This window comes from Ursus americanus, chromosome 33 (genome assembly GCF_024610735.1).
Source record: "Ursus americanus isolate L20-20 chromosome 33, mUrsAme1.1.p, whole genome shotgun sequence".
Lineage (NCBI taxonomy): Eukaryota > Metazoa > Chordata > Mammalia > Carnivora > Ursidae > Ursus > Ursus americanus.
In genome coordinates, this window is record NC_142159.1 from 3,372,241 (window position 1) to 3,606,132 (window position 233,892).

The 233,892-nt window shown below is 49.9% G+C and overlaps 8 protein-coding genes across 28 annotated transcripts; 6 read left to right on the forward strand and 2 right to left on the reverse strand.

Annotated features, from left to right (window-relative positions):
- The first annotated feature begins 18,058 nt into the window (after positions 1 to 18,058).
- Positions 18,059 to 35,580, forward strand: CSF3R (colony stimulating factor 3 receptor). 6 transcript variants are annotated; one of them, XM_045782497.2, is made up of 19 exons: positions 21,153 to 21,288; positions 22,440 to 22,498; positions 23,673 to 23,806; positions 24,370 to 24,453; positions 25,246 to 25,315; positions 26,279 to 26,572; positions 27,484 to 27,607; positions 27,761 to 27,948; positions 28,781 to 28,950; positions 29,065 to 29,218; positions 29,305 to 29,384; positions 29,800 to 30,007; positions 30,948 to 31,136; positions 31,537 to 31,638; positions 32,261 to 32,407; positions 32,523 to 32,663; positions 32,900 to 32,993; positions 33,226 to 33,307; positions 33,704 to 35,580. In XM_045782497.2, the coding sequence occupies exons 5-19, from the start codon at positions 25,285 to 25,287 to the stop codon at positions 34,181 to 34,183; spliced, it is 2,484 nt and encodes an 827-aa protein (XP_045638453.2). In that variant the 5' UTR covers positions 21,153 to 21,288; positions 22,440 to 22,498; positions 23,673 to 23,806; positions 24,370 to 24,453; positions 25,246 to 25,284; the 3' UTR covers positions 34,184 to 35,580. The 6 variants fall into 6 exon arrangements, with proteins under 6 accessions (XP_045638449.2, XP_045638450.2, XP_045638453.2 ...); XM_045782493.2 differs by lacking the exons at positions 21,153 to 21,288; positions 25,246 to 25,315 and adding an exon at positions 18,059 to 18,179; XM_045782492.2 differs by lacking the exon at positions 25,246 to 25,315.
- Positions 35,581 to 36,254: 674 nt separating this feature from the next.
- On the forward strand, positions 36,255 to 42,283 carry MRPS15 (mitochondrial ribosomal protein S15). Its single transcript, XM_045782509.2, has 8 exons — positions 36,255 to 36,499; positions 36,787 to 36,831; positions 37,945 to 38,020; positions 38,817 to 38,865; positions 39,361 to 39,445; positions 40,395 to 40,453; positions 41,694 to 41,885; positions 42,134 to 42,283. Exons 1-8 carry the CDS (start codon positions 36,367 to 36,369, stop codon positions 42,266 to 42,268), a joined length of 774 nt encoding a protein of 257 aa, XP_045638465.1. The 5' UTR covers positions 36,255 to 36,366; the 3' UTR covers positions 42,269 to 42,283.
- A 3,563-nt stretch (positions 42,284 to 45,846) lies between these two features.
- OSCP1 (organic solute carrier partner 1) lies at positions 45,847 to 76,377 on the forward strand. The gene is made up of 10 exons (XM_045782405.2): positions 45,847 to 46,056; positions 54,063 to 54,217; positions 58,506 to 58,673; positions 59,201 to 59,281; positions 66,548 to 66,651; positions 67,104 to 67,232; positions 67,775 to 67,844; positions 69,233 to 69,372; positions 70,321 to 70,384; positions 70,604 to 76,377. Exons 1-10 carry the CDS (start codon positions 45,945 to 45,947, stop codon positions 70,718 to 70,720), a joined length of 1,140 nt encoding a protein of 379 aa, XP_045638361.1. The 5' UTR covers positions 45,847 to 45,944; the 3' UTR covers positions 70,721 to 76,377.
- A 2,929-nt stretch (positions 76,378 to 79,306) lies between these two features.
- LSM10 (LSM10, U7 small nuclear RNA associated) lies at positions 79,307 to 82,048 on the forward strand. 2 transcript variants are annotated; one of them, XM_045782549.2, is made up of 2 exons: positions 79,307 to 79,497; positions 81,278 to 82,048. In XM_045782549.2, exons 1-2 carry the CDS (start codon positions 79,365 to 79,367, stop codon positions 81,670 to 81,672), a joined length of 528 nt encoding a protein of 175 aa, XP_045638505.1. In that variant the 5' UTR covers positions 79,307 to 79,364; the 3' UTR covers positions 81,673 to 82,048. The 2 variants fall into 2 exon arrangements, with proteins under 2 accessions (XP_045638505.1, XP_087714640.1); XM_087858514.1 differs by having other exon boundaries at positions 79,354 to 79,627.
- Positions 82,049 to 88,515: 6,467 nt separating this feature from the next.
- Positions 88,516 to 127,689, forward strand: STK40 (serine/threonine kinase 40). Of its 5 annotated transcripts, none has more exons than XM_045782112.2 (11): positions 88,516 to 88,874; positions 108,634 to 108,753; positions 110,333 to 110,418; positions 110,793 to 110,936; positions 113,015 to 113,242; positions 114,115 to 114,167; positions 119,659 to 119,774; positions 123,309 to 123,453; positions 123,567 to 123,686; positions 124,112 to 124,196; positions 125,361 to 127,689. In XM_045782112.2, the coding sequence occupies exons 2-11, from the start codon at positions 108,642 to 108,644 to the stop codon at positions 125,577 to 125,579; spliced, it is 1,308 nt and encodes a 435-aa protein (XP_045638068.1). In that variant the 5' UTR covers positions 88,516 to 88,874; positions 108,634 to 108,641; the 3' UTR covers positions 125,580 to 127,689. The 5 variants fall into 5 exon arrangements, with proteins under 5 accessions (XP_045638068.1, XP_045638066.1, XP_087714677.1 ...); XM_045782110.2 differs by lacking the exon at positions 88,516 to 88,874 and adding an exon at positions 89,108 to 89,306; XM_087858551.1 differs by lacking the exon at positions 88,516 to 88,874 and adding an exon at positions 103,352 to 103,374 and having other exon boundaries at positions 110,904 to 110,936.
- A 6,074-nt stretch (positions 127,690 to 133,763) lies between these two features.
- On the forward strand, positions 133,764 to 135,416 carry EVA1B (eva-1 homolog B). 2 transcript variants are annotated; one of them, XM_045782613.2, is made up of 3 exons: positions 133,764 to 133,969; positions 134,405 to 134,477; positions 134,719 to 135,416. In XM_045782613.2, exons 2-3 carry the CDS (start codon positions 134,411 to 134,413, stop codon positions 135,144 to 135,146), a joined length of 495 nt encoding a protein of 164 aa, XP_045638569.2. In that variant the 5' UTR covers positions 133,764 to 133,969; positions 134,405 to 134,410; the 3' UTR covers positions 135,147 to 135,416. The 2 variants fall into 2 exon arrangements, with proteins under 2 accessions (XP_045638569.2, XP_045638568.2); XM_045782612.2 differs by having other exon boundaries at positions 133,765 to 133,969; positions 134,374 to 134,477.
- Positions 135,417 to 136,226: 810 nt separating this feature from the next.
- Positions 136,227 to 149,632, reverse strand: MNMIP1 (manchette microtubule inner protein 1). Of its 8 annotated transcripts, none has more exons than XM_045782607.2 (16): positions 148,631 to 149,632; positions 148,386 to 148,462; positions 148,147 to 148,210; positions 147,770 to 147,888; positions 147,462 to 147,552; positions 147,232 to 147,287; positions 147,096 to 147,141; positions 146,838 to 146,938; positions 146,634 to 146,720; positions 146,428 to 146,470; positions 138,061 to 138,154; positions 137,913 to 137,965; positions 137,695 to 137,789; positions 136,639 to 137,543; positions 136,490 to 136,553; positions 136,227 to 136,412 (listed from the first exon to the last, which is right to left on the reverse strand). In XM_045782607.2, the coding sequence occupies exons 1-16, from the start codon at positions 148,632 to 148,634 to the stop codon at positions 136,341 to 136,343; spliced, it is 1,971 nt and encodes a 656-aa protein (XP_045638563.2). In that variant the 5' UTR covers positions 148,635 to 149,632; the 3' UTR covers positions 136,227 to 136,340. The 8 variants fall into 8 exon arrangements, with proteins under 8 accessions (XP_045638563.2, XP_045638561.2, XP_045638567.2 ...); XM_045782605.2 differs by having other exon boundaries at positions 138,061 to 138,226; XM_045782611.2 differs by having other exon boundaries at positions 148,305 to 148,462.
- Positions 149,633 to 149,762: 130 nt separating this feature from the next.
- Positions 149,763 to 211,577, reverse strand: THRAP3 (thyroid hormone receptor associated protein 3). 3 transcript variants are annotated; one of them, XM_087858318.1, is made up of 12 exons: positions 211,453 to 211,577; positions 195,684 to 195,791; positions 168,883 to 169,050; positions 163,939 to 164,844; positions 161,683 to 162,396; positions 160,603 to 160,775; positions 159,733 to 159,844; positions 158,626 to 158,710; positions 156,482 to 156,669; positions 153,651 to 153,846; positions 153,058 to 153,201; positions 149,763 to 151,346 (listed from the first exon to the last, which is right to left on the reverse strand). In XM_087858318.1, exons 3-12 carry the CDS (start codon positions 169,017 to 169,019, stop codon positions 151,125 to 151,127), a joined length of 2,877 nt encoding a protein of 958 aa, XP_087714444.1. In that variant the 5' UTR covers positions 169,020 to 169,050; positions 195,684 to 195,791; positions 211,453 to 211,577; the 3' UTR covers positions 149,763 to 151,124. The 3 variants fall into 3 exon arrangements, with proteins under 3 accessions (XP_087714444.1, XP_087714445.1, XP_045638560.1); XM_087858319.1 differs by lacking the exon at positions 211,453 to 211,577 and adding an exon at positions 210,484 to 211,052; XM_045782604.2 differs by lacking the exon at positions 211,453 to 211,577 and adding an exon at positions 197,190 to 197,555.
- Between the last annotated feature and the right edge of the window lie 22,315 nt (positions 211,578 to 233,892).

The following is a 233,892-nucleotide window of genomic DNA, read 5'->3' on the forward strand; positions in this document are numbered from 1 at the left end:
GGCACAGCGGTTAAGCGTCTGCCTTCGGCTCAGGGCGTGATCCCGGCGTTGTGGGATCGAGCCCCACATCAGGCTCCTCCGCTAGGAGCCTGCTTCTTCCTCTCCCACTCCCCCTGCTTGTGTTCCCTCTCTCGCTGGCTGTCTCTATCTCTGTCAAATAAATAAATAAAATCTTAAAAAAAAAAAAAAAAAAAGAAAAACCTTCTTCGTCCCCAGGACATAGGTGCCCCACGGAGGGCCCCCTGCAGCTGTGAAGAGGGAGGCAGCCTCCAGCAAGCTCACAGGCAGCGGACACCAAGGGGGCAGGGACCGGGAGCCCGAGCCAGAGCACATGGCGGATACCGCGAGGCACCTCAAGCTGGTCGGATCCTTCATGAACACCGCGCAAAAGCCCCTGGACGCTCCCAGAAATAACTGGATGAGCCCGGCAGGCTTCTGGAAATCCTGGTGAACAGATGGGGATAGAAACCAGCCAAGGACGGGTCGTGACTGTTAATGTGACTCCACAGGTACCTCTCCCAGGCTGGCGAGGCCTTGGGGGAACCGAACAAAGCACATGTGCCCAGCCACCACCAACACCGAGACTCTCTTACAATCGCATCCTTCTTCCCTGCTTCTTGTCTCTACAACCACCCAGGCTCCAGTGTTCAGTGCGAGACCTTCAAAACAATCAGAGGGTGGGGACGCCTGGGTGGTTCAGTCGGTTAAGCGTCTGCCTTCAGATCAGGTCATGATCCCAGGGTCCTGGGATCGAGCCCCGAGTTGGGCTCCCTGCAGTGGGGAGGGTCTGCTTCTCCCTCTGCTTCTCCCTCTCCTGCTCCCCCTGCTTGTGCTCTCTCTCTCTCTCTGTCTCTCAAATAAATAAATAAAATCTTAAAAAAAAATCAGTTGGAGGTTTATTCTGTGGCAGACCCCACGTTAAGTAATTTGCAGGAACTATGCTCGTTAATCTTCATGGTGACCTTTTAAAGTAGTGACAATGATGATCCCTGTTTACAACGGAGTACACTCAGAAAGGTTATCAAATGTGCACGAGAGCTCCAGGGGAGTGACGGGCAGAGCTGGGATGTGCACAGGGGCAGTCGTGCCCCAGGACCACACAGCTCTTGCCAGCACCCCACCAATTCACCCCCTGCTTCACCCACCCCCCATCTCTTTGTGTCATTGCAGTGACTACCTGCTATGAGTACTGTCATAGTTTTGAAACCCCTGTGTGCTGTATTTCTTTCCCAAAAGGGAACGAGACGGCTTACAACAGGAAAGACTAATAAGTTCAACAGATTCGTATTGCTCAAGAATAAAAATAGCCATCGAAGGGTTGCCATAGTTGTTGTAATTGGTCCTGAAATCTGGCTTTGAGCTTCCAGGTAGCCAGGGCAAGAAATGAAACGCTAAGTTCTGATACCGATTATCAGAAAGGAGGAAGCAGATCAGTTCCTCCACAGGTACACATATTTCCAGGAACTAATTCTGAAAGAGACTTCTCATACAGGGCCTCGCGCCGGGGACATGGTGTGACATAATAAGAAAGCCATCTTCACGATGTGACAGCAAGAGCAGACAGAGAATCTCAGTATAAGCATAGAGGGCATCACGCAGTCTTGGAAACGACAGATTCAGGGGCCGCAGCCTGTGGACTGCCTGTAGGCTAAACCTCAGAAAAGCTAGAATTTTCCGCCACATGTCTGACTCTTGTTGCGTTTTGTCTTTTGAGAACAGAAAGCTCTAATTGGTTTTGACAGATCTCAAAGTACTGTGGGGTGGGGGTGGGGCGGAGCCACAGGCTACGGAAACCAGAGATGCCCCAAGAAGGGTAGTCCTGTTCTGAAAGTTGAGGTTTCATGCACACGGGCACTTATCAGACATTAACTGTATCCCTTTTGTGGTAGGTCTTGTACCACATGGAGTGGGAACCAAGGAAATGAATAACACAGGGTTCCCAACCTCAAGGAATTCAATCATTAATGGAAAAAAAGACCTAGATTTTTTTTAATACCTACTGTGTGCCAAGCCCTGAGCACATAGCACCTCATTTAATATTTCTAACAAACCTATTTAATAAGTATTATCACTGCTAGCCACAACACAGGACGGCACAGAAACTGAAAGAGGACGGACCCACAATGGCACATGCCCAACAAGGAAGCCAGATACTCACCAGTCCGTGTGTCCAACAGACCTCATCTAGCTAAAGGAACTTTCTTATTCTGAGCCCCGGTAGGGAACCTCACATCCATAACATCAAATGATGTCCCCATATGTAAAAGTGCTTCTCAAATAATTTCAGGCAAGAGTAATTTCAGGATGGGAAAAAAGGGTCTGTGTTCAATCCAACAGATGTTATGGAGGGACTTCTCCATGCCAGGACTGTGCCAAGCAGTGTAAATACCCAGACAGTGGGCACCTAGGTGGCACAGCGGTTAAGCGTCTGCCTTTGGCTCAGGGCGTGATCCCGGCGTTGTGGGAACGAGCCCCACATCAGGCTTCTCCACTATGAGCCTGCTTCTTCCTCTCCCACTTCCCCTGCTTGTGCTCCCTCTCTCGCTGGCTGTCTCTATCTCTGTCAAATAAATAAATAAAATCTTAAAAAAAAAAAATACCCAGACAGTGAGAAACCATCCCTGACGTCAAGCGGCACCCCCAGTTTAGTGGAGAAGCAAATGCATAAATGGTAACTTTCAACATGAGTTGGTGACTGCTGAGAGAGAGGTAAGCCCGGGGGACTCTGGGAAGACAGAGGAGTCTATCCAGGGGATAGAGGAGTCCTCCAACTTGTTCTCTCTCTCTCTCTCTCTCTCTCTCTCTCTCTCTCTCTCTCAAACAAATAAATAAATCTTTAAGAAAACTGAGGCACGTGGGGGGCACCTGGCGGACTCAGTCGATTAAGCATCTGCCTTCAGCTCAGGTCATGGTCCCAGGGTCCTGGGTTGGAGCCCCGCATCAGGTTCCCTGCTCAGCAGGAAGTCTGCTTCTCCCTCTGCCCCTCCCCCTGCTCCTGCCCCTGCTCTTGCTCTCTCTCTCTGTCAAATGAATGAATTAAAAATCTTAATAAAAAAAAAGAAAGGGGGCGCCTGGGTGGCACAGCGGTTAAGCGTCTGCCTTCGGCTCAGGGCGTGATCCCGGCGTTGTTGGATCGAGCCCCACATCAGGCTCCTCCTCTATGAGCCTGCTTCTTCCTCTCCCACTCCCCCTGCTTGTGTTCCCTCTCTCACTGGCTGTCTCTATCTCTGTCGAATAAATAAATAAAATCTTTTAAAAAAATAAAAATAAAAAAATTTAAAAAAAAAGAAGGAGAAGAAGAGCCCTCCAACCTGGAGGAGGATAAGGGAAGGCTTCCTGGAGGAGGTGGCACAAGTAATAAGTCTTATAGGACGTATAAGATTTATCCAGGCCAAAAAAAAAAGAAGGAAAGAAATGGTGGCAGGTGATACAGTTGGAAAGGGAATCTCAGGCAGTAGAAAAAGCTTGGGCTCAGCAAGGAAATAAACAAATGACATGGAAATGGACTCAGGGAGAGGGTGGGAGCCACAGAGAAGTTAGGAATTACTAGAGCATAGAGTTTGAGGCCAGAAGCCATGGGGATGAAACTGGAAAGACTACCAAGGGCCAGGCCTGAGGAGCCTGAACTTCACGCTGTGGGCAGTGGGGACCCCTGAAAGGTTTTAACCAGGGAAGTGACTTGATCACACGCATGCTTTGGTAATTCTCTCTAGCATCAGCACGAGAATGGTTAATAGCCTGGAGACAGGAAGAACATACAAGTCACAGGAGAGAGAGTAGGGGGCTGCACAAAACAGAGGAGTCGTCTCCCAGCAACAGTGTGGCTACTGGGCCCTCAAGCTACAATCCTTGAAAGAAAGTGCCTTTTAAGGCATTGCTAGGCACGCAGGGATAAGGGATTGCTCTGAGCACACCGGCAGCATCAGCAGAGAGCTAGGAAAACTTGAGAGCTGAGATCTAGATGGGAAGAGAGCCGTAGGGAAACAAGGGAGTGAGAACAAGTTCTACCGTCAGGAGACCAAGACTGGGCTAGAAGCAAGGTGTGGGCCAACGCCTTAACACTAACCCAGGACACACAATGCAACAGAGGCTCACGTGACCCCAGGCAGGGGTCACTCTTGACCCCTGACAAAGGCAAACACATCCTCGCTGGAGGACAGCATCTCCAATTCAGGCACTCCGGATTCCCAAGGAATATACATATAGACCCACAATTTTTTGAAAACTCAAATACACCAAGAGGCGAGAGTGAGTGGATATAACAAACAATAGCCTGAGATCGCCAAGGATGTAAGAAATTGTTAGCTGTTATAATTATAGTATATTAAATAACTGGTTGAAATTTCCAAAGACATAAAAGATGAAATCATAAGAGTTACCAAGCAACAAGAGACAATTTAAAAAGTGGCTCGCCAGCTCTAGAAAAGAACACACCAGAACTTTTAGAAATAAAAACGGTAACTTGCAACAGAAAGTCAACAGATGGGACCCACAGTTGATCGGACACGATGGAGGAGACAAGGGGTGAGCTGAAAGAGAGATCCGAGGAAATCACACAGAGCACAGGGCAGACACAAGCAGATGGAAAATGTGAAAGGCAAGGGAAGGGCCAAGGTGGCCCGAACGAAGGTCCCACAAAGAGGCAAGAGAGAAGGGGGGGGAGTAACTGAAGAAATAATGGCCGAGAACTTTCCAGAATTGCCAGAAGGCACACCTGCACAGATAAGGAGAGTAAAACATACATCTAACAAGACAGATGAGAAGAAATCCACGTCTAGCCACACGTGGCGAAGCGGCATAGCAAAGCGCACCCTAAGACAAAGATCTTCAAAGCCGCTACGTGGAAAAGCCACACCTGCTACAAAGAAAGGATAATTAGACGACAGCACACCTCTCAAAGGCAACCGTGGAAACCAGAAGACAGGGAACAGCTTCAAAGCACTGAGAGAAAATAACCATCAACCTACAATTGTGAGCTTAGCCAAACTATCTTTCAGGCGGAGGCTGAAATGGAGATTTTTTTTTTCAGATAAATAAAAAGAGCCATCGGCAAGTCTCTACTACCAAGGAGCCTCTGAAGGATGTGCTGTAAGAAAAAGGAAAATGATCCCAGAAGAAAGATGGGGTGTGCGAGAAAGAATGGTGAGCAAAGACTTTGATAAACGCGTAGCCAAGTCTACACAAACATTGTATAAAATAGTAACAACACAGCGGAACAGAAAGAACTAAAATGCTGCCTGCAAATAGCATGCACATCTGTAGGCGATCAAAGTTCAAGTGTGCAAAGCTCATTGTATTCTTCAGAAAGGGGTTTTAAGATACTAATAAGTCTCAGACTTCATCAGGTACGTGGGATATTTCAAATATATTTGAAATTTCAAATTTCATATATTTCACTCGAAATACAGAAGTAAGAGTATATACATTTCAAATCAATAAAGGGAGTAGAAAAGGATAGAATAAGAAAATAAGCAAACAAAAACTCCCAGGTGGGGAGAAAGAATAGGGAAAAAAACAGAATAAGTAAGGATTAAAAAGTAAGTCAAAAGACAACAATAATCACAATAAACTTAAACGTACTAAACGGGCCATCGAAAAGACATAGTGTTAGACTGGATTTTTTTTAAATCCAGCTCCTTGCTGTTTACAGTTTACAAAAGCTGTTTACAAAATGCATTATTAGGGGGAGAAAAGGTGGGACACAAAAATTTAAAAATTCACTTTTCCTGGAAGACAGCAATTCTAAATCTGTGTGTACCTAATAAAATAGCCTCAAAAATTAGGCAGCAGAGGGGCGCCTGTGTGGCTCGGTCGGTTAAGCGGCTGCCTTCGGCTCAGGTCATGATCCCAGGGTCCTGAGATCAAGTTCCGCATCGGGCTCCCTGCTCAGTGGGAAGCCTGCTGCTCCCCCTGCTTGTGTGCTCTCTCTCTTTCTCTCTCTCTCTCTGGCAAATAAATAAATAAAATCTTTTTTAAAAATAGGAGGCAGAAATTGATGGAAGTGCACGGGAAGATAGAAAAACCCACTTCATGGGGGTAAATTTGAATACTCACTTCTCCATTACTGGTAGTCCAAGCAGACAGAAAATTGGTCAGAAGGACTTAAACGACATAATAAGCTAGATTTAATGGAAGTTTCTAGAATGCTGCATCCAACAATTAGAGATTATACTTCCCAAGCACTTATTTTTTTTAAATTATTTTAATTGATCACGTACTAGGTTATAAAGCAGGTGTCAATTCCAAAGAAATGTCACACAGATCCTGTTCTCTGACTGCAGTGCATTTAAAGCAGAAGTCAGTAAGAAACAGATCAATTTAAAATCCCCATACAGGGGCACCTGGGTGGCACAGCGGTTAAGCGTCTGCCTTCGGCTCAGGGCGTGATCCTGGCGTTATGGGATCGAGCCCCACATCAGGCTCCTCCGCTATGAGCCTGCTTCTTCCTCTCCCACTCCCCCTGCTTGTGTTCCCTCTCTCGCTGGCTGTCTCTATCTCTGTCGAATAAATAAATAAAATCTTTAAAAAAAAAATCCCCATACATTCAGACATTTCAAAGTTTTCTTCTAAGTAATTCATAAATCAAAGAAGAAATCCAGATGAAAATCTAAAAACGCTTAGAACAGAATGATGAAATGAGATAGTGCCTGTCGAAACCGTGGGGGTAGAGCCAAAGTAGTATTTCTAGTAAAATAGAGAGCCTTGAAAGTTTCTATTAGAAAAGATGAAAAGCCAAAAAAATTAATGAACTAAGCACCCGATTTAAGATTATAAAAAGAGGCACCTGGGTGGCTCAGTCGGTTGAGCATCTGCCTTCGGCTCAGGTCATGATCCTGGGGTCCTGAGATGGAGCCACCCCGACCCCCCACCCCTGCCCGTGGAGCACCCCCACTCCCACTCCCTGCTCAGTAGGGAACCTGCTTCTCCCTCTCCTTTCGTCCCTCCCCCTGCTCACGCTCTCGAGTGCTCTGTCTCTCTCTCATAAATAAATCTTTAAAGGAAAAAAAGAATTTATAAAAAGAACCATAGAATAAACCCAAAGAGATTTTTAAAAAGTAATAAAGCTAAGAAGAGAAACTAAATTAATGCAAAGCAAAGCAAATTAATGCAAAGCAAAAGCAAAAACAATCAACAAAGTCAAAAATTGGCCTTGTGAAAAGAATAATAAATAGACAAACCTCTGGCAAGGTTGATCCAAAATTCTGTATTAAAAAATAATTTTGAAAGGAACATAAGTATATATCCAGAAGAGATTCGGAAGACAGAAAGTGAACACCATGAACGACTCTGTGTCAAGGAGAAGATCATTGCAACCTATACAAACTTACAGAAACTAGAAAAAGAGCACTTCCAAGCCCATTTCATGAGGCCAGTATAACCTTGATTCCAAAACCTAACAGAGAGAATACAAGAAAGGAAAATTATAGGCTAATTTCACTCAAGAGCATAGACGCAAAAAATCTTAAACAAGGTAATAACAACCTGAACCCAGCCGTGCATAAAAATGATAATATATTATGGCTAGGTTGGGTTTATCCTAGAATTGCAAGGTTGTTTTAATATTTTAAACCTACAAGTGTTATTCATCACGTTAACAAATTAATTGAGAAAAACCACATTATCTTTTCATTAGATGCAGAAGAAGCATTTGATAGGATGTAACAGCTTACTCATGATTTTTGTAGCTCTTAACAAACTAGAACTAGAGGAGAAAATTCTTTCTTTTTCCTGGAGGAGAAAATTCTTAAATAATAGGGTTACGTACCCAAAACCTTTAGAAAACTTTATTCTTAATGGGTAACATTAGCACCTTCTTTAAAATAATAAAAAAGACAAAGATGCTACTACCATGTCTTCTCTTGAAAGCCAAACCTTTCCTCCTAGCCGGTGCAGTGAGACCAAAAAATGAAATAAAAAATGTAGAGATCAGAGGGAAAGAAACGTACATCATTCACAGTTTACATATTTATTTCCATAGAAAACCCCAAAATCTACAAAGAAAGTGTTAGGATAAGAGATGTAACAAAGTTGCTAGATTTTTTTCTTTTTTTTTTTTTTTAAGATTTATTTATTTATTTATTTATTTATTTATTTATTTATTTGACAGAGAGAGACAGCCAGCAAGAGAGGAAACACAAGCAGGGGGAGTGGGAGAGGAAGAAGCAGGCCCCTAGCGGAGGAGCCTGACGTGGGGCTCGATCCCAGAACACCAGGATCACTCCCTGAGCCGAAGGCAGACGCTTAACGACTGAGCCACCCAGGCGCCCCTAGATTTTTTTCTTTTTTTTTAAATACGCTTTATGCCCAACGTGGGGCTTGAACTCAGGACCCAAGATCAAGAGTTGCAGGCTTGACCAACTGAGCCAGCCAGTCGTCCCCAAAGTTGCTAGCTTTTTAAAACAATATGTAAGAGGGAAGGAGAAAAGTATCTTTTCCTGAATGGGAAAAAAAAATCAGTTGCATTTAGAAGATGTAATTTTAAAATATGTATCATTTACAATGGCAACAAGACCAGAAGGTAACCCAGAGTAAATCTAATAAAAGATGTATAAAACCTGAATGGAAAGAATCCTAAAACTTAAAGACATTTCCAAAAAAAAAAAGAAGAAAAAGAAAAAAAGTCCTTCATGGATAGGGAAACAGTATTTAAAGATGTCAAATCCTTCTAAATTCGTCTATAGAATCAATGCAGCTCCAAGGAAATTTTCAACAAAATTGTTGTGGATCCAGACAAGCTAACTCTAACCACCTCAGAAGAGCAAACGGCCAAGCATAGACGCTGCTGGCAAAGAAAAATAAGGCGAGGGCACTTGCTCTACCAAGTATTAAGACTTTGAAAGGTCACGTAATAAAGATAATATGGCATTGACATAGGGACGGTCAAATAGACCAGCAGAACAGAATGGAGAGCCTCAAGCCACAAATATTTGGAAATCTGATCTATGACATAGAGAGCAGTACCACTGCAGATCACTGGGAAAAGCAAGAGCTATGATACATGAGTAATTGGATATCCACACAGAAAAAAATGAAATTGGATCCTTTCCCCAAACCATAAATGATACCAGTCCCAGGTGGATTAAAGCTTTAAATACGAAAGCCAAAACGTGTAGACTCATAGGAGAAAATATAGGAGGGTATCTTTATGACTCGGAACGGGAAAGGCTTTCCCCAACAAAATAAAAAGCACCCACCACGGGAGAAAATATTCATAAATTCAATTACCTTAAAATTAAGAACTTTTACTCATCAAGACATCACAAAGAAAATGAAAAGACAAGCCACCAGCTGGGGAGAAGTTATTTGCAATACGCTCAACTGACAGCCCCGTTGAACACATGAGCAAAAGACAGCAACAGGCATTTCCCAGAAGTAGGACATGAAAGCCAATCAACATATGAAAAGATCAACTTCATTAATAATCAGTAAAATACAGACGAAGACAACACGAGCTACAATTTTACACCATGTTGGCAAAAAATGAAGAAGTCTGACATTGCTGAGGGCTGTTAAGGATCCGGATCAATAGGAACTCTTACACTTAGCTGGTAGGAATGCAAATGAGCACGTTGGAAGCGTGTTGGAAGACAAGATGGTGCTCTTTGCAAGTTGGAACATTTGCATATCCTCCTTGCCGGGTAATTTCTCCAAAGAAACTCAGGAACTCTGCGTCAGGGAAGCTGTGCAAGAATGTCCCTAGGAGCAAAAAAAAAAAGGAGGGGGAGAGAACTACCTCAACCTCTATTAACAAGAAATGCATAAAACTCATTTTCGGTATGGCTACACAATGAGCTCTACAGAGATGAAGTGAAAAAGCTCCAATCAGGGGCGCCTGGGTGGCTCAGTCGTTAATCGTCTGCCTTTGGCTCAGGGCATGATCCTGGAATCCCGGGATCGAGCCCCACATCAGGCTCCTCCGCTGGGAGCCTGCTTCTTCCTCTCCTACTCCCCCTGCTTGTGTTCCCTCTCTCACTGGCTGTCTCTCTCTCTGTCAAATAAATAAATAAAATCTTAAAAAAAAAAAAGAAAGAAAGAAAAAGAAAAGAAAAGGCTCCAATCACCCTGAGCAACGCGGCAGAAATCCAATGCTGACAGAAAAACTCAGGTGGCCAAAGACTGCATTTCCTATGACGCCATTTTTATAAAGTTCAAAAACAGGAAAACCAAACAATATGTTGCTGATGGAAACCAAAATAGGTGATACCTGTATTTTAATATACATTTCTGAATAGAAAGAGAATAATAAATCCAAGATTCAAGACTGTTGTTAGCTCTGGGGGTGCCGAAGAGAGGGAGAGGTGGAACGGGAAGGAGTTCACAAGTGGATTAAAAGGCGTGGGCCAGGGGGGCGCCTGGGTGGCACAGCGGTTAAGCGTCTGCCTTCGGCTCAGGGCGTGATCCCGGCGTTATGGGATCGAGCCCCACATCAGGCTCCTCCGCTATGAGCCTGCTTCTTCTTCTCCCACTGCCCCTGCCTGTGCTCCCTCTCTCACTGGCTGTCTCTCTCTGTCGAATAAATAAATAAAATCTTAAAAAAAAAAAAAGGCATGTAATCAGTCGCCCTGGCCAGATCTCAAGCGCTAAATAGAGGAACAGGGCTAGTGGCTACACTCCCAGACAGCATGAATTTATAGGCCATTCCCCCCCTGCAGAAAGTTCTATTGGACGGCTCTGTCATAGACCCTTTTTGTAAAGGGCCACGCGGTAAACGGCCCTCGTGGCTACAGCTGGCTTTGGGAGCATGAGGTCTCTGTCACAAGTCCTTCGCTCTTTCATTGCGGCCCCAAAGCAGCTACAGACATCGGGTAAATGCACAGCCGTGACTGTGTTCCAATAAACCCTCATTTAGGAACACAGGCCTGGGGTGCCTGGGTGGCACAGCGGTTAAAGCGTCTGCCTTCGGCTCAGGGCGTGATCCCGGCGTTCCAGGATCGAGCCCCGCGTCAGGCTCCTCCTCTATGAGCCTGCTTCTTCCTCTCCCACTCCCCCTGCTCTCGCTGGCTGTCTCTATCTCTGTCAAATAAATAAATAAAATCTTAAAAAAAAAAAAAAAAAGGAACACAGGCCTGGGCAGGAACCGGCCTACAAGCTCATAGCTTGTGGACCCTTGTTCTAGACTGGAAGTTGGGTGATTGATGGGCAGATGGTCATTTTATTACGAGGCTTCATCATTTTCAAGCATGCTTACATACCAAATAGTAGAGAATAATTTTTTAATAAACTTTAAAAACATATCTAGGGACGATTGGGGAAATCTGAATAAGATCTATAGATTAGATAATATTACTAATTTTTTTATTTTTATCATTGTACTGGGGTCAGGTGAGAGAGTGTGCTTGTTTTTAGGAAGTACACAATGATAGCACTGAAGGGGATGGAGGATCACGTGCGCAGCTTCCTCGCAAATGGTTCAGAAATAAGTTGTGTTCGTATGTGTACACACACACACACACACACACACACACACTGTATCAGTTTGCTAGGACTGCCGTAACAAAATACCACAGTACAAGTGGCCTAAATAACAGAAATGTATTTTCTCACAGTTCTGGAAGCTACAAGTCTAAGATCAAGATGTCAGCAGGGTGGGTTTCTTCTGAGGCCTCTCCCCTCAGCTTGCAGCCACCTTCTCACTGTGTCCTTGCGGTGAGGGCTTTTCAGTGTATGTGTGTACCCGTAGTGTCTCTTCCTCTTTATAAGAACACCAGTCCTATTGAATTAGGGCCCTATATTAATGGCCTCATATTAACTTAATCACCTCCTTCAAGACCTTATTTCCAAATACAGTCACATTCTGCTGGGGGTTGGGACTTCAACATATGAATCGAGGGGGTGGGGCACACACCTCAGTCCATGATAGATAGAAGATAGATTGATGATTGATAGATAGATAGATAGATAGATAGATAGATAGATAGATAAAAAAGGAAGGAAGGAAGGAAGGAAGGAAGGAAGGAAGGAAGGAAGGAAGGAAGGAAGGAAGGAAGGAAGGAAAAGAAAGGAAGAAAGAAAGAAAGAGAGAGAGAGAAAGAAAGAAAGAAAGAAAGAAAGAAAGAAAGAAAGAAAGAAAGAAAGAAAGAAAGAAAGAAAGAGGAAGGAAGGAAGGAAGGAAGGAAGGAAGGAAGGAAGGAAGGAAGGAAAGAGAGGGAGGGAGAGAGGAAGGGAGGGAGGGAGGAAGGAAGGGAAAGAAAGAGGAACAAAGGAAGCATGCATATTTGGTAAAATGTTAAGGATCTGGGTAAAAGACAAAAGTCTTCTGTACTATTCTTGGAACTTTTCTACAAAGCAGAAATGATCTCAAAATTAAGAGCTTAAAAGTACATACATAGTTATAAACACTTACAATAAGGCCAAAAAATACATTTACAATTTTACAGTGATGCATATATGTTATTCCTCAACAAAAATCCACTAAGTCAAAAGGAATAGGAGGCTGACCTTGGCAAAGCCAGCAACCCAGCTGAGGAAGGAGGACTGAGAAGAGTCCGGTCACCAGAAGGTTGTGGGTGATCTGGAGAACGACGTTCTTCTGGATTGACGGGGTGGAAGCCAGATTAGTTTGGGCAGCAAGGAAACGGAAAGAGCACATGTTGACAAATCTTTATCGTATTTTGGCTTGAATGGGAGGAGAAAGATATAGTACCGAAAAGGAGCTTATGTTAAAGGAAAGGAAGAAACTGGATCATGGTGAAATGTGCTGGCAGAGCCACAGAGCAGGAAAAGCCCACAAGCCCATGGTATACCCACAGTGGAGTCAAGCTGACTGGTTCAGAACCGGATCCTGACTCTGCCACTTGCCCGCCCTCTCAGTTTTCCCATCTGTGGTATGGGTTGATGTGAGAACAAATCCTACCCAGTGACCAGCCATAAAGATTAAACAAATGAATAAATACAAAGCACCTAAAGGAGGTTATGGTAGTTAATATTAGCACAAAAGCAGGGGAGAAGCGATGGAAAAGAGGGCAGGGAAATGGAGGAACTTGGGAGAGCAGTGCAGGGTGAAGTTGGACCATGAGAGGGGCCCCTCATTCTTGGGAAATACCATAATACACATGGTGGAAAACCAAGAGTCATCTCTCTTCCCAGCCAATCAAGGGTTGGCGGGGGAAACTCTTGAGAAGGGGACTCAAGTGTCTCAAAAGCACTGAAGGGACAGTTTGAGGGTGAAAGACAAGAACAGAGTTTGAGGGGCGGCTTGAAGACCCAGGGAAAACTGGAGCCAGGACCAGGCCCCTGTCTGATCTTCCAGGAGGGTCTTCACAGGACCCATGGCAGGCCTGGATGGGGTGGGGAGGGGGATGACAGCCGGGTCCGTGAGGCCCTTCTGGCCAGGGAGGTGGGAGCACAGAGCTGCCAAGTACTGAGCATACAGGTGAGAATCACCAGGGAGTTCAGGCTGGGCTCCTGAAGCAGGAGGAAGGAAAAAGACAAGGTCAAGGCTGATAACAAGAAAACAGGGGAACCGGGGCCTGGAGGTCTCCCTGAGCTCAGAGAGCAGGAGCTGTGAGAGTGGCCGGGAGGACAGCTAGACAAAGAGAGGGGGATGGTCAAAGAGGGAGGTGTGGGGTGTAAGGTCTTAGAAGTTGAGTGGTACCAGAGGATGGTGAAGTCCACAGTGCGGCCACTGTATTCGTGGCTAAAGTGACGAAGGCCTTGCAGGTGATTGGTCAAGGAACTGAACAGCCAGTATGTGGGTACATCACCCATGTGGCTGAGAAGACCCCCCAGATGGTGGCAGGATGGTCGTGGAGAAGGACGACGATGAGGCAGCACCCAAGTCAAGAGAATAAGGCCAAGTGATGGGAGAAAAGTAGAAGAGTAACAGGGCAGAAGAGGGTGTCACAGCTCCACGGGCGAGGGCTTCACATGAGGACCAGGAGCCATGTCTAGATCCAACACTGGGATCAAGTGGCAATTCGACCATGCTTCTGGCTCCTTTCATACCTGGAACTCGATAGAAGGAGCTGCCTGCATTCATAACGGCTGCAGGGAGGAATCCTTAGGGATGGGAGGCACTCAGAGGCTCTGTGAAGAGCCTGAGGGGATGGCAAGTTTGTCAAAGACCACACGAGCTCGCCTTTTATTCATACACTATCCTCAGGCTCACGTGCAGGGCCTGGTTGATAGTAAGTGCTCAAAAATATTTGCTGAATAGATGGATGGGTGGATGAGTGAGTGCATGGTTGGCAAATGAACAAGCGAACGGGAGTGTGAGGGATAGGTGGGTGGATAGACGAGTGGATGGACGGATGGAGTGGTGGATAGGTGAGTGTGAGGGATAGGTGGGTGGAGACAAGTGGGTGGATGGATGGATGGGTGGATGGATGCATGCATGGATGGATGGATGGATGGATGGATGGATGGATGGATGAGTAAGGGGATGAATAGAAAAAAAAGAGTGAGAAGGTAGGGCATAGGGGTGAGTGAATCAACAAATGCATGAATTAAATAAACTGGGTATTCCGGGAAACATGAGAGGTGAGCCTGGGTGACAGAGGTGATCCATCAGGCCCTTCCCTTAGCAGTCCAAACCACTCATAAGAACAGTTACAAGCACAAGGAGGTTGCAAAAGCCGCCATCCTTCTGCTCCCTGGTGCCCCCCCCCCCCAGCCCAAAGGCTTATCTGTGGCCAGAAGCCCCCACCTGTGGCCCTTGCATCTAGACTGGTGGGGCAGAGGACATGGCACAGGGAGCACTGGATAGTGCTGGGGACCCCTCTTCCCTCTCAGGATCCAGATCGAGCACCCCAGGAAGCAAAGAAGAATGCAGACCCCAGTTCTCATCACAGGAGTTACGGACCTGCCTTTACCTCTCTCTTGCCTTAAACAGGTCATCAGGTTTCTCCTGGACACTCTTCTTGGAAGGATTTTTAGGAAAAATGCCCCTGTCTTGTCCCTTCCATGGGCCCACCCCAGTGCTGTGGGGAGGCGACCAGCTGCCTGATCTAGCTCCCCCACCCAAGGAAGCCCCTGATGAGGGCAGTTGCTGGGCTGGCCTGGGGACTCTCCCCTTTATCCGGCTGCCCCCCACCCTGCCTGCCAGCCACAGGGTTGCAGAAGGAATAGGTTTCCTCCAAGCCAAGATAAGTATCTGAGCTTTAACTCCCCTCAGCCTCTGATCTTCCCACACCCTGCCCCCAGGACTGTACCCCCTCCCCGGCCACACCATGGAGAGCAGAGATAAGGCCCTCCTGGCCAGCAGACCACAAGGGGGGGGGGTCTTCCCTTTTGCCCACCCAAAGCTCGATTTCTGCTTCCTTCCCTAGAGGCAGGCCCCAAGAGAGCATCTGGACAGCCATCCCGGCCCCTTCGCAGCCTGAGCCCTGCACTTTACCCTCTAGCACCCAGCCTTGATTACATCCTAACAGATTCATTTCTCATTTGGGGGCACCAAACCGACGGGAAAATTCTGCCCATTTGAGCACCGGGAAAGCAGGATAGTGGAGTGCTGGCTGCCACCGGGTGGAAGAGCCTCCTCCAGATTCTTGGCAGGAAAACTGATGGCTGCTGGGACCCCTCAGGCCTGAAGACCTGGGTCCACAGTCCGAATTGCTCAGCATCCTTACACGGACACCTCCTCTATGCCAAGTCCCATGCTGGGCACTGGAGTCACAGATCAAGTCCCTGCCTTCACAGAACACCTGGGAGCCCAGGTGAGCAGAAGCGAACCCAGCCTGCGAAATCCAGGAAGGCTTCACAGAGGAGGTGACATTTCCCCTGGGTTTTAAACGATGAAAGGGATTTCTTCAGGCATAGAAATAAAGGGAAGGGCCTTCCAAGCAGAGGCAACAGTGTGGAGAGGTCTTAGAGCTGTGAAAAAACAGCATGTGACCGGACAGGGGTAATAACTGGAGCAGCAGGGCTACCGGGTCCAGGAAGGGGAAGAGGAGGCTTAGAAAGAGAGCATGAAGAGGGGAGCCTGGGTGGCTCAGTCGGTTAAGCGTCCGACTCTGGATTTCGGCTCAGGTCATGATCTCAGGGTGGTAAGATCGAGCCCCGCGTTGGGCTCTGCACTCAGCGCAGAGTCTGTTTGAGATTCTCTCCCTCTCCCTCTGCCCCTCCCCCCCACTCCCGCTCGCTCTCTAAAATAAATAAATAAAATCTTAAGGAAAAAAGGTGGGGGGCAGGGAGCGTGAAGAGATGAGGCTCCAGCATCAGGGAGGGTGAGGGGCTGGTTTTGAAGGGCCTCGAAGGCCAGGAGGAAGACTCGGAACTTTAGCCCCATGGGCAACAAGGCACCAATGGAAGGTTCCGCTGGGGCAGGGGCCAGCGGGGACAGTGTTTAGAAGAAGCTCTCCAGCCGAGTATAGCAAGGGCGGCATCGCAGGAACGAAGACGGGGAGAGCAGGCGGAGGCTGCCGGCATCACCCCGAAGAGCGAGGCTGGTGGCCTGACTCCCGCAGTGGCAGGGAGGTGGCAGAGAAGGGGCAGACCCACACAAAGGGCTGACGGGCTGGACGTGCGGCGGAAGGGACAGCAAGGAGTCCAGGCTGAGCCCAGGTTTCCAGATGCCGTTCACCGGGACGGAAAAGCAGGTTGTGAGGGGGAAACGTGCAGGAGCTCAGTGCGGGGCCGTGTTTAGCCTGGGCTATCTCTGGAGTATCAAGGGGCAGATGGGGATCTGAGAGGCAGACCTGTGAGGGGTTGCCCAGGGTCATACAGTCAATGCTCTGGGTCCAAAATGCAAGCCTGCCCTACCCCCTTCCCCGGCCGGTGCTGTCTCTTCCTACGATGCCCTCCATACACCCTCTTCCTGTTCCTTTGGTCTTGCTGTTCCCCTGCCCAGAGTACCCCTTCCTCCTCTGTATAATCCCACCCACCCTCCAGTTCCAGTTGGAGTTCCCAGCTCCATTTAGGGGCTAGAGTACAGATCCACAGTCAGAGGTGAGCGGGGTTCAAAAGAGGGATGGGGAGCATGACAGAAAGCTCAGAGACCAGACTTAGAGCCCAGCTCTGCTGTGAGCTGGCTGTGTGACATGGGGCAGGTCACTTTCTCTCTCTGGGCCTCAGTTTCCTAACCTGTCTGAGGTGAACAAGGAAAGGTCCTTGTCCCCAGGGAGCTCAAGGTCTAGAAAGGGCCACAAGGTAAAACAGGACCATTGATTTAGAGGCATATCGCATCCCTGGAGCGTGCAAGCCAGGAAAAAGTTTATGGAGAAAGACTCAGTGGTATTTTCTCTGAGCCATGAAGAATGGGTACAATTTCAGCAAGTGGAGAGAGGCAGGAGAGGGCCCTCGGGCAGAGAGACCGGCCCCAGCAAAGGCCGGGAGGCACAGAGTTCAGGGTGTGTTCAAGGAAGAATGAGTGTCCAGATTCTGGTTTCTTTCTGAGTCAACAGCTCAGGCACTTTTTGTAAGCAGGCAGTCCAAGGCAGGCAGCCTCCAGTAAACACCTATTTGCACAATCGAGGTCACACACAGGGACGTGTTTGCACAATGACCTGTTTGCACAATCTCAGCCGACGGCTATATTCCAGCCAAACCAGCCCGCGGCCGATGAGCACAGCCCCCACTTCCGGACACTCACCCTGGCCGGCCCACCCACTCCTGCCCCCTGGGGGCAAGCAGCTCCCTGACCCACTCAGGGAGCCCCACGCACCACGGGCAATGACAGAAACTGAAACGATCCAACCTGCAGGAGGCCCACCAAGAGCAGGGTTTCTCCCCTGGGCTCCCTGACTGGGCTTTCCAGCCCACCGAGGTCACTCTGTCTGATGGAGGAGGGGGCCAGGGACAGGAGTGCTGGAAGAGGAAGTATCCACAAAGCAGACACTGGGTGTGATGGAGGGGAGATGACCACATCTGTCTCGTGCTGTTCAGCTCACCAGAGTAAACATTTATTGAGCACTTACTGTGTACTTGGCTCTGATCCACGTGTCTCACGTGCATTATTTCACCAATTTCTCTCAAAAATCCTGTAAAGCAAATACTACTATCCCCATTTTAAAGATGATGAAACCGAGGCTCAGAGAGGTTAAACAACTTGCCCGGCACCACACAGCTAGTAGGTGGCAAACCCAAGCAGTCTGACACTTCAGCCCCACTCTTAACCTCTCAGCACTAATATAACGTCGCCAATGTCTCTCCCTTAAGGAAAGTTCTTCCTTCAATCTAACTTTCATTTCAGCTGCTACAGTTTTGTTTCCTGGTGCAGGTCTTCGGCGGAGAATGGAGCACAGGTGAGTTCAGTAAAATCTTGCTCTGAAATACTGAACTATGCACTGGGGGGAAGGGAAAGGAGTTTCACTGAACACCTACCATGCTGGGGTTTATAACTCCCATAGTTCATTTAATCCTCACAAAACCCCTGGGAGGAGTTATTTTCCCTGTGGCGGATAAGGCAACGGATGGAGGCTTGGACAGGGAGATTCTGCAGCCTGGGAGATCCAGAGGCTGGAGGCAGAGACGAGACTATGGTTCCTGCCCTCAAGGAGTTCACAGTCTAATGGAGGAGGCAGACAGCCAACAGCCCACTGCCGTAATATGGGATCGCCAAGGAAGGAAGGCACCCGACCCAGCCCAGAGAGATGCTCAGCACAGGGTGGAGGTCTGAGCTGGGTCAGAGGCAGGACTCAGCCAGCTGGAGGTGACAGGGGGTCAGCGAAAGCAAACACAGAGAGGTGTGCAGAGCCTGGGGCAGGGAGGGAGATGAGAGCCAGTGCTGCATGACTACAGCCCGAAGAAGTGTGTCTGGGGAAGCGGAGGCAGGTAAGGCAGGGGAGGGAGGTGGTGCCGGCTGGTGGGGTATCTTGATTGTTCTGTGAAGGAATTAGGATGTATCCTAGGGCCTCTGAAGAAAGGGGACCAGTATGGTCAGCTGTGTGTAGGAAAGCTCACTCTGCCAGGTGCTGACAGAGGGTGGAGGGAGAGAGCCCAGAGCAGGGAGCCCGCGGGGAGTCCCGGTGAGGGCTAGGGAGACCTGACAAAGGCAGGGAGAGAAGATGAATTTCAGAGTTGTGGACAAGACAGAGAGCTCTGTAAAGGCAGGAATGAAAATTGCTTTGGTCACCATTGTACCCCTGCACACGTTTTCTGAATGATGAACCAAAGGCCCATTCTCCTTCATGATGGACTGATTGGATATGGGAGTGTGGAGAAGGGGGTGTGAGGAAGGACTCCTGGGTGCCTGCGTTGGGTGACTTGGGGGAGTGGGGACGGTGATACACTTTACCAAGATGAGGCACATGAGGACTGGGGACAGGTTTGGCAAAGTGGGGGGAAGATTCATTCATTCAATCATTCATTCGGTATGCACCGAGGGCTCACTAGGTGGCAGGAAGTGTTGTAGACAATGGAGATAAAGTTTTGCACAAAACAGACTAAAACCCTTGCCCTCGTGGAGCTTCTATTCTAGTGGGAGGTGGGGGGTGGGGAAAGCCAATGACAGATGGTGAAAAGGGACATGGGAAAAAAGAGAGGGCGTAGGGGGGTGCAATTTTTTTAAAGGGTGGTCAGAGAAAGCCTCAATGAGAAGTTGATATGTGAGCAAAGATCTGAAGAAGGAGAGGGAGTGACCCATGTCATTATTGGGGGGGAAAGAATCCAGCCACAAGAAACAGGAAGTGCAAAGTCTCTGAGGCAGGAGGGACCTTAACAAATGTAAGAAACAACAAGAAAAACAGAGTAGCTGCAGCAGAGCCGCGAGGGGGAGAATAATAGGACAGGGGGCCCCCATGTTGAGTGGGGCCTTGTAGGTCATCGAAAGAGCCTTGACTTTGACTCTGAGTGAGATGGGACCCACTGGGGGGCTTTGGGACGGAGGATGACATGAACTGACTATTTTGGGGGTCAGTATCACACTGGCTGCTGAAGGTACAATAGACAGATGGGTGGGGGACAAGAATGAATGGAAGTAGGAGACCAGGAAGGAGACGACGGCAACGATGGAAGTAGGAGATAAGGGTGGTTTAATCCCGACTGGTATTGGTTTAGGTGCTGTTTATATTCTCCAGCTTTTTATCATGAAAATATTGAAACATAGAGCCAAGGTGAACTATGTAGGAAACACCTGTCTACCCAAGATTCTGGTTATATTTTGAAAGAACAGTCGACGGGGTTTGCTGAGCACGCGGGGCCTACAGGACATCATGGGGAGGTTGCCACAGAAGGTAGGTATTCCCATCTGGACCCTCCACGGCAGCCCAGGTCTGCCCCTCACACCAGACTCAGAAGACTTGTTTTCCTAAAAAGGATCATATGTTATGGACACTCTGCTAGCCGTTTGGTACCTAACCTTACTGGGTCATAAATCCGACACACTCTGAACAGTCTGAACCCTCTTCAGAAAAATGCACAGAAAATTATTTATAAGCAGTTCCAAGGGGCGCCTGGGGGGCTCAGTCAGTGAAGCGTCTACCTTCGGCTCAGGTCGTGATCCCACGCTTCTGGGATCAAGCCCCGCCTCGGCTCCCTGCTCAGTGGGGATCCTGCTTCTCCCTCTCCCTCTGCTGCTCCCCCTACTTGCTCTCGCTCTCTGTCAAATAAATAAATTTTTTTAAAATCTATATAAGCAGTTCCAAGGGAATCATAGATACAGACAATGAAAGACACAAAATTTGGTCTACTGCACTCAATCAAAACATATTCACAACAGAATCGTTGTGAATAAACCAATTTCAAGGTAGCATACGAAGACCCTGAGCCTCCCCATGCCATCCCCCTGTCTCGTTTCCAGAGTCCCCATTTCCCCATTGCCAGTTAATGGTGGAAAATACACAGTGAAGAGGGGCACAGTGAGTCAGGTACAAAACTTCCCATAACATGGAGGCTACCCCCTCGAGTACTGTGAGGATTGGGGTCCCAAGGCTAGAGCCAAAAAGAGGCTTAGGGCCTAGCGAGCCTGCGAGTCAGGGTCTGTCTCCCACTGATGCTCCCCCAAGGGGTGGGGGCATGGGAATGGCACCCAGGCGGCTTGAAGCCTGGGCCTGGCCAGCCCCAAAGCTTTGAGGTCAGGAAATCCGGAGGCAGGGGAGAGGGACACCGTTGCCACATTCCCCGGCCCCTTTGAGACCCCTGAGGCAGGAAGGCTGTCTAGCCTCACCGGCTTCCCTCCCAGGCTCCTTCCTGGGAGGAAGGGGCTGCCCTGTGCTTCAGCGACTGACTGACAGGGCAGGGGAGGGAAGGAGGCTGGGCAGGTGTTGCAATCGGCGGCCCCTGGGTCTGTCAGAGACCGAGCCATTAACGACAGGGCTGGGGAGAGAAGCTGGACTGAGGCTGTTTTCAGGAACTTGCCCTCAAGAGGAGAGCAGAGACCAGGGAGGCAGGCGGGTGCCCGCTGCAGGCTCCAGCGTGAGTAGGGGGTCCACGGGGAGGGCTGTACCTTGGGCTTGACGGGACCCTCGAGTCCCGGGTCCGCTCCCCCCAGCTCTGCCAAGGGCCCATGGGCAGGCCTGGGACCAGGGCTCCTGCCTTCAGCGTTGGTCCCTGGGAACCAGGAGCCCTGGACAAGGAGTCTCTTTTACCAGGGCTGCCCCCACTTTGGGGGGGGTGCATTGGGGAAGTCACAAACCGCTGAATATCTCTTTGGGGACACCGAGCTGGGCTCGGGGAAGGGCACAATCACCATCTCTCTCCACGTCCCCATCTCAGACCCTATGTCTCAGCCTGTCCCTGTCTCCCCTGTTTCTGTCTTGCCTCCCCAACCCCTCCCTGGCCTATCTGGGCTCTGGGTCTCTGTCTGTCCGTCTGTCTCCGAGTCTTTCTGTGCCTTTCCCTATCTTTCACATTTCCCTCTCTCGAATCTTAAACTCTCCTGGGGACCTCTTGCTTCTCGGCCTTGAGCACCTGGGCCTCTGGGTCAACGTCCTCGTCCCCTGGGCTCTTTCTCTCTGCACCTGTCCCACCCAGGCTTCACCACCTGTGTGCCCATTTCACATTCTTACCCCTTCGGCAGCTCTGCCTCCCTCTTCCTCGCCACCACATCTGGGAGGGCCTCTCCCTCTGTTCAGTCCCAGCCCCCTCCTCCCACAGGAAGAATCTCCCTGAAGGAGAGGAGACATGACAGGGCAGAGACAGTGTGAGCTGGGGCAGGGAGAGGAGGGCAGAAGGCCGAGTGCAGGGAAAGGAGAGGAGAGCAGGAAGAGGCGGGAGATGGCAGTGCCTCCAGGAGGCAGCGGGTTCCGCTGGGACTGACTGGGGAGAAATGAAGCAAAGAGGAGACTGGGGGGGCCAAGGAGCTACAAGTAAGAGACCCAGAAACGGGGCTTTGAAACCATGTAGTGTGACACAGATGAAAACAAGGTGGCTGTCCTAGGATGCTGTGACCACACAGCCTGCGAGGGGGAGAGGAGGCCACATGCTGGATTCCATGACACGGTGTCCCACTTTACAGAGCGTGAAAACAACTTATGGTCACTGAGTGTGCTTGTATCCCAGCCCATCTCGGTGCCTCCTCGCTACCATCCTGAGAAGTGTGTGCTAATGTTCTCCCTCTTTCACAGATGGGGAAACCAAGGTTCAGAGAGGTGAAGTAACTAACTTGTCCACGGTCACAAAGCTGGTAAGTCGCGGAGCCGGGGTTCAGAGCAGGTGGTCAGCTTCAGAGCTGGGCTCCCACCCTCTCCACATACTGGCCCCCAGAGAGTGAGCCATGCTCCAACAGGTCCCCGGTCACACTCAATGGGGGTGGGGGGCACCCCGGGCTGCCGTGGGGGACCAGGGACTGCTGCCAAACATGCCAAGGGGAGGATGCCAGGGCCTCTCAGAGTGGGGTTTGGTTGCCCATTCTGGACAGGAGCCAGAGGAGAGGGATGAAGTAGTACCTTGCTGGACATAAGCTAGGCCTTATGCTGACCCTTGCTGGGGTGGCAGGGCTGGGGTATGATCAAAAGCACATGGAAATGGAAAACGGTGTCCCAAAGTCTGGGCCTAGGAGGCTAAATCTTCCCCATCGAGTGTGCTTGGGAGATAATCAAACTGCTATGCTGGAGTAAGAAAGTTGCCAACTACTGATTGGTAGACAGGGATACTCTGAACAGTTGTGCGGGTTTCTCACTGCACAAAGCTGCTCAGCTGAGGAGCAAATGGAGGCTGAAATCCAGCCTATTCTTCAGTTGCCTGGTCTTAGTGTGGGGCTGCATCTGTCCAGAGGAAGGGGCACGTTTTTCCTGATTTGCAAAAAAAAGTGACGTATGGGCTAGCAGTCCCCTGGCATCCTGATACGGAAATGAATATGAATAGCCCAGGGGCTGGGGTGAGGCCTCTGTGAGAAGGAACAGCCTGGGGTATCTTGGGCAGCTCTTATTCACACCTCTGTCTGGGAGGGAGAGAAAAGGGAGAGAAGCTTTCCTGCCTCTAAGCACAGGGGATCCCTTGGGACACCACGTGCACGTACGTGTTCCTGGTCATACATGTAGGCTCGTCGGGGATTTCCACTGACCAGCTGCCAAGAGTGCCAATTGGTGCTGGAGAATCAGGTGCCTGGTCCCAAGACCCCAGTGGGGGCAGAAGGGAGGGTAAGGCTAGAAGCCCACCCCAGTGGCAGAACACGCTTTGCATAGTTTCTGGGACACCTGGCGCCGGAACACCTCCACAGTTCTGAGCCCAGAACTGGGGTTGTGTTGGACCCCCTGTGCCCTCCCGTTCCCGCCATCGCCATGGAGCCCAGCTTCCCACAGGCGTAACCTGACAGCCCCTTGCCTCAGCTATTCTGTGCCATTACCCCTTTCTGCCAGGGAGCGTCTCTGACCCTTCTGGCACGGCTCCTCAGGAGAACCTGCCTCGTACTCACACGTGTGCAACCCGGATGTCCCAGGAAGTTAATACCCCAAAGAACACCCCTTGACCGATGGGGGACAGAAGTCAGTAGGTAAATGTTCCCATCCTCCCTCGTGTTCAAGGGATAAATTGTCCCTTGAGTGGATAGTCCTGAGGCATGTTCCACACAGCTCCTTGGAAGGTTCCAGCAGGATGGAGCCCCAGTTGCCCCTAGAGGATGACCCCAGTTCCATGATGTACCCTTGTGTCAGCTTTCCTTCCTTGCCTGTTTCATTCTCCCAACCCCTCACTCTGGTCCTGGGATCTTTCCAAAATAAACTACCTGCATACCATGCAAGCCCAGCTAAGATAAAAGGGAAGGGGGAAGAATGCTGTTCCTTGATGCTCCTGTCCCTGCTCTCTCCCGAAAGGCAAATATAGTAACGACCGTGGCCGTCACTTACAGAGTCATTGCCTATGTGCCTTCCATCATTTCGTGTCTTCTTCCCAAAGTCCAGTGCAGTATAGGCTGTTATTACCTCCATTCTGTGGACAAAGAAACTGAGGCTCAGAGAGGTCAAGTCACCTGGCCAAAGCCACACCGTGGCAGAGCAAGGGTTAAGCTCAGCTCTGACTCCAAAGCCCATGACCTTCACCATCCCCCTCTGCCTCCAGGTGAACACCAAACTGGCACTATGGCAGGGCTGGGAACCTGGAGCCTGACCGTCGCCGCCCTGATTATCCTGCTGCTCCCCAGAAGTGAGTATGGCCGGGGACAGGGGTGCTGTGGGGAGAGGGGAGTCACAGGGAGAGAGATACAGGGGTAGAGGAGGGAATCATTTGCCTGCACTGCCACACTGCTCCAGGGGTTCCCAGAGAATCAAGGCTGAGCACAGATGTGGCCAGGCTGCCACCCACAGACCTCTGGGGGCAAACCACCACCCATGCGGAATGGCCAGAGGGCCTGGGCTGGTCAGCCTGCAAAAGGCCAATGGACCCAGGTCTTGTCTGCAAATCTCTGCCAGGCTTGTCAGGAGGAGGCTCTGGGTCCTCTACAGCCTTCATGGGCGACAAAGGAATCGGGGTGGGAGCCATAGGAGGCAGGATTCCTCCTGGAATAAGGAAGCCCAGGCAGAGCTCTCCAACCATGGAAACTATCTTGAGAGGTGGAGAGCTTTCCATCTCTGGGGGTATGCAAGCTGAGGCCAGGATTGACAGGGATATGCTGCATAGCAAGGGTCAGCAAACATTGCTTGATAGCCATAGTTCGGCTTTGCAGGCCACATACAGTTTCTGTTGCATGTTCTTATCTGTTTTCTGTTTTGTTTTCACCCTTTAAAGATATAAACCCCATTCTTAGCTGGCAGGCCGTACAAAAACGGGCCATCCCAGCCCTGCTGCAGAGGATGCAATGTTAGGTGGAGTTCTGAAGTAAAGAGTTTGGCGAGGTTCCTCCCAGTCCGAAATTCTGAGTCGGTGAAGTGATAGGAGCCCCATGTTGAAAGTCATGAACTTGCTCTGTGATCCTGGGCAAATTCCTTCTCCTCTTAGGGCCTCAGCATCTTCAACAGCAAACAGGCGTCAGAACACATGACAGAGGAAAGACGGCACGGTGGGCAAAGTACAGTGCTTCCTTATTTGTTTATACAATAAATACTCACTAAGGGCCTATTCTATGCTAAGCTCTGGGCATACAGTAATGAGACCAACAGCCAAGGCCTCTGGCCTCACGGAACCTTTGGTCTAACTGGGGAGACAGACGAGCAACTTATCACGTGACTATAATTATGAAGGAGAATAAGAGCTTTAGGAAAATTCAGGGCACTTGGCCTGATCTGGTTGATCAGCGCCTGGTCTGATTCCCCCAAGATGCTAGATGTTAATCAGGTGAGCAAGATGAAGGTGGGGATTACTTTTCATCCCCATTCTACAGATGAGAAAAATCGAGGCACAAATAGCCTCTGTAACCTGCCAGGGTCCTATAATTAAGAAGCAATAGAACCGGGCTCTAAACCCAGGCGGTCTAGTTCCAACACCCGTGCTCTTATCCACCACACCACTAAAGTGCTGGGCGGCTGTGGTCCAGACGGGGTAACACAATCAGATTTGAATTCTGAGAGCTGTGGCTGTGGGGTTCTTATCACTCCAACCATTGCTTTCACCACCTCTGGGGAGGGAGCCGCAGAGGGGCCTCGTCCCTGCCTGGCAGTGTGCTGGTGGTGGCCCGCAAGACCTAAGTGTGCACATTTCCTCCCAAGTTCACGTTCAGTGATGTCACGCTGGCAGCTTGAAAATCCGTCTTGGCGGGAATATTTACACCAGAGAAAGCAGCCTATACTACCCATCGGGATCTGGTTTTCTCGTAGAGCCAGTTGAGAAACATTGATCAACACATCACCAGCTCTCTCTCACCCCTGAGAGCCCCTCACCGTCCCCATAGGCATTCACCCCATCCCAGCCCCCATATCTTAGGGGGTGAGGCAAGGGGGTAAGGGCCTTGAGTCTAGGAATACAAAGGCCTAGGTTTATAGCTCAGCTCTGCCGGGCATAGGAGTGACTCAGGGCCCATCCTCTTCTACCCCAGGCCTGGAGGAGTGCGGGCGCATCAGCCTCCCAACCCCCATTGTCCACCTGGGGGATCCCATCACAGCTTCCTGCACCATCAGCCCGAACTGCAGCCACCTGGACCCCGAGTCCCAGATTCTGTGGAAACTGGGAACGGAGCTTCAACCCGGAAAGAGGCAGCATCTGGCGGATGGAAGGCAGGAATTCACCATCACTGTGGCCCATCTCAACAGCCCTCGGGTCCTTCTCTCCTGCTGCCTGCGCTGGGGCACCAGCCTGCAGATCCTGGACCAGGCTGAGGTGCAGGCCGGCTGTAAGTGCCCGCGGCCATCCACCCACTCTGCCTCCACGCCCTCCTGCCGTCACTCTTAAGAGCTCGTAGTATTTCCTGAGCTCTTGCTGAATAAGCACGCTACGGGCATGGCATCAGATAATCTTCCCTACCAGTACAGAGTGCTGTGCAGCCCCATTTTGCAGATGAGGAAACTGAGGCTCAGGGAGAGTAAGTGACTTGGTGAAGGTCACAAACTAAGGATGTAGCTGAATTTTCTATCAGGCAGCATGGTGGAGTAACCATGACTCCCTCTGGCTGGCAAGGAAGCCCAAATACTCAGCCATGGGACGGTGTGCCCAGGGAGGACACTCGACCAGCTGGGCCTGCTCCTAGTTTCTCAGCCTTCTACTCAAACTGAGAAGCGAGGACTTTCTGCCAAGCCAATGCATAAGAAAAACACTAAGACCAGTTTCTTTCGTTAAGAGTCACTCAGAGTACGCCTAACACTGACATAGCACTTACCACGTGCCAGGCATGGCTCAGAGCGCTGCGGACATAGTAAGGCATTCAGCCCCCACAACCCCAGGGGGTAAGCATATTCCCATCACCCCTGTTTCACAGATGAAGAAACTGAGGCACAGGGCAGTTAAGTGACTTCCAGATGTGCTAAAAATGGCAGAACCAGGATGAAAAGCCAGGTGGACACTGTCCCTGTCCAAGAGGGCAGAGCTGAGGGGGTGGGACGCTCTGTGGCACTTGCCCCTGTCCAGGCCTGCATTTGACTTTCCCCAGGGCTGCCCCTCCAGGGTCACCTGATAGGGAGACAAGCAAATAGACAAGGTGACCCCAGAGGGAACTATCCAGAGCAAGGAAAGAAAGCTGACTATTTCCAATTGGAGCTTTCTGCATGGTCCTACCCAAAGCCCTCACTCTTCCCACCCTGTGTGCAGACCCTCCCGCCGCACCCCACAACCTGTCCTGTCTCATGAACCTCACAACCAACAGCCTCATCTGTCAGTGGGAGCCAGGACCCAACAACCACCTGTCCACCAACTTCACCCTCAAGAGCTTCAAGTAAGGGTCTCTACACTAGCCCCTGGTTCTTTTGGATCCTAGGGTGGGACATGGGCGGGACTGTGGGTTGGGGGAGCCAGAGGCAAACATGAGAGGGAGAAGGGAGCCTCGCTTTCTTCTTCTGCTAGACACCCAAGCCTGGCCTCTTGGCAGGAGTCGCGGCAACTGTCAGACCCAAGAGGACTCTATCCCCGACTGCGTGCCTAACGATGGGCAGAACCACTGCTCCATCCCACGGAGACACCTGCAGCTGTACCAGAACATGGGCATCTGGGTGCAGGCCGAGAATGCGCTAGGGACCAGCAAGTCCCCACAGCTGTGCCTCGTTCCCATGGATGTCGGTGGGTGATGCCGGGTACGGGGGAGGGGAGAGGCCCCCACAACGGACCAAGCCAGAGAGGCACAGAGAGGAAATGACAGACCCAGACAGACAAGGAGACACTGGAAGACCAAGAGACTGAGGCAGACAAGAGGGACAGAGACAAAATGGAACACAGGTGGGGACAGAGCCATGGAGACACAGACACACAGACACGGAAGAAACAGAGGCAAGGAGACACCTTCAATAATTCTCTCAGCAAGTTTCTTAAAGCGCCCACTAATTACCAGGCATTGTTCTAGGTGCGGGAGAGACAGCACTGAACGAAATAGCAAAACTCCTGCCCTTGGAACATTACATTCTAGGGGGCAAACTAAATAAAACAGAATGTCAGGTGATGAGAAGTGTGACGAGGAAGTTAAAACAGGGAAGAGTGTAGGGAAAGCTGGGGTTAGGGGACAGTTGCCCTTTCAGTAAGGCGGTCAGGGGCGGCCTCACTGAGAAGGGGACAAATTGGAGAAAATCCTTGAAGGAAATGAGGGAGCAGGCCACTGGATATGAGGGGAAAGGGCTCCAGGCAGAGAGAACAAGTGCAAAGGCCCTGGGGCAAGAGGATGAAACAGACCTAGAGGGAGACAGACACACGTACAGAGACAGACCTGCAGAAACGTGATGACATGGAGATGAAGAGACACAGAGAGACAGAGAACAAAAAGAGAGACAGACTGACAGAAACCCCAGGGATGGAGACCTAGGGCTGAAAGTGCAACAACAGGCAAAGAGAAAAGCAGGAGCAAGGCAGACCCCTACGGGATGGGGCAGGGGACGTTTCTGACAACACCCTCTCCCTGCAGTGAAGCTGGAGCCCCCCACCCTGTGGGCCCTGGACCCCAGTCCTGAGGTGGCCCCACCCCAGCCAGGCTGCCTGCTATTGCGCTGGGAGCCATGGAGGCCAAGCCTGTACATAGAACAGAAATGTGAGCTACGCCACCAGCCACAGCCTGGAGAAGCCAGCTGGGCCCTGGTGAGGCGGAGGGCGACCTCAAGAGCCTGGGGGTTGGGGGGACTGAGGGGAGGCTGGCTGAGCTGGCCCTGAAGGGCACAGGATCCAGGCTCAGAGCCTCGGCCACCCCACCAGGTGGGCCCCCTGCTGTCGCAGACCCTCCAGTATGAGCTCTGCGGGCTCCTCCCATCCACAGCCTACGCCCTGCAGCTGCGTTGCACCCGCTGGCCCCTGCCTGGCCACTGGAGCGACTGGAGCCCTAGCCTGACGCTGACCACTGCGCAACAGGGTAAGTGGGTGGTGAGGGCCTGGGAGTAGCTATCAGGGCAACGTCCAGCCTCCAGGGCCCTCTCTGACCCTCTTCTTGCTCCATAGCCCCCATCGTCAGACTGGACACATGGTGGCGGCAGAGACAGCTGGACCCCAGGACGGCGGATGTGCAGCTGTTCTGGAAGGTGACCCATTCTGACATCCCTCCATCCCTGAGACTCCTTCCACCCGGACAGATCCCTGCGGGCTGGGGCTCAGGAGTCCAGCCGGTCCGGGAGGCTTGGATTTGTATGTCATTTGCAGGCACTTTGCATGTGCCTGGGAAGCTGGGCAGTGCCCTTCTGGCGAGACTAGAATGCAGGACTCACTTATGACAAAGGGCCGGTTCAGGGATGAGTTAAGTGCCAACCTGCTTCTTCCTTTCCGCCCTCCTAGGTCCTGGCACGGGGTAAACAGGGCAAGAAGGAAGGGAGGGAAGAAGGCTGGTTCCCAGCCTGTGGGACTCAGTTCCTATGACCCAACCACCCCATCTAGAAGCCCCACCCCACTCAAGATGAGCTGTGCAGCCCCCTTATCCTCTTCTTCCCGTGCCCACTGCAGCCAACGCCCTTGGACAAATACAGCGGACAGATCCAAGGCTACCTGGTCAGAGCTCCAGACCAGGCTGAGACAGTCCCCCCCCTCTGCAACACCACGGAGCTAAGCTGCACCTTCCATTTGCCCTTGGAAGCCCAGGAGGTGGTCCTTGTGGCCTATAACACAGCCGGGACCTCTCATCCCACCCCAGTGGTCTTCCTGGAGAGCAGAGGTAAAGGGGGCTGGTGGCCAGTAGAACGCGGTGGTTAAGCACGTTAATTCGGAAGCTAGGTTGCCTGGGTTCACATCTAGTCCTGTCACTTGCTAACAGCGTGACCGGGGCAAGTGACCTAACCTCCCTGGCCTCTGTTTACTCACCTAGCAAAGGGGGATGATACAGTGTCTACTTCAAAGCATTGTTATGAAGGTTACATGCGTCCAGACCTGTGTCTGGCACCAAGTTACTGCTCAGTATGTGTTAGCTACTATTATTATCACGAGCCAGAACCAAGTTAAGCTGGTGGTGGTAACACACACACACACACACACACACACACACACACACATACAAAGTGCAGACGGTCATAGGCACACACTCCCATGTGCACACACAGAGACCATCTGCCCAGGAAGATGGGGAGAAAGCCCTACGTTTTTCCAGCTGAAACACGGTCCCTGAGTTAACTGCTCGTTCCCAGGGGATCAGCCACCACCACCACCCCCAGGTTCCCCTGAATATGGTGAGACTAGTGATAACAAGAGCAAATATTCCAACTTACTAGCCATGTGACCTTAGACAAGTTACTTAGCCTGTCTCAGTTTTCTCCTTGATAAAATGGGGCCAGGGTGGCGGCTCCCTCACGGGACTCTTAGTGGACTCAGGAAATGAACACGCTCCAAGGACCACAGCGATAACCCCACGAACGACACAGCATTAGCATCGATCACCATCAGGCACTCCTCTGCACGGGGCACTGTGCTAGGCTCGTCCTAGGCATCATCTCATGGGATCTGCACCAGACCCCTTGCAGATGAGCAAACTGAGGTCCTGAACGTGACTGACTCAAGGTCACCCAGCTTGTAAGTAACAAAGCCAGGACTAGAACCCAGGCTTCTGGCTCTGGTACCTGCATTCTTCTCGCTTTTTCTGTCACCTCCTACTCTGTCTCCAGGTCCGCCCCTGGCCAGACTCCACACCGTGGCTCGAGATCCCTACAGCCTCTGGGTGGGCTGGGAGCCCCCCAGCCCTCGGCCTCAGGGCTATGTGATTGAGTGGGGTCTGGGTCCCCCCAGCCCCAGCGGCAGCAATAAGAGCTGGAAGATGGAGCATAATGGAAGCATGTCTGGGACGCTGCTGCAGGGTGAGGTGCAGGGTGAGGCGGACCCAGCAGGCGGGGCAGGCGGGCTGGCCGGGCCTGGGAAGCAGGGAGGCAGTGTTAGTCGGACAGTACGCAAGAGGCAGCCTGAAGCACCTGAGAGAAGCATCTTCCTTGACTCTTTACTGTTCTCTCCTATCCCCAGGATCAGAACGTTTTCTCCCAGTGTAACCAGATGCTCACTTTTCACAGCCCTGACCCCGCCCCCTTTCTAGCTTTCCCAATTTCTGCCCTTACCCCCATCGAATGATCCGAAGAAGAGATGGAAGAGGCTAGCTCTGCAATGGGAGGCTGGGTTATCCCCAACTGGAGGTCTGGGGTTAGCTCCTGATCACCTGCAGAGGTCAGCCCCTCACCAGGGGCCTGCCTCATCTTCTCTCTACAGAGAACATCAGGCCCTTTCAGCTCTATGAGATCACTGTGACCCCCCTCTACCAGGACACCGTGGGACCCTCCCAGCACATCTATGCCTACTCCCAAGAGATGGGTGCGTCAGCCACCAGGCCCCTCCCAGAATCTTCTCCTCTCCGTGCCTGCCTGGGCCCCAACAATCAGGATGATGAGGGAACATTTCCTTCCTCCCCCACCCCTGGCTCAGAAGAGGCTCTCTCCCAACCCCAAGATTACCCCTGGCTTACACTGAACCCCTGCAACCGGACAGAAGTCAGGTGGTGGGGTGATAAAAATTAGGGATTGGGTTTGGCAGAATTTGAGAAGCAAATCTGGCAAAAATTGATCAATTTTGCCCTGACAGAAATCAAGTGTCATGTGTGGCAGAAATTAGACAGAAGGCCTGGCATAAAGTCAGAGAGCGAGCGGCAGAAATCAGATAATGAACCCAACAAAATGAAGCCTGGCAGAAATCAGGCAAGGCTTTGGAGTCAAAGAGAAACAAGTTCAAATCCTAGCTTAGCACACTTATTAGCTGATGGAATTCAGTCGAAGGTCCTGGCAACATGAGGTTTAAGGCACGAGTCCCCTTGGACTCTTTTTTCTTACTCTGAACCACAGCGTGTCTCAGTTCTGGGGTCCAGGAAGCCACAAGATGTCCCGCTGGTTCCTCCACTCTGCCCCGCTCGCCGTCAACCCCTGCACCTCTCTCCCGACAGCCCCCTCCCACGCCCCAGAGCTGCACCTAAAGCACATTGGCAAGACCTGGGCCCAGCTGGAGTGGGCGCCCCAGGCCCCCGAGCTGGGGAAGAGCCCCCTCACCCACTACACCGTCTTCTGGACCAATGCTCAGGACCAGTCCTTCTGTGAGTCTATCCTTAGCACCACACAGCCCCAGAAGGCCTGGGAGGGGGGAGCTCAGCAGCCTTGGAGGGAGCCCCGGCATCTGGACCCAGGCTGACCATTCTCTTCTACTCCCAGCCACTGTCCTGAATGCCTCCTCCCATGGCTTGGTCCTCCACGGCCTGGAGCCTGCCAGCTTGTACCATGTTCACCTCATGGCTACCAGCAGGGTCGGGGCCGCCAACAGTACAAGCCTCACCCTGATGACCTTGGCCCTAGGTAAGGGGAGATGGGGGCCGGCCAGACAAGGCTATTGGGAGGGTTCCTCACCCATCGGATCTTTCATTTTGAGGGCTTACCTGGATCCACTGGTCTGAGGGAGGAGACCCAGCCCCGCGCGTGAAGCTCAGCCTGAGGGAGGAGGCCCAATCCTGCCCTCAGAGCCCAATCTGGAGGAAGAGACCCAGCCTTACTCGCGTGCACTCTAACGTCTTCTGGCTTTCCCCTCACCCCAGAGGAGTCTGAGCTGCATGTCCTCCTGGGCCTGTTTGCCTTCCTGCTCTTGTTCACCTGCCTCTGTGGGGCTGCCCGGTTCTGCTGCAGACCCAGGTGAGTCCTTTCAAGAGACCTGAGCTACCCCTGCCCACAGGGAATTGCAGCCTGGAGTGGGCCAGGCCAAGGTCCTCCTCGCCTTCGCAGGCCTCAGGGCCCATGTCTGCATCAGGCCCTCCACCAGCTCCTCTCCACCCAAGGGGCCTTCAGCTGCTGGGACTGGGTGGGAGAAGGAATGGAAAGATGGGAGGGCATGCCTGACCCAGCCTTCACTTGCCTTCTTCTGCAGCAGGAAGAATCCCCTGTGGCCAAGTGTCCCAGACCCAGCCCATAGCAGCCTGGGCTCCTGGGTGCCTACCATCATGGTGGAGGTGAGACCCCACAGGGAGAGGGAAATGGGGCCAGGGGGTGCTGGTCCAGGCTCCAAGTGAAAGGCTACTCCTCCCATCACTTCCTGGCAAGGTCCCCTCCCTCTGGAGGAAAGCAGATCTGAGTTTGAATCCCAGCTCTACCCATTTCAAAGCCTCAGCCATCTCACTGTGAAATGGGACGTACCTCACTCAAAATTGTTGGGGACATTCACCAAAGTAAGTCTGAAGCACATAGCACGTGTCAGGAAAATGTGAGGTGCTTTCCAGGTGTCATCATTTGGGTCCCAGCAGAGAGCAGCAGGAATAGCCCCACAGCTGTCCCAACACAGGAAGGGACAGTGGTTGGGATGAACATCTGAGATGAATCATGCCCTCACCCTACATCCTTATGTCCAGGAGACCTTCCAGCTGCCTAGCCTTCGGGACCCCGGCATGCCACCCATCACCAAGATCACAGTGCTGGAGGAAGAAGAGAAGAAGCCAGTGCCCTGGGAGTCCAATGACAGCTCAGGGTCCTGTGGCCTCCCCACCCTGGTCCAGGCCTATGTGCTCCAGGGGGACCCAAGAGCACCTTCCACCCAGCCCCAGCCCCCGTCTATCACCAGTGACCAGGTCCTTTATGGGAAGGTGCTGGGCAGCCCCACAAGCCCAGGTCCGGGGCACTATCTCCGCTGTGACTCTACTCAGCCCCTCTTAGGGGGCCTTTCTCCCAGCCCCAAGTTTTATGAGAACCTCTGGTTCCAGACCAGCCCCCTGGGCACCCCAGAGCCCCTGGTCCCAAACCAGGAGGATGATTGTGTCTTCGGGCCACTGCTTGACTTCCCCCTCCTGCAAGGGCTCCAGGTCCACGGGGTAGAGGGACTGGGGGGCGTCTAGCACTTCCTGGGCACCCCCACCCCGGCCTGCCTCTTGAAAGGACTGGCCCACAGAGGAGAGGAGAGCGTGAGTAAGCCCATCATGAAAAATCACCTAGCCCCAGAAGGGCAGAAAGGGTACCGGGATCTCCCTATCTCCAGCCCCCAGCACCCTTCCTCTATCTCCCCAGTCTCCACAGGCTGGGCCTCTCACTTTTGTGGCCAGAGAATGTTTCGTCCAACCCTGCCCACTAGCCTCTTGTGCTTATTTCCTGTAATTTCAGTCTCTTAAACCGGTCCATGGTTTGGTTTGGTTTGATTTTGAGAAACTCGAGTGTGCCTGTGCCTCTGTTCTTTTTCTTTTCAGGGTGCTCGCAGTGATGGGGGTTCTTATCAGAAGTGTTCATTTGGGTACTCCTGCCTTCGCTCATTCATTCCACCGCCATCACCTAGCACGTAGGCCCTGTGCTGGCAGCAGGGATTCAAAAATGATTTGGCTCAGTCCACACTCAAAGGACTCAGAGACTTGAAGACTGGCCATTAGGGCACCGTGGTCAGGGTTGAGGGGTGTCACAAAGTGCTGTGGGACATGGGGAACAGACTCAGAAAAGCCCAACCCTGCTGGAGAAATATAATTAAAAACAAAATCTACTAGGGCGCCTGGCTGCCTCAATGAGTGGAGCGTGCAACTCTTGATCTCAGGGTTGTGAGATCGAGCCCCATGTTGGGTGCAGAGATTGCTTAAAAATAAAATATTAAAAAAACACAAAATCTCCTGCCAACCTAGAACACCTCTCCATGAGGGTAGAAGAGGACGAAATCAGTTTTATTACTGAATGAACATTAAGCCAGAATGTGATTCACGTCACCAGCAATCTCCTAAAGAGCTTGAAAAGACAGAAAATCTTACCCTTGTATGTAGCCAAGTGGATACATTCTCTCAGGATAAATAATACCTAGGCCTCAAGCAAGAGGACTTCACGACACTATCTGTCACACAGAGGTCATCCTAAATTCACCTGGTAAATGGGGTAAACACCTGTGTTTGCTAATTGCCTTTATCCCAAAGAAATCGAATTTTCTCATAGCTTTATGAGAAGAGGCAGGTTCGCAGCTTAGAGCCCGGCAGAAACTGGGAGACAGGGCCACTGTCTTCCTTAATGATTACATTTCAAGAGATGACTCCTACATCCTGGAGAAGGACATTCCTGTGCTGTAAAACTGGCAAGAGGCTTACTTGGTTTTTGAAAAGATCTGCATGGGTCGCAAAAGGACAGAGGAAGAATTCACAATTACAACTTTTCAAAAGTCAATGCTTTAAGAAAAGTGAGGGGGAGGAGAGCTTTTCCCCTTTTTGCACTAAGGGAGAATTAAAATGTTATTTTTATTTCATTAAAAATTTATTTTTCCTCCTTTTAATTTGTAGTTGTCTTTACACCCCTCCTTTCACAATAATATCACAGCAAGTTATTTATTGAACGTCTTCTATACAGCAGGTCCTCTGCACACAAGTGCCTCCGTTAATCCCCCAACAACCTAGAAAGTGGATACTATTATTATCATTCCCGTTTGATGAATGAGCACACCGTGGCCTAGCAAGGTGGGGTGGTTTGCCCACAGGATCACAGTACACGGCTGAGCTTCAGTTCCAGCCCAGGGCTATCCCATCCCCAAAATCAGCGACCTTCATCACGAGGCTTACAAGGCTGCCTGAGAGGACGCTGAATGAAGCCCAGCAGCTCTTCCGGGGCCTCATCCTGGAATGTGGTGGGAGAGGAAGAAGAAAGACTAGGTTGGGGGAGAAGGCTAAGGCAGGCCCTACGAAAGCTTCCAAAATAACCGGGGCTCGAGGCCAGGAACACAGAGTGGGATTAAGGACAGGATGCATGCCCAAGAAAAAAAAAAAAAAAAAAAAAAAAAACAGCATCTTAGAATTTATACAGCACCGCACACCACTAACCAGGCCCGCAACCACCCACCCTCGTGCCCTGCCCAGCTGCTAACCAGACCTCTCTCCTCGACCCAATCCCGCCGCACCCCGATTCTTGCCTTTCTAATCCATTCTCTCGGTCCTCATCTGCTCTGGTCTCGCAACTGCGCTCCATTGGTCGAGCCTGAGCCAGCATGGCGGCGCCCATGTAACCCAGTCCTTGCCGCGAAAGGGACGGCGGCCGTGGCGCCGGCCCCGCGGGGTCACAAGTCACCATGCTGAGGACCGCGTGGAACGCGCTGAGGTCGCTTCGGACCCAGGCAGTGGCCCAGGCCCCAGTCCTTGGGCTTCCGGGGGGAGCGTGTGCCAGGCCTCCCTCCCGCCAGTGGGGCCTTCCCTCTCCTCAAGGTGAGGCGTTGAAAAGCGGGGCAACGCATGGAGGGAAGTGGGGTTGGGCGGAGATGGAGGATACGGGGGACAAGGATAGGGGAACAGAGCGGTGGTAGGATGAGGGAGAAAGGCCGGTGGGTGTGGAAGAAGTAAGACGAGGTGGGAGAGGCGTGGGGCAGCGGGGTGCGGAAGAAATGGGGCGGCGGTTAGGCGGAGGTACACAGAAGACCATGCGGGGGCCACAGAAAGGAATCGAGGCTGGGCTAGTTAAGAAGATGGACCTCAGCCGTCTCTCTTCTGCGTAGGTGTCATCCTCCCGGCCGTTCGCGCATATGCCGCCCAGAAACCAGGTAGGAGCTCTCGGGTGGGACTTCCGCGGAGAGGGAGTGCCTGGAGGGGCGCCGGATGGCCAGAGGGACGGAGGTGGCTAGTTAGAACCACTTAATGGTGTGGGTAAACTCGTGGGCCAGAGGTCCTGAGCAGAAGACCCCCACGTCTGCCTTGCCACCAGGCTGTAGCCTGAAACCTGTCTGGGGTGGAGAGAAGCGGGGGGGCGGGGGGGCGGGGCGGGAGCAGGAGCAGGAGCCTGCGGACTGGGTTTGAGTGAGAATGAGCTAGCTTGAGGGAAGGGGTGCTGGCACTACCCAGGCCTACCTAGAGTATAGGTAGACGCTTTGTGTCTGTCCTTCTGAGGTGGAGAGCTTGGTTTCCCATTCCAAGGCAGTCTGCATAGTGGGAAGATCTCTCTTCCTAGTTAAATGATACTGGACGAGTTACTCCCTCTCTCTGAGTCTCATTCTAAAAGGACTGTAAAAGTATCTATTTGAAAGGATTGTTGTTAGGATTCAGTGATAACACGTGGAGAAAGCATTCTCCGCACTGGGTGCAAAACGTAGTATATATTAGCATTTATTGCTGTGATTTGCATAGCGGCAGAGCAGGATCAGACTGGAGAGGACCAGTTAATCTCCCTCGTGCCTCTCCCTCACTTTCAAGGGAATATGACACACACCAAAGTTGAGGGTTTCCTATATGTGGTCTTTGTTTGGTGCTTACTGTGTCCTAAAGCTCGTGGTCCCTCCTCAGCCCCCTCATTTCATTCATGCTGTCAGCCAGCAAGTGTTTCTTGAGTGTCTGTTTTACATGAGGCCATGGACCAGACCGGGGTATTCAAAGAGAGGCAAACTCCAGCCATCCATAAAAGGACCCATCCTGGTGGGGGATCTAAAGAGGTGTGAGAGGTAAAGGCACAATATGGGACCTTAGGAAAGGTCGTCTACTCCCAGCGTGAAATGTCAAGACAGTTGCCTGCAGGGTTTGCAAAGGAGAACCTGAGCCCAGAGCTCCCTGGTACCTTTCTAGAGGTCCTGGGTATCTGTGACAGAGTTGGTGAGAAGAGCCAGGACGGAGAGGATGGGCAGTGAGAGTTGACTCTGGGTGTTTTCTGTCTCTGCACTTGACAGTCCAACCCAGCCAAGAAGATGACCCGCCCCCTTCCACGCTGCTCAAAGACTATCAGAACGTTCCTGGAATGGAGAGGTAAGCAGAAAGATATCTCTTTGATGAGGCACGGAGCCCTAAGAGAATTGGGAAGGAGAGAGGGAAGACAGTGGCTTCGAGGCCTGGCCCGCTGTATCTGAAGCTTGATGATAGAATCAGGCAGAGAACTACTGAAGCCCAGGGTTGAGGAGGGGCAGCAGGGGCAGACTGGAGTTCATGGAGCTCAACTGCTTGCCTTTTTTCCTTCTGTGGTTCCGATAGAAGGAGGCAACATGCCTCACAGGTCTTTGTGAGATCTCCCGTCTGTTGATCCTCACAAAAGCCCTGTGAGGGAAGAAATAGTGTCCCCATTTTATAGATTACTAATGTCTGCCCAATGTCATACAGCTCCTAGGGGGCAGGGCTGAAAGACACCAAAGCCAGGATCCTTCTGCTCAGCCCCTGCCTGGTACAGCGAGAGCTGGGCAGTCCTTCCGCTGTACTGTGTGACAGGCGAAAAAAACAATGATTACAGAATTGAAATGTCTCAAGACAGACTGAACCATATTCTAGCTGAAATGAAAATCGTCCCTTTGCCCACCCTGTGAGGAGCCTGGAACAGTCAAGCTGACAGCCCCAATTTTGTGCAGTTATCACATCATTCCATATTCTCAGCACAGCAAATCGGATTCGTGCTGACTTTTAATCCCTGACAAATGGCTCCCCACTTCCACAGAGACACTCTTTGTTACAAAAGAAATTTTCGATCATTCTTGCTTTTCAAACTAAAATGGAAACAGCATCGATTCCCCTCCCCCCCACACACCTGTCTGTCATTGCTATGCTTTTCCCACAGGTTTGATGATGTCGTGAGAAGAGTCTTGTCTTTAGAAATGGCCAACCAGGTGAGTTGGCCTCAAACCTCAGCCTCTCCCAGTCCTCTCCTCTGGGACTTGCTCCTACTGTGGTAACACCTCCATCCCATGCTTCTCAAGTCACAGTATTTATTCCGCTGTCCTTCTGTGTCCACTTGTCCATCCCCCAGACCAAGGATCTCCAGGGCAGGGATAATCTTGTTCTCTCACTGTATCCCTAGCACACAGCACCCAACAAACAGTAGGTACTCAGTAATGATCTAATGCCTGAATGAATGAGCACAGTTTGGGGACCCTCATCTAACAAGCTATGTCACCTGTCATTGGCCTTGGGCTCACCTAGATGTGAATAGCCATGTGCTGACCAAAGGCCATGCCCTGGTGAAGTGAAGAGTGAACAGAGTGAAGCCAGGCGCTGAGCTTTATGGCCTGGTTTCTATGACTGCAGCCAGGGCCTTTGAGGTATGAAGGCTAATTCTTGGGGGATGGCAGACCTCACAGATTCTCTGTCTCTATCTTCAACAGAAGGAGAAGCTAAAAATCAAGCAAGAGCTGCTGATGAACAAGATTTTGGCAAACCCTGAGGACACCAACTCCCTGGAGGCTCGAAGTTGGTCAGAGGGCCCTTGGGGAGTGGGAATGCAGGGGAGTCTGCTAGGTGGTACTCGATCCAGGGCCCTTGTCTACAAGGGCACCAGGTATCAGATGTGGCTTGATGAAGCGAGAGACAAGAAGGACCCAGGGCAATGAAAACTGGACTCTGTGATGCTGGAGTCAGCGCCCAGGTCCCTCCTCCTACCTCTGTTGTGAGCTCAGGCAAGTCTCCTCAGGCACCAAAGCTCGTCTCTGTGTCTCTCTCTACTCTGCAGCTAAGGAGGTGAAAGGGCCAGGTGGTCAGGGCCAAGGTTCCACCTCACTCTACAATCAATGCTGCCAACACTCATTGTGTGTACCAGAGGGGCCTGCTGTAGTGAGAACGTCCCCTTGGCGCCACCTTCCGCTTCTGCCTTTGCCCCCATCTTTGCAGCACAGGCAGGAATCAAACAAGAGGCTACCTAAGGAAGGATATTGCAGGGCTTTAGGAGAGGAGTGGGAGCTGATAATTCTGAAAACTCATTAGTGAAAACAGAATTAAGGGTGGTAGCTGAAAGGGGAGAGGCAAGGAGTAGCCCCTTGACAGTTCTGGAATCTAATCTTGCCGCGTTGGCTAGGACTGCCAGCTCAGGGTCGAATCATTAAGAATGATAACATGTATCATAGACTAATTCCTGAATTTAATAGGAATGCTCTGAAGCTTTACCATTAAGAATGCTATTTGCTACGGTCTGGGGATAATACCTTTATAAGAGTAAGGAACGTTCCTTCCTTAGGCTTTGCTTTCCAAAGGAAAGATAATCCAGAGTGTTTTGAGATCATGAAATTCAGAGTGCTTTGGGAATTGTAGGGAGCTGAACCAGAGCACTGCTGATTTTTATTCCTTGAGGTCTTAAAACACAACCCAGGCCCGGGCGCTTCCTTCCTCTGTGCCAGCTCTCATCCTCTGTGGTTTGTGGTTTCAGTTGTTGCCTTGACTGTCAAGATCCACAGTTACGAAAAACACATGCAGAAACATCGAAAGGTAAACCTTGGCCGTGGCTCACGGCTAAGCACCAGCCCCCAGGGGAGAGGAGTCTGAGAGGTCAAGGGCTCTGGGTCCAGGGAAGCAGCTGGAGAAGGCGAGTGGCTGCAACACCAGGGCGCCCACCTCTCAGCTGCAGTGGGGAAAATGTTTCCCTCCTACCTCCAGTGGAAAATGGGAGCCTTACAGGGCTGCACTGAGTGTCACCCATGGTCAGGAACACAACCTTCAGGACGAGGTTGCAGTGTCTGGCACATAGTGGGTGCTCAGTAACTATTTCTTGAATATTCTGGGACTCCGTTCAAATTCTCAGCTCCGCCATTTCCACTAACCAGACGTGTGACTTTGGGGAAGTTACTTTCCGTGCCTAGGCCTCAGTTCTCCTGTCTGTAAAGTAGGGATCACAGCAGTGCCTGCTGAGAGGATTGCGAGGAGCGCGTGAAATAACAAAGTACCAGCATGGTCATGGGAAGTACTAGGCCTGGTGCTGAGTACTTCACATACATCAGCTCATTTAACCCTTACAACTATCCGTCTGTTCCATTTGACAGAGGAGTGATCCAGGCATGGGGTGATTGGGTTATTCCTCAAGGCACAGCACAGGGCAGTGATGCGCTAGGACTTGAAACCAGGGGGTCCTGCTCCAGGGCCATACTCTTAACCATGATGCCATATCCCAGCACAGCACTGGGCACAGAGTTGCTGTAATTAGGTAACTGCAGGTATTTTTAACAAACGTACCATTGTAAATACAGACTGGTAAATACACCTGGAGCCGGCTGCACCTGCTCTTTGGAGATGAGATTTTTGCTCATCCGGAGTGTGGAACAGCAGCCCCACTGCAGAGGTCCCTTACAAAGGAGCCCAAGGCCTTCCCTTCTCTCCACGCCAGCTGACAGCTGGCCAAGCTGTGGGGAGGCTGAGCAGGGGGTGATAGGGGAAAGAGCCTGAGATTTAGAGTGAGACCCGTAGACGCAGATTCAAGACCTGACCTCACGCAAGGTCCCCACCCTGCATAGTTCTAGGACCTTCTATGAATCAGGTGACATCTTTGAGCCTTTTTTCCCCCATCTATAAAATGGGAATATCAATGACAATACCTACCACAGAACGACACTAATATTTCATCAGATTGTCAGGAGGTTTCAGTGAGATGATAAGATGACCGTCCTTTGTTACCGTAAAGTGGCACACCGCTTATTTATATAATACTAAGAGCAGTACACCCCCTCTCTCACAGGACAAAGCCCACAAGCGCTATCTGCTGATGAGCATCGACCAGAGGAAGAAGATGCTCAAAAACCTCCGGAAGACCAACTACAGTGTCTTCGAGAAGACGTGCAAGGAGCTGGGGATTGAGTACACCTTTACCCCGCTGTACACCTGGAAAGGCCACCAACGCTGGGCAGCCAAGAAGGCCCTGTGCATTCGGGTACGAGTCAGAATTGCTGCTTTGGTTGGCCCCGCTCTGGGACTGTGGTGGGAGAGCAGCAGGGAGGGTTGTCTGTTCCTGCCTGAGGCACGGAACTGGCCCCCAGACCCTGAGGAGGCGCACTGGCCATCACCCCCACGGAGAAAGGCTGGCATGCCCATCCAGGGAGGCCTGTTCCCGCCCCACCTGCTCCAGACCGGAGGTTTTACATAGGATTACAGTCTCTTCCTGCTCCCTTTCATCCCCAGGTCTACCAGGAGGTACAGAAACTCAAGAAGCAAAAAAGGGCCTTAAAAGCTAAAGCAGCAGCCCAGAAACAAGGCCAGAAGAACCTGGAGAGCCCTTCCAAAGCCGGACCAGAGGCAATCAAAGAAAACCAATAAATTTTATTAGAGTTATGTCTTTCTGCCTTAAAGGATAATAGGAGAGAAGGTGGGGCTCTGTGTGGCCTGAGGAGGAGGAATTCGTTCTTTCATTCAGCTCTGAGATCCCAGTCTTGTCGGAGGCAGAGCCTCTGCCCTCAGACACTAGAGGACACATTCTCACAACACACCTCTCACACACTCACATAAACAGCACCCTGTGGTCCAGGTGACGTACCTGCAGAGGTGAAGAGGTGAGACTGAGCGCCCAGCTGCACAGAGGAAGTGTGGCCGGCTGGCTGCCTGGCTGCCAGGTGAGAAGGCCAGCTGTAAGAGCTGCCTTTGGGACTGGGCCCTGAAGGATGAGTGGAAGTTCACTGGGCGGAAATGGGGTGGGAAAGCATCCCGGGCAGAAGGCATTGCAAGTGCAAAGGCAAAGAAGTCAACAGATGCATGCCGTGTTCAAGGAGCAGTGGGAACAGGAAATAAAGCTTGACGGGTAAGCTGAAGCTGGGCTGGGAGAGGCTTGATGTGCTGGCCACCCCCTAGGGAGCGGGGAGACAGTTACGGTTTAAAACTGAAGGAGTGATGACAGCACCAGGTCTGTGTTTTAGATAGTTAAGCAGCCGCAGTGTAGAGGGTAGATGGGAGGTGGAGACACGAGAGCAGTTTATTGTTTTGGGGTCAGGGGTACTGGTGCTCAGATTGAGAATCGATAAAAGCTACAAGTCCTACCCTCAAGAAACTGCGCATATGCAAAACATTCCTGATAAATTCTGGGGAGTTATGGATACCCCTTTTCCTGCAAAACTCACCCAATCACACCATGTGAAATGTCAAGGTCTTGCTGAGTATGCTTAACGTGTTTGAAGAACCCAAGGAAGACAGTGTGTCTAAAACTGAGTGAACAAAGAGAAGAGTGGGGAAAGATGAGGTCAGAGGGGAAAGCAGACACCAGATAATACATAGTTTTCTAGGGGGTATTAGTCTGCTCAGGCTGCCATTAAAAACTAAACTGGCTTAAATCACAGAAACTTAACCTTCTGGAAGTTCTGGAGGCTAGGAAGTCCAAGATCCAGGTGCTGGTCAATTTGGTTTCTGGTGAAGAATCTTCCTGGTTTGCAAATGGCTGCTTTGACTATGTCCTCACATGCAAGGGGAGAAAAAAAGATCTCTTCCTCTTCTGGTAAGGGCACTAATCTCATCATAAGGACCCTACCTTCATGACCTCATCTAATTCATTACCTCCTAAAGGCCCCACCTCCAAATACCATCACACTGGGGCTTAGAGCTTCAGTATAAGAATTTGGGGAGGTATACAGACATTCAGTCCACAACAGTGGGGAAAAGACTTTGGGCTTCATTCTGAGAAGGAAAGCCAAAACGGGTAAAGTTTATTAAAGTGACGTCCAAAGAACAGTTGGAAACAGATCCGGGACAACAGCGAGGCCTGAGGTAGAGACAGGCTTAGGGGTTAGGTTTAGACGGTGACTGAAGCCATGGGTGTGAGTAAAATTGCTCAGGGAGGGAGTGTAAACAAAGGGCCATGTCAGGATGGGAAGGATGATCTCAGGAGCAGCTGAGGGTCCCGGGTGAGGGGAAGGGGGTAGAGTGAGGATAGAACAGAGCCTGGAGTCCTGCAAAATCAGAAGTGAGATGAGAGGCTAAGAACTGCTGACTGGCTGTTCAGATGTCACCTCCAGGAACAGTAGGGAAGGCCCTTTATGGGGCAGAACTTTGAGTGGACATAGCTACATGCAGATCCCGCACTGGGGAGCCAAGTGCCATCATTTAGGCGGACCAGTGGAGGTGAGAAAAGCGACACCATGGAGCAGGCCCTACAGGAAAGGCATCATTGTAAGTGCTACCTTAGGCATAATATCTCATCTCCTTAAAGCCACCTTCATCACCCATCCACCTCATATTGGCATGGTTATCCTCATTTTACCATGTAAGAACTGAAGCTCAGAGGTTAGGTAACTTATCGAAGTTCACACAGCTGGTTAGAGATAGGCCTAGAATCAAGGCCGCATCTATTCTTACTCCAAGCCTGTGTTCTGCTCATTATACTACACTGCCTAGGGGCAAAAAATGACCTGAGATGCTATGGGAGGATTCTAGAGCATACTAAAATGCCTAGCATTTTAGAGAGAGCTGAATCCTAGCTGCAGTGGGTAGGGAGTGAAGATGTTAAGGAAATTCAGGTTGTGAATGTAGACTACTTAAAAACTTGGCTGGGAAGGAAAGGGGACCAGAGAAGGTGTAGGAACAACTTGAGCTTGGCAAAGGTCAGGGCAAAACTTCGGTGGTAGGTGTGATTAGGAGGAAGAGGTGATGTCCCATTGAGGGGGCAAAGCTGATGAGGTGGATGAGTTCAGCTGGATTAGGAGCAAGAAGGAGCGCAGAAGGCATCTCTAAAGGTAGTCGGAGGGGCGCCTGGGTGGCTCAGTCCGTTAAGCCGTTCGGCTCTCAACCTCAGCTCAGGTCTTGATTTCAGGGGTGTGAGTTCAGGCTCCATGTTGGCCTCCACACTGGACATGGAGCCTACATTAAAAATAATAATAAACTAAATAGAATGGTAGTTGGAGTCTGAGTGGAGAGTCTTGAATGCCATGTTGAGGCATTTAAACTGTGATCTGGCAAACAGCTGGGAGCCACGAAAGGGATGCCTCATATTGACCATGGCAACTGCTGAAATTTAGCCTAGCAATCAGTGCCAGTGTTGGAGAGAAAAGGGCAGTTGACACGGAAGAATGCGGGCAGAAAAAGAAAGGAAGAGATAAATGTGAGAACGATTTTGGACGAAAACGCAGAAGTAGTGACTGATAACTGATAATAGGACCCAGGGAAACAGTTGGAAGCCAAGGCCCAGATTTCAAGCCTGAGTGGCTGGAGGAAAGGATGTTTTAGAAGTACTGAAATTTCCGGAAATGGTTGCTCATCAAAGTAAAAGTGTACAGCAGATAATAGGAAGGTGATGCCGGAGCTCAAGATGGGGATGAAGTACAGGGTCGACGCCCTTAAAACAGAGAAGTAGGTGGGGGGCCTGCTCAACAACACGAAAGAGAGCTTCGGAGAAGCCCCAGCACGCGTCCTCTGGGAACAGGACAGACAAGAACAGGCCTGGTTTGCTTCACTCCAAGTAGCTTTTAGGAAGGAAACGCAAACTCAAGGACTTTCGGCCCGTCGCCATTCAAAAGCAAAGTCCGTTATCATTTTGAGTGCTTTCGTGGCATTTTGCTTATCTCATGGATTCCCCTCTGCACCCATGAGAGGTGGGTCACGACTCCACGTTCCGAGTGGAGCAAGGCCAGCCTCAAGCACCTGCCCAGAGTCACACAGCTAGGAAAGGGCGGAGCCTCCCGGAAGTTCTGCTCGGGCTTAACTCGCTCCCAGGCGGGGTGGGGATGGAGGGGGTCGCGCGAATGAGCTGGGCCAGGCCCTCTCCCTGCCGCCCGCTCGCGAGGGAAAACCGCCGCGAGAACCGCGGACCCACACAACCTACCGCGGGGGCCGCTGCCGCCGGCCCAATCAGTGTCCGCTCCGGGCGCCTCCCAACAAACGGCCCGCTGATTGGTTTCTTCGGCCATCCGCCGCGCTGCCCTGGCAACCAGGCGACCGGACGCGGCGGCCGAGCATCCAGGCCTCCGGCTCCCAGTCCCGTGGCCCTTCGCCTGCCCCGCCGGCATCCGACACCATGTCGGTGCGGACACTACCGCTGCTCTTCTTGAACTTGGGCGGGGAGATGCTTTACATTCTGGACCAGCGGCTGCGGGCCCAGAACATCCCGGGAGACAAGGCCCGCAAAGGTGAGAGGCACCCGGCCCCACAGCCAGCCCCACGCCCGGCAGCCTGTTCCCCTCACTGCCGCCGCGGCGCGCACAGCCGGACCGCCACAGCCAGGCCCCCCTGCAGACTGACCAACACCCCTGCACCGCGCGCTCCTATAGCCAGGGACCTTTGGCACAACGCCACAGCGCCATCCGCTCAGGGCCTCTCAGGAGTCAAATTCCCCCAAAAGATGTTTTTACAGCAGAAGGATTTAATACCCGCGCTGTTATTAGGGGACCTGACACACACACACCCATATCCTCATCCCCTCAAATTGGAGAGATGATTTCCCTATTTCTCTTGACAACCAGCCCCTCCCAAATGTAGGAGACCGAGCTGCCCACCACCTGGCCAAACACTCTTTGCTAGTCCAAGCATCCTCTCCCCCCACCCCCACCCCAACAGGTGCTGAGTCTCCCGTCCTCTGTGTGGTATCCTCCTTCATGAGCTGGAGGCCAGTCTTGCTCATTTCAGAAGCTAATTCTGGGTTCTGAAATAACGGATGAGTCTATGGCCATACCACCCTGAACGTACCCGATCGCGTCTGAAATAACAGATGAATAAGAAAACATAAGAAAGTTATGTTATTCCCTTCACAGTTATTGGAAGAGAAGGCAGTTCTGGAAATAATTATATGAGAGTTTCTAAAATGCAAAATCTGGCACCCATATACACCACATCTAATCTCCAGAGAAATGACCACCCAGAACACTCTGCTACCATTTTCTTCTTCTTTTCCTCCCTTCTCAACCAACAACTGCTTTCACCAGGTTTCCTGGGATTAAGTACAGAAGAAAATATATATTTCAAGGTAGAGAAAGATAAGTTGGTACAAAGGAAACTGACATGACCCCAGATTAAAAATTTATTCTCTCCAGAGATCCGTGTGCTCAACTGATGTTAAACGTACATATTCAGATGTTAAGCATACATATTCAGATATTCACTACTGTGTCTGTGAGACTGAGTCCAAGTCCACACACAAAGACATAAAAAGAACTCCCTATCTCATACCCCCTCCCTTCATTCTGCACACTGCTGCCCGTGAGCTTTCTAAAATGCAAATCTGTCCATACCCCCTGCTACTTAAAACCCTTTGTCAACTTTCACTGATGTTTGGATGGAGACAAAATCTTTGGCAGGACATTTCAGGGCCCCTGCTGACCTGATCTCTCTCCACCTCTGCAGTCCCACCTTCCACCACTGCCTACCTCCTACTTTGTATCTTAATACCAAGCTGCTTGTAGGTCTACATTTAAAGCATGTGAATACATTTCCCTGCTAATAATCCCCATTCTCCCCCAAAGCTCCCATTTCTATGCTAATGGTTCCTCTTCCATACTGCATTATTCAGCTTGAGAATCAGCTCCTTCAGGAAGCCTCCCCACCTGGGGAAAGGGTCTGAGAATACTCCCATAGCACCCCATGCGTGCCTCTGCCTATCTTATCGCTAGCCAGGTTAAACTGCAATGGTCTGTGGGTGTCTCCCCCACAGACCTGGGGGGGCACGTAATTATCTTCATCTTTGTACTCCAGCACCTAGCAGAGTGCCTAGACCAGAATGAACTGGTGTTCAGTCAATGTTTGTTGAACCGATGATCTAAATTGGCTGTTTTTATATGATGTCGCCATTTCTTCCTCAAGAAGGTTCTGTTTTCCTTGGCACATATGTTCTGTGATTGTATTCAGGCTAATGGCACAGTGAGCTGACAGGTAGCCCTTGCACTGGCGCTCTGCGTCTTGGAAAATGGTATAAATTAGCAATTAAGAGCAATTAAGACTCTCTGCAGCCATACAGTTGGGTTCCAATTCCAGCTTTGCCATCAAACTAGCTGTATGACCTTGGAGTGTAACTTCTATAAGCCTGTTTCTTTTTTCCATGAAATGGGCATCCCACATACTAACAGCAAAGTTGTCAGAATTGAATGAGATCATGTATTCAACATCAGGTATTGGCTTTCAAGAGGGGGTCTGGGCAAGACCCTGTGAATACAAAGGGTCTGGTTTCCTTTGTCTTCAGGAGCTTTGGTTCTTCTGGGTTTGCTAAATACAGCTTTAGGGAGTTTCAACCATTTTCAGTAATTCACATTCACACACTCATTCCTTCCTTCCACAGTTTAGGTGAGTGTCAGACATCATGTGAAATGCTGGATGGAGCCTGATCCAGCCCTTTCCTGCATTCACGGGAGGTAGGGCTTTGGATCAGCGTCATCCAGTAACTGCTTCTAAAACTGGGGGTCATATCTTCCTAACAACAACATTTATTAAGCACTTACTGTCTACCAAGGACTTCTCTGAAGACCTTAATCCCCACAACTATACTACCATGTAGGTAATACTGTCCCCATTTTACAGATGGGGAAACTAAAGTTAATTTGCCTGGGGTTACATAGCCAGTAAGAGGAGGAGTTAGGGATTTGAACCTAGGTCATCAGGCTCCAGAGCTCATACTCTTAGCCAATATGTTCTTAACTGCTACACTATACTTCCATATGTGGGGGGATTCTATCAGAATCTTTGGGGGTTGGGGGAATGGGAGGTCAGGAAGAGAGGGAGAGCTCTGAAAAAACTGTCCAGTGGACCCACTGATTTTATGAGAGAAATGACACAAAGTAACTGGCTCAGGGGGGCTCATAGAAGACAGCGAGAAAACAGGGTGCAGGGTGCAGGATTCAGAAAGCTGAGAAACACCCATCTGTCCCACCACTGAGCGCTGGTGTAGCTGCAGGAGCCACTGTGACAGCTGCTGGTGCACAGAGGCCTAGACAACACCAGACACAGTAAACGAGGCCCCGTTGATGCTGTGAATGGAAATCATATTTCTTCTAGGTGTTTTCATTCTCTTGCACAACTAATTGGTCTCCTGGAGGCCCTGCCGCTCCCCGGGGCCAATGCAGATACTGCAGTTTTTCACCACAGTGGAGCCTCTAGTTTAGGATTCAACAGAAAGGAAGTGTTCTCGCCATGGGGCAACTTTTGAGTGTTGCATATGAATGTCGTCGTCCCCCCCCCCCCGTTTTAAGCAATAGCAAGAATAGTAAAAGCTGCCTTTGCCTCACTCCAGTCCTCTTAAAAATACTCATAAATAAGGCCCTATTACATTTTGTTTACATTCCTCATTTTACAGAAGGGGAAACTGAGACACACAGCCAGTAAGTGGTTTTTCCAGGACGAGCAGATCACAGTGAAGTACTGAGCAACCAAATGGTGGTGAGGTTCTGTTTTTATTTTTCTAGTTCCAATTTAGCAGGCAGCTCTGGATAGCCTTGGGCCTTCGTCCCACTCAAAATATAACTAAAGTGAAATTGGCAAAAGCAAGTCATCTGGAAAAATAACAGAAAGAGGGGGCATCCTTTACCTTCCCCTGGATCCTCCGGAGGACCGGGACGGGGCGCGCGCAGCACTCCAGCGACCTCTGCCGGAGCTGAGCATGATTGCCTGCAGGAGTGCGCGAACACTGGGCATGCTTCGGCCAGCTCCACTTTGTCAACAGCAGGGAGCCGCTGTCCTTTAGTGTATGTGAGCCCCTTGTGGCACCACCACCCCGGTCCTCCTGAGTCAGATGCTTAACTGACTGTGCCACCCAGGCGCCCTTGTAAAGCCTTCTTTTGAATGATGTGTATTCTCATAGCATTACAGAAAGTGACCTCTCGGGCCTTCCAGGATAAACCCCAGGGGAGCTAGTTCTGGGTTTCCTCTCCCACGAGGACCCTCTCTGGAAGGTATAGTCTCTCCAGGGCTTTTTTGGAACTTGTTATTTACCCATCATCCTTTTCAAAGTTTCAAATGGAAGGCAGAGTATTGGCATTAGACATTAATGCAAACATGCAAAAATAAAGTTTCATAGACCAGATCATTGGAATTGGTATTTTTAAAGCCTCCTTGAAAAGAATGTTCTTGCTTCATGAACTGGTGTTTTCTTTTTATATGCTTCATGTAGATGAATGGACAGAGGTGGACAGAAAACGAGGTATGCTATCTCTGGGCTGCATGCGTTCAGTCTGCATCCACAGGCTCACTCGGTCCTTCATCACTGGGCTTACTGGGGGACCCCTCTAACCATGTCTAAGGAAGAACACAGTCATGAGTTTCTCTTTAGCCAAGAGACTGGTTGTACGTTGGAATCTCTTATTAAATAAATATAGCACGTAAGACGAAAAGCAAGCACACTTTGGCCAAAGGACCATGTGGCACCTGCGGTATTTGTCTCTTCATCTTGTCCAAGTTCTGCAGGGATTGCTGGGGCAGTAACTACACTTCTAGGTCAGCTGTCCTATTTGGTAGTCCTTTAAAACAATTCTGTGACAGTATCGCGCAGCCAAAGAATTGTGCTTTGACACCAGTGCACCCCCCTGAGCCATTCTCCCCAGCACACAGAGCGCTCTACTGAGCAATGGAGGAAAATGGAAGCAGGTGGCTGCAGGGCTGCCAGACCTGTGGGCCAAAGCACGCCTGCGCTATGGGCTTGTTGTGCCAAATCTTCAGTTTCCCCTTCGCCCACGACTAGCAGCCAACCTGAAAAATGTGCCGATTCCTCAGAATAAATCCTTAGCCTTTCTCACCCTTAAATGTCGCAAGGACCTTCCATCACTTGACATTTGGGTGCAGTCGATGCATGTCCTCACCCATCGTCCTAAGTATTTTCAGTGCTCTCAGCATACCAGCTATGCTGAGGAGACGATGCATGTCACGTTTAAGAGCACGAGCATTAAGATCAAACACCCCATCCTAATTTCACTTCCACCACCAGCTGTGTGACCTTGGACTTTAACATCTCTAAGACTCAATGTTCCTCCTTGATAGAATAAGGAGAATAATTCAGAGTTGTCTTGGGGTTTAAATGAGAGAATGCATGGAAAGTTCTAGCCCAGTGCCTGAAACATAGTAAGGATTCAAAAGTGGTAACCATCCAGAAGCTGTAGCTTCTCCCTTTTACCCTGGGTTCCAAACTGCGTGTTCCCAATAAACAAATGTATAGCAGAGGTAGTTGGTAAAAACTCAGTTGCTTTCATTGAGAGAATTATTCATCGGGCCCGGCTCAAAGAAAAACCCAAATGAAGTGCTTGGTAGAATTCTATTGTCTTTTACCACTTTCTGTGAGCAGTTTTTGGCCCATCTCTTGATGCAGAGCAGAATTTCAGGCAAGAGGCATGGATTATGAAGACTGTTAGCATACATAATTGAATTATTGGAATTTATTTTAACTTAGGCATTACAAAATAATGAGCTGAAACTGACTTCCTAATCAGAACCCAGGACGAGCAACCTGATCTGTTAAGAACTCAGTTACTAAACTCCTGATGCACCTGTGAAAAATTACTTCCTTGCCTGCCCTTAGTCTCTACCCCACCCCCCAAAACCTGGCTTCTAGTGCATTCCTGCCTCATGAAATTATGCAAAGCTCATGTGAGTGCCAAAAACTAACACCAAGACTGACCGACAGGTCTGCTTAAACCCATTTCTCAGGTTTAACTTAAATACGACGTGGGCTGCTTCCCTAGGACAGGGATAGCTTCCAGTTCCACTTTGTGCCCTGGTGTTTATCTCATGTCTGGTACAGATTTAGGCCCACCTCAACCAAGTGCTAGGTAAAGCACAGTGTGAGATGTAAACTTGTCAATTTGTGCCCCCATATTCTTTCCAAAGACTTAAATTCAAGAGGCGGAGCTCCGGGTACCAGGGACCAATCATCAAACTGCCATTTCCTCTTGGGGTCATTTGTGTTCAGTGCTCGGCCCACAGGGGCAGGACGTGCTGTACTCTTAACAACAGGTGAACTTTCTGGTAGTTAGGGTGCAAGGACCCTATTCACTTCCCAGGGGGAAAGGCTTCATTTTGCTTTTCACTTTGCCAGAGTGACTAACCATGCCCCTGCAATTTTCTTTCTTTTAGAACTGATGTATTTGGGTCTAAGCTATTTTCATTGATACTGCTAGGGACTCAAAGACCCTAGAGAAACGGCTCAGCACCCAGGCAAATGGCAGCTTCTGTAAGCATTGACATAATCGGGGCTGATACTATCCTTCAACTGGAATCCTTCCTCTTGGGCACTCCTCTTTGCCCTGCATAAATCCGTGGGAAATTCTTCAAATTCTTTCTCTCAAGGCCTCGTGTGTGGCTTTTCATTTGTACCTATTTCCTTGCAAATTCTGCATTTGATACAGGCTATGGTAAGAAAAAGGTAGAAAACCCAGTTTCTTGCAGGTCCTTGCTTGCTTAGGTCAAGGACAAAAGACCGTTCATGAAGCAAACCCAGAGAAGTTCCTATGTCTGCAAGCTGTCCACACTGCGGAAATGTTAGCGTGCATTAAGGGCAAGCTGCAATGGGTTCAAATTGTCAGATGTGAGAGGTACCCTGTGCTGGTAATGGATCTGGTTCTTCCTCACAGAGGATGGAGCCTCCAGTAAAGTCCAAGGTCGAGTGTGAGTTCAACACATCTGTAGGGAGTTAGTCATTTAGTTCTTTTGTGTCAAAATGTGGGGAATCCCCTCCCCCATCTCTGTAGCCCTTCCATATAAGATTTAAATGCAACCAGCCCTCAGCTCCCCCTTGTCCCCAAAAATGCTCTTTGAGATGCCTTTTTCAAAAGATTTTATTTATTTATTTATTTATTTATTTATTTATTTATTTATTTATTTATAAGTAGGCTCCACACCCCGCGTGGAGCCCAGCACAGAGCTTGAACTCACAACCCTGAGATCAAGACCTGAGCTGAGATCAAGAGTCAAACATTTAACCGACTAAGCCACCCAGGCACCCTGAGATTTTATTTTTTTTTAAGTAATCTCTACACCCAAAGTGGGGCTCAAACTCACAACCCCACGATCCAGAGTCGTGTGCTCTACGAACTGAGCCAGCCAGGCACCCTGATGCTGGCTTGGCCCCCGGGTACTTCTATCAATTATTTAAAGTTGGACAGAGTGCCTGAAACCATGACCTGAATGAGCTACCTTGCCATCTGTCTCTAAAATACACGGTCACAACCAATCACCCGGTGCAAGAGAAAGGGGCATTTGTATCTTTCAGTGATAATCACTCGTGTTTAATAATTGATTTTGTATAATTATTGTAAGTCGTCAGTTTTCTGTCAGGTTTTAATGAATGTATATTCTCAGCATCCATATACTGTCACCCTTAGGCCGGGATATATCTGGCTCAATTCAGAATAATCTGTGTCCATACATACCTGTTCCTATTTCTTGTACCAGAGGGTTTTCCTAGCCTTCAACTAATATTATTTGAGTAGCACAAAATATCAACATGAACGAGTGAATGAAGAACTAGAATTATAGACACTTGAGTTGGCACATGCCTTAGGATTTTTATTCTCACCAGATGGAAATTTTCCATTTGAACAAAATATAAGACAAAATATAATATCAATATTATAGATCAAATGTAGAAATTAAGGCATTTTAAAATGGTGCTAATCTGAAGTACATGTCTTGTGGAAACATTAGAAATGTTTTCATCTCTAACCAGTGGGTAGACTTGTCTATTTTCATAGGATGTTTTTTTCTTTAAAAAGAGTCAATTACCATTATTGGTCCCATTTTTATGAAATTTAATTTTAAGTAAAAACGTTATAGATGAGCTAAACAAACCAAAAAAAAAAAATGCTGTTTCTCATTTTAAGGAAGAGCTATAATCTAAAACGTTCATAGGAATCTTTTAAAGAAACATCTCCCCTATCATCAAGTGAGATAACGTACATATCAAAATGGTTTATAACCACTGAAGCACAACATATCTGTACATTGTCACATTTATGCTTGCTCCGAGACAGTCCCATAAAGCACTCGGGACCCCGCTCTCTATTAGGACACCTGCGTGGTTTCTCCTGAGGGAGCAGATCTCACAGCACATCAGCACCCCCACTCTGCATAGACCCAGCTCCTGCATCCCGTTCATGTACAGAGAGCATCTCCTGCATAAAGCTTCCTCTGGCACCTTACTCAGCTGTATTCTCTCTTGTCTCTACAGTTCTGAATGACATCATCTCAACCATGTTCAATCGAAAGTTTATGGAGGAATTGTTCAAACCCCAAGAGCTCTACTCCAAGAAGGCCCTGAGGACTGTCTACGACCGCCTGGCTCATGCCTCCATTATGAGGCTGAACCAGGCCAGCATGGATAAGGTGAGCAGACAGCTGCCTCCATCCCGTCGGTTGCATTTCTTGTACCTTTGGGGCATGAGCACAGACTGGGTCAAATGGGATGATATACGCAGGGGTGCCTTGCCAAAAAAAGGCACTTGTAAGTATCAGTTGTTGGTATTGAGTTCCGGAGTTAGAAAGAACCTGAAGTCATCCATCCCAACCCCTCTGATGTTAGTGTCATTCCACCTGCCCAAAGAGAGAGCTGGCATTCATGGCCGTATTTAGGAACACACACGTCAATCCAATGCAAGTGTCTAACCCTAAAAACTTTAATTCTGCTTCATTCTTAACAAATCTCAGCTCTGTGATGAGGAAACTGGGCATTTTTTTTTAAAGATTTTATTTATTTATTCGACAGAGATAGAGACAGCCAGCGACAGAGGGAACACAAGCAGGGGGAGTGGGAGAGGAAGAAGCAGGCTCCTAGCGGAGGAGCCTGATGTGGGGCTCGATCCCAGAACGCCGGGATCACGCCCTGAGCCGAAGGCAGACGCTTAACCGCTGTGCCACCCAGGCGCCCCGAAACTGGGCATTTTTAAAGCAAATTCAAAACTGCTCAGTCTTTACTTAGAACGTGAACATATTGGGGCACCTGGGCAGCTCAGTCGGTTGGGCATCAGCCTTCATCTCGGGTCATGATCCTGGGGTCCTGGGATCAAGCCCTATGTCGGGTGGGGCTCCCTGCTCAGCAGGGAGTCTGCTTCTCCTTCTCCCTCTGCCCCTCCCCCGGCTCATGCTCTCTCACACTCTCTCTCTTAAATGAATGGATAAAATCTTAAAAAAAAAAAAAAAAAAAAAAAGAACGTATCTATTTCTTTGGGAAACAAATTATCTGAGTTTTAAAATAATAATTCTAAATAAATAACGGCAGAGAATAGACAAATCTCCTATTCAAAAAACTCTCCAGTTCAGAATACAGATACCCCCTCCCTGTGTGGGGGCTATACTCAGTGACTTCCTTCCAAAGGGGTGGTATGGAGAGGGAAGAGAACAGGTGATTTATAGTGGAGAAATGACAAACACTACAAGGTCAATGACAACGGTGATGAGTCATGTTGGTTGTATGCACCCTGGTACAGTGTGATGAGGATAGCACTCTATCTCCGCGGTCTTCCTTCCAAAAACCCACACCCCATTCCGATTGTGAGAAAAACATCAGACAGATGGGGCGCCTGGGTGGCTTAGTCGGTTAAGTGTCTGCCTTTGGCTTAGGTCATGATCCCAGGGTCCTGGGATCGAGCCCCGCATCGGGCTCCCTGCTCATGAAGAGCCAGCTTCTCCCTCTTCCTCTGCTGCTCCCCATGCTTGTGCTCTCTCGCTATCTCTCTCGCTGTCTGTGTTTAATAAATAAATAAAATCTTTTTTAAAAAAATCAGACAGATAACATTTGGAGGTCATGTTACAAGTACCTGAGCAGTACTCAAAACTCTCAAGGCCACCAAAAACAAGGACAGTTAGAGAAATCATCACAGCCAAGAGAGAGAGGCCTAAGGAGACCTGATGACTAAATGTAATGGGTCCTGAAACAGAAACAGGACATTAGGGGAAAACTAATGACATCTAAATAAAATACGGGCCTCAGTTACTTTTAATAATAGCAATAATAATAACAATTTTTAAATAATTCATTTTTTAGTTCCTTCATTATGTGAATTTTTTTGAATCCTGAGGACTGACGGTAAGTGCCAACTATACAAAATCCGTGCTCACTTCCTGCAGGTACCTGGCAATCTCAGGGAGCCATCTCCCTTTAACTGTGCCCTTACCTCCTCTCACTTACTTCTGGAAAGCTACTTTATCTCCTTGAGCCTCCATTTTCTCATCTATAAAATGGGGATAATAATAGCTCTTTCATCAGTTTCAGGATTCAGTCAGAAAACATAACACACAGAGGCCTGGCACATAATTGATGTTCGATCAATGGTGATCACCTCTACTCTGGTTGCTCTTCTCCTTCTGCTTTTAAGAAGGCTTAAGTTTCCATGGAGAAAGGACACAGAATTTGGAATCAAAAAACCTGGATTCAAGTCTTAGCTCTACCAGTTACTAGCTATAGACTCAATTTACTGAATAGCTCTGAACTTTCATTTCTTTATCTTCTGCCTGGTTTCATCCTTTATTCCTCTCATGGTGTCCTAGCCACAACAGGAGCTCAACATGTGATAATGATGGCAGAGAGTCCCAAGTCGATATCTTTAGTATTATACATTCCCCACACACACCTCCCAGGGTATTCCTGGGTACTTCCCTCTCTAAATGAAATGTGTACCTGCATGTTGGAGAAATGGAATCATCTAGATAGTTCTAGCAAATGCCTTAGGATCTGAACGTCCTGAGTTCAAAGCTCACCCTGCCACTAATTACCAGCTATGTGAAATTAAGCCAGTCTCTTTATTTTTAAGCTGGGACTAGCATCTTCATCATAGAGTCCGTGTGAAGATTAAATGGGACCACACAAGGGGATGTGTGTGAGTGTGCTTAGCACTACCCTCCATGGGTGTAGATTACGGTCTCCATCCTGCATCGGTCTCACCCACAGCTTCTTTTTTTTTTTTTTTAAGATTTTATTTATTCGACAGAGATAGAGACGGCCAGCGAGAGAGGGAACACAAGCAGGGGGAGTGGGAGAGGAAAAAGCAGGCTCACAGCGGAAGAGCCTGATGTGGGGCTCGATCCCGTAACGCCGGGATCACGCCCTGAGCCGAAGGCAGACGCCCAACCGCTATGCCATCCAGGCGCCCCTCACCCACAGCTTCTCTCCCAGACTGGTTCCTTCCCCCCCACCCCCCCCACCCCCCATCCCCCAGACTGCCCTGCCACTGGCAGTGTCAGCCTTCTCCAAGGCACCAGGTGGGAAACACTGTGGCCGTTTCGGACAGCCCTCATCTTCGGCCCCAAACCTACTCAGGCAGTCGTCATATGTGACAGTTATTCCTTCGAAGAATCACAGGCGCTTCTTTTCCTGGCTTTTTCCGTGCCCACCATCTTTAGTCCAGGCCTTACATCTGGATTATTCCAGCAAAGTTTCTTTCAGTCTTGTCGTCCCTAGATGTTATTGTGCACCTATCTCCCCACCTCCAGCCTCCCTTCCATCGCATCTCATCATGGCCAGACTCACTAATCTGGCTTAACGATCACTTCCATCACGGCAGCTCAGAGAACTTCAGGAGCTCCCCTAGGCCCCACCATGTCTAGTCTGAATTATTTTGCCTGTCTTTCTAAAACCTTCTAATATTCTAGCCTTGCCATATTTATCCAACTCTACTTCCCACCGACCCCGACACGAACTGCCCTCTCTTATCAGGCTGTTCGCCTCGTTCTCCCAGGAAAAGAGCACACTCGTTGCTGCCTCCGGACCCCCCTGCGCACCGTTCCCCTCACCTAGAACGCCTTTCCCCTCCCTCAGTCCGTGTGAACCTGTGACTGCAGCCTTCTGCTTCCACAAAACCTATCTTGACCACTTTGGTCCGCAGCAGTGTCTCGCCTCCAATCATTCGCAGACGGTCAGACCACACATGGGCCTTGCCGATAGCTCATTAAGTATTGTTCATCATTTAAAATTGCTCTGACACGGTTGTAGGACTTCACACTCGCCTCCTGCACACACACTGTCTCCTTGACTCCTCTCAGCAGTTTAGCAATGACAGGAAATTAGGGAGTATTGTTTTAAGGTCTTATTTATTTATGTATTTATTTGAGAGAGAGAGAGAGAGCTCGAACTGGGGGAGGGAGAAGGGGAGAGAAGAATCTCCAGCAGACTCCACACTGAGCCTAGAGCCCGACACGGAGCTCGATTCCATGACTGTGAGATCATGACCTGAGGGGAAATCAAGAGTTGGCCACTCAACCAACTGAGCCACCCAGGCGCCCCAGAGAATATTTTTTACACATGAGAGAATTCAGGCTCAGAGAGGCAAAGGGACGTGGCCAGGGCCATCCACATGTCAGCCGCAGCTGCAGAGGGCTGGTTTTTGAACTTTCTCTCTCCGAGGCCAGCACCCAGTCCGGGACCCCATGGCTGCCGATACTGTTCCAAATGTGTTCCCTCAGCAGCACACATAAGCTGACCAGAAACCCTGGTTTTCCCGGGAGTGCCCTGGTTTCTACCTGTTGTCCTGGCTTCATTATTCACATCATGCCCTTTTACACTCTTGGTTGGAGTGGTAACTGACATGGTCACCTGAGCTGTATGACATGGTTTTCAGTAAATTCTTGGCTGGCCGCTTGTGTGGAGGTGCTGACGTCTGCCTCTATCTATTTCGTTCAGCTCTATGACCTGATGACTATGGCTTTCAAATACCAAGTACTGCTGTGTCCCCGCCCCAAGGATGTGTTGCTGGTCACTTTCAATCATTTAGACGCCATCAAGGGTTTCATCCAAGACTCCCCAGCCATCCAGCATCAGGTGGAGGAGACTTTCCGGCAGCTGACTGAAGTAAGCGGGTCACCGGGCCGTCACCTCTCAGCCCCGTTCTTGTCCTCATTCCCCCGTGAAACACAGCCAGATTCTACGACAGACAGAACAGGATGAGGGATGGCAAAGCCTGCCGCTCTCCCGGTAAATTCTAAACTCCTACGAGGGTCCGTTTCGGTCATGTAATAGGCATTACCACCTTAGGCCCTGTCACTGTCGCCTTCCACGTCGGGAAAGCAACGACCCAGAGCATGGCTGTTGCCCCCCGACTTCTCTGAAAGGGAGCTGGCGGTGGACATTCTGCTAAATGTTGGGGAAGGGCCCCTGCAGGGCTGTGGGGAACAGGACGGGTGAAGTGTCCCCCTGCTCGGATGTGGCATGATGGGGTCAGCCGCGCTGGCTGTCCTGCTGCCCCTCTCACCCCTGCAGCTGAGTCTCCTGCCTGCTCCTCTGGCTCCCGCCCCCGAGCGCCCAGCTAGCCCTGCCTGTCTGCCCTTCTCATCTCGCTTCTGGAAGTGAAGCACTTCTCTCTGCTTTGCCTCTGGCAGGTATATGGAGGACTCCCTGCGGGGGAGTTCCAGCTGATTCGCCAGACCCTCCTCATCTTCTTCCAGGACCTGCACATCCGGGTGAGTGAACGGGCGGCCTCGGGAGCACCCTGCCACTGCCGTCCGAGGGACACAGGGTGCCAGGTGGTCAGGCAGAAGAGGGCTGAGGTTGCCCAGTTAGTGATTCCTCTGTGGTTGGCTCCATGATGATAAATTTTCTGATAACAAATCTCAGCAGTTTTGAAATGGACCAAGGAAGACAATGATACTGCCATTCCTTCCCAGTTACTTTATGTGCTCCTTTAAAATATGATTATTCTCTTCTCCGGAGGAAACATGTTCTCAAGGCTACCAGCCTGATCTCCGTGATAAAGCCTTTTCTCAAACCATTAATATCCTTGACCTATCCAGTGTCTGATGCTGTCAGGAGGCTGCCCTCCCACCCCACGAAACCCACCTTTCCTGGACTCTCACAGCCCGTCCCGGCCTTCCCTTACCCCTCCCAGCTCTGTGCCCCTCACTCCTTCCTCCCCCTTTCCTTCACCTTCACCTAGGACTTCGGAGTCTCACCTACACCCTCCCCTTGCCCAGCCCTGCCACCTAGACCCCCATCTCCACCTGCTTGCTGAGCTCTCCATGACGAGGCGCCCAGTGCCTCCAGTGTAAGGTCTGCAGCGAAACTCATCTCCAGAATTCCAGTCCTGCCCCCCTTCCAACTTCCCGATTTCTTTTGAGGTCCCCCCACTTCTTCAGTCAGCTCAGAAGCAGTGTCACCTTTGATTCCCCTTCTCTCATCTTCATCTCAAGTTCTACCGAGGCTGCCTTTTCAGGGTCCATGTCCTCTTTTCCCTTCCAGCTGCCCCTAGGCCGGCTCAGGCCCCCCTCTGCTTGTTGGCTGTTGCTCCCAGCTGACGCTGCCTCCTGACCCTTTCGGGCCTACTCAGGACAACTCTACATCCAACTTTTAAGAACACATTGCTGAGCCTCTGAATGTGGGGCCTGTCTCTCATTCCTCTGCACAACAACACGCTGCTAAGGAAAGGGTGGGTGATAGGGCAAAACGGGCAAAAAAAGGGGAGGCTCGGGAGTCGAACATCCTGGCGTCTGAATCCCAGCTCCCAATACAGCTCCATGACCTCTCTTGAGCCTTACCTTCTTCATGTGAAAACTAGACATGATGATGCCTAATTCCGAGCGTATAGCTGATGCAGCATGTGTAATACGTGTATGTGTCCAGTATAGAGAGCTTCCTTCCAGAAACTGGTCACAGGGATTACCTCCTGGTTGTAGAGAACCGCACGCAGGATGGGAATAGGACAGAGGCTTATGCTCCATTGTATACCCTTTAAACCTTTTGAATCTTGGACTTGTGTAGGTATCACACATTCACACAATACAATTCAAAAAACAGAAGCAATAAGAAGCACTTAGGGCCTGATCGTTATTTCCCTTCTGTGGACCAGGGAAGACAAACAGATCTCAACTCGGAGGTCAATTTTATGTTTAACCCTCATGAATAATTTTATTTGCTATGGATCGAGTAATAATAACACCAATATAAATTAAGATCTCTAATAGTCATCGATTAAAATAAAAAATATGAAAGTACAAATAAGATTAAGTTTTGTATTGCTTTAAAATATGGAAAACCCTGCATCAGATTCTTGTCAAAATGGTGCCTATTTGGACACTGTTTTATGGACTGTAGTCATACGAGCAGCCATATTGCTTTCTCCGTTCTGACAAGATAAAATTCATTATAATGAAAAAAGACACTCCGAATAATAAGTTTATAACAAAATCATTAAAATATATTAAACTACAAAATATATTAAGCTTTAATTGCTAAATAGGCAAGCAATGAAACATCAGAATGTTCATAAAGAAAAATAGAAATCACATATCCTGACAACATTCAGCCATGGCTCTGTGACACTTGGCTGGTCTTCCGAGTCTGGTCTTGAATGGTATTTCTGTTCAGCCACAATTTGTGATTGCCTCTGCGGATTTTCTCTGTTTTCAAAACAGCCTTGATAGTCTTTAGATTTGTCAGTAAAACCAGCTAACTAGGGGCGCCTGGGTGGCTCAGGCGGTTAAGCGGCTGCCTTCAGCTCAGGTCATGATCCCAGGGGTCCTGGGATTGAGCCCCACATCGGGCTCCCTGCTCAGTGGGAAGTCTGCTTCTCCCTCTGCCTCTGCCCCTCCTCCCTGCTTGTTCTCTTTCTCTCTCTCTCTCTCAAATAAATAAAATCTTAAAAAAAAAAAAACTAACTGAATCAAGACAACACAGGTCTGATCTAACACTCCCTTGCTCACTGTTTAACCAAAGCAAATACAAAACGCCTCATCCTGATAGGCACAGCTTTCTGTGGTCTCAAAAAACAACCTGAAGTGGTCTGAATGTGCTCAAGGGCCTGACCTGCCCTGGGGCCTGGCCAGAGACTGCCCGAAGACCACTTCCACGTGGAACCCAGAGCAGTTCTTTACAACCATCCCAACCCCCAACCCTCTCCGCCCTCTAGTTCTTCCAGGGTTGCCTCCACAAGGGCAGCCACCTCAGGTCGCCCACCCTCTCCTGTGCTCTCATTCCCATTCATGCTTCCTTCCCTCGTGGACTTTCCTCGCGGGCTTCCCGTTGTTTCAGTCATCAGAAAACATCATTCCATCTTCTCCTCTTCGTAGAATGTTCCCTAATACCTCCCCTCCATGATCCACTCCACTTGGAAATATTTCATGCCTGTAAAACTTGTCAGGCTAACACATGTTTATAGAGTGCACTGTTTCCAGTGTTAGAGATACATAGGTGAACACGACCGAGGCCCTGCCTTAACGAGGCTCTACGCTAGTAGAGACAGGGAGGATAAGTAAGTCATGTTCTTGTTCTGGTAACTTTAGAAAGAGGCAAGATAAGGTAAAGTTATAAAGGTCAACAGGGATGAGATATCGCGTGAGACCGGCGCTGTCCAATAGCACTTTCTGTGATGATGGAGAGGTTCTCTGTCTGTGCTGTCCAATACGATAGTCACTGGCCACCTGGGGCTATTGAGCACTTGAAATATGGCTAGTGTCTGAGAAACTGAATTTTTAAGTTAGCTTCATTTTATTTGTTTTGAAGATTTTATTTATTTGTCAGCGGGAGAGCGTGCAGTAGCAGGGGGAGGGGCAGAGGGAGAAGCAGACTCCCCGCTGAGCAGGGAGCCCAATGCAGGACTTGATCCCGGGACCCTGAGATCATGACCTGGGCCGAAGGGAGATGCTTAACCGACTGAGCCACCCAGGTGCCTCTAGTGCAGCTTAATTTTAATAGCCACACTTGACTAGTGGCTACTGTAGGGGACAGCACATCCTTAGATGACAGAGTTAGAGTTAAGTCAAGGGCAGGCTTTCTGAGGACAGACATTTTAGTTGAGAATGTAACTAACAAAGATCTCAGGGAAGCGCATCTACATGGAAGGGACAGCAAGTTCAAAGGCCCTGAGACAGAAAAAGCACGATGTGTTCCTTGGACTGAGAGGAAGCCAGTGTGAGTGAAGCCCGTCTAGGCAGGAGTGCTACAGTTCACAGGTGTAGTGTGCAGCGTGGGCTCTAACTAATCAGACCAGACGCCAGTCATAACCAAACTAGTACCGACCAGCGCACTTAGCTTTATACCCTAGTGAGGAGTTTGTTCTAAGAGTAAAGAAAACATTTCAGGCATCCTAAGGTGAATGGTAACATGATCTGTTTTGTGTTCTGGAAGGTGGACTGCATGGGACAAGGCGGAGGTAAGACAGCAGTGAGGACACTATTGTAGAAATCTAGGTAGAAAGTGAAAGTTCTTGGCATAGGTGCTGCCAGTGGGGCTAGTGAGAAGTCGTCACATCTGGGGTATCCCTTCAGGGCAAGAGGAGTAAGACTTACTGAGAAATTGAACGTGGGGGGTAAGGAAAAGAAGAATGAAGAATGACTACTATGTTTTTGGCCTGGGCAGCTGCTGGTGTCTGGTGCCACTGAGAGGGGGAAGGACTGAGGGAAGTATATTTGGGTAGAAAAATTAATTAACTCTAAGTCTGATTTGCCTATTAGACATGCCAGTAGCAATGTCAAACAAGCAACTGCATATGCAAATCGAGAGCCCAGAGGAGAGATTATCAGCGTACACCATAGAGATGGCATTTGAGGGCTTCTGGCTCTTGGTGGAGGCTGGTCATTCGCCCTCATCCACTGGTAGGGTGTGAGAAGCAGGGTCGGCATTCTCCCACCTGCCCCCTCGCTTTCAGATCATCATTCTCCTGCCCTCACCAACATGCCCCTCCTCTAGTGAGGCCAGACCAGCAACCACAGCACCGGGCAAAGCCCTGCACTCATCACTCACTGCTGAAACTGCCCGCCAGGCCACCCCCCCCCCCATGTTCCCGGGGCCTGCACATCCCTGGCTCCCTTGCCTCCTGGCCCCCAGAGCCCTGCCACCACCCTGGGGAACGCAAATGCTCAGAGACACGCCTCATCCAGCACTCTGGCCCCACAGCTCTGTGACCTTCATTTCCTCTTTCAGAAAGCCATCAGGAACTCATTAGAGAAGGGGAAAAGGCAGCAAGGGCCTTACAGATGTTTGGTTTTAAAACAGAAGAGTGGTCCGTGCTACCTAAGAGAATCAGAAAAGTCAGGGCGCCTGGCTGGCTCAGTCGGTGGAGCGTGCGACTCTTGATCTCTGGGTTGTGAGTTCAAGCCCCACGTTCGGTGTAGAGACTACTTAAATAAATTTTAAAAAAAGAAAAAACGAAAAGTCTTCATAGAGGATCTGATATCTTTTTTTAAAAACGGATTTTCACAGGCCCATGGGAAATCAGGAGAGGGGTTAACTGGACACGCAAGGGGGAGGACACCATCTCAATAAAGGCATGAGGCACGTAACCACCTGGTGTGTCTGGTGGTGCAGGGGTGCAGAAGGCGGCAAGCGTCTGGGCGTGTCTGGAACGTAGGATTCAAGGAGGAACATGGCTACAGAGAAGAACAAGGCCCAACTGGGCATTATCTGGCAGGCAGTAGAGAGCCACTGAAGCAGGCGAGGGACATGGTCAGACAGAAGTTGAGGAGTCTCTTCAGCAGCCAATTGGAGGAGGGATCACAACTGCATGAGAGGGGAGGCAGGGAGGCCAGCTCGGAGGCACCTGCGGTGGCCAAGTCAGAGACGACAAAGGTCTGCACTAGGGACCGGAGTGGAGAGAAGGGACCAGGCACCAGGCGTGATCACTGGAGAGGCAGGGCTTGACGACTGAATAGACATGGGATGGTGGGGTCAGGGGAGCTCAGATTGCTGGCTTGGTGCCCTGGGGGCGTCATCTGCTACGATCGGGAACACCAGAGGAGGATCAGGTTTGGGAAGGCAAATGGTGCGCCCTGTTCTGAACAGGGTGAATTTGAGGTGCACCCTACGGAACCTGTAGGTGGACACGTGTAATAGGCAGTGGGCTAGATGCATCAAGCGCCCAGGGAAGAAGGCTAAGTGGCAGCTCGGAATCTGGGAGCCATCAGCGCGGAGGTGAACACTGGGAATAGATGGCGGGGGGGGGGAAGGGTGGAGTAAGAGGAGAAGGACAGGGGAGAGTCACACGTACAGCTGAGGGCCAGCAGAGGGGCTGGGCAAGCAGACAGACCCCACAGTCCCATCCAGCCAAGGGCAGGTTGTTGGGTCAAACACAGCTACACACTGGACTGAAGCGTGTACATTCCAGACCTGCTGTGACATAGTCAACCTTGTTAGAATTGGGCTTCCAGAGTGTCTAGCACATATATATTCCCACTTCTGCAAATTTTCTTTCTCCATGCTCGTATTCACATCCCTTGGTCACAGAATCTCAAGGTTAAAAATTCCTTAACAGTCGTCCAGCCAAACCTTCCAATCAAACCAGTTTATACATCCCCCCCAAAACATGCCTTGTGCCCTCCCACCTCTGCTTCTAAAATGTCTTCACACCCACCTTCCTCTAGGCCCAGCTCCAAGAACCCACAGTTACCCCTACCCCCATGCCTGTGGTCATTCTCTTCAGTGGGTTACTTAATGTATATGCTACCCAGCATCTCCCGCTTTCTACTGTCCCTGTTTCCCATTTTATGCTTGGGTCCTGTGCCAGTTAGACTGTAATACTGAGAGTAGAAGCTACCATGTATTGAGTACTCACTATGTGTCAGACTCTGTGATAACTGCCTTTTCATTATCTGATTAAGCAGATAACACTAGCCCATTGAATAGATGCTATTATTACCCCTAGTTTACCAAAGAGAAAACCAATGCACAGAAAGGTTGTGTAACTTACCCAAAGCCCAGAGCCAAGGAGTGGCCCAGCTGGGGCATGAGCCACGCCAGTGTGACAGCAGCGGGCCAAACTGCCAGCTCGTGAGTTCTTAGCGCTTCGCACTGTCACTCATTTGCCCGCAACAGATGCTTACTTTTGAGGATATTACAAATATAATCTTGTAGCATTTTAGAGTTTGAAGGGATCTTCAAATTTATCTCATTTTACAGATGAGGAAGCCAAGATCCAATAAAACTGATTAACTGCTACAGCCTTTATGGGATTTAATCTGACCCTGACCTTGACACAAAGGATGCAAACCAAGGGAGCCCCCGCTGGCTCAGTCCGTAGAGCATGCGACTCTTGATCTCCGGGTTTTGAGCTTGAGGCCCACGTTGGGTATAGATATAGAGAGTACTTAAAAAAAAAAAAAAAGAAAGTACTATACAAACTAGGGAGTAGAAATAGCATAATGTGGTGTTTTCAGTCCCATAGAAAACCTTCAGACTCTAATGCCAACAGAAGCCACGTGCTCTGGCCCCTTCCCACCAGTCCAGCACATGGCCAAAAGATTGGGCTCCAGAGCCAGAAACACAAGGGTTGAATCCTCAGTTCTGCCCCTTCCGAGCTGGCTGGCCTTGAGAAAGCGTCTCAACCTCGGGGCTGCCGATTCCTCATCTGTAAAATGGAGGTTCTGATAGCTCCAGCCTCACAGATGTCTGGAAAGTTCCGCAGGGAACCAAGGAATGGGTGCGGAGTTAGTTTTGAATCCTGGCCCTGTCTCTTACTATTCTCTTCAGGCGAGTCACCTCAGTCTGGGAGCCTCAGCTTCCTCATCTCTAAAATGGGGGTAATACAGTTCAGCTGGAAGACTTGCCATGCCCTTCCAAAGAAGGTCTGTTTGTAACAACACCGTAACTCTCCAGGGCCAGTCATGCTGAGTCTTTCTCTCTCGTGGTTATAAATTCACTAGGTAACATCCCCAAGCCATTATACATTTCCCATCCTGCGAGTGCTTATGTCTAGGAAAATATACCAAGAAAAATGACAGTGAGTATATTTTTTTTTCCAGGTATCCATATTTCTAAAGGACAAAGTCCAGAATTCTAATGGTCGCTTTGTGTTGCCAGTGTCCGGGCCTGTTCCCTGGGGAACTGAAGTTCCCGGACTCATCAGGTGAATTCTCAACTGTAATGGTCAGACCAGCGTTTGGGGTGCCAGGAAACCAACATGTGGGCCACCACAGAGAACGCGGCCCTGCTGGGTCCCCCGCTTCCTTCAGTAGAGCATGGCAGTGAGAAGGTCAGGTTCTCACCCCAGCTGTGCCACTGAGCAGACACCTGAGGCCAACCACCCAGTTCTTCAGGATTCACTTCCTCATCTATTAAATGGTTGCTGTGAGGGTGAATAAGATAATAATGCTCTAAAGTGCTTGCACAGCACCTGGCACGTAACATGTACTTGGTAAATAGCATTATTATTGCATTATTATTATTATTGCTGCAACCAGCATCTTTATCTTGAAAGAGTGCATGAATTCCTTTTTGTCCCATAGTACAAAGAATAAAGAAGCCTCCAGGACTCCCCAAGCTTGGAGAACCTTCCATCATGTCATATTTGTATTGTAGAATGTTCAACGACAAAGGCAAAGAAGTGAAGAAGGTAGAGTTCAAGCATGGTGGGCACTATGTCACTGCACCAAAAGAAGGTTCTTTTGAACTTTATGGAGACCGAGTCCTGAAACTGGGAACCAATATGTAAGCAAATTCTCCCTCCCTGAATGAATGAATTCAAGTCCGAGGGAGGTCACTTCACTTAAAAAACCAGCTTGACTTCCGCTATGAAAATCCCTGCTGACAAGTGAAATCATTTCCCCTCAGATACAGTGCATGCAGAGCCCTGACATTTTCAGAGGGCCCCCAACATTTCCCAACATAAGGCAACTCACCAGGCTGAAAAGATAAGTCATTGTAAATAGCCACGGAAGAGAACCAGCCCAAACCCGTGTCGCGGTGGAGGTCAGAAAGGCAAGGCCTGCACATTGTGCTCACACTTTTTGCAGTAATATACGTTCCTTTGCCAGAAAAGCCATTTCCACGCAGCTTTGCGGGTATTTTTCTCTGGTAAAGTGTGAAATCTGAGTGGTTGACACCCACTTAGTTATATTCTGTACTCCCAGCACATTTTTGGATGCTTTTTAATGTCTCAAAACAAAAGTTACGTGCTATATTTATGAGTTAGAAGGAAGTCGGTGTGAAAGGGCCAGACAATGTTTTCACGGTTTTCCATTGGTAACCAGGTACAGTATGAACCGGCCCGTGGAAACCCACATGTCTGGAGCTTCCAAAAGCTTAGCTTCCCGGACACAGGTGAGCCGCTGCCTTCCTTCTTCACCTTCAGAGCTATTTCTCGACACAGAAATCTAGATGGGGAGGGGGGTGGAAACTCTAGACTTCAAAGCTAGCAATCATTTCCCTCGGTGTTTGCAATCTTCTCAGTTCGGCCTTACAAGTACAAAGGTTTTTAATTGTAGTTTCTCATGAAGACTTCCAGTGATCTGACTAATTAGGTAATTTTAGGCTTGGCTCAACCACCATAATTAAGCAGGAACCACACACCAGGACACGTGAAATAGCATTGTTCCAGTGCCACTGGGTCTGTGGTTGCTGAGTCCAGTACTCCTGTGTCTTCTGATCATTACAGCAACCCTTTTCAGCGCGACCCTGTATAATGCCATGGTAGCTAAGTTCAAAATGGGGTTTTAGATTCTCCGAATTCCATCTTTACAAATTCTCACAGAAGTAGCTACTAGCTTGCTCTAGGACAGATCAGGAAATATTCAGTTATTTGGCAAACAGTTACTGAACTACTTCTATGGGCTGGGAACCCAGGGACACAAAGCTGGCTTAGAAGGAGAAATGGGCATGCAGATCAAGGTGTCAGTATAAGCAAAGGCACCAAGGGACAAAAGAGCAGAGTGGTATTTCGGGGAAGCAGGGAGGCCGTGTCTCTCCCACATGGCTAGATCTTAATGCAACTGAGGCAGGTGGCCAGAGATTCTCCTATACCAGGACAGTGGGGCCTGATTGCAAAGGGGCTTAAGTAATTTGGACTTCGCCATTTAGGCAAGAGGCAGAGGGGTCTATCTCCAGCGAGGAAGAAGTGAGAGAACTCTAGGTAACTGGCAGCAGAGTGACAAAAAAAAAAAAAAAAAGACAGCAGAAGAGGCAGAGCAGGGGGCAGCTGGGTTAGAGGAGCCGGGCTTGGAAGGAGGGGTGAGGGTTGAGTGGGGCCAGACAGCAAGAGGAGGAAATGGATCCCAGGTGTGTTCACCACGGTCACCACCTGAGGGCAGTGTGGTAGCTCCTATGGAAGGAGTGCCGTTGGCCCTGGGCCCTTTGCTGAGGCTACTTGTAAAAGCCCAGGGAAGTAGATCGATGGAAGAGGAAGCAGTGTTCTTCTCCTTCAAGGAGGAAGGTCGTCTGAGGAGAATGGGGATGCCTAGGGCACTCCACTCATCTTGAAAGTGTGAGAATCTGGTTTGCTGCCTTGCTAAGAGTCCTTCTGCTTCTGATGTGGATTATTTCTGTTTGGGTTAAGCCTATTTTCTATGCTTTATTTGGACACAGTTCTTCCCAGGATAATTTAAACAGTTATTGTTCTGCCTGGTCCTATAATACCGCCGCGGGTCTCTGGGGTCTCAGCAGGAAATGTGATCACCTTCATGTGGCCAAAAGTCATGCAATTGTTTCTGCAGGAAAGCATTGCTCCAAACCCTCTTGCTAAAGAAGAGCTGAATTTCTTGGCCAGGCTAATGGGAGGAATGGAGATTAAGAAACCCAGTGGCCCTGAGCCAGGATTCCGGTTGAATCTCTTCACCACCGATGAAGAGGAGGAGTACGTTTTAAAACCTGTTTCTTACAAGGCATATCTAAAATTCCTAAGTGTGATAATAACCAAAAAATGGCCATTATAAACCAATGACACTTATAAATACAGACGTAAAGGTCACAGAGGAAAAACCAGCAAATTAAATAACCTAGTTAAAGAAGAATCCACCAGTATTAAATAGTCTGACCCTTCTGGATGCATTCAAGAAATAGTTCTAATGTTTTACTTAGCAAAACATAGCTGAACAAGAAGTATTGGAAGTCAAGATAATCATAGTAAGAAAAATCTGTTAAGAAACCAGAGGGGAGTCAGGGCCTGATGGCTTTGGGATAAGGCAGTCTCCCGCAAAACCAAAAGGGAGAGTAATCCACCCAGGGTTCTACAGAGCTTTACAGTTTATAGAGCACTTTCACACCATTATCTCACGTGATCCTCCTCGCAACCAGATATTTGGGGTGGGGGTCACCTTCTATTTCCGTATCCATTGAACTAACTTCTGTGTGACAAATACTGTGGTAAGTGCTGGGAACACAAAGTTGGGAGCATAAGACCCGGAGCCCGTCCTCAGGAGCTCGCAGGGTAGGAAGAGAACATACCGGACACGAGTTATTTCAGGGCCGTGTCATAAATGCTGTAGTGGAGGACACAGTGATTGACTTTGCTTCAGCAGACGGAGGGAGCTGGCATCCGGGCTTGGTCTTGCAGTTTGCCAAGCAGAGGAAGGGGAAAAAGCATTCTTGGCCCAGTTCAGTACATGCAAAGGCACAGAGACAGACAAGGGCTTGACTTTCTGGAGCATAGGGTGCTCTGCCTGGGGAAAGGGCGGAAAGCTGAAGGGAAGTGGCAGAAGCTGAGGCAGAAAAAAACAGGCTGCCAAATTATCAGATGCCAGTGTGCCACGCTGGCAGGGATACAGCCCTAACCTTTGGTCCGTTTCTCTACCACCTCCTGCAGACAGGCAGCGCTAACCAGGCCAGAAGAGTTATCCTATGAGGTTATCAACATACAAGCTACGCAGGTGGGTGCAGGCGATGACACGGGCCAAGCGTCAGTCCCTCCTCATCTCCTGCTGACCTGAACGTCCCAGGCCCTCCCTTCTCTCTCATCAGCATGTATCCAGAGTCCCTATTCTGACACACATCACAGTGGCGGGACAAAAATTCAACACCATCTGCTCGGAGAAGCCGCCATGCTGACACAGCCCCTTCTCGGCCTTGCTCTCTCACTTCTCCAACAGGACCAGCAAAGGAACGAGGAGCTGGCTCGCATCATGGGGGAGTTTGAGGTCACGGACCAGCCGAGGCAGAGCGCCAGCAAGGGGGACGATCTGCTCGCCATGATGGATGAGTTATAGCTGTGCCAGCCCGGCACACCCCCCCGGCCCCCCATGAGACAGGCTGCCTGATAAGGACCCCAGGGATGCCACAGGGAGCACAATGATGCTGCTGGTTTTCTCCCGAGTGAGCAGTTACCTCCCGTTCCCGTTTATGTTGTAACGAGCTACAAGTCTCCCTCAAGGAGCACCGGGTCTAGAAGGCACACGCACACCCATGTTTTCAGCAAAATAGATTCTGGCTTTTAAATTGGACCTTTTCCATTTTCTTCTGGTTTTATGGCAACCATCCAAAAGCACCCTGGGCTGTAGGTTCAAGCGTCAGAGTCGCTGAGCCAGCGCGCCTGTTGCTGCATTCAATTTAGCTTTCCTCTGGACACCTGCTGCCCACAGATGCCTGTCTGCGAATCATCGTGGAACTTCAGAGCTTCCTGGGAGGTACTCGGCCTTGTGAGTGAGTTTGAAATAGGTGGGAAAGGCGGTTGGGGCCCAGTTTAGACAGTCCTTCTCTGCCCGGCACCCTGGAAACTGTAACCTCAGAGGCTGAGAAAGCCAGGCCATGACAGGGAACACGCAGCTGGGCCCCACTCGGAGCAGGTGGGTGTCCGTTGTTCTCTGCACATCTCGATATCCGTATGTGGGGTGGGCTTATCCCATATGGAAATGCATACCAAGGAAACGGTTTGCTTGATATGTACGCCTCACCCCCAGAGTCTTCCTCAGTCACTTAGCGTTCTTGCCTTCTAAAGATCCCCCAGCATGAGACGGGCCTTGACATCTATCTCCACTTCCCCCTCAGTGGCCGGGCAGAGCCTTAAGTGAGTGCGATACGTGGAAGCCACTTTCCCTTCCACGGGCCAGATGAGTTACTTCCCCTGGCAGGAGGCCAAGTCTAATAAGATCCATGTAAAATATCTCAGGCCAGGGCTGCCCTAATTGCTTCGGGAAGGAGCATTAGCCCTCCTCCACATGCCCATCCTGGACGGAGTAACTGGCAGACTCAGAGCCAGCCAGCATCTAGAGGTCAAGTCCATTGAGTCCCACGGAGGGAATATCCAGAATGGCAGAAGGCAAGAGAGAAACGGAGCTAAGCTGGTCATTGCCTGAGATGGAGCCCACCACGGGGACCACTCAGGCCCCTCACGCGTGGCAAGAGTGGAGGCAGATGTGGTTCTGGAATGTGAGGGCCAGGGAAGCTGTCCTTAGCCTGCCTAAGGCATAGTGTTTGGACACAGAAAGATAAATCACCAAATGAACTTATGTTGCTTCCTACTGATGAGAGTTACACTTCTCACCTGCAGAACCCCGCAGAAGGTCTCTTAGAAAGGAGAAGCATATCGTGCCGTAAGCTGCTTGTTACAGCTTACAAAGTACCCTCTGCTTTAGTCTCTTAGGCAGTCTGGCCACCAGCGGGGTGGCCTAAAAGGGTGACAGATGAAGGGAAAGGCTCTATCCTGTTCTGAGTTGGGCTCCCGCCGCGCTGCTACAAACCCAGACTTCATTGCCTGCTCCGAGCCTGTCCCAGGGCCTTGGAGGTGGGCCACCAGCTGCCAAGAAGCAGCCTCCTCCCTTCACCTATTCCAGAGCCATGCGGATGGTTTCAAACGTGTCTGTTCCCTCAGTAAATAAACAAGATACAGATCTCCAGTAGGGCAGCCTTGTGATGAGGCAACCTTTGACTTTCATGTCTCTAGACTTGCACAGATACTGAGAAAAACAAGTTTACCTGCGTGGTGGTTGAGGGCATGCAGAGAAAGGAGGAAGGAGGAGGCAAAGAAAATGGAAGACAGGGATTGCTCTGGCAAGAATGTGGACTGGGTACTGACTGGGTACTAACAACGCATCAGCGTTCATTTAAAACCAGGGCCCCAGGTACGAGGGTGTCCTACCACAGTAACCAGTGCACTTCAGGGGAAGGTGGCCCGTCGTCAGAGTCAGGACACTGGGCTCTGGCCCCAGCCCTGCCCTGAATTCACCATGGCCTCTTGGGCAGTCACTTTCACTCAGCCTCAGTTCCCTTATCTGGAAGAAAGAGAAAGAACTCGTTCACTGGCTTAAAGCCAGCTCACCCAGATAGTGTTGAGTGTACAGATTGCTAGGTCCTGCCCCAGGTGGGAGCCGAGAACTGGGATTTATACCCACGCTGCCCCCCACTCCATGCTTCAGGGGTAGATCTGCTCTCTTTCAGCTCTCCTGTGACTAACCTCTTCTCAGCTGAGTTTCAGACTGTTCCATTCCTGTTCATATAGTGTTGGCATGCCCTACAGATTATGGAAGGCAAAGTTCTAGAAAAGTCTTCTGAACTAAAGTTCTTTAATGGCTCCCAGAAGAAAGGTGTAAAAAGTAAGAGTGAAGGGGAAAAAGAAAAGGGGGAAAGGTGTATTTAGCACTCAGTCCTAAGAGGAAAGCCACCCCATCTAGTCCACATATGTATCTAGCAATTTTTTTAAGATTTTATTCATTTGACAGAGAGAGAGAGCACAAGCAGGGGGAGCAGGAGAGGGAGAAATAGGCTCCCCGCTGAGCAGGGAGCCCAATACAGGGCTCGAACCCAGGACTCCAGGATCATGACCCAAACCAAAGGCAGACGCCCAATGGACTGAGCCACCCAGGTGCCCCAGTATCTAGCAGTTCTTAAAGGTGAACTCACTTTTTCCACCCCCAGCATGGTAACCAGATCCCTGAGATCCCCAGGTCTAAACAGGAAATCAATCTCTCATCCACTTGCACCTGGTTTATTACTGGTTTATACCCAGGATAGAAGCCAACTTAAGCCACAGGAAACCACAGAAAGAGAAATGCAAACTTTAGAAAATATATCTATTTACCATCATACCTAATCATAAAGACCCAAATTAAAATCTGAAAACTAATACAACCTTTACTTAACCTTCATTCCCTTATGCCCTGGGTAACTCCTCTTCGGCTGCCGAATTCCTGGACAGCTGGCAGTAGAGGGAGTTAAAGGAAGTGTTTACCAGGGGTTGGATGAAGGAAGCCCCATCGCAGCTGGATCTTCCCTCAGAGCTTTGTGACTTAGTGTGAAGTAAATTCTCAGATCATAACTCACCCTTTTCAAATGAGAATGTCAAAATGCGTTCCAAGGGCCAATGGAAATTACTCTGAATTATTTGATTAACACTTCCCCCCACTACACACACACACACACCATTCTTTTTGTTTCTGGCCAGTGGTGCCTCTCCTGACAAAAAGAACATTACCTTCTCTGTCAGTTCCCCAAACGACATGAAACCCCAGTTGTCATGGTGAAGCCACTCCACTAAGCTGGGGGCAGGCCCAGGACCCTTAAATCTGAGATGCACGCATTTGCCCAGAGAGATCACTCTGCCCTCTTTTGTCTTTATAGAACTCTCTAACTTCCTTTTGAAATGTTGGGGCCATAATTTTTTTTGGGTTTTCAAGGGGAAGTCATGGTGTCGGCCAAGGACCTTTGACGCGGTTTTCTGGATGCCCTATCCTAAAGACCTCTCAGCTTTAGTTAGACTTTTTCACGTGCTTTCCTTCGTCTCTCCTCCCCACTTCAGCATATCTTTTGTCTGTACCCTTCCTTCCCTCAGTCACACCCAGCCTTCTTTCTGCACCTCAGACATGTATCTGAATGGCTGCTGAGGATGAACTCCCAGCCAAACTGCTCCCACCCACACCTTGGGGCCTCTGCTTCTCCAGGCGGTCCTTGTTCCCCTGTTCACTCACCCGCACTCCAGGCTTCCTGGCCACCTCCCCCCCCCCCACGCCTCCTCTAGCTCCTGTCACTACACAGATCCTTCTCCCTTCTCTTCCAGCCCCGACTCTGAGATTCTGCCCCATGCAATGGCCTGCTCTCCTCCCCTTTACCCTGAGCCTTTGGAAGGCTCTTCTTGGCCCTGCTAAACTCCATTTTCTTCCAAAAATTCTCTCCGCCTTCGGCCACAGTAGCTCACATCCTACTTTCTGACCACACTTCCCCTCTCTCCCTCATTGGCTCCTAATTGAGGCTTGCCCTGCATGGTACAGATGTTGCTGTAGCCATTTTTAAAAGTCTGTCAAAATGGCCAGGTCAGGACACCTGGGTGGCTCAGTCCATTAAGCATCTGCCTTCAGCTCAGGTCATGATTCAAGGGTCCTGGAATTGAGCCATGGGGTGAGCTCCACACTCAGCAGGGAGTCTGCTGTTCCCTCTCCCTCCTCCCCTCCCCATGCTCCTGCTCTCTGTCTCTGTCTCTCAAATAAATAAAATCTTAAAAAAAAAAAAAAAAAAAACGCTTGGTCAATTGCCAGATGGCCCCTATTTTACCCCTGGCTTCTCTCCCCATTCCTCACTCTCCTCTCATCTCCCCCCTTACCCTGCCCCCCAGACCACAGGCTCTCCTGTGCCCGGCAGCACCCAAAAGTGTTGACATCACTTTCTTTCCAAGAGGCTGTTATTTTCAACTATTACTATTGACTCGCAAATCTCTGTGACCCCCTCCTCGCCTGGACTGCAGGCTCACTTTCCTTGAGATCTTCCACATCACCTCAGAACTCAGTGCCCAACACTGATGTCATTTTTACTTATATGGTACATTTTCCTTACTTTCAAAAGGCTAAAGAAACTTCTAAAATTAAACATAATACAGGGGCGCCTGGGTAGCTCAGTCGGTTGAGCATCTGACTCTTGGTTTTCGCTCAGGTCATGATCTCAGGGTTGTGAGATTGAGCCCTGAGTGGGGCTCCGTGCTCAGCAGGGAGTCTGCTTCTCCTCTCCCTCTCCCTTTGTCCCTCCCCAGCTCCAGGGTGCACCTGCACTCTCTCTCAAATAAATCTTTAAATGTAATACACAACAGGACAGTTTTCCATAGAAAGGAACTAGAAGCAATGGGGAGAAGTTACCAAAAACATCCTAACAGTGGAGTCAGACACCTGGGAGCAAGTGACTGTTGAGGGGTTTGGGCACTGGGTGCTGAGTTGGAGCAGGTGACCTGGGAATTGCCCCCTCGGGATTCTGTGATCCTCTGACAATTAGAAACTAAACTATTACAGCTCATCTAAAGGGAACAGAGACATTCAAGGCTCCTGAAATGAACGCAATCCAAGTGGGCCCAGTACTAGGCTAGGTGTTTAGCTGCAAAAAATTGAAACCAATTCTGGCTACTTAACTAGAGAAGGAATCTGCTTAAGGGACTTCAGGCAACTCACAGTTGTCAGGAAGACTGGAGAAGCGTGAGAGAACGGCCAGGAGCCAAGGAAGGGCAGACAACACAGGAGAGGACTCCAGCACCAGCAGCAGCCCCAGCAACGAGGCCTGGATGGTGCAGACACCAGGATGGAGCCTGAACAGTCCCTGCTGGCTTAGGTCACAAGCCCACGCCATAGCTGACAAGGATCAGAGACAATATCTGGCCCTTACATCATCTGTCGTGGGCAGCAGAACCCCACTTTCCACCGAAATGCATAGAATGTCCGATTTCCCCAAATGTGGGGGAAGGAGTTTAATTGGCTGAGTAGCCAAAAAATGAGATATCCCCCACAGAGTCATTCCACCATCTCTTGAGGTACCCAGAGTTAAAATTTATATCATCAAGGGACTCCTGACTGGCTCAGTCAGAAGAGCATGCAATCTTGATCTGGGGGTTTTGAGTTTGAGCCCAAGCTGGGTATAGAGATTACTAAAAAAATAAATAAACTTAAATAAAATTTTTTTAGGTGTGCCTGGGTGGCTCAATCAGTTAAGCGTCCAACTCTTGATTTCAGCTCAGGTCATGTGCTGAAGTGGGGAGGAGAGATGAAGGAAAGCACATGAAAAGGTCTAGATTGTGTGCTTAGCGGGGAGTCTGCTTGAGATTCTCTCTCTCCCTCTGCCCCTCCCCCAGAGCATGCCCACTCTCTCTCTCTCAAATAAATAAATAAATCTTTTATCCATTTATTTGAGAGAGAGAGAAAGCATGAGTGGCAGGGAGGGGCAGAGGGAGAAGAAGCAGACTCCCCATGGAAGAGGAAGCCCGATGCAGGGCTCGGCTCGATCCCAGGACCCCAGAATCATGACCTGAGCCAAAAGCAGACACTTAACCAACTGAGGCATGCAGGCGCCCCCAAAAATAAATCTTTAAAAAAAAAATGTTAGTCATTGATTCCTCTTCCCACCCACACTCCCAGATCTAATCAGCCTTCAGGGAGGCTGATTAGCTTGTTCAGTCTTTAACATTCAGCCCTTCTTTCCATTCCCTCTGCTACCATCTTCATTCAGATCCCTGTCACCTCACCACATTCATAAAGCCAGTGTTCCTCATATAACCGGTTTGTAGTGTGAAGCATTCTGGACTCCTAAGGCCTTCTCTTTGTCTCAGCACCCAGGAGACTAGTCGGGGAGGAAGTAAGATTAACATAAATAAGTATGGTGAATCGGCCTACGACAAGCAAACATACAGCAAGCAATATGTTACAGGGGTTAGAGGAAAGACATCACTCCCAAATGGGGTAATCAGTGAAGACTTCAGAAAGGTACAGCAATTGAGCCAGGCTTTGAGGGAGGGATTGGATTTAACATCCAAAGATAAACAAGAGAGGAGCCAAGGCAGATGCAGACGGATAACAAAGGCAGAGGCAGGAGTGGAGGGCTTGTCTGAGTTGCTGAGTGGCTAGGCCTAACTAGAGAGGAGAGCACTGGATCTCAAATTTTAGCATGGTTGTGCAGATTTCCGAGCTCCGCTTCTGATTCCGTGAAACAAAGCCTTCCATGAAGGCAACTTGTTCCCATACCACACTTTAAGAAACACTGGTGGGAGGGTTTGAGTTGAGAACCTGAAAGAGATCCAGCTGGAGTGTGAGTTGGAATCAGGTTCATGTCAGCATTGGAACATTTATTCTGCTAGTGAATCAAAAGTTTTCCTAGCAGGTAAATGATAAGATCATAACTATATTTTGAATCTGTTGGCAAATGATCATGAGACACAAAGACCGGTAAGATGGTTTTTACAATGAATCAAATGAGAGAAAGAAGGTCTCAACTGGGTTGGTGGCAGTAAGAATGAAAAGACAAGTGAGGGTGGGAGACCCTTCTTCCAAGAATTTGCAGGGCTCAGTGACTGGCAGGTGCAGGGAATCAAGAAATGATCAAAGTTATCATGTTTATTCAAGGTACCCAATTTGAGTAGCTGAAAAATGGTGGTAGCAACCACAGAAATAGAAAAATTCAGAGCAACAACTGATCTGGGATGGACTTGATAATCTGTCTTGTAGACATGCTGACTTTCAAGTACCACTAAGACATATGGGAGTAAGCAACAGACAGTTGGAAAATGGAGTTCCATAGAGCAGTCTGGGCTGGTGAGCTAGACAAGAGAGACTCAGTACATAGTAGCAGGCAGCATGGACAGGCGTGACCAATTAGAGAGCAAGGCTGGGAACACAGCCTCAGAGAAAGCACACACATTAGGGAGCAGGAGAATAAAATGGGGTTTAAAAAAAGAGAGAGATGGAGAAGAAATAATCAGAAATCTGTGAAACCAAATGATACAGTGCCCCGGGGCGGGGGGGGGCGGGGAACGAGGAGAATGGTCATGAAGTTGGAAAAAGGACTACACCTGGAGAACCACAGGTGTAGAGGCCTCCTTGAGAAGTTCAACCATGGAAGGTAGGAGAACAAGAGTAGCTTACATGGAGGACAAAGGCAGATTCTATTTTTAGGATGAGAAGAGACTGTGATCTTTGGGAAAGGGGGAAGGCTCCTGGGGGAGCTGGAAATCAATGAATGAGAGAGTGAAGGAATGAAACAAACCTACCTCCTATGGAGCCAGGTGCTTTCACATATGAATGAAGGTCAATTCTTAGACAGACATTACCTTGCTTTTTTCTAACAGGGAAATTGAGGCTTTTACCATGGCTTTTACCATAGAATGACCTTTGAAAAATGTAAATCAGACCATGTCACACACACTCCCTTTGATAGCCCATCATTGCACTTCTAGTAAAACATGGGGAAACCTGGGCACAAAGAGTATGATTCACTTGTGCAAAGTCAGTTAGCAGGGAACAGATTTGAAGCTAGGTCCTGCCTCCAGAGCCTGCACTCCTAACCAGGAAATCCAAACCCCTTACCTTGGCTTACAAAGCCATAAGTGCTCGGGCTCTTGACTTCCTCTCCCACCTCTTGGCATACCACTGTCCTGTGTTACTGGCTTCTCCGTTTTTTCAAATTGGCGAGCACATTTCTACCAGGTCCTTTGCACAAACACTTCCCTCTAACTGCAGTGCTGCTTTCCTAGTTTTCACAAGTTGGCTTTATGTCATTGATCTCAGATCAGATGTCACCTTCTCAGGACATCCCTGATCATCCAATAAAAAGCCACCCAGTCACTATCACATCACCCTATTTTTATTCTCTGAAGGACTTTTACCATTTTCTTGTTTTCTTATGGACGCCCGCCCCCAAGTAGATTTATGGGTCACCAGATCAGGGAGCTCGTCTCCTTGGTCACTGCTGTGTGTCCAGAGCCTGGGAGGGTGTCCTGACGCACGGCGAAGGCTCAATGAATATTTGTTGAAAGAATGAGTGGCTCCAGTGAAGGAGACACCCCAAGACGCAGGCCCAGAGTCGCCCGAGCGCGAGCACGCCGCCCGCGAGGCATTCTGGGGGTTGTAGTTCCGGGCGCGTCCGCGGTGGCGCGGGCCTACGGCGGCCGCGCTCTCTATGCTCCGGGAGGACCGAGCGGCCCAGCTGTTGCCATGGCTCCTACGTCCCGCGGCTGGAGGGAGGCGGCCCCGCCAAGAGCCCGCTAGTTTGGGCCGCGAGGCGGACCGGGAAGCGGAAGAAATCCGGTGCGGTGGGTCCGGGATCCTGGGGCGGAGCGCGGGGGCGCCCGGAACCCCGGAGAGCAGCGGGGAGCGGGGGAAGCGCTTCCTTCCCTATTTGCTGACTAGAGCCCATCTCCCCACGCCCACCCTCACTACTCCGTGAGTAAAGGGTCGTCGCCATCCCCATTTTCCCCCTGGGCTAACAGGTTGAAGCAGCTAAGCGGCTTGTTCGAGGGCGCTCTCCTGGGAAGTGGCAGAGCCCGTCCTAGAGCCCGGGACTGCCCCTTTGCAGTCCCCGGGCAGCCCTTAGCCTCATCGGGGCGCATTCTGGTGAAGCCTGGGTGGGGTCCTTACACTCCTCCGGCCCGACTCCCCCATCCGTGGTGTGGTCTGGCTTGCCGCACTTAATGCCACCCTGCACAGCCCCGGTCGGGGTTGAATGAGGTCTTAGGGAGGGAAGTTCCACCACTTTCCACTGAGGGTCTGGAAAGAGGGGCTAGATAAGACAGAGTTACGTTAATACAACGTCAGGACGTGATGAAAGCAAAGTACATTCCGTCTGGGGAGATTCTGTTAGCCTCTGGTTTAATAGATGTGGAAACAGGTTCAGAGACATTGAGTAATTGTCCTAGGTTTACAGAGTTTGTGGGTGGAGTGAGGATTCCAACCTATTTTTCTTTGCCTTCAAAACCTATGTGCTTAATATGCTGCCATGTTGGGGTTTTTTGTTTTTGTTTTTGTTTTTTGCAATTTGCCAAAATTTCTACTTCCATGGTGGCTGCATGGTGTAGACCAGTCATTCCGGGAGCGTGGGCCCCAGACCAGCAATATCAGTGTTGACTGAGAACATGTTAGAAGTTACCATTATTGGGCTGCACCTCAGACCTACTAAGTCTGAAACTGAGAGGTGAGCCCAGCATTCTGCAATTTAACAAGTCCTCCAGTGATTCCAATACACACCAACATTTGAGAACTGGTAATTGATGTAGGGGCAAGATAAAGTGCAGATTCTTTCAGTTGGTCTGGGGAGAGACCACAGATTCTACTTTTTTTTTTTAAGATTTTATCTATTTATTTGAGAGAGAGAGCGCACGTGCAAGCAGGGGAGGGGCAGAGGGAGAGGGAGAAGCAGGCTGTCCAAGGAGCAAGGAGCCCGACGTGGGACTTGATCCTAGGACCCTGGGATCATGATCTGAGCCGAAGGCAGATGCTTAACCAACCGAGCCACAAGGCGCCCGAGATTCTGCATTCCCAGCAAGTCCCTGGGTGATGCTGAAAGTACTCATCCACAGACCATACTTTGAGTAGCCAGGGTGTAAACTACACTTTAGAGCAGCACTTCTCAAACTTGGATGCACATCAGAATTACTCGTGGAGCTTTAAAAAATAGGATACCCAGGCCCCACCCTTGACCAAATGAATCAGAACGTCTGAGGGGTAGCAGCAGGTAAAAACTCACTGGGTGATTCTAAGGTGCAGTGAGGGTTCAGAAGTAGCACTGTGGGGTTGGGAGTAGACAGTGATAGATTTGGATCAACTATGTGACCTTGGGCAAGTCACTTCACATCTCTTGGTCATATTTTCCTTATTTGCAAAATGAGTAGAAGTAATTCTTGGCTTGCTGGGTAGCGTAAGGATTCCGTGAGGCGTGTGCACGAAGCACCTGGCACGGAAGGGGGTTCCGCAGACACAGAGACTGGGGAGGTCGGCAGACTTGGAGAGGTCTGTGCTAGAGCCTGGTGGAGGTGAGTGGGCAGCTGCAGCCCCCAGCCTGCTACAGCCCCCGTCTGTGTGCTCCTCCTCCCACAGCCAGCAGCCTTCCGTGTGCAAGAATGGCAGTGAGCCACTCGGTGAAGGAGCGGACCATCTCTGAGAACAGCCTCATCATCCTGCTGCAGGGCCTCCAGGGCCAGGTGACCACCGTGGACCTGCGGGATGAGAGCGTGGCCCGCGGCCGCATCGACAATGTCGATGCGTTCATGAACATCCGCCTGGCCAACGTCACCTACACAGACCGCTGGGGGCATCGGGTCACGCTGGATGACCTCTTCGTGACGGGCCGTAACGTCCGTTACGTCCACATCCCAGATGACGTGAACATCACGGCGACCATAGAGCGGCAGCTGCAGGTCATCCACCGGGTGCGCAACTTCGGCAGCAAGGGCCAAGGCCGGCGGGAGTTTCCCTCCAAAAAGTATAAGTGAGCCTTGTCCTCGGCCAGCCCCTGCCCCACTCAGGTTCCTCCAGAGTTCTACTGAGCCAGCCGCCTGCTACCCTCCCTGCCCGGAGCCGGGAAGGAACGCGGGGCCGGCCCAGAAACTGGTGTCTCCGACAGACGCCCCCTGTCCCAGCTGCCTTTCACAGGGTCCCGTCTCCTAGACTCACTCGGGGATCCTACTTAGCTGTCTCTGGCCTCGATCTTCAACAGCAGAATCTGATGCACTGATTTAGGGAGTCTGCCACATAGCTTTCAGCCCTCTCCCAGTGAGGGTTCTCGAGTGTACTCAGCCTGAGCCAGCCCCGAGTGTTCCGGGTTCTCACAGTCCTGTTTGCTTTCTCATAAAAGTTCGCTACAAACAAGTCCATGCCTCATGCTTTCCCTGATGTGTGCTGGGCTGTCTGTGCGTCCTACGTAGCGGGGCAGTGGTGCTCAAAGCTGGCAGCACATTGTCCCACCGTCAGCTCTTCAGATGTAATCGGTCTGGGGTGTAGCCTGGACATTGGGATTCTTTGTAAGTTTCTCAGGTGAGGGGTGCCCGGATGGCTCAGTCGGTTCAGGGTCTGCTTTCGGCTCAGGTCATGATCCTGGAGTCTGGGGATCGAGTCCCATGTCAGGTGCCCTGCTCAGCAGGGAGTCTGCTTCTGCCTCTCCCTCTGCTATGCCCCCTGCTCTTTCTCTCTCTCTCTCTCTCACTCTCAAATAAAATCTTTTTTTTTTAAGATTTTATATATTTATTTGACAGAGAGACAGCCAGTGAGAGAGGGAACACAAGCAGGGGGAGTGGGAGAGGAAGAAGCAGGCTCCCAGCGGAGGAGCCTGATGTGGGGCTCGATCCCGGAACGCCGGGATCACGCCCTGAGCTGAAGGCAGACGTTTAACGACTGCACCACCCAGGCGCCCCAATAAAATCTTTTTTTAAAAAAACTTTCTCAGGCCACACTAATAAGCAGCCAAGTTTGAGAAATGTAGGTGAATGCTTCAGTCTGGCCAGATGAAAAGTGGCTTTTCTTTTCTTTCTTTCTTTTTTTTTTTTTTAAGATTTTATTTATTTATTTGACAGAGAGAGACAGCCAGCGAGAGAGGGAACACAAGCAGGGGGAGTGGGAGAGGAAGAAGCAGGCTCATAGCGGAGGAGCCTGATGTGGGGCTCGATCCCAGAATGCCGGGATCACGCCCTGAGCCGAAGGCAAACGCTTAACGACTGCGGCACCCAGGCACCCCGGAAAGTGGCTTTTCTGTTCAGATTCCCTGTTGAAGAGGCTGTTCATCTCATTGCTCTTTCCTGAGGTAGAGAGGTTGAGGTAATCGTGGGCCCTCCCCTTGAGTGTGGGAACTCATCCAACAGCAAGAAATCAGGCTCCGATTCTGAGAAGTGTTGGGGTCCTCAGGAAGAAGGGGTTCTCGGGTAGAGCCCAAGTCTTAGCCATAGCTGCCTTGCAGCCATACCAGCCCTGCCACGGGCACACAACCATCTCAATAAAAGCAGCTGTGTCCTCATCAAACATCCACAGAGCAGCGGCCGTGTGCTGGGCCTTCTGCTGAGCACGCACTGTCAAATTAGATCCAGTCCCTTCCAGAGGGGGGCTTACAGCCTAGCGGAGGAGATGGTCAAGAACCACGAGCTGAAATCCAGCCTGAGAACGGCTGCGTGACAGTCTTGAGTGAGGCAGGGCCTTTGACCGTAAGATGCTCTCACTTCTGCAGGGGGACTTGAGAGGAGTGCCCACTTGCGTCCTAGCAGCCCGGGGCATCACATTCACCTTCTCTCCCAGGCTTTGTCAAAGTGTTGTCCTTGGGCCGCCTCATCAGAACCAACTGGGATGTGTCTGGAAAAGCCACTTTGCTGGCTCCCCCTCCCCAGATGGGAACCAGAATCCAGAACCCAGGAATCTGCATCATTAACACCCACACAGCCACCCACCATGATTTTTTTGAAAACTGTTTCATTGCCTAGAGGTCCCAGAAGTCCCTGAGACTTGACCTGTGCCTTCAGGAGAAAACAGTGGCTTCTAGCAGGGAGAAGACAACTCTGAGTTTCCAGGCCCCTCTGACAGCCCCAGCTAAGGGAGTGACACCACAAGGTGACTGCTGCTCCGAGAAACCGGAGGGCAGGCACAGAAGGGAGGCCCTTGCTGTGCAGATGTCGGTGAGCTTGCAGTAAGCCGGGAAGGCCACCCCGTCTGGAGTGACAAACTGGCGGGGAGTCCCACAGCGGCCTCTTTTGTAGACATTTCCTGCACGTCTGCGAATGTTTCCAAACGTGAAGAGGGCTTATGCTGGGAGTTTGGCCTGGAGATGAAGGAGAGGTCCAGCTCTTTTAAATGATGTACCAGCAGCTTCTGCAGCCTCAGCAGAGCAAGGGAGAGCCCCCAGGCTGGGGAGCGAAGCTGTGAGACTAGTGCAGACTGCTGAGACCGAAGCACTATGTCCTTCCATAAGCATCGTGCACCAGGCCCCTGCAGGCGCACTGTCATCCCTACATGAGGTGCTGGAAGGATAGAGCAGAAGGAGAGGAGACGGGCCTGCGGAGACACACTCATGCTGAAACCCCTGGGGTAGAGCACAGCTAGATCTTCAAGCCCCAGGGATATGGGGCTTTTGGCATCTGGTCCGGGATTGCTGGGAAAGGCTGTCAAGGGCCCAAGAAGGGAGGGGGGAGCTTAGTGCCCACCAGCCTGTGGCGAGCCAGATTTCCCCCAATTGTTGCCCACGATTCATTCCACTAAGCTATCTCTGGTCATGATGCCAGCTACTGAAGGAACATCAGGATGGACAAGGGTCCTTCCCTCAGGAAGCTGACATTGTAGAGGGGGAGACTGACAATTTAAAAAGTAAAAATTCTTAACCGATGTCATGAAGGAAATAAACAGGGTAACTGAGAGAGAATGCAAAGGTGGTTTTATCTTGGAAAGTGTGGTCTGAAGAAGTGAAATATAAACCGAGAAGTCTGCCATTTAAAGAGCCTGGGTGGCTCAGTCGGTTAAGTGTCTGCATTCGGCTCAGGTCATGATCCCAGGGTCCTGGGATCAAGCCCTGCATCGGTCTCCTTGCTTCTCCCTCTCCCTCTGCCAGCTGTTCCCCTTGCTTGTGGTCTTGCTCTCTGTCAAATAAATAAATAAATAAGATCTTAAAAAAAAAAAAAAAAGCCAAGGGAAGGCAGAAGAAACTGCCAGTGCAAAGGTCCTGGGGTGGGAACCCTGGGGGCGGGGGGCAGTAACAGGACCACTGTGACCATCAGAGGGGAGAGAGTCGGGTGAGGCTTAAGAAGGGGACAGGACTGGGGCAAATGATACCCGGCCTCGTGCATGAGGAGTGTAGCTGGTTCCAGTTTCCAGGGCGTGAGAAATATAACTTGAATTTTTCCTTACTCAGCTGCAGCCAGAGTGGCAGAAACTCAATGCCACTGATTCAGAGTTCTCCCTTTCCTGGGAACTGGTTGAATTCTAGAATTTCCCTTCAAGGTGGCCAGCGTGGGAAAGATGGTCTGGTCTGGTGCTCACCCAATCACATCAGCATCGCTGAGCTGTCCTCGTTTTCTTCTGGCCTTTTGCGGTCAGTCCACTCAGGCTGCCACCAGGTTGCTCCTTCCTGACCCACAGACCCCCTCAGGAGTAACCCATACCTCTCTCGGCATTCAGATTTTTATTCTACTTTTCCCGGGCCTTATTAGGCCCAGGAAATTCTTAGGCTCTTGGCTTAGTTCGGCCCTATTTGCCCAAATGCAGCACACAGCTGTTTCTTTGGAGGGTTTTGTTCCTTCCTGGCACTCCCCCAGGAAAAGAGCATAGCTCTTGGTGCTCCCCAGGCCCTGAGACCCAGCTGACACCCTCCAGCTCCCAGGCTGAGGAGAACCTTGTCTAGTCTCAGGGTCCACCCCCCTCCCCCCCAAGTCTCAGTCTCCCAGATGCCCCTTGCTACACAGTTTTCTAAATTTGTACGTGCACAGAAATTCTTTCCATTCCTCCCTGAAGGCTAGGCTTTTGGAATTCAGAAGCTAAAAATGAGCTCTGCATGCTGTTGTATCGTTTGTTTCCCGAAGTCACGAAGGAAGAGTAACCTAACTATCTGCATAAGGGAAGGGAGGGACACCAAGGAAAAGATGAAAAACATATTTCCAAATGGTATCGCCCCATCGGATTTGGTGTTTTGCTGCTCATTGCCGTGGCCTTTGTTCAAGCATGTGCACACACCAACATGGGGGGGCCCAGTTGATGACTGAGCCCCTGGAAATTCTGATTGCTCAGGTGGCCTGGTGGGTCCCCATCTTGCCCTGCCCTCCTGGAGAGAAGAGTGCAGGGGGTCTCTGTCATTCGGAGGAGGGGACTGCCAGGCTGGGCCATCCAGCTCCCTGAGCTCCAGTCTGGTATCCCCAGTTGAACAGCCCCTTCCCGAGGGCAACAGGGGTCCCTTGAGCTCCTGTCGATATTCCACAAAGGACCCAGAGAAACAGCACATAGTATGTGAGGGGTGACCAAGCTGGTGTGCTCACTGCTTTGGGCTGGAATTACACGAACAGAGCGGTGGTCACGCTGACTGGCTCCCCCTGATCACAAGCCCTAACGTCTGTAAGAGGCTTACGATCAATAAAAGGGAAGAAATGACTTGATGTAGGTTGTATGGGAGACAAAATCTTAACCAAATAAGAGGTTCGTGTGGAGGGAAAATACTAAGAGAAGCTTTGACGTCAAGAAGATTGGGAACCACTGATCCAATCCAACGCCATCATTTTACAGTTAAGGAAACGGAGGCCCAGCTTCTTCAGCGTGAAGGGGAAGGGCTCTCCCCAAGTCCCATGGTGAAGTTAATGGCTGAATGCCAAGACAGTCATCATAAATAGCTACCACTTGCTGACTCTGACCGTGGTCAAGGGCCTGTGCCAGGGGCGGCAGGAGGGCAGAGCCATGGTCTGTTTGGTCCCCCTGGGCCCCCACCGTCTAACTCAGGGCTCTGCACGTAGCAGGCACACCGTAAATCTTCACGGAATGGAAGAATCATCTCCTTTCATCACAACAACAAGCCTCATGTTCCAAGTGGGTCGACAGGCCCAGAGAGGTTCCATGCTCAAGATCTCAGGATCGAGGAGCCAGGGAACAACACAGTGGGGATTTGAACTCAAGTCTGTATGACTCCAACTCCATGATCTTAACTACCACACCGTTCTGCTTCCCAGCACTCCTGACAGCACACCAACGGCAAAGAGAAGCAGTGCCTCTGCTCACCTCCATGGTGCTCACCGAGCATGGGGCTGGCCCTCGAAACTTTGCGTGCCCGGGCCTTGGGGCTTGGCCACAAGGAGAAGCCTGAAGCCAGCAGGAAGTAGGGTGTGCTGGGTCACAACAGCCTGAAGAAGTTCCTCAGGGTTGAAGGTTTCTTCCTCTCCTTCTGTGACAGGCAGACCTGCCTATGCCTCGTCAGGCAAGCATCTCTGCTGTTGTGACAGGCGTCGCTTTGTTATGGCAGTACCATCTGCCAGCGTGCCCAGAGTTGGAGAGCCAGCAGGAGCGTGTGTCACCGTGTGTGTGTGTGTGTGTGTGTGTGTGTGTGCACGCGCGCACGCGCGGTATGACAGTCTCCTCATGTTGGTGTCCTGACAACAGTTTTGCATTTCCTCTGGCTGGCACCTTTCGTTTCTATTCATTACCTCTTCTCCCCTCTTTTTTCTTCCTCCTCCTCTTCTTTGTTAAAATGCTATATTGTGAAGCAACTGAAAGTCTCTGGGGGTTGGGGATGGTGGTGTCAGCTCCAAGTGATTCATCTAGCTGATAATTAGAGCTCTGGAAAACCCAAAACTCATTCCTGGCAGAGTCAGGGCTTCCGGAATCCCTAGGCTTTTCCCTTTGTCAGAGACAGAAGCTGCAGGGCCGTGGCCTGGCTCCTTTGTGCCTGACTTTCAGGCCCCAACTTTACCGAAGTGAGCGTGAGCGCTCTCACTGGCCAGGTCCTGCGAGAAGCTGTTTCCATCCTCACCGAATCCTCTCCGTGAGCCCATGAAATGCGATCCCTATTCTGACAGAACGGTAAGGTCAGGGAACTCACACGGAGTCACTCAGCTTGTGAGAGACGCAGCAAGGACTCAAATCTAACCTTTCTGGAATCTGCCAGACTTGGTTCAAATCACAACCCTGCCATTATTAGCTGTGTGTCTTGGGAGAGGTTACTTCCCCTCTCAGAGCTCTAGCTGCTGCTTCTGTAAACAGACTCCCAACACTGTTGTCTCTCAAGTGCTTAACACAGCATGTGACACAACAGCAGGAGCTGTTTTGATTCCTGTTGTCACTTAGCCCTGTCAGCTCAGTGAGCTCACACCAGGCATTGAGAGAGACAAAGAGATGGACACAGGAGGAGGCGGCCAGACTCACTCACACCGACTCTCAGGTCCTGGCACTGCCTGTATGAAGATAACAAACGCACATACACGGAAGCGCCTGGCCACACGCCCCTCGGAAAACCCAGCAGTGCACACAGGCTCGGAGACGTGTGCCCACACGTGGATACAGAGTGACGCAGGAGACAGCTGGAAAGACACCCGGGAGTTAGACAGTCACATGCGGCCAGCACACTGGCTCACACCTCTGAGACAAAGGAGTGGGGCCACGGTCATTGGTGCGGCTGCCACTGAGCCCTTCTAGCTGCTTCTGGATGCCAGAGGAGGGAAGCCAGGTTCTCAGAGGGCCCCAGTGAGTCACCCGCCTGATGCAATCCCTTTAAAGGGCTCATCTGCTGGTGCAAGAAGCTGATTCATGGAGGGCGTGGTTGCTGGAAGAGGAGGAGGAGAAAGGGACCGAAACTGCAGCAGGAGGGACTGAGAGGTTAGATGGCTGGAATCGTTAGTAGGACCTCTTCACTGTAAACCTCCCTGGTCTAGGCTCCAGGGATCTTCAGGTTGAAGCAGGGTTTCTACAAAGGCGAGGGGCCCAGAGTGAAATAAATTGTGAGGGCTGAGACAGGAATTCCTGTCACTTTATTGAGCCCAACTGCAGCGCTTTCTGCACAGAGCTCCAGAAACCGAGAAATGGGGATCAAGGAAGAGCCATTTTTCTGACAAATACAAGGCAACTGGCCGATCTTCCAACTGCGGGAGACTTCTCCCAAGCCGGCAGGGCGAGCGTAGGGCACGCGAGGTCCTGCGGAGTCGGGGCGGGGGCGGTGTGAGCGTCCCAGCCTCACCGCAGACGTAGATAAGCGGTAAGTACCGCCCCTTTAGGGTCTCAGCCTCCAATCGTTTCACAGGTTTCGGCCCAGACCCCACCCTGAGCCAATCCTCAATCGGATTCCGGCCTCCTGCCTGAAGGCTTCCGCCCATCCTCAAGATGGCGCCCCAATCCCGAGGCCGCGGGGCTGCAGACACAGGGGAGGGGCGGGGTCCGGGGAGAGGGGTGGGGCTGCGGCTCTGGCCCGAGAGGAGGGGGCGGTGCGTCACTTCCGTTGTCAGGTGGCGGCGCCGCAGCCATGGAGGGAGGCGGCGGTGGCGGCGGCGGCTCCGGTGGCTGCGCTGGGAGGCGGCGGTGAGCGGCTCCCACGCCCCCGGCCCGGCCCCGGCCCCCCGGGACGGAGCGCCGAGCAGTCCCGGCTCCGGGCTACGGACTATGGGCGAGCAGCGCTGAGCACCGGGGGAAGGTGAGGGCGAGGGTCTCGGAGCGGGGAGCCAGGCGGGGGGTGCGGGTTGGCGGGGCGGGCCTCAGCGGCCGTGGCGGTGGGACCGGGTTGACAAACCCGGGGCCGTCCGGGTGCGACAGAAATGGCAACAGCGAACGCCCCCTCCTTTGCTGGGGTCTGCCCTTCCCGGGCGGTGGGGGCGGGGGCTGCTGTGCGCGGGGTGCTAGGCGGCCGCGGGGATCCTCCGTCCGGCCGCGGTTCCGGGAGGTGGGCATTGCCAGCCTTGCCCGGAGTCAATCGGCCAGTGAGTGAGGGCACCGGCGTTTGAACTCAGCCAGGTTTTCCCCCAGGAGTCACCCTCTGCCTCTCCATGCTTCCTTCCCGATCCCGAGAGGGACTTGAAAGTTAGAACGAGTCCCCAGGGCGGGCCAGCCTGGGCTTCCTCCAGGAGTTCTCACCCGTCGCAGCTGGGGAAATTTGGGCATCGCGGGAGATGTTCAGGTGCGGGTCAGAGCTACCTGGTTGCCAGTGCTACGTTTGGCCGGTCTTTTCCTAGGAGATAGCACGCTCCTGTGGTCAGTTTCACCTGCCGTGGCCGGTCAGGCCTGCCCATTCCCACGCCACTCGGCCACACCTTCCGGGCAGTGGGTAAGGGCTTTGAGATTTCCGACGCTGCGTTCTCTGCCAACCCCCACTCCCTAGGTTTGATGCCCGTTTGTTGGCGGAAGGAAGGATGACAGCTGCCTTTGGTGGCAGGATAGACTTTGCTCTGTTTTAAGTCACGGGAGAAACCGGTTGGCTTTGCTTAGTTTTGAGAGCAGTGGAGAAGAAGGTAGTCACTCTGGGCTGGGCACATTTCCCTCTTGGCTTAGTTTTGCATGAGATAAGGCAGAGCAGAATATGTAACTGTATGGCCAAAGAATCCTTGTTTGTAAACAGTGCTTGTGAGTTGCTCCGGGACTCCCTGACGACCCTGCTGTGCCAGTGATTTGTGGAGGCCTTCATTTATTCATTCATTCCCCACATGACAACAACAGTGTCGTTTCCTGGAGAGGCAAGGAACCTCTGGTATAGTGGTGAAGAGTGGGCTGTGGAGCCAGACTCCCTGAGTTCAAATTCTGGCTCTGCAGCTTTCTAGCTGTGTGACAGTAGCCGAGTGGTATAACCTCTCTGTGCCTCAGTGTCCTCATCTGTAAAACAGGGGTGATAACATAGAGTTGTGAAGATTAAGAGTTAATACATGTAGGGGCACGTGGCTGGCTTAGTCGGTGGAGCTTGCGACTTTTTTTTTTTTTAAGATTGTATTTATTTATTAGAGAGAGAGAGAGCACCTGCTTGCGCGCACAGGTGGTGGGAGGGACAGAGGGAGAGGAAGAAGCAGGCTCCCCGCTGAGCCAGGAGCCCCATGCAGGGGCTTGATCCCAGAACGCTGAGATCATGACCTCAGCCGAAGGTAGATGCTTAATCAGCTAAGCCACCCAGGCGCCCTGAGCTTGTGACTCTTGATCTCAGGGTTGTGAGTTCGAGCCCCACACTGGGTGTAGAGATCCCTTAAAAATAAAATCTTAAAAAAAAATGTTAACACGTGTAAAACACACAGAACCATGTCTGTCACATGATAACATGTAGCTATTATTCTTATTTCAAGAAGGTGGTGGTCTGGTTAAGGGAGAATGACCTGTAAACAAGTAGTTGAAATAAGGTGTAAAAAAGCTAGTAGCAGCAGACACAGAGGGCTGTAGGAGCCCAGACTGGGTTGGGGGAGCCGGTCCTGGGAAGGCTTGGCCGAAGTGATGACAGTGGAGCTGTGTCTAGAAGGATGGGGAGGCTTAGCCAGTGAGAATGAGAGGGTAAGGTATTCTACTTAGAGATAAGTACATGCATAGTTTGTTTTTTAAATTGAAAGTTTTTTTTTTTTTTTTTTTTTTTTTTTAAAGATTTTATTTATTTATTTGACAGAGATAGAGACAGCCAGCGAGAGAGGGAACACAAGCAGGGGGAGTGGGAGAGGAAGAAGCAGGCTCATAGCGGAGGAGCCCGATGTGGGGCTCGATCCCATAACGCCGGGATCACGCCCTGAGCCGAAGGCAGACGCTTAACCGCTCTGCCACCCAGGCGCCCCTAAATTGAAAGTTTTAATTAATTTATTCATTTAAGTAATCTCTACACCCAATATGGGGCTGGAACTCAGGACCCCAAGATCAAGAGTCACACGCTCCACTGACTGAGCCAGCCAGGCACCCCTGAGTACATGCATAGTTTATTCCAGAAAGCTCGGATTGTTCCATATGGTGGTATGAAAGTCAACATGGTGCAAGGTAAGGCAGTATAGGTTGACAAGGAAATGCCACGTTAACAAGTTAGGACCTTATGCCAAGGGCAGTGAAAAGGGTTGTGGAGTGACATGATTGGATCTGTGTTTTAGAATGATCTGTCTGGAGTCAGTCCTAGCAAAGGAGGGCAGAGGAGGGGAGAGCCTAAAGGACTGGATGCCTCTCAAGAGGCCACTACAGGCCTCTGAGCGGGGAGAGTTGGTGCCAGAGTGGGGAATCTCTGCTGAGAAAGTGCTGTAGGCAAAGGGTGGCAGGTGTCAAGCTTCCTGCCGTGCTCTGAGCTTCTCCGCCCAGCACAGAATTGCTTGGTGCATGAGCCCCTCTCTTCCTGGGGTCGCAAGTCACTTGAGCAGCTGGGGAGGTAAGGCTTCCCTCTCAGAAGGCCTGTTGTAGGGGTGCTGCTCTGACTCCCCTGTGTCTTCCATTCGACCTGGGAAGGCAGCAGCTTGTTGTCATGAAGCCGGTTTGGCTCTGCAGTAAGACAGGTCTGAGTTCCAAGCCCAGCCCTGCTGGTCACTAGAGGTAACTTATTCTCTTCATGACCAGCTTTGTCATCTGTAAAGTGGGGACAGCAAGGCCCCTCCCTAGGGGGGCAGTTGTGAGGATTAAGTAAGCTGTTGCGGATGGAACATTTAGCGCACACCGAGTGAGAAATACTTGGTAAGTGTTATTACAGACTGTGGGAGAGAACTTCCAAGAAAGAGTTGAAGCAATTAGTCTCCACTGGAACCGCGTCCCATGGAGCTGTCAGAAGTGTCCTGAGGGAACACAAGATCACAGAGTTGTATTGTGTTCTTTCTGAAAAGGCAATCTGGGGAGAGCTTACCCAGTCTGTATGGGTGCCCTGTGGATGATTCAGCTCAGCTCTTTGAAAGAACCTTTAAAAAAAAAAAAAATAGGAGTGCTGAGGGAAAAAAAAAAATCATATTTTAAAGTATTCACGAGAGAAAAGGTAATTTAGCGTTTCTTCTGTGTGTGTCCCTCTTAGTGACCCTGGTCTGGTCTCTGAATTAGTACCCTCAAGAAGCATCGCATACACGGATGTGTGTAGTGGCTCAAAATCCAGAGCCCCAGTCGCACATCCACGAGCCCCTGTGCGGCAGGAGGAGGACAGAGAGCAGCGCCTGGCCGGGAGGAACCTGCGGGCGGCAGGGGCAAAGCGGGCCCCTGAGCAGTCAATACTTGCAGTTTGGCAAGTCTCTCACAGCAGGCTGGGTAGCGCGTAGTGGAGGAGGAGGAGATTGGGGAGAACTTGGGAGAGCCCTTAGAGCTTATCTGGCTCCCAAAGAGGAGGGAGAGTTTTCCGAGGGTTCACGAGGCACCCCGGCCGGCGAGCAGCGTGGCACAGGCCGGGATGCGTGCTGTTGTGGGTGCGACTTTAGAAACCACAGAGGCTCTGGCACAGGGCGTGAAGGGACCTAGCTGTGGCATGTGTTGGAGAGGTAGGCGCCAGCCTAAGATGATTGAACTTCTTATTCTCTTGCGATGGGATGCTTTGGTTTAAGTGGAGGAAGCACCGTTAGACCTGGAACTTCCCAAGAGCCCTCTAGCTGCAGGGAGAGAGTGGCCTGGGGAGAGAGACTGAGGCTGGAGTCCCGTGGGAGGCTGCTGCAATCATCAGAGCGAGTGCTCGTGCGGGCCTGGATCAGAGCAGAGGCAGTTGGGATGGAGAGGAAGGCCGGAGATCAGAGCTGTTTGGGGAGAAACCAGTCAGACTCTGGGACTGTTTGGAAGTGATGGATGAGGGAGGAGCAGTGGTGGCAGGTGACCGGAAGGTTCCTGGTTTGGGTGACAGAGTGAATGACAGTGCAGAGATAGGGTGGCTTGGAAGACAATGGCTGGTGAAATCCACCAGCTCCATTCACAAAGACCCAAGCGCATCGCACGGGAGAGGACCAGTTACAAAGTCTGTGGCACCCTGTCCAGCATCGGGCCAGGCTTCCCTCTGGTGGTGCCTGTGTCAGCACCTGGGAGAAGGCATCTTCCCTCCCTTTACCTTTCCGCTGCCCAGATTTGCCCAGGGAGGTGACCTTGTACAGTGTTTCAGAAACTCAACTGACTGAGTGTGCAAAACTCCTTTAATTTCTCCAACCTTCGGATGGCGCTACAGAGCAGCTCTTCTCCACGCTACTTCAGCTCATGGGGTCCTGGACAGCAGGGGAGAGGTATCTTTCCCAGTCCCCCCTGGAGATCTTATCTGGAAAGAGAACTTGAGATCGGATTTACTCCCTAGGCTGGGTTAGCAGACTCCGTCCCTCTTCTCAAGAAGGAGAGGTGTCTGCCAGAGGCCACCTAGGGCTCAGAGCCACCAGAGAGGTGAGAAGGAGCTGGCCCAATGCCATCGTCCCTCTGAGCTCTACAGGAGTGAGCTAGACCAGAATCTGATTGTGCTATGGAGAGGGTGTGCTGGGGGACAGGGTTTCAAACAAGCCCTTTGGGACTGGGGAGATTTTTACAGGATTTGTCCTTGGGTTTGTGGGGGTTAGGAAGGTGGAAGAGAAAGTGGCCTGAAACAAGAGCATTTCTTCCTCCTCCATCTGCTCAGATGAGTCTGGAGCCTTGCGGTGGCGGGGGGGGGGGGGGCGGGGGGGGTGGCAGGTCCCACAGTAGCACTGCGTATCCTCTCAGGCTCTGTAATCAAGATCTGGGAGGGGAAGGGATGGAAGCGCTTGCTTTGATTTACTTACTGCCTTAGCGATGGTTCCATCCTGGCACGTGGATGTTTGGGTCATTTTTCATTACGCGTCTGTGTAATTTATTCAGCAAGCCCTGTGCTGATGAACTTAGGTGATTCTCTGTCTTTTGCTCTCCAAACAGAGCTGTAGTGACCGTCGGCATGCATACAATTTTTGCCCACCTTAGGAATCTGCAGGAATCCGCAGGTTTCTAGAAGAGAGGTTGCTGCTTCAAAGAGGACCATTTATTATTATTATTTTCTAAAGAATTTCTAAGCTCCCTTTTAATACACTGGAGCGGCCTGACGTTGCTGCAGCAAGCAAAGATATTCTTTTGGGTTGAGGGGCCCCTTCCTGAGGGGGCCCTGAGGACTCCTCCCCTTAAAGAGGCTGCAGCCCCGTGGTGGTCATTCTCTTCGGATTAATGGCAGTCTGCCTGGGGAGTGAGTTCAGGCTCCCCAGAGCTTACACAGTACAGTCACATACAGGCCTGACAATTTCAAAGAAACTCTAGTTGTTGGAAGGCCCCAGAGAAAACTGAGAAGGGCTCTTGTTATTCAGAACGAAGCTGTCCCCTCTAAATATGTTTACAGACTGCTACCTACTTGGCAAAAGAGGCAGAAGATGTTTAGTGTTTAAAGAGTCTGTGACCCAAGCATCCAGGAGGAAGAAAAAGGGGCCTGGACGTTGTAGCGGGAATTGACAAGAGCAGGGCTGCTGTGCCTGTCATTTGTCTTTCAGTTTGGGGCAGAGCTAGTTTGAGGTTTGATAAGGCGACAGCAGGTACTTCTAGAGAGAAGCTCGGTTCCTCGGGAGACCTTAGGACTGGCTAGCCCGAAATTCTGTGGATCTTTTGGAACCCCATTTCTGGCATCTTGCCAGCTCTAGAGAGCAAGAGTCCTGCTCCTTTTTGCAGTTGGCATGGAGCTCCTGGGGGTACTGCTTTTGGTGGGAGTTCCCAGGGTACATTCTCTTCTGGCTGCTCTCCCAACGTGGTCCCTCCTGAAGGAACAGAAAGGAGACCAGCCAGAAAAGGCAGATTACCACCACCTTCCAGGTCTTTTGCCAAGTGCTCCACAGTGCATATTGAATACTTCTCAGAATCTAAGGAAGGAGGGGCTGTCTCTGTTTTATAGAGGAGAATCCCCAGGCCCAGAGGGGCTAAGTAACCTGTTGACTGTTTCACAGCCAGTAGGAGCAGAGCCAGACTTCCGGCCTACACTTGTGTGACCTTAGGGCTCATGCCATGCCATTCATCCTGGGTCGGCTCTGGCCCCAGGGAGTCCAGCCCACATGGAATCTTGGACTTGTGGAGTTGTAGAGCTGGAAGGGTCTTTGGCAAAGCTGAAGCAGTCCCTTCTTTGCCAGAAGAATGGAAATGCCACTTCCTGGAGGCAGGTCCCTCCCCCTCCTGCCCTGTGGGTAGTGGGTAAGAAGACTTCCAGCCATATCACCTATAAGTTAAGGGCCTAGGCTCAGATCAGACTTGGCTTCAAAACCTGGTTCTGCCACTCGCTAGCTGAGTGACCTCGAACTGCCTAGCTTCAGCCTCATTTCCTCTGTAAAATGGACACAATGCTGCTTGCTCCTAAGATAGTGATGGGGATTAGACACGAAGTGCTGCTGTCTGTAGCAGGTTCAGCCTAGTGCCTGGCCTGCAGTCAGGACCCAGGGGCCAGCTCTGGTGAGGTCCAGGCAAGCTGTTCGCTAGCAGGTCTGGAGTGTTCCAAAAGAGGTGTCCTGAGCCAGCTCCCAGGTCTCCAGTTTGAACGTTTTGGTGGTCTTCCCAGCCTGTCTGGATGCCAGCTGGCGAGCAGGAAGTTGCTTATGGGCATGTGTGCAAGCTGCCTGAGCGAGCCTAAGTGTACCAGGAGCGGTGGTTCTGTCCCTTCTGCCCGACTGTCCTGATGCAGCCTAGCAGCAGCCCACAGGCTGGTATGCTTGGGACACTTCCACACGCGGCCTGTGCCGTACTCCCTCAAGTGTGCCTTCTCTGAGGCCCGGCCTCCCTTGAGCCCATTACTCCTCTTTTTTTTTTTTTTTTTTTTTTAAGATTTTATTTATTTATTTGACAGAGATAGAGACAGCCAGCGAGAGAGGGAACACAAGCAGGAGGAGTGGGAGAGGAAGAACCAGGCTCAAAGCGGAGGAGCCTGATGTGGGGCTCGATCCCATAATGCCGGGATCACGCCCTGAGCCGAAGGCAGACGCTTAACCCAGGTGCCCCCCATTACTCCTCTTAACAATTCTAACGGGTTAAAGAAAAGTTTAGATTTTAAAAAAATTATTATTATAGTAGTGTATGGTAAAAGAGTTAAGCAATATGAAAGAATATAAAATAAAACTCTCCCTCCCCTCCCTGGGCCCCTCATCCTGCCTGGAAGTATCCACGTTGAGTTTCTTCTAGAAATTTCCTGTGCATATTCAAGGGTGTGTATAATCTTTTTTTCTTTACCCAAATGGGATCATATTATACAAATAGTATAATATGTTGTTTGTTGTTTTTTAATGTCATAGACCGTAGGCATCCTTATCAGCAGGTGTGGGCCTAGTGTTATAGGCCGCACAGTATCCCATAGAACGGAACGTGATGTAGCGAACCAGTCCTTTCTTGGTGGACATTTAGAGTGTTTCTGTCTGGATATCTGTGCGCATGCATGTTGTGATTTTGTGGTTTTATCTTTTGTGGTCTTCTGCGGCTTCGTACGGTTCTGCAGGGGACCTTGTTTGTGAACTCGTGTGGGTATGTGTGTAGGATAAATCCCTAGAACTGAGGGGCTGGGCCCGAGGTGTGCCTTTTTTTTTCCTTTGTTGGCTGTGGTTTCAACACATACTTTCTGTGCACCTGCCAAGCCTGAGCCAGGGATTCTGAAGTGGCCGAGGCCCAGGCCTTGCTCCTAGGAGCTCACCCTCTCAAGAGACAGATGGGCAAGCAGACGTGATGAGCATGTTCCCACCATTGCATGCACTGAGAGTCTGTCGGTGGCGGCTCATGGACCTCAGCATTGGCCCTGGCTGGCCTCTCGTTGGCTCAGAACAGGTGAGATTCTCGTGCAGGCCTACCCTCTGAATGGCTCGCCAGGCAACAGTCTGATGGCCCCCCTGCCATCAGCCTCTGGAGTCCTGCCCCTCTGGGTAGCCACAGCCAGCAGTATTTTCGAATTGTATTGTTCGTTGTGAAAGTTGTAAAATTTAATTGACTTTAATTTTTGATAGAGGCAGTTAAGGCAAGGCAGTTTGCTGACCCCGGGCCAAATTGCCTGTCTTACAGGATGATGGTATAGTGATTTTGGCTGTTAGAAACAGTATAAAGAAAGGGGCGCCTGGGTGGCTCAGTCGGTTGAGCATCCAACTCTTGATTTCAGCTCAGGGCATGATCTCAGGGTCATGAGATCAAGCCCCGAGTTGGGCTCTGCGATGGGCATGGAGTCTGCTTAAGATTCTCTCTCTCCCTCTGCTCCTTTCCCCCACCAAAAAAGCAACAACAACAACAGTATAAAGAGAGAGCATCACATGTAACTGGGCCTGGCGCAGGCTTTCCCGTCTGTCGCTCTGGAAATCTGGGGTGGAAGGAAGGAAACTTAACATTTGTCTAGCGCCTCCCCCACGCCGGCTCCCAGCAGTCCTCAGGGAACCCTGTGCAGGGGCGGTGCCTTCCCTCTCCTCTAGGTGAGCCGAGGGCGGCCCGAGAAACATGCTCGGGTTGCCCCGTGGACCCGAAGTTGGCTCTCAGACAGAGCCGGCCTTCCTTCAGCCACTTGCTCTTTTCTCCTGGCGTGATTTGGGCCATTGTGGGCGGCAAGAACCCGAACTCCACGTGGGACTCCGTGGCAGGCCTGGTTTCCTGGCTGAGTCAGCGCACAAGGCTGTCATCGATGGTTTGTGCTGACGAAGGGTCCCCTTAGTAGCAGAGCAGGCTGGCATGAAAGGGGAGGGCTGTCAGTGACCTGGTCCGGCCTCGCTGCACAAGGCAGAAGGCCCCCCGCAGAGCCAGGAGGCCACCAGGAAGTCCCCGGAGCCAGTGTGCTTGGCTGCTTCCCCAGGCTCCCTCTCTGGATGGGAGATACCAGAGCAGCACGGCCCCAGTCTGTCCCTTCCTCCTCTGACACCCACACACAGTGACGGATTATTTGTTGTCACATCAGCTGCTTCCGGAGGCCCTTGGGAGGGGCGAGCTGGTGGCAGGGCTGGCGTGGCTGCCCTTGATTCTGCTCTGGGAGCTCTCAGAGTGGCTGCCGGTGAAGCCCTCTGCCCCATCTGCAGGGACTGGTCTCTCTTCCATTTGTCTTTTCCCCGGAGGGGCCCACAGGTCCACATCCGCGTGTACAGCCCTGGAGCCCTTTCTCCCAGAATCGTTCAGGAACACATCCTTCTGGCCAGAGGCCTCTCGCCTCCAGTCTCGCCGCCCCAGCCGTCATAGAGGCCGCAGAGGGGTCTGGTGGGGACTTCCTCAGGGCAGTGGGGTGAAGAGGGACATCACTGATTACGTAATCTCCTTGTATGGGACTCTGGCCTCCTAAAGGAGACCGGAGCTGGACCTCCGAACTGCAGACACTGGGCTTCCCTCGAGCAGTGGGGTCTTGGCCCCCAGGGCTGCCGCGCTGGCCACACTGTAGTCCTGCGAGGGAAAGGACAGAGGATGGGGCTGGTGCGGATGTGCTGGGGGGGGAGCGGGCTGGGCGCAGGGCCCTCTCTCTGACCGCCCCTCCCACTTCCCACTGGGCTGAGTCACTTCCTCTCTGGCTGCCGCAGGTACTCTCCCACATGCCCGAGAGCAGAAGGGCTTCAGGGGGTGGGGTTCACCCTGGGCCACGAGAGGGAGCAGACGCTCGCCTTAGAAGCAGCCAGTTCGCTCGGTACCCCCGAGGCGATAAAGCACGACGTTTAGGGAATGATGTGATGTTATGTGTTCTTGACAAATCGGAGCTATACATATCCTGCATTTTAAAAATGAGCAAAATCATCACACTGTTTTGGAACAGTGAAGATGACAGCGCATGCATGAGTCTTTGTCGGCAGGGAGTCCTGGCTGAAGCCAAGGGATTACTAATCTGCCTCCCCATCCCCCCCCCCCCCCCCGCTCCATCCTGAGCTCCAAAGCAAATGGCTTCCAGTGGGTTCCTGGAGAGGTTCCTTATAGTCTTCAGGCTCCCAGGGAGAGGGTTCATGCCTACTTCACGGGTGGCTGTCATTAAAACTCAAAGGAAAAGCTGACAAACAGAGCCCCCTTCCCTCCAGCTAGCAGGAGGTGAGGAGAGCAGGCCTCAGGCAGCCTCCTGGGGGCCTGGTAAGCTGGCCAGGGTCTCTAGGCTTCACCCTTACAGAGGGTAGGTGACTAGTTCAGGGAAACAAAGCAAGCGAGTGACGGAAGCTGGAATTTGAACCCGGACCTGCCTGACCTCAGACTCCATCTTGCTCTCCCAACTGGCATTTGAGTCGCTGGTCTATGGTTTGAAACACTTGGTTCCATGGGCTGTGAATTCCTCTTGGTTCCCTGAGTTGATGTTGTGGTTGGAGAGCAGGCCTGTGGGGAAGTTGGGAGCACTGGTAGAAACACCTACATGTGAGTGTTGGGGTGCAGTGGGGGTGGCTCCCAGAGTGTTTGGGTCACGGAGGGGTGGGGGGCACTAACTTGTTGGCTGGTTGGAGGATATCTCAGTAACCCCACCTCAACTCGGCCCCTCTCTCCAGAGAGACCTGCTTGGGGGCTGGAAACACCTTCTCTAGGGACAAGCACAGCTCCTCTCTCCCTGCACGCCTGCAGCTTCCCGATTCCAGGAGAATGATTGCTTATAAGGAATCCCAGAGGGTAGTGTCCTATCTCTGGTTGGCATTCCTAGGTCCGTAGCCATCATCAGGTGGGGAAGGAGCCGTCGAGAAGAACGAATATGGGATTCAGAGCTGGAAAACCTGCGTCCACATCCCCCCTCTTTGAGCAACCAGCCAGGTAACTTTAGGCAGGTCTCAGTATCTCTGAGTCTCGATTTCTTTTTCTAGAAAGTGCTGTGTTTGGTGGTAGTGGTGGTGTTGGGGGTCAGTTACAATCATGTGTTGGAAAGTGCTTTGTAAGCGACAGAGCCGTGTGCAAAAGTTAGTTGTTATGAGAGTTCATTGACGGTGTGGGCCTCCCACGTGGGCTCTGAGTCCGAAACTCACCATCCAGGAATGAGCACGGGGAGTTTTCGAGGGAATTGGCAGACCTCTAGTGTGGAGGGGTCCGGTCAATAAAGCAGATCCACAGATCTTAGTTGGGTCACATTTCAGATTTACCACTGCTCACGTCAAGCTTTGGTATTTCTTTCCAGGTATAGTCAGATAAAATGCAGAGTCGAGCCTGGGGTTCTTTTCTCTGGGGGTAGCCAGAGTGCTAGGAATTTTTCTGACCAGTAGAAGGACCTTCACACTACGAGCCTAGAGTGACCCAGAGGACCTATCACTGGGGTGAGGGGGTAGGCCACGCCATCATTCACATGCGCCCACATCTTGCTACAGGAAAGCGGATCTTTTTGCTGGATTCAGCCAAAAGAGGGCTAGTCTGTCCCTTTGCCAGTGATAGGTTGGGCCCAAGCTTCAGGCATGCTATGAATGAGTCCACTCCTCAGTGGGGGCTGCTCTCGGGCAGCAAACACTGTCTAAGCACAACACCTGGCGATCAGCCAGCCTGGCACCTTCCCTGCCCCAGGCATCCAGGCATTTCTGACATGGGACTTTGCCTGGACAGATAGTTTCCAGCACCCTTGCAGCCCAGTTACCTACAGCTGGGATCCCCTGTCTCTCTGATCCTGGATGCTGTCTCCTGCCATGAGCTGGTGGACCATCCGTCCCTACTTCTGGGTCCCACTCCAGCCCTGGCCTCCAGTTGGGTGATCTCTGTCCCCTGCCCCAATGTGGCTTTTTATGCATTCTGGATGCATAACAAACAGTTCTACGCTCCGTTCGCTCCGTTTTCTCATTCAGCAGTGTGCCAGGCCCTGGGCAGGGTGCAGGGAAGCAGCAGTGAGTGGGAGTTGCTCCCTCAGCAGTGGGAGGGAGTCAGACAGGACGGTGGGAGGGGACAGAGGTACGCTCAGGTGCTCTGGCAGCTGGAGGAGGAAAGGACTCGCTGCAGTGAGGACCGAGGGAGAAGAATGAGCCAACCAGGGAGAGGACGGCAGGGCAAGGGTGCTCACAGCACACTCAGGGGGTTGTGGGTCATTTGGTGTGGCTGGATTTAGGGGCCTACCAAGGCAGTGAAGCTAAACAGGTAGCTTGGGTCTGGCCAGGCTCACCGAGGAGTTAGGGTTAAGGACAGAAGGGCATCAGAGGACCCCCAGAGCAGAGACAGACAGAAACACTGCAGGCCCAGGTCCCGGAGCAGAGGAGAAAGTGGACGGTGCTAGAATCTGTTACTCAAGGCCCCAGTGACCCAGGTAGCTGCGGTGGGGTCTTCTGTGGAGTTGTTCCTGCATCCTTCCTGAGGAGCCACGGAGAGCAGTGCCCAGCTGTCTGGCACCTGGCGCAGGGAGAAACCCTTTGAAGAGGCGCTGCAGGAAGACGCCACCAGGTGGCAGCCCTGGACGTGGCACCAGGGCCCCTTTCCTTCAGCACAATGTTTGCAGGGGAGGAAGGGGGGCATTCAACACCTACCTCCTGTTCCTGCCAGCCTGCCTCTGCCCAACAAGGATGAGACCCCACGTCCTGCCACCGTGGACTGTGTTACCCACAAGGAGTCCCTTTGAATCTGTAAATCTGGACAACAGATTCTTCCAGAGCCTTGGGCGCTATTCCATCCAGCAGTTCTCACTTTCTCCTCTCTCTGACCTCAGAGTAAACTGCAGGCATGTGACCCTTCACCCCCAAACTCTTCAGCATCTCTCACCTAAGAGCAAGGACGTTCTCCCACGTAACCATAGTGCAGTTTTCAAATTCAGGAAATTTAACATCCATACAGTCTGTATTTAGATTTTGTCAGTTGCCCAGTCATATCCTTTATGCCTGCCCCCCACCCCCAGGATCATACACTGCATTTACTTATCTTGTGTCTTTAGTCTCCATTAATCTAGACTGGCTCCTCAGTCTTTATCCGTCACTGTGTTTTGTTTTGTTTTAAATTTTTTTTTTTTTTTTTTAGGTTTTATTTATTTGAGGGCATCCCCCTCGGGTCCCCGCCCTCCTTGGGAGCTTTGTACTATCACTTTGCTGTAGCTCAATAAACCTTGCTCTACTGCCCACCAAAAAAAAGGGGAGGGGACTTTATTTATTTGAGAGACAGAGCACAAGCAGGGGGAGGGGCAGAGGGAGAAGGAGAAGCGTATTCCCTGCTGAGCAGGGAGCCCAATATGGGGCTTCATCCCAGAACCCTGGGATCATGGCCTGGGCCGAAGGCAGATGTTCAACCGACTGAGCCACCCAGGCGCCCTGTCACTGTTTCTGAAGCATACAGGCCTGTTTGTGTTGAATGTCCCTCAGTTTGGGTTTGTCTCATGGTCACATTCAGGCTATACGTTTGGGGCAAAATAATAACCGTAAGTCGATGTTGCATCTGGAGTAATATGGTGTCAGTTCTGTTATTGGTGATATTAACGTTGACCGTTTGGTTAAGGTCACAGCTTGCTTTTTTAAAAAATAGAGGTGTATATACACACAGTGAGTTTCACAGATCCTTTAATTATACAGTTCAGTCATTTTGACAAAAGCACATCCTGGACTGGAGGCACCAGGTCTTAATTCCAGACTCCTGGAGAGTCCCTTGCTGTGCCCCGGGTTGATAACTGCCAGCTGGTCCTCCAGCCTCTGCTTCCCCCTGGACCCATGAACAGAACAAGAGCCTGAGATGCTGTGCGCCTCTGCCCTCTCCTGCTGCCCAGCCCCCACTCCCCAACAGCTCCGCTAGCCCCGGGGTGCTTCCCCAGGCCAACAGCCCAGTGGCAGGTTCAAGGCCTCTTAAACTTTCCCTCTGGGTACCTGCTTTCTTCTACCCATCCCCTCCCCCCATTCAGTGCCTATTAAGTAACAATCCCTTTCTCTTTGGGCAGGAGAAGTACAAAGCTAGTATGCTTAAGCTAATAATAGCACAAGCTAGCAAATGCTTGCAATATGCTGGTAGGTACTCTGCTAAGCCTTTTGCATGGGTTCTCACTGAGTCCTTTGCCCGGCCTGGTAAGGTAGGTGGTGTGCTCTGTTTTGTAGCTGCTGACGAAGGAACTTGTCCAGGATCTTGTCGCTACTAAGTAATGGTGCTAGGGTGTGAAGCAGGACTGACTGAGTCCAGAACGCTTGCTCTGACTCAGAGGTCCCAGCTCCTGCGGGTTGTGTGGATCAAGATGGAGGTCCCTTCAGCCTGAGGGTGGCTGGGCACGGGACGGCTGGGGTCCCATGTTCTTTACCCCCAAGTGTCATACTGTGAAAAAGCCGGTGACCCATTGCTCTAACCATATGATTGTGCACCCTTAGTGTCCTCTCGGCTGAGACTCTGCTCCCTCCCTCCTGGGGTCCGGTGTGGGTCTAGACACCCAGACCCTTAACACATGTGTGGCCAATAGCGTTGAGGCCAGGGATGGGTGGGAGCTCTTTGCTCACTTGTAGTGCCACGTGAGCTGAACGAGAGCAGGACCCCTGCCTTCGTAGACACTGCCAAAGGTAAAGTCCGGAAGACAGAGGTCTGCACAACTCAGGGACTTTGTGTTTGGTTGGTTGGTTGGTTTGGTTTGGTTTGGTTTGGCTTGGTTTGGTTTGACAGAGCCGGAAAACATGGGGGTGGGTGTCGGGGCTGCTGACAGGGACAGCTTGAATCTTGACACCACTGGTTCAGCCTGACCCTGCAGTGTAGACGCAGTCCCTTGGCTCCTGGCAGGCAGGGGAAGCTGCTGACACACTGCGGCCACCAGCTGCCGTTGTCGTCATACACAGGCGGACACACAGCAAGCAGCGCACCGGGCCAGGGTCTGCTGCCGGCTCCTTGCAGAGACTGGCCTTCACTGGTTCGGTGTGCAGGGTCACCGTCTCTCCAGGAGCCCAGAGGTTGCAGCAAGAAGCCCAGGCAAGGTTGAGTGCAGAGCTTTCTGCACCGTGGGCAGGCTCCTTCGCTGCCCCTCATGCTTGTGGGGGATGGGAGGCTCGATCTGGCTCTGTGCACACGTGCGTGTCCGCTGCCTCGGGTGTCTGGGAACCTTCGTGGAGGAGATACTTCTGGGTGTGAGTGATGGGCCCCTCCTTGGTCCCGTCAGGCTTCAGCTGCTTTGTAGTGGGTAGAACTGAGGGAAGGCTGAGCTGGGGGAGCCTCAGCACCGTCTCTTTGCAACCCACCTCCTTTCGTGGTTGATGGTATGTCCACCGTGTTGAACCATGTCCTGCTGTGGAGTGCCCTGCCTGGCCCTACCCTGCCCAGCTATCCTGTGTGTACACACTGCACCCCTGGGTTTGGCATCATGGGCCTTAGAACCTTATGTGTTGCTAATGGCCCAGCCTTCATTGCCTCCGGGGAGAGTTGGGCTCCCATCAGCAGCAGCTTTGGAGTGAAGTGACCTTAACCCCGAAGTGACAGGGTAGGGCAGGCATCCCCCTCCTCTGGACATGGCATGGTGGCTGTCACAGAGCTTCAGCCCTCCCACTCCCCAGGCTGGGCCAAGCAAATGAACCCCCAGCCTTTAGGATTGAGGCATACAGCTGGCAGCTGGGGGATACCAGGCTGGTTCTCTTTCAGTGCCTGCCTCCTGGCCTCCTCCCTTCACCCCCATTGTTGCCTCACTGAGCTTCCCGGTGAATGCAGGTTCTAAGGGAACTGGTGCTAACCCAGGAGCGTAACACACGGAATAGTTGACAGATTTAAAGCCCCAGAGACTGTTAAGCTAGGACGGCTAAGTTCCTGGAGAGCTGAGCAGCAGTAGGCCCAGGAAACACCCAGACAAGTGGCTACCCCTTAGCCAGACTGGGCCTGGGCCCTTGACCCCAGACCAGGGTAGCTAGACCTTCCATTCGCAGATCTCACCATGAAGCCGGGATCCCTCAAAGCAGCGTCCCCCATGGGAGCATTGGTGGACCATTTGCAGGTGTGTCTCTGGGAGGGGACCCATCAGGATGATTTGAGGTTGGGGCACATCCTTCCTGTACCTCAGCAGGGGGATGGGGGACAGGCGGGTCTGTCCTAGGAGGTTTGTCTTTGCTCACCCCCCCCCCCAGGGAGCCTGAGGCAGCTTCCCATTTTCCAGGCCTGCCTATTCACACTGTTTCCCCTGCTCCCCAGCCCTGGGTGGCAGGAATGGATGTTCAGAAGGGAAACTGCCTTGCTACCACTTCCCCTGCCAGCATCTTTTCCCTCTCCCTGCCCGTCTGCTCCTATCCTTCTGTCAGCCTACATGTTGGAGCAGTTCCCAAGCCATTTGCTTGTGCTGAATCCTGAGTGGGGTGGGTGGGGTCAGGCTGAGCCCACTCAGTGTCTGTGCTGCAGCTGCTCCCCACAAACTGTTGTCTAGACCATGCCGGTGTGGAGGCGTCCAGGCGGTGTCTACACAGATACGAGGGAGCCTCCGTGCTGCTCTCCAGGGAACCAGCAAGAGAGGGGGGCTTAGTGCTGCAGGGAAGATGGCGAAGAGGGCCCGAAGGGAAGTGAAACCAGCTTATCTCCCGGGGTGGGAGCAGCTCCAGCACTGGGCTGCTGACCCAGGGAGAACCATCACCAACTGGTGGGAAGGCGTCCAGTCATTCCAGAGTATCTGCTGGGCCAGGAGCTGGGGGCGCAATGGTTTCATATATGTATATATGGGGTGCAGTGGTTTCATACACACACACATATTTTTTTCCTTGTGGAATTTTTAGTCTAATGGTGGGGAAAGACATTAAGCATGTAAACACACAAATAACTACATAATCACAAAATATGGAAAGTGCTGTGAATGGGAAATTCCACCATAGGGTAACTGGGACCCAGTGGTGGGGGAGATATCAGGGAAGGCTTCTCTGAGGAGGTGATATCTAAATTGAGAAGGATGCATAGAAGTTAGCCTCACAAAGAGCAAGAACACTGTTCCAGACACATTACTGCCCAGCTTTTTATTTTTCTAGAAGCAGTTTCATTCCTCCCTGCTTTTGTATGAATGACTTTGAATCTGTTTCCACCATAAGCCTCTTTGGCAGAAGTCGTGGCCGAGCCTAACTGTGGCTTCTGCTCCATCTGGGGACTATCAAGGCCTACTGAGTTACATGGTCCTAGTTACTCTCAGAATGAAGTCATGGGTCTGCTCCTCCGTGGCACAGCTCTGAAAACAAACTGGGGCTTGATGGGAGGCAAGCCTGGTAGATTGGACTAGAGGTGTGCCAGGTCGTCTCTCCTGCTTTCCATCTCACTGCTAGAGTCAGTCTCCTGGGTCTAGAATAAGGGCCAGACAGGCAGCACGTGAAGGCCTAAGCTAACTGGTGAACATGCACCTGTCTCAGAGCAGAGGGGGCGGCCTTCCAGGATTAACAGCAAAACAAACTGAAGGAAAAGAGAACTATTTAACTACATCAACATTTAAACTTTGTTTTTTTTTTTTAAGATTTTTCTTTATTTATTTGTCAGAGAGAGAGAGAGAGTGCGTGCTCGCAAGCACAAGCAGAGGGAGCAGCAGGCAGAGGGAGAAGCAGGCTCCCAGGACCCCAGGATCATGGCCTGAGCTGAAGGCAGACCCGTAACCGACTGAGCCGCCCAGGCGTCCCCTTTCGTACCGGGGAGACTGTGTAGATACTTCAAGTGGTGCTGTAGGGTACACTGTCAAGTAGGGATGTTCATATTTTTTTTTTACAGCTTTCCTGAGATACATTTCACCTCCCATAAAATTCGCCCTCATCATGTATTTTAGGTGGGAGAAAAGGAGCTTACAAAATGGTACCACAGTGTGGTCCAAACGGTGGTGGTAATGAAAGCTAGAAGCGTGCTCACGTGGGCACATGGGGATTCTGCTTGAATGTTAACAGTGACTGCGTCCGGATGCTGAGGTTATCGGTACCTTGTGTTCTTATTTCTGCACATCTGTATTTTCTAATGATTCTGCAGGGAATGCCAATGACTGGTATGAAGGAAAAGATTATAGAAGTTTAGGGTTCAGTGTCCCCAAGCCTTTCATGGAAGGATAAAGGCTGCACCCCTAACTTGGCCATTAGGTCCCCTAGATCTGGCCCTTGTCTCTCCCTCGGGTCACCTCTCGCCACCCCTTGCTTCATGCTGTACGCTCTGGCAACACGACCTCCTTGGTTGCTTATGTGCCATTTCTTACCTGTGTGGGTTTGCTCACTCGGGTCCTTCTGCCTGGAATGACCTTGCCCCTTGCCCAGCCCACTCCGGTATCACCTTGGCAGGGAAGATTTCCCTGAGCTGCCTGAGGGCCAAGGGCCCCTCCTCAGGGCTGGGCAGCTGGCCTTCCCTGGGCATCCCTGAGGCCCTCTGCCCTCCCTGTGAGGGACTCATCTGTGTACATCTGTGCCCTTGCCTCGTGTCCAGGACACTGCCTCCCCAAGCTGTTAACTGTAAGCAGCTGAAAGGAGCAAGTCTCTTGTCTTACTTAATCCACATCCAGAGGTTATATTCTAGAATCTGGCTCCTGTGTCCCTCTTTCATCTTAACCCTGGAGGAGACAGGGATTTCCAGGTAGACCCAGGCGCTCAGTGACCTCCGTCTGCGTCCTTTCACTGGCCCTTAAATGCACCATCTATGTTTTCCTTAAAAGTAATCAAAGAAAAAATTGAAAATAGGATAAAGAGAAGAGAAAGTAGACACCCCCCCCCCCCCGCCCATTGACAACTTTGGGTGTTGAGGACCTAAGAGCCAGGGGAGTTTGAGAGAGGAGATCCCCAGGGCAGCCATCTTCCCACTCGGCGGGCGTGAGAGTCCCCAGGCCCTCTCCCCACCGTGCCCCAGAGATCAGATCAGTGGCGGTGCAGGGGGACCCAGGATTCAGTACCTCTGGTCGCTGGGCTGCAGGTACTTGAGGGGAAGGCCTCACTTTGGAACCAGTCGCTTCTGGGCCATCTCTCCTCTCAGTCTCTGGGGTGGTCTCTTGGGGACCCCAGTTTGCATCTGCACAAAGCCAGTGTCCTCTTCTCTGCGTGTGACTGGCCCCTTGAGGCGGGCTGGCTGCCCACTCCATAGTATATGCTGCCTGGAAGGACATCCCGTTTGAGCCCCTGATTAATGCTAAGGAAAGGAGCTGTGATTCTTTGTCACGGGGAACCTTCGGTGCTCCTCCGGGAGGGGGAGGAGGTGGCAGCAGCAGCAGCGGGAGCAGCAGCTGTGTGACACATCCCCAAGTCAGAGACTTGCAGGCTGGGTTCGCCTGAGGAAACTCGCCGACTTGCTCAGCGAGGAGGGCTCTTCTCTGTCTTGTCTAGAGCTGAGAATGAAGCGGAGAGCATCAGACAGAGGAGTTGGGGAAACGTCGGCCAGGGCGAAGGCTCTAGGAGGTGGCATTTCTGGAAATAATGCAAAGAGAGCTGGACCATTCATCCTGGGTAAGCCTCTGACCGCCGGGCGGGCCGGGGTGCGGGGCGCAGGCGCAGTGCCACACCCACCGCAGCGCACGTGCGGGGCCCTCGCCTTGCGACTCTGAGGGCAGTCGCTTTGTGCCAGTGGAAGATCCAGAGCCTTGGGTCACGCCGTACCCGAGTTGTCATTTTTGTTGTAGCCTCACCAGCCTTCAATCAGCTCCAGCTGAGAGCTAGACTGTCTCTTCCCCCAGAGCACCCCATTTGCCCCCCACCCCATGTGTCCCCCAGGAGGCACACAAGCTGCATCAGAACCTGAGACCCATAATCCAGGGCACTTCTCTGACCTTTCTCGGAGGGCACAGTTCATTCCACACGGCGTCTGGTGTAGCCCCCCCGATTTCTTGTAAATTGGCACAGAAGTCGTGCAGAATTGGGTGTGCCCAGTGGTCCAGAAGAGCAGCAGGGCCTTTCTGCCTGATGTTGGAGGCCCAACAAATCAGGGGTGCTGTGCTCAGGGTTGCAGGGGTGAAGTGGGCACTGAGGACACCAGAGACTGGGTGTGAGTTTTGCTTTGGGGCAGCGTCTCGGACTTATGGGCCCAGGACAGCTCCAGGCCCAGTCGCTGGGCAGATGGCTCCCGGCGCCTACCATGTGCCAGGCCTGGGCTATTTGCTGGGGGCGCAGCAGTGAGCAGGGCAGACAAGTTCCGGCCCTCACAGAGCTTAACGTTAGTTGGAAACAGAAACCGAGTAAAGAGCACGCAAGATCATCAGCGGGGCGGTGGGGGCCGTGAAGGAAGTGAACGAGACAACGTGAGAGCGGGACGGCCTACAGGGAGCGTGTACCGGGAAGGTTCCTGATGAGGAAGTGATGTTTGGGCTGACCCCCGAAAAGGAGAAGGCTCCAACCATGTGAAACGCAGGGGAAAAGCATTCCAGACGGAAGAAACAGCAAATGCAAAGGCCCAGAGGCAGGAAAGGGCTTAACAAGTTAGTACATAAGAGCCCAGTGTAGCTGCAATATTGGCGAGGGGGTGGGGGAGCGTCATCAGTGAGGTGGGCAGGTACCAAACCATACAGGACCTCCGAAGCTAAGAAAGAAGTTTCGACTGTATGTTGAGAACAGTGACACACTGTGATGTGACACTGTGACCTTGTCTGACTTCTGCTCTGAACGCTCAGGCGGGATGCCAGCAGGGGACAGTGAGCAGTGTCCATCTCCAGGAGTACAGAAGTGCCCCAAACCTGGGCCCCAAGAGGGGCCAGGCGGTCACCGCCGCCGACCAGGGGAGCTCCCAAAGCTGTAGTTCCTCAGCCTGGAGATGCTGATTCGAGGCTCCAGGTTGCCGCAGGGACCTCTGCTTTTACCACCGGCTCCTCAGAGGTCCCAGCACGCCCCCGCCGTTGAAAACCCCTCCGTCTGGGAGCCGGCCTAGAAGAGCCAGGTGTCCCTCAGGCACACGCGTACGTGCCCCTCCACTGTTGGAGGGAGACGGAACTCTCCACCAGGAGACGTGGGGGGGGCCGTGAACTGCAGAGAGACCACGTGGTGCCACGAGAGACAGGGCTCCAGAAAAGTCAGCCCCAGGCTCTGTGTGCCGTAGGTCCCCGTCTGGGCAACTCCCCGGTGCCGAGCATTGTGCAGTGTTTGGCGAGGAAAGACGGCACAGATGACTTCTATCAGCTGAAGGTGAGTGAGGCGCCCAGGGCGGGGAAGGCTCGGGCCCCAGGGGCTGGCCTGCCAGCCTGCTCTGCCCTCTTCTCTACCTTCACACCCGCACCTCCTGCGAACATGAGTAGCACCGTTTCTTCCCGGGAAGCGGTCGGGCTCACGCAGTCGCGCTCCGAACAGGCCTGATCTCAAGAGCGCGATCAGAGCAGAAGTCACACTGCCGTCACTTCGAGAAAAACCTCGCACGTCGTACGTGCCTGTGCGAGTGCGCGTGCCCGTGTTGCGGGCCCGACCGCAAGCCCCCTGCTCTTCCTGCTCGAGTCATTCTGCTTTGTAAAGTAAGGTTTATTTTTGGGTTTTTGGTCTTTTTATGTGTGTGTGCCTTCCTAAAGATCCTTACCCTTGAGGAGAGGGGGGACCAAGGAATAGAAAGCCAAGAGGAGAGGCAAGGCAAGATGCTGTTACACACCGAGTACTCTCTGCTTTCCCTCCTCCACACGCAGGACGGCGTGGTTCACCACCACGGGCTCTTCCAGGTGAGTGGCAGAGGGGGCTGCCTGTCCCCCCTTCCCCCGCCCCCCACTCCTGGCTGGCTCCTGGGGCCGGCCCCTGCTGGGGCCACGTCTGTACATAGAGCAGCTCGCCCACATGACTGCCTGGGACCCCTGCATGCTGGGTGTGCCAGGACTTGCCGGGGTGTGGGCTGGAGGTCAGGCTGTGGCCACACCAGCTGCTGCAGCACCCCGGCCACGAGGCTCGCCGGCCTGTGGCAATGCCCCTTTCTTTGGAGAGCCACTTTTCCAAGAAGGGAGGAAGACATGAAGTCTTTTAAAGACGCCCAAGCTCTTTCCTGTTGTGTCGTGTCAAGAATTGGCCCAGGCCAGGGTGGAAGGAGGGCAACGAGGAGGGACGAGCCTTGTGGGCCACCTGTGGATCCCACGGTTGGTTTTGGTACCGACAGTCCTTTCGCCTGCCCCGGTGTCCCAGTTAGTTGAGGAAGTATCCCTGAGCCCCCCGTGCTCAGATGTTCCAGGTCCCTTAGGGAAGGTAGTAATGAGTAACTTGTACCCTGAACAGAGGCCTCCTCGAGGCCGAACCAAAATTGTGTCTCCAGAAACGCGGAAGGCCCGGCTCAGGGTACCCGGGAGGCCTCCTGCTCCGCCCTCCAGCAGAGCTTCTGCAGGGCCCTCAGCTAGCCACGCTGGCCAGGGCCGCTCTTGCTGGATGGACCCGGCACCCGAGAGGCCATGTGCTGGCAGGGAGGCACAGAGGTTTTGGAGCCGGTGGTCCTGGAGTCAGGTTGTATGACCTTGGCCAAGTCACTTCCGGTCCCTACGCCTCAGGTTCCTCATCGGTTAAATGGAGGCGGCGATGGAGGCCGGCCTCGCAAGGTGGTCAGGACAGTGAGCGGGCGTGTGTGCGGCCACACTCATCACGGTTACTTCCTTGTCAGCTTGAGTTCTTGGATAGAATAAAGGGAAGATGCCCCCCCACCCCGCCACACACACACCCAAGGTCTTTTATTCTTAGATGTGCAATTAGAGGTGACTGAACATCAGTTTCCCTTCCACGTGACACCAAACCGGGGGGTCGTGAGCGTCATCTCTGACAGCTACCAGAGCTCGGCCCTGCTTTATGTCCTCTTGGATAATAGAACCTGGGTGCTTAGAAACATTTCTAGGGTCCCCTGTGTGCCAGACACTGCTGGGCCTCTGGGGAGGAGAGAACAAGAGGTATGATCGCGCTTGGAAGGAGAAACGCGGCTCTTCAGTCCCCAGCAGTTCCCTGGGAGGCAGGCGTCAGTCTGCTGGGGCTGACACCGAGCATCTCCCCAAGCTGGCTCATCGGTAGAGCATGCAGCTCTTGATTTCGGGGTTGTAAGTTCAAGCCCCATGCTGGGTGTAGAGATTACTTAAAACAAAAATTAAAAAAAAAAAAAAGAAAAACTTAAAAAAAAATAAAGGAAAAATGTCTTTTCGGCAAGGAACACAGGCCGGCACTTACTACCGCGCGCTGGTAGCAGGACGCACTCCCTGAGTGCCGGCATGGTTGCCGTGTTCTCTGAACAGCCTGTGAGGGAGGGTGCCAGCTCCCTTTGACAGATGCGGGACCAGAGACTGGGAGAAGTGAGGTGAACTGCCCCGCGTCCCACAGCTGGGATGAGCGGGACCTGGGGCCCGAAGCCCGCCTTTTCCACGGTTCCGTGGCTGCCCAGGAGTCTGGCTTCCATGGGAAAGCAGTTGTCTTGGACACACAGGACACCTCACTTCTACTGTCGCGGACCTTGGTCATGGCTGGAACCTCTGGGAGTGGCGTGGAGGGAAGATGCACTGGGGCCCCGGGTCTGCTGCCCGTACCCGGGGCCCAGAGGTCCCCTTGGCATTACTCGCTCAGCCCTGATACGAACCCTTTGCACTGGGATCAGAGCGAGAAGCCTTTAACATCAGCCCCTGGTCCCGGCTGCCCAGGCCTCAGGCCGCCACCCCGCACATGTGCAGCTCGGTCCAGGCTCTCCCCTTGGTGTGTGTCTCCGGCTCCAGAGGAGAGTCCCTGACCCGCGACCCTGGACCGGCAGGCCCACGACCAAGCCCTGGTCTGTCCCCTTGCCTCCCAGGACCGCACCTGTGAAATTGTCGAGGACGCGGAATCCAGCCGAATGGTTAAGAAGATGAAGAAGCGCATCTGCCTTGTCCTCGACTGCCTCTGCGCACACGACTTCAGCGACAAGACCGCTGACCTGATCAACCTGCAGCACTACGTCATCAAGGAGAAGAGGCTCAGCGAGCGGGAGACCGTGGTCATCTTTTACGACGTGGTGCGCGTCGTGGAAGCCCTGCACCAGGTGAGGCTCTGTCCCCCTGCCGGTCCCTCCTCCTCTAGCTGGCCCGTCCTGGGCTCCCGGTGACCAAGAAGCGTCCGGGCCCCACTGCCACGGAATGCCACCCTTCTTGCCGCTGCTCAGCGGAAGCAGCTCTGGTTCCCGCCCCCGCCACGCCCAGACGTGCTCTGCAGCTGGAATGTCCAGAAGGAAAGTGGCTAGATGACCTGTGTAGCCAGTGAGGCATGGGGCTGCAGGCCTCAACCCAGGTTCCTGGGGAGGTGCTGCCCCGGCAGCCCAGCGGCACCCAGCGTAGCAGCTGCCTGTCTGTCGAGAGGCTAAGCTGTAGTCTCCCAGCAGAGGTGACAACGGTGAGATCCCCCCGGGGCAGCCGCAGCTTGTCTCTGAGCTCTCCCTAGGGTAGGGGTGTCTGGCACTCCGAGGTCCAGGTGAGGAGAGCCTGCGCCTCTTCCTGGCACACAGCATCTGCGGACTGAGCCTGCGGTACCTGGTCCCCAGAACCGTGAGAGTTCACCTCTGACCGCAGATCTGGGCAGATGCTAGTGTTTTTCTCAGCGGGATATTACCTGGAGGTGGAGAGAGGAGTGGTTTTCCCCCTTGGCTCCTGTCCTGAGGGGAGAAAACTGGGGAAACCGTCCCTGGTAGGACAGAGACTGCCTGGGTCCACGTATTACCCCATCCCTACCGGTGGTTGATGAGGCCTTAGAACGGTCCTGATCTGTCTGTGGCTGGCAAATCAAGGCATGAGCCTAAAGAGACAGGCGTAGGGCTTTTTCCTGCCTCCCCAAACCCCTGGAGAGCCCACATCTTACAGGCTGGGCCCAACCCTGGCGCCGTCCTTCATGGTCCAAACCACGTGCCTGTTGCTTTTCCAGAAAAACATTGTGCACAGAGACCTGAAGCTTGGGAACATGGTGCTCAACAAGAGGTAAGACCCTTCTCTGTCAGGACGTGACCTTGCGGCTGGCACGGGCTGCATGCTGCAGCGACCCCATGCCCTCCAGTGCCCCCCGTTTCTGACTCACAACAGCCCACTTCCCCAAGAATCCCGGGGATGCCTGCTTCTGCCTTTTGCTACGTGGGAATATGGTGCTTGCTCAGAAGGGGGGACTCTTAGGGGCGCCGGGGTAGCTCCGTCAGTTGAGTGTCTGACTCTTGATCTGAGTTCAGGTCTTGATCTCAGGGTTGTGAGTTCAAGCTCCACGTTCGGCTCCTCACTGGGCACGGAGCCTACTTAGAAGAAGAAGAAGAAGGGGAGTCTAACAGGCCACAGGGCACGGAAAGGGAGCTCTGGGAAGGATTCCAAAGATCCTCCTTGGGCCATTCATTTGGTGTGTGTAGTGGTGCTCAGTAAATGACTATAAAACATGGGAGAAATGAGTGAAGGAATGACAGGTGAGCAAAATGAGGCCTCGTCTTAGGTCGGGTTCCCAGGAAACAGACTCTGAGATGCGTGTGCAGCAGGCTCACTGGGAAGTGCTCCTGGGGCAAAGGGCGGGACTGGGCAGAGGGAGAAGCTGAGCTGTGCTACAGTCACAACGGGGCCTCAGCCTGGAAAACTCAGGAGCCAGGGAGCCCTTCAGATGTCCCAAATTGAGGCAAGGGGGCGCATGGCCTTGGGTGCATGGCCCTGCCCTGGGCACAGCCTCAGAACGCTTCCTTTGGCTAAGGGGGCTTCACGGAAAAGGATGCAGCTACGAGTGGTCAGAAGCCGTCACTCAGCAGCAGGGGGAAAGTGCCTCGATCCTGGGGGGGTCTGGACGGCTCACCCTCGCACCCTTGGTCCATCTGTGGCAGAGGGAGATCACACAAGGCCCCTGCTACAGGCTATCACTCCCCCCACACCGGGTGGAGGGGCCCCAGCCTCATAGGGGCCCAGGACCACCGGCAGGCACTGCCACGACCATAGCAGTGCAGGGCTGAGAAGGGCTTGCCACCTCCCCTGCTCTCCCTGGGCCTCTCACCCTTGCCACCACCTCCAGGAGTTGAAGTGGGTCAGAGGGCTCGCAGATGGCAGGCACCAGTCTCACAGCAGAAGCGGTGTGGTCATGATTTGTTCCCTGATGTGGCCACCCACTCAAGAGGGGGCCCGCTGTCCCTATGAAGTGGCCAGAGCCACAGCAGTCACAGGAGAAGAAGCTGCAGGGAGCGAGGCCCCTGGGGAGGGCATGGGGGAACCAAACCCCCGCCCCACGCCATGAGGAGGTCACCGCCCTTCTGCCACCACCAACCGGCACCGGTGCTGCAGACGGGCAATCTCCCAGAGTCACCATGCAATGGGGTGCTGACCAGAAAGCACTGGGTGGGGGCCCGTAGAGGAGGGCGGAGGCTCTGGCCATCTGAGTCAGTTCCCTGAGGGATGAGTAAAGATTGGCCAGCTGGAGAAAGTGAAGCCATGAAAACCTGACCCTGTCATGCTCCACAGTGAGGAGGGAAGGAAGCCGAAATTCCAGGGCTGCTGGAACCCTTGACGGGCCAAGTGAGAGAGCTGGGGAAGCTTGGGGTCAGACCAGGCTCTGAGCCCAGCACTGCCTCTTCATTCCCCTCGAGACCATGGGAGTTCATTTGATTATGTATTGGTTGATTGCTTCATCGTGTCTTGAGAGGCCGCTGTGGTAGCAAGCACTTCTCTGAGCTTCCGTGTCCTCGGCTGTGGCAGTGGAGGGGACTAAGCCTCCCTGCAGACATGGAACTGCCTCATGGGCTGGGTCCATCGCAAGCGCACCCCGTGCTAGACGGCCCGTAGCTCGCTTCCCCGGGAGACGAGGCCTGCTGGGGGTTGAGCGGCTGGTGAGGGCACCAGCGGGGAGCCCAGGGGGCTCTGGCCCCAGCCCTGAGTTGCACTGGGGGGCAGGTGCTAGAGAACCCGGACCCTGCCAGCCCTGAGAGCGTGTTGTCTTATTTGGACTTGAGGCCCTGGCCTTCTGTGGGATGCTGGCCCGGTACCCTCCTGCTCTGGACAGCAGGCGTGCTGCTCACACAGAGGGGGCTTTTTTTGTTTGTTTGTTTGTTTGTTTGTTTGTTTAAAGATTTTATTTATTTATTTAACAGAGACACATCAAGAGAGGGAACACAAGCAGGGGGAGTGGGAGAGGGAGAAGCAGGCTTCCCGCTGAGCAGGGAGCCCGATGCGGGGCTCGATCCCAGGACCCCGGGTTCATGACCTGAGCCAAAGGCAGACGGTTAACGGCTGAGCCACGCAGGCGCCCCGCGGGGGCTTAGTTTTTGACCACCTAAGTGCGTCTGGCTGCAGAGCCCATGTGCCCTGAGGCCTTCTACGCAGCCACGCGCTGCCTCCGAGCAGCCTAGGGGTGCCTGTGGGAGCGCGCACTTGTACGCCTGTGCCGCTGAGCCCAGAATGCGCCCGGCCTCTGTGCGCCAGGCGGGTCTGCTCCCCTCACTCCAGGCCACTGCGGTTCTGGGAGTCTAGGCAGGAAGCCCGGCCGCTCTCGAGTAATGGCAGTGGAGCTACGGCCGTGGCTCCATGCGTGTCCGTCTGTCTGTCTGGGTGTGCATGTGCACGCGTGCCACATGTGTTTTCCTCAGATAGAGGAGCACCGGTACCTCACTCAGCCCCTGATCTTAGCTGCATCGCTTCTCATCTGATGATCCCCTTTTTGGGGTCTTGCGACAGACGGAGTGCTCCGGGAGGGGGCGGCGGTGCAGAGGGACCCAGTGCGAACGCCATGCCCTGCCCCGGGCGCGTCTGCAGCACACCCCTCCCTTCTCACTCGCACCCTTGCAAAGTTCGAAGGCGGGCCTGGAGGAGCGCCAGCCCCCGCCTGCCTGCCAGGCCGGGCCCTAACTCCAGCTGCAGAGGCAGGCAGCCGAGCTGGAGGCCGCCTCTGGGCCTCGAAGAACAGAGCGGCCCCAGGGGAGGACACAGGGAGAAGGGTTTGCTAGGCGGCTATCGTGCTGAGTTCACCCCACTTGGGAGAAAAGGCAAGGGTTGAAACCTGAAATACCCTTTGGGGTTATATGAGGTCTGCTGTGGGTTCTTTCTCCTTCCTCCTCTCTTTTTGGGTAAGCAAGTTGCACACCAAGTTCCTAGAAAAGGAGAAAAACGCTGGTAGCCCAAAGGGCCATAACTGAAGAGTGACTCACGCAGAGCGGGTTCTGCTGACGCAGAGCTGCCTCCCTTCACCCCCACTGCCCTCGCCTCCTGCCGCAGGACGAATCTGGGCGGTCTGGGGCTCCCAGGGATCTGGGAGCCACCCGCCAACTTGGGTGGTAGTGGCAGGGCAGGGGAGCGCGGCCAAGCTTCGGGAGGTCTCGGAGTTGACCATGTGGTTTCCCGTGGGACAGCCTCCAGGATCGTCGGCGGTGTGGGCCGGCTCGGCCCTGCTGCCCGCCGCCCAGCCACACACAGCGTCCTCGAGCTCCCTGGCCCGGCCCAGGCCCAGAGGGCAGCACAGCCCGTGGCCTGCTCGCTCCCAGGCCTGTGGCCGCAGCGTGGTTCCCCTCGCCCGCCGCCTCAGGTTGGGTCTTTCCTGGGGTCTCCCGTTACTAGCCCTCGCCTGCTGTGCCCGCTGTGTGAGGAGGAGAGGATAATCCAAGCTAGCAGTCAGTTACCGGTCGCCAGGCCCCCGGCTCTGTGCCTTCCCTGGGCTTGTCTTCCTGTCACATCCTCACACAGTCTTGGGAATGGGGTGCTAATAGTCTCCATTTGACAGATGAGGAAACAGGTTTAATAAGAGATTAAATGAGGCACCCACGGTCACACAGCCAGGGAATGGCCAAGCTGGGCCTGGGGCCTGGGACTCTAATGCCCAAGCCCCCCAGACCGCCCTGAGCAGTCCCTTCCCAATGTCTTGCGCCTCCGGGAACCCCTGCAGGACACACTGCCAGCCGCAGCAGCCATCTGATGTGGGGGGACAGACTGTGGGCCTTCAGCTCTGTGGATGCACAGTCCCACATTCAGGGCGGTGACGTGGGCGGCTCAGAGGGGGAGCAGTCCACTTCTTGACATGGTATCCTTGGCCAGACCCTTCGCCTGCTCTCTCAGGCCCTAGCTGCCCTGGGGGCCACCAGGCAGATTTCTGTGGCATCTGACAGGGCAGGCCTGTATGCAGAGCGAGAGTCGAGGTCTCCATCTGGAATGCAGAGGACAGACTAACCTTTGTTTTATACCAAGCCCTTTGCCAGCAGAATTCCCCGAGATAGCTGAAGGGCTCGCAGGGCCTGTTGGTCACAGCTCCTGGGGAATTCCATGCTCAGCCCCACACACCCTGTACCTCTGAGCCGACCCCCTCTTCAGCCTGGAGACTCAGCCAGTGAGAGGCGGCAGGGGACCCCTCACGGGGCTGCCCTTCCTGCCGTCCCCCTGCTTCTCTGCCCAGCCAGCTGACACGGAGCTGGGCAGGTGACCCCTGCCCCCTGTGGGTGGAGAGGCGCCCTTCCTCACTAGCCTTCCTCGACGGGGCCTCTTGGGGGGGCCTGCCCACCGCCACCGCTTGGGTGGGGGTAAGGCCCCCTCCCTCGGCCTCTTCCTTCTGTGCACACTGTGAGCTTCGTGAAAGGATCCCAGCCCTAAGCGGCTCTCACCCACGATGCTCAGATGGGAGTCTGTGGTCTTCTAGGTCAGGGGGGAGTCTGAAGCCCAGGACAAGGGCTGAGTGAGCTGTGGTGGGATTGGAGGGAAATTCAGGGGCTGGGCACTGCCCAGGGACATGGGAGTACAGGCTTGGGGTCAGGCGGACCCAGGCCTGGGTCCTGCTCACTAGCCCCCTGACCCTGAGCAGGTCCCTTCGTTTCTCTGCACCCTAACTGCATCACCTGTGAGAACGGGGCAGCGAGAAGCCTCCCTCCTAGACTCCCGTGAGGGCGAGTGCGCACAGTCCGCTCGAGACAGAAGCCAGGGCCTCCGCCCGCTCGGTGCTCCGTCAGCGTTCGTGTTCAGTACTGTCCCCGGGACGCTGATCCACAGTGACCAGGGTCATGACCACAGGGATTGGCCGAGGGGAACAAAAGTGGCCCCCGTGGGTGGACTCCAGAGCCCTGCCGAACTTCCTTTTCTTTGTACGGAAGTGAGGGAGCTGAGCTCGATCTCCCGTCGTTCCAGATGTGCATGTTCTGTGAGGTGGTTTTGGGACATCGCCGCAAGTCGTCCTGAGTCCTGAGCTGCGGCCCCAAGGCTCAGCCTGGACGGCAGGTTCCGGGGAGCCCCTCTGGAGCACTCACTGGGTCGGAGGGACTCACATTCCTCTGGTCCCGGGTGCTGAGGGGACCGCTCAGCAGGTGCAAGCAAGGGTGAGCGGCCAGCGTGAGCGCCGCGATGGCACCGCTCACACAGCCGCGGGGGCCCAGGGGGCAGAGGAGGGTGTGGGTGTGATTCCTTTGCTCCCTGGGCGAGACGGGGGCAGCCGGGCGCGCGCGGGCACAGACATGACGTTTGTTCCTTCTCTGCCCCCTGCTCCCAGGACGCATCGGATAACCATCACCAACTTCTGCCTCGGGAAGCATCTCGTGAGCGAGGGGGACCTGCTGAAGGACCAGAGGGGGAGCCCTGCCTACATCAGCCCAGATGTGCTCAGCGGTACGTGCGGTGTCCAGGCAGCGGGCCCCAAGGGCTACGCGGCGCCGGGCTCCACCGCGGCTCACACCTTCAACAGAGCGTGTCTGGGGGCGGGCCTGGGCCAGGTGCCGGGACTTCAGTGGGGGTCCGAACCAGTACTGTCCGTCTGCGTACAAAATTTGGGGTCTTATGGGGGAGGAGGATGGTAACCCTCACCCTGGCTCAGGGTTAGTGGCTCTCTGAGATTGTTTCTCCGAGTGTGAACAATGGGCACTTGAAGGACTTTCCTGAGGAAGTGACATTTGAGCTGTGATTGCACGGACAGATAAGGACTTGAGGGGGCGGGACAGGGCAAGCTGTGGCTGCTGCCCAGCCAGACAGGGAGCCTGGGTCAAGGTGAGGCCAGAGAGGTGGGCAGCGGCCAGACCAGCAAGGCCCGAGGGAAGCCCCATTGAGAACACCATCCTGCATTTCAAGTGCGCAGGCCGCCATGAGCAGGTCTTCCCCGGCTCTGGCACCGCGACAAAGACAGCTCTCCCTTTGTTCTGTTCCTTCAGTAGTTCCTCCTTCCTTCCCTCCTTCCATCTCCAAACCCTCCCTCCCTCCCTTCTGCCTGAATTTTCCCAGCGCCTACCATGGAGAAGGCCCTGTTCTGGACGCTGGGGGTACGACAGCAAATAGGCACACAGACGTCCCTGCTTCCTGAGCGCTGAGCTGACCTTCTAGTGGGGAGGAGACAGCCAGCACCCAAAAGAAAAAGCCAGTTACACACTGATCACGCGCCGATCCCACCGCCGGGCATCCGGCGCCGTGCTGCGCACGTGACCTGCGTCATCTGCTTAGACCACATGGCGACCCTGGGGGGGAGATCCGAAGTCCCTTTGTCGTAGCTAATAGTGAACCTGAGAACTGAGGCTCACGTCCTGGCCAGCCTCCTGCCCAAGCCCACGTTCCCCGGGACACTTTCCTTTCCTTTCCCTTTTTCTTTCCCATCTTACCACACGTTGGCCGCCTCCCCCGGCTGAAGCTCTCCCAGGCCGTGCTGCCACTGTCCCCCCAGGACCTCGAGGTTTGGGTTGGAGTCGCCGTGGCCTCTGCTAGAGGGAGCCACGTGCCAGGGCTGCACCCCAGCTCCCCGGGGACCAGCCCAGGCTGGACACCCTCCATGAGATTCCCCAAAGCATCCTTGTGGGTGACAGAGCCAGGACGATGCACCGGGCTCTTCCCTCAGCGCAGGCCCATGAGGTGGGGCCTGTGACCGCATGGCGGGAATAGAAGGGCTGGCTCTGGTCAGGCCGCCTCAGCGATGCCAGGCCAGGGGGGCCTCCACGTGCACACACTTCCTGCTCCTGCCCGTGGCCTCTCTCTGGCTCTTCCAGATTCGTGCCAGTCTTAGAGGATGAAACAGAGGAACCCAGTGCTTCAGAGAGAGTCCTAGACCCGGAGGCTGGAGAGCCGGCTCTCATCCTGGCCTTCAGCCCCCTTCTCTGAGCCCCAGTCTCCTCCTGCGTTAAGAGCGGGACGCGTTACTGCCTCCCCACGTGGTTAAGAGGTTGAAGCGGGATTATTGACTATGAGTCCAGCCACGCGGGCTCCGAGTCGAGGTCTGCCACTTGGTTTATTCTGTGTTCCAAGCACAGCCTCCGGCATCTGGTCTGGAGCTGTGAAAAGGCAAACATGACCTTGCCCGCATAGGGTTTATAGACTGGTTAATAACTGTGTCACCTTGGAAAAGTTACTGACTTCTCTGGGCCTCAAGTTTCGCATCTATAAAACAGGGATGATAACAGCCCCTGCTTTATAAGGTCCTGTGCGATTAAAGAAGGCCTTTAACCTGCTGTCTGGTAATAAACATTAGCCGGCATTATCATTACGGGAAGGAAGGCTTGAAGTTCAGTCCTCTCCGAAGCCAAAGCTCAGGGAAGGGTCGCCGGCCCAGGCAGAGCTCCTGGGGGAGCTTGTTGGCTGGAGGGGGCTGTTCAGCTCCCGTCCAGTCAGGGCAAAAGTCCTGGGGCTCAAGCTGAGGGAGCCCACACCACCTTGGCAGCGGGGCCCCTGCTGCGGGGGCCCCTGGTCCGGTCCTAGGCATCTCAGCAGGAACCGCGTGTGGCCACTGCAGCTTAGAGTCGTGGCACAGTGGGCTGCGATGACGACCCCACGTGGCAGAGCAGGGTCCAGGAGAACGGGGTTGCCCTGGCGTTGACCGTGGGGTCAGCTGCACAAGGTCACCCACGTGCTGCTCTTTGGCACTGGGGGTTAGACAGGGGCCGGGGTGACACAGCCTTGGAGAAAGCGTAGCAGAGACCGATCTCCACAAAACCGCCTACTGTAGCAGCCAGGGCGAAACCCTGCGAGGTCAGCATCCTGGCCCCATTTCACAGATGAAGTCATAGGCTAGGAGAGGGAGGCCCGTGGTACCTTCTGGAGGCACAGGCCGAGGCCTGTAAGGATACTTCCATGCACATGTGCAGTACACACCTGGTTAAGCTGCTTGACCTTCGGTGGGCCTGGAGAGCCTTCCAGAACCAGTATCCCCTGACCCAAAGGCATCTGTCGCCACCCATGCGGCTTCAGGACCCAGAGGAGGGATCCTGGTTGTCCAGGCGCTGCCTGGTGCCCGGGACAGGACATTGGAGTGCCCTTCCACACCCGTGGGGAAGCTGAGTCATAGTCTGCGAGCTGGGCTGCTGCTGGGTCTGCTGTCCCAGGGACGGGGCGGGCAGGGAATTTCCAAAGGCTTGAGGTGCTGGACTTGCGGGAACGGGCCAGGCAGCGGCCGGCGCGCCGGAGGAGCTCTGGCGCGGGTGGTAGGCGATGGCCTTGCCCCGAGAGTGGGAGTAGCAGGGCTCCTCCAGTCAACTGTGTGGTGTTGGACCACTGACGTCCCTGCACCTCATTTTGGAAAAGGAGAGGAAATACCTAATTCACAGAGTTTGGCGGAGACGAAATGAGAACATCTCTTCCGGTGCCGTCACAGCGTGGCGCTCGCTTAAATGCTTGCTCCCTTCTGTTCTGCAGGGAGGGAAACAGCACGGAGGTCACTTAAATGGATGCTCATTCCTCTAGCAAACGTTGGGGTCCCTGCTGGGCACTGGGGCTCAGCAGTGCGCCAAGCAGAGCAGCACCTGCATCTGAGAACTTACCTTCTCTCGGGGGAGATAGGAAGTAAACAGGGGAGGGGATCCTCACAGACGGGTCGAAGCGCTCTGGGGCGAGGGGACAGGGATTGGGCAGGGCTGGCCGACTAGCTCTTTGTCCCGCACACACGCTCCTGGCCACCTGCTCTGTGAGCTGCTTGGCTGGGCGCCGGGGCCGTAGACCCAGGCCGAGCCGCCAAGAGCTTGCGGTCCGGCAGAGCAGGGCTGGTGTGCCGGCAGGTGGCCTGCGCAAGGCCAAGGGTAGTCCCTTCTCCTCGGGGGTCACTCCTCGGTGGGGCATCGTCCTGGGAGGAGGTGCGGGGGGAGGGTCCCGCGGATAGGATGTCAGGCACGCAGCTGGTGAGCTGAGGGAAGCCCAGGCCGGGGCTGAGCGCGCCTGCGTCCATGTGCCCCCCAGGCCGGCCGTACCGGGGCAAGCCGAGCGACATGTGGGCCCTGGGCGTGGTGCTCTTCACCATGCTCTACGGCCAGTTCCCGTTCTACGACAGCATCCCCCAGGAGCTCTTCCGCAAGATCAAGGCCGCCGAGTACACCATCCCGGAGTGAGTCCCGCTGCCTGGGGAGGGGCGGAAGTGGCCACGCGAGGCTCGGAGTGGTGGGCTGGGGAGCGGGCAGCAGCCTGCCCCGCCTGAGCCCTGGTCCTCTCCCTCATCAGGGATGGGCGCGTGTCCGAGAACACCGTGTGCCTCATCCGGAAACTGCTGGTCCTCGACCCCCAGCAGCGCCTCGCCGCCGCCGACGTCCTGGAGGCCCTCAGTGCCATCATCGCGTCGTGGTAAGTGGGCCGGTGCCGGCTGGAGGAAGTCTGCGTTCGGCCCGCGCTTAGGCCCTGCCCATCCCACCCAGCAAAGCAGCTTGAGATGGGGCCCGTTCCTTTGCCAGACAGAGTCTGATTTCCAGATATTCCCCCACGGGCGAGATGGGAAGGGTGCCGCCAGAACTCAGGGCCGAGCGTCCCCGGCGTGCCAGTTTTTGCCAACTGTGGGACTGGCATTAATTACCTCACCGATTTTCCACCACAGCCTGTGAGGTAGAAATGTCCCCCATTATCGGCTGAGAAAACCGAGGCTTGGGAGACAGAGTCATTCATGTCGAGAAGGGGCTGAGTCGGGACCCAGTGAGTGCAGCCAAGTCTTAGAGCCGTGGGGCTCCCGCCGGCCAGGCCTGGGGAGCCGGCCTGACTCGTCTGCCTTCCCGCAGGCAGTCCTTGTCATCGCTGAGCGGGCCTTTGCAAGTGGTTCCTGACATCGACGACCAGATGAGCAACGCAGACAGCTCCCAGGAGGTGAGTTGGGAAGGTCAGACCGGTCGTCACCCAGTCCCAAGGGACCAGCATCCAGGGACGGCAGGCAGGGCCGGGGCAGAGGGGGCAGCTCCCGGCAGGCTGCAAGGCCCCCTCCGTCTCAGCTGCCCGGGGCCTGCCTTGCCTCCGTAGCCTGCAAGAGGGGCCATGGGGCAGTGGAGGCGGGGCCCAGCCTGGGCCTCTCTCAGCTTCCTCCTCCTGCCCGAGGCCTGGTGCTGCCCTGTGCTGGTCCTTTAAACGGCCACATTGCTCTGCCTCTGACGCACTGGGTCTCTCTCAGCCTTTCTGCTCTCCTTTTCCAGATGATTCATTTTCTCCCAGTTTTCTCTCATTTCCTGTTCCCTGCACCGGAGAAAGTGCTGGGCCTGGCATGGAGGCAGACCCGGGGCCAGGCAGCAGCTGGCAGGCGATCTTAGGGTGCCCCCTGGAGGGCAGGGCTTGGCGAGCAGAACCATGGGAGGAATGCCATGAGGACCTTCCCTCCCTGTCCCTGCCCCTCCTCCCCCTGCCCCAGAGCTCCACAGCCTTCGCTGGGCAGGTGGGAGCAGGAGGAGCCTCCTGGCCCTGGGGAAGAGAGTCGGCAGGCCCTCCCTCGCCTCCGTGTCACCCGCAGTGCATCTGTCCGTCTGCACCACAGGCCTGTGTGGCCATGTTCTTCTCAAGAGAGGTGCAGTGAATTTGCTGGTCACATAGCCCAGACCCCAAGTCTGAGCGCAGAGCGCTGCTCTCCCCCATGACAATCAGCACAGGGACCTGCCACTTCCGAGCGGCCCTGCTGGGCTGCCCAGGCCCCCGCCCCCTCGGCTCCCTCCCAAGAACAGCTCTGAGGGGAGATTGCTGCCCCGGAAGCTAAGGCTTCCAAGGTCATGCGACCTCCCCCAAGGTCAGTGTGTTAGGAAGCAGGGGATCCGCTCCAATCCCAGGCCTGTCCCTCTGCTGGAGCGACCCCCGGGACAGGCCGCAGGCAAGGTCCAGGCTGGCGGGCGGGCTTCGGGACCGGGGAGGGCGGCCTCTGGAGTCTGGAGCCAGGTCACGTAACAGTGGTTCCCGGCTCTTCTCTGCAACCCCACCCCTCTCTCTCTCTCTCTCCCCCCTCTCTCCTGCCCTCTCCCCCCCCCCATCTGCTTGTCTCCTTGTCTCCCGAAGGCTAAGGTGACGGAGGAGTGCTCCCAGTACGAGTTCGAGAACTACATGCGGCAGCAGCTGCTGCTGGCCGAGGAGAAGAGCTCCGTGCACGAGGCCCGGAGCTGGGTGCCCAAGCGGCAGTTCGGCAGCGTGCCCCCCGTGCGGCGGCTGGGCCACGACGCGCAGCCCATGAACCCCCTGGACGCGGCCATCCTGGCGCAGCGCTACCTGCGCAAGTAGCCCCCTCGCCGGGGCTCCGGCCCCAGCGCCACCTCTTCCGACCCCCAGCCAGCGGCCCCAACGCTCCCCCACCGGCTGCGTCGGGCGGGGACGGGGCGGGGACAGCGCAGGGCACGCACGGGGTCAGCAGACGTACCACGAAGCTACCTTGAGAATGATCGCTTGATTGTTTGGTTTTTTAATCTGAGAAGCCTAGATAACTAATCTGCTTTTAATCATGACGTTTTAATCTACCTCTGGCTCTTTAACCGCGCTGTCTCCGGACTGAGTGAGAGGGAGGAGGAGGGAGCCCGCCCAGCGGCCCGGCCCAGGGCTGCGGGGCCCCCCCCCACGCCCCCCAGACAAATAAGCTGAACACGCAGCTCGCTGCTGGCTCCCAAAATGAACACCCACTGCCCACGGCCCTCCCCGGGCCCCTCCAGGCTGTCTGACCCTCCCCTTCTGACCCCAGGCCCCTCAGTCCAAGCTTTGGAAAACTTCACCTCATCTTAAGCAGAATTCAAATATATTTATTTTTGTACTGAAACCAATTTCTCTCCCATCTCTAGGTGGCTCGGCCTGTGGCCACTCCCTGCCCCCACCCGCACCCCCACCAACCTGGCTGGACAGCAGGGAGTCCACCGCCCACACGTGGACCCCCTCCTCGCCCCCAGGCTCAGAAGCCCCTTCTTGCCGGCCCCTCCACCTCCAGCCCACCAGTCCCTCCTGTTTCTGGTGATGGGGAGGCCTTTCTAGACTTGGTTCTCTTTCTCCCATCTCAGTAGCTTCTCTGAGGTGCTGTACCCTCGCATTAACCCTGGTTTCTTTCTGCACCCGCACCGTGGTACCGAGGTGACGCTGACGCAGATGTGAATGGGGTGCCTGGTGGTCAGGCGGGGAGGGGCGCGCTGGGCCGACCGTGAACGGGTGGGCCCTGCTCGCACGTCCTCTTGCTCCCCCCACCCCTCTGTGTTCACAGAATGGTGGAGGCATCTGCCCTCCTGTTCTTGCCTCATAATGGATGTGGTGTCTCTCCCAGCAGACCCTGGCCAGGGCCCTTCATCAGGGCTGTGGGGCTCGTGGGGAGTGCTGTAGGGACTGGGGGGTCTGCCTGGCTTGAGAACAGCCCTGCTGCCCTTTTTGAGCCGAGATTTTGAAGTGGATGCCCGTCTTGCCAGAAACACTGTTCTCACCAGAATGCCCTTCTTTCCCACTCTCCCTCACTGGACTTGGCCTTGCCCGGTGCCAAGCAAAGACCCCTCCTCTGGCCTATCCCCCCAGGCCCCCCTGGAAAGGCTGAGTGTTCCCCTCCAGGCAGCCCTGGGCCCTCAGGCCCTGTCTGTTCTTGCTCCCCAGTGGGGAGGTGACTGAGGCCTGTGTGACCTTGTTTCCCAAAGTGTGAGCTGCCCCCTCCCCAAAAGCTGACTCACTGTGAGTGACTTGGGCAAGTTCCCAAACCTCCTTGTGCCTCAGTTTCCCCATCTGGAAAAAAATGGGGCCACCTCTTGCCAGCAGTAGCAGGGCCGCCCATGCCCCTTCCTCCCCATGCCCCCATCCCAGCACTTGGGCGCCTCATGCCTCTGCCTCAGTGGGTCTGTGGGAGCCCACCGGAGCCCAGCACTTATCCCCCTGAGCACCAAGCCCTGCCTCTACCAGCGGCCAGCCGCCGAGGGCCAGGGTGTCGTGCTGCGGGGTGGGGGATGGCCTCTTTTCTATATTTATTTCAAAAAGAAGTCTCCCAAGGGAGTAGAAATGCAGTCTGGCCCAGGGCTCCCAGCCCCTGTGACTGTCCTCCCGTGAGGGTCTCGGCCGTGCCCCTGTCCAGCGGCCTGCCGGACCCTCGGCCTGCTTGCCACAGGTGGGCTTTCTCCTCCTTTTCAGAGCAATACCCTCGGGGGTCTGCGGAGCCTTATCAGACAGGCTGCGCCCTCCAAGGTCAGCCCTGCGTCTGACGTTTGTAGCAAAGCAAAGGAGAGGAGGCTGGGCCCGCCCTCACCGGGTGTCACACGCTGAGAGGTCCTGTTGTAAAGAAACAAAACAGAAAAAGTCACAAAAAAGTTTGTATAAAGACATATTTTTGTACTACATGGGGACTCTTCCTGCATGTCAGCAATAAAACTTCTGACCTGGAGCCAGTGTGGCCTGTCCCGTCTGCTGTTCTTGCCCTTCTCCCCGTGTCTCTGTCTCTCCAGCCCCCGCCGGCCAGGGCAGGCTTCCTGCAGCTCTGGGCTCTGCGGCGGACAGCCCCCCACCCCGCAGCCCCGGCCCCACCAGCGCCACTGCCTGGGTGGAGGGGGGACAGAGCTGCCGGCATTCTCCTGACCCAGTAGTGCACCCCCCCCTCCGGTGCAGGCAGGAGGCATCCCAGAGCGGCTGCAGCTGGCCGAGTGTCGGTCCTCCCTGCCAAACCCCCATCTGGGGTCGGGGGATCCGGGCCGGCCAGAGGCTGCCCGTGTGCCCACACGCCCACCCAGGGCAGCTGGCGTAAGAGGGGCGGGCAGGCCTTTCCTGAACTCGCCTCCCCCTCGCTCCCCTCCATAGGAAGCCAAACGGCTTCCTTCCTTCCCTTCCTCTTTCCTTCCTTCCTTCACCTAAATTTAGACGTTGCGGAGCACTGGAGCAGTGAAGCTGCAGGTAGGCCGGCCCCGCCCTCAGCACCCCACGGAGCCCCGACAGACCCACTCCTCTGTTCCGGACCCACACACAGCCCCAGGTCAGCGAAGGAGCAGTGCCCGCACGCGGGAGGCCCTTCACAGGCAAGTCGCACACAGCAAGAGTGAGGCGGCCCTGGGGCTCTGCGAATTCTCCAGAGCTGGCCCGACCCCTCGCCCCCAACCTTCACACCACACCTACCCAGCGGCCAAGTGGCCGCCACCTCCCTGGCCACCCCCAGTCTACACACACTGGGCGTTTCACTTACCCGGCCCTCGTCGGCAGAGCTGTCTCCCAGCGCACCTGCTGCGGCGCCTGGCCTCATCTCCACGGCCGCCCCCCTCCCGTCCCCCACCCGATCGGCCTCGGGTCCGTGCCCGGGTGTCTCCCGGGAACACGCAGGGGGCAGCCTTACCAGTCACCAACACCCAAGACAGCCGCACGCGGGCAGGGACTCGCTCGGCCGACTCGCCTGTCCACACCTAGGACAGGCACGCAGCTCACACTCCAGAACTGTTGCTCTCTTGACCTCGACGTACCAGATCGCTCTTCAGTGTTTATTGTGAGCCCCGGAAGCCATGGAAGGAGAAAGTACCAGAAAGGTGGGGGGTGACCAACAGCCTCCCATGTCCTGAGAAGTCAAAGAGGAACTGAGACGTCCCCCCCCCCCCGTCCCCGTTTTAGCCACGTCCGGGCCTCCAGCGGCCTCAGGGGGAGCGGTCTCAGAGAAGCCGGACTGGAGCTGCCCGGCTAAGTGGGGGAGGGAGGAAATGGAGTCTCAGTGGCTCAGGCTGCTGAGCCCAGCTTACCTGGACTTCCTGCCCACCCCCACCCCCCCCCATGTCTAACCCACTGCTGATCCTGTCACCCGCCAGGCAGAATCTGACCGCTTCTCGAGGCTCCCTGTGAACACCCTGTCTGAGCCCCCACCCCTTGCTTCCTGGCCTCCCTGCTCCTACCCTTCCCCTACAACCGCCCAGGGGCCACATGGCAGCCAGAATGAGCCTTTTACATGCCCCATTTTGTCCCTCTCCTGCTTACGCACCTCTGATGGCTTCTGTCCCATACAGAGTAACATCCAGAGGTCTGTCTGTGGTTAGGAAAAGTCCACAAACAGAGCTCTACACCTGGCCTCCTCTCTAACTTGTGGGCCCCCCACCCTCCTCACTCCCTGTGCCAGCCACACTGGGCTCCTTGCTGATCCTGAGGGAGCTGAGCAGGCTTCCACCTCAGGGCTTTTGCCTGGCCTATTATTTCTGGAAGCCTCTTCCCCCAGATTATTTGCATGGCTGCTTCCCTGACTTCCCTCTGCTCAAAATGTCACCTCAGAGAGGCTGTCCCTGAACACCCGGCCTTCTCTAACCCCTTGAGGTTTCCGCTTTATGTTTCTTCATTGTGCTTATCACAGCCTGGTATGATAGCATATGTCCGATTACTGATTCTCTCCGCCTTCCCGACTCCGATGCTGAGCTCCGTGAGGGCCGGCCTCTTTTCTGTGCGTCCATGTGGGAGGGGGTGTCAGAATGACGGGGGTGCTGCTGGCATTGAGAGGGTGGGGCCAGAGACAGCCCCACAAGGACGGTGGATCCTACATCCTGCATGACAGGAGTGGAAATGTGTTTACAATGACCAGAGCCAAGAAGCCAACTGCCTTTTATACATAAACACAAAGGACTGGAGGATATCACGTCCGCCGACCCTTCGGGGAACGCGACTACTGTGAAAAGTGGAGGGACTCTGTACTTTGTGTCGTTCAGAACTTTACCAAGAGCTCCTCCCCATTTCCGACGCTGTCACTAGCGCGAGGTCCCAGCGCCAGTCTGCACTCGGAGCTGCCACGTTCCCAGCGAGTGACCACATCACAAATACATACCATTACCTTTAATTTCTTTATATTTTTAATTAGATATGGAGGTGGGTATTTTAGCCATAAAATTTCACTTCAGGAGCATAAAAGGACCAATACAGAGTATCACAAAGAGGCAGCTTTGGGTCTGACTGGGTGGGGAGCTGTGACCTAGAACCGCCCCGTGGAAGACAAGTTCCAATCCAGGCCCCCCCTTACATCCAATGTGACCACACATCCAGGCTTCCCCTGAGCCTCACCTCCCTCCTCGTTAGATGGGAGTCCCGCTACGAACCGCACAGGGTTACTGGAAGGATCTAAAGGTGAAGCGCACGTAGCAATTAGCCAAGCAAGTACCGGGGGCCGGGACGGCACTCCGTAGCCCCAACTCTTACTGTTTACTCTGCAAATGTCACTGTGCCCTCTTTCCAGAAGCTGTCCCAGGGGCTGAGGGGCATCCAGAGGACTGGACAGGTCTAAGGAGGCCACGAGTGGGTCACCTTCTTCTCTCCATCTAAGACTTAGCCCCTGAACCCCTCCGTGGGGAGGCCCCAGTGTCAGGAATAGACCCGCAGCTTGGCCGCTGAGGAAGGGAGCAGAGCTGGGTTTCGCACTGGGCCCTGAATATGCCAGCCCCCCTGAGAACCCTCCCAGAGGTTCTGGATGCCTCAGCCCCCGACTCCCATCAAGACCTGTCTCAATTTCCTTCATTAAAAAAGGCCTGTCTTTCCCGAGTTTCATCTTAGGGTCACTCTCTGTGCCTCCCAAGGTGACAAATGTCTATAGTCTCACAGGCTGACAGGAGAGCAGAGAGGCAGCCAACCAGTGGGCAGGTGGACGGGCGGCAGGTCGGTCATAGGTCTGCAGACAGGGAGGAAATTAGCAGGTGGAGAGATGGGACACAAGCCAGGCAGGCCAGTGAAAGCTATGCAGAGATCCCAGCCAGCACAACCGGAAGCAGGTGGCTGGGATACCTACAGACCGGCTGGCGGCAGAGCGGGCCGAGCCAGGCAGGCAGAAAAGCAGACAGGCAGGTGGTCAGGCAGCCATGAGGGCTGGGGGGACCGCCCACCTGAGCCAAAGGCACATCCTCCAGGGCCTCCAGGAGTAGACCTCAGCCTCTTCGGAACCTTCCAGGGCAAGGCTGCTACTCCTACCACCCAGCCTAGCTTGGCCGCGTGCATCCCCCTAGGGGAAGGCAACAGTCTGGGTAGCACCATGTGTCCCTGTGCCTGAAGGGACCAGAAAGCATCTCAAGCCCCACTCTGCTCAGCATGCCCCCCCCTTCACCGGGGCCGAGTCACACCTGACCCTCTCCAAACACACATGTCACACACCAAGGCACAGACCTGGGTCAGCAGGTTAGCAATACCCAGACAGGTGCATAGCTCGGCAGCAGCCAAACACCGATCCAAAAGCTCGTCTGCTCTCGCGAGTACAGAGAGGCGCGCCTGGGGCCCCTGGGGAAGCGCAGGTCTGCGCCCTACGAACCGAGAACACCCTCCAGACACAAGGGCGCTCAGAGCACAGCGGCAGCACACACCAAGGTCTGCGTGGAGCGAAGGCATTCAGGGAACCCACGCGCCCACGAAAACCCACGGAAACCACGGCCCGTGGCTAGCCTCTGGCCTCCCGTTCGCCTCTCCACGCAGGGGGAGGGGCCCATCGCGGCTCACCCCAGCCGGCTCTTCCTCCCGCCCCACGGGAGTCTCCGGACCCCTCCTCCACCTGCACGAGGACCGCGAGGTTGAGCAGCCCCAGGTCGGCTTTGGCGGCTTCTCTCCCCTGTCTGTCCCGAAGGTGACCTCACCCACTCCCGGGGGTTCCCTCCATCTTACGTGTCCAGCCGGGACGCCTCCCGGGGTCCCCTGCCCGGCACTGCCCCCGGGGTATCGAATGCACATCTCTAACCATCTCAAAGGAAACCCTGACCCCCCCCCTCCAACCAGCATCCCACATACGCTTCGCTCAGGTGCTCAGGCCCAGCGTCAAGCGGGGGTCCTCCGTCCTCTTTCCCTCCCAGCCACGGGCAAGGCGGGAGTTGCGGACGCGTCGGAAGGTGACCCTGACCCACCTGCCCCGCGGGGCTTCCGGGACCAAACCCCCGGCGCGGCCCTGCCGCCCCCACCGCCCTCCCGGCCTCCGTTCCCGGCCTGCCACCCCCCCAGCTGCCCCGAGCCCCCACCCCCCGGACTCTCGGGGTTCCCTAGCAGGCGGAGAGTACCGTCCGAGCTCTCCCGCGGACCCCCGACGCCCCTCCGCTGCACCGGGGAGAGAGGCGCCTGCCCTCACTCCCCCGCCGCAGCCGGGCTTGGCAGGATCCGGGGTCACCTACCCGGCCCCCTTGAGGGCGGCCTGCAGGTGTGTGCCCTCACCCCCGAGGCTACGTTCCTCGGGGCATGTTTGTCTCCGCGCCCTGGACTGGGCCTCATGAGGGCAGGGGTTTGGAGCCCCCACTCCCAGGAGGTCCCAGGCAGGCAGCACCTGCTGACCAGCGGCTGGCGGGGTTCACGGGCTGCGGCACCCGCCCCACACAAATGCTCAGGCCGATACAACGCGGGGATAGACACACAAATACACAGAGGCAGAAATGCCTCCACACACGCTCACGAAGCAGACTCAAAAATCACAGAGACACCCAGGAGTCCTTTCCCATCCCCGTCTGTCCCGTCTCCATCTAGCTCTGCCCTCTGCTTGACCCCCGTCTCAGGACTGGGATTGGGGGTCTCCAGCCTGGACACACAGGGGGGTCACTGGCCCACAGGCCGCAGGCTGCGCCTTCAGCTATGTCTGCAATTTCCTCTCCCCCTTCCTTCCCTCCTCCTCTCTGAGGCTCCCGCCAAGAAGGCCTCCCCCTCACCCAAGCCCCAGCGCAGGAAGGGGGGCCCAGAAGCGGGGGCCGAGAGCCTGAGCCGGAGAAGACCCAGGCGGCACACAAGGATCACACAACACACTGGGCACACAAGCCCGAGCCCAGGTGGAAAGGGATGCGTGCGCACCGGCAGGTTTAGCCCGAGCGACGTGGCTCAGCCGCAGGCCCCGGTGCAGAAGAGCACAGGGCCCCGCAGAAGTTCCAGGCTGGGTTCTGCAAGGCTGGCCTGCTCCCGGCTCTAAGCTCCAGTCCAATATTCATTAACCCTGTGTGACAAGAGCTCTGCCAGCTGGACACGCTCTCCCAGCCTGAGCCCTGCGAGGAGGGGATGACAGCCCCCTCTTGTAAACGGACCATCTGGGGGAGGACTGGAGAAGAGGGGCAGTCTTCCCTGGGTGAGGGGGCTTCCTGGGAGGAAGAGCAGAGAAGGGGTTAAGAGCCCCGGGCTCTGGGGCAGAGAGCGGTGGGTTCACCTCCTGACCATTTGGTCAAGTTATTCAATCTCTCCGTTACTCAGTTTACTTATCTGCCAAGGGCTACAATGGTACTCACTTTATAGGGTTGTTAGAATTAAATGACAGAATATTACAAAGGGTGCGCGCACACACGCACACACGCGCACGCACACACAGACTGCCTGGCACCTAGGCAGAACTTCATCCTTATTATTATTTTTGTTATTAGTAGCTTGGGGGCGGGACCCTGCCACCGGCCTCCCCAGCGGTTTCCTGTGGGAGAGCAGACGGCCCCGCCGGCCTCGCTCCCCCTCCTCCCCGTCGCTCGCTCCTCTCCCCTTCCTCTCCCGGCCCTTTTCCTCCCCGCCTCCCCCCGCCCCGCCTCGCCCCGCCCCTCCTCTTTCCTCGGAGGAAACTTTCCGTCGGCTGGTCCATCGGCCCGTGTCCGGCCTCCGCTGCCGCGGCCTGGGAGCCGAGCGTGGCAGGCGGGGCAGACGGGACCGGACGGGGCGGGAGCGGCCGGGTCCCGGGTGTATGCGGCCGCCGGACGCGCCGGGGCCGGCAGCGGGGAAGCGGGGCGCTGACGGTGAGTGAGCCCGGGCCTCCGGGCCGGTGGATCCCAGTGGGGCGGGCAAGATGGGAGAGGGAGGCGGCTTCCCCTCCCCGGAGCCCGCCCTGCGAGTGGGGAAGGCACTCGCCTCTCGCGCCTCCATCCCACGACCGGGACGGCGAAACCGGGCGTCATGTGGGGACCCCACAAGGGGGCGGAGCCTCCTGCGGCCCACTTCCCTGACCTCTCAAGTTGGAGGGGCGTCTGCGTCCAGGGAAAGGATCCCCCAGGCAGGGCCCGGGTCTGTAACAAAGTTAGGGAGCTGCTCACTCCAGGGCGGACCCTGGGGCTGCTCTTCCAGCGAGGGGAGCTACCGGAGGAAGCGGGGTCAGGATCTACTCTGGGCTGGGAATTGGGATCTGACCTTGCTGACCTCGCAGGCTGACAGGGGGGCTGCCCCTCCGCCCCCAGAGCAGCATGGATGCCCCACGGAGGGACATGGAGTTGCTGAGCAACAGCCTGGCGGCCTACGCACACATCCGCGGTGAGGGCGGGCCCCGGGGGGCACGGGCCCCTCCCTGCCCCTCCGAGGCCCCACTCCACCCCTTCCCTCCCCACCTCCCTGCCCCATCCTCCCTGCCCAATGGCGGCTACCTAATGTCTTTCAAATAAGGAGTACCGCCCTTGCCCCCCAAACTTAGAACCTGGAGTCCTTCCGAAATCGAGTAACTCCCACCCGCCAGGGAGCCAGGGCTCCTCCATGACTTCTGCCCTCTGACCCCCAGCTAACCCCGAGAGCTTTGGCCTCTACTTCGTGCTGGGAGTCTGCTTTGGCCTGCTGCTAACCCTGTGCCTACTAGTCATCAGTATCTCCTGTGCGCCCCGCCCGCGGCCCCGGGCCCCTGCTCCGCGCCGGGACCCCCGCAGCAGCACCCTGGAGCCCGAGGACGACGACGACGACGACGACACGGTGACGCGGCTGGGCCCCGACGACACGCTGCCGGGCCCAGAGCTGACCACGGAGCCAGACGGGCCGCTGAGCGTCAACGTCTTCACGTCGGCGGAAGAGCTGGAGCGGGCGCAGCGCCTGGAGGAGCGGGAACGGATCCTGAGGGAGATTTGGCGCACCGGGCAGCCAGACCTGCTAGGCACTGGCACTCTGGGGCCCAGCCCCACGGCGACAGGCACCCTGGGTCGAATGCACTATTACTGACGGGCCCCTTCCGGCTGCCAGGAGCTCTGCGTACTGGACATGTGCATGAACTCACAGCTGCCCCAGGACATTGGGACTGCCCCTGCCCACGGTGCTATGGAGGCCCCGACCCCACGGCTCCCCCAGTGCTACTGGGCCTGGATCCCCACCTTCTGGGGTCCCCAGTCCTGCCAGAAAGCCCGTGGGGGAGGACAGGATACAGGGTCCCCAGCCCCTTTCCTGGGATCCCTTAAGAGATTAAGTGACCAATGAAAACTGCATTCTTAGTGACTCAGTCTCCCTCTGTTACTTCTGTCCCCAATGTCCTCCAGGTTCCTGCCGCGCAGGGGGCCCCAGATTGAGACCCCACTCGACTCTTTTAACCAGGCTGACCACCCAACACCTCAGCATACATGCTTGCATTCAGTTCACAGGCTGAAAAAACACTCACTCCACCACCTCACAGCCTCACGCACAGAACAAGTTATCACTCGCACTCCGTCCTCACAAATGCATTCCTTCCCCGCGAAGGCCTGGGCGCACTTTGCCCCCGTTTCTACAAATGCTTTAGGATCCTGCATCATAGCAATCGCGCGCACACACACGCGCGCGCGCGCGCGCGCCAGGGCCCGGGACGCTGCCCTTGACGCTAAGGCACTCTTAGCCCGTATTAACCGTGTGTGCCTGAGCGCGGCTACGGAGTTCGTGTCCGAGAAGAGGCGCGTTCCAGCGAGTCCTTCCGAGCGGACCGTGGGCCAACTGGGAGGGGTCCCGGCCCGAGAGCCGGCCCGCCCACCTCCTCTGGCGCACAGCTGGATTCCGGAATCCGGGCCCGCGGGCTGAGCCCGACCCCGCCTGGGCCCCTCCTGCCGGCCATTTCTCCAGCACCCGGCAGACGACCGAAGGAGACACCCCCCACCCGCCTCCTCCATCCGGTGGATAAAAATAGCCGCGCGCAGGCCTTGGGAACGGTAATGGGAGCCACATGTTGGCCAGATGTGCCCGGGAGAGACCGCCAGGAATGCGGAGGGCCCGGAGCGCCCGGCCGGCCCCGCCCCCGCCACGCAGGCCCCGCCCCCGCACGGACCAGGCAGGCGCGGCGAGCGCGTACACTGCAGTTTACTTTCTGGCGTTTTCAAAGTCGTGTGCAAGGACGTGGGTGGCCGGAGCCTGACTTGCCCCCAGGTCCCGCCGTAGTCCCTGCCGGGCCCACCCTCAGTGCGTCTGCGTCTGCGCGTGGATGGAGCCCGGGGTCCGGGACTCCTGAGTCCCCAGCTTCATCTGCACCTAGTCGGGAGAGGGCGTCAGGACAGGCCGTCAGGGGAGGCCAGCCTCCAACCCCCTGGGATCCGCACCCCACCCACCTCCAGCAACAGGCGCTTCTCCTTCTCGCTCTTCAGCTCCTCCCAGATGTCGGTCAGCTTCCTCCTGCGGACGGGAGGCCGAGGGGGAGGGGTGGGCTGGGCAGGCTCAGAGCCGCCACCCCCTCCCTCCCGTCCCCGTCCCCACTTACTCCAGCTGCACCCCCATCCGCTCCAGCGACCTCCTTAAAGTCTCCATCTCGTCCTGTAGCCTCATGATATCACCTCTGTCACTTTTACTGTCCGCGAGATTTTGCGGGACCAGGGAAAGTAGGGTGGGAGTCTCTTGGTCTGGAATCGACTTGATAGAATGAGGATTCTTTTGAGCAGAGGCTACCTCTTTGGGGGACACCTGCTCTTTGGGGGACACCTGCTCTTCGGGGGGCACCTCCTCTTTGGGGAGTGCTGCCTCTTCTGGGGTGCCCTCATGCTTCCCAGGTGCCTCCTCGAGGAGGGTTGTAGCCTTCTCCACGGCAGGCATGGACCCTGGCTTGGACTCAGACTGGAATGGGGAGCTGTCCCTCTGATCCAGAGGGTGTGCTGTCATGCAGAGATCGGGCTCCTCTGGCATGTGGGCCTCCCGGGATTGAGCCTCACTGGCCACAAGAGACTTGAACTTCGGCAGGGCTTGCTCCGGAGAGAAGTGATGGAACTCAGTGTTGTCTCTAGCGGAGGCCTCTTCAGAGAGCACCTGCTCAGGGGTCAAGACCTTTTCTAGGGTGGGCGCCTCATCCCCAGAAGGGACCATCTTTGGGCCGAGGACTTCATCCTCTGGCGGGACTTCTGGGGCAGGGGCCTCATCCACAGAAATGAGGCTGTCTGGGCTGGGGGCCTTGTCTAGAGTCAGGCCGTCCTGGGGGGTGGGGTTCTCTAGGACTGGGGCCTTGAACTCTAGAGTCAGGGCCCCCTCTGAGATGGGGACCTTATCCGGAGTCAGGGTTTCCTCTGGAGTGGGGGCCTTATCTGGAGACAGAGTCTTCTCTGGGCTGGGGGTCTTGTCCAGAGTGGGGGTTTTATTCACAGGAGAAGCCTTGGCCAGGCTGTTCTGCTCTTCCTCCTGTGGTGATGGGGGTGAGGTCTCAGCTGAGGGATGGGTACCTTGACATTTTGAGTCAGGTTCCCCTTGGCCTGGGATCCTTTACCCTTCACAACCGTACCCCTGGGAACCAAATTCTGCCCTGTAGTCCCAGTGTCTCAGGGCCTCTTACCTGACTGGTTGCCGAGCGCTGCCGGGAAGCCTGGGTTTTTGATCCCTTTCTCCCAGAGTGGCCTGGACCCCCGCTGAGGAAGCTGCCACCGGAGCCTATGAGAGCAGAACCTCAGGGATCCTGGCTACTCTGACCCAGAGTCTCTCCCCATCTCTCTCCTTCAGCACAGCCAACTCTATCCTTGTCCCCCATTCTTTCCCCGCTGGAGGGAGACCTACCCGAGTCTCGGGAGGGGCGCTTCTGACTGTCTCCGCTGGGTGTCCAAGAAGGCCTGGAACATATCCCCATCAGACCAGGAGGGGGGGGACAGGGAACAGCATTTCCTTTGTACCCTCCTCCTTCCCCCACCCCCACCCTGCTCCTTACTTGGCTTTGCTGGGCCCAGTGGGGGCTGTCACCAGCTTCCTGACTGTAGGGAGGGCCGATTTGGGCATCATCTTTTTTGGTTCCTTAATAGGAGCTGGGAGGGGAGAAGGGACACTCCCTTGTCCATCCATCCAACAGTTGCTGGCCCTGTCCTCTGCATAGGGGACTAGGGACAGGAGATGAACATTTGACTCTGCCTCTTCAGAACTCTGGGGAAGCCGACCACCCTCATGTCACATGAGCACAGGGAACTGTGGGAGCAACCGAAGGGACACCTAACAGGAGACAGTTGTCAGGGAAGGCTTTGGAAACTGGCTCATATCCTGCCAGGTTTTTATCCATACTTTTTTTAAAAAGTAATCTCTGTGCCCAACATGTGTCTCAAACTCACAACCCCGAGATCAAGAGTTGCACGCTCTACGGACTGAGCCAGCCAAGCGCTCCTATCCACACTTTTCTACAACCTGTCCCCTGCTCAGTGCCCATGGCTGCCTCCCTGGTTCAGACTTCGTCGTTTTCCAAGGCCACAGCAATAACCTTCCCCAATCCAATCCACCCTCCCTAGAACTCCTTGGTCTTCTCTATCTCATTTACTCCCCAAGAGATCTCACCTAGGTTTATGGGTTTAATTGGCATCAATAGGCCAACGACTCCCACATTTTTATCTCTGGCCCCTGAACTCCAGATTCCTATCCAATCGTCCCGTTTCCAGTTGGGGAGCTAACTGGCATCACACACTTAGCATATCCAAAACTGAGCTCTCACTTCCCATCCCCCAAAGCTGCCTCTTTTCCAGCGTTCCCCACCTCACCCACTTACCCACTCGCTCAGATGACAAAATGAGTCATCCTTGACCTCTTTCATTCCCTTATGCTGCACTCCCAAACCAGCAGTCAATCCTGATCGCTCCGCCTTCACAACAGGTCCTGAACGCAACCACTTGTCACCACCAGTGCCACCAAGCACTTGAGACCAAGGCGCCACCATCTTCACCTGGACGAGGGCCGCAGCCCCCGACCTGCCTACAGCAGTCAGAGTAAGCTCGGCTTCCATTGGGGAAGCAGACAGAAGCAGAAGTCGAGTATATCATGTGTGAGAGAGTTCTTGGGTGTTACTGAGGAAGGATAAGCAGGGGAATGTCAATTTTCGATGGGGTGCTCAGAGAAGGCCACGCTGAGAGGTGACAGAGTGAACAGTCACACGCGGTGACGTTCAGATTTGTGGACGCACAAGCAGCCACTCCGGCCTAGGCACGCACACCTGCTGGCGTTTAGACACACACACACACACACACGGTATCACGCGCAGACATGCACACGAGTCCCCTGACGGCTCTGACGTCCTGCTCCACTCCGCGCCAGCTGTGTGAGGACCTGGCTGTGTCACTTAACCGCCCTGTGCCCTGGTATCCTCATCCGTAAAGCCCGGGGAACGACAGTATACACCTGGTAGGGCTACTGTGAGGTCCGAGGGACCGCACTCGTGGGAGATGCTTAGAAGAGTCTGGGGCATAGAGTCAAAGCTCAGGAAATGTTCACTATGACTTCAGCTTCTCGTACTTTGGCTGACTGGGGGCTCGGTAGGGCCCTCCCACTAGAGAGCAAGTCTATCCTCTGGAAGATACAATTTTGAGGCACTGTTGGATCTCAAAGAAGTGGGGGAGGCCCACAGAAAAGGGAGGCGCTGAGGCCAGAAAGGTAGCAGGAGGGCCACAGTCCTGTGGCTCCTGAGCCTGGACCTGTGATGAGGAGCCTGTACCCAGGGTGCGCTCCCTCAGCCCCCCACAGGCCCCAAGCGTGGCAGCTACGTGGCAGGGCCACCCCTGCACACCCCTTTCTTCTAGAGGGCTCTGGTGGTTGGTGCCCTTTGGCTCTCGGGGGAAGTAGACCCAAGTCCTCTCTGGAAGAAGTCTTCCCCTCCCGAGGCGGGAACTCCCTCAGGCTGGGATCAAGTCCTGAGCTCACACACAGAGATCACAAAGCACACGGGAAGGCAGGCCACGCGGGCCACGGAGAATGGGAATCAGCAGACACGACGCACGGCAGGGACGGAATTGTCAGAGAACATAGCTGTGCCACAGCAGCGTGCAACAAAGGGGCCATCGGGAATAAACAGGCAAATCTGGGGGGAGGGGGAAGAAAACTGAGCGACTAGGGCTAAAAAATAGCATTCTTGAAATGAATCAAATACAATATACATTAAATAGCAGGTAAAACACAGCCAAAAAGCCAGAGAGAGAACTAGTAAGCTGGAAGCATAGTGAGACAAGGAGCAGAACATTTGAAAGCAGTGGTAAAAAGAACGGAAAATGAAAGGGGGTTTGGCTACAGCTGAATGACGCGCTAGGCAAATCCTCACCTCACAAGGCAACTAGAAAGCTGGACAAAGTCACCATTTCCGTGCTCTGGAAATTGACCAAAGGCATAAGATAACCTGAGACGCATTTCCGCTTGATGGCATCCTGGCCCGCGCCTGCCCCCATCCGTGCCCCTGCCCCCGCCAGCCTGGTCTATGCAGACTGCTCTGCAGTGTAGGGCCAGCTGCAAGGACCGGCAGCTTCACTGCCACAGTGGAAGGGAGGTCACTCAATTTGGGGGGATGTAGCCTTGGAATTGGCACTGGTTTCATAGCTAGGACACCAAAAGCATGAGCAACCAAAGAGAAAATAGAGAAATGAGACTTCCTTCCGATGTAAAACGTTCGTGCATTAAAGGACAGCAGAAAGAAAGTAAAAAGACAACAGGATGGGAGAAAATATTTCCAAAGTCTGTGCCTGATAAAGGACATTTCTCAAGACCTATAAAAAAAACTCTAGAAGTCAATAGTCAAAAGTCAAATAACCCAATTAAAAAATAGGCCAAAGATCCAAATAGACATTTCTCTGAAAGATACACAAACTGGCAATAAACCTATGAAAAGATGCGCAACGTTGACGTGGGCAGAGGAAGGTGGAGCAGAGCCGTGAGATGCCACCACACACTGACAAGGATGGTTATAATAAAAAAGAGAGGAACAGGGGGCGCCTGCGTGGCACAGCGGTTAAGCGTCTGCCTTCGGCTCAGGGCGTGATCCCGGCGTTATGGGATCGAGCCCCACATCAGGCTCCTCCGCTATGAGCCTGCTTCTTCCTCTCCCACTCCCCCTGCTTGTGTTCCCTCTCTCGCTGGCTGTCTCTATCTCTGTCAAATAAATAAATAAAATCTTTAAAAAAAAAAAAAGAGAGAGAGGAACAAACGTCGTGAGGATATGGGAAACGGTAGAACCGTCATGCATTGCTGGTGAAAACAGTGCGACAGTTCGTCCCAAAGCTAAACACAGAGCAGTCACAACACCCAGAAACCCCTTTCCTAGGCATACACCCGAGAGAAATGGAAACAGGTCAACACAAAAGCTTGTACACAAATGCCCATACCCCAAAAAGTAAAAACAACCCAATGTCCACCTGCAAACAGATGGATAAAATGTCATAACTCACACAACGGAATCTTATTGGGCAATGACAAGGAATGAAGTACAACACATACTAGAAAATGGATGAACTTGAAAACATGAGGTATAATAGAAAAGGTTTTTCTCCGGGTCATGAGATGGAGCCTCGCATGGGGCTCGTGGAGCCTGCTTGGGATGCTTTTTCTCTCTCTCCCTCTGCCCCTTCTTTCTCTCTCTCTTCCTCACTCTAAAAAAAGTTTTCTTTTAAGTATTTGAATACATTAACTCTCTGATGAGACTGAACAAGAAAAAAGAGGAAAAAATAATTATGAGAAATGAAAAAAGACTAAGTGCAGATATAGATTATAAGAGAATATTATGAATAACTTTACACAAATAATTAGAAAACACTGATGAAATGGTAACTACAAATATAATTCATTAGGGGCGCCCGGCCAGCTCAGTCAGGGCAACGTGAGACTCTTGATATCAGGGTTGTGAATTTGAGCCCCACGCTGGGTGTAGAGATTACTTTAAAAATCAAATAATTAAAAAAATAAAAATGAAAATAAAACCGATGCAAGAATTTTAGATCTCTGGCCAGCCATGGTTACCCAGGGACCAGGAGAGTGTTCCAAGGTGAAGCCAATTGAACAGCAGTTGTAAAGGGGTCTTTGCAAATGTAATCAAGTTAAAAGGAGGTCACACTCTATCAGGGCCCTAAACCAATGACTGGTGGCCTTATTAGAAGAGGAAAATTTGGACACACATACACTGCAGACCACAATGTGAAGACAGGCAGAGAAGAGTGGTAGATATATCCATAAGCCAAGGATTGCCAGCGACTACCAGAAGCCAAGGACAAGGAAAGAGATGCTTCCCCTAGACTCTTCACAGAAAACAAAGCTATGCCGACTCTTGATTTCGGATTTCCAGCACCCAAAACTATGAGAGATTAAATTTCTGTTCATTTAAGCCAAACAAAACAAAGAAGAGAAAGAAAAAGAATTTCAGCCAAATATTAAAGAAATTAAAAAAAAAAAAGGGAAGGAAAAAAGAAATTGAAGTGGTTTAAAATCTTCCCAAGAGTCGTACACTCTATGGACTGAACCAGCCACGCGCCCCTACAATGATTCCCATCTTTTTAGGATCTACCAGATAATTAAAAAACAAAATGTATACCCCTTAACTCATTTATGGGGCCGGTATGATATTCATAATCAGAGGACAGCAAAATAAATGCAAAAATCTTAAGAAAAACTGGAAAAATATTCCAACAGTATATGAAAAGAAAATAAAACCATGATCAATTTGAATTTAACCCAAGAATGCAAGGGTGGTTTAATATTAGAAAATTCTACAAATGTCATTTATCACATTGACAGATTAAAGGAGAAAACCAAGGGAAATCATTTCAAAAGGTTCATATAAACAATTTGAAAAAATTCAGCACACGCTCTTGATAAAAATTCTAAATAAACTAGAAATAGAAAGGCCCTTTCTTAATCTGACAAAAAATATATCTAAGAAAGGATCTAGAGGTACCAGGGTGGCTCTGTCAGTTAAGTGTCTGCCCTCGGCTCAGGTCAAGATCTCAGGTTCCTGGGATCGAGCCCCATGTCGGGCTCCCTGCTCAGCAGGGAGTCTGCTTCTCCCTCTCTCCACTCATGCTCTCTCCCCCCTCTCTCTGTCTCTCTCAAATAAATAAATAAAATCGTTAAAAAAAAAAAAAAGGTCTAAGTAAGTCTCACTGTTAAAGAAGAAAAGGTGGAAACATCCCACTTAAAATCAGGAACACGGTAATGATGTTGGTAATGATGTTGTCATGGTAATGACAACTTCTATCAATAGTGTGTTGAGCCCCTAGCCACTATAAAAAAATAAGAAAATAAAATGAAAAGACATAAAAAGTGGAAAATATAGAGCAAAATTGTCCTTAGTCACAGATGACATGACTGTCTCCATAGAAACCTTATTAAGAAGCTAAAGATAGGGGCAGCTGGGTGGCTCAGTCGGTTAAGCATCTCACTCTTGGTTTCAGCTCAGGTCATGATAACGAGCCCCACATTGGGTTCCACATTCAGCAAGGAGTCTGCTTGAGATTCTCTCTCCCTCTCCCTCTGCCCCTCCCACCCGTGCTCTCTCTCTGAAAGAAATAAATAAATCTTAAAAAGCTGGGGGGGGGGGGGGCGGGGGGCACGCCTGGCTAGATCAGTTGGTTAAGCGTCTGCCTTCGGCTCAGGTCACGATCCCGGAGTCCTGGAACCCAGCTCCACGTTGGGCTGACTCCCTGCTCAGCGGGGAGTCTGCTTCTCCCTCTGCCCCTCACCCCACTCATGCTCTCTCTTGCTCTCTCTCTAGCTCTCTCTCAAATAAATAAAAATTTTTAAAGGTTTATTTATTTATTTGACAGAGAGAGAGAGAGCACAAGGACGGGGAATGGCAGGCAGAGGGAGAGGGAGAAGCAGGGTCCCCACCGAGCAAGGAGACTGATGCGGGGTTCGATCCAGCGACCCTGGGACTGAAGGCAGATGCTCAACCACTGAGCCACCAGGCGCCCCTCAAATAAATAAAATTTTTAAAGAAGTATCTACAGATAAATTATTAGAAATAATCAGTTTTGGGGTGCCTCGGTGGCACAGCGGTTGGGCGTCTGCCTTCGGCTCAGGGCGTGATCCCGGCGTTATGGGATCGAGCCCCACATCAGGCTCCTCCGCTATGAGCCTGCTTCTTCCTCTCCCACTCCCCCTGCTTGTGTTCCCTCTCTCGCTGGCTGTCTCTATCTCTGTCAAATAAATAAAATCTTAAAAAAAAAAAAATCAGTTTTTAGCACCATGACTGGCTATAAAATCAATATATAAAAATCAATGCATTTCTACATTCCTGAAATAAACAGAAGGATATTTTTAAATAAAATTTAACAAATATTAATTAATTAATTAATTAATTTTTTAAGATTTTATTTTTAAGTAATCTTTACACCCAACACGGGGCTTGAACTCACAACCCCGAGATCAAGAGTGGCACCCTCCACCAATGGAGCCAGCCAGATGCCCCTATCTAATTTTTTAAAAGACACAAGAAAAAAATCTGAGGTATCTAGAAATAAATCTTGAAAAAGTTGTGTAAAACTCACAAGCAGAAAGTAATATGTGGTGCTGGAACAATTCATTGCCCATATGGAAAAAGGTATAATTGGGTCACTCATTAAAAATCAATGCCATTGAAGATAAAGGCACTTAAAAACAAAAGGCAACACTTTAAAAGTTTTAAGAAAATATAAATGACTTTTTCTGAATTGGAGTAGGAAGGATTTCTTAGACAAGGAAAAACCTGCTAACCATGAAAGATCGATGTCTACACTAAAATTAAGAACTCCTGTTCATCACAGAACGCCATCATACAAAAATCAATGTCAAGCCGCAATGAGAGAAAATATTTGTAAGGCGTATAACTTGCAAGGGATTGGCATTCAGTATATATAAAGAACTCCAACTAATTATAAGTAACCAGGGAAATGCAAATGAAGTCACAATGAGATGCTATTTTGTACCCAGTAGATTCACACGCAAAAAAGTAAATTCTGATAAAACCCAGTGTTGACGAGGATTTGGAATAACAGGATCTCCTACACCGATGGAAGAACGTTAAAGTGTACAGTCACTTTGTTTTTTTTTGTTTTTTGTTTTTAAAGATTTTATTTATTTATTCGACAGAGAGAGAGACAGCCAGCGAGAGAGGGAACACAAGCAGGGGGAGTGGGAGAGGAAGAAGCAGGCTCATAGCGGAGGAGCCTGATGTGGGGCTCGATCCCATAACGCCGGGATCACGCCCTGAGCCGAAGGCAGACGCTTAACCGCTGTGCCACCCAGGCGCCCCTAAGTGTACAGTCACTTTGAAAACCCAACTGACTTTATCTCATAAAAGTTGAACATTCACATACCCTACAATCTAGATGCCACTCCTAGGATTATATCTTAGGGATGATCGGACCTGCACACCAGAACACAGACTCAGAAATGGTCATGGCAGCAGTATTGGTTGTAACGAAACTAGTAACGAAACTAGAAACCATGAGAATGGCTAACATCAGGAGGAGACCAGATACATACATAAACTGTGGTAAATTCCCTACAAGGAATATTATTCAGCAGAGAAAAAGTAATGAACTTACATCTAGACACAACATGGATTAATCTTAGAAATATAATGATGATGATTGGAAACAGAAAGTCCCAAAGACTATAAACATGATATCATTCTTATCAAGCTCAAAAACAAGCAAAAATTAATCGGTACATTATTTAGGCACACATATAGGTAAATAAACTTAAAAATTCAAGGGAATTATAAAAACAAAATTCAGGATAGCGGTTATCTTTTGGGGAGGAGGGTAGGGAGCAGATTGGGAAGGAAAAGAAGCACACAAACCATTAGCAATACTCCAGTTTTTGGGTTTGGTGACAGATCGTGAATGTTCACGGGTCTCCATTATTAAGTTTTAAAGCACATTATGTGAGGTTTTGGCGTGTGTGAAACATTACATTAAAAGATAAATAAAACATCCCCACAGAACTATTCACTGACACATTTACATGATATGCAAGCAAACACACAACACAGTCTGAAAGACACAGACACATTGACCCATATATTTCCTTACAAAATGAAACAAATTTCAACACATTGATAGCCATATTCTCAAAACACACAAAGAAATATGAAAACACACAAACTGACCCAGTCCTGCACAATGACCCACATATTTACCTGCCAGGTTCTTAACCCAGGGAGGCAGCTCCTATGGGACTATAATACTGCACCACTGGGGAGCTGTGGGTGTTCATGGGCAACTGAACTAGTGGGGCCCCAGAGAACAAAATCCCACCCCCAACCCCCGCCCAGATCCCAGGCTTCCCAGGCGTCCTGGGCACCCACCTGATTCCCGAGACACCACTTTCCGTGGGGTCAGCTTCTTGATCTGTGAAGAAGAAAGTTATCGGAATCTGAAGAGTCCCCACATTTCTAGATCGACCCTCATTTAGAGGTAGCCTAAATGTCCACTGAGCACCACCCCCCCAACTTTGTCCACAGTAGCCTGCCCGCCCCCCACCCCCAACCTCAGTGCCTGGCTCCATACTCACTGGGGGTGGGGGGAGCACAAAGTTGTCGGGGAAAACTCCTCTTCTGCCTTGAGATTCTCCTTCCCACCAGCCCTTATCCTCTGTGGTCTGGGAGAAAAAGACACCATGGCAGGTGAGCCGGATCCCCAAGCTCCCTCCTTCCCAGGTCCCACAGCTTCTCATCGTGCCCTTCCTGGCCACCTCCCCTGCCCTGTGCTTTCATACCTTCCTCAGTACTTTCACCTCGTCCCCCCTCCGCAGCGCCAGCTCATCCGGGGCCTCAGGCTGGTAGTCGAACAGGACCCTGTAGATCTCAGGGCGGGAGACTGTGGGGGAAGGAAGGGTCAGTCCGGTGAAGCCAACTCCTCTCCCCAGATCAATCAGGCATTCCACCCCCCATCAGCTTAGTTGGGTGTCCCCCTTCCCCAAGTCACGTAGGCTTGAAGGAGGGTGTTCCGAGGAAACCTTTGGCTGGGTGCTCACCTGTCCGCAGGTAGTCTGGAGGGCTGTCATAGGTCAGACTGCTCAGCTAGTGGGGGCAGGGGGAGGGAGGAATAAGCTGAGCCCCCACCCCGCCAAGAGGAACTCACCGCAACCAGGCCCACCACACCCAATTTACCTTGGGAGGCCGCTGGGTACCAGGGCTGACTGAAGGCATGTCTGGGTTCCCGAGGCCTGGTGGGGACAGTGAGGTTACGGGGTGTGCTAATTCAGTTTAGATCATGGGAGAGGTCAAAGGGGTCACAGGGTCAGGATGTGTGGATAACAGGCTCAGGCCACTGGGAGGGTCACTGGAGAATGCAGAGTCTGGTCACAGGGGTTCACGGGGTCACAGGGTGCAGGTCTCACTTGGGGGCCCACTGTCCAGCAACTCCACAAAGTTGGATGGCAAGGCTCCCAGCTGCCCGTTCTTCTTCCCCAGCCACCAGCCGTCCTCAATCTGGGGAGGAGGAGGACGCAGGGCCATCTGGTTCTGCCCCAAGGGTTTCTCAAGAACTCTTCCACCCTTGTTTCTGCCCCGATTCCGCCCGAGGCCCCCCTCCTCCCTTGCTCCTTCACTTTCCCATCTCTGCGCCCCTCACCATCCCCAAGGCCCGCACCCTCTCTTCACACACCCCTCATTCCACCCAAAGCCTCTCATCACTTCGTCTCCGCACCTCCTTTATCACTTCCACAATCTCCCCAGCTTGCAGCTTCAGCTCGTCCGCCTGCTCCGGGCTGTAGTTGAAGTTCACCTTGCACCATCTTTGGGGGCCCCGAGATTTGGCGGGGCGACCTGGGGTCAGACGAGAGAGAGAGACAGAGGCCGCTGGAGCCGCGCGCCCCCAGTCCTCTGAGCTGGGAGAGAAGGGGGCCGGGAGCGCCCCTGCAGCAGCTCCAGGCCCCGCCCTAAGGCGGAGCATTGTACCCAAGAACCAATCACAGACCGCGGAGTGCCCGAGCGGCCCCACCCAGAGCCGCGCCCGACACGGCCTGCTGGGGGCGGCCGGAGCCACACAGGCTCCGCGCGCCCGTCCACCGGCCTGGCGCTCACCTCGGCGGCGCGCACAGCGCGGGCTCGGCGCCTCCCCGGCGCCGCACAGAGACTCCGGGATCTCCTGTAAATGAACGCAACGAGACGGGGGAACAGCTCTAAGCTCCTGGGGGCACGCATTGAGACCCTCCTCCACCCGACCTGCGGCCCGGCTTCACCTGCACCAAGCGCTCGGGAAAGAGACCGCAACGACCCCCCAGCTCTCCGCGCAGCCAGCCCCGTGCGGGCCCCTGGCACACCTGCCGGACCACGTCCCCGGGCGCCAGACTCAGCTCGTCCTCCTTCTGCGCGCGGTATCCGGCCAGGACCAGCACCTCTGCGGGCGGAGGACGGGGCGGGGGGGGGGGCGCAGCTCAGAAGGGACCGGTCTGGCCACACTGGCTTAGGCGCGAGTCCCGGGCTCCGCATAAAGGACAGCGGGAGAGCGGGGTGGTGGTGCAGTTTTCTGTTGCCTTTTCCGCCACCCCAAACCCTCTGCACATACCCATAGCTTCCGGGTCTCGATCCAGAGCGGGACTGGGAGTATAGTGGTGTCCCGCAGGCAGCCGAGTACTGGGCTCGGGTGGGGTGGGACGAGCTGCGTGGTTGTGAAGCAAAGGAGGCGGGGACGCTAGCGGATAGGTCGGCCCCAGGTGCTGGGAGTGGGTGTGGGAGAGGGGGTGGCCCGGCTCAGCAGGTTCGGCCCCCAACCCTGGGGTGAAGACTCCAGGGTCTCTGGCTAGTGCTGGGGCCACAGCTCCCGCACATGCTCTTCCTGGCCTAGTCACTTAAATTCCAGTCTAGCCGCCTCTCCTCTCTCTGTCGTAGCCGTAGGCCCTGAGGCTCCCACCCACCCCTGCCACAAAGCCTTTCCCAGTCTACCTTCTCCCCGCTGGCAAGCTTTGAGCTGCAGGGGAAGAGGCGGGAGAGGCACATACCAGGGTGGGGCCCCCAGCAGGCAGCGACTGCTCTGAGGCAGGCCCTGGGTGGAGGGGGTGGCTGCTCTAGTGCGCACAAGACTACTACTGATTCCAAATCTCTGCTTTCCCTGGAAGGCAGGTTCTCCCCATAACCCCACCCCAGGTCATAGGAGGAGTGCAAGGACTCCTGCTTCCGGCCATAAAACACATCCAGATTCTCCTTGGGAAAGGGCAAGAGAAAAGGAACTTCAGGAGCTTTTGAGGCTTCTGCTCACAGCCAAGGCCAGAGCCAGCAAGTTGGCCTGAAGTTTAGGGCCCATCTGGTGCCAGTCCCATCCTGGCTGGGCTTTCTGCTCAGTGGTGAACACAGAAGGCCCAGCTTGTTATCCACGACCCTTGACCCCTGCCCCACCACTTTGGAAACCAAAGTCCTTGTCCGTAACACCACAGTGAAAGAATGTGGTTCTCTCGGGGTGTCCAAGGTACAAGATGAGGCAAACCCACAAGGGTGGCAATGAGTTATTAGCCAGCAAAGGGTGGCTCAGTCTCCTCCCAGAACAACTGAACATGGCACTGACGAGGATAGGACTAAGCGACGGGCTCAGAGGCAGCCCTGAGAGGCATTTTGTCTTTCAGTTTCCCTGAAGCTGCTACAGTAGGTACCTCCCCCCCAAACACACACACACACACACACACTAAGGGTGACAATGACCAGAGTCCATTTACATCTGCCTTCTTCATTTATTTTTTTATTTGCAGGAGGAGTTGAAACAAATTTTAAGGGTGTTTTCATTTTTTCCCCTAAACATGAATCATTCAAGTAAAACCAACTTAACTATAGAAATGTAGCAAAGTAAGGGGAAAGAAGCACAACAACCCAAGAGGCAAAGGTTGGGGGGGAGAAGAGGTGGGTGCAGTCCGCATATAACATATGCATAAACGCCATGAGTCACCTGCTCAGGACCGCCCCCCAGAAGGCAAGCACAAGGACCCATTTTAAGAGGATGTTTTCCCCCCAAACATCCAAGAATGTTTCAACTTAAAGCTTAAGGTGAAAAAAATAAAGGAAAAGAAAAAACAAACCCCCACAAACCACCCAGCCATAACCACCTTCCTTAATCGATCATAGGAGTTTCTTTCATTTTATAAAAAGATTAATAAAAAATATTGAAAAAATTATTTTCTCATCTTATATTTGTAAAGATAATAGAATTCAGAAGTTTCTTAGAAAACAGACCAGAAACTGCCATCCAGTTTCCACCCCTGTTGCTGAGAGGATCAGCAGGACTACAAAGTTTGGGATACTGGAGCTGCTGGTGGAGAATGGGATGCCCAGCCCAGAAGAAATCAGAAAATATTGGGGTGGGGGGCACGTGGGGTGTGGTTAGCAGCACACCATGGGACACATGGCTGTGCAGAAAAGGGGAACACAAGGTGGTCAGAAAGGCCTTGAACTCCTCCTCGACATACAAAACCGATTTTTACAAAGATCCAAGCAGTTTGGTCCCAAACTGAGGTGAACACTTCAATGTTTATTCACATGCTTTGTTTTCTCTTTGAAGAATCAAAGTTGCCCAAATTAAATCTTTCTATTATTACTACATATGCCTAAAAAAAAAAAAAAAAAAAAAGGAAGAAGAAGAAGAAGAAGAGCTTTTAAAATCAGGATAAGGGAGAAGAGATTGAAAATCATCAAATTAGTCCTCTTAGCTCCAAATGAAAGTAAGAACAAAACTGTTGGTTTCTAATAGGGAACAAACCAAAATCCAAGTATCGCTCTCCCCTCCCTACCCCAGCCCCCACCCCACACACCAACAACAAATGAGAAACACAGCTAAAGCCCAATGTGTTGTGTTCTGCTCAAGGGCCGGGCCTGACCCCAGCTCCTCGGCCGGCCGCCTCTGTCCAGTGGGACGCAGCGCCAGGGATGCTTTCGGCTGTAGTAGGATTCTGCGTGGCTGGCTGGTGGGGGGTAGGGGTGGGATTTTTGCAATCTTGAGGCTCCTCTGCTTTGCTCCTCACCAGCCATCTTCCCAGCGCCCTCTCTCCCCTGGGCAGGGGCTCCCATCAGAGTGGCCCCTACTCAGTTGTGGGCTGTAAATTGTCCTTCTCTTCTCGGTTCTCTGTCCCACTCTCGTCGTCTTCAATCTCCCCTTCCTCCCCACTAAACTTGTCGTGGGCCCATTTGGGGCTGGTGCTGGATTTCCGGAACATGAACCGGCCTCGACCCCGGGGGAAGGCTCCTCGGCCCCGGCCCCGGCTCACCCACTTCTCACTGCCTTCACCTTCGCGGTCATCGTGCTGAGAGAAAAGAAAACTGCCATCAATCCCGGAGTGAACGAGAGTAGCCAGAACCCTCTTCTCATGCAAACATGACTTTCTCAAACCAGCCTTTTGCCCCATCCCACCTTTTGTTCCTTTTCCGTCCTCCTCCCAGTCCCCTATTCCAAAAACGCTACTGATTCAGATCAGAGAGAATATTCCACTGGGTGTCTTAGGAACTCTGAGGCAGTAGCTAGTCATTACAATAACGATGATAAAACCTTCACTGAGCCCTGACAGACCTTCACCTGCATTATCTCATTTAATCCTCACATCCTACCCGATCAGCAAAGGAACTGTAGGGGATTCCAGCTCTCAAAAGACAGGTCTGAGAAAGCCAAGCACACACCAAAACACGAAACTATGTCTGGTCTGGGATGTCAGGTGGCTCACTGGGGCGCAAGCTCCCGCCCCCCAACCAAGAACAGGCAGCGAGACCAAGGGCAAAATGACCTGGTCATGGTCTCAGACCTGTGAGCGGCAAAGGCAGGACCTGGAACCCAGCCTCCCACCTTCCATCTCCCCTCTGTCATTTCATGCAAAGAGGCAGCGTGGCAGAGCAGGAAAAAACCCCAGCCTGCATCTCAACCCTGCTCTGATGACCACACGAGAGAGAAGGGCTCCACACAAAGAATGAGTGAGAAAGCACTCTGAAAACTAGAAGCTGCTGTTGTTACACCTCGTCAGCCCCATGGCTTCAAAAACTCTAAACCGTCCCAAGTAGGACCTTAGGCTCCGGGGGTCAACTCATCGAGAGGGCCAGCTGCTTCCTGCCAGGGCTGCTCGTTCAACAGCCTAAATGCAGGAGGCCAACAATCCTCCTTCAGGCGGCAGATGGGGAGAGGGAGGAGGACTCGGATGGCCTTTACCTTCCCCCCGTAGCAGTGCCACTCCAGTACCTACACTCGAGACGCAGGGCCAAGGGCCCCCTCGGAGTCTCAACGCAGCTCCCAGCCTCCCCAGCGAAGCAAAGGTGGCTATGCAGTCATCTACAAAACCTGTTTCCCCAGCCATGCAGCTGACCGCACAGACCAGCGCCAGCCCTTCTTGTGGGGGATGAAGTCTCAGGTGCAAGTTTACCTTGGTGACAACACTCAGAGTCCCATCTGCTTGCACCTGAGCCTGCTGCTGACAGAGCAAGGCTGAGAGACCTTACTCCCTGGCAAGGTAATCCAGCCTAGAGGAGCCCCAACGTGAGGGAGGAAAGGAGACCCAGAAAGTTCCTGCTACCTAGGAGTGACCAACAGAAGCCCCAGGGACATTTCCTTCTGGAGACAGATTCCCCTCCCTCCAAGAGATCCTGAGCTGTCTTTTCTGTCTATCTTGCACTAGGGACTGACAGACTGAACTGCGGACTTGGGGGAGAGTTAGGACTCCATCCCTGGATGAAGGCTGGAGGGCGGCCAAGGGTGGGTTGGCAATCAGACAAGCTCATAGACTCGAAAGGCCAGAGCAACCGTTCTTGCTTCTCCTGGAATCCATACACCTCCTAGATGAGGCCAGGATACCATCTCACAGGAGAACACTCCTCTTGCCAGCACCTCACGGTCCCACAAGTACCCCCCACCCCCGCCCAGTACGCCTGCACACACATCTAATCACAGTCCTGGACAGACCAATTAAGCCTTGGTATCAGCCACGGTGTGCGCTGGAGGCCCTCTGGCCCTTCCTGCTTATCCCAGACACATACCAGGTAATACTTCTTGCTTTTAGGCGTGTACTCGGGGTCCCACTCCTCCTCCCGGTTTCTCTTCTGAAAATCGTTGTTGCTGTTGTTGTTGTTGTTACCGGAGTAGGTGCCTCTGCCCCAGCCTCTACCTCTGGCTCGAAATTGCTGTGGCATAAATGGGGGAAAGGAACAAAGGACTGCGTCAGGAGTGGAGAAAAACCACTCCCTGCCTTCTGCCCACACACTTTTCTGGCACAGAGCAGACAGCAGTCCTCTAGTCAATCTGCTGGTCAGCTGGTTTCTAGCCATTCTGCTACAAACCCTTTCTGCTCAAGTCTGCAGCCCAGGCAGAGGACTACACGGCACAAGGCCCTCCCTACAGATGCAGCAGCAGTCAAGGTAAGTGGGGAAATTCGGAAGCCAGAAGCCCCGAGTGGCTTTCTAGGTAAGTGATTACAAACAGAATAATAACTAAAAACAGAAAGCTTGGGGACGAGGGGCACCACAGACTCGGGGACGTAGAGCCTGGATTACCTGCAGCAAGGGCAAGAAAACTAGTAATCTCATCATCACATAACTAGAATTGGGAGCAGGGAGAGGGGGCAGGATCTTACGAAGGTCCCTCGAGCTCTGCCGCCTCTCTCACTTGGGCCCACGAAGTCTTTGGTCCCTAGTCTTGACTTGTCAAAGCCCGTGGTGCTCTCTTCCCTCTCCTCCGTCTCTTCAGTGTACTCTTCCGCTTTGTAGGAGTGGGATGACTGGGAGGAGGAGGAGGAAGACCTGGACCGGTCTCGTGCTCTCCGGTGCTTCCTACGAAAACAGAAGAGGCAGCAATTTAAATCACTCGGTGCCAGGGGACAGCCCTTGGCTGGGGCCTCACTGGTAAGATGCACAGGACAATCAGGAGCGTTATCTGTGATAAAGACACTGAAGACAGGTAACCTCAAAACTTGCCCCCAACTTACCCACCCAGGGTACCCAGGGCGCTTCCTCTCAATTCTGAGAGTCACGGTCAGTGACACATCTATGTCTTAGCCTGTGATGAACATGGGACATATACAGCAGGAGGAAGAGAGCATGGCCTGTATAATCCATACGCACGAACTAGAAAGGCAGAAGGAAGCTAACACTGCACTGGAAGCCATGATGTACTGGGTACCGGGACGGAGGCTTCACACCTTACCATTTGTTTTGTGCTTTACATTACTTTCATTTCTCGTAGGAGGAACAAGACCTGCCTAATGGGCCTGTTCTACAGACCGAACGAACAACATGCCTAAACACTTTACGGTGACAAAGCAGGCATGCAGTAAACGGCAACCCTGATTATTTAGTAGTATTCCCCCATTTCATAGGCAGAGGAGATTCAGGGTGACCGAGCTGAGCAGAACCTGGGCTCAAACCTAGCTCTAATTATACCACTACTCCACATACCACCTCTCACTGAGCTCAAACAGGGTGAGTTATTAAGCACAGGATCTGGCTAAACTCTTCCCAGAGTGATTTCCCGCCCTTCCCTTCATCTGAGAGAAATTACAGACTAGGGCAAATGAGCATACTACAATGAGTCACTGTCTATGTACTGGAAGTCAGTGCCAGCCCCGCCATGTGCTCATGGAGGTTACTGGCTGCCTGTAAGGTGGCGGAAAGGCCAGGCTCCCAGGAGCAGAAGATGACTTATGGGGAGAAGCCGGCCAAGTGCCAGGAACCTCTCACTGTCCTCCTCCATTATGCAAAGCAGCCTGCCCCCTCTCCCACCACACTCCCCGACATTTAAGAAGCTCAAGAACTTAATCCTAGTGGCTCTTTCTAGCATTTACTCACAAACAGGGCAAGTCTAAGTTATTGTCATAGGATTTTTATAACTCAGATGTGTAACTCTTTTTTTTTTTTTTTTAAAGGGATGGTGTTTAATTGTATAGATGGGATGGAATCAAATCCTATATATTAGGTCTTCCCATTCTTTTTTTTTTTTTTTTAAAGATTTTATTTATTTATTTGACAGAGAGAGAGACAGCCAGTGAGAGAGGGAACACAAGCAGGGGGAGTGGGAGAGGGAGAAGCAGGCTCCCAGCGGAGCAGGGAGCCTGATGCGGGGCTCACGCCCTGAGCCGAAGGCAGACGCCTAACGACTGAGCCGCCCAGGCGCCCCGAGATGTGTAACTCTTGACTCCTGTAGTCAGTGCTATTTTAAGAGGTTTTAAAAAATAAGATTCCAAAAGGCCCCAGATTTGAGTCCCAGCACCACCTTTTATTACTTTTGTAACCTTGGGTGAGTTGTCCTTCAGCCCTATGAGAAACAGCCCTTGTAACTGAGGTGTGATGCCGAATGAGAATCACCATCTTTCTTCTGGTCCCAATCACAGAACACTAGGGTTGCGAAGGTTACGCAGCGAGTCAGAGGAAAAGGCATGTGTTCCGGGGAAAGCAATCAGGATCAATAATCCAAACCCAACCCTGAAACGTTTGAGGGGTTCCGCTTCCTCTCCACCAGCAGCAGCGCTGAGGACTGCTGTACCACCACCTCCGCTCTCTGCTGAGAGTGGGATCAGGTCCCTTATCAACAGGCAGCCCTGAAAGCTGCCAGGGCTCCCCAGGCGTAAGTGGAGGGGGACACAAGTGGCACAGAACATCTGGGTTTTGATGTCAGCTGGTAACTGTGTCATCTTAGACAAATCATTATGAGCTTAGCTGATCTTTCAAAATGGGCAAAACGGGTACCACACCAAGTGTCCAACTTAAAGGACTGTTATCAGAAAATGGATATGAAAATGTTTGCCGGCCGAAGTTCACGAACAGCAAAAGCGGTGTTGCTTCACAGAGGAGAGTGTGGGCTTCAACTCTTCTGTGTTTAATGAGACGTGATTGAAAAGTCGTGGAACTTTCACAGATGTAAATAGAAACGACAGGACCTTGGCATGAATGCTGCCCTATGTAGTTCAACAATGCTACCTTTGTTTAAAGAATATTTGGAACACCTCACTTGGAAGTGTCTGCAAAACTAGTTCCTAAAAGGCATTTAAAGATCCAACAATCTTGTCCTATCTAGTTTCACTCTATTTCTTTGACAAAACAATGTTATTAACCAGCCAACAAACTTTGAGCCATTTCTAAAACATAACCTCCCCATGAAGATTTGCAACGAAAAAGAACGTATCAAAGAAAACGACTACACACAACCCAAAAGGAATTCCTGAGTGATTTTCCACTCTGTCCCTACAGCCAAATTAAATGTCCGTCTCTCAGGAGGCCTTCTTTGGACAAGGATCACACCTACTTTGATGCAGAAGTTCTGTTTTCAGCCAGGGGCCTTACCTGACGGTTACATGGTATAAAGTAAGAACCTGCGATCGTCCCTAACCCTGCACTTCTAGTATACAGCCCAGGAAGGGCAGACAAGAGATCCCACTCAGGAGTCTGAATGAGGGAACAGGGGCTTACGTACTTCTGCTTCTTTGATCCTTTATGAGTTTTCTCTGTTTTCTCAGCTGATCTTTCCCTCGAGTGGCTTGAGTCTCTGGAATCCACTGATTCTCTTGATTTACCTCGTTTCAGATCTCTCTCCTTATGTTTTTTACGACGTTCAATATCAAGGCGCAGATCGACAGGCTCGTCCTTGTACTTCCCCTCAGCCTGCCAAAAGAGACAGCAAAATTAAGGTTTTTGGGATTCAGGGCTGTCAACGCAACCACCCCACAAACTGTGGTTTCTACTCCAATGGAGCGGTGCAGAGGAAGCACTGGGAGTATGAGGCACATCACCCAAGCTCGGAGGGATACAGGACGTCCCACAGAAATCCCTTCCTGAGGGTCCCTCACAGAACCCAAACCAGTTCTCTAAAATGATGATGACTGCTTTCTGAAAACGCTAGACATTGATCTCGCCTTGTTTGTTTCCTCTGTGGCCCAGCAATAACTTTGGCTAGCCTACACGCTGAGTAGGCCAAAATCAGCTTTAGAAGGTGGCCGGTTAGGCTGGCTCGGGCCTAGTCACCACCAAGAGTGGAAATGCTGGTGTCGTGTCATCCTTCCCTACCTACACTGTGGCAGCCACCACGGGTTTACCCTCTCCTTGGAATCAGCTCTGAGTGCGGAGCCCAACAACAGACTGTGGGACACTTCGGGAGGCCTTCCAAAATGCTTACATTGAGAAATTACTTTAAAGAGGGAATATCAAAAATCACAATGGAGAATTCACAAAGTGGCAATACCAGGTCAAAATTTATTTTAAAAAGGGAAAAAAGCAGCAGCAAAAAAGGAAAGCAAACTCTTTTTTGCTGACTTCTTCATTAAATCGAGCCCCCCAGGGCATGTGTGCTGCGGATACCGCAGTGGCAGCAGCGCTGTGTGCCCCAAACCAGGGCAAGGGCTTTCGACAGCTCTTGGGACACTCAGAGCACAGAGGGCCAGGCGGATTCAGGGACATTAAGCACTAGGACTTGCCTCATGGGAAGTAAAACCTCTCTAGAAGGGGAAGGAATGGGCAGTTCACTTCGTATTAACATCTCACACAAACTACTAAGCTTTTTTGGTGAAAGAAAGTTTAAGTAGGTTTATTTTTATCCTGTTCGGTTTTGAGAGGGAATGGAGTCTCTGTACCCTCCAAAGACCCAAAAAAAGGCAGATGCTGCTCCCTGAGGCCATGCATCCATAGCACGTCTATGGAGTGGGCCTGAGAGGCCTGGAGGGTGAGTGCTCTTCTGCTGTCTCAAAGCCTTGCATCTCACAGGGTCAGTGCCAAGCTGGTGGGTACATGGAGAAAAAGAAAAGGGGGCTGGGAGAGAAGAGAGACTGTGCGCGGAGGGCCTCTCGTCCCATTTGACTATTACGACAAATTCATTTGGAAGACCTGAAGAGGAGTATCTTTAGAAAAGGTTTCAGCAGCACTGGAAGAGCCATCTTTAATTTTAAATTTCAACTGTACTATGTGAATGAAGGTCAATATATACTAAGAGACTTAAAAAAAAAAACAAAAAACAAAAAACAAAAGCAAATCTACTATTTCATAGTAAAAGATTGCATACAAGCTTTAACCTCTTCATAACTCTGTCTGCGTGCACATCATTGCAAATGTAGCTGGGCTATCAAAATAATGTTTAGCTTTAAAGTAACAGTAACCGACAGATGATAAATATGGCACAATGTTAGAAAAAAAACTGGACTAGCTGTTTAAAACAGTCTACCATGTTAAGATATGAATATTTCACTCTCCTCTGACATGCATGTCTTTTTGAAATCATGGTTGGAAATAGTGCATGTAATATAATTGATTTGATAATACTTACAAGCAGAAAAATATCACAAAAAGTTTCTTCTCTCATCATGGGCACTTGTTCCAAAACTCCTCTCTTTTTTTTCTCAAGCTCACCTCAATAGACTTTGGGGTCATTTACCATATTCTAACCACTTCACAAAGGTTGTTGATACATTTAATAAAAATTAACCCTTTGTAGTTCATTTTTAGAATTATGCCCATCCTTAAAAGAAAAACACAAACTTAAGTAGAGAGTAATTTAAACAAACACATTTCTGTCAAGTTCATGCCCAACGCACTCATTTTGTTGGAATTACGATCAAAGCAACAGTTCACCTTGTAGCCAGGTTCCCGTGGACTTTTCATTTCATCATGAGCCAAACCATGTTTTCTGAATGTACTGGGAGAAATGTCTATCCTCCTAAAAATTGAGAACAGAAAAATTGTTTAATATCCCCATAATGTGAATATACTATCGGTAATATTTTAGTTCCTCAGTTGGGTAATAGAATCCTAGACGTTCCTACTAATTATGTTTCATAACTTACATATACGTATTACTTGTACTCTTTGCTTATATATTTATACTCTCCCACAGGTGTGTCTGTGTGTGTGTCACACACACATCCCAACTTCTCAAACTGAGGAAGCTTCTTATTCCTTCCCAGTACTGTTACAGCCAGGAAGAAAGACTCACCTACACCCACGCCTATAATCTCAAGTTCACATCAAGACTATCCATGCCCTGCTAACCTCAAAGAGCAGTATTTGTCTTGGGAATAAGAATATAATGGCCCATTATTGACCTGTGACATAAGGTCTAGGTGAGAAAACTGCCTAGCACATACACACATCCCAAAGACCCCAGCTCCCAGACTGCGGCAGAAACACGGTTCTCCTCCCTACTGCCACAGAGCGGACTAGTAAGAAATTAAAGCTACAGCCAAGTTGGTTTCTAGACATAGCCCCTATTTGCTGAAATGCTCCCACAACCGAATGTGATAGTCTTTAAACCTGCTGGGCTTTTAAACCCTTTGACATAATCCTACAAGCTCTCACACCCACTGGAAATTCTTCCAAAAGAACTGCTACATGGAACACATGCGTTCCACATAGCGGTTTTGGAAAGAAACTTAACATTTACTCCCCATGCAGAAAGTTCACAGTACTCTCAGGTTACCATCTGCCAGCTCCCAAGAACACAAGGATTCGTCTATATCAAAAGGCTGGTCTTCCTCAGGCCCAAAGTGAGAAACTGTAGTCATCAAGGCATGTCCTTTCCACTCAAACTACAAACGCCCACTGCCATCCAAGCGTCTGGAGAACGTTTACCCTAAACTCTACCGCTATGGCACCCACCTAACGTTGACAAGAACAAGATGGGTTTATCATCTGATGCGCAAGCTTTTATGGCCACCTCCAGTGCAAGGCCAAAGTCCTCACCTGTGTATCTCCGGGCTTTTCTTGTTTTTAGCTGCCTCCTGCTCAGTTCCTCTCTTTAGGTATTTAGTAAAGCGCTCATGCAATGTCATTCCTGAGGACCCAAAATGATGCTCTGTGGGAATTCAAAGAAAAACACATTATGCTCCCAAAGGCAGACCCAATATTCAACTCTCCTGCATGAGCCTGCAGCCACAGAGGTGTGACTCAAGTAGTCAGATCCATATAACAGACGCACTGAGAGGAGGAAGGAAAAACAGCTGGCTGAGACACAATCCAGTGCTGGTCACTGGACTTCCACCATGCCTCCCTTGTCTCAGGATGTGGATACCAGGAAACCCAGAGCTCACTTCTCTGTGAATCACAGCACCAACTCCCACTGGAGTTTAAGTTTCAGGTAGAACCTGTAACTGGCCCAACCCAGCTGCTGTATCATTTCTCTCTACCACTCCCCAACCTGCCCACCTCCGTTTGCCCAGGACACGGTAGAGTAATGTGGAGAAGACATTCACACCACAAGGTCTCTGAGAGACCTCTAGAGGCGTCCACCTGCTAGACAGGAAAAAAGAGGTGCTGGAAAAGCCACTCTTTATACTTCCTTCTTCAAGCATTTTAAACCTTATGTGAAGGATTTTACCTATTCTCATGATCACGGGTTACTAGCATTTCGAAATCTTCAACTCTATAATTAAAAAATGGAAACTCCTCCTTGGAAGGAATTTCCTTCAAGCCAGTCCCTAGCTTCAAAGGCCCTTTTGATGAGATAAAGGGCCCCGAAAGGCTCCCTTATGCACCCACTCATCCTTCTGCTTGTGGCGGAGGAAGCGAAGCACACAGAAAGGGAGCCCACAGCAGGCTGGGGTCTGCACTCACCTTTCACATGGTGAACAATGGTCACTATATGCTGGGCAAACAGTTCAGAGGGGCTCCGCTGAGACTGAGCTGACTGTATGTGCTGGAAAATGGAACGAAATTCCTGTTCCTTTTTGTTGCTATGGACTAGATCCCGACAAAGCTTGCGTTCCTGAGCCAATAAGCCACTGGGTCTGGGAAAGAAACACAGGGAGGCCCAGTGTAACAAGATATACAGAAAGTCAAAACATTTAAAGGCTAAAAAAGCAATGCTCTTTTCCCCCAAGAGTTTTAAATTGATCTACAAAGTTGCTTTTTGCTTCCCACCCACATTCAAAGTAACCTCAATGGACCATAAAGATAGAAAAAGGCATTCAAAATCTCCCTTTTTCTCACTAGGAGTCCTTAACAGGAACAAATGGGCAGGGTGAAGTACTGAACCTCAATGACTGTTTTTGGAGTCACTGCGGTTTTAACGCACACAACAAATGGAAAGTATCACTCCGTGGTACTCCGTGAAGCCAGGATCACTCCGTGAAGTGGGATGTGGCCGGAAAGCTGCTCAGGTGGCCTTCCCACTGGCGGTGTGGTTTTTAGCCCAGGTATAAAACAGCCTGGGCCTCGCCACTCCCCTCAAGTTCCGCCATGCACCCCTCTCCCCAGCCCCAACTTTAAAACTGCTACACTATTTGATAGAAGTCTGTAATAACAGACTTTGGTGACCTAGCTAAGAATGGAAAAATGGGTTCTGGACGGCTCCACAGGCAAATCATCTTAAGCATGTTTAAGGGAAATATGGGGTGATGGGGGATAGGAGGCGGGGTAATGGATAGAGGTCAAGAGGAGAGGGGACCCGAGACCTAGAAAGCCAGTCACTGAAGACTGAAAGATGCTTTATCACCCGTGACACTGCCGCCAACATGTAACTGCTCAGTGACACGCACTGCTCCACTGAAGACAGGTGGATGTATCAGCACTGAACTTGGACAGCAGGGGAAGTACAGGAGGGGCCTGTCCTGCTTCCAGAATATCCTCTGGGAGAGGGGTTAGAAGATGCCCCTTAGACCACTAAAGCCCTGAGGTTCAAGGCCTACAGCTCACCTTGCAAGGTCCTCATCGAAAGAGTCCATCCGGACATTGACCTGGGCCTCTCGAGTAATGGAAAAGGAAGACTTCCCTGTGGAAAAGTCTCCTTTGGCTCCTAGCTTCTCTCGGCTCTCAGAGGTCTTTCTCGGGGGAGGTGATGAGCTTTTCTCCTGGACTGCTTTGTAAGCGGTCACTCGGAAATTCTTTTCAGGCACAAACCCCCTGTGCCCACTTTCGGTTCTCTTAGGCCCTCCCCGATCCTCCTTCTTGGATCTCTCTGAGAAAGATTCCTCCTCCAGCTCCTCTGTTTTCCTCTGCTTTTCCTTCCCTGGAGGTGCATACACCAGGCCCTCCCACTTGCCTGACTTCTCCTCCTCCTGGTTTTTGTTTGCACCTGCTAGGGCTTTCGACATAAATTTGGGTTCATCATCAAACTCCGATTCCTTCCTTCCCTTAGCTTTGTCCTTATCTTGGTCATCCATGTCCTCCTTATGGAAGTCAGCCATCTTCTTCTCAAAGTCATCTCGAAGCTTATACCTTTTGGGAGACTGGCTACCCCGAAAAGACTTCTCAGTATCAGTTTTGGGAGCAAACGGATCAGATTTCATTTTCGCATCACCTAAGCCCGTGTCAGAGAAACTCCCTTTCTCTTTCATTTTCTCTTTATCGGTATTTGTTTGTTTCTGTTCCTTATCTTTTCCATTCTCTGTCTTCTGCTCATCTAGGTACCTAGTTATAAAAACACAAGGGAGACACAAAAGAGGCCCTTTAAGAACGTGATCTAGAACAGCACCATCTGGTCTTGTGTTTTTGATTCTTTGAACAAACATGTCTTGTGGATTCCAGTGTTACCAAAGGACTTTCTACTTGGTCACTTTCTAGTAATTTCTGAGAAGTGGCCTTTCACAGATCTATGAACTTGGGTGCCATTTAAGAGAAAAATACATGGTCCACGGAGTTGTGTCTTACAAGAGCAACCAAAAAGAAAACAGCAAAGGTAATTTTTAGGATACTAAAAAACAAAAACCTACTTACCTGTAAGTGGTCTAGGAAAAAAAAAATTAAGGTCTTATCCAACCTTCACTCAGTCACTTAAAATCTGCTTTCAGCAAAGTTAACATAGAATGTTCAACCTTGGACTGTTTTGCTTTTATACAACTCACATTTGGAAATACAAGTCTCAAAAGAGACTTCGTGTTTGCTTCAAGTCACCTAGAAGATCTAAATATGAAATATACTGTGAACACAAATAAAAACAAAATACAAGTTAATTGGGGGAAGGGGGCAGAAACCATCCTACTCGTTCTTATGGAAAAGCAGAGCTCATGCCCGAGTCTCCTAATGAGACTCCCAGTCCTGGCAAGGAACCTAACTTAGACTTTAAAGCAGAGTCACAGAAGGCTGGAAAGTACAGAGGCTGAATATATCATTTGTACCATTAATGAAGAAAGTCTAATCAAGTTATACTGGCATTACTATTGCAAAGAAGAATCAAAGGACAGCAGGGCATCAAAGAATATGCTAATAAGAAAGGGGGAGATGGGGGGGGGTGGAACCACCTGCCCAGTAAGTCCCTCTTGACAACCTGGCCCCAATACAACTTCTCTGTTACGTCTCTGCCATCCCAATGCATCCAACCACACAAACAAAGATTCAGGTTCCAACTCACCATGTCCCCCAGAGCAGAAAGACAGAAGCATGGTCACGTCCTCTCCTAACAAGCAGCCAGGGTGGCTTCTACTGGGACACACACCCACCTTGTGATTTTAAAACAAGGGCTTCCTGGACTAAGCCTCGGGCTTTCCCACTCTGCCCAGTCTCCTCCACTGGAGGGTGTGAGGGTACGAGGTGTAGCTCTTCACCATGATGGGATGATGCAGATCGATCAGAGTAGATGGTGGGTCCTACGGGGTCTAACAGCTCCAATGGCCATTCATTTTGGCAAAGACCATATTTTTTTGATAGCTGACCCACAAATCTCTACTGTTCTCTGGCTTACATTGGTAGAATCCAAGGCAAATTTTAAATGTGAAAACATCATTGAAGAGCAGTCTAAAGCAACTTTATGCTGCAATACAAATTCAGGAAGGTAGGAAAGCTAGAGTTAAGCTAAAGGTTTCCTTGGGTGGTGCTTTTCAAGTTTGCTAACGCAAAGTTTAGGAAACAGGGATTACCGTATTACCATTAATCAGAGCTCTGAGATCACATTACAATTAAACTGCCTGCTGGTGAGATAAAAATACAACCGGGGAGAGGAAACGAGATACTTGCCTCTTTGTATAGGCCGCTCCTCCTGAAGCAGCAGCCTCCTCCTTCTGAGACGAGCCATATGTGGAGCCAGTGGCCGGAGGACTCTTACCGACAGGGCTCTTTTTGGATGGACTCAAGGACCCAGAGCCATGATCGAATGGACCCTGGTGTGTCCCAGCCTGGTACCCAGCACCACTCTGCAGAGTTGAGCCCATCTGGGATGTGTTGGAAAGTGGAGGGCTAGGTTTTGGCACAGGGCTAGGACGGGGTGAGCGCCGCCTCACCACCACAGACTGGAGTGGGCTTTTGAGAGCAGGGCTTCGCTCCCGGGGGCTCAACTCAGAAACTGCAGAGGCCCGTGATGTAGAACCAGCACTGTATGTGGTGGCATCTGGCCATGGTTTCGAGCTATCAGACGCTTTTGTATCTTGAGAGGTGCCTCCAGAGAACGTCTGTTCCTTGGCCTCGTCTCCTTGGTTATCCCCGGTGGCCTGAGATGGCCGGCTATCCTTGGAAGAGGACTTTTTCTCCTTTGCAGACTTGCGCTTAGAAGATTCCACTCGGCTGTGGTTGGAGGAAGAACGAGAGGACGAGGAGCGCCTTGACCTGTCAGAGGAAGACTTATCGGAGTTTCTAGAATGGCTCCTGGATCTTGGTGAAGGGGACCTTCTCTTTGGGGACCGGGATCGGGAGCGGCCCCGACGAGGACTGTATGCTTGCCGGTAATTCTGCCAATTTGAGCGGTAGTTTCCATAGCCACCTCGGTTATACTGGCCCCACGGATAAAAGCCTCTGTTGCGCCCTCGGAAATAATAGGGCCTTCTATAGCCTCTGTTGTGACCTCGGAAATCCCGGTTCTGATATACTCTTGGGTGATTTCTCTCTCTGTTATGAGCTGGAGAATATGATCTGGAACGAGACCTAGAACTGAAAAGGGGGATGGGGGAAATATTTGAATTTTTGACACAAGCCTTTTTATTCAAGAAATACCTGCCAACAAAGAGGTAACAGTTTGAAATCTTGTTCTTAGATATTTTATTTTCAGTTTTATTCTCAAAGAAACAAACTTGAAATATTTAATCCTAATGCTGACCCATGTTAACTCCAAATATATAGGTAAGAATCACTTTCACAAATGATCCACTGAGATTGCTTCACTAATACTGCAGCACATTTTCAACAGAAACGTAATTTCTACAGTGACTAAAAGAATATCAAATGTTCTTAATGTAGTAAACTAAACGAAACCATTTTAATTAAAGTACACAAACTGCTTAGGGTTTCACAGGGGATTTTACAAGTCCCTGCGTCATTGGAAGTCAGAAGAATACAAGCTCGAGTTCAGACTCAGGTACAGACTATGCAGGTCCTTTGGCCCCTACACTGGTAGAACATTCTACTCCTCATCCCATTCAGCCCCCTCTATCTGTGCAGGGCTACTTTCTTAGATTCCACCAGGACCTGGGACTGTAAATACACAGTCCCAAGCAAAGAACACTTAAATAGGAACTTGGAGAATGCAATCGCCAAAGCTTAAAAGAATTCACTGAAATCAGGTCAGCAAATATAAATAATGGGTTTTTACTGAGGACCTGGAAAGGGTCTCACTACTCAGGTCAAGTTTCTGTTGCTTAACTACAAGATCCTACCTGGGTGCCACAAGAGGGCACCATCTGATCATGAGACACCCAAGTACACGGATTACCCAAAGAAAACTACAAAATCAGCCCTCTTCCTTCATTATCACCCAGATTTCTTTCGTGCCAACCTAAAGCCTAGTGTCGTGTTCTTCTTCATTCAACAGTATGGAACTCTAACTGAGCAAAGGCACATTTCCAGAACTACAGGGATTCAACAGTGACCTAACTTTGTAAAAATTACATGTTTATGAATGCTAGGCTTGTCAAGGACAGGGAGCTTTGTTTCCACCAAAAAGCCAAAAACTGTTATCTGTTGGTGTAAAAATCCACTGGGGTCCTTGGATACCTGATGTGCCTTGTCAACTAAGATACAGATCATTCACATTAACCACTACTCCTAAATAGTTACATAAAAATATGTAAAATTATTAGGAAAGTCCAAAAATACTTTCTTCATATAGTAGGAAAGAAACCCCTTTGGTTAATCAATAGAACCTTTCATATTAGACTTAACTAGGAACTGATACATTTTGTTTGCTTGTTTTATAAATAACTCCACTTACCAAATGTGACAGGTCTTAACTAAACAAATGGTGTTTTTAAAAAGAAACTTACATTTTATTTAATCTAAAGAAGATAAAGTGGGACTGGTCTTCCAATCCTTATTACCCCTGGTGTTCAGACTCTTTACCCCAAGAACAACAGCGACGGGCAAAAATGCATCATATTGCTGCTTGTTAACAGTTGCTATGTAAGTACAATTAAAAAACAAAAACAAAAACTTACCTTCCATACTTTTCATTCGAAAACAGTAACAATATAAGAAAAGAAGGAAGAGGCAGCTGCAGGCTATGAAACTGAACATGACCCGATTAAATGGCTACACTTGAGGGAGGTGATGCACCACCAGCACTAAGGAGGGTTTAATTCATGTTCCCATCCTCAGAGGCTACTGCTGCTTCTGTCACCAATTACTAGTGAGGGCCCTGTGGCATACTGCATCCAAAACCCGCAGTCACTGCACAGATGCAGGAACATGAGTCGCTGCAGATTGCAAAGAAGTTATTTACGAGAAGTCACTTAAAAGGATACAGTCTGTGAAATACAAGGAAACAATCAATTTTCTCCAATTCTGTAGAATTCAGCAGTTAAGTTAATTTAAAGGCATGGTTTCTCAAACTCTCTGGATAGTATACTTTCCTTGTAGGAGAGGGAAAACAAAAGAAAAAAAATCATGGAATAGATAAGCCAGAAATAAAAACTGAACATCCAGCGGCAAATTTATCTGTTTCTAAAAAAACAGAGACTTCAGACTAGAATCGAGTATAAAAACATGTTTTCCAGTGGAGAAATTCCTCCAAAATAACAATCTTCTCAGTATAAGACAGCACATAGCGTGGCTCTAGACCTACCCCAGCACATATTGCCCAAGATATTTTTCTCTCATTGGCCAAGTCAATGACCATGCCAAATAATCTGTAGAGTAAGGAGAAGAGATCTGTCTAAACAGATCTGCCCAGAATCCCAGTTATCACAGATACTTCAGAGCTGGTTAGCATTTCTCACATCGGTTGTCAGTTCGATTCTGTCACTCAGCTTTGGTTGTATAGCCTCTTGTTTTTGAGCCAATTACTTAATTTTCCATTTACTCGATTAGGTTTTAAAGTGTTACCTTTCAGAACCAACTGAGCTAAATGAAATTTAAATGGCCCAAATCCAAAGACTCTGGGCCAAGGCAGGAGTTACTAGAAGTCGCTGCTCAATCCCATATCTTGATAGCAACTTCCTAAGGTAGACAGAAATATATTTAGTGAGTTTCCCTCTTCTTTTTTTCAGAGATGAAAAGTGGGATAGAATTTTACTTATATGGACTCTCACACAATTGGGCAACAATCTCTAGCCTATGGCTTGAACTAAGTTTGGTATAAAAATGCATGCCCAAAACACAAAGAGGAGAAGAAAGGCTAGGACTCATTACCCTTAAGCTGTAATGTTATCTTTAAAAATAAAAATAAAATTATCTACTGTTTCTTTTGCTTGAGGGAGAGATTCACTATATTCCACTCTGTATCAGAATCCTCGGTATTTATGGACGCCAACTTTTTATTCACCCTCTAGTTTGAAATTAATTTTCAGGCAGGTCTCTTACAGATTCCACTTAAGAATTAACTTGTTCTCATCGCTTCTTGGCCTTTTGGCTAAGATCAAGTGAAGAATTAACTTGTTATTGTTGGGAGGGGAAAAAAAGAATCCCACCAACCATCTCTTTAAGACATTTTAAGAATACTACAGGACTATGGGAATAAAGAATGCAGCTTAATCATTACTTTTCCTGAGGTTTATTTTAAATTTCATTATCAGCTCATTTAACAAAAGAATTCTAGAAATTCATGTGAAATAAAGAGCATGGGGGGACGGGTTCCAAGTGGTGAGACTGAGAAATTATCTCCTTGCCTGGTGCAACTCTGACAAAAAGAACAAAACTGTTCACATTATCCCCCTTTGGTAGTTAAATACACCGACATTCACATGTAGAAACCTGTATATACTAAAAGGTTCTCGTCTACTCACAAAAGAAAATTAAAACAGTTTTAAAGAGTGAAAAACCCAACTCCCAACACATCAAAAAAGGAGAGGCGCTGGAGGGTTAGCATCCTAGTCTAAGGCATAACTGAAATAGGCAAATCTACCTAAAGATGTGAATACTGGCTGAATTAAAGAATACTGGCAACAAACTCAAAAGAATTATTTGTACACTTAGGCACAGTGATGTCTGCAAGAGCGATTTCTGGATGGCTCTGCTGTGTTTTACTAGACAGACACAGCTTGTTAGCAAGCGGCACATCAGGTGGACACACACGATTCCCGTGAAGTTTTTAAGGTTTAATTCGCTTAGAGTTAATAAGGCTTCTTCCCTCCCAATGTCGGTCATACTATTAATCCTCTCAGCTATCCTTTCTTTGCCGATGATGCATACACACTTTGGTCCAAAGCCTCCAAAAATACTCCAGGAAAAAACAACCAGGTGTAGAGATTTCACTGAAGCAAGCAGCTCAGATAAAAACAAAATGCTCTTTCTTCCAAAGTAGATGAGAAACAGTACATGCTGGCAGAGGAGAAAAGGAATTAGGCAAACAGCATTGCAATCAAAGGTGATTTGGATTCACAGCGCTTCAAGAGACCTGTAATATCTTGCAGCCCAACCCTCCACCTTAAGCTAACCCACTCTAACTGACCCTCACAGAAAAGAGTCTAGCAAAAGATCTTCAGAGACCCACAATGACCAATGGCATGGTTATCCTGATACACAATCACGTCCCCTTACCTCAGCCTGCGCTTCCTCGAACGAGACACAGATCGACTTCGGGACCGAGACTTCGAAAATGAACGAGAACGAGATCTCGATGCAGATCTTGAGCGAGAAGAGCGAGATCCAGACTTGGATTTGTTTGTTTTTGACATCTCTGAAGAGAAGGTCACTTTTCAATTACACCTAAAGTAAGAAAACAGAGTCAAACAATGAGGGAATACCTTTGCAAACTTGAACTTCTCTGGAGACTTAGAAACAACAACAAAAACACACACAGATAAAATGACTGATTAAAAACACTTGCCCTTTTACCAAGAGGGATTTCTATGTTAATCATACTTCAATTAAAAAAAAAAAAAAGTTTTTAGGGGCACCTGGCTGGCTCAGTTCGTAGAACACACAACTCATGATCTCAGGGTTCTGAGTTTGAGTCCCATGTTGGGTATGGAGCTTACTTTATTTAAAAAAAAAAAAAAAAATTTTTTTTAAAGGAGGGATTGCTAAGCAGTACAGTCCCAAACAGTCCAAGCCACAGTAGCAAATGGAAAATCTGACCTGTAGCCCTGATTTGGGAACACAACAAAACACTGATAAAAGTGAGGGGAGCTACCAATGATTTGGTGCATACAGTCTTTTTTCAATAAGCAATTTTTTCAGACTAAGTCAGCTGTTAAAAGTATTGAGACCTGGGGCGCCTGGGTGGCACAGCGGTTGAGCGTCTGCCTTCGGCTCAGGGCGTGATCCTGGCGTTATGGGATCGAGCCCCACATCAGGCTCCTCCCCTGGGAGCCTGCTTCTTCCTCTCCCACTGCCCCTGCTTGTGCTCCCTCTCTCACTGGCTGTCTCTCTCTCTGTCGAATAAATAAATAAAATCTTAAAAAAAAAAAAAGTATTGAGACCTGGGACAGGTTTCCCAATTCTAAGAAAGGAAACTCTATGCAATGGTATCTTGGTTACTGAGTATATGGCAACATCTGACCATTTTCTACTGCTTGGGCCTTAAAGTCATGAGGCAAATCCTATTAATATTTAATTCCAAGAAAAAGGTTAAAAAAAGTGTGACAGAACAACAAACGGGGCTGGGAAAACTGGACGGCTACAGGCAAAAGAATGAAACTGGATGACTTTCTTACACCACACACAAAAATAAACTCAAAACGGATTAAGGACCTAAATGTGAGACCTGAAACCATGAAAATCCTAGGAGAGAGCAAAGACAGTAGTAATTTCTTTGATGTTGGCTATAGGAACATTTTTCTAGATAGACCTCCTGAGGTGAGGGAAACAAAAGCAAAAATAAACTACTGGGACTTCATAAAAACAAAAAAGTTTCTGCACATTGAAGGAAACAACCAACAGAACAAAAAGACAACCTACTGAATGGGAGAAGATATTTGCAAATAATATATGTGATAAGAAGTTAGTATCCAAAATATATAAAGAACTCATACAACTCAACACACAAACAGAACCATTAAAAAAATGAGCAGAAGACACGAACAGACATTTCTCCAAAGACATCCAGGTGGCTAACAGACACAGGAAAAGATGTTCACCATCACTCATCACCAGGGAAATGCAAATCAAAAACCACAGTGAGGTACCACCTCACACCTGTCAGAACAGCTAAAATAAAAAACACCAGAAACAACAAGGGCTGGTGAGGATGTGGAGAAAAAGGAACCCTTGTGCACTGTTGGTGGGAATGCAAGCTGGTGCAGCCACTGTGGAAAACAGCATGGATGTTCCTCAAAAAATTAAAAATAGAATTACCATATGATCCAGTAATTCCAATACTGGGTATTTACCCAAAGAATATGAAAACACTAATTCAAAAAAGATGTATGTACCCCTATGTTTACTGCAGCATTTACAACAGCCATCATACGAAGGTAACCCAAGTGTCCATCGACAGATGGATAACAAAGATGTGGATGGGGCACCTGGGGGCTGAGCATCCGACCCTTGATTTCCGCTCAGGTCACGATCTCAGGGTCCCAGGCTCTGCGTTCAGCGGAGAGTCTGCTCGAGATTCCCTCTCCCTCTCCCTCTCCCCCTGCCCCACACCCACCCACCTTCTCTCTCAAATAAATAAATCCCTAAACAAAATGTATTATCAAATACGCGGTGGCACATACTACGTCCTGTAAAATACAGGACAGCAATCCATAAACACAGTACTAAGGTAATTTATAAAGCGAAGAACTGTCTCTGTCCTTTAGCTCTTCTTTAGCATCAAGGGACAACCTTTTTTCAGGTTTCCCACGAAAAAACAAAATTGTCTTTTTCCTTTTCTTTCCTCCCCTGCAGGAATGAATAGAGAGCCTCAGAGTTGCCCTGACAAGTTTGCTGGGTTTGGTCTGCAAGGTACGCTACATCAAGCCAACTCATTTATTCTCCTTTATACCCTACAACTTTGGGCGTCTTCCAAGCAGCAAGAAGTTGAAGTGCTATAGCACGTGTCTATCAAAGACCAGGAAGAACAAGGGATCTGTCAAAACCCACAAAGCTAGTTAACAGGCAAACCAGGCCAAAATTCCAGAGCTTATTCCACCACACATCGCTGCCTCACCGCTTTGCTGAAGAGTCTTTTATGGTGCTGCCCCTGGCTTGGGAAGGGAAAATGATAATCAGCCAACACTTCACCCTCCCCTACCTCTTGGATTTTGTTCTCAGCTCAAAAGCCATCACCTCAGAGGTTCGCCTGGCCACACAAAAAAGTAGTCACCGGGTCCTTCTCTAGGGTGCTCCATAGGGGAAATAACCACAACCACGAAAGAGAGACCTGATTTAGAGGAGGAGAAACTGCCAGGAAGCCAGAGACAAAGGGTAATGAGCAGAACATTGCTAAAGGAGGATGCCGAGACCTAGAGGCTAGACCCTGCCAAGGGCACTGAACTGTGTGTGCTTCAGCAAGGTCAAAGAGATTTCCATTTGAAGCCGATTTTTGGCAGTAGCGTCATTACGCAAAGCCAGGATAGAGGACTAAGTTATTCAGGGATAGGAGGTGGGGGTGTAACTGAGCAATTTATAAAAACTGAGTATGGAAAATGCATTTTGTTTTTCTGCTTGGCCTTCAGCATGTTTTGGGGTTTCTGGGTTAAGTTTTGCTGAATGGCTGTTTTCTGTCACATGTTTAGGGCTATCTTTGTCTGCCTCATAACATCTCTGCCCAATCTTCAATTTTAGCTTGAGCCAGAATGGAAAACCCTTTTAGATCATTCACACAACAGGTGGACAATATCAGATTTTATTTATTTATTTTTTTAAAGATTTTATTTATTTATTCGACAGAGATAGAGACAGCCAGCGAGAGAGAGAACACAGGCAGGGGGAGTGGGAGAGGAAGAAGCAGGCTCATAGCGGAGGAGCCCGACGTGGGGCTCGATCCCATAACGCCAGGATCACGCCCTGAGCCGAAGGCAGGCGCTTAACCGCTGTGCCACCCAGGCACCCCGACAATATCAGATTTTAAAAAGAAAAAGGGGGAGGAAACGTGGCAAGTTAGTGTCAACCCCCAGAAATTGGAAAATTAAGAAGCTAATTTTCAGGGGCGCCTGGGTGGCTCAAATGGTTAAGCATCTGCCTTCAGCTCAGGTCATGGTCTCCAGGTCCTGGGATCGAGCCCCACGTTGGGCTCCCTGCTTGGTGGGGAGTCTGCTTCCCCCTCTCCCTTGGCCTCTGTTTCTCCCCTATGCTTGTGGCTCCCTCTCTCAAATGAATAAATAAAATCTTTTTTAAAAAAAGCTAATTTTCATTAAGAGGAAGAAAACGTTGTCACCTAAATACAGAGACAAACTTAACATTTCTAAGTATATTAAACTTACTAGAACTGACCAGTATGCTTAAGAGTCACGATACTGTAATACCACCCTTATTCCTACTCCTTGAACGTTTTAAATGTGAACTGAAACTAATTTTAAAAACATCATTATAGGGGTGCCTGGGTGGCGCAGTCGTTAAGCGTCTGCCTTCGGCTCAGGGCGTGATCCCGGCGTTGTGGGATCGAGCCCCACATCGGGCTCCTCCGCTATGAGCCTGCTTCTTCCTCTCCCACTCCCCCTGCTTGTGTTCCCTCTCTCGCTGGCTGTCTCTATCTCTGTCAAATAAATAAATAAAATCTTTAAAAAAAACCAAAAACATCATCATACCCTGAGAAGTAAGCAGAATAACTTTCGATGATACAAAACCACAGATGGAAATAAATCAATAAATCATTTAACTCACTCAAGAAGATGCTAGCTAGTGGATAAACACTTAAAATTAAAGAGGATTTGGGGTGACTGGGTGGCTGAGTCAGTTAAGCGTCAGTCATGATTTCAGCTCAGGCCATGATCTCACAACTGTGAGACTGACGGGACTAGGTGTGGAGCCTACTTAAGATTCTCTCCCCCTCTGCCCCACCCCCCCTCCTTAAAAAAAAAAAAATTTAAACCAGATTTGATCCTTGCCTTCATGGAGCTCATAGTCTATAGGTGCTGAGAGACAACAAATAAGCAACCAAACAAAAACGTAATTACAAATTCTGGTAGGTACCAGAAGACAAAGACCATGTAATGTTAACAAATTTATACAATGTAGTAGTGACTTACTTAGATAAGATGGTCAAGAGGTGGCATTTAGGCTGTCACCTGAAGACTAACAAAGAGCAAGTTACATGAAGAAAAAGGGAAAGGAAGTGTTCGAAAGGCATTAATTTTTTTCTCTTGATATACATACATATACTTCTTAGTATAAGGTAGGGACAACCATATGTAAAGCCATTTGGTCAAATAAGCAAGTCCATTCAAAACAACTCTCAATTCTCTTTTTTGAAGACTCTTAGCCATCACTGTGATTACACACACCTTTTCCTCTTTCTACCATTTCTTCCATGTCCATGTTCCACAAATATATTGGGAGGTGAGAAAGACAAATACCACCTTGGAAATCAATTTGGCACCTTTTTACATGTTCCGAGTACCTAGCATTTGATTTCTGTTCAAACCAGAATTTCCCCCAAAAAGAAGTTTTGCTTCTTCAACAAAGCCCACCCTTCCTGGGGAGGCTGTTTCATTTAGATTATAAAAAAGTCCAGCCCCTACAGAAGAACTGTGGCATAATAGGAGGGCTCGCGACTATGAAGTGTGCTTCAGGTAAGAACATGTTCCATCAAACACAATTTGGGTAAAAACTTCTCACAATTAAGGTAAGGTAGTTATGCTCCTACACCAGCATTATAAAAGAATCCACCAGCGGAACAAGTAGCAATCAATAGTTACTATTAAGTGCCTGGCATGTTACGGATGCAGAAATATAGGACCTGATTCCTCAATTCCTATAGTTAAGGGTCTGGTAGGATCCAAACAGTCTCAACTCTCCGACATTCTTCAGACAATGTGGTATCATATACACATTATTACCTTGTTTGCCCCTGAATCAATTCGTTTGTCTTTCTTTGTTGGGATACTCAGAACTTAGAGTCATGCTACAAACATGGTCTAATACAGAATATTACTGCATCCAAAAATTTCTCTTTCTGGAAAGCCATTCCATGCACACGTTGGAGTGAGTCTCAAGTCACTAAACCCAGATGTCTTTTCTCACACACCCTTCTGCAGCTGCAAGATATCCTCCTCCTCCATCTTGTATTTATACAACTATTGCTCTAGTTCTTTTTTCCTCCTACCTTTAATTTAAAACCCAAGAGAAGAATTTCAAACAGCCTTTTGGAATCACTTCAGATCAGATTCTGTCACTTGGAGCAAGGGTTTTCAAACTGTTCCCGCGGAGCCACTTGAGAGCACTTCCCAGAGCCATTAGCTTTTTCAAAGCCCAAGCCTTCTCCACCAGAACTATTCCTCTAATTACTAAGCAGATCATCCGGCCTTGGGAGAACAGATGCATTTTACAAAAATGAAGGTCTTAAGATACATAATTATATGGCTTTTATATCATTAAAAACACATCTTATTTTTCAACTCCAAAGAAAGAAATAATACTGGCAAAGCCAAAGTGAACTTCTCTAAATCAAAAACTCTCAAAGATAAGGAAGAATTAAATTATTCCCTTTCCCTTCTCACCCCAGATGAAGTCTCTTCTCCTTGTCCCTAGTGATTATGCCAGCATTATCTTAGCAACTGTTAGGTATCTGCTGAATTCACCAGAATAAACATTTATGGGCGTATTTACCCCAGGGCTAGAACCCTGCAGGAAGCCTACTGAGAGGCTGTACGTCAGGAGATTGGGTTCCTAAAACTAAGTAGCACCAACTACAAACTGAAAAGGCCACGCTGGGGTTCCAACCTTAGCACCAAATAACCAAACCACATATTAACCACACAACTATCCTTCAGTCCAAAAATATTCGGTTCGTATTTTATTTTATTTTTGGTTCATATTTTAAAAGGTCTTCTTAGACTTCATCTTTATAGAAAAAGGATTTACTAGTCAAGCAAACAAAAAAAGGCAAACATACAACCTGAAAACAAAATGGTAACATCAAGCAGACCCAAAGCCTTCCTGACATGTGAGATCAATTCAAACCTAAGTCCTTTTTTTTTTTAATGATTTTTTTATTATATTGTGTTAGTCATACCTAAGTCCTTTAAAGCTTTCTAACCCGTGGAAGATAACAGAAATGGAGCTGGGCGGGGGACTAACGCCTATGATGAATAGTCTGATCTCTGGATATCTGCATCTAAACTGCTTCAGTGGCTCCCCTGCTGTAGCTGACCGTCTCTAGAGGGCTTTGCTGAACAGACTACACTTTTTTTTTTTTCCTTTTCTCATTCCCGTAACAACGTATCTCACAGAATATTCAATTTCTTCAAGAGATCTCACGTACTTTAAAGAGCGTATTCACATTTCACATGGTGTTGAACTCTCATTTCAATGTACACATTACAACCAACTTAAGACCAAAGTACGAGCCATTCTCTTGATAAACACCAGGCTCTTCTAGCGCCAGCAGCTTCCCTGAAGCAATGACGCATATTTTCCTAGGTTATTAGAATGTATTAACATCATGAAGCTTTCATTACTAATTCTTACTCCAAGGACTCATGACAGAAAAGCCAAGTTTTAATTCAAGAAAGCAAGAGCGTTACTAAGGAACAACACTTATATTAATGTTTAATTTGGGTTACAGGACCCAAGTAAGCTCTAAACACCTAGATAATTTCAGGACAGGAAATATCACCCTCTAAGTGGAAACGAACAGAAAATTAATGTCAAAACAATAAATAAGAACAATCACCTATGGAAATCTCCCCCAAAACCAGTCCTCCAAAAAGAAATGCAAGAATCTTATTAGCGTTGGGGCGCCTGAGTGGTGCAGTCGTTAAGCGTCTGCCTTCAGCTCAGGGCGTGATCCCGGCGTTGTGGGATCGAGCCCCACATCAGGCTCCTCCACTATGAGCCTGCTTCTTCCTCTCCCACTCCCCCTGCTTGTGTTCCCTCTCTCGCTGGCTGTCTCTATCTCTGTCAAATAAATAAATAAAATCCTTAAAAAGAAAAAGAATCTTATTAGCGTAAAACTATTATTAGAATTCTTTTACTTAAGTCCCTAGTTTAAAATATAAATACCGGGACATCTGGGTGGCTCAGTCAGTTGGGCATCTGTCTTCGGCTTAAGGCATGATCCCAGGGTTCTGGGATCAAGTCCCCCCCTCCCCGCACAGGGCTCCCTGCTCAGCAGGGAGCCTGCTCCTCTGCCTCCAACCTCCCCCCCCTTGTGCTGTATGGCTCTCAGTCAAATAAATAAAATAAAATCTTTAATAAAATAAAATGTAAATACCCTATGATACCCTGAAATATTGAAATGCATAAAACATATGAGACATACGTTTATAAACACACAAGTTTTAGTCATGAATAAATACTGAAAGCGGGAAATTGAAGCATAAGAATTTGCATCTTCCTGAAGTTCAAAGAAAGAGAAAGCTATGATTTAATGACCCATAACAGTCATCTAAAGAAACCTAAAAGTATGGGACCACAGAGTTCAAACCTGAGAGTCAGTAAATAACCCAATGAAAGTTTCTGCCTTGGGCAACCCTCTCAGTCCCCTTCCTCTTTGGGAGCTTTGTACTAACGCCTCACTATCACTCAATAAATCTTGCTTTGCTGCCCACCACCACCACCAACAAAAAGTTTCTGCCTTGCTTCTGGCCAAGACCAGCTGGGGTGGGGATATATCTGTCTCTAGCAAGATAAAGTTTACAGGATATTTAGGCTGACAATGGTGAAAAAGATTTTAAACTGGGACTATCCTGAAGGGCTAGGATACATCATTCCCTCAACTAGGGCCATTCAGCTAGGCTGATGTGAAGGGCTTACTACTGAAGAACATCTAGCTCCTGGGGCGCCTGGCTGGCTCAAGTCAGTAGAGCGTGGTGATTCTTGATTTCCCTCAGGGTTATAAGTTCAAGCCCCATGTTGGGTGTAGAGCTTACTTGGGAGTTAAAAAAAAAAAGAGCATCACAAGCTCCTCCTGCTCTATATCTAGAATACATTCATCGAACATCCTTCTAACTCAAGAGTTCAGTCTTTGAATGCACCTGCCTACCAGAAAAGACAACCCTAGACAAAAACTGGCTTTCTTGCTAGGAACGTTATCTACTGAAAACCGATTCCCGGGGCGCCTGGGTGGCTTAGTCAGTTAAGCATCTGCCTTCTGCTCAGGCCATAATCCCAGGGTTCTGGGATGGAGTCCCATTTCCGGCTCCCTGCTCAGCAGCAACCCCCGGCCCCGGTCAAATAAATAAAATCTTAACAAAAAAAAAAAAAAAGGAAAAGGAAAATTGATTCCCTGGCACTTTGATTTATCAATAACAACTGCTAATGTTTACCAAGATACGCTAGATAAGGAGCTACGAACCTTCGGCATTACCTCATTTTGTACACCCAAACCTCACTAACTACTATGTTCTGTACCTGTTCTAGAGAACACAACACAAGGACTTAAGGAGTCAGGTAACCTGCCCCCAAAGTTCCGAAGCTAAATAGGTCCAGAATTCAAACACGAATTTTTCCAACATTGTGACTCACCATCACCTTACAGGTTAGCTACTCCATTTTCCTATTTCACCCATCAGTCTCGTGAATCTGATCAGTTAAAAAAAAAGAATCTCTTGAAGCATAATGATCTCTGAAAGAATTTAGTTCTTATACCAGCAAAGCTGAAATGCTAACTAAAGCAGAAAACAGCTTTCTTCCTCCACCCCTATCTCTAACTTGTAACATTCCAAAATATGGAAACATATTCTGCTTGAAACCGGTCTCAGAACTTCCAGCACAAAAAGAAGTCTCTTGCCAAAGGCTGGAGGAACATTTCTGCTGTAGATCATTTGAGAGAGCCTAAACAGGAAAAGTACAGCCAAGTGTAGAGAACGAAGGGCTTCATGTAACAAGAGACTACTTATAAGAAACACAAATATAACCACCTAGAATTTAAAAAATGGTTCTTGCTTGGGAAGGGGCAACACCAGCCTCTTCCTGGGAAGATTCTCTGCCATAAGGGCTTCCATCCATCTTTAAGTATGATGATAGCTGCAGGTTTTCCATAGAGGTCTATCAGACTGAAGAAGTCTCTACTCCTGGTGTGTTGAACATTTTTATTATGAGAGTGTGTTGGGATTTTTTTCCAAATGTTTTTATTGTGTCACTGAGATCACGTCATTTATTCTACTTATATGATTTATTACATTAATTGGTTTTCAACTGTTATTGTAGAACACCTGTTTTTAAAACAGGTCTTAAAATTATTTGCAGCTGTTTATGGATCTCTACCATAACCGTAGAAGAATGGGAAAAGTTCCTGAGGACTGATCCAACATGGGCCTGCACTGGCTGTCCCTTGCCCAGGCCCCACTACTATGTCTGCTCTGCCAAGAGGACAGCACACTTTCCCAGATCATACGGCACTTCATCTGATGACCGTAAGGTAACACGAGAGTGCTAACCAAATTAGTTTAACAATTCGGGATACCAAAACCAGGAGGCTACAAAATGAACTGGCCAGAGATCACCGTACCCACAGCGATCCACTGTATCTTCAGCACTTTGCACGGTGCTTAGCCACAGAGTGGACACTTCACATCTGCTAAATGAACTGGCTCTTTCAAACTTCCTCTTCATTCTCCATGCTCCCCACCCACACTAGCACAAATAATAAAAGACCAGTTCATCAAATATTAACAATACAATCCGGGAATAGAATTCAGTCTGTACCACAGCCGTAATCACGCCTGCTAAACTGGAAGTTGTATCATTCATGTCCGTTCTACATCTTACACCAACACACACAAGGTCAAACTGACCTAACTGTTAGGGAGACAATTTCTTAGTGCCAGGTTAGAGTAAAACTCCACTGCCACCAAGTCCACTCAAGGCAGCCATGCTTTCAATAGTCACTAGGGTAAGAAGTGAACAAGACACAAAATGACCAAGATAAAGAAAAGATAGATGCAAAAATACCGAGACAGAAATTCAGCATTCATAAAAGATTGTGGACAAAGCAATGGCCTGATTTGTGCTCTGTATGCCTCTGGATAGTTCACGGTAGGAAAGCAGAGCTCAGGTGAAATATTAAACATGTTTACTATTTTATGCTTTTCTCTGGAGATTATCCCTCTCCTGAGTAAAAGAGGGAAACAGCATCAAGAGCAGCTGGGGGTATCTCTGGGGTAACATTCTGCCAAGGCTTCACACCCCACCTGTATCCCTGAAGAAACTGAAATCAGGTGGAGGAGGGGGAATGACAATGAAGCTCTGATTTCAATTCAGAACTGAAATTAGTATATTTATGGATTTATTTAATAATTCACTCTATTAAGTGGCTCTCTTAAATTATTAAGTAAATCAGTATAATATAAGTAAATTAGCATAATACTAATTTTAATTCTCAGGCCCTGAAATTTATAGAGAAGAATACTCACATGTGCATTAAACACCTTCCTAAAGGTGGGGAATGGCCTGTAGGGAGAATGGCAATTACTGCCTGAATAATTTAAAGATACAATAAAAGGCTTGGCCTTGCCTAGGTTACAAAATCAACATTATTCTGGGGGCATCTGGCTGGCTCAGTCGATCTTGGGGTCATGAGTTCAAGCCCCACATTGGGCATAGAGCTTACTTAACTAAAAAAAAAAAATCTATTCTGAAGTTTAGTACTAAAATTCTTAAAATATTGAATTCTGTGGGATTTGGTAGAACTGCTTTAAAATGTGTAATATGTAGGTACAGACGTACACATAATACATACCTATAAGCATACGCAGCCAACTGTTAACAATGGCTACCTCTGCGGAGCAGGAAGGAAGATGCAAAGAGGAAGGGGGCAGGAGAAGGGAGACACACAAAATGAGGTAGACAGGATGACAGCTTCTTACTGGACATGTAATTCTCTTAGCTGGTCATTTTACAGATGACTTCCCCCCATATTCTAAAAATAAAAATTGTTGACATTCCAGAGTTAATGGGTTGATTCTTTTATCTTTACTGTGGAATCAAACCTCTATGCACCTTCTTCTGAGATATTTTTAAAAATCCAAAATAGTAATTTCCATGATCCTAAATAAATAAACCTGCATTGTAATTACTCAAAGTCCATTTGGGGAAACCTTATTACAACGGGATTGTTTTACTCTTTTATGACTTTAAGGAGAGTTAAGAAAGGCCAGCCTTATAGCCAACTGGGCTCTCTTTCTTTTTTTTTTTTTTTTAAAGATTTTATTTATTTGACAGAGATAGAGACAGCCAGCGAGAGAGGGAACACAAGCAGGGGGAGTGGGAGAGGAAGAAGCAGGCTCCCAGCGGAGGAGCATGATGTGGGGCTCGATCCCATAACGCCGGGATCACGCCCTGAGCCAAAGGCAGACGCTTAACCGCTGTGCCACCCAGGCGCCCCTGGGCTCTATTTCTTTAAAATGTTTTTATTATGGAAGTGTTGATTGATACACAAAACTGAAAAGAATAGTGTACAGAACCCGAGTGTACCCACCATCCAGCTTCAAAAACTTTCAATTCTCTGCAGGTGGACTCTATTTATAGTCAAAATCCTAACAAGTTTGGATGGACATAGCCAGTCTCTGCAGCTATTTTCCTGTATCTTTTCCCTTAAAAAACGAACAAAAAACCCACAAAAAAAGATTCCTTATACTAAACAAACCCAGAAACACAAATATCAAATTATGTTGTACATCTGAATCCAGTATGTGAATTATACCTCAATAAAAAAAAAAAAAAAAAAAAAAAAAAAACAGGGGTGCCTGGCTGGCTCAGTCAGTAGAGCATGCCACTCTTAACCTCGGGGGTTGTGAGTTCAAGCCTCACGATGGGTGTAGAGATCACTTAAAAAGTAGAGGTCACTTAAAAAATAAAACCGTAGGGGCGCCTGGGTGGCTCGGATGGTTGAGCGTCTGCCTTTGGCTCAGGTCATGATCGACAGGTCCTGGGATGGAGCCCCATGTCGGGCTCCCAGCTCAGCGGGGAGTCTGCTTCTCCCTCTCCCTCTCCCCCTGCTTGTTCTCTCTCTCTCTAATAAATAAATAAAATCTTAAAAATAAATAAATAAATAAATAAAGTCTTAAAAAAAATGCAATGAAGAGACCCAAATCGCTCACCTCTACATGCTTTTCCATGTGTGCATGCAAGTAAGTCCACAAGGAGAATCATTTATCAGCAAATAACAATCACTCTGACTTAAGTTCAAACACATTTAAAGCAAATTCCAAAGTGCAACCCTACCCTAAACTATCTCCTAATTCCAGGACATGAGTAATCCAAAATACCATTCCCATTGCGGGCTGTTTCATCAACTTGTTTTTAGAAGTGTGAATACTTCGTAACAGCTGAAAAAATCACTATGAGAGAGTAAAAAATATTAACAAACTACATGTGTGATTAGCAACCCAAAAAGCTAAAAGGCTTCTAATTCTACAGAGTCCAAAATCCACTGTAAAAACTGGCCTTTAGGGAAATATCTGACACTCATTTTTTCCCCAGTGTGTGTTTTTGTTTTTTAAGATTTACTTATTTATGGGGCACCTGGGTGGCTCAGTCAGGTAAGCATCTGCCTTCAGCTCAGGTCATGACCTCCAGGTCCTGCGTTCCAGCCCTGCATCAGGCTCCCTGCTCAGTGCAGAGCCTGCTTCTCCCTCTCCCTCTGCCTCTCTGCCCTGCTTGTGCTCTCTCGCTCTGTCTCAAATAAATAAATTTGAAAATCTAAAAAAAAAAAGAAAAAAAAAGATTTACTTATTTGAGCTGGGGTGGGGGGAGAGTGGGGGCAGAGGAAGAGAGAATCTCAAGCAGACTCCCTGCTGAGTGCAGAGCCAGACCTCACAACCCTGAGATCAGGACCTGAGCCAAAATCAAGAGTCTTGACGCTCAGCTGCCTGAGCCACCCAGGCACCCCTCCAATGTGCTTTTTGTTAGCCTTACTATCAACTTCCCTCAAAATAACACTTTTATTAATGAACGCCTATACTTTAGTTCACTTATGCTAACAATAGACCTGTTTATAAAACAAATTGCCACCTATCCTTCCTAACACTTGTTGGGCTGGAAAGAGAATTCAAAGGAGGAACCAGCTTGGCAACCTTCACAGAAACAGTACAGCACAGGGACCCCTCTGTGCCCTGAAACTGGAGGGGTAAGGGGCAGCCAGCAAAGCTCAAGCCCTCAAAGAAACAGTATCTGGCCCCTGGTTTTTGTGTCAGGGTTAACTGCAGAAACAAAAGACCCAATTCCATTGTATTGTTTTCACTAGATAAAAAAATAACTCTTTATCCATAGACACATAGATAATTTTTCTGAGTATTAAGAAGTTTCCCTGAGGGTGGGCTCTGAAGTAGTTTAAAAGTAGAGCAATTAAGGAATGGCAAGCCTGGCATAAAAGTACATGCGGATTATTTGTAATAATAAAACCTTTTTTTCTCCCTAAGTCAAGAACATTGTCTACGTGGGAAATACTAGGCCAGCTTTTACGCACAGAAGTTCGATTCCAAGTCCTCCAAAGTCAGTCTCTGCCTCTCTTTTCTAGCGCAGTATTTCTCTCTCAAACAGGAACTCCAATTCTCTCAGAAAATCCATACCAAACTGAGTAGCAACAAAAAGAAGAAGGGGGCGGGGGTTCTGCTGTCACTTCAAACTTGAGGGAAATTCCAGGGAAAGGGGTAATCCCTTTCTAATTAATAGTACTGCTACTTACTCTGGACGCTTTGGCCTGTCCTGATCTGTCCGACAAAGCTCGTCTCCCAAAGCCACCAGATGATCTGTTTCAGATTCTCTTGGTGTATCCAGCAGGGATCCCAGCCTGCCTCCGAAAGAAAGTCTTCCTGACTTCCCTCCTTTCAAGCCCAAGCGCCAGTCATCAGCTAGTAAACAACAGACTGTCGCTCTAGCCTCCTGCTTGGCTATTTGCAAACTCCTTTCTTCCCTCCTTGCCCCCAAAAATCAAGACCCTCAGGGGAGGGCAGAACTGATCTGTTTCACTGACACTGGTGAGCAATGAAAAGCTGAAAAAAAAATTAGTAACTGGCACCAAGCAAGTATGCAAGCACCTTAAATGAGAGAAATTTACCAAAACCAAAATAATGCTCCTGATAACCCCAGAAACTCTTACATGTGCCAAGTGTTTTTGTTTTTACCTCTATTTTTCATTAATAAAATGAGGACCTGAACAGCTCACCAAATAGTCAAAAAACTTGAAAATTTACACAAACTTAGCAGGATATTCCTCGTCCTTACTTCAGACATGTAATAAAACTGCAATTAAACAGAATGGCTTAAGCTTTTTGTTTAAAAAAAAAAAAATCCTGGGGCACCTGGGTGGTTCAGTTGGTTAAGCGGCTGCCTTCAGCTCAAGTCATGATTTCAGGGTCCTGGGATTGAGCCCCATGTGGGGCTCCCTGCTCAGCAGCGAGTCTGTTTCTCTCTTTCCCTCTACCCTTCCCCTTCCCCCCCCCACCTCACTCATGCGCTCGCTCTCGCTCTCTCTCAAATGAAATCATTTTTTAAAAGATTTTATTTATTTATTTTAGAGAGAGAGTGGACGAGCGGGGAGAGGGCAGAGAGAAGCAGAGCACCCACTGGGTAGGGAGCCCAATGCTGGACTTAATCCTAGGACTCTGGGATCATGACCTGAGCTGAAGGCTGACGCTTAACTGACTGAGCCACCCAGGTGCCCCTCAAATAAATAAAATCTTAAAAAAAAAAAAAAAAAAAAATCATCCTCCAGCCCCAGGCAATTAATGCAGAAATTTACTGCAGAAGAAATCATTTAACATTCACATCACATTCTACTTCTTAATAAAGACCAACCAATCTGCCCCAAAATACATATTAGCTGACCAGGGACTTCACCACTTACCTTCTTACTGTACTTAAAAACTTAGCACTTGGGGCACCAGAGCGGCTCAGTCGGCTGATCACGTGACTTGATTTCAGCTCAGGTCGTGATCATGAGATGGAGCCCCTCTCCCTCTGCCTCTACGCAACTCCCCCTCACTCTCGTGCTCTCTTAAAACAACAAACCTTATCAACTTGCACCGGGGACAAGCTACCTGTACCACATTCAGGCAGCACCAACCTCACCTGGTAAAGATGAGGCCCCAGAACAAGTCAGGGCTCTACTACAGACCCCTGTCAGGATGTGCGACACTGCTTCTAGCTTCTTTCCATCACAGAGCCAGCAAGAAGTCTCATTTCCTTCTTGCTCTTCAGTGACTTAATTCATTTCTTGTCCCAATGACATGGCAAACCCCAACCCTTCCATCTTTCACTTTTTAAAGGAATGGGACCATATTACAATTCTTTTTTTTTATAAAGAAAAATTTTTTTAACTAGGCACCACACCCAACATGGAGCTTGAATTCACCACCCTGAGATCAAGAGTCACAGACTCCACCCAACTTAGCCAGCCAGGCACCTGAGGGCCATATTACTTCTGAATACTTGGAAAGGTAGGAAAAATTCAGTGATACGTATTCTCCCTATGGCACAGAAGATGGCACGCAGAAAGGCACTTATTATTTCAAGACTGATTTCCACACAGCAGTCAGAGTTCCCTAAAGCCTGCTTACTTCCCTGCTTTGACATTAGAGAAAATATTAAGATCCCAACGATAAATCTTTGCTGGGAAACACCTTTATTCACTCTTTTAATCAAACTATTTCACCCTCGATCAGAAACTAAAACATGGAAGTCTTGGGGCGCCTGGGTGGCTCAGCTGGTTAAGCCTCTGCCTTCCTCAGGTCATGATCCCAGTGTCCTGGGATCGAGTCACATGTCAGGCTCTCTGCTCAGTGGGAGCCTGCTTCTCCCTCTCCCTGCCACTCCCCCTGCTTGTACTCTGTCAAATAAATAAATAAAATATTTAAAAAATAAAATAAAAAACATATGAAGTTTTAACTGGTGGAGTACTATATAACATTCACAGAAGAAACATAATTTCAAAATCAGTCAGTGCCTGGAAAGTCTAAAAAATGCACAAAAATAATGAACTAGGTAAAAATGCACATAATGAACTAGGTCCCAAGTCACCAGCTTGAAAGAAGCTAAGTAAAATAAAAGGCATGCAAAAAATTTTACACACCAATTTCTTTTATTGTAAGTATGCCTTTTAGAGGTATTCTGAAGGAATAACAAGTGGTAAAGAACTTTATTTGCCTGAACCCTGTGTAGTAAGTACAGTCTATCGTTTATCTAATAATGTCATAACGAAAGGCAGTGACTTGGAATAAGAGAGGAGTCTGGGGAACTTCAAGAAAGTAATAATCTCTGTAGATTTGTTTATTCTTTTGTTAAATGTGGATAATACGGGACATACAACTTCTAAGGTTTCAGGATAGGCAGTAAATCGGGCTTTACAAACAGGACACTGCATTAGAAATGCTTAATGGAAAGGTAAATATCCAATCATTTCTCATTTTAAAAAAGTTTTGCTCTCTCATTAAAGCAAGTTTCACAATCTCTGTATAGAGGCACACACTGGAGATATTGGCAGATTCGGTTCCAGAACACTGCAATAATGCCAAATGAATTTTTTGGTTTAAAACTTGTATTTACACTATACTGTAGTCTATTAAGTGTGCAACAGCATTATATCTAAAAAAAATTTATCTTAATGAAAAAATACTTTATTGCTAAAAAATGCTAACCATCATCTAAGCTTTCAGCAAGTTGTAATCCCTCATCATAAATCACCATAACATAATAAAAAAGTTTTACATACTGCAAGAATCACCAAAATGTGACAGAGAGACATGAAGTGAGCAAAAACTGCTGCAAATACGCACCAACAGACTTGCTTGAGATGTAGGGTTGCCACAAGCATTCAATTTGTCAAAACCAAAACAAAACCAAAACATAGCATCTACAAAGCACAATAAAGCGAAGTGCATGAATAGTAGGTAGGCCTACAGTTACTTTAGTAAGACTGACAGGAGTATATTCTCCAAAAACACCATGGTCCAGCAAGAATCAGGAGCATGCTTCTGTTCAGTCTATGAGAATTTATTGAACACTAACTCCCATGTGATACATTATGTTAGATGCAGCAAACAAGACAGACAAGTTCCTTGTCCTACTGCAATTACACACAGAAAAGTATCTTTCATTATCTCTTCAGGTTCATAATGTGACTTTGGGAGTTTTCTCTTGCATGCACCAGAGTAAAGTCAGAAAGGAGGTCACCACTTGTGGGATCTTTTCCTAGTCTCTCTCTGAAGTTTTCTCATGTGTTGAAACAGAGATAATGCTTTAGTTAACAATAATGTATCAGTATTGGTTCATTAATTCTGCCAAATGTACCATACCGATATAAGGTGTTAATAACAGGGGAAATTGGGCATGCGGAATATAGGAACTATTATGGGTTGAACTGTTTACCCCTAGCCCCCAGAATTTATATGTTGAAGTCCTAACCCCAAGTACCTCAGAATGTGACCTCATTTGGAGACAGGCTCTCTACCGAGATACAGGACTGGTTATCCTTATAAAAAGGACATCTGGACACAGGGATATGTGGAAGAAAGACAATATGAAGAGACACAGGAAGAAGAGAGCAACCTATATGCCAAGGAACCAATCCTGCCAACACCTTGATTTTTTATCTCTGAGCCTCCAGATGTGTGAGACAAGAAACTGCTCTGTTGAAGCCACCCAGTTTGTACTGTCTCTCGGCAGCCCTAGCAAGCTAATCCAGGGGTTTGGTACCATCCTAGCAGTGGTGTGTAAACCTGTTCTCAAACAAAAAAGTCTATTAAACAAACAAACAAAAGGCAAGGGGTTTGGTGTCCATCTCTCACAGTTACGAAGACCAAAGCAGACAGATGGCTGGGAAATCCTGCTCAGGGGCAAAGGGAGCCGTAATAATCCGTGACAAATGGTAAACAACCAAGCTAGACTGGAACCCAGGTTTCATTCAGTCTTCTCCACAATCAGGTTACTTCAAGACGGGCATAAAGGTGGTTGTAAGGGAGGGAATATGCTGAAGTAAATTATCAATCTAAAACGCCCCGTCTCCAGGAGCCCGGCTGGCTCAGTCAGTGGAGTGTGAGACTCTTCATCTCAGGGTGGTGAGTTTCAGCCCCACGGTGGGTGCAGAGATTATTTAAAAAAAAAAAAAAAAGTCTTTAAAAATAAATAAAATGCCATCTCAAATGGACAACACCTCTGAGAGTCACTTACTTTTTTTTTTTGAGGATTTTATTTATTTGTCAGAAAGAGAAAGAGCACAAGCAGGAGAAGCAGCAGAGGGAGAGGGAGAAGCAGGCTCCCCGCTGAGCAAGAAGCCCAACGTGGGGCTCGATCCCAGGACCCCGGGATCATGACCTGAGCCAAAGGCAGAGGTTAAACCGACTGAGCCACCCAGGCGTCCCTGAGGGTCACTTTGTAATACTGGACCAGGTTCTGCAGTGAGTAGTGGCTTCGGCACCAAAGAAGAACTAGGTTCTTGGCTCCCGCGCTCATCAGCTGGGTAAGCTACTTTCCCAGTCTTCCAGAAGGGACCTACCACTCATAAAACCACCCTGGGAATTAAGTGAGTGCACATAACCTGCCCGGCATATAGCACGTTTAGCTACAGCCTCAGAGTGGTGAGAGGGAGATACCGAGGAACCTCTCTAAGAGCAAACAGAATTTCACCAGTGAATTCTATTTTCTTGCCATCAGTAGTAAGTAATCACAGAATACAGTGTTTTATACCTTTACTAGCTAAATCAGCATGTGTTACACTGACAGGTATACAGAAGAAATGGTCATATTCTAAGGTCATGACCTTTGGAGAACAAATCCCTTTGCTGCTAGGTGTTAGCAGGGAACATCAACAGCAAGTTGAGGGGCCATTCATTTGGAACTTGTTCATCACAATATCCCCAGTGTAAGCAACTTGTAGCATCTTCTCTTGAGAAATTACTCAGTGGGGGTCTACTAAACTCAGAATCATCTATGCAATTAATCTCTCATCATCAGAGAAACAGAATGAACAGCACAGCATAGTCAGCAGCTTAAATAATCTTCAATTCACCCCAGAGGCTGTTCTCCTCTATCCCTAGGGTGGGTAACAGCAATTTTAGTTCCAGTTTTAAATGAGTATGTGTTACCGCTGGGGAGTATCTTTCTATTTTTTAGAGGAACTCTCGGCTCTTCTAACTTAATAAAGACACTATAGCCTATGTTAACTAACGACCTATGGCCTCCTTCCAGCTCTCGTTACGGTAAACAGCCAACTGTGACACGTAACTATTTTTTAAAATGAAATTATTATTGCTAATATACCTTGGGCTGAACCAGTGGTGCATACTGCAATCACCTTTACAGCTTTAAAAGAAGTCCATTTATCAAAGACTCTTACTGAGGAAACCTGGAAAGGGATTCAGAACCAGTGGCATATGGACACTGTCTGCAGATTCCAAGGAGTAGGACGACTACGGTCTCCCTTCACCAAGTTATCATCCCACCCCTGATGCACAAGACAGCCACTGTTTACACAGAGTTCTACTTGATAACTCTATTAGGAGAAATAAGTTGTTTGACATCTTTTATAGACACTGACCAAATCATGTTCTCCAAACAAGTCTGTCACACAGAAGTTTAGAGGGAAAAAAGTGTGTAAGTTTATTTTACTGTATGTTATTCTTTCACTGCTTTAAATTATATTTGGAAGACGGGAATGTATCATTCAGTAACTAAATCATATTAATTTTTCTGTTCCTTCAGATGTATGAGCCCTCAGACTGCACTGTCCACTACACATGTGGCTACCAAGCAGCTGAAAGGTTAACTGGTCTGGACCCGGATGAGCCATAGGTAGAAAACACAGTATTTCAAAGACTCAGTACAAAAATCAAAACGTAAACTACTTTTTATATTGATCACATGTTGAAATGAGAATGTGCTGGATATATTACATAAATTATATCATTAAAATTACTTTCATTTGCTTTCTTTTGTAATGTGGCTGCTAGAAATAATCCAAAATTACAAATGGTTCAGATTGGACTTCTCTACAACGATTACGTTGTTTTGAATGCTCAAGTTTTAAATCTGACCCAATATTATTATTTGGTCACTTTTATTTATTAATTTTTTAAAAGTAATCTTTACACCCAACATGGGACTCCAACTCACAACCCAAAGATCAAGAGCGGCATGCTCCACTGACTGAGCCAGCCAGGCGCCCCTATTTAGTCCCTTTTAAGTTCATCTTTTATTTTTACAGCTTATAGTTTCTATCCACTAAGATTTTCCTGTTGATATAACCACCTGATGGCTTTCCATTTATATCTGCACTTCACCAGATATACCGAGGGGGAAAAAAGAGAAATGTCTTAAATAAACACACAACTCTACATAAAAAAACCAAAAATGATTTCAAGATCTGCTATCATTTTGGATTTTATCCTGAGTCTACAAAAAAAACCAAGAAGAATCCAACCCCTTGCTTCCATTTAAAATGAATTCAGGTACTATTCAAAGCTATCTACATTTAAAGACAACACAACTACCCAACTCCAGTTAGATCCAAATACCCAACCAGAACTTACTTCAGATATATGTGAGCAATGCAGCTCCTCTCTCTGCGCTTCCCTTCAGGAACAGCATATAAACTGCCTATACAAACATAGATCTACTGGGACGCCTGGGTGGCTCCATCAGTTAGGCGTCTGCCTTCGGCTTGGGTCATGATCCCAGGATCCTGGGGTTGAGTCCTGCATCAGGCTCCTTGTTCAGTGGGGAGCCTGCTTCTCCCTCTGCCTGCCACTCCCCCTGCTTGTGCACTTGCCTCTCTCTCTGATAAATAAATAAAACATTTTTTAAAATTTTAAGTAAAATAAAATAAAAAGAAATAGATTTATCTCCTAGAACATCTTACATATATTCCTTAATAAAGGAACAAAAGTGAATTCATCAGGTTTATATAGGAAAGATCTGGCTTGCCACAGCTTCAAAATACAAAGTGATGTGGCCCTAGCCTACTTGTCCAACACCATCTCAAACCACTCTCTCCAAGCCACAACGGCCTTCTTTCTGTTCCTCAAACAAGGCAGGCATTTATAGTCTCAGCACCTTTCCACTTGCCATTGTCTCCAAATACACTCTTCTGCAGTCTGGAGCATGGCTGGCTCCTTTCTCATCCTGACCATCTCAGCTCTTTAAAAAGGCCTTCCTGTAGCGTATTACCTAATAATGAAACCTCTCTGCTCCATCACCCCCCAGTTATCTGGTAGTCCTACTTCGTTCCTATCACTTAGGAAAATCTGAAATTATCTTATCTGCCTCCCCAAACTAGAAAAGTAAGCTCCCGGAGAACACGAGTCCTTCCAGTCTTGCTCACTGCTGGTATCCCCAGCACACAGAGCAGGCACAGTAACGACTCAAGTGTCTACTGACTGAATGAATCAAAAAAATAAAAAACAGGGGCGCCTGGGTGGCTCAGTCGTTAAGCGTCTGCCTTTGACTCAGGGTGTGATCCCAGCGTTCTGGGATCGAGCCCCACATCAGGCTCCTCCGCTATGAGCCTGCTTCTTCCTCTCCCACTCCCCCTGCTTGTGTTCCCTCTCTCGCTGGCTGTCTCTCTCTGTCAAATTAATAAATAAAATCTTTTTTAAAAAAAATCAAAAACAGCCTTAAAAGACAAAGATAATAATCTTAAGAGGTTAAAATCCAGTATGCTTATTTTTAAAATTATGCAACTGGTTTCCTATGTACATATCCTTCTAGTCTTTTATTTTCTAATTACCAATACTTAAGTCTCTTGAAGAACTGACATATTTCTCTATGGATAAAAATATGAAGTATGGATATAATTATATTTTGCTTCCTGAGGGTGGAGAGGAAAGAAAGGCTTGCATCACTAAGTAAAAGATGAAATAAGGCTACAATAAAAACACTGAGTATTAATACAAGATTAGAGAAATAAATGGAACAAAATATAAAGTTTAGAAATATACCCTCCCCCCAGATGCCTGGGTGACTCAGTCAGTTAAGCGTCTGCCTTCGGCTCAGGTCATGATCCCAGGGTCCTGGGATCGAGCCCCACACTGGGTTCCCTGCTGAACGGACAGCCTGCTTTTCTCTCACCCTCTGCTGTTTCCCCTGCTTGTGTGCTCTCTCTCTCCCTCTACGTTTATCAAATAAATTAATTTTTAAAAACTATTTATTTAAGGGTCACCTGGGTGGCTCAGTCGGTTAAGCGGCTGCCTTCAGCTCAGGTCATGATCTCGGAGTCCTGAGATCGAGCCCCACATCGGGCTCCCTGTTCAGCAGGGAGCCTGCCTCTCCCTCTGCCCCTCCTGCTCCCCACTCGTGTGCTGTCTCTCTCTCAAATAAATAAAATCTTAAAAAAAAAAAAAAAGATTTATTTATTTATTTGAGAGAGAGAGAATGTGCGTGTGGTGGGGGAGCAGAGGGAGAGAATCTTCAAGCAGACTCCCCGCTGAGCCTGGAGCCTGATGACCCATGAGATCATGACCTGAGCTGAAACCAAGAGTCAGACACTTAACCAACTGAGCCACCCAGGCGCCCCCAAAGGTGGCTTTCCAAATCACCAGATAAAAGGATAAATCAGTAGTCAGGACAACCAATTAACAACTTGGCACAAAAAGTTAGATTCCTTCTTCCTACCTTAAACAAAAATAAAACTCAGAGATAAAAGATACTGTATCCATCATAAAAGAACAGGAATGTAATAATAATAAAGTAATACCAGGCACTTCTCCAAATGCTTCACGTACATTTAATTCACTTAAATTACAACACTGCTATGAGGTACACACTATTTATTATTACTCTCATTTTACACATGAGGAAACTATCCACGATCTTACTTTACTATTTCACCTCTCTGCTTCAGAGAACAAAAGGAAGCTCCTGCAAATTAAAAATATAAGAATATATATCCAGGGGCGCCTGGGCGGCTCAGTTGTTAAGCAGCTGCCTTCGGCTCAGGGCATGATCCCGGCGTTGTGGGATCGAGCCCCGCATCAGGCTCCTCCTCTGGGAGCCTGCTTCTTCCTCTCCCACTCCCCCTGCTTGTGTTCCCTCTCTCGCTGGCTGTCTCTCTGTCAAATAAATAAATAAAATCTTAAAAAAAAATATATATATATATATACACACACATAATATATATATATACACATAATATATATATATACACACATAATATATATATATATATACACATAATATATATATATATATATATGTATATATATACACACATAATATATATATATATATATCCAGCAATTCCACTCCTGGGTATTTATCTAAAAGAAATGAAATCGGATCTCAAAGAGATATTAGTATTCCCATGTTCACTGCACCACTATTCACAATAGCCAAGACGTGGAAAGAACCTAAATGTTCATCAACAGAAGAATGGATAAAGAAAATGTGGTGTATACATACAATGGACTACTATTCAGCCTTAGGAAAAAAAAAAAAAAAGGAATTGTGCAACATGCAACACTAATGAACCTAGAAGGCGTGATGCTAAGTGAAATAAGCCCGTCACAAAAAGGCAAATACTGCATGATTCCACTTATATGAGGCACCTCAAATAGACAATCTCACAGATTCAGAGTGGAATGGTGGTTGTCATGGGACTGGAGGTAGGGGGAAATGGGCAGTTACTAATCAAGTGCGTCAAGTTTCAGTTAAATAAGACGAATAAAGTTTTAAAGATCTGCTGTCCAACGCTGTATCTATAGTCAACCGTAATATACACTTAAACATTTGTTAAGAGGACAGATCTCATCTTAAATGTTCTTACCACAATAACATAAATAAATAAATCCTATCTTCCATGATATCAGTAAACTGAAAAGCCTTCATGAGAGGTGGGAAGGAAGGGTTTTGTAATTTACTGCGATTGGAATCCCTGACTCACATGAGAAAATTTAAGAACTACTGCCAGCGTGTCCTGGCAGCCACAGAAGGCGCAAGTTTTCTGCATACGTATGAAGAGCATAACTATATTCTTGTCGGGACTGCGGCTGTTTATAGATTGTATGCAGAAGAAGAATGGAGTAAATAAAAATATTGATGAATGTGGGGTGCCTGGCTGGCTCAGTCAGTAGAGCATGGACTCTTGATCTTGGGAGTCATGAGTTCGAGCCCCACGCTGGGTGAGATTACTTAAAAGAAAGAGTTGACGGGGTGCCTGGGTGGCTCAGTTGGTTAATCATCTGCTTTTGGCTCAGGTTATGATCTCAGGGTCCTGGGATCGAGTCCCACATCGGGCTCTCTGCTCAGCAGCTAGTCTGCTTCTCCCTCTCTGCTCTCCCTCTCTCTCTCAAATAAATAAATAAAATCTTAAAAAAAAAAAAAGAAAAAGCTAATGAATATGAAAAATATATATATATATATATATATATGAACATAAGTGGGGGAAAAAAACATCAAACACTAGAAAATGCAATTAAGGAAATCTCCCACAAAGTAAACAGAGATTGAACTGCAGAAAAAAGATGAATTTACAGGATCAGTTCAAAAGATCCAACATCCAATTAACAATTCCACAAAAAGAGTAGAAAAAATAAAGGGGAGAAAAATCAAGGACATAATTCTAGTACATTTCCCAGAACTGAGGGACATTAAGTTTCAGTCCATTAAGTGACCAACACATTAGATGAAAACAACCACACGAAGAACATCATTATAAAATTTCAGAATGCTGGGAAAGAGAAGTTCTAAAGTTTCAGAGGTCAAAGGTAACGGACATCTCATAAACAGTGAAAGCCAAAGCGCAATAGAGCACATCTGGTCAAAGGTAACGGACATCTCATAAACAGTGAAAGCCAAAGGGCAATAGAGCACATCTGGTCAAAGGTAACGGACATCTCATAAACAGTGAAAGCCAAAGGGCAATAGAGCACATCTTCAAAATTCTAAAGGAAAATTATGTCCAAACTAGACTTCTATACCCAGCCAAACTAACAATCAATATGAAAGCAGAATAAAGGCATTTTTAGACATACATGTCTAAAAAATTTACCTCTTGTGTACCCTTTTCTCAGGAAGCCAATGGAGAAAGGTGCTCTTTCAAAATAAGAGATTCAATCAAGAAGGAAAGGATATGGGAAAAAGATAACGGGATCCAGAACAATAGACATAAGAAAAGCCATGAGGATGATGATGTTGAGATAGCAAGAATGACAGCTGGGCAGCTGCCTAAAGAACATCCAAAATGGAGCAGATCAGACGGTATCTCCAGGAAGATAAAACTTGTAATATAGCTAACATGTTAAAAATAGTGAGGAAGAATTACACTTCCAGGTAGAGTTTAAAGATAAGTTACTTATAAGAAACAGAAATTAAACAAAACAGACCAAAAAAAAAAAAAAATTAACAGAGAAAATAAAAGCTATGCAAAACAGGAAAATTAACCATAGCATGTAAAATGATTTGGCTGTAAGTTCTACAAAGCCATAAACCTCCAATACTGAATACTGCTCCAACCAAAATTACATTATAACCAGAGTGACAATAAATGTGAATGTGTGAAGTGGTCAGGGAACTCTACCAGAAACCACCACCATTCAAGGTGGGAAATTAACAGATAATACCAAAAACCAGAAAATCAGTAAGTAGCAAAATAAGCTTATTGCGTAGAAGCAACAGCAAAAGAAACAGCAGAGTTGGAAATGATTGCTTCTAGGGACTAGGAAGGATTTTTATACATGTATTAATAAGTAAAACAAAAAAATACAATAAATATATAAAATGCTTTTTAAAGTTAAGAAAATATACTGTGAGGGAATATCAAACATATACATAAATGTATTCATGTCTAACACATAGTTATCAGACAGGGAAAAATGCTGAAGAGCCTAAATGTCTACCAAAAAGGAACTAGTTAGATAATTTTAAATTACGTGGCACACCCATGATGAAATGCCATGAGTCATTTAAAAATGCAACAGGGAATGTTAACAAGAACCAGGTGAGACAAGAAAGTCTAGCCCCGATACTGACTGAACACACACATATCCAAGTAACACATGCTTGAAAAGAGACTATTCACCAAAATATTAACAATTATATATATGCCAAGTTTATGATCTTATCAATACTTCCTAATGAATAAACATGTGTTATTTAGTTAGTTAACATAAAAAAGGTAACTGCTGATTCTACAACTTAGAATCAGAGAAGAGAGCAGACCTACTTTATCATCTTGTTTCAGTTTATTATAAAGGTGAAAAATAAACACTACTTAATAAGAACCCAGAATTCCATTAAGGAATCTTCTAGGTGACTCTTAACATAAGGCTGGTTTTATAAGCCAATGAAGTTATTATTAGTTCCTTTTAGCACCACGCATTTACCTTATTTGAACAACGATTCAACTTGCACCGGATCCCAGACAGACACTACTGCAAAAGAACACCGGCAGTGTCACTGGCTTCTCCAATTTACAAAGTCAGGATACAATTCTGGAACGAGAGGAAACAAGCAGCAATAAGACAACGACCCAAACCTTGCAGATTATATCGTGAAATAGAGATGCTTGAAATCCCTAAGCAAAAACTCTACTTTAACCCTCAACTTTACTCCAAGTGGACACAGGCTTCTCTCTCAAAGCATGCTGGCCTGAGGGTCTTCTCTCCCACACATATTTTCATCCATCCAACCCCCTACATACAGTAAGGCTGCAGAATTGAAAGCTAAAACCCTCCTCTTACAACCTGATACTCTCACTGGCAATATTTCAGGTGCTATGGTTTGCATTATGCAAGACTAATTCACAAACTCCATAATTTAACCTGGACAATTACTTCAGAAGAATTAGATACCTGAAACAAAAATGTAACTAAGGTATGCCGAACTGATTTTAACAGACACATTTCAAGTTAAAACAACTTCCCATCCTCATCCCTCAAAGCACAAAATAATCCTTCTGATCCAGTTTTAAACATTACTAACACGGCCAATACATCAAAGCTATGTAGTATTATCCAAAACAAATAGGAAAACAAAGTTCCAAGATCAGCAAGTATGTGATGTCCTTACTGCTAGCTTATTAAAACTTTATCATTCATTCATACTGCTACAGAGTAGGAAGGCACCCAAGATTCAAATAATCTGAAGATGCAGTCTGAATCTCTTCTTTTTTCACTTAATCAGCATTCACTCAATTAAAGACACCCACCTTAGCTTTCTCTGAAATCTGTAGTTTGCACATAGCTGACCTCTGCCTACATAGCCAGGAAAAGAAAGGAACGTATTTTCTTAAGCTATGGTCTCTTGGTACATGTCAACCCTCAGCCTAGAATGTCTCCTCCCCTCCCACCAACCAAACTCCTTCTCACTCCTACAAGGGTCTCCTTCCCCAGCAAGCTGTCCCTGGTGCACACAGGCTGAGTTCGGTACTGCTTCTTGGTGTTACCCTAGACATGTCTCTCCTTACACTCATCTCATTATACCCATTAATGTCGATTCCCCTCAAAGGACTGCAAACTCTATCTCCCTAACACTGATATGTGTTTGCTGAGTAAACTGGAAACCCAAGCAATAAAATCTTGACTTATACCAAAGGTCATCAGGTAATTAACATCAGGAAGAGGCCATAAGGGGCGCCTGGGTGGCTCAGTCGGTTAAGCAACCGACTCTTTGTTTCGGCCCCCAGTCAGACTCTGCACTCGGCAAGGGAGTTTGATTGTCCCTCTCCCTCTGCTCCTCCTCCAGTGTGTGTTCTCTCTCTCTCACTCTTTCTCTCCCTCGAATAAATACAATCTTTAAAAAAAATATTTAACCTTAGCTACTTCCCGTCAGAAAAAAAAAAACCAAACAAACTAGGGATTGAGGAGATTATGACAGCTGGGCAAACAAACCTGTAGTGTTTTACCACAGAAAACCGTGCGGTGTCTGTTCTAAGCCCCTTCCTTCCATGGCATCAGCAGGCACTGAGACTGAATCCAAGGCTGGCGACAGTACTCCAAGTGGCTTTGGAGAGAAAGATACTTCCCATATGGGTCATGAATACAGGGCCCTCTACATTAAGGGATCAGCAAGTGATGCACACAGGCCAAATCTAGCCCAACCTATTTTTTCCTTTTTCCCACCCATGAGCTAAGAATTGTTTCTACATTTTTAAATGGTTGAAAAAAATCGAGAGTATTTCAGGATGGGTGAGAATTCTACGAAAATTCCAACGTCAACATCTATGAACAGTTTTACTGGAACACAGACGGGTCCGTGGTTCACAGAGAGCGGCTCTCACACACCAGCAGAGTGGAGCGGCTGCAAACGAGACCGCGCGTGCGCTCTCACCGCTGCGAGCAGCCGCGGACCGCAGCCAAGCAGTCACGGCTGGGCCCTTCAAGTACCACGCGTTCTGTCGTTTCATTATCAGTTTTAAATTACCAGTGTATCTTCGTATGTTAAAACAAGAAGACAAAAGTGTTTAAACGTTACCCATTTAAGGGACAGTGTAGAGTGTGGATTATTTTGTAATGATTTAGATGGCAAAATTCTCTTATGAACAAACACCGTAACTGTGCCAAGAATACAATATATGTCGATATTACCAAACTAAGCACGCATCACAGTGTTCATACCTAACAGCATTCTGTTAGAAAATTAGAAAATTTAAAACAGAATATCTCATTACAACTGAAAATCTTCACCAAAAAAATAATAAAAATGAAGTTTCTGACTGGTTCATCTGTTAGCTTAACAGGGAAAGCCATTTATTTACAAAGAGCTGATTACATTATGTTTGCAGCAGCCAAACGAATGTGTCCAGAAAAAATCACTTTGTTTAAGACTATTAGCCTTTTGGCTGGAAAAGCTGAGGACAATGGGAGCAACAACAGTAGCCAATTAAAAAATAAGGCAGGGATGCCTGAGTGGCGCAGACGGGTAAGCGTCGGTGCATGGGACTCTTGGTTTCAGCTCAGGTCCTGTTCTCAGGGTCACGAGATGGAGCCCGCATCGGGATCTGCACTCAGTGGGGAGTCTGCTTGAGATTCTCTCTCCCTCTCCCTTTGCCCCTCCCACTTGTGCGCTGGTGTTGTCTCTCTCTCTCAAATAATTTTTTTTTTAAGATTTTATTTATTTATTTGACAGAGAAAGAGAGAGCCAGTGAGAGAGGGAACACAAGCAGGGGGAGCGGGAGAGGAAGAAGCGGGCTCCCAGAGGAGGAGCCTGATGCGGGCTCGATCCCAGAACACCGGGATCACACCCTGAGCCGAAGGCAGACGCTTAACGACTGAGCCACCCAGGCGCCCCTCAAATAAATCTTTTTAAAAAGGTAAGGCAGGTGGAAGGGAAAGGAGTTGACCTAAAGTAACTATGGAAATGAGTAGAACAGGGAAGACAGCAAAACGAACTGCATTCTAGATGTTAAAGTTGCTTCCCATGGGGGTATGGGTTAACAATTCTGAAACCATTATACATGTATACTGGAATTAATAAGTAAATGGATAGCAGACGGTGAGAGCCAAATTTCTCACTGTTGGAGTGTGAGGCCACAAACGACAGACAGAAAGGCTAGAACGATCCAGGTGGTACTGGATTAGAAGTGGAGCTACCAGTATAAGCTCCTGCTGAGCTTAATACAGATAGACACAAATGGATACACACAGATACATCAGAAATATTTACAAATATTTCTATATGTATATAAAATGTTATTATACATATATTTCCTATATGTACACACACATGTATTTCCTTGCTTTGTCATCTGAGAAGACCTATAAGCAGTAACATTCCAGCAGCAATAAGCACACCTAGCACCCACACCTTGATTTCTAGTAATATTCTCCAAAAAAAGAAACCAAGGCTCCTTGGAGAAATGACTGACTCCAGGGCTGAGGCCAGCAATACACTGCATAAGCCTTAATATCTTGTAGTGCCAGAAAGAAGTACAACAAACAAACAAAAACCACCACAATGAAGGGAATATGTCAAAAGGACACTCCTGTCCAACTGAAAGAACTCAAGAACCAAAATGAAAAAAAAAATTGAAATGAATGGTTAATTCAAAGTATAAAATACCTATGAGACTAAACTGATATAAATGTATAAATGGATAAGAAGAAACCAATTTCCCATGTCGAAGACTTCCAAATAATTTATGCATATATTCCACCCTCCAGAACGTAAAACATAGCTCTCCATTTCGTAAGTGGAGTGAGCCCAGTGATTTCCTTCCAAAAAGTACAGTATGGAGGGAAGGGAATAATTTACACCGGAGAAACCTAGCCAGGTGATCAAAGTTAACATCAACCATTAATCATGTCGGTAACATGTATTCCTTGATATGATGTGATGGAAATGATACCTTACTTCTGTGGTCATTCTCACCAAAATCTGTTAACACCAGTCTAATCGTGAGAAAAATCCCAACTGAGGAACCTTCTACAAAATATCTAACCAGCACTCCTCAAAACTGTCAGTCACCAAAAATAAGAAAAGTCTGAAAAGGTGTCACAGCCAAGCCTAAGGAGACATAACAACTAACTGTATATCCTAGATAGGATCCTGGAACAGAAAAGGGGTATTAGGTAAAAATTAAGAAAATATTTATGAAGTAAGGACTTTAGTTAACAAGAATGCATCAACATTGGTTCATTAGCTAGGTAGGACCAATGTACTACATACTAACTCGTTAACAGGGGAAAAGGGCATGAGGTATACAGGAGAACACTCTGTACTATCTTCTCAGATTTTCTATAAATCTGAAACTGGTCAACAACCACATATTTGTTAAGGGGGGGGGAAATTTTCAGTGGTGTTCCTTGCCTCTTGATTCAACAGATATTATAGGTACTGCGTAACTGTTTACTGGAGAAGTCAACGCTGGCTTTGAAATGACTGAAGAGTCAGCTTCTATGAATAGTCTATATGAACAACTGTAGGTGAGACTCCCTCAAAGACGCTTGAGAGGACGCTTATACAACCTGAACCTGAATCTGCATTTTTATGGGAAATCTATATTATGGCAAATTAATCTGAACAACAGTAAACACTGTTTGAACCTCAGGTAATGTCAAGTTACGTTATTCACTTCCTCTACTACCAAAGTAGTAGAATGAATGAAATCCCTGTTCACACAAAACTTTGAAAGACCTATTTCCTTAATTCAAACTACACTTCCAGCATATTTCCAGTCTTAATGAAAGTGCAAAGTAAATCTCCATCTTTCAAAATCCATCTAGCGGTGCAACTGAGAAGCTTCCACCTAGGGGTGCCTGGCTGGCTCAGTCAGGTGAGTGTGTGGCTCTTGACCTCGGGGTTCTGAGTTTGGGCCCCACATTGGGTGTGGAGATTACTTAAAAATAAAATCTTTAAAAAAAAGAAACCCAAAAAACTTCCATCTAATATTCCATTGGAAAGAATTACTCTGCAGCGTAATGGAACCCCAAAAGGCAAATATCAAGAAATGAATCTAACAGAATTCTATAAATGCCTTCCAAGTGATGAATGTGCTCAAAAATAAAACATATGCTCAAAAAAATCATATGCTCATGGATTACTATTAGTATTTGGCAGTACCTGTCTGTGTAAAGACATTTTCAAAGATGACATATGTGCAATCGCACTACAGATTTCAGCATAGGTAAAACTAACTCTGAACCCCAGTAATGTGAAATGTTATCTCCCAAAGTGAATTCCACTCTTGTAACACACCTGCCTTACAAAAACTGTATTCAACTATTACATTTTGAATTCTGCCAATAAAATATTTGTTTTCTTGGGGTGCCTGGCTGGCTCAGTCAGTAGAACATGCAACTCTTAATTAATCTCAGGGTAGTGAGTTCAAGCCCCACGTTGGGTGTGTAGATTACTTAAAAAGATAAAAATTCTAAAAATTTTAAATATTTGTTTTCTTCACTGTTATTTAAGTACCTATGTAATATCCTCAGTTTTGCCTCTTGGCCCCCAAAGCCTAAAGTATCATCTGGACCCACAGAGAAAAAGTCAGCCAACTCTGGCTCTACACCATTTGCTTTACAAAGGCAGTTAGTGCAAATGACCATGTAATAAGAATAAACCCTTAATGAGCCAGCAGTAATTCTCAAAACTGCAGGGGTCTCAAATGGTAGAAACTGTCACTGTTTAATCCTCATACCCAACAAATTACAGTAAGACAAATAAAATTAGTAATCAATCATCCCAAAACAATTTCCCAAGCACTGGCCCAATAAATAGTACGAAACAATACACGCTCTAAAGGCTTTGATTCCCAGCACCACCAACTAGTAGTTTTGAAACCTGTGGTAAGTTACTTTATTAAATCCCACTATCTGTCTCATCTGTAAAACTGATTCCCACTACATACAGCTGTTATTAAAACTGAATGAGTTAATACGTATGTGAAGCACCTGAAACAATACTTACTAGCACACATTTAGCATCAATAGCATTATTAATCGGGTCAACGTCGAAATCACAGTTAAGAGACAAGACTTCCACCGGCTAGTATGGGTAATCACACGGTCATTGAACAATTACTCTTTCTCCTGAGAATTCCGAATTTGTCTTTATGGTAGACTCAGAATGTAAGACACTGAGCTTACTCAAAAATAACAATTTTAAACAAACAAATAAATAAATCATTCTTAATTTCCTTCACTGGGCACCATGTAAAGCACAAAGACGAATCACAAACTCTGTATCCTTCCCCGCGCTTATAATACAACACAGGAGTTCTCTCTGCTCAGTATATATTATCATTATTCTGATATCATTATGCTGAGAACCTGGTTAATAAAACTTCCAACCAGCCCACACTTACAATGTTTATGGATCTATTTCTAAATGTCACTGAAAGAGTTATCTGAAAAAATGACTGTGACTTGAAGTGCTAGGAGAATTAAAGAGAAAATCTGCCACCATCAGACCCTGAATAGGGTGTGTCAGCCTCAAGGCAGTCTAGAGCTGGCTTTACTCGAAAAGCAGAGAGTCCCGTGATTAAGAGACCACAATCCACTCTAATCTACAGGCAAAAATACTACCTGGACAAATAGGACCACAATTAAGAGTCACAGAGCAGTAAGAACTGGAAGCACTCCTAGAGATCACATCTAGTATAACCCTAGGTTTACAGAAGGGAAACTGAGCCCAGAGAAAGGAAGGATTTCACCCAAGGTGACCTAAAACTGGAGCCTAAAGGCCGTTGGCCATCAGTGTCCCAATTCTTTCACGTCATCGTGCTAATGGTTTACCTGTTCAAGAACCTTAAGCTACAAACTTCATCCAGTTGGCTTGGATTCCTCACTTTTCTTCCATTACTTGCTATCTAAGGAAAAAATTTCTTTAATATGCTTTATGAAATCAATCTTAGAAAACATTTCTAAATCATCCTAAAATGTGCTCTACTGGAAGCCACAGGGGATGCTAAGAATAAATCTAATTCACTAAAGCCCTATTTGAAAGGAAATTTCAGTAAACAAGAAACTATTAATTTTAGAGTTGGAAAAGTAGATGGTACATTCAGAGTCTGTCTTCTGCAACTGCTTAGCTTTATTAAAAAAATTTCAACCAAAACAGTAATTTAATTAACCACCCACTTACACCAGGGCATTAGACCAAGACAACCAACTTTTAGATGAATCACATTTGCTATCATTTGTAAACAAGCAACAGAAAAGAGACCAAATTTCATGACAGAATAATATCATAAACAAGAAGATCTGATCATATGCTGGAAAAGCCATTAAAACATAATTGCCTTTGGAGATATTTTTCTTCGTTTTTCCTTTTTTAAATTACAAATCAGGAGTAGTTACTAGGTGTGACATCAAAGTCAATAACTACTCAGAATACCGCCAAATTAACTTATCTTCAACTAAACTTACTATTAGAAAGAACCTCATCAGCAATTTTGGAAATCTATCCCAAAATGTCCATATCCTCTGGTTCTAATTCTAGAAAATAAATCTGCAGCCAATATTAACCCAACAGCAATTTACACACTATCTAGGGAAGCCCAAGACTCCTCTTCCCACAAAATACCAATTCCCAAGGCCACTGAACCATTCTCCTTATCAGAAGGTTCCTCACAAAACACATCTCATTCCAAAGCATTTACAGGTAATGTAACAGCTCATCAGAATCAGTCCTATATTCTTAAGTTTAACTAGGAAAATAGATTGCTATAAAAACTGGTATAATCACTAAGAGAATTATATCATCTGTCAGATTTTTTTTAAAGATTTGAGAGAGAGCGGGGGAGGGGCAGGAGAGGGAAAAATCTCAAGGAGACTACCTGCTGAGTGGGGAGCCCAGTGTGTTGACTCGGGGCTCCATCTCACAACCCTGACATCATGACCTGAGCCAAAATCAAGTTGGACGCTTAACCCGGTGAGCCACCCAGGCGCCCCTGTCAAATTGATTCTTGTAAATGGAGTTATCCCCCTAAAAGGGACTCATGCCATCCCTGATTTAGCAATCCTGCTTTCTATTTCTTGGAAATTTGGTTTTAGATTACATGAATGTTTTTCCAACTTCTCATACATAAAGTTAAGAAGATTTAAGCCCTGAAAAAAGGGTAAAGGCCACTATACACAACCCAAAAACAAATCAGGACTTGAGATTCAAAATATTGAGAAATAACTAAAATAGGGGACACCTGGCTGGTTCAGTCAGTGAAGCATGTGACCCCTGATCTCAGGGTTGTAGGTCTGAGCTCCGCATTGGGTGCAGAGATTACTTAACAATAGACAAAATCTTAAAAACCAAAAAACAAAACAAAACACCTACAACCAATCTTATGGGAAAAGTAAAATTAGATCCCTACCTACCGTCACAAACAAAATAAACTCTAAGTTTATTTGGACTGAAAATACATAAAATTTTGAAAAAAGTACCAATCATTAAATATGAAAAGCTTTGAAACTTTTAGAAGAAAATATGGGGGGGGGGTGCCTGGGTGGCTCAGTCAGTTAAGCATCTGACTCTTGATTTCAGCTCAGGTCATGATCTCAGGGTCATAAAATCAAGCCCTGCTTCAGGCTCTGCTCTGTGGGAAGTCTGCTTCCTCCTCCCTATGCCTCCCTCACACTCTCACACTCTCTAAAAACCATTTCTATAAAAAAGAAAATACAGCAATCTATAGAACTTAAGAAAAAGGATTACGAACAAAATATTCTAATTATAAACCATAAAGGCAGAGATTGATAAATGTCTTTATGTTTTAGAAAAACAAAACGAGGGACGCCTGGGTGGCTCAGTCAGTTAAGCATCTGCCTTCAGCGCAGGTCATGATCCCAGCGTCCTCCTGCTGAGCAAGGAGCCTGCTTCTCCCACTCCCTCTGCCTGCCGCTCCCCCTGCTTATCCTCGCTCTGTCAAATGATTAAATATTTTTGGGAAAAAAAAGTGTATCCAGGATTTATGTATTTGAACAATGCTTCCTTGTTCACTAAAAGGAATAAAGGAAGGTAGATGAACAATCTACAAGACAAAGCCTGTATCCTTATAGCTTTGCTGTGATATTTAACACCCAAAAAGGAAACCAAAGATCCTCTCCTCAGAAAGTACCCTCTATTTCTTGTTAGCAGCTCTCAGATAAGTTACCAGAATAAGATGAGCCGAGAAGGGCAAGGTCAAAATTCTAGCTGGAATAACATATTGTACATAAAGTTACAGTTTACGTATACTTTTGACTAGCACATAAAATCTTAATTTCCAAACAGCCACAGCAATAATTCAGCTGACAACTTTGAAACTCAGTGTTACCTTTCACTTACATTCATGGTTCATGTATGCAAATACACAACTCATTAATGATGAGTGGTTATCAGGTTTCATTAGGAAGCTGGCGCTTTGGGGGCGCCTGGGTGGCACAGCAGTTAAGCGTCTGCCTTCGGCTCAGGGCGTGATCCCGGCGTTATGGGATCGAACCCCACATCAGGCTCCTCCGCTATGAGCCTGCTTCTTCCTCTCCCACTCCCCCTGCTTGTGTTCCCTCTCTCGCTGGCTGTCTCTATCTCTGTCAAATAAGTAAATAAAATCTTCCAAAAAAAAAAAAAAAAGGAAGCTGGCGCTTTGGATGAACCATATTAAAAATTTTTTCATTAAAAAAACTTCAAGGGTGCCTGGATGGCTCAGTTGGTTAAGCCTCTGACTCTTGATTTCGGCTCAGGTTATGATTTTAGGGTTGTGAGATCAAGTCCCACCTCCGGCTCCATGCTCGGTGGGGAGTCTACTAAAGATTCTCTCTCCCTTTCCCTCCAACCCTGCTCATGCGGGCTCTCTCTCTCATATAAATAAACCTTTAAAATTTTTCATTAAACTTTCTTTTGTAAAAGAAGAACTATTTGGGATGCCTGGGTGACTCAGGTGGATGGGTGTCTGCCTTCAGCTCAGGTCATGATCGCAGGGTCCTGGGATCAAGTCCCACATAGGGCTCCTTGCACAGCAGGGAGCCTGCTTCTCCCTCTGCCTGCTGCTCCCCCTGCTTGTTCTCTCAGACAAATAAATAAATAAAATCTTAGAAAAGAAAAGAGAAAAGAAAAGAGAAAAGAAAAGAAAAGAAAAGAAAAGAAAAAAGAAAAGAAAAAGAAAATGAAAATCTTAGGGTGCCTGGCTGCCTCAGTCAGTACAGCATCTGACTCTTGATCTTGTGGCTGTTAGCTGAGGGGGAGCGGGGAGCAGCAGGCAGAGGGAGAGGGAGAGGGAGAGGGAGAAGCAGACTCCCCACTGAGCAAAGAGCCTGATGCCAGCTCGACCTCACAACTCTGTGCCCAACTGATACACCCAGGCGCCCCTAGAGATTACTTCAAAAATACATTTCAGGGCGCCTGGCTAGCACAGCAAGCGAATCTTAATCTCAGGGTCGTGAGTTTAAGCCCCAAGTTGGATACGGAACCTACTTAAAATAAAAAATAAGGGATTGCAAAGGGGCAGCTGGGTGGCTCAGGTCATGATCTCAGGGTCCTGGGATAGAGCCCTACATCGGGCTCTCTGCTCCGCGGGGAATCTGCTTCTCCCTCTCATTCCCCCTCTGTGCCCTCCCTCTCTCTCAAATAAATAAAATCTTAAAAAAAAAAAAAAAAATACGGGACACCTAGGTGGCTCAGTAAGTTAAGCATCTGCCTTCGGCTCAGGTCATGATCCCAGGGTCCTGGGATCAAGTCCCGTATCAGGTTCCTTGCTCGGCAGGAGCCTGCTTCTCCCTCTGCCTGCTGCTCCCCCTGCTTGAGCAAAGCACTCACACTCTCTCTGACAAATAAATAAAAACTTAAAAATAGATCAATAGAATACATAAATTTCTTTAAAGAAAAAAATCTTTCAGTAAGTAAAAATGAAATGTTAAGCAGAACCCCTAAGTAAAAAATTATCAATGCAGAAATGGGAGTGGGCTGCTCAGAGTCCTGCCAGCTCAGTCTCTTCCCTCAAAAGCTCCTGAGGCACCCTCCTCACTCCAAGAAGTATTTTAAAATCTCTTGTCCAATCCATACTTGGCTAAACTTACTAAAAATTCAAGAAAAACAATCATCACCACAACTTACTTATACAGTTACCTCAGTTTCACAGAACAGCCTTTAGAGAATAGCTTTTGAAAACAAACTTTTATAAACCAACTTCATAATCCACTTACAAAAGATGTACACATTATAACAATAGTTCGGTCAGTTTTGACAAAATAAACTGTGAAACACTACCCCAACCAAAATATGGAATATTTCAGGGACGCCTGGGTGGCTCAGTCGTGAAGCATCTGCCTTCGGCTCAGGGCGTGATCCTGGCGTTCCGGGATCGAGCCCCACATCAGGCTCCTCCGCTGGGAGCCTGCTTCCTCCTCTCCCACTCCCCCTGCCTGTGTTCCCTCTCTCGCTGGCTGTCTCTGTTAAATAAATAAATAAAATCTTTAAAAAATATATATATATGGAATATTTCAGGGGCACCTGGGTCGCTCAGTCAGTTAAGCGTCCGACTCTCAATCTTAGCTCAGGTCTTAATCTCAGGTCTTTGAGTTCAAGCCCCGCGTTGAACTTTAAAATATATAAATATAAATAAATAAATAAATATATATATATATAAACTTTAACTTTACATATATATAATATATAACTTAATACATTAATACTGTAATTAATATTTTATATTATAATTACAATCAACATTTATATTAATGTTATAAAAACATTTTATATTAACTTAATTATTATAACTTAATAATTACATATATTATCTATAACTTTAAGATATACACACACACACATATATATGTATATAGGATATTTCTATCACTTCAGAAAGCACCTTCCTGCCCCTTTGAAATCTCCTCACCTACCACCATACAAATCAGTTTCAACTGGTAGATTTCTTTTTTTTTCATCAGTCCGCAAAAAATAAGCCAACAAGACATAAAACAAATTTTAATGGTGATACAACGTTAAGACAGAAAAAAGGGTTAAGTGGAGGCATCAGAGACCTGATTCATATATCTAAAACAGGCAGACCAAATTAAAGTGCCTACAAACAGACATGTAATATAAGGTGTAAGATAATATCTAGTGACACTCCACTCCATGTCAGGCTGTAGGGAGGTCTCTAACAAACTGGAGAGGACATGCCCAACTACAAAAGATGGCTGCTATGAAAGCAGAAACACAGGTCCATGGCTGCCAGAACGGATTTTTCGAAAGCAATCCGAGTCCAAATTTTTACTTAAAATCTCCTTGTTTTTTAACGTTGACAACCAATTCAAATTTACAAGACTGTATGAGCCAATCAAAACACATCTGGAGATTGGATCTGGTCCATAAGCCTTCAGTTTCCAACCTCTGCCGTAAAAAGAAAAATACCTGGTTCTTTCAGTACAGCTCTAACTCTGGGGTACAAAGTACACCCAAGCTTCCAGGAACACAATGTCATGTACAAATATGCTCAAAAAATATCAATATACATCTGAAACCCCTAACTGCTGAAGGAAAGCAAGAAGAAAATGATCTTGCTCTTCATCAACTGAAGCGCTCCATTTGTACCACTTCAAATAGGAACGGTTTCTTCCAGTGGAAGCAAACATTAGGAAATGGATTTTCATGAAACTGAGCTCACTAATGTTTAGCTTCCTCAGTATGTGCATCAGCCTGTAACTCACACACAAAAAGAAACTAAAAGATGATCTATGGCACAGCATTTAACCTTGATTTAAAAAAAAAAAGGTCCCATGAAAGACTAAGCAATGGGGTGCCTGGCTGGCTCAGCTCTCCGGGCAACTCCTGATTTTGGAGTTTTGAGTTTGAGCCCCATGTGGGGTGTAGAGATTACTTAAAAAAAAAAAAAAAAGAAAAAGATGAAAGAAAGCCATCTTTTAGAAGGGTACCCATGACTCAACTCTCCTGATAAGCTGCGGGCAACTACTTTTTTATGGGTTATAAACCTGCATTACAGGCTCTAGAGCAGTGGTTCTTAAATTTTGAGACTAATGAATAAGACGGAAGGTATCAAACCTCTGAGAAAATGCACTCCCTCACAAAAATTTTACAGTTCGTGGGCTCCCTACATGGACCAAAGATTATGAATGGCCTGCTCCAAAGAATATTAAACCTATGTCATCTCCAAACCCCCCGCTTCTTCCCACCAGTACATCTCCATTCCATCTACTTTGGACAACTCCCATGTCCAGCCTGGACCAGTACAGCAGCCTTAAATGAGATCCCCCCCCATCTTCCATACCTCTGCAAAAGTTATTTTAAAATATAAATCAGAAGGCTTCGAAGGCTTCCCCAAACAACCTTACCTGTCCATGTATTCTGTAACCACTCTCCTCACTGTGTGTGTCAGCTACTCTGGGCCTCTTTTCAGTGCTGAAAGCACACTGAATTCTCCCCATCTTCAAGTTTTGGCACTTGCTGTTCCCTCCACACAGAATGCTCTCTCCTACAAAACACTCTCCTCACTCGCGCCCGAAAGAACTTCTCTGACCACCCTTAGGTTTCCCTTGTTAGTGTCTATTAGAGTCCCTGCTTAGGATCTCCACATCACTTTTCTCGATTTGTCATTTATTTGCTTACCTGTTGTTGTCTTCCCCCACTCTACTGGAAGTTCTCCAAAAGCGAGACCCCTTCTGTCTCATACCCCCCTGTACTCCCAGAGCCTAGCACGGGAGCCAGAAGATGGTACGTCCTCAGGCACTACTTGTTGAATCAATCAGTCAAATACTGAACTGACTCAATCTTAGATGGTTACAGAATGCGTATGTGAAGCAATTCATCAAAATCTAATATCTGAGAGAACAGCATTAACCTCACTACCTTCAATTCAGGATGTCACTGTGCCCAAGAGAAACAGGCTAGCATCTTAAGATTCTTAGTCGTTGAGACTAGCCATTCGAAATAAATAAATAATAGTCGTTGTCTTCTGCTCTCTCTGGGTCAGCCTCATCTCTTCCCACCTCTGCGCTAATTTCAGCAATATTCCAAGCTTCCTCATCCCAATTTCTCAGGACAAAACAGGACACTCTTTTTGGCACCCACAATTTCAGTGGCTAAATCAAATTCAAAAAGTGCCTGTAGGTGGTGTTTATGCCAACGAAACAGCTCAAGAACTGCTGCGGCTATTACTACTCTCACTACCACCACTAAAATGGGACTGTACTTCTGCAGACTAAAAACACCAGTCTCCAAAATCGGAGACCTGTCACTGGCGCCAAAAGGGTTAAAGAACAAAGCTGTATTTAGACATAAAGATTTTTAGTTAAACGACTTCTTCTGAAAACTTCAATTCACCTTTTACAAGATACAATCAAGCCTAAGAGGCTGCAGAATACACTTGTTTTGGATTATTGCTGAAGTGTGTGCACCAGTTTACAAAACATAATGCCCAGCGCAGAGCAAACTAAGGCGGATTTACTCCACAAGTTGTTCATAGCAGGAATCGCTGCTGACTCTTTAACAAGCTTCTACCTAATGATACACATTATCAAGCTGTCCAGATAACCGAACAGACAATATTCCCACAAATAAAAAAAGGGAGGGCCATCTGCAAGGAAAGGAAAATGCTGGTGTGATACCTGCGCTTCCACTCTGGGCCCACCATCTAGAAATCCTATAAACGATGATAATAATGATGTCGTTTAATACATGTCAGGTAATGAGCTAAGCGGTTCTCAATTTAATCTCATTTAATCTTCACAATCACTCTATAAAGTAGCCACTGTTACTTACCGCTATTCTGCAGATAAGGAAACTGAGGCACCCGGAAGCGACGCCCCATGACCTAAAATCAAAAGCTAACAGAGCCAAAATTTGAACCCAGGCAAGCTGGCTCCGGGGTCCATCTGTTATGTTGCCACCAGAAGCTTCACTGGCTCTCGCCCGCCGGGCTCTACCACTCTCTGAGGCTGCTTCTTCAATCCAATTAACAACCTCCCCGTAAACACCCTACTACCACTGACGGCTTCGAACTTCTGGGCACCAGCGCTACTTGCCAGCTTCTGCCGCCATGCTCCACCCCTTAGATTTAGAAAGGCAATGAGAAGAGCTGATAAAAGTTGCTGAGGTGCTAAAGGAGGCAAAGAAAATAGCCTCCTACAAGCAGAACACACGCCGATTACCACTGGAATGCAAGTCGGCCTCACCTCCAACCCAAGAGACTGAAATAAAAGTGGGCGCACAAATGTTCCCGGAGCAGATAAATTTGGACTATGCCTCCTCTGGCCGCAAGGCAGAAACGAAGGACTAACGTTTACAGAGCGCCAGCCACATGCGCCCTAGGAGAAGACAGAACCAGGCCAATGGAGACCGGGGGGGGGGGGGGTAGCACTCGAAGAGTTCCGGGAAAAGAAAAAATCCAAATAATGGGGTTCCTACGGCTAAAGAGAGAAACGAAGAGGTGGAGGCCTCTTCCTCGCAGCTTGCAAGGAGGAGAGAAAAGGGTAGGAGCTGCTCGGGAGAAAAGGCGGCCCAGAGCGTCGGGAGCTAGGCCGGAGCGAGGGGAAGCCCTGAAGGGCGGGGAGGGGGAGGAGCCGGAGAGAGCGGGGCCCGCTCACAGGAGGCCTGGGGGTAGGCGCGGGGGAGCGGCTCCGCGCCGGGCCTGCCGGGGACCCTGACCCAGCCGCCGCCGAGGAAAGATAAAAGACAAAACGACTAGAGCCGATGGAACTGCCCTAATCCCCATCAAAGGCCTTAACTCACCTGGGCCCACCGCAGCGATCGCAGCTGCAACCTCGCAACGGCACAACCGGCCCGAACCTCGCCCCCGCCCGACAGCGCGCCCCGCGTCCCCGCTCTCCGACGGCGGCAGCGGCGGCGTCGCCCGCTGACTCCTGGGAAATGTAGTGCTAAGCCCGTCTCTCCTTGCCAACTTGATAGTCGGTTGAACTACATTTCCCACAAGGCAAGGCGAGCGTTGGGCCCGCCGCTTTGCGTCACGCGCCAGGTTGTCGGCAGTCACGTGGGTTGCTCCGTTCCATCCCCTCCCCCCGCCTGGGTGGCCTGGGGAAGAAGGAGGGTGGTGGACGGAAGGGGCGGGGGCGTTGCTGACGCCACTACCCCCACCATTTTGGAACCAGCCTGGAGGGAGGGCCTGAGCCCCACCCACTGGCGGCCTTCCCCCGTTGTCGCAAAGTCTCTGAGCTGGGAATCCGCGCGCCTGGTTTTCAGTCTCTGCCCTGCCACCTCTCGCTTTGTGACCTTGAGCAAAACGTCTCCCCTCTGTGAGCCTCGGTTTCCTCCCCTATGGTATGACACTGGTAATTTCTATCCCATAGAGTTGTTGCGAGAGTCCGACAAAGTAAAACACATGAAAGCGGCTTGTACCCTGAAAGCGCGACTCAAAATGGAGTTTTTATTGTGATAGCGTGACCTCTTTCGGAGATCCAGGAGCCCCATGGGTCAAGCTCTGATCGGCCTCATCTCCCGGCACCTCCCCCTCCCCCGCCCATGACCATGGACGCACAGAAAGAGATTTCCTGAAAGTGTCCTGTGAAGCTTGTTAAAATGGTTGCCACTCACCTCTTAAACCAGAAGTTTCCCGGGAAGTATAGTCTTGGAATATGCATTATCAACACTTCTCCAGTGATTCTTATGCATCTACAAGTTCGAGAACCATTGCATTTATCAGGGTTTTGCTCAAGCAAGTTTTCGCTGGCATTACTGCCCTAACGAATTCCAACCTTGAAGACTGAGCTTAAATGTCACCTCTTCTATGAAGCCTTCCAAGTTCATTAGCTCCCCCCTATGTCTACTCCCACAGTATCTTTGCACCTTATTCTATAATTATCAGGACCTCTGTTTTGCCCACCAGACTGCGAGCTCATTGAGAACAGAGATCAGTTTTGGTGGATTTCTGCATCCCCAGGGCAAAGTAAAAAAAAAAAAATAAACATGAATAAATATTAAAGAAATCTGTCCTTCCTGCAAGAAAAGCTCACCAGGCTCAACTCAAGTCTCAGACCATGCCACATCAGCCCTCACCCTTACTGACCTCAGTGGCATTCCTTCCAGGCTACTTACTCTTTCTTCTTTCTTTGAGCACTTCCCTGCATGCCATGCAGTGCTTGTTAGGTTCTGATGCAACTTAATTTTCTTTTCTTTTTTTTAAGTGGGGGTGGGGGGTCTTGAATTCATGACCCTGAGATCAAGACCTGAGCTGAGATCAAGAGTGGGATGCTGGGGCACCTGGGTGGCTCAGTCGTTAAGCCTCTGCCTTCCGCTCGGGTCATGATCCCAGAATCTTGGGATCGAGCCCCAAGTCGGGCTTCCTGCTCAGCAGAGAGCCTGCTTCTCCCTCTCCCTCTCCTTCTGCCTGCTGCTCTGCCTACTTGTGTTCTCTCTCTAGCTCTGTCAAATAAATAAAATCTTAAAAAAAAAAAAAAAGTGGGATGCTTAACCAACTGACCCACCCAGGTGCCCTTCAACTTAATTTTCAACTCACAGATTTTCTGAGTGCTATGTGCCATGCCCAGCGCAAAATACTAGGAACACAATAGTAAACTAGAGGGAAACAAAAATATATAGTCATTCCTCCTGTTTCTGAAATACCCTATGCTGGATCTCTTCTTACCTCTCTCCCATCTCCACCCCCCTTGCCTGGCCCAAAACCTACCCCACAGTTCCAACGTCCTCCCTCTCTTCTCATTCAGTCTCTCTCCCTGAGTTACCACTCTCCCTGAGTAACCTCGCTCCTTGAGGGCTGGCATACTCAGGTAGTTTCTCCATCTCTTCTGTGCATTTTACTCCCTTCACAACATCTTAATATCAACTCGGATCATTCCAGATGGTTAGGGGTTGCCATACCCTGATTATCCACTGGTATCTCAAACTAATCCTGCTGAAATCTGAACTCTTTTTCTCTCCAATACATTACCTAATTGTGTAGTTAATTGTTTATATGTCTGCATTCTCCACTAAGCTTTGAGCTCCTCTCAAGAAAATCTTACCACTACATTAATTTATTGAGCACTTACTATGGGCCAGGTCTTGCTCTAGAAGCTCAGGAGGAATATGGTAAGCAAAACAAATGTGTTCCGTGCCTTCACAGAGCTTACTTCTAACTGGAGAGATAACATTAAGAAATCTATTGCTGGGGTGCCTTGCTGGCTCAGTTGATAGAGCACGTGACTCCCGAGCTCAAGGTTGTGAGTTCAAGTCCCATGTTGGGCATAGAGATTCTTAATTAAAAAAAAAAATTTCTTAAGGACACCTGAGTGGCTCAGCCAGTTAAGCTTCTGCCTTCGGCTCAGATCATGATCTCAGGGTCCTGGGATCGAGTCCCAGGCTCCCTGCTCAGTGGGGAGTTTGCTTCTCCCTCTCCCTTTGCCCCTCCCCCAACTCACTGCCACTTGTGTGTGCTCTCTCTGTCTCTGTCTCCCTCTATCTCAAATAAAAATAAAATCTTATTAAAAATGTTTAAGTCTATTGCAAAAAAAAAAATAACTCTATTGCATGCATGATTAATTACCAGTGTGGTAAGGGCAACACAGGAAAGTATGTGTTACGTGCTATGGTAACATAGAACAGGGGTTGGCAAACTATATCCTACAAGCCAATCCTAGCCCTCCTCCTGGTTTTGTATGGTCAGAAGCAAGGAACTGTTTTTATATTTTTAAATGGTTGGGAAAAAAATCAAAAGAAGAGTAATATTTCATGACATGTGAAAAGTACATATGAAATTCAAGGTTCAACATTCATAAATTCATCTACGGCTGCCATGACACAGAATTGAGTAGCTGTGGGATGGGCGCCATGGTGGCTCGGTCAGTTAAGAGTCCCACTCTAGGTTTCTGCTCAGGTCATGATGTGAAGGTTGTGGGATAGAGCCCCTCGTTGGGCTTAGCACTCAGTGGGGAGTCGGCTTCTCTCCCTTTCCCTCTGCCCCTCCCCTCGCTCACCCCGTCTGTGTGTGCCTGTGCATGCACGCGCTCTCCTTCTCTCTCTCCCTCTCTCTCTAAAATAAATAAGTGGAGCACATGGGTGGCTCAGTCGGTTGAGCGTCTGACTTCTACTCAGGTTGTGATCTTGGGGTCCTGGGATCAAGCCCCGTGTCGGGCTCCCTGCTCAGCAAGGAATCTGCTTATCCATCTGCCTCTCCCCCCTCCCCGACTCATGCACTAGCTCAGGCTCTCTCTCTCTCTCAAATTAAATAAATAAATAAATAAATAAATAAATAAATAAATAAATAAATACCTTAAAAAAAAAAAAAAAGAATTGAGTAGCCGTGATCTGCAAAGCCCGAAATCTTTACTATCTATCTGTCCTTTCTAGAAAAAGTTTGCTGACTCTTGACATGGGATCTAAAGATTCTGACCTAGGCTAGGAGGTAAAAGGAGGCTTCACTGTGGAAGTGACCCATAAACTTGCTGTCAACCAGGCCAAGAACTAGCGAAATGTATTCCAGGCCAAAGGAACAACACATGGGAAAGCCCTGTGGCCAGAGGGAACTTGGCACATCCTAAATAATGTTAGGCCTGCCATTGACTCTTTAGCTCCTAAAGCACAATGAGCCTGGTGAGGTTCTAACAGAGCCAGATCCTGCTGGGTCTGATAGTCCCGGTGGAGGTTATTCGATTTTACTCCGAGAGCAATGGGGAGTCATTGAAAGATTTACAAGCAGGGGAGGAATTCAGATTTCCTTTTGTAAAGGATTATTCTGGCACAGTGTTAGAATGGATTAGGGCAAACCAGAATGAAAGTACAGAGACCAATTAGGAAGTTATACTGTAGTTCAAATGAGAAGACACAATATCTTGATCCAATGTGTTTTCAGTGGGGATGAAGAAAAAGTAAGCAGATTCAAGAGATGCTCAAAAGATATTTAGGAGATCAGATCTACTGATCTTGATGACTGACTGGATGAGAGAGAGAGGGAGGGAGGAGTCAAGCCTCCGTTTCCGGCTTGAGCAGCTGTGTGGATGGAAGTGCTATTACTGCCTCCCTCCCACTCTGCTTGTGCAAGTCTGCCCACACTCATCACAATATATTGGAATCCATTACATGCCCGTGTCTCCTGCAGAGAGCCGTCTCCTGGAAGGAGACCATGAGCTTGTTCTTTGTCTTCCTAGAGCCCCGCAGTCTAGGCGGAGAATGGGCAGCAGTAAATGTGTATGGACTTTCCTTTTTTTTTTTTTTTTTGAATAAAGATTTTATTTATTTGTCAGAGAGAGAGAGAGAGAGAGAGCACAAGCAGGGGGAGTAGCAGGCAGAGGGAGAAGCAGGCTCCCTGCTGAGCAAAGAGCCTGATGCAGGACTCGATTCCAGGACCCTGGGATTATGACCTGAGCTGAAAGCAGATGTTTAACCCACTGAGCCACCCAGGTGCCCTGTGTGCGGAGTTTTCTTAGTACTTCTTTCTCTGTTTCTTAAAGGGGCTCCTCTATCCTTCTGATCAGACAGGTTAAAAATCTTTTTTTTCCTAAAGATTTTATTCATTTATTTGACAGAGATGGAGACAGCCAGCGAGAGAGGGAACACAAGCAGGGGGAGTGGGAGAGGAAGAAGCAGGCTCCCAGCGGAGGAGCCTGATGTGGGGCTCGATCCCACAACGCCAGGATCACGCCCTGAGCCGAAGGCAGACGCTTAACGACTGCGCCACCCAGGTGCCCCAGGTTAAAAGTCTTCGAGGAATCCTGGCTTTCTCCTTCTACCTCATCCACCATATGGCGTCAGTCGGAGTCCAGGTTATTCTGCCCCCAAAATACCTTGTGAACCTCCTATCACCCTGTTCCAGGCCTTGACATGTCCTAACACCTGTGAAGTGATTAGAACAGTGCCTGGGCGTCGCCTGGATGGCTCAGTCGGTTGAGTATCCGCCTCTTGATTTTGGCTCAGATTATGATCTCAGGCTCATGGGATCAAGCCCCATGTTGGGCTCTGCAGTGAGCAGGGAGTCTGCTTGAGATTCTCTCTCTCCGTCCCTCCCCCACCCCTCTAAAATAAGTAAATAAATCTTTTAAAACAAACAAACAGAAAAACAAAAACAAAACAAAAAAAAACCAGTGCCTGGGCCAGAATATATAAGTGTTGGCTATGATTAAGAGCTCTTCCCCAGCCTCTCCGCCTCCTGCCTCTTTCCATCCAGGCCCTGCTCCAGAAGGTAGTCAGACTGCTGTCTCTCAAGCCCAACTCTGGTCATGCTGTTCTCTCGCTTTAGTGCTCTCAATATCAAACCCTAAATCCTTAATGTGGTCTACAAGGCCCCACATGGTCTAACCTCCTACCATCTCTCCAGCTTCACCTTCGCCTTCAAAGGCTCTCCATTGCCATTGGGAGGAAGGGCAAGCTCAAGGTTTTCCACTACCTGGCCTCCATGTCCTCACTGGCCTCAGCTTTGACACACAATGTCCTAGTCATGTGTGCTTGTCTTGACCATTCTCTGGGCTTCCTGTCTCCTTGCGCGAGTTCATGCCCTTCTTCCTCAATGGCCCCGGCTATCAAAAACCCGTCTCATCAGTTCCGGGTCCCCCTCCATCAGGAGTATCCCAACACCTGTTCTGCATTTGTCAGATTCTGTCTTACATTGTTGTGATTTCTGCACACCTCGTTCCTCCACTAACCGGGGAGGATATAGAGTGACCATCTGTTGCTATGCCGGCCCAGCACCCTTCCATTGCTCCTCCTCTGGGAATAGCACTGTGGTAATCCTTTGAGAAGCCTTCCCACCCCCACTCTGGCTCCACGAAGAGCAGGTGACTCTGGCTGATCAGCACATCTCATTCCTTTAGCCACAGCGACTGGCAGGTGGCTCAGACCAGGCTAGCAGAGGGAATTAACATCCGCCTGAGACCTACGCTGGAACACTGGGAAAAGAGCCCTCTTTCTTCTGGGATTGCCTGACTAGAAGAGGAGCAGCCGGACTTGTGAATGGTCATCGTCGCCATCCTTTGGAGAGAGCCTTCCTGAGAAGGAAGCCAACACCGTTGGAAAGCAGAACCATGAGCTGAGAAAGACATATTCCAGATGGAACTGACTAGACCAGTTGAGCCCTTGAATTCAGCCATGCCTGAAGTTAGCACTTCTGGACGTTTCCATGCATGAGCCAAGAAATGAGTTTGTTTGAATTGAGTTCTAAGCTGGAGTCGTGACTAACTGAGAGAAGCTATTGGAGCTAGCTTTTGTACACAAGAGGCTTTCAGAGCGGGAAAGAGGGTGGGAAGGGAAAGCAGAAGAGACCAGCACCCGTGTGTGACCCTGTAAGCTTGAAGGGCCACCTGCGGAACAGAGGAGCACTTACCTTTGCTCTTCCTCAGACCAACCAAAGCGCCTCCACCTCCATCTCTGTTTCGCAGAACTGAACCAAACATTGTGCTCGGGGTAACAGTTGCTTGTTTTTCTGTTGATCATTGGCAAAAGGAAGCTCTTCATGGCTGAGCTTAAGCAGATGGTTAGTCTTAAGCCAACTGGCTAGCATCTACCATCAGGGAATATTCTAGTCCAGTGGTTCCCAAACTTGTCTGCACATTGGAATCATCTCAGGATGTTTTAAAAATTCCAACACCCAGACCACATCCCAGACCAAGTAAACACAATCTTTGGAGGTGGGACACAGGCATCATGAGTTCTGAAGTTTCCACAGCTGATTCCAACATGCAGACAAATTTGAGAGCCACTAACGAAGGCTCCCATCCTCCTGTTTCCAAGGCTTACACTTCTATAAAGCAGAGGTTCTCCACCTACTTGACATTCAACCACCTAGGGATTTGTTTTTGTTTTTTTGTTTTTTCATGTCCAAGTCTAGGCCTTACCTCCCAGAGATTCCGATTCAGTCATTGGAGGGTGGGGCCTTCATACCTGCTGCTACAGACTGAGTGTGCCCGCCCATTCATATGTCGAAACCTAATCCCCAATGTGCTAGTGTCTGGAAGTGAGGTCTTTGGGAGATGATTAGGTCATGATGGTGGAGGGGCGCCTGGGTGGCACAGCGGTTAAGCGTCTGCCTTTGGCTCAGGGCGTGATCCCGGCATTATGGGATCGAGCCCCACATCAGGCTCCTCCGCTATGAGCCTGCTTCTTACTCTCCCACTCCCCCTGCTTGTGTTCCTTCTCTCGCTGGCTGCCTCTATCTCTGTTGAATAGATAAATAAAATCTTAAAAAAAAAAAAAAAGGTCATGATGGTGGAGCCTTCACGAATCTCCCTTATAAGAGAGACCACAGAGAACTCCTATCTCTACCCCCTCACCATTCCCTTTCTCAATCGCTTGCTCTTCCTCTGAAGAGAAGCAATGTGTTATGGGATGGTTGAAACTGAGAGAAGTTTCAACAGGCAAATAAAACCTAGGCTCCCCTCCCTCTTCAGACCCTCCTACTTCTGTCCTTCATGCGGTGAACACAGGCCAGGGCTCGAGTCAGATTTCTGGAGGCAAGTCTGGAGATCCACCTCTCTGATCCCACTCCCATGGTTGGCCCAAGGACTGGGTAGGTATGTCCTTTCTGCTGACCCAGAGTCTCCCTTGGGTGGTTCTTCCTAAGGTCCAGCCATGGGAGGGGAAAGTTTTTGAGCTATGTCCAAATACGAGTGACTAGCAGTAAAGCTGATTTGGCTCTCCATCCTACTGCCTCAACTGGCCTGTGTGAGCACCTTTCTGTTGGTCTGAACATGGTGGACCGGTTGTAAGTAACACCGTCAAACCCCAACACTAGCATTGGTACCAGCTTCCATTCATTCATTCTTCTCGTTAACCTGAACCGTGTGTTGTGTCCTGTGTCCTCTGTATTCCCCTAGCACAGAGACTACCACGGAAATATACAGAGGGGACGCACCACAGAAATATACAGAGGAGACGCACCACAGAAATATACAGAGGAGACGCAGTATAATCCTTGCCCCCAGGGGGCTTCAGTTTCACCAACAGCCTCGGAGGGGCAGGGAAGGCTTCCCAAAGAGGAGACATTTGAGCTCATTCTTGAAGGCTACCTGGGACATTGCAAGAGAAGTATGAAGATGTAGAGACATGAAAGTTCATTCAAGGGAATACTGTGCCCCTTCAAGGGGGCTCGGAAGAACTGTCCTGGGGGCCACCCCCCACATTTACGCACACCTCGTCTGGGTAAACCAGAGGGCAGGGCTTCACTTCAGTTCTCCTCAGTCCATTCATGTGACCAGATCAATTGAGCCTGAATATTCAAAACCAGATGCTGACAGAAGGATAAACAGGCTCATAAAATAGGTCCCATGGAAAAGTAGGGTGTGGCCCTAACCATGAGTCCTCCCCCTTTCCCACCCTTGGCTCCAAGCAAGTTCCTCTTGCGGTTGGAGCGTCTCCCTTTGGGGTGGCGGTAAATGTAACAGCACTGACCCCTCTTGGACTCTGATTTGATGGTGCTGCTTCCTGGCAAAGCCAGTTATTCCCAGGAAAGTCAGTCAGTCCTCAGAGTCACCGCAGGCCCTGCTCCAGACAGGAATTCAGGCCTTAGAAGCCACTTCCCGCCCTGCCCCCCCCCCCCCCACTCTTACATCCAAAGCAGAGGCCTGGACGTCACTGATCTACGAACACCGAGCTACTTCAGAACCAGGGAACGGAGAGGGGGCGGGGGAGGGGGTACAGGACAGCCCCTCGCAACAAAGAATAATCCTGTCCAAAATAGCAATAGTGCCGAAGCTGAGAAATTCTTTATCTTGCTTAGGAAAAGTGCAATGACACTAACCCTTAAAATATTCTATGGTCTTGGGATGCCAGGCTGGCTCAGTCAGAAGAGCACATGGCGGGGCGCCTGGGTAGCGCAGTCGTTAAGCGTCTGCCTTCGGCTCAGGGCGTGATCCCAGCGTTCCGGGATCGAGTCCCACATCGGGCTCCTCCGCTGGGAGCCTGCTTCTTCCTCTCCCACTCCCCGGCAGTGTTCCCTCTCTCGCTGGCTGTCTTTCTGTCACATAAATAAATAAAATCTTAAAAAAAAAAAAAAAAAAGAGCACATGGCTCTTGATCTCAGGGTCATGAATTTGAGCCCCATGTTGGGTGGAGAGATTATTTAAATAAGTAAATGTTTTTAGGGATGCCTGAGTGGCTCAGTCCATTAAGCATCTGCCTTTGGCTCAGGTCATGAACCCAGGGTACTGGGATCGAGTCCCACATCAGCAGGGAGCCTCCTTCTCCCTCTGCCTGCCGCTCCTGCTGCTTGTGCTTTCTCTGAGAAATTAATAAATAAAATCTTTAAAAATAAATAAATAAATATGGGGCGCCTGGGTGGCACAGCTGTTAGGCGTCTGCCTTCGGCTCAGGGCGTGATCCCGGCGTTATGGGATCGAGCCCCGCATCGGGCTCCTCCGCTATGAGCCTGCTTCTTCCTCTCCCACTCCCCTTGCTTGTGTTCCCTCTCTCGCTGGCTGCCTCTATCTCTGTCAAATAAATAAATAAAATATTTAAAAATAATAAATAAATAAATAAATAAATAAATAAATATTTTTAAAAACAAATAAATAAGTAGGGGCGCTTGGGTGGCTTAGTCGGTTGAGCATCTGACTCTTGATTTTGGCTCAGCTCATGATCTCAGGGTTGTGAGATCAAGCCCAGCATTGGGCTCTGCACTCAGTGAGGAGTCTGCTTGAAATTCTCTCTCTCCCTCGGCCCCCCTTCACATGCGCGCTCTCTCTCTCTCTCAAATAATAAATAAATAATCTTTAAAAATTAATTAATTAATTAACTATTCTACGGTCTGGCCAGCAGTAACTAACATAAGGTTGTTGTTTGGCAGTTTATCAATAAATTCACGCTCGCTCTCTTTTCCCCAGCCCTGGTATGGGGAGGTGGTGGAAGTTGTGGTTGGGGGACACTGCAGAGGTCTATTAGGGTCAAACGGGGATGAGAAATGGGGTCACATCGTACAGAGAACATAGGCTTTGGAGGGAGATCTGAGTTCATATTCCAGCCTCAACTACTCATTTAGCTGCGTGCCCTTACAAGGTCCAGGCACTCAGCTATTAATCTGACTTCATCCTGAGTTGATAGGGAGCTATCAGAGGGTGTTATGTGAGTATGGAAGACGATGTCAGCTTTGAGTGGGCGCTGGGGCAGCCTGGAGAGGACACTACTTACCCTCACAGTGTCTGGTTTAATTTCCTCCAGGCAGGTTCAGAGGTCTTTCTTGAAGTCTAGCTGGAATCTCTCCCTTTGCTTAGTTCGGCACCTCAGCTGGTTGTTGCCAGCACAGAGGTCTGACTATTGCTGCCCAGGTTGTGATTTGCATTTTGGTCTCCTTGCTGTGAGTAGGTTTCCTCCTTTCTGCCGGGGGGGTGGAGACCCAGGCTGTTAAAGGCTTTGGGGTTGCCAGGCCAAAAGCAGAGGTTGCCAGGCACCACAAGACATCCCTCAGCCAGGGCTTTTGTTTACCAAAGTCCGGGCTCTAGGAGACTGGGATCTGGGTTATTACAGAGCACGGGGCTCCCAGGCTCGGGAGGGGCAGCAATGGCCCATTATAGGAAGAGGTTTCCCAAGCCTGAGAACGTGAACCAGGGTCTGGGCGTCTTCGCTGACAAGGGCTGTGTTTCCTTGAGTAATAGCACCTTTGCAGCTCTCCCACTCACATCTCCCGGGACCTCTGCTGGGCCTGCAGAGCCCCTGTTTCTGGGGAAGGGATGGATGTGCTTGTGCTGAGTGTGGTGGCTCGGGAGTCCCAGCCAAAGACCACTGTGGCAAAGCCCAACAGATTCATGAGGATAGAGCGAAGTTAATTCCTGATTAGAGTCCTCCTCTGAATGTTCTGGACTGGACACGCCCTCAGGAATTATACATAGTGCTTAGGAGGGGTGGGAACATGATCAAAAATCAAATTATGTCCACTGGCAGTGAGTAAAATGCATTAAAAGGTAGAAACATTTGAAGTGCATCACTTCTAATCAATTCAGCGCGTGCTGCTATCATCCGGGCGCTGGGTGACTCACATCGGTGCAGTGGAGACGCGGCATCACGCTGCACAGCAACACCTTCAGTGACTTCACGCTGGTAGTTTGCAGTGGGCTGTGTGGGCAGGGTTTATACTGCAGCGATTGGCCAATGTTACAAACTAAGTCTCTTCCCAGCACCACCCACCCTCAACCGTCCGTACACATTTACCAGCACACCGCTGGGTAGAGGATTCCCCAAATAGGACTATGACTGAATTTCCCGCCAGCCTGGCTGCCTCGAGGTTGGGGATGGGATTTGGAGCAGATTACGTGATATAGAGAAATAAATAAATGTGACGTGGCTTACGTCTGAGCATTGTGGAGAACTTGCTACAAATACCTAGTCCAGATGTCCTTGGGGGCTCCTCTCTCCCTCCTCCTGTAGAGACAAGAGCGCACACCCCTCACAAGGCACCATCTCGCACACCCTAAGACACACCTGCGGTGCCTTCCCGATGCAATAGGACCAGGAATGCCATGGGGGCAGGGACTCTTTTCATGTCGCTTTAGTCTCAGCAACCCTCCCAGTTTCCCTGGCTTCGGAGCGGTTGAAGCCATGCTGGGGGCAAGGGAGGCACAGGGCTGCTGGGAGAACAAGCCAGAAACCAGGAGTTGCGAGCACACAGAGATCAAGTTGGGAGCAGGCAAGATTGTCAGTTGGGGCAAATCTTCCCCAGGGAACTTTTTTTTTTTTTTTTTTTTTTTTTTTTAATTCTAAGTAGGCTCTACACCCAGCATGGAGCCTAACACCAGGCTTGAACTCACTGAGATCAAGAACCGAGTTGAGGTCAAGTCGGTTGCTTAACCTTAACTGAGACAACCAGGCACCCTCACTGTTTTGTTGTTTTTTTCTGTTTTTACTCAAATTCCAATTAGTTAACATACAATGCAATATTAGTTTCAGGTGTACAATGTAATGATTCAGCCCTTTCCCAGGGAACATTTGGCAATCTCCAGAGACATTTTTGGTCGTCACGACTTGGGGGGAAGGGGTGTAGTGGCATCGGGCAGGAAGAGGGCTTTAGCAGCAGCTAAATATCCTACAAACCACAGGACGGCACCCCCCCACCACACCCCATCAAAGAATTATCTTGTCCCAAACATCAATAGGGCTGAGGTTGAGAAACCTTGGGATAGGGGCTCCAGTGGGGAGACACTCAGAGCTGGCTGGGTCTAGGAAGAGATAGAGAGAAGGTCAGCCTGCCTGGGAGCTGTGGATGCCTCCCTCCACCACCACCCATTTCTCCACGTGGCGTTCAGTCTCTCACTCTGCATCTTGCCCTGCTTCTCTGGTCTGTCTCTGCCGTCCACCCTGTTTATATTTGCTTATCTCGTGGCCCCTCTTCTCATCTCAGTTGTGCCATCTGCTCCAGTCGGATCCTTGTGTTCTGAGACATGAGACGAGCCTCTCGCATTCCTACTCCCTCGGCCCACACTAATCACTCCAGCTGCCTTGGCCTGGGAGCTGGGCCAGGAGGCTGGCAAAGAGGGAGGGTGGAAAGACAGGGAGCCTGAAGGTTCTCGCTCTCCCCACCACCCATCCTGCCTTTGCCCCTAGCGTCCCACTGTCTGTCTCTGAGATACCTGGAGCTCCAGCCTGCTCTCTCCCGCAGGGCCTGGGACCTAAGTCAGCCTGCCCAAGTGCCCTTACCCTGTCCACTGGCCCCTTTTCTCCCCACCCCACCCCCAGCTCCTTAAATTTCCCCTCTAGCCTAGTCCAGCATCTGTTACAAAACAGCTGGGTGCTAGGCAGCACCTCACCCCAGGCCCCACCCTGAGCAGAAAGGGATACCAGGCTCATGACTGCTGCTGAGCCCAGTATCCCTTGCTCAGTGACCAAGAACTCCTGGCCTCCTCTCTGGTCCTGGTCTCCAGGACCCAGAACCCAACCAGGACATGATACCCTGTGCTTAGAACCCGGGGCTCAGTATCCAGGCTCAAGTACCAGTGCCCAGCACCAGGACCCAGGACCCAGCCCTTGGTGCCTAGCCAGAGCTGCCTGCAGTGGTTTCTCCACTCACTTCACCTGGCAGACCCCATGGGCCCAGTGCTATATGCTGGGCCAGTGGAGCCAGAGGGTGGGTGCTGTTTGAGGCCAGGGACCCTGCAGAAAAGTCTGGCGGCAACTTTAAAAACAAATTTGAATGGCTTTTAAGTAAAAATCATTCAAATGAGGATTTAAAATAAAAATTGGAGAAAGGGCCAGCAGTATGGGCCGAGGGGGGAGAAAGGCCAGGGTATATTGTTGCCAGACAAAATCCAGGATGCCCAGTGAAATTTAAATTTCAAGAAACCACAAAGACTTTTTAAATGTATGTTCTTGCCATATTTAGAACATACTGATACTTAGAAACTATTCATTGTTTATCTGAAATTCTACTTTAACAGGGGTCCTGCATTTTGATTTATTTAATTCAGCAAGCCCACCAGGGGATAGGCCTCTCCCCCAGCCCTTCTCCCCTAGCCCTCATCCAGATTATCTTCCAGCAGCTTTAGGTGGAGAAAAGGGAGTGTTTCTATCACTGCTCACTTTTTAGTAGAAGAAACTACAGGGGATTCTATTTTTTATTATTTTTACTTTTATATACCTTCTCATTTTCTTTAAGTAGTCAGCACTGGTTTATAATACGAAAGAAATCAAATGTTAGTGACAACATATCTTGCCTAGATTATTTATTTCTTCTTCCTCTTCTTCTTCTTTTTTTTTTTTTTTTTTTTTAAGTAGGCGCCAGGCCCAGCACAGAGCTCAATGTGGGGCTTGAACTCTTGACCAGGGCTGAAATCAAGAGTCAGATGCTTAACCAACTGAGCCACCCAGGAGCCGCTTCCCTAAATTATTGCAACATACCCCTGTTGTTCACTCTTTATTTTTACTTTTTTTAAGATTATTTATTTGTCAGAGAGAGAGAGAGAGAGAGCGCACAAGCAGAGGGAGTGGCAGGCCCAGGGGTAAGCAGACTCCTTGCTGAGCAAGGAGCCTGGGACAGGACTCCATCCCAGGACCCTGGGATCATGACCTGGGCCGAAGGCAGAAGCTTCACCGACTGAGCCACCCAGGCGTCCTTTGTTCACTCTTTAAAATGATATTTTGACCAAGTAGTAGAGTTCCATGCTTCAGATTTCTATAGGTACAAAGAACATGCAGTGAAAGATCTTTTCTATCCCTGTCCCTTGGCCATCTGGTTCCCTTCCTCAGTTTCCTTCCGGAGACATCTTGCGGCCACAACCTCATAACCGTCTTCCTGCCTCCAGTCTTGTCCACCTGCCCCCATCCTGTGGACGGCTGTTGTTTCACCTCCAGTCATGGTACCCTCCAACTTAAACCCCTTCTGTGCTTTTCCATGACAAAGGAGAAAGAACAAACAACAAACTTTCCAGCCAATCAGGAGACAAGGCACTCGGTGCCTGATTCCTGTCCAGCTTCCGGGGACACTTGGCAACGCTCCTGCCTGTCTCACACGGCGCCACAGTAACACGACCTGCCCATCAGTCTCCCCTTCTCACTCCCCCAACTGTTCTGGCTTCCACGCTCTTGCTCATGTTTCTCTCCGTTGGACGTCTGCTGCACACTGACAGCATCTTCCGTGTGCCAGGCACCGGGGGCTAGAAGGACAGAACTGAAATATTCCCGCGACTCAAGCTCTGGCGGAAGAGCTTTTAATAGACAAATAGTTATAATAAGCCTCTGTTGTAATAGGGCTGTGCGGTCAAAGCAGGCCTCCTGGAAAAAGTGGTATTTAAGAGTTGAACAGCCATCAACCAACCTTGATGGGAGGGCCCCGGGGGTGGGCAGGGGAGAGGGTCCCAGGCCAAAGAAACGGTTTATGAAAAGGCTCTGAAACACCCAGAACAGTGCGAGAGGCAGGGTGAGGGGAACACAGAGAAGAGAGGAAGAACGCGCGAGGGCCACAGGGCAACCCCAGGAAGTCACTCTACTTGGTGTGCATTTTTCCTGAGGGTGGTGAGGCCTGGGAAGGATTTAAGCAGGGAAGTGAGTGGGTGGATTTGTGGCTGCTGGGCAGAGACCAGATTGGAGGAGAAGCCTTGCTCTCCTTTCCAGGATGGTCTGGGCTAGTGCGAGGGCACTGGGGACAGAGTCAGAGACATAAGGGGGCGAGGCAGTGTGAGGAGTGACTTCTGAGGTAACTTCTGGCTTCACAGACTATCGGATCCTGGCGATGTTCTCTAGGATGGAGTTTCTGACTTTTTTTTTTTTTTTTTTAAGTAGGCTCCACACCCAGCACGGAGCCCAACACAGGGCTTGAACTCATGACCCTGAAATCGAGACCTGAGCTGAGAGCAACAGTTAGATGCTTAACCCATTGAGCCACCTAGACACCCCACTGAGTTCACGTTGGCCTTGTTGAATCGGTGGTACTTGCAAAAGGCCCAAGCTAGTATGTCCAGCAGACAGACACGTAGGCTGTCACCCTCAGGAAAGAGGTCTGGACTGGAGGTTTGAATTTGGGAGCCGTCGGCATAAAGACAGCAATAAAAACTCTTTCTTGAGACTTTATCGAGCACTTACCCAGTATGAGACACTTTCCTAAGTTCCTTGAATACACTAACTTATTGACTCCCTACAACACCCCTGTGAGATGCGTGTCTTCGCTCTCGCCATTTTACAGACCAGGGGAGAGAAGTTAGTCACCATAACCAAGGTTACGCAACTACTAAGTGACAGAGTGAGGGTTCGGACCCCAGCAGTCCAGCCAGGATCCATGCTCTTCACTGCACTAGACAGACAGCCTCTCACCTGGACAGTAACTTGGGCCCCAGAAGTGGGTGAGATCAAAATTTCAGTTCGGGAAGATGAACAATTCTAGAGATGAACGATAGTGATGCTTGCACAGGGATGTGAATGTATCGAATGCCCCAGAACTCGACACTTACAAAAACGGCCAATTTTGTTATGTACACTATACCACAATGAAAAAATTGAGGGGCGCCTGGGTGGCTCAGACGGTTAAGCATTTGCCTTCTGCTCAGTTCATAATCTCCAGGTCCTGGGATCGAGCTCCATATGGGGCTCCCTACTCAGGGGAAGTCTGCTTCTCCCTCTCCCTCTGCCCCCCCCAACAAGCTTCTACTCTCGATCTCAAATAAATAAATAAAATCTTTTTAAAAATTGAAAAAAATTAATAAAAAGGTAACTTTTACAATATTTAAATTTGGCAAAACATTTTATGTTTGAATAAATTTGCACTTTCTTTTCTTTTTTTCTTTTTCTTTTTCTTTTTCTTTTTATTTTTTTTTAAGATTTTATTTATTTATTTGACAGAGATAGAGACAGCCAGCGAGAGAGGGAACACAGGCAGGGGGAGTGGGAGAGGAAGAAGCAGGCTCATAGCAGAGGAGCCTGATGTGGGGCTCGATCCCATAACGCCGGGATCACGCCCTGAGCTGAAGGCAGACGCCCAACCACTGTGCCACCCAGGCACCCCTCTTTTCTTTTTTTAAAGATTTTATTTATTTGAAAAAGAGTGAGCGAAAGCCCAAGCAGGGGGAGGGGCAGAGGGAGAGGAAGAAGCAGACTCCCCTGAGCAGGGAGGCCCATATGGGGCTCGATCCCAAGACCTGGAGATCATGACATGAGTGGGAGGTAGATGCTTAACCCATCGAGCCACCCAGGTGCCCCTAAATTTGCACTTTACAAACAAAAATATTATACCTAGGGGTGCCTGGGTGGCACAGCGGTTGAGCGTCTGCCTTCGGCTCAGGGTGTGATCCCAGCGTTCTGGGTTCGAGCCCCACATCAGGCTCCTCTGCTATGAGCCTGCTTCTTCCTCTCCCACTCCCCCTGCTTGTGTTCCCTCTCTCACTGGCTGTCTCTATCTCTGTTGAATAAATAAAATCTTTAAAAAAAAATATTATACCTTACAGTTTCCACTGTTATAATTTTATTTTTTTTTTATTTTTTTTTAAAGATTTTATTTATTTATGTGACAGAGAGACAGCCAGCGAGAGAGGGAACACAAGCAGGGGGAGTGGGAGAGGAAGAAGCAGGCTCACAGCGGAGGAGCCCGATGTGGGACTCGATCCCGGTACGCCGGGATCACGCCCTGAGCCGAAGGCAGACGCTTTTAACGACTGCGCTACCCAGGTGCCCCTCCACTGTTATAATTTTAAACACAAAACTCTATTTATTGTTGAGTTTTAATAATATATGTACAAGTTTAGAGGCACCTGGCTAGCTCAGTCAGTGGAGCATGCCACTCTTTTTTTTTTTTTAAGATTTTATTTATTCATTTGACAGCGATAGAGACAGCCAGTGCGAGAGAGGGAACACAAGCTAGGGGAGTGGGAGAGGGAGAAGCAGGCACCCTGCTGAACAAAGAGCCCAATGCGGGTCTTGATCCCAAGACCCTGGGATAATGACCTGAGCCGAAGGCAGACGCTTAATGACTGAGCCACCCAGGCGCCCCTAAAGATGTTTTTTTAGTAATCTCCACACCCAACATGGGGCTCAAACTCACAGCCCCAAGATCAAGAGATGCCTGCTCTACTGACTGACCCAGCCAGGCACCCTGTAGCAACTATTTAGAACTCAGGCCGATAAAATATTTTTTTCTGGAAGAAGCATTTTTTTGGGGGGGGGAGCATTTTTAAACTGACATTGTTTAAAATTGTTGATGGATGGTAATAATGAAAAGCTGACCAATTTTTAGGCCTTTTTTTTATTTTTTTGAGGGAGAGAGAATCTTAGCAGGTCCCCTGCCCAGCCCGGAGGCCCACAACAAGGGTTTTGATCTCACAACCCGGAGATCATAACCTGAGATGAAACCAAGAGTCAGACACCTAACCAACTGAGCCAATTAGGCACCCCTATTTTTATTATGGTTCTTAAATTCTCTCCAGGCAATGCATCTTTATTGCCTACACCTGGATAGGACAGACCCCCCCCCCCATCAGCCCACACTCGGTAGGCCACTCCCAGCAACACTGGGATCCATTTCCCTCCTGGGAACTGTGGACCAGAGCAGAATGCCAGGGGCTGCCCTTGGAGGCATTTAATTTCTCAACCCTTGATTTCAAGGACCTTCTCATGAAGCTTCCCCTGACATTCTCTCCCCCTTTGAGTCTGGATCAAATACTTCTCCTTTATATTTCCATAGGCCCTGTGTCTGGTTCTGTCGCTGACCTGTTTTTGTTTTTGTTTTTGTTTTTTTAAGATTTTATTTATTTATCTGACAGAGAGAGAGAGAGCCAGCGAGAAAGGAACACAAGCAGGGGGAGTGGGAGAGGAAGAAGCAGGCTCCCAGCAGAGGAGCCCGATGTGGGGCTCGATCCCAGGACCCTGGAATCAGGCCCTGAGCTGAAGGCAGATGCTTAACGACTGAGCCACCCAGGTGCCCCATGTCGCTGACCTCTTACCTTGTATTACATGTCCCCAGTTCTAGGCTGAGCACCGTGGAAGTTAAGGACTGGAGCCTATGAATCCGGGAGAGCTCAGTGTTCTGGCCCCATCAGGATAGGTCTAACACGTCTAACACCGCTGTCTCGAAGTTAAGCGCTTTCAGGAAGGGGCTGGTAGGACCCAGGAGGTGGTGTGGGGCTGCTCCAGGGGGTCAAGGGAGCCTCAAGGTGGGGAGGAGACCTAGCAGCTAACGAAACTCTTACTTTGGGTCACCTCAACGAACGTCTCACCCATATCACTAGCCCTAAGTGAGAAATCGAAGCTCACAGAGTTCGGGGGGACTGCTCTCGGCTACGGAGGGCCTCACTGGCCAGGTCTGCGCACACACTTCCTGACCTCTCCTCCAGGACCCCCCGCCACAGCCCTGCGTCCAGTCCCACCAGCTCGGATCTCCCCGAGCTGTCCATGTGCTCGTTTAACCGGGAGGGGGCGCCAGATGCCCGTTCCTGGGGAGCCCCGGGCCCGGCGCGGGGGTGGAGGGACTGCTCCTTGGAAGGAGGCCCACCCGGACCGAAGCCGTGGAGCTGGGGAGCCCTGGTAAAGAAAGGGTGTGTGTTGGGGGCAGTTCTGTAGGAGAGCCGGGGTGCAGGAGCGTTGGCGGCTGGGATGGAGGGACTCTGAGGAAAGGGCTCTCGTTGCCTCCTTCAGGCCCTGCCTTGTCTGGCCCTGTTGGAGAAAGGGAGGGCTGTCCAGGGCTGAGGGCCGCTGCCTCCGCCCTCCACTCTCAGGCTCGCTCAGGGCCTGGAGCAGACCGGACATTCCTAAGTCTCCGACGGGAAACCAAGAAAGAGCCCAGGAGGCCAGCCTCCCTGCGGTCTGGGCGGGTTCTTCCAAAGCCCGCCCTGACCCAGGACTTCCGGAAAGAGTCCTGAGGTGTCAGAGGACCAGACCCTAGGCTCCTGAACACGGCTCCCCGCTGGAACTTCCCCCCCACTCTTCCCTCCGCCCCCTGGCCGCTCCCACCCAGCCGGTGGGATCAGACCCATCCCCTTGAGCGGAGGACCTGTCCAAGAAATTGTTACCCACCGACTTCCAGGTCAAACTCATGATCTGTGCCCCTAAACCTGGCTCTCTTCCCGAGCTGCCTCTCTCAACGAAGAGACCAGTATCCATCTGGTTATTTAACCTGGAAAGCTTAGACTCCTCCTTGACACCTTTCCTTTTCATTCCCCACGGCCAATCCATTTTTTCACATCTCGTGTCCCCATTTCCACCACTCACTGGCCAGTTGCCCGTCCTCTTTCATCAGAGTTGGTGTTCTTGCCTCCACTCCCTACTGTGTCTCCTCCTCTCTCCTCTCAGTCCCTTCTCCAGGTGGTAGCCCTGATAAATCTTTTCAAATCCTCTGATCATGTTGCCCACCTGCTGAAATCTTTCTCATGCTTCCTAGTGCCCCTGCAATAAAGACCAAACTCTTAGCATGGCCCATAGGGTCCTGCATGGCCTGGTCCTTCCAATATCTCTGGTACTACCCGCCCTCTCACTCTCTTTGTTCCAACTACATGGGCCGTGCTTGTCACAGGGCCTTTGCACATGCTGTTTCTTCCTCTGCCTGGAATCCCCCTTTTCTGCCTTGTTAACTGCCAGTCCTTCAGACCAAGGCTCCAGCATTGCTTTCTCAGGGACCATGAGCTCTCTGACCAGGTCAGATCCCTTATGACTGACTCCTAGCACCACATACTTCTCCTTCACATATTTGTCATAGCTGTAATTGTTGATTTGTTTGCCGTATTATTTTTAAAATGTCTGTTTTTTTCCACCAGACTATAAGTTCCATGGGGGTAAGGACCATGTCAGTTTTTATTCACTGGAAGTCTCCAGCGCCTGTGTACCTAACACATGCTAGGGGCTCGATGTTTCTTGAAAAAATAAGCAAATGAATGTTGCACATTTCTCTCCATCTCTATTTCCAGAGGCTATCGTCTCCTATCTGGAGCTCGGCGATCACTTCTTCCCTGGTCTCCCAGTTTACAATCAAGCCTCTACTGGTTTCCCAGCCAGGAGCAAGAGTGGTCCAATAAAAATGCCAGTCTGACCATGTCACCCTTCCCGCCCCATTTCACAGCCTTCAGTGGCCTCCCATGGGCCTTGGAATAAAATCCAAACTCCTGACACAGCCTTACAAGGACTTGTACAGTCTGGCTCACCTCATGCCAAGCCCCACCTCCTGAATGGACCTTTCTTAATTCAACAAATATTAAGTGCCTATTGTACCAGGCCTGAGGATTTAGTGGTGAGTAAAAACAGACTCCTTCAGATCTGATGATAATCCTCCAGATCCTCCTTTCCCTGCAGGGCCTTTGCACATGCTTTCCCCCTTGTCTGGAAAGTGCTTCTCTCCTGTCTCTGCATTCCTGACCTGAGCACCAGCCAGATCTCAGAGACATCTTCTCCGACCCCCAACCTTGATTCCTCTGTTAGATGGTTTTATTGCTCCCTATATTCTGTCTTCGTGGCACGCACAGCATTTCCTGTTTTTACATGTGTTTGTGTGGTCATCTAGTTAATACCCACCTTCCCCACCACGAGCTTCTATGTCTGGGTTTTCGCTTATCATTGTATCGCTGCGGCGCTTAGCTGGTGCTCCACACTATATAGAATGAATAAAGGAATGAGTAAGTGATTCCCTTGCAAGAGTACTCAGAGGCCACTGCCGCCGGGGAATGTTGGTGCCTCTGCCTCGATGTGAGCATGAGCTGGGGCCTGACCTGGGGGCTGGGAGGGCTATGAAGAGGAGCTCTCACCAAGGAGCTATGAGCCCCTCCTTGGGGCTCCTGATCCCGACGCCTGAGACTTGGCCCTGCCCACCTCTGCCACCCCACCCAGCTCTCCCCAGCAACCCTGCTTCTGCCCCTACTCCTCAAGGCCTTTCCACATACTGACCCCTTCCCCTGCACCTCTTCTCCCTGTTCTTTCTCACGTGGCTGGCTCCTCCTCAGCCCTCGGGTCAAATTTGTATGCTGCCCCTTTAGAACACGCCTTCTCTAAATAGCTGGTTATCGCTCATCCTTTCACCCAGTTCATTTCCTTCTTTGAAATGGACTTGCATATCCATTTTTTGTTTATCATCTGTGTGCCTGGAGGAGTTAGAAGCTTTTGGTGACATCAAACAGAAAATCCAGCTCCATTGGCTTAAACAGTAAGCTGTCTGGTGGTAGGACTGGATTTGGGGTGGGTTAACTCAGTGGTCTTCTCAAGGACCTAGGTTCTCCCCGTCTCCCTGCTCTGCCACCCTTGCTGTTGGCTTTGTCCTCAGGTGGGTCAGCAGGATGGTTGCAGCAACTCCAGCCATCACAGTCGACTCCGTATCATACGAGCAGAGTTTTCCCCTCTTTATGTGTCTTAGTTAACTATTGCCGTGTAATGAATCATCACAAAACTTAGCAGTCTAAAACAATGTTTATTATCTCACAGTTTCTGAGGGCTAGAAACCCAGGAGTGACTTAGCTAGTTGGTTCTGGCAGAGGTGCAGTCTTGAGGTTATTGTCAAGCTGTTGGCCGGGGCTGAAGTCATCTGAAGGCTTCACTGGGGCTGGAGAAGCTGCTCCCAAGCTTATTCATGTGGTTGTTGGCAGGGGGCTTCAGTCCCTTGGCATGCGGACCCCTCGGGCTGTTTGCAATGTGGCAGCGCTTCCTCCACAGAGGGTCCAAGAGCAAGAGAGCGACCAAAACAGAAGCCGCAATGTCTTTATGACCTAGCCTCTCATGTGACACCCCATCACTTCCGCTGTGTGCTGTCAGCCACTCAGCCCAGCCCTGGTACACGTAGAAAGGGACTACACAGGGTATGAACACGAGGAGGTGGGGGACACTGGGAGGTCCTCTTTTTTTTTTTTCTTTTTA

What these genes read in the sequence shown, in the direction of transcription:
- CSF3R (XM_045782493.2), top strand. Translation starts at nt 24,390, where the DNA reads ATGGCAGGGCTGGGAACCTGGAGCCTGACCGTCGCCGCCCTGATTATC. An exon ending in TATCCTGCTGCTCCCCAGAA is followed by an intron (nt 24,454 to 26,278) that starts GTGAGTATGGCC and finishes CTTCTACCCCAG; the next exon opens with GCCTGGAGGAGTGCGGGCGC. An exon ending in TGCCTACTCCCAAGAGATGG is followed by an intron (nt 31,639 to 32,260) that starts GTGCGTCAGCCA and finishes CTCTCCCGACAG; the next exon opens with CCCCCTCCCACGCCCCAGAG.
- MRPS15 (XM_045782509.2), top strand. Translation starts at nt 36,367, where the DNA reads ATGCTGAGGACCGCGTGGAACGCGCTGAGGTCGCTTCGGACCCAGGCA. An exon ending in AACGTTCCTGGAATGGAGAG is followed by an intron (nt 38,021 to 38,816) that starts GTAAGCAGAAAG and finishes CTTTTCCCACAG; the next exon opens with GTTTGATGATGTCGTGAGAA. An exon ending in CTTTAGAAATGGCCAACCAG is followed by an intron (nt 38,866 to 39,360) that starts GTGAGTTGGCCT and finishes TATCTTCAACAG; the next exon opens with AAGGAGAAGCTAAAAATCAA.
- OSCP1 (XM_045782405.2), top strand. Translation starts at nt 45,945, where the DNA reads ATGTCGGTGCGGACACTACCGCTGCTCTTCTTGAACTTGGGCGGGGAG. An exon ending in GGGAGACAAGGCCCGCAAAG is followed by an intron (nt 46,057 to 54,062) that starts GTGAGAGGCACC and finishes TTGTCTCTACAG; the next exon opens with TTCTGAATGACATCATCTCA. An exon ending in GCTTAGCTTCCCGGACACAG is followed by an intron (nt 67,845 to 69,232) that starts GTGAGCCGCTGC and finishes TTGTTTCTGCAG; the next exon opens with GAAAGCATTGCTCCAAACCC.
- LSM10 (XM_045782549.2), top strand. Translation starts at nt 79,365, where the DNA reads ATGCTCCGGGAGGACCGAGCGGCCCAGCTGTTGCCATGGCTCCTACGT. An exon ending in AGCGGAAGAAATCCGGTGCG is followed by an intron (nt 79,498 to 81,277) that starts GTGGGTCCGGGA and finishes CTCCTCCCACAG; the next exon opens with CCAGCAGCCTTCCGTGTGCA.
- STK40 (XM_045782112.2), top strand. Translation starts at nt 108,642, where the DNA reads ATGAAGCGGAGAGCATCAGACAGAGGAGTTGGGGAAACGTCGGCCAGG. An exon ending in TCGTGGAAGCCCTGCACCAG is followed by an intron (nt 113,243 to 114,114) that starts GTGAGGCTCTGT and finishes TTGCTTTTCCAG; the next exon opens with AAAAACATTGTGCACAGAGA. An exon ending in AACATGGTGCTCAACAAGAG is followed by an intron (nt 114,168 to 119,658) that starts GTAAGACCCTTC and finishes CCCTGCTCCCAG; the next exon opens with GACGCATCGGATAACCATCA.
- EVA1B (XM_045782613.2), top strand. Translation starts at nt 134,411, where the DNA reads ATGGATGCCCCACGGAGGGACATGGAGTTGCTGAGCAACAGCCTGGCG. An exon ending in GGCCTACGCACACATCCGCG is followed by an intron (nt 134,478 to 134,718) that starts GTGAGGGCGGGC and finishes TCTGACCCCCAG; the next exon opens with CTAACCCCGAGAGCTTTGGC.
- MNMIP1 (XM_087858320.1), bottom strand. An exon ending in AGGTGAAAGTACTGAGGAAG is followed by an intron (nt 146,721 to 146,837) that starts GTATGAAAGCAC and finishes TTTTTCTCCCAG; the next exon opens with ACCACAGAGGATAAGGGCTG. An exon ending in CGGATGGGGGTGCAGCTGGA is followed by an intron (nt 136,554 to 136,638) that starts GTAAGTGGGGAC and finishes TCCCGTCCGCAG; the next exon opens with GAGGAAGCTGACCGACATCT.
- THRAP3 (XM_087858318.1), bottom strand. Translation starts at nt 169,019, where the DNA reads ATGTCAAAAACAAACAAATCCAAGTCTGGATCTCGCTCTTCTCGCTCA. An exon ending in TTCGATGAGGACCTTGCAAG is followed by an intron (nt 160,776 to 161,682) that starts GTGAGCTGTAGG and finishes TTTCTTTCCCAG; the next exon opens with ACCCAGTGGCTTATTGGCTC. An exon ending in CATTGTTCACCATGTGAAAG is followed by an intron (nt 159,845 to 160,602) that starts GTGAGTGCAGAC and finishes GAATTCCCACAG; the next exon opens with AGCATCATTTTGGGTCCTCA.